Source organism: Coturnix japonica, chromosome 4 (genome assembly GCF_054131305.1).
Source record: "Coturnix japonica strain WE chromosome 4, WE-NBRP24, whole genome shotgun sequence".
Classification (NCBI taxonomy): Eukaryota; Metazoa; Chordata; class Aves; order Galliformes; family Phasianidae; genus Coturnix; species Coturnix japonica.
Window position 1 is genome coordinate 48,991,594 of NC_140666.1, and position 243,793 is coordinate 49,235,386.

Consider the following 243,793-nt stretch of genomic DNA (forward strand, 5'->3'; position numbering starts at 1 on the left):
GATTAAGTATTTCCATGTAGATTGGCTTCAGATGACTGCTTCTAGTGAGAAATGCTGCCTCATAAATGTTTTGGTTAATGGAGTTGAAGATGAAGTTGAATCAGAACAAGTAATGGATTTTTCAGAATGGTTTTTATATGGTTTCTTGATATAATACGCAGGAAAATAGCTGTATGACTAGAGACCACAGTCTTTTTATTGAAAATGAGGCAAGTATGCAGCTGGTTGTAGAGCAAGGAGAAGGGCGTACTGTCCTTATGGGATTGATGGTTGGACTTGGAGGTCTCTTTCAACCATAGCATATGGTTCATTCATAGAATGCTATGATTCTATGAAACTGGAGCAAGATTTCAAGGTCATATGTTTTGGAGTCTCTGGTGAGTGTAGACTGTTCTGCACTTGGAAACCTCTCTGTGTTCCTCCAGATTGTGAAAAGTGTGGGGCAAGTGGGTGTCTCTGGCATTTCTCCTAAATGATAACAAAACCATGTGAAGAGGAGCTGGTAATTGAGTGCTGGTATTTGTGAGCTGTGCTGGAATGAACTCTGGGCTGTAGCCTCAAAGCCTCATGCTTTGCTTGCAGCTGAGTTAAGGGAAAGTCCACGCAGACAGCCCCCGGCTTCTGCAGAATTAGCTGCACACAGAAAATATTTCAGGACCACAGTGGAACTTCTTCAGAGCTTGGGTGGGCAGTGTGTGCCTCTGGCATCACTTAGCTCCATGCAGTCAGTGGTGCAGCATTCAGCTGGAGATAGATGACAGAGAGTATCTCCAGTCGGATCACATTAACACAACAGCGATCCAGTTACTGAGATTTGTAAGCTATGGATTAGTTAGATTTCACCTGTGGCTTTGCGTGCTTGGCATCCTGCCACCATTAGTAGGAGTCTGAAGGGGAGCACCTGTCCTGTATGATTCAAGAACCTGAGTAAGCATTAATTATATCTTTTGTTCTGTGTTCTGTGGGTTTGGAACTGTTAAGCCGTATCTAGCTGACTTGCTGCTTTGCTGCGATTTGTTTGGTCATGTTACAGAGCTGAGACTCTGTGAATGATACGGACAAGAGGTTATGGTTTCATCACTCACTGGAGCCTAGTGGTGCCAGCACAGTACCAGGAGGTCGCAGGAAAAAACAGAGGATGTTTCAACAGTAGCTTCACTACAGCTAACTCTTCAGATACAGTGATGATAGATGCCTTGTGTGTGCTGACAGCACAGGGTTGTGCACCAGCCATGTATGAAACGACAAACATTGATCAAGCAGTAAAACGCGGCTTTGATCATACTGACAGTATGAAAGAGAGCAGATTGTCAATGCTGTCATGTCAAACACCGACTCCCTGGCATGCTGGAATGACAGTATTTGTCAAGATGGGCTTATCCTATACATCATGTTTTCTGAAAATTGTTATTAGCACTTTATACCAACAAAGGACACATACAATCATGCTATGAAGTTTCATGACCTCTCAGTATAGCAGCTACTGTTCACTCAGTCTGTTTTTATTGCAGTTTTTATCACTGGTGCCTTAGTGACACTGCACGTTTTACAGTTTTGAGGCAGAAATCTTGTATGTCATAAGATACATAGAGAATCATTTGTCGTCTTGATGAAGATTTTAGTACCAGGCACTTCATTTCCTGTGACGATCCCATGGTGCCCCTTTATTCTCACATTTCTTTCCTATTTATGTGGGGAGAAGTGAACCTTGTGTTGTTTTTATACCTCATTTGTATTTAGAAAGGGAAATGTGAAAGCAGAGAGTAGTCTTTTTTGTGTAGTCTTTCCCTGTACCTCCCAGGTGTTCTGTGGAAAAATCTTCCTGACTCCAGGAATGTCTGGGATCTCATCCCTTGCAGCTAAACCCTCTCATGTAACACATGTTCCTCACTGTAATTTCTGGGCTGAAGAGTTACAAGAAAATGAACTGATCAAAAATGATCTCAGGGTTCTAGCAAAAAGCAAAGCAAAGAAAGGTGAAAATATGTGCTGTGAGTTTCAAAATGTATAAGAAGCATAGAAAGTGTTTCAGCAATGGCAAAATAGCATCTCTCTAGGCAGGCTCCTTTCTGTTGGATAAAGGTACTTCTGCAGCAGTGGAAATGCTGCTAACCTGAGTTAGATGGGAAAATCTTGGGGATGTGTTGCTTCTGATTTCACATAAACCAAAGTTTGATATGTTTGTTTTGCTTTATCACTGTTAGGAAAAAAAAAAAAAAAAAAAAAGGAAAAAAGGAAAAAAAAAGTTTTATTTTGTGTCACTTTAAGTGATTGTTCTTCCAAGGAAAAAAAAAAATTGTGCTGTAGTTGAGCGCAGTGAAAATGGAGCAAAGCAGTAAAGAAATGAACAGGAGGATGGAGGGGAAAATGTCTTTTAAGCTCTTGCGAAAGGCCCAGTGTAGGAGTTACTTGTTTCGAATATCCATCCTCCAGGGTGATAAGTGAAAAAATTAAAATGCCAATTGATCTGGGTGGGAAGTGGAAAGCTGCTATAATCCAATTAATCACAGAGCACTGGATGCCTCTGTGTCGATGCAGAACTCCACCGCGTGCTCAGCTGTTGTTACTCTTTCACAATGAGTAGTACAGTTGTCACTGCAAGACTCCTGCCAGCAAAAACATCCGCTGGGTTCGTTTTACCACCAAATATTTTTACACTTCTACACTAATAAATACAAACTACCCTGCCTGGAGAAGGCGTGTCATTCTACCGCTGCTCACATTGTATCAGGGAAGGAGGCTAAGTTGTGCCACGGCCACAGGAGTGCATGTGCCCCCCTACAGTGATTGCTGCTATCATGGAATTCATCCTTCTTAGGATTTTAGCCCCTCAATCTGAGAGGCAGATGGGTCAAGTAGAAAATAAAATGAGCTTTTACAGGAATGCTCAGTAGACAGTCCATACCAATTCTTATTCAACCTTTGTTCTGAGCACGCTCACATACATGCAGAGCTTGTGATGTGATCATGTACAGTGGATTTGCCCCAGCTTAGAAGTTCTGCAATGTTCCATAATGTACAGGGCAACATAGCAGATGTACAGTATGTTCGTGGCTGTGTTTCTTTGACATGTGGGAATATGTACTGGGGCAGTAAACAGAAGGGAAGCCTGCAATAATGCCTTCTGCATAGCAAATAGGATCACCCATTCTTCAATCTTCTGCCACCATACCTGCAGTGCCTTTACGCATAATTGCTACCCCTCTGTGTGCCACAGATCTAAGAGCTGCAATGCCACAGCTGAATGAAGAAAGAATTGCATGCCATTACGACTCTACTAGGCCTTGACCTAATAATGCTCCAGGTACTGAGATCAACAGGAATGCTGGTCAGATGGAAGGTTAATGCAGCAGCATGCTATTAGTTGGAAGGACTAAGCCTTGTAGACTTTAACTGAACTCTCCTTAACAACATGCTAAACATTTAACTACTGAAAATACACTTGTTTTCAACACTGCAGAAGACTTACACAGCTGAACTCTCTAACGTTTATGTTTGATATCAGTGGTGACATTGCTTGAATGTGTGATTAGAACGCCATTCTGTTTTCATCTCAAAACGTCAGTGAGGAGGTGTGTATTGTGTATTTCACCATTTCAGCAACACGGATGAGCTGTTATGGGAGCAACCTACTGTTGCTATACAAAGAACTTCCCCGGTTATGTCACAATGGCAGTGCCCTGTCTCGGGCAAATGGCACATTTGCTGACATTGGAGCAGAGTGTCTCAGGTTTGGTTTATGGTTAGGGTCTGTAATGCTGGTGACTTGGTTCTTCTTTGTATGTATGAGTGCTCCAGCCCATCAGGGGCTGGGGCCCTCAAGAGCTGTGCTTTATTTGGCTAAGGGATTGATAGATATAAGTTCGGGTGTTGTGAAAATAATCCTGCAATTAAATACTCACTGGACCAAACTAGGAATGAAATACACGGTCTTGAAGTCTGAATAAATCCCCTTACCACCAGCTAGCTGCTCTCGGTTGTTAGTTTCTAACCTTAGGTGATTTCAAATGATTCAGTCTGAAAACATTGTGCTTAAGCAATTAGATTTGCATCTGCTTATGGCTACTGTAATCTTATGGGTATTAAGATGTAACTGCTTTTGTCTATGAAATGAGTTGTATCTACCTTTTCAGCTGTGCCGTGAATGCCGTGAAATTTTACAAACATCTATGTATAGGAGGTCTTCTCAATATACCACCACAGTATAAACAGCAGGGAATACTGTTCTGCACTCAGACGTTCCAGCAGAAATCCAGATTAAACCTGTTTTCTTCACTGCAGTAATGATAATGCTCATATAGGCTGTTGCAATGAGATCAGACTGCTCTGTAGCTTTGGCTTACTTAAAATCAATGCTTTTTACTTCTTCCTGCAATGTGTTTTAAAGGGCTATCCACGTGAAAATATGCATATATATTGAATTCTCCTTTCTGTTTAAATCTGACTACTATAATTGTAGCTTAATCCATTGCCTGATGAGCACAATTATAGTCCTCCAACACAGATGTTCCAGAAATTTGCATTTTGTTGACATCAGTGCTTAATTTTATTTTCCTAAAGCTCAATTTGATTTTTCTAAAGAATTGTATAAACAAGAACACGTGTGTAACTAAGCTGTGTTTCCCCCACAGCCTCTTGGATTTCAGTCCTTCACTTCTGGGTGGTCACTGTACTAATGGTTGTTCTCATGCAGTGGGGTATAGAGTGCTAGGTCTGAATTAAATGAAAATACAACAGAATTAAGTTTTCAGTGAAGACATTTATGCTATCTCATTGCACTCATCCATCTCTTCCTGCAGTCAGCACAAGAAAATGGGTTTGTTGTTACAGTGTCAGCTTGGGATGTGGTTTAACACTGAAAGGAAATCGATAGCAAGCTTAAGGAAGTTTTTCATTTCTTTGTAGTCCCTGCATGTCTGCTTCATTGCAGTCCAGCCTGTCTAAAAGTTGGTGGGTGAAGTTGGTCAAGCCATACTGCATGGTGGCATTTACAGCCTGGGTCTGAAATGGCACCAGTGCTGAGAAGTCCTCCCCAGTCTGGGTTTGCTGGCCTCTCTGACTTCTGTGGTGTGAGCCCCCTCCTCCATGCTTGGGTTCGCCATTCTGTATTTCCAAAGTGGACCCAGCCAGATCCAATCCATTCCTTAGAGGTGCTCCCCTGCTTTGGGATGTGTTTGGCTCCCAAGAACATGCTGAGCTGGAGGGGGCTATATCAGTGCTGCATTCTTCTTCCAGGTTTAAGAGAGCCAGATATATTTGGTCTTACAGTTTGTAGCTTTCAGTATACCTAAGGCAATCATCTCATTGAAGGACATAATTTCAGTTCATTTCTTTCTTGTCCTTGAGGTTAAGGCTTTAGCTAATTGCAGATATTAACCAAGTCTATATTTGTACTACATGTTTTCTCCCCTCTTCTGCTGCCACAGACAGAATGACACAATGTCTGTAAGGAGACAGAACTTCACTGCAGCTGCTGTACTGCTATGTCCCAAATGAGTTCAGCCTGGGGGAAAAGAAGGGGTTAGGTTTAGACCTCTGCCTTTGACAGAGGATGTGCATTGCTACTTTTGCTGCATGTGTGTGATATGAGACCTTGCTCAGCACCAAGTTCCTTATGGAAGGGATCTGCCAAAGTACTTCTCTCTACCTGCTCCTGTTGGGAAGATAGGAAACTCTTTCCTTTCTATGTCATCTTTCAACAATTATTCCTTCATCTCTCCCAGAGGACATGGCTGTCATGTACTGTGCACGTACAGTAAGTACAGGCATCCACAGTGTTTGACTGTACACCATATAGTTAGGAAGTTAGGAATATAAATTGTGGAGTATAGATAATCCTACATGTAACACTACCTCCTGATCAATAACAGATGCTCCTGACAAGCAGCTGTGCCACAGACTGTAGAGATAGCATTTGTGCCAACCTCTTGAATGCTAACCAGAGCCTATAAAAGTGAGAAGGTGTTTAAGTGGGAGAAGAATTCAGTTTATGGAGAAAAAAATGAATTTTATGGAATAACAGAAAGAACCCTGAAAGCCAGGAGTCCTTTTGTTCTTTTGGTTTAACTTTTATTTGTTTTGAGTCAAGAAAGGACAACTGTGTTTATCTTCATTGTCCCTTTCCAAACCATGAGGCAAGAACCTCCTGAGGGGGATTTCCTTTTTGAAGTCTGGTATCGGGGTTTTCATGTTCTTTTTTTCCACTGGGGGAAAAATAGTCCTGTGTCTTTAGGAAAGCAGAGAAAGCATAAGGTGAGATAGGAAGATGCTTTGATAAATGAGCACCTTTGTGGGAATAACAGATATGGTTCTTGGCTCCTTTCTAAGAATGGAAGCACGTGCTCACCCTGTTCAAGGTGATTTTAAATTTCCTTTGGTAAGCTGATTTACAGTAGCTAAGATTCAATCTGGTTTTCAAAAGACAAAAACAAACAAACAAAAAAACTCAACAATAAAAGCTTTATCTTTATTAGCCTGGTGAAGAAGAGACCAGAGGCAAGTTTGCTCCTGGCGGTGTTATAGTACATCTGAAAAATGGCATTATCTGATGTACTGTGAGTTATTCATTCTTGAAGAAAACAAAGGGACAGACAAGCAAAACTCCACCTTGACATATCAAATCTAGCTTCTGTTTCTTTTGTATAGATGTAGTCATTTCAAATAATGGAGCCTGATCATTTTTTCCTTGTCAGTAAAGGTGTCCAAGAACATATTGAAGGTATTCCTGCCATCTACTTTTTCTCGCATTGCAGTCTCCTCCTTTCCAGTTTACATGCCAGTCTGCAAGACCAAAAAGCACCTGCATTTTATACCTGGTCTGGGATATTCCTTGGTCTGATAGGGTTTTTGAAACCAGGTCTAAACCAAATATTTATTTAGACTGTTCTCATAAAAACAGTTCCCTGGTCGTGATCATCAGGACACAAACACATCAGTAAGCTCTAAGTTTTCCTCTTTTGTCTCCAGGAAATCACTGCTCATTTCTCTCTCTTTTGAGACATTTCAAAATAGCAGTTGCCCATTTATTGGTGTCTCCTCCAGATTAGACTGAAGTTTAAAAATTGTTTTGTATGTTTATGCATAACTCATTGAAAAAGGTTCCCATCAAGTCTGCCAGCTTCCAGAAACAGCCCTCTAGTCTCAGAACAGATATCCCTTGAAAATACATTTGTATTTTCAAATAGGCTACAGAGCGAGGTGCAGTCCCTCTGAAGTTAAATGGATGTACTCCATTTGAGATAAAAGGACTTCTGAAATTAGTGCAAAGCATGTAGGTAAGTCGTTCTGAATCAGGACCCTGAAGAGCTCTGCTCAGTTAGCTAATGAGAAAACTGAGTCATTTCCCTTTTCTTCCAGGTGCCTAATGATTTGGCACCACAATCTACAGCAGAGAGACTGGCTTGCTCCACAGGGAGTAGAAGCTATGGGCAGTCTTCAAGTCTGCTCCTTGTAATGAAGCATACTTGCCGGAGTAACTTATTTGTAAATAAGCGCAGGAGAGCAAGAGAAGGATTGTATGTACAGTTTTATTATTGGAGCACACCAAAATATTCCAGTAAGTGAGTTGACTGTGAGTTTACGAACATGCTGACTCAACAGAACAAATACTACAGTTTTTACCCTTTGAGTGTATTGGCACTCAATGAAAGAATTTGTATTTTGTAGACGTAGATGATAGTTCTGGCTGGAGATGCTTTTCTTAAGTTATTAATGTTGAGACCATTTCTTCCAGCCCCAAGTTACTTTTTCCAACCATAATACTCTGTGACAATATATTAGAACATCAAAGTAAAGGGAAGTGCTGAAGAATATCTGGGGCAGAGGCCTGAGCATTTCAAAAATCATACCTGAAAGTGCTCTTCTTGAACGAAAAAGATTTGTTCACTAACAAGAACAAATATTTCAGGGTAAAGAGATGCTGCTCTTCTAAGAACTGAATGTTTGAAGGAAAACAGTGAATAGAAAACTTTCAGGGAATAGTAAGAAAATGTTACAGAAGCAAAAGGATAATGGTGAGTCAGAGGCAGATGTGAAGAGGAAAAAAAAAGGGGTTAGGAAGTGAATTAATAGGCAAGAAAATATTCACTTAGCTTATGGGGTGAGAGATTTTGGTTTAATTTATATTGCAAATGTTTTCTTTGCTCCAGATATTATCAACACTCTTTGCAGAAAGAGAATGCCTCCCTGCAGAGGTCATGTAATTTTCCTCCTCTTTACCAAGCTGAAATAGCAACCAGCAGGAAGCCATTTCCCCGCAGCCTCAGTTGCCCCCTGTTTTGAGCTTCCCAGCTCTGTTTCTGCTCTTGCTCTGGGCAGATTTGATCTGGCAAGGTGTTCTGCCACATGCACAATTTGCAACGCTCCTTGCAGGCCTGCTATATGTTCCTGGCCTCTTGGAACTGGAAAGTGCCCAGGGTCAGACACAGAACAAAACTGCTATCGCTTGCCTAAAAATGCTTTTATTTCATGTATCTGTGGGACACACTGAACCCGAGTCATCTACAGCAAAGTCACTGGAATGATAACAAGGGTGCATTTGGCTCTACAAATGGCATGTGAATCCCTTCTCAACCAGTCCTACTATTTCCAGTATTTCCTTCCTGGAAGCTGACTGGAATCTTTGTAATAGTCTGAGCATAAAAATCTCATTTCATGCTCAGTAATTGCAGATTCTCAAGCCACTTAAATCCTAAGCATCTCTGAAAACAACAGCTGATCCCAGTGTGCAAGACCATCCTGTGTCCAAGCAGAGCCTGTTGCATTCAGTCTGCTGAGTCAACCCCAGGGCCCAAAGATGAAAGACCTGACATGATGGAGGGAGTGTAAGGCAGCAATATATAGAATAATAGAATCATTAAGATGGAAAAGGCCTCTAAGATCATTTAGTCCAACAACTGACCCATCCCTATAATGTCTACTGACCATGTCCCTTAGTGCCACATCTCCACATTTCTTGAGCACCTCCAGGGATGTTGATCACCACTTCCCTGTTGAAATCTGTATTCTGAAGCAATTGGGCTCCATCCTCATTCAAGTAAATGTCTTGTTAGGTTTACTGGAACTTTGCTATGGATTGAGTTCTAAAGTTTTAATAATTTTCTAAACTACTGTGCAGCAGGAATGTAGCCATGAGCCTCCAGTCTGTTTATCAAAGCTTTCAGGAGCACACCAGCTGTGTAAATCCACCTAATAGATGGTTTCCTCCTTGCTGAATTAATATTCAATGGGAAGCCACCACCATTTTTCTCTCATTGCTGATAGCAGCAAGCAAATATTTCTTGTCTTCTAATGAGAATTTAGAGTTGAAAGCAGAAGTTCACATGTAATGATAGAAATACAGCATTCCTAACCATCAGGCTGCACACAGAATATGGGCTGCTTCTTTATGGAGTCCCAGGAAAATTCTCTGCAGTGATAATGGTGTCTTTTCTTGCTCTTTCTTTTTCTTAAGCATCATTGCTGAAGTAGACCAGTTTAAAGGAGAGCTGCGAAGGTGCGTTTTGTCCTTTAATTATAGATCATAGAATATATTTATATGTTAAAAGTAAAATCAGGAAGGTGACTGGTCAGAGCTGAGTTGTTCAAAAACACATTCTGTGTGAAACTGAACTCAGTAATGTATTTCTTAGCATGCTCAAGAAAAATGTAGTGGTGTGCAGCAGGCTCTTACTTCACATATTACTGAAATTCCATTTTGCTTCCACAAAGTGTTATAAGAATAGTTCAGAGGAGGGAATGCATGAATGTAAGGTACATTTTTATGCAGAAAGCAAACTGAACTGGAAAAATGAAGGAAAAAATCCATTCTGTTGAGTTCAAAGGAAGGGTTATTGGGGGTGATTTGTCAGCATGGAAATACAGCTCTAGAACTGGCAAGATCAGAGATCTATATAGTATACAGGGCTGATATATCATGTAGGATCAGGCTGAGTTGAAGACTGGCTGTGGGCTGCTTTAATGTGTTTATATACTGTGTTTTGGATAGACCCTTGTATATACTATTGAGATTATTCAGTGTTTTAGATAGATTGTTTAAATTAATAAGCTAAGAAAAACATGAAGCAGTATGGGTTACTGGATGCTGGCTTTTTCAAACTGTAGACAGACATTCACTGCCCACTCTTCTCTCTTGTTACTCACACCTGGCATGAGCAGCCAGGTGGTGGATTTTGAGGGAACTCAGTTATTTCTTTCTGTCTGACACCATATTTATCTGAATTCTGAAACAGAGGCTTCTGAAAGGCTCGATGGGGTTCCATAACTCCATATCTGCAATGTGTGTGACATTCTGGTGTCTATACGTGGTGATGGGCACTGCTCCATGTCCCTCTGCTCTTACTGAGGATCCCCTCCCTTTTCCAGCTCTAAACTTCTCAGCTTCCTGTTGTGGCCACCAATTCCTCCTTGAAGCAGTGAGAAGTTCCTTTAGGTAATCCTAGCAAATTATTCCACATTACGCCTCAAGTTGTGTGAGGAGAGGTTCAAGTTGGATGTTAGAAAAAATTCCTTCTCTGAGGATGGAAGTCTTCATGCACTTCTGACTGATTACATTAGGCAAACATAAATCCCGAATCCTTTGATGAGTAACTTGAGTCCTCTGAGGAAATACATAGAGTAACTGTGACTACGATCATTCAGCAAATGACAGGCTCTGTCTGAAGGAAGTGAGGAGCTGCACTGATGTTGTAGGGTGGGCTGTTAGGCACCACAGTTGGGCATGATTTCACACTGACCTGTTTGCTCCTTACTGGCAGATGTGGCCTGGAGGCTTTGTACCAGGGAGAAGAGTTAGGGTTTTGAACAGCTTTACTGCTGGGGAAGTACCTAGTGAAAAACAGGCCAAAATAGCATAAAAGAAACGTCTGACAACCAAGAAATGATAGATTAAGCTCAAAGTGGACTGAGTTAGAGGAGGAAGAGACTGTTATAGAGGATGGATAGAGAAAGGCAGTACTGGTAAATGACTACAGGAGAAGGCTGGTTTTGCAAATGAAATTCTTCAGAGGCTTGCTAAAAAAGGAAAGAAGAGTGATTAAAAAAAGGTAATGGGAAAAAAAAAAAAGGCTATTTTTTGGATTTAACAAGATCGGTGCTTTTCAGTTTGTATTATGTTTCAAAATGTGAGACTGTGAGCAGGCAGTAGAAAGATTCCAGTGTATTGCCAGATACATATCAATGGTGTAAACATGAGAGAAACAAGAGAACATAGGAGAATAAGGTGTAAATGGTGAGCAGGAGATGGGGAGGTGAGTTCTCCACTGAAGTCAAGAGAGCATCAGAAGGAAGCTGGAGGACAGCAGTTTCAGAGACTGCACCTTATAAAATAATGCTGTAAAACAGACGTGAGAATGCAGAGCTCTCTTTGGAAGGAAGTCCCAAATTCCACCATACTTTGTGATCTGTAGTTACTCTGAGGGTTTGGATTTCAAAAGCTGTGAAAGGTGAAATAAATCAAGACCAACGCTGCTGCTTGCTTTCTTTTAGCCAGAACACATTCTTCTCAAATTAAAATATAATTATGGACTTGATGTGTTCTGAACATTTTTTTAGCTGAGCTGAAAATTATGTTCTCTGTAAAGCTGCTTTAAAGAAAAAAAATATATAAAAAAAAAAAAATCCACCTAATTATAGCAGCAATGTGGAGGAGGTCTGCTGGTATATTGTATGATACATTTTGACAGCTGCTTTTTACTGGAAGGTTGTCAAGTCCATCACAAAAAAAATGTTTTGAAATGTTTAAAATGGGGGAACAAATGGTCTGTAGCTGTGACAGAGCCGGCAAAGGCAAAAAGGGCTTTTGTGTTTGTTTGGGTCAGGGAAATAGCAGTGGTTAATAGAATATTCTCATCTTAATTTGGGGGTGAAGGGGGAGAGGGGGGAGGTCTAAGCTGTTTTCAGAATCTTTACTGGGGTTATATAGGACGGAACTGCACTGTTATTTGGCACATGCATTCCTCACAGAGAGATTTAAGGAGGAAGCTTGCAGCTACATGGGCCGCACAATGAAAATATACAAACATACTGAACTGAGTCAAAGACAAGTTGAGCTGGCACGTGGAAAAACACAAGGACGGGAAGGACAAGAGGGAGACTTCTCATTGTGCTGGTTATTCAGACATGAACTCTTTCCTTCTTTCTCAAAGCATACCAGAGGGATGCCTCAGTCTTCTGGACTTATCTTTTGGGCAGGGCACTCATGACTTGCTGGTTCTTGCCTGTTTTCTCTGGGTGGGAGTGGAGGGCTGCAACAGACGCCTTGTTTGCAGCAGGGTTGAATGGTGAATCACAGAGAGACAGAGAGCAAAGCCCAGGCTGCCGTCATGCTTGGTGCTATGCTGCTCAGTTCCCTCTGCCCTCCATGTATGCAATCAGTGCAGATCAGCAGCACAAGCTCTACAGATGCTTATCAAGGCAGCCTGGTACAATCTGAAGTGTAATTCGAGTCTTGTCAAAAGATAAGGTGGAATTCTGGGATATTAAAGAACACTGTTGAGATTGGGTCAGTTAAGTTTATCCATTGCAGTGGAACGTATCCAGAGAAGGGCAATAAAGGTGCAGGGTCTGGAGCACAAGTCTAATGAGGAATGGCTGAGGGAACATGGGTTGTTCAGTCTGGAGAAGGTGAGGCTCAGGGGAGACCTTGTCACTCTCTCTACAGCTGCCTGAAAGAAGCTTGTGGTGATGTGGGAGTGGGCCTCTTCTCCCAGGTAACAGCGATGGGACAAGAGGGAATGGATTTAGTTTGGATATCAGGAAAAATTTAATCTCAGAAAGAGTGATGAGGCATTAGCATGGGCTGCCCAGGGAGGTGGTAGAGTCACTGTCCCTGGAGGTTTTCAAGAACTGTGGAGATGTGGCACTGAGGGGAATGTGGGGATGGGTTAATGGTTGGACTTGATGATCTTAGTGGGTTTTACCCCAACCCTAATCACTGTTATTCTATTATTTCCACACTGCAGAGGCAAGGTTTTCCTTAAAAAACTAACCTTGTTATCTCTTGTACATGGAGATAACAATATGTATTTGGGCTCTCTTGGAACTTTTGCTTATTCAACAGGCTTGAGGGAACTCTGAAAAGAAATACACTTCCCTGAATATGGGTTAAAGGAAAGTCTGAGTGTATCAAGGTGGCCAAAAATCACCTTTCTGTAGAGGGCTGCCAAAAAGAAAGTTTAAGCCACATTACATCAGTTCAAAGGGTGTAAAAGACGTTTCTTATGATGCAGTTCTGAATAGGGGATGTGATTTTTCACCTTAATAAGAGTGGCAGCCTCTCCCAGTAAATCTTTTGTGCCAGATCTTTTGTCTAACAGTTACGTGCGTGTGTCAGGACAAGGAAAATTAAAGGGAGTTAAATTCTGTAGAGTAGCTATCTTTGTTTAATAGATAACTTTTCTCGGGAGATGAATAACCTCTGTTATTCTTGTAAAGAAACAAAAATATTTCCTTCATGACCCATATAGGCAAATTCATCAACAAGTTATGCCATGCGTGAATTTGGCACCGAGACTGAATGCACGTAGGTATTTACTCATTCTGCTAATACTCATTTACATCAACTGACATTGGATCAGGCTTCAGGGAAATAAGATTTGCTTTGATATAGCTCAACTGTGAAGTACGTTCAACTTATTATTATTTTTTTTTTTTCCTCTCCACTGTGTGCTGAATTCCAGAAGCTTTTATTTGAATTTCAACATCTGCATGATGGAACTATCCTAGGAACCATCTTATTTGCTATTTTTATTAACATTTGTATTCTATGTGTAATTACTTGGAAAATACTGCTTATCAAGATTACTACATCTGTTAGCAAAAACTGAGGAACCCACTTTTCAATTTGAAAAGCAGTTTGGACATGCATGTCCTTTCAGTGAATCCCTGGTTTCAAGGTCAGTAATGGTTTTGCAAATGAGGCCTAGGGCTTGTCTGCACGAGTGGTCTGCATCTGAGAAATGAGTGTGATTTCTTTGATGTGAAGGTGGATCCTATCTTATGGCAGGGTATCATCAAAAGAAATTACTGTGTTTAATTCTCCTGCAAGTATATTCTGATTTTGTTTAAATGATTAAACCTTTCTGTCATGCGAATATGCGTGACTGAATACAGCAGCTCACAAACATCCAAAGAGATAATAAAGTTTTGATGAGGTAAATTTCAGCTGATGCTGAAGGGGAGCAGGAAATACTGACACGTGCTACTGCTTCTCGAGGTTACGAGGTTGGGTTCAGTAGGCTGAAGGAAAATTCAGAAAGAACATTTTTCAAAATAGCTACTTCAGCACTGGTTTTACAATTTTGCTTTACTAGAAACTGAGCTTCAGACCTTCAGCAGGCACTGGAACCATTGCTCTCCATTTAGCCTCTGTGCACTTAGGTTTGACTCCCATTTGCTATCTTCAAATGAAAATTATGCACTTGTTTCTATTTTGATCCTAAGAAACGTTATGGTTCAACTAAGTAGAGCAAAGAAATGGAAAAATAACAAAATTTCAGGATCCGTAGGGGTATCTCCATGATGTGGGCTGTGCATTCCTCACTGATGGATTCTTAGACTTCTGTTCTCACAGAATCACTAAGGTTGGAAAAGGCCATTCAGATCACCAAGTCATTGACCCATCACCACCAAGCTCAATAACCACATCTCTCTTTCTTTACATTGTCTGTTCTTCTGCCCTTCATTTCCTTTTAAGAAGCTTTTCAATAGAAACTGATAGTGCAATTTTCCATTAAACTTAATACCTGGACAGTGGATTTGATGCTTATTGTCAGCCTCATAATTCTGGCTTTTCAGGAAGATCGGTCTTGAAAAAAGTGAGTGTGGCTAATAGAGTTGGCTAAAAAGAAATCCCCATGCTTCCATTTAAAATGTACTTAACATTTCCTTTGGTCCCATGCGCACGTATTCTCACATGTACAAGTGTATTCTTGATCAAGACTTTGCTTCAAAGTTAAATGATGAGAGGAAAGAAGTAATCCATCTGTCAGTGTTTATGCTTTCATGAATTTGAGGGTAATCACTCAGCTATACATAGCACTTAGCTTAGCTATTATACTACTTGTGTAAAAGTAATATATCACTTATTACAACAGGAATATGGAATTTATACTATAGATGAGCCAGATAAAGACTCCCTATTTAGATTTGGATCAAGAATATGTTCCAAAGGCATTTGTCTATTTGTCTAAAATTGGCTGGCTGGTAGGAAAGAGGCCAGCTGAGCAGTTGGTGGGGCCTCTGTTCATTTTCTATGTTTTCAGTGTTTCTGTTCGCTTTATCTGAACAAGAGGCTTTGTAATGGGTTTGTTCTTAATTTTGTCATTAGAAATATTTACCAATGAAATCTGGCTGAATTTTTTCTTGATGTCTCCTGCTTTCAATGCATTCAATGTTTTAAAGAGCAAAGGATCTGATATATAACTGATAGAAACTGATGAGAACTGATAGAAAGAGGGAGCTTAACAAGAACTCCTCTAGCAGATGAGTATGAAAGGATTTTGCGTTTTGACAAGGTGGCCTCAGGTTGCTCCAGGAGAGTTTCAGGTTGGATATTGGGAAACATTTATTCTCAGAAGGAGTAGTGTGTTATTGGAACAGGCTACCCAGGAAAGTGATGGATTCACTGTCCCCAGTTGTGTTCATGAAACATGGAGGTCTGACACTAAGGGGCATGGTGGTGAGGGTGATGGTTGGACTAGATTATCTTAGTGGTCTTTTCTAGCCTTAATGATTCTACAATTCTATGAACCACAGCATCAAAAGCAATCAGTAGAGCTGAGAAAACCATCTCTTAAAGATACATGAATACAAGGCACTATTGGACCAAGCTGCATGGGATACAAACATAGTAGTTATGGTAAGCTGAAAGTGTGGATATTGACTTCATTTTCTTATTTTTTTATTTTTGTGTGTGTGTTTCACAATGTTACATGTGCTCTTACCCAAGCTGAACTGCAATGCTTCTCTGTTTTTTCTTGGTAAGTGAGTTAGTCCCCAGTCAGTCTTCTTAAAAGTACAACTGTCTTTCAAAGCTGAAGGGCTATTTAATCTAGTTCTACTCTACAGAATTCTTAAGACTGACAACATGCTTGGCATTTTGCTCATAACAATCCTTTCAAAGCTCTAGCAGTTTGTCACCTGAAGCATAGCATTACATTGATTTAGGAATCAGTTATTTAAGTAGAGTCAGAGTGTTTTTGAGCCTGGAATCAGGATGGGTTAGCAGCTCTGGAAGTTGGCTCAATCAGTGATTTATAGGTGTTTATAAGATGTTAAACAACGATTTTTGAGGAGTGGTGTAAACAGGGTATGTTTATATTAGCAATTCTTTGATGTGAACATCTATTTGGATTGTGCCAAGGCACTATCAGAGAACATCATCAAGAACATCATGATGATTCCACAGTAGGCATTTCCCACTGTTACTCCTCAAGACTGCACATCATGTATTTTTACTGTAGGGAGTGACTGTCAGGTATAGCAATTAATGCACTAATTAAACTCTTATAGTAAAGAAAGCTGGGATCAGGCAACAGCTGCTCCGAGTCACTCTGTTAGGATCAACATAGGGCAAATTTTGAAGTGATCAGAAGTGATGCTACCCTAGTTTTGATAACTTAAGAAAAATAAAGAATTCAGTGGCTTCTTCATTTAAGAAGAAATTTACCTAAATAAGGCAGTTTGTGAGAGGTGCTCAGGGTCTGAATCCATCAACAACAGTGCTAATGACATGAGAGGAAAGGATGAGCAGAAAGTGAACAATGTGGTTTCAGATATATTTCTATAAGCTGCTGAATATTTGGAAAAATTTTTATTAGATCAGATACTTTTTCAGCTGGAGCTTAGAAGAATTAGGATGTCTTTTGTTTGCTTGTCTTTTAAAATGTTTTCTTTATTCATTCATTTAAAACTATGTTTTGTGCCAAATTTAATGACTGAGAAGTGCTATAGATAGAAGAAAACAGAGTGGGTGTGCCTTGGCAGACCTGTGACAGGGAGACTTATGTGGGGTTATCAGTTGGATTTTGTTAGTACTGTAGGTAGATAATTTTATCTGAAAGATTTCTGGTCTGCTTAAGCTTCTTTTCCATGTAATGGATAAAGCACCAAAAAGAACCTAGGATGATGTCAAGTGAGTGGAGCTGGCACAGGTTGAACACAATATTTCATGCCAACAGCTAGGAATGAGGTACATACAGTGATAAATCTTCATGAGGACAAGTTTGTCTAGCAAGGTAAATTCAGAGGCAGATGAGTGGTTTGGATTTTAGTAGCTATGGATTCTTTCCTCTGCAAGGAGTTAAGGCCATAGTCATGATGCTTCTCTGTGTGCAAAAGTTATTTCTTTTCTCACCACCAACCACCTCAATCAGACGTTCGTCTTGTGACTGAGGGATGTGGTTGTGGATGGCACCAGAGCCCTAATCATGGGCAGGGATGCTGCTCGTATGTGTGCAGGCAGCTTGTCACAGCTAATAAGAACTTTACTGCTTCATATATACCTCCCTTCGGAATTTGAGCCATGACTTCTGATGTCAGATAATTACTGAAATTGCCAATCCCAAATATTCATAAATCCCAAGGCTGACTTAAAAGTGCTGAGATATTTTCTAATCATAATTTAGCTGTTCATTGCTGAACCCTTAACATTAATTCAAGTTTCCAAGCTGTCCTATCCAGGGCCGAGGGAGATTAGTTTCTTTGTATGAAATCTGAGAGCCTTATTAATCATTGCTTCAGGCACTGGGGCAACGTGAAGTACCACAGACCTTGCTGCAAAATTGTGATATTTGGCATCAGGGCATCTCCTTCCTGGTCTCCAGTGGACCGTAAAAATAGCTAGAAACCTTCATAAAATTGGAGAAGTCAGAAAATGAGAACAATGCTACACAAGTATCACTGCTGGGCTACCATCCAATTTCCTGTACTCTTGGCTAAGTAGGAAATGCAAATAAAAGCTACTAGCAGAAGAAGGGAAATGTGGTGCTAAAGAAGCAAGGGGAGAAAGTGGCAGAAGAATGGGAGGGAGTATCACATCAGGAGATCAACTTGGAAGAAGTCACTGTAGAATAGTTCTTTTCTGCCACTGTATACATACACAGAGCCTAATGCAGCATGGGCTATCCTTGTTTCACACTCATGCAGAACAGCTGTGTGTATGATGACTGTTAATTGAATTTTGGGGAAAAAAAGACATACTTGACTGAATCATAAAAGGGATTTTGAAAGGAAGGAAGGCTGTAATGGAATTTGTAAGAGGGGTAATGTGGGTGTTTCTTTGAGTACTGGAAAGCCTGTTTCCATCCAAGAAGCCTCTTCTCAGCTGATAGAGGTCAGATGTATGATAGTGAGACTTAATTTATTTATGTGTATTTAAATTACTAATGCGACGTAACATCTATCATTCCTTCTCTCTTTCTCTTCTTTCTTGCTTCTCCAGTCACACAGCTTTTCCAGGGAGAACTAAGAGGATTTCCATAAGTAGAGTCATAGGAAATGTTTTCTATCCTACTGACACTGGTATTTAATTAACACCAGCCTTTGAGCATTCTGCAGTACTCCGCTGCTCTGATAACAGAGTCAAACAGAGGCACAGCAGTGTGTCTTTCTCCAGCTTTGATGTTGGAGCTCTACTGCCTTGGAAGAACCTCTGAGGAAATCATTGAGATGTGAAGGGGAAACCCTTAGAACCGAGTCCTCTGGAATGGACTTCCCACTACCTTCCTTGCCTTTCTTCTGGATAGGAATTCACTTTGCATTTATGCAGTAAAACCAGTTCACAGCACAACACATGCTGCAGTTCTTTATCATCACTTGTCTAAAAATCAATATTCTGGGGAGATGGAGTGATGAAAATTGGACTGGGGCAGGATGCCTGAAAGCAAATAGTTTGTGGCCCTGTGAGATTGATACAACAATCAAATTTAGTTTCTAGAGGGAGACAAAGTAGTAAGCCAAAGTGTGTGCTTGAAGTTTGCCATCAGTATAATGTTGGTTCTTCTTTTGGGCATGAAGTCACTAGAAGTCTTGCCAAGGATATTAAGCCTTATCCTCATTTCCTGCCTTGCCATTAGCCTAAGGTTGCAACTGTGATCCAGGCCAGATCTCCACCTCAACACTCTACAGAATGTCAGTGCACAGTTTAGCCTATTTCTTCTGAGTTAAGTAAATGACAGTTGAGGGGAAAAATGACCCCAGCCCATCAGCCCAGGAGCTACATATGTAAGTCATTAGAGATATGACTGTGAAGCATCTCCTTTATATGACAGATCTAGGAGTAAATGTGTGTGAGTCCATGGAATAGGCTTGATTCAGTCAACCAAAATTGTAGGTTAGCTGAGTTTTCCCTTTTTTTAATTCATGGCAAAGTTTTAATGTGGTCACAGTACATAGTCACATGATTTACAGTCAGATGGATTAACCACTGCCTTATGCTTCACATAAGCCTTATAAATCCATGTGCATACCTTCCAGATGCTAGGCAGAGAGCATTGAGACAGCTTTAAGATGCATTAGTGAAGCTATTTTCCGATAGGAAATATACACATGGGACTGAATCTCACTGAAATGATATTTTCGGAGATTGCAGCAGAGATGTGCTTGACAGGGCCCTATAGCTATTTATAGGCAGATCTGTCAAATTTTGGATAAACTTGTCTATCTCTTTTTTTTTCCTCCTTCCAACCACATTTGCTGCAGGATTCTTCTGGTTAGCTGTGGGCTGCTGAAGCTTTGCATGAGCCATCTGCCCAGTTGCACCACCCTGTAATTACCTGGGAAGGGATCCCTGCCTTGTGATTTTGCTGGTAGCTGGACCTGATGGACATTCTTCTGAGAGCAGCTGGGAGGGATGTGTGGTTCTCACCCACTAGGGCTGGGATGGGAGTTGAGTGAAACAAATGGAAAGACTTGCATGTGAGTGGTGCAGTTTAAATGCTGTTTCCCAGATAGTGTCCCACACTGTCCTACCTGTATGGTCAGTGGCATCCAGAGAGTTTGGGCAGGATCAGGAGCCAGATCTTCATATTCTGCGATCACTAACTGGACTATGTTCAGGCTTTTTTTTCCTTGTGTTTTTGTTTTTGTTTGCTTGTTTCCAACATGAGCTTTTGGGATTAGTATTTTGTTGGTCAGACTAGGATACTTTTCCAAAATCTTGGTTATATCTTCTCTTTCTGTTGAATGTAAATACTCTGAATGGAGTCTCTACTAGGAAATCCCCTTTCTGGTTGTTTCCCAATGCTTGCTTGGATGTGTCGGTTGGTTTCCCTCCTCACATGATTTAAGCAGGTGAATTTCACTGGTGTTGAATGTACTTGGAGTATTTTTCTTAATGGAAATAGGCTTTACAAGACTAAAAGTCTTATTAGCAGGAGCAGTGATAGAGTATTACATTTGCAGAATGTAAGCTGTGCTTGCAGGTGCCTTGCTCAGAATCTGTCAATTATAGTTTGTATTAAAAGTGAATCTGATTGCTCTGCCCAAGAGCAGGAGAACTGTGCAGGGTACATTGTGTCCCATTTCTCTGAGCATTAAAGTCAGAGATTCCATGGGCAAGTCTTACATGTTGAGCATACTGAGGATGATAGAGCAGATGTGCATCAACCCTTTTTTAATTAGCATTTCAAAATGAGCAGCTCCATTGCCTTCTGTGCCTGGTGAAAGGAAAGACTAAGCGTGTTTTCATTATGGCCAAAAGCCTCCAAACTTTCTTGCTTTAAAAGTAAGACACTGTTTCTTTGCTTTGATTTCATTTCCTGACCATTTTTCTTGGTGTTACTTTTGGTTTGTTCCTCTTTGTAGGCTCAAGAACAGAACTTCTATGGATGTTTGAGTTGCTTTGTAAGTTCTCTGCAGCTCTCCAGAAATATTTGTTCTGATAGACATAAGTAAAGCTGTTCTTTAACTGACTTGAGCGAATGCTTATTCTGTCTGACAGATCTCATAACCCCAGGAGAGCTGAGGTGTATTATGTGATTGCATTGCAAACATTTGGCAAGCTGTTTGCGGGGTTGCAGAGGGGTGATGTATTTGTTTCAGGCCTTCCAGTTTCAGGGTAAGGCTGCTAATTCTTGTGCAGCTTGTTGCCTCCTTAAGCTACATTTCTAGGCAGTCTGGTGCAATGCAAGGGCATTCTGGTATTGTAATGAATTGTGCACTTGTGTTTCCCCAGGGGAAGGCAGATAAATATAGGCTTGTGTCTGAGTGGCTGGAAAGCAGCACAGGAGAAAATGATCTGGGAATTTTAGTTGATAGCCAGCTAAATATGAGTCTGCAGTGTGCCCAGGTGGCCAAGAAGGCCAATAGAATCCTCGCTTGTGTCAGTAGTGTAACCATCAGGAAGAGGGAAGTGATTGTCCCTCTGTACTCTGATATGGTGAAGCTACAACTTGAGTGCTGTGTTCAGTGTTGGGCTCCTCACTGCAAGAAAGACATCAAAGTCCTGGAGCATGTCCAGAGAAGGACAGTTAAGCTGTGCAGGATCAGGAGCACAAATCTAATGTGGAGCAGCTGAGGTAATTGGGATTGTTCAGTCTGAGAAGAGGTTCAGGGGAGACCTTACAGCTCTCTACGTCTCCCTGAAAAGAGGTTGTGGTGAGGTGGGGGTCAGCCTCTTCTCCCACATAACACCAATAGGACAAGAGGAAATGGCCTTAAGTTGTGCCAGGGGAGGTTCAGGTTGGATATGTTTCCTCTCAGGAGGAGAGGTGATGCAGTGGCACAGACTGCCTAGGGATCTGGTGGAGTCACTGTCCTTGGAGGTGTTCAAGAGCCATAGAGATGTGGCACAGAGGGACATGGTCAGAGGGCATGACATGGTGGAGATGAGTTGATGATGGGCCTAGATGATCTTAGTGGTTCTTTCCAACCTTAATAATTCAACTATTCTATAGCAGAGTCTGAACATAAATCTGTCTGTGGACATGGCCAGAGAGCAAAAGAGTCCAGTGCAGCCCAGACCTGTGGGTGGCATGCCTGCTGCCTTCATCACAGCCTCATAGACACCTGGCTGCTGGGTGGGCTGTGTGGTTGACCCCAGACCTATATGTGGGTCTTGTAATCTCCACAACAGAAAATTCAACCAGAAGAGATTCTTCAACCCATATCAGCAGGGAATAAGCAGCATAGCTCTTGTTTCAGGCTAGTGGAAAAGATGACAAGTCTGTAAACTTGGAATGTTATCTGTTTGTAGTTGTTCGTGTGATTGTAAGAGGTCTTTTACGCACGTTTTTTTTCCATGAAAAGCAAGCCAAAACAAAAAACTAAAACAACCCCCCCCCAACTTCAAAGTCATGCAAATGAACCCTTTTACTATTTTTACAGTAATTTTTCTCCACTGGAAAACAAATTATACAAACAGACTTCTAAAAAGCAAATCCCTCAGCACTGGGCAGAGGAAGCAGTCCTCTGGTACAACGTGGAATAAAACAGCAGCACACCTGCCTCCAGCTGCTCTCCTGCCACGCAGATCTCACACAGTCCAGCTATGTGAAGTTGTTTCCAAGTCAAACAAGCAGCAATTTTTAAGTAGCACCTAACAAGGAACGAGGCCAGCAAACCCCAACCCCGAAGTTCCTGCTGCACAGGCTTTATTTTCATTTCCCTGACCCGTTTGCACAGAGTTGTTGCTGATGGCCTGGCCTGCCTCCCTGCACACAGCAAAGCAATAACAAACAGAGGGCAGCTGGCACTTTGAGACACCTGCAGCACACCGAACACTGGGGGATTGTTCATCCTGCGCAATGGGACAACTCTACTGGCGTGGCATCCACACGATGCACGCAGTGTCCTGGAGTCAACCAGGGCACCTCCAGGGCCCCAGAGAGTTTCTTGGCCAATTCATAGAAACTATACCGTATTTCTTTCTGCCAGAGGAAGAACAAGGATGACCAGCAGAAGAGTAAAAGAGCCCTTTGTGCAGCATTGCTGTTGTCTTGAAGGCAGGCTCAATCCTGGAAATGCCATCGGTAAATTTGGGCAGCCTTTGAGCACCCCTTAAACGAATCTTATTATTCCAGTTTCTCATGCCTCACTCCTTATTTATTCATTAATTAGGTGTTTTCCAGTGAAAATACTTGGATGTCTTTCTGATGAAGCAGGTACAGGAGAGAGTGCTAAAAGGAAAAAAAAGAAAACCAACAAAAAAACCCTAAACCCTTAAGCAATATTTATGGACTTTTGAAAGTCGAGATTCTTGGAAAAAGAGCTACATTTCTTTTCAAATACTTTCCAGGCTGGAATCTTTTGCTAATTTATCTCATGCTTTACACATATAATAATTACGCAGCTTTTACACATTTTAGAAAGATAAATAGAAATGTGTCTTTTCAGCAAAGCAAGTGGGAAAAGTGACCTGAACTCCTACGTTTCCTTATGCACGTTCATTTTCTACAGCACCATGGGTGAGTGGCAAATCCAGGAAGACTTTCGCAAACTTGGCACTGGCATTGTATCCAGCCCCTTGCAATGGCTTCTTCTGTTGGATGCACCATACAGCCTCTTTTTCATAGAGAAGATTTATGATAAAAAGAATTAATATCCAAGTTCTATAAACGATTAGGAAATGGTCCACGTCCCCGTGCACCTTTCCCCTTGCACCTTTCCCCTTGCATCCTCTCCCTTGCTGGCATTTTGTGTCTTTCTGAGCATGTTTTAGGTCCTGCATGCATTTCTGGTTTTAATAAGCTCCTATTTTGTTTATGCTAATGGAATAATCTAAACTCGCTCTCTTAGCATCCTGTTCTCAGTCAGAATATTGTTTTCAAACTGAGGCAACACCTTGTTTACACTGATAAGCAAATTCACAGTCTGCAGAGCTCCTTCCAGCAGGAGCAGCTGTTGAGAGCACAGCAACAGGGACTGGGAAACACATGTTCCACATACATAGCAAACATTTCTTCTTCTGAAGGGTAACCAGATTTTTCTTTTCTTCTCTTTTTTTTTTTTTCCTGAAGAGTTGAAAGCTGGAACATCTGCTTCTTGGCCAGCCAGTCCTTCCCACAAGCACTGCTGCTCAGGTTCAAAAAACGTTGTTTAGGTTATGGTGCGTGAGCGTCTTGGTGCCTGTGTCTGTGTTTCTTAAACATAGTACAGTGCAGCAGAGCTGGAGTGGGGTCTGGGCTTGAGTACCTAATAGTTATTCCTGTGGCACTGCTGTGAAATGGGTCACTGTGAGACGCACATTTTTGTCATGTGACACAGAGTGGAGTGCACTTCACTTTATATTGAGGAAAATTTATTGTTTGGGTGATTCTGCTGACAAGACAGAATCCTGAAGAGCATTTCTGCCTGCCCTGCTGTCACAGGTTAGCACCAAGCAGTGCTTTTTAGGACTGGAATTCAGCATTTAGGTCCTAGGCAAAGATTTTATCTCACTCATGTGGTCAGAGCTTGCAGATACTTCAAATAAGGGGAAAAAATGAGGAAATAAATATTGCATTAATGTGCATGTTAAAATCACTTCTCTTTTTCTTTAATTTGCTTTTACCTTTAGACTACATTGCACTTATTTTGGGTAGGTGAGAGGAAAGCAGGCTAAAGGCTGCTGTGAAGCTGTGCTCACTCTGAAGCTCCTTAATCTTCCTTCTTTTGGACAGCGAGAGGTAGGTAGGAGATGAATGCTTTCCAACAGCCAGCTTGGTGTACTTGAGCAATAGAGGAGGAAACTGGAATAATTACATGTATCTTACGTGATCTAGAAATGTTTCAAAATTAGCATTGGTAAGACGGTGGGATTCCCAGCTGAAAAACTGGGGATATATGCAAAGCACACTCTGGGCTTGCTGCAGTACTGGCTCAGAATCTCTGCTCTCACCCCCCTTCTCTTTCCCTTCATCCAAATCAAATAGTGCAAGGGGTAAAATCCCATCCCAGCCTGCAGGCCTATGTTTTATGCTGGTTTTGCTCTCTGCTGAACAGGTCAGCAGTTTATTCTGTCTTGTGGAGCAGCAATGGTGACAGCATCTGTTTTACAGATACAGGGGTGAACTCCTTCCTCTGACTACTGTTGCCCAATGGTATTTCTATTAGGTGTAACATGATCTGCAGGTGGCAAGTAAGGCCAAATGCTTTGCAACAAAAATAAATGGCTACTCATTAAAAATATATTTTAACTGGTAATGTGTTTTACGTCTGTCCCTTTCAGCCTAATTGTACTCAGGCCCCTAGGTCCACACCAGGTTGGGAGGAAGTGTTGATCTACTTGAGGGTAGGAAGGACACACAGAGAGATCTAGGCAAGCAGGATCAATGGGCTGCCTCCAATTGTATGAGCTTCAACAAGACTGAATGCCTGGTCCTGTATTTGGTCACAGCAACCTCATGCATCGCTTCAGGCTTGGTGCAGAGCAGATGAAGAGCTGCATGGAGGAGAAGGACCTGGGGGTGTTGTTTGACAGACCACTGACAATGAGCCAGCAGTGTGCCCAGGTGGCCAAGAAAACCAACTACATCCTGGCTTGTGTCAGAAATGGTGTGGCGAGCAGGTAGGTGATTGCCCTCTGTACTCAGCTCTCGTGACACTCCACCTCAAGTACTGTGTTGAGTCCCTCACTGTAAGAGGACTGTAAGGTATCTGGTGATACCTTATGTCTCTCTACAATTGTCTGAAGGGAGACTGTGGTGAGGTGGGGGTGGCTTCTTTTCCTAGGTAACAGTGATAGGACAATGCAATGTCCTATCACTTCCTCGAGGGGAAGTTAAAGTTGGATTTTAGGGAAAAATTTCTTCTCAGAAGTAGTGGTGAGGCATTGGCACAGGCCACCCAGGGAAGTGGTGGAGTCACTGTCCCTGGAGATTTTCAAGAACAGTGGAGATGTGGCACTGAGAGACATGATTTAGTGGGCATGGGGGGCTGAGTTTGATGGTTAGACTAGATGACAGTTTTAGACATGTTTTCCACCCTCAGTGATTCCATATATTGACAAATTAGGAAACATTTCTTCTCAGAAAGAGTGATGAGGCATTGAAACAGGCTGTACAGGGAGGTGATGGAGTCATCATCCCTGGAAGCATTCAAGAAAAGTGGAGTTGAGGCACTGAGGGACATGGTTAATGGGCATAATGGGGATTAGTTGATGGCTGGACTTGAGGTCTTTTTCAACCTTAATGCTTCCATGATTCTGTGGCAGCCAGGGGCAGGCACGCAGAGGTGCTTGAGGAGAGGAGCGAGGTGTAGAGAAGGGATGTGCTTGGCAGGACCAGGCAGAAATGATCCTTCAGGTCTGGAACATTTTAAGAAGCCAGACTGAGCTTTATCTGAGGAATGTAATTCCTACTGGCAGTGTTAACAAGATAGGAAAAAATGCAAACAACTTCTCCTCAGACCCTGCAAGTCTGATCAGCGCCTGAAGATGTTGGTGGGAGCAGGTGTGCTGCCTCTGCTGACTGCTGAACCTGTCTCCCAGTGCATGTAAATATACCCCAAATAATGGGCAAGTCCTGGCATCTTGGTGTCTGTGGTGAGGTCTTGCTGGGAATCAAAACCAGTTTTAGGAAACATGTCTCTGTGCATGAAGTAACGTTTATAGAAATGAATCATTGGCAGGTGGTTGGCTTTTGTTTGTTTTTATTCATAAAACTTTTTTGTCTTATAACTTGAAAGCTCGCAAATAGAACTAGACCTGATGTAGACAATATTTTCTCAATATTTTACCTTGCTGCAAAGGGTAAGGAAAATGTAAGCAAGAGGTCAACATAGTTTTTGCCTCTTCTGAAATGCTTTTATACTTTCTGAACAGTATATCATAGCATTAATAAACATGAGAATCCTGTCCCTAGCATTTACTGTACTGACAGACAGAGGAAAACTGAATTTTTATTTTTCTTGTCTGGACATCACTTCCCTTTCTCCTCTTTTCTTTCACTGAGCTGGAGCATGACACAGAGATCACATGCATTTTTTGCATCTGTTTGGTGAAATGACCTTTAGGCTGCTATTCCAATGATCAGTGGAATGGTGGTAGGTATGGTGGAGACTGGTTGATAGTTGGACAAGATGATCTTTTCCAGCCTTAACGATCTAAGTATATACAGGAAGCTGGAGTGAGTCCTTGTGAACAATCAGGTATGTGTCTTGAAGAGGCAGCCTGTTGTACTTTGATAATCTGTCTGTACTTGAAGTTTGCACAGATTAATCTTCATTGCTTGCTTATCCCTATTCCACCAGTTCTTCTTGCAGTTCTGCTGACGGGCAGTACAGGGCCTGCTTTTAGACAAAGGGTAGTCAGTGTAAGTTATGAATTAATTTTGATGATGTCTGGGTGAGAGAATGTCCTGGTAGTGCTGCCTATTAAAAGGCAAACACTGATGGCAACAGAATAGGAAAAAAGATCCGTGTTGTTAAAAAATCAGTAAATACCAGGATAAGTTTGCTGCTCATAGTGGTTTGTTGTTCTGTGTGGGTTGTGTGTGGGTTTTGTTTGTTTATTTGTTTTTACACTGGTTTGAAATATGACATTTGGTATTAGTCTTTCCAAAGGATCACATACACGGGCTTCTGATGAATATGTCTTTGTATTTAGTGCAGTCAAGTTTAGCTCCTTATAAATATCGGACTTTTCCCTATTGGTAGCAGCAGATGCAAAAAAGTTTTTAAATAATCAGAGCATCCCAGAATATTTGTTTATTGTTGAAACACACCACAGATGGTGAATCAAAAATAAGCAGAAAAATATAGAAGCCTTTTCTGCTGCAAATCATAGTTTTCCCATCTTGTACTTTATCCACCTGCTCAGCCTCCACCATAGAGAGACAAATATTTGTATAAATATATGAAGTATAATAAGTAAAGACAGTTACTAGAGCTTGTTATGTTAAAGACAAATCAGAATAATAATCAGAAGGAGTTTCCTGTTCGTTGCTTTCACATTCTCTTAAAATTATTTTTAAATCAATATCTTTATCACACTGGGAGAAAAGAGTGAATTTGTACAAGTCTTCTCTGGGCAAAAAAAGTGAGACACAAAATTCAGAATATCTTGAGGAAATTTAAGCTGATTCATAGTTTAATGAATGAATGCTTATAGGAGGTTAGAAGTGAATCATGGATGAGGAAAGAGGAGAAACTATGTTGACGGATGAGAAGGATCAAAGACTTTTAGTTCTGAGAAAAGAGGCCTCAAATGCATACCTGTAACATAAAACGTTTCTGTTTAGATATTTTGGTTGTTTTTTTAGAATTCGTAATTCATAAAGCAATTTTGATGATAGTCTGTGTACTTGCCTGCAGTTCAGTGCTGATTTATAGCTGATAATATGCAAACATTACTTCGGGAGATGAATTTTATAGGCAGAAGGGCCTGTAAAGATAACTCTCTGTTTAACGTTACAAACGATAGTGTAACATCTGTCAGCTCTTAAAATGATTAGATCATACTCTGAGAGTGAAGTTATTTCTTTAGAACTAACTTTGCTGATAGAAGGTGAATCCTTTTTAGCTGAATGGCATGAACTTCTTGTCACTGAAGAATGGATGTGAAGTATGGTTGCCTTAGTTTGTGCTCTGTAGGGTCTTTTATTCTCAGTGCCCTGTCTCTGCTTTACCTGCCTATGTAGATACAAGAATTAGTTGTTCAGTGTGGGATATACTAGGAATAGGCAGGAGACATGTTTCAAGATGCTCAGATATACTGCTGGAGATTCTTCTGCCCCTTTGTAGCAATGACATTAGCATGAAATTGCAAAATGAATAACACGTGTTTTGATGGAATTAAACATGAAACTGGAAAAGGGAGCATGTCTTAGTACAACAATAGTGGTTTGCCAGATAGACCATTGCACTCTAAAAATCTGCTGCTGTTTAAATAAAGAATGCTTTTGGAAAGAGTTTCATGTGGTATTGTTTCAATTTCCCCAGTATTTGAAAAATAAGTATCACCTGATTTCAGCTGAGTGAAACCAAACATGCGTAGAGCTAGGAGATACTTCTGTAACTCACCTACCTAGTAACCTCTTCTTTCAACATTTGCTTTTTCTTAAGTGGGTCTGGAGATGTCAGAACTCCTCTGTCTTGCAAGTTCGCACTCATCCTACCAATTCTTTGCTTTTTATGATGTGGAGGCGTATGAAGAATTACCTTCTACCAACCGGTTCTCTGTTCCATTGGAAAATAATGTAAGTAAAAGGTTAAAGAGCAGAGGAGTAAAGGGAAAACAAGGTTTCCCAGCAATGAGTAGCATAGAAAGCATCCCATCAATTCTTTTGTCCATAAGATGCATCTCAGCAGCAGCACAAGAACTGGTGTACCATATTCTTCCAGGTAATGTGATCCTAACACAGAAGGTGATCTCCTGCAATCAGAACCACTGCTGAATGTGCAGCTGTCCTCCAGGTATCCTACTGTAACCTTCAAGTTGGTACTGATATATGTATGTGAAAAAGTTCATTGGGCAATTTATAGAGGCATGAAGAACAAAGACAGATGCTGCATCTGATGCACGGACTCAGATGAGAACGATCCAAAATGTTTATTACAAGTTCTCACATCACTTATATACCTTCACAAGTTTTCTTTTCCTGGCTTTCCCATTCGCCCCTACATGTCAACATAGCATTCCCCAAACACCCTTCAACCGTTCATGTGGGCGCTTATCCAGTCAGAGCCATGAGCTTTTTTCTTCTAGAGGTGTCCTTGGTTCTCATGCTGTTTATCTTGCTCCATAGCTGCTGCTCTGTACAGTCCTTGTTGTATTCCCACAGATAGAAATTTCTGATTGCTGATTCTCTTCTTGGAATTGGCCTACTTATAGCCATTCTGCTTTGATCAGCTTTATTTCTGGACAGAGACTTTGTTGCTCTGTTTGTTTGCTTGTGTTTGAATTACCAGATTTTTGCCCTGGTAATCATCAGTTGTCAGAAATGAAAATGTATTGGAAAATATATAGGAAATAGTTTCCAGTCTGTCATCTCTCTGAAAAGCTACAAATCTGTTGCAAATATTAAATTTAAATATGATTTGCTTTAGATGTAGAGTATTTTGAGTTGCACAACTCAAAATAAAGAACATTCTCACTCCACCTACTTTGATCTGTAATTAGCGCATGGGCAATAGCATTGATCAGCTGTGTTAGAGTCATCTGTGTAGGGCCAGCAGATATGGCCCACGACCTATGGAAAGTCTATATCCTTTCAAACTGGTGATTAGAGAGAGGCATGGGGAATACCTGAGGGCATGTTCTGTGATGTTGCATCTATGTTTATTCTTACTTCAGTTCTGCCAAGCTTCTCTTAAGATTACGCCATAATACATTGTAACTTTAGTGCCTTGTCATCTGAATGACATCTGGCCCAGGTGAAGTCAAAAACATTTATGTAATTTCTAAAGACATTTCCATGCATAAATCTGTGCTCATATGTCTGTTTCCATCCATCATTTGTGATATTGTTTTTGTCTTCTGGTCCTTACTCTGTATTTGTTGCTACAATTCTCATGGCCAAGAGATATCTGCCTACATTGGCCATGCACACAGAATGATGACCAATAATTTTAAGCCTACATCAATGGAAGTAAAAGACTCCTCCTTTGTAATAAGGATCTGAGGTATTTATATTGATTTTATTTATATATATTTTTTATTGTTTGCTTTTAGGCAAAAGAGAGAGAGATGTACGTGTATGTTCATAAGTGGGAAGATAACTTGTGAAACTCTTTTGTACTGGATCAGAATCGGTTACAGAAAAGAGTTTCAAGGAAGGAAACTGTCATATTTATTCACTCTCGAGCATCATGGAAGCCATCTGTGCTACAGCAAGTAGGTACCATTGTGAATGGGGCAAGAAATGTTGAAATTTTCAGTGAGATGATGTTGTGGACTATTATGGAAAGCTTCTCTTGCCATATGTTAGAAAGTAAGACCTATGATCAGCTAGCTCCTATGTCATTTGCCATTACTCATCTCTCACTGAAAAGGTATCCTGTGCAAAGGAAACACTGCATTTTCTCTATTTTCTCCGAGTGTTTTTCTGTAATCCAAATCAATTATCTGGAAGCTATGCAAATTACTGTGAATCCTGCTTAGACTAATTCCAGTATGCTTTAGAAAAAGCAGCAGGGTGCTGGAAGGGGTAAACTGGTGAGGTTTGGTGCTGTTCCTTTACAGTGCAGCAGATGTCAGTAATGAGGCAACAAAACAGCTTTGAGAGAGATGAGAATCAGAATTCTTTATGTCACACTTTTAAATCATGGGGAAGAGCTGTCAGTTGCTATTCATGACTGAACTAGGAGCAGGAGTAAACATAGAATTGTGCCTGCTTTGTGTATTATATCCTTCCTACATATTTGGATCTCATTTGAGACTTGCAGAGAAATCAAGTCATTGTCATATGCAATAAGAGATGAAAATGAGGTTCCTGTTTATCCTGTATTGGAAAAGTCTAAGTTAATGTAAGCTTCAACCTCAGCTTTCTTCCTTTGTGTTAACAATAGGGCAAATTCAAACATCATAGATACTTTGTATGTTCATTCCTTCTAACTGTAGCATATATCTTCATTGTACTTCTTTGTTTGAAAAAGAAAAAGGGAAAGAAGGAGATAGAACACTTCTGTAAGTTCACTTGGTAAGCTTAGAAGTTCAGACAAAGTACCTGCAATGCCAGGAAGACCATTTTGTTTCATTTTTGTATATCAATGTATGCAGTGTAGTTAATGAGGTTCATATACAGATGTATAATACATATATATCATGAAGCCTTGCGGTCTTGCCATGTTCATACCCTGGCTAAAGAAAAAGCCTTTACTTTGTGGCTAAGTGACGTGGTTCTTCATGTGTCTCATGTATGGCTTTTCATAACGCCCCATCACATCATGGAGCATTTCTAGCAGCAATTTGTTTATGAGGTGCATTGAAGTTAGGGCTCACTGGAGTGTTCACTAGAACAGCACTGTTAACACTGAGAATGGTATTGGGCAGACAGAAGACAGGTATGAAGAAGCCCCATATGAGAGGTCTGACTAGTTCTGTAGAAGTTTAAGCAACTATTACTCAGTGAACTGTTGTAAACTCAAGTAATGAGTACAAGGCTCTCATCAGAGACATTAGCAAGCCCTTCATGAGTGCCACTGGCCTGTTAGAGTTGGACACAAATGTCACAAGAGTACTTGGGTTCACAAACCCAGGAAGCTCACAAGCAGGTAGGATAGGACATAACAAAAGGTCGCCTTCCCTGGCCACCAATGCAAGTTCTCTTGCTGATTTGAAATTTGCCTATTGCAAGAGATATTTCATGGACAGCTTTTCTGATGGTGTAATGCAAACTGAAAGGAAAAGGGTGAGGGCTCTAGATTTTAAGCCCAGGAAGAACTACAGGGACCACCTCAGCTGGTATCCTGCAGAAGGTACAACATAAACTTCCTGAAGCCTTCAATAGAGCACGTGTCTGGGTAATTGACAAGTAGTTTATAAAGGTACAGTTCTGATTTTAAACTGCTGTTGGCAGAGGATTTACCATGTCCCCATACACCTTTATACTGAATGGGTAAATATGTCTTGCTTCATGCTCTGAGTCTAAATTTGAACTTCTCATGCTGGATCCTGGATTAGCACTTGCATGCCAGATTAAATACAACTTCAGGATTAGATGAGCTGTGACTACATAAGCTGTCATCAAAACTGTCTTCAGCCATTTTTCAGTGATCTACAAAGAATTTTCTTGCAGCTAATTGTGCATTTAATGGTTATCCCTTGTCCTGGCAGCCTTGTTTTCTGCGTCGTTACTGTCTACCCAGCTTCTACAAAATGTGTCAAAAATTCTTCCCAAGCAGTAGATGAGTGCTTCAGTCAAGAATGACTGTTTCTAAAATTCATCACATCTGTTTAAGTTGTTCCAAATTGCTGCCATCCTTCTTAAAGAATTATTTGGTTCAGAAAGCTGCCTCACTCAGAGCTTTCTTGAAGCTCTTTCTGAGGGCTTTATTTACTTTTAGTCACTCGGGACACTGACATGTAAATCTTGGATATTGCAGGAGAGGTTAGGATCTTGTACAAAGCTATCAAATCATCTTTTAAATATGAAAACCCATACTTTGCTGTAACACGTTTTTTCATTAGCAGTTTGAGGCTGTCAGAAGATATTAAACCTCGTGCTCAAGGCCCTCTGAATCAGGTTCTTACTCATAGTACGGGATAAAGATATTGAACAATTACGTTCATGCAAGGTTCATATTTTAAATCCAGTGGGTGATATCAGAGACTCTTGTATTTGATCTATGTGGTTCCTCTGAGTATTTTTGCCATTTTATTGCACTGCCCTATCAAGGGAATATTATTTATATGATATAATCCTCATTTGGTTCCAGTTTATTAAATGAAAGGAATGTGTTAGGCTGTAAGTTCTTAAGGGGTCTGGAATCTGGACTGTAATTAAATCCATTCCCCCTCAGCTAATTTATGTAATCTGATGAGAAACAAGTGTAATACAATTTGTTCAAAGAAAATTGAGAATGTTCATTCCATGGAACAGTACCAAAAAAACCTGCTGAGTGAAGCCCAGTAAAACACAAAGTTTAGGCTCCTTTTGTCTGGTCAGCTATATGTGGAGCATCTCTCTCAATTCTGCTTATGAAAGAGGATGAAATTAATGCCTTTTTAGAAGATATTTAATTTCTTCTCACTAGTGTACAGTCTTTCTCCTAAAGCAGATGTAGATAAGAAGCCATTTGCTGTAGAGCAAGGGTCCTAGGTTTTTTTCTCAGTAATGGTCTGAAATCATTTCCTTATCTCATCAGCAGTGAAACTTGTTACATCAGCCTGAGCATGGGAGGTCCAGCACTCAGGGCATTGCGGTGATGCACCATGACACATGCGTGCTTTCAGAAACAGTGTGTTGTGCTTTGCTATTGGCAAGAACCATCCCATCAGATTGTGCCCTTCTTTTCTTGCAGCACAACTGTGGTCTGTTATGGCAGTGAGTGGGCGTAGTGTTTGGCAGTTATTCATTAGCTGAGGTTGGAATTCCCTCCCATTTTACTGTCAGGTATACCAAGATACCACGTACCATGGTTACCATCTGTAAAGACCTGTAAGTTGAGCACTGTTTCAGGAAAGCAGCTAAAAAATCTTGTGTTTCCAAAATTTTCCATGTCTAATCTCAGCAAGGATTAGACAGAATTCATCCCCTAATTTTAGGGATTATCATATGTTACATACAGTAGTAGAGCGTAAAATAGTGTTGAGAAAAAAAAAGTCTGTCTTCAACATTATTTATTTATTTATTGGTAAAGGTTTTGCTGACTGGTAATTTATGTTGGACCTCTGAGGAAAGAGATACTCATTTCAAAGGATTCCATTAGGGCAACATTTTGTTTTGTCCCTCACAGAAAGAAGAGATGTGTCTTTTCAGTTTTGTCACCACTCCTTGATAGTTACAGGCCCACATGGATTTTTGGTTGTAACTGCTTTCTGTGTCAGTTGACCACTACCACAGTAATACCTAACCAGGTGTTGTTAATACTATGAGAAAATGAATAGCAAAGGGTAGGAAATGAGGGAGCTCAAATCAAAACGAACCCAGGGAAGGATGGAGGCAACAGAGAGCAAGTGGCAGGTAGATGTAGAGGTAGAAATTAGACTACATGCAGGCCTGACATTTACGTATGTGAGAAGAAACTTCCATTGCTGCCAACTCAGTAAATGTTTAATTTGGAGATGTGTACTTCCACATCTGGCTTATACTTAAATACTGCAAATATTGTTTCTTTCACTTTTAATTTCTCTCTTTTTTTCCAATTCAAACTTCAGTCTCTTAAGAAAGATAAAGTCTCCTAGGGGAAAGGTTGTCTTTTTACTGCTTTGAGCTATCTACCTATACATTTGAAATAGGAAATGGAAACTGCAAGTTAATAAAATCCTAGAAGAGAAAAGCTTTTGGTGTTGGGGGCAGGCTGTCTTGCCTTTTATGTCCACGCAGTCTTACTATCACCTCAAAGAAGGGAAATGCAGGGAAACCCTTTGAGAACATATGAATTGGCCGTGTGCTTGTTTGGAAGGTGATTTGGGTTAAAGCTTCCATGTGTAATTTGAGAAGAAATGATTCAGGGCACTTTACTTGCATGAAGACAGAGTTATGTTGCACAGGGAGGTGGCAAACCAGTCCACTTGCAGATTCTCTAAAAATAAAGGCACCAATTTTTCCACACTCCTCTGTGCATTCACTCATTAAGAAGGGAACTCTGCAGGCCACAAGGCCCAGTGCTATATATCTTGCCTTACCAGACAGCCGTGCATCTTCCCACAAGCCTCAGTTTTCCCTTGATGTGGACTAGAAGTGATACTGAATTAATCCTCTCAGTGCTGATGTAATAGATATATGCTGGTGCTGTCTGGCTGGTTTTTATCAAGCTCTTCTAAATTGCTCAGCTGTTTGCTTAAAGTCTGCCAGCCGACGTGCCACAAACCTGGCCATTTCTCATGTATGAAACATATGCCTAAACCTTTTACACTGCCTTTCGATGGCCTCTCCAAGGTGCCCACCACCACCACTCCCTGGCATAACTGCAGTGTAATAACAGCTAATTGGGGTAGGTTCCAAGTGGGGAACATAGTTCGGCATTCACTTCAATACATCCTTATTTAGAAAAGAACTTGGAGCAGGAATTTACATCCTCCGTCAGGCAAGAAAAATGAATAAAGATCCTGAATTAAGGCTTTAATTACTGAATGTGTTTTCACATAAAATAATAAGCATATCTGTTAAAATGCTGGGCACTAGGAACTAGGATTACTTACATTGCTTGTTTTTTTCCCCCTCAACATTTTCTCTCTTCAGTATTAATTTCAGGTCCTGGAAGTTAACAATCAAGAACTCCACCTGCATGGATACAGGATGAGGTGAAACAGCCAGAAACTGGAGCATAGGAAGTTCTGCATGGATGTGCACAAGAACTTCTTTATGGTGAGGGTGACGGACGGAGCACTGGATCAGGCTGCCCAGGGGGGTTGAGTCTCCTTCTCTGGAGATATTCAAGTCCCACCTGGACGCCTACCTGTGTGACGTGGTGTAGGGAACCTGCTTTGGTGGGGGGTTGGACTCAATGATCTCTGGAGGTCCCTTCTAACCCCTATGATTTTGTGATAACCAAATCCAAACACTAATCATCCCCATATGCCCGCTAATCATGTCCCTCAGTGCCACATCTCCATGGTTCTTGAACACCTCCAGGGGCAGTAACCACATAACTTCTGTGTGCAGCCCATGTTCAGCCCAGCCCCTGCAATGAGCAACCCGTGTCTGTGCCTTTCCCAGGAGACCACAGGTGGGTTCTTGATGGTTAACTTCCAGGAACTGAAATTAATACTGACTATAGAAACTGTCGAGGGGGGAAAAAAACAAACAAACAAAAACCAAACTCTGCCCTAAAGCTTTTGAAGTCCTTTTTGGAGAAGACCTATTATCTTTAAAATGCTTAGGAGTGGAGAAGGAAAGGGAGAAAGGAGCAGAGGGACTGGCAGCAACCCTCAACAAGTACAGAATAACCCCATGATTATTGGCTTTTGTGGCTGCATTTTTTGAGCTCTCCCATCTGAACTATATCAATAATTAAATATCCAATGAAAGATGGATATGCAACTGGATTTCCCACATCCTTGGTGAGGTCTGAGCAATCAGGGTATCGAAATAAACATTTGGTTGAAAAATTCCTCAGTACCCCAAACCAAGCCTACTTATCTCCTGTGCTGTGGCCGATGTCTGCAAATAATTTTATTGCGTACCAAAAAGTATTTCCAGTTACAGTTGTTGTTCAATATCAGTCTGTTTTCCTTTATTCTTGGCTTATGACAATGCTATGTACCTGTCTTTTCTCCTGCATAATGCCTATTAATCTTTTTTACTAATCTTATTTATGGAAAGTTCTTCTGCTTCCATTACTGCCCATTCTTACATCTCAACAGTGAAAAAGGTAATATTTGCACAAAAATCAAGAGCACTTCACAGGATCTTCATTTCTGTCTGCAATGGTCATGTCTAAAATATGCCATTTAAACCAGGGTAGTACAGTTGTGGTCATTTTTATTTCGTTTCTTCAACTTTCTTCAAAGAGGATACACACAAAGAAAGCAGAGCTCTCAGAGCTCTTCATTTTCCTTTTATCCTGGGCTCACGGGCAAGTGGCAGGGAGTTCCCATGATGTTCCAAGTGAGCCCAGCGGGGCCATTAGTGGAATCCAAATCTCCCAGCTCCAGTAAATTCTTCTGGTGCTTTTCCAGGGGCTGAAGTATGAGACCAATTTAAGGAAATAATGTAATGCACTGCTATAGTAAAGATACTATACATCTGCACATGATGACAACTTAACTGCAGGTACTGGATGGGTCCCACAGGTTATATTTATTATGTCTCTGAAAATGACCACAAGCGAGGAAAGTGAATTAATTCCTTTCAGTGATATGGTATTTTTGGAGGCTGTGTTTCTCCTTCACTCTGAGTTTTCAATAGGCCAGCCCCCTCCTGCTGGCCCCCTCTCTTGATTAGTGCCTGGAGACCATGGATTTGGAATGACATTCCAGGCTGATCTAGTAACAGGGTTTGGACATGAACGCTGCAAGCACTGAGCCAAACTGGAGTCCTCGCTATGCCAGAAATGCATTGTTCAGCACTGTCTGGGCAGTGCACCTGCACCTGCATGCTGGAACTGCCACCAAGGAAACCTTCCTGCAGACCTGCTTCTCATTACATCCCTAGATCAACATGTTCTTTGGAATGACATAGGATCTGGCCAGCTCCCTCTCCTGAGCTGCTGTACCCTGAGGTTTGCGGGATGCTGATACCATGCTCTCCAAGATGTTCAAAAGCTCGGATAAACATTTGGTAATGTGGATTTATGGCTTTCTCTACCCAGGCAGATCACACATGTTGTAACCACACTGAAAATATTTCCTGAAGAACAGCAGGAGAAGGAGTGGGAGAAATGCAGGCAAGAAGTTACAGTGGAGAAGGAAAGGTGATTCTTCTGTTCTTCATGCTTTTAGGAGCTAATTGAACCATTTAAAGCACTGATTGCAGTTAGTTAGATAAGAAAATACTTCCTTTGTTGCAGTGTAACATTCAAATGATTCCTCACATTGTACACTCCCATGTCATACAGTACTATAGCTTACAATTCGAACACCCTCAGCCCAAAATAGATGTAGGAAGTTTAGAAATTTCCCACCAATTTATACTTAATACAAAAAAAAAAACCCACAACTTTATCAGACTTCTCAGGTCTGCTAAAATAAACAAGTGAACAAAAAATATTTCAATAATGAAAGTGTTATTCCTTAGTGTTAATAGCACCACACTGAACAGTGAAGCAGGGATAAAGAACAAGTGTGCTGGTTTTGATCTGAAACTGACTACAAGACAGACTTTGAGGTCCTGGAGTGTGTCCAGAGAAGAGCAACAAACCTGAGAAAGGTCTGGAACACAAGTCTTATGGGAAGCAAGTGAGTTCAGTTCAAGAAGAGTTAGCTCATCAGAGACATTATTGTTCTCTACAACTGCCTGAAAGGAGGCTGTGGTGAGGTTGGGCCTCTTTTCCTAGGTAATGGTGATAGGATGGGATTGTGCCAGAGGAGGTTAAAGTCGAATACTGGGAAACATTTCTTCTCAGAAAGAGTGGTGAGGCATTGGCACAGGCTGCCCAGGGAGATGGTGCAGTCATCATCCCTGGGGGTGTTCAAGAACTGAGTAGGTGCGACACTGAGGGACATAGTTAGTGGGTATGGTGGGGATGGATTAGTGGTTAGACGAGATGAGCTTAGAGGTCTTTTCCAACTTTAACAATTCTCTGATTTCTGTGTGGCTTCAGACCCACATACTTGAGAGGAAGAATCATGGTTTCCATGTGCAACCATTACGGTGACCCCGCACATGCATACAGGAAAGATAGGCAGAGCTCACAGGGGATCTTTACTGAGAAAGTCTCCACCCTCAGCTGTGGGTCAAAGGAATGGAGATAGCCCTGGGCTGCCATGGGCTGTGATTCACTGGGGTGCATGCCATTTCCCCTGAGAGCATTTGCATGTGTTTAGCAGGTGGGTGTTGGTAGGATTCCATCTTTAATTCCATGGTAATTTTCCTCTGTGCTTACATTTGCATTTAAATATGGAAACATGCCTGAAAACACACACCCATTAAGAGATGTCAAGAGATGTATGCCGCAGTGTTTTTGGTAAGATGAAAATTTTACAGGAAAAAAGAATGAAGGATAACATGAATTGTGTTCTGGACTTGTGAAATTCCATCTTGAACAGGGCAGGTGAAAATTCTTAAAATATGTATAGGAGGCAGAAGCTATGGTAGAATATAACTCTAGTTGATGGCGCGGAAACCAACTGATAATAAGCCTTTTGCTTCCATTGGACATGGCAATATTCTGCTCTGTATACAGCACAAAAGTAATTCTAGTTCTCCAAAGCATTCAGCTACATGGAGCAGATGAGGAAAAACAATGATTACATCAGTTATCATAATATTTGAGAATCCAGCTCAAAACTTTAGGGAAGGAACAGCTTATTGATTTTAATTTGAAGCTGTTCGAAGAAGAATTAATCTGCTGTAAGTCAAACTTTTCCACTGTTAAACCCTTGTGTTATTGCAGTATTTGAGGGAGCAATTAATCCCTTTTTTTTTTTTTTTTTTTTTACTTGTGTATCCCCCACATTTACTGTCTACATAGAGAGATGTTCTTTGAAAGCTGTTTTTCATCGCTGCTTTATTCGGAGGTCAAAGCATCTTGGTCCTAGAGTAATCAGTCCACTTTCTTCTTTAGCAAATATCTTATGAACTGGAAAAGTGATAAATATGTGATAAAATTCAAAACAATCTGTTTTTGTTTTGTTGGTTTTTTTAAAATTTTTTTACTATCAAACTGATGAGTGAACTTGGCCAGCCTCCAGGAAATATTCATCTACACTTCAGACTTAACATGACATTTCCTTTTTCCTTCTTGCTATGCTAATATTTTCCCTATTAATCGCTGTGTATTTTTATCTTGCTATATTTTTGGGCAAGTTCAAACTACTGTCTTGATGCTCCTCGCTTACAGTGTTCCCATTGCAAGGTAACCAAAATGTAACTTCTGTCCTATGAAAATTATGAATATGCTAGTGGAGAACTGGGTTTATTATACCTGTATTATTTCTATCTCTGGCTTTTGATCATTGTAATTGTATATAAACTCTGCCAGATCTATTTGCCTGACAGCTCTGGTGTTGATGCTGAGCAGTATCTCAGCTAGATGCCTCAGACTCAATTCACCATTGCTGTAGCATGAATAAAATGTTGGGATTTTATTATCCATATCCATCAGTTAAATTCTTCTGATGGTTTACCTGAGCATTAGTCACCATCTAAGCTAATTATTGCTGATTTATATTTTTACAAATACTGTTAAGTTTTACGTTTCAAGCAACTGTAAGCATCCCAATATGTGAAAGACTGTAAGGAAAGAAACTATAGGATGGCTTAGGTTGGAAGAGACCTTAAAGATCATCCAGTTCCCACCACCAACTTGCTCCAGCTATCTCCTGATGTTACATCCTGGGATTTCATGGAAAAGATGTGAATTTTCAGGTTTCCAAATTGATACTCCATCAGCACATTAGTGAAACTAAGCATTGTAAAATTTTGAAAGAAAATGAAGTCACATAGCAAAGTCCAATTAAAGTGGGTGGCATATGGCAGACATCTCAGCAATTTCATGCCTTTCTTTTTTAGGATTGGATTTTAGTAGCTTCGGATTTTCGTTGCTTGTGAGTACTTTTTGATGGATATATATGGTCTGTGAGTAGTAAGAATAAAACATTCATGAATGTAAGCAAGAAAAAATGATGCTTCCAAGAAGCATTCTGAGGAAGTTGCAATGGTTTTATTCTACCTGTAGTGTGCAGTAATATCCTCTTCACATCAGCTTATTGAAGACAAACAAAGGGAGGGATTTGCTCTAAAACTGCACTGCTGTCTCAGCTCAGAAGGCCTGTTCATGAAAGATCTACAGATCTTACAGTCTGCCCTATTAAGCATATATCCGTTGGAGATCTGATTCCTCAAATCATACAACAACTTCTAGTGGTCATGCTGTCAGCTGTTAATCTAAAATGTCCATTTTAGAACAGATTTTTAAAGTACAGCCTCTGTATATGTAAGGATTGATTTCATCCTGCTGGGAGAACATGCTCATCTTTTGTAAGGAAATGCACTTTGTTTTGTTCTTGTGATTCAGATTAGCTCAGGTTTGCAGCTAATGTGAGTAACAGTCCCCACTGGCCAATTCTCTCTTTGTGACTCTTCATTGGCTTCTTCCCTTTATCTCATCAGCTCTGTGATTTTTGTCCTCACATGCAGAACACAACGGATGCTTCCAAACTGCCTGTCCCCATTTCTTCATGTACTCAGCAGCCTTCAGCCATAGGAAGTTCTCCTTCATTGTCTGTCTCCTCTTCCTGCTTTTCCCCCTACTCTAACATGTACAGCCTCTTCCAGTTCGTTTGGCCTCTTCCTGAAGTGTTTTTTTCTGACCCAAGCATATGCACAGCTCTCAGTGCACTGCACAGCCTCATTGTCTTCAATGTGTTTAATGCAGTTTGGGGAACAGGGGCCTCCAATTCTTTTTATCCCACCAGATTTTGAAGATGTTCGAGGACTGTTTCTCATTTTAACATTCAAGCAGACAACAGTGTTTGACTATGTCATTCTACATGTGTGTCTCTTGAGTTTTGCAGTCAGATTACAAGCTATGACTCTATTGTAGAGAAGAGATAAGGAATATGAATAGTATGTATGCCATTGTGCTCTATTAATAACACTGCTCTGCTGCCTTGTATGGATCCTGATGCTCTGTCATCTCTCTCTGTTGCTAATTGTATATTTAAGTTAAAGGTGTTAGTTTCCTTGATCAATAGTATGTTTGAGATTTGAAGACAAAAACAATCTGTTTCCAATAATTACGTTGATTCGAGTCATTCAGACTATATTTTGCTGCATATCACAGCAATAGTTGAACTATGTTTAATAGTGGGTTATATAAAAATTTTAGTAGCATAAAGACCAGGCAGTACCTTTTTCAGTACTGAACATTCATTTCTAAGGAACTAACTGATTGTACTCAGGCAAATGTTTGCAAGATGTTTTGCCTGAATCAAAACCTCATTTTTTAGGTAACTAAATAGGTAGTGCTTTTGAAAATGTTGTTTTTACATTACTGGCTGTTAGTAACTCCCTTCAGATTTAGCATTACTTGGGATGACCTGGTCACACACTGAATCCTAGCAAAACACATCTCTTACTGACATTGCTAACCTAGAAGCTGTGATGCAAAAGTGTCATTTTGCAGTAATTTCTACATCCTGAATGCATAGTTTGTAGCCTAGATCTTTCCTGAGACTCTTTCATAACAGTTCTTTGGAACTCATCAGCTTAGGAATGGCCATCCTGAAGACCTCTTTCCTCAAGGCAAACCTGTGACACTTGAACACGTGACACTTGCTATGCTGTCTCCCCCAGCTTTACCTCACACCACGAAAGTAAAATTCTAGAGGGAAAAAAAGGTGTTGCTTTTTCATAAGTGTATTATTTTTCAGCAGTTCAGTGATAATTAGAAGTTTTTAGCACATGGTTTTATGGAAGAATCATTTCTACACTCAGCTCTTTGCCTAAGGAGATTCCTTACTCCTTTCCAGTTGGAAAGGAAGAAGACCCTTTGAAGGAAACCACAGGAAGAGATGCATGCATACGTTAAGCATGCTTTCAGTACATGCTTTCAAAAAAAATCCATCATTTCATCTCAGATGCTTGATCAAACTTTGATCAAGAGGCTAATTTATGGGTGTTAACCCTGCTTTCTTCAAAAGGGAAAATGTTGGAGTAGCTGGCCTAGCTCCACTAGCACACATATCTGAACTGATATGCAATACTTTGTTCTTTACTTTTCTGACTTACCTTCCATCTAGCTGCCATTGATTTCCTCCAGATCTTCCTACTATCATGGCTTATATCATTACTCTCTTTCCACAAAGAACTTAAGCATTGCTTTCAGCACCACTTGGGCACACATCTGAAAGTGACATTTTTAGAAGTGTCACCAAATTTGGTAGGTACCCAGGGGGATTTTCAAGAACTGGGGAAGCACCCTACAGTGCACCCACCCTACTACAAGAAACCATTGGGCAAGGCATAAACAGGCTTTGGAAACTGGTCTTGGCACTTCCCTCCCTGACACAATTAGTTGAATGATGGCACATCGCTCCAGTTCTTCATTTGTCTCTGGCTTTCCATTAATGGAAGACAAAAGCTTATCAGAGAACCTACATGGCAACAAGACAAATGCTCAGCTGTGGTATTTTCCTCGACTAGGTCAGCCTTTGATAGAAATTCACCTTTGAAAATCAGTTCAAACCTTTCCCTTAGACTTGAAAATTTTCAGAGCAAGATTCAGTTATCTTTTCTGCCATCTCGCTGCTGATCATTATTTACTCCACTGTCTACTGTGGTGAGAAACTGGTTTCAGTACGTCCATAGTTCAGTATTGTCATAGGGTTTTTTGTTGCCATTCCCATCTCAAAATGCTTTGAAAAGGGCAGGTAAGGGGAAAGAAAAAAAAAAAAAAGAAAAAAAAAAACCACAACCCTTTTCTTTGTTGGCTGACTATTAATGCAACCAGAGTAATACTCAGAAGAACAAGAACTCGGTTTTTTATGTTGATCTATCAACTATGTGCAACTTCCAACAGGCCTTCAATGATTATTAATTGCACAATATGTATAAATGATTCATCCTGTTGTTCTTTCAACAATTACACTCCTCTTTTTTATCTTCATTGTAACTTCAAGATAACATTTTTTCTTTTCTTTGGCCATAAATCCTGATGTGTTGGGTGGTTTGATTTTTTTAAAGATAGAGAAAACTAATAAGATAATAAATTCTGAGTGATTACTGCAGAGCTTCTGGAACCTGACAGTAGTTTCCTCATTTCTTGGGACTGAGCCTATAACCCCGAGGACTTAAATTTCTTCTTTTATTGTTGTTGGTTTTTTTTTTCCCCTCTCATCTTAGCCTTCATCCCAAAGCGCAAAAGCTGTGTGCAACTAAAGTTCAGACGATGTTGGGTGCACTGAACAGGTTACATGAAAAGCAACTTGGCTACCAGAAATAATTCTAAATGCTTCAGCGCTGAGGATGTCTGCCACTGAGAACAGCAGCACCTGGACCTACACGTTGGAGCTCATAGCCAACAGTCCATGCCACAGGCTATGGAGAGTCAAGGTAAACTGCAGAAAGACTGCAAGGTTTTTAAGGATTTTTATAACATAGAATTACAGAATCCTTATGTTTGGAAAAGACCACTAAGTTTATCTAGTCCAACGATTGGTAGTGATTCTCTTGCTTAATTTTCTACTTCTTGGTCCAAACTCAACAAAAAAAAGGAAAATTTTTTGCACTGAAAGATGTGTTTAGGTGATGTTCTCTTACATCAGTGACTACACAAATCTGTATCTTCCTGTCCTGGAAGTAAACATTGCATCCTTTCATTCCCTGCTGAGTTTAGAAATATTTCTTCACATTTGTTAAGGTCCCATAAAGACTGAAATTTGAGTACCAGTCAAAGTCCTCTGGCTTTGATAGAATGCAAAGTGCAATGCTGCCTGTGGGATACCCAGGCTGAGAGAATGTGTTTGTGGATAAGAGTAGATGTACTCCGTTATGGACTATGCAGCAGTTACCAATAAATATAGGCAGAAGGGGTGTGTACAAGCGGTAGCTGAGAACATACATAATTGTGTTCTCCATTTTTTAAAAGAAAATTAGAGGTTCTTATTATCCTGACAAGAAAAAAAGACTGAAAAACTGAACTGCAGGATGATAGCATCTTTTGACTGTGGAAAATCCAGCTCTTCTGTTTAACAGAATTGCTTTCCAAGTCTTCCTTGTGTTGTGCCATCTTAAATGAGTTATTTTGCTACTCAAAAGCATCTGAAAAGCTTTTCTCCCTCTTACTTCCTCCACAAAAGTGTCTGCCTTTTTTGTAAAGAAGGGTATGTAACCTGAACTTCTCAGAATCACCTCACACAGGGCTTTAATTATTTCAAGCCTAGAAAACCCATAGCTTTGAAGGCTTCCTCATTGGGCTTCTGTATTTGAATACTTTTGCCTAATGCTTTTGTGAGCTCCTTACCTACCAGTCTGCAGTGGGACAGCTTTGAATCATCTTTCCCTGAGATCCAGAGGTACATCCAGCCTACCTTGTAGGACTGAGATTTGTGGGATGCTCTCTCCTGTCCGGAGTAGGTGTATTTTTCCCAGAAACAGGGTGAAGCTCACCACTACTGTACACTTCCTTGATGTGCCTTTCACTGCCTATAAAAAACAAGGGCATGAACTGGTCCTTTGTTAATTTCTACCAATTTTATGTAAGAGTTCACTGGCATTGCTCCTGATTTACAAGCAGTTTGGAGGATAATTATGAGTTCAGCTGGGTGTTACTGAGTTGTAATCCGGCACTGACAATATAGCATATGAAAGCAGGAAAAAAAAAAAAAAAAACCGAATCTTCAAAAATAGCTACTGTGCACAGTAGCTGAGGACAAATCAAACAACCTTGATTACCCAAAATATTATAATGAATCTCACCCTATCTTGGCAAGCATTCAATAAAATACTGTTAGTTTAGTTCCAGCTTCTTTGAGGTTAAAAGGAAAAGCAACATTCAACATCTTAAAGTTTCTTAGGTGGAAAAAGTAGCTTGTTCTTGTGGAACCAGAGGTCTGTGACATGTGTCTTATTATGAAACCACAGCTGGCATGGAGTCAGGCATATGTGCTGCGTTACACAGAACCGTGTCCTACCGAGGCGTTGGCCTCATTTGCACTAGAAAGCAGTAGAAGGACTGACAGATCAAATCCCATCCATGTTTGTTGCCACTTTGGAATGCATGTGCAGATTGCCAGGTTCCCCCTGCTGTTAGAAAAATCACCAGTATACTCCTTCTGGAGGGCAGAGAGGAAGACAATGACAGATTGAAGGAGTTTATTTTCATTTCTGCTCTCCTTCATTATTCTGCATCCCCCTATTGCTCTTGTCCACAGCCTTCTGCTGCTGCCCTGCTCCAGGAAGCTGGTCTGTGAGTTACCAGCAGGAGGGCTGAAGCCAGAGTTTGCATCGCAAATTCACAGAACCACAAACTGAAACAAGCTGTTGAGCCGTTATTGTTTATAATTAGTTTTTGACTGAAGTCCCAGTCTGCTATAGGGAATGGTTTTATCTTGGTGCATGTGTGGGTGGGAAGAGAAAAGCAGAGAGCTGAATCAAGGAACCAATCCTTATCCTGAGGGGAAGAAAGAATAGGGCAGCATAACCCGATCCCATGGGATCAAAGGTGGCCAGCACAAACATAAACACCCTTACAATGTGTTTTTTGCTGGTAAATACCCTGTTGGAACAACAAAGCACTTACCCTGGAGATACACAGCTTCTTTCTTTGGGTCAAAAAATGATTGGCAGCCCTCTATATGTCTGAAGCCCTCTCCAGTCTGTCCAGGCCTGATTTGTTTCATTTCCATCCTTAGAGTAAGCAAGTACCTTTTCCATGACAGATAATTTCCCACTGCAGAATAATGGGGGGGGGGGGGGGGGGGGGAGGGTAAACAATCATTTGTTTCCCCCCCCCTTGCTCAAGTGTCAAAATCCAGTTTGTAACCTTGACAAAACTTTGCCTGTGGGAAAATAGCCAGCTAGTTCCTTGAACATGAGCAGCCACAGGGCTTCAACCAAAGTATCCCATCTCCTGGCTAGGGATGGCAAGTGGGACTTGCTGCCATCAGCACATGTATCTCAGGGACATCCAAGCTGGATGTTGGAAAACATTTCTTCTCAGGAAGAGTAGTAAAGTATTGGAACAGGCTGCCCATTGAGGTTGTGGAGTCACTGTCCCTAGATGTGCTCAGGAAACATGTAGATGCTGTACTGAAGAACTTGATATAGCGAGCATGGTGGGGATGGGTTGATGGTTGGACCTTGTGATCTTAGAGGTCTTTTCTTAATCATTCTATGAAAATGCTTACCATTTTCCATGCCCTGGCTTTCCCAGCCACTGATGGGCTGTGATGGGGCCTGTCCTACATCTTGCAAGAATGTCGAGTGGTTTAATGCATGTTTATAAGAGGACCCAAAGATTTTTGGATGAAAAAAGTTCTATAAGCACTGTGTGGTTTGATGTGCTGCCATCTTGGTATCCAAAACTGTAGGGATACTATAACCTGTATTCTTATTTCTGTGTTTTGGGGAGGGCATTTGCCTGCCTCCAGAATGAAAATCTGCTCAGACCAGAATTAGCTGATGAGTGAAGAAAAACCACCTTGCATATTTCAGCTTGCGTTCCCAAACAGTGTGCTACTTGTTATATACCACTGCACTGACAAGTCATTGTTAAAATAAAACCAAAAACCAACAAGATGCATTCTTCTTGCAGCTGGACTGTGGGCACTGTTAAGTCTTTCATGCTTTCCACATATTTAAGTGCCGTGCTGAAAACTGCTCCATTTGTTCCAAAACACATGGAATCAAACAAAATAGTAATAGAAAAAATGAACACTGCAAATTTTGTCCTTGGCATTTAATCCTGTTCATCTGATACTATGTTTTCATCTCAGGATAATATAAATATTTAAAGCCACATGTAGTTCTGCTAATAAAAATCAGTTTGGTTAGATTGGGATTAGAGCAACTCATAAATAAGACTTCCTGCTGAAGTTTGTTTTGGTATTTATTCTAGAGCAAGAAGCAGGGATGAGATGATGCTCTTAGATCCTGACTTTCACTTCATTTTTCCAGTGGCCTATGGATTCATCTCTAGCATCTAAGCATGTGACAGAAACTAATTTATAACTGAGCAAGAAAGACCTTAACAGAGCTACTGGCAATAAATACTTGTTTCTCAGCACAAAACTTGTCTGGGCCCTGATCTTGTCTTCAATGGACATTCAAAGTTACCAGTGACTTAAATGTGGAACTGTTGTAAGAGCTGGTTTGAAACACTGGCAAAATGCAGGAAGTCATTATCCAGTAGTTAATTGCCTATTTCCTCTTTCAGATGTTTAATTTCTTTTTAATGAATGTGGGGAAGCCTTTGCAGAGACATTTCCCCCCTTAGCTCCTGAGATAACGTCAAGCAAATCCTTCCGACTCTGGTGGTGGTTTTCCAGCCGAACAATCTCCATTTGTGCAACGTGTCTCATTAACCGAGTTGTGTCCTGCGGACAGGACAGATGCATGGATGAAATTATATTTGTGTAGAATGAAAAGAATGTGTGTACTTGTATGTAGATTTTTGCATAATCTTAAACAGTGAGTAAAAATATCTTATGTTTAGTACTTCACATGGGGTCTTCAGAAATAACTCTATATAAAAAAAACTAATTTATCATAGAATCATAGAATCATTACTGTGTTAAAGCAGAATGAATTATGTCCACCCACCTTGTGTTCATTTCCTGCAGACATCCAAGTGTTGGGCTGCATGAAGTTCCAGAGGGCAGCTCTTGCTTGCATTAGCCTGCTTTCTCAAGGACATACCTTTGTGCTGAGCACGCCTCTAAGTCCATTTAACATTACCTGGCTGTGATCCAGGGCTATCGACTTCAGTGGTAAATCACACTCTGACTTCACTGATGCCGGGATGAATTCCATAGAGGTGTTGTAAATTCTTCTCTACGTCATTGTACATTGGTATGTTCTGATCAGAGGTGTTCAGAGTGTAAAAAGGCTGAGTGTTATATGTAACAGCGTAGTCTGTGATTTCATGCTCTTTCAAAGTGAGGAGGAAATCAAGGCACTTTTAAAACTATCTAGCTGGAAATGTTTTTTTCTAAATTTCTCTAATCCTCCTTATACCAAGAATAATTATCTGACTTCCTCCCCTTTCTTTCTTTTGATCTGACCAGCAGCAGAAAAGTGCCATTTTGGAAATCAGGTGAGTATCTCAGTGAGGACTGGGAGTGGTGCCATCACATCATGCTATTTGCATCTGAGCTGAACAATTTCTAAACAAATAATAGCAAGTCTCGGCCCGTTGGTTGGCTGTTTAGCAAGTACGCGACTCAGAAGGTCTGAGATCAGGAGATAAATAAAGGTTTGAGAGGTCAACACCCAAAAGTATGAGAATGGAATTCCAGCACTTCAACCTAGAAATAAGACTGATCAGCTGCTGAAACTTGTGTACGTCCATTTTCTATTTAATATAGCTGATGGTTCCTTCTGACTTTGTGTTTTGGAAACTGATACCCACAGTTGGTCTGACTGAATGGCTTGCTCTAGCATCAGTCTCAGACTGACACAGCTCTCTTCAGGAGCTGTGATTTGCTGTGGGGAGCTGAAGTTCAGCTCCTCCCTCTGTGTCTGACCTAAAAGGAAAAATCCAGAAACTTTTTACCAGCAGAATTACATCATAAACAAGCAGTAAGGCAGTAGGAGAGTTCCAGAGAGATCCAGAGGGGAAGCTGTTGGCTCCCACATCTGGTCTGCAGATCGGTGGTGGTCTGGGAAGTACTTTCAGGTGGTCTCCAGGGCTGTTTCCGTCACAGTAGTAGTTCTCTAGCAGTACCACTTCCCACTCGTTATAACTGGATCTCTTGGTAACGCCCATACTGAACGGATGAGAAGACAGCTGGGGCCTCAGACAACCAGGCCAGAGATCAGATAGCAGGGTACATCGGGACAGGCTTTTTAATAGAATAGACATGTACTCCTCAATGAACCCATGAGTCAGGAACTGCTCCATATGAATAGGGAGTTAAGAACCTGCCCATTAAACTGGAGGAATGATTTCCATTGAGCATTTCTGTTTCATATTTTCACAGCTTTTACAACCGGTATAAAAATTTCACCCACTCATATTCCAGTCCAAATTACAAAGTGATTAAAGAAGAAGTGCTCTTCAAGAATAAACATAGCGGGTTAATAACAGATGTGAATTCCAATGTAAATGTCTTTTTTCTTTCCAGCATTCTAATTTTCCTTCATGCAATGGAGTTTGACTGCTATTGAGTCTGATTGCAAATAGCATCTGTATCAATATACAGCTAATGTTTCAGTTTTATCCAAACGTGCTATTCCCCTTGTTAACACAGCTGCTTTTGTCCTTGTCAGGATCAACCTATCTGACTGTGTTTATGACTGAGCATGTATGGGCCTTTCCCTTGTACGGGCACAAATCAGACATTGAACTGACTGATAGAAGTGAAAGGTCTCCAATGCAAGATTTCTCTTCTACCCTCTCCCTTTCCCTGCTGCTCCTTCCACCCAGAACCAGAACCTGCAGCCATTACTGACAGGATCAACTGCAAAATGAGACTTTATTCCATTAAGTGAATTGTCTGGAAGAATTTACAATTGAATTTAAGAAAAAGGAAAATGCTTGTTCCACAGTAGTGCTATATACTGCTTGAATGTCTGACTGTCATGTGCTGTTGACAGCGCAAACATTGTCTTTGACTGCCTACATGTATAAAGGAATCTAATACAGCTATTGCTGAGGTTGGTTGGTCTGTACCATTTATTTACATAGTTGTTGAATTCAAACAAATAAAATACCCTCATGTGTTTGTGTCATACCCAGACATCTCATTTTCAGACATAATTGAAAGCTGATTAAATCGCCATGTGTTCTTTGTCTTTTCTGGTAAGAGCTGAATGGGTAATAACGCTATAGACAGCTTTCTTTCCTAAGAAACCCACTGTATTCCTTTGGTGCTTGATGCACTTCTTTAAATTTCACAGCTGAAGTCTTTGGACTATAGATTGAATGTGACAAACACACCCAGGCTTTGGTTACTCTCAAAACCAACATGAACTAAGCTGGGCAATAATTTGTTTGGGTTTGTACAGAACAGATCTAAGATGATGTTTTCTTTGATGTGCTTCCCACGAAAGATGGTTGCGTATGAATAGTAACAGTACAAAATATCAAATTATATGCATTTCAAAATAAGTGCGTTGGTTTGCTAGAAATTCAAAAATGCATACCTAAAAATGTGTTTGGTTGCACTGAAAGAGGGCCACCAATCTAACTTCCTGCAGCTGCAGAACATCTGTAACAAATCAGCAGCTCCTTATTGTCTATGTGAAGGACTCTTGCATGCCAACAGCCACGCCAAGAAGTGTCTGTTTGTGTATACTGTGTCCCCTCACCATGGGTTGCAGAGTACAAGCCTGAGTGCTCTTGGGGTCCTTTTGGTTTTGGCTTTTCTGTAACACTTGCAGAGGCAGAACAATCTTTTGAGAACTATGCGCCAAACTGACAGAAGGATTTCTCACTGTCTTTGGTTTCAGCTTGGCCAGACTTAGTACCAACTGCCTGGTCTTTGCAGTCAGGCCTTCTCTTTGACCAGATGATGGTCCAGTTGTTGCTTCTAGCTGCGTTTAGCTAAAAATAAGTCTGGGGCCTCTTTGGTCATCAGGCCTGCTCTAACATTGTGACAGAAGTATGGACACTTTTCTTCCATTCCTGCTCCGGCTACTGTTCTAATAGCAACTTACCAGAAGTTTGGGCAGCCATGCAATGGCCCAAGGGACTCCTCTGTTCCCAGGGCACTTGGGCATAGTGCCTGCATTTTAATGACCCAGCTGGTAGAGCGTTAATGGAGCTGTCTGCTTGCTGGAGAATGGCACAAAGCTAAGCAGCTGAAGGAGCTAGCAGGAAACAAATACCTTCAGAGAAAATAGAACAGGCATGGAGGTGAAAGCAGAGGAAACAAAGGCAGAAAAGAGCTAGATACAACTCCCTGCACCTTGTTATTCAAGTGACTGGATGATTTTGATGATCTGTCCTGGACTTAGTGCTGTGACTTTGTGAAAAGGACAAGAGAGGGAGCTCAGAAAAGAGACAAAGATGGAAGCAGTCCTGCTGGTTGTACCATAGGGTGGGGTTTATCTACCAGCCTCATCACAAATGTGTTCCCTTTGCAAAGGCAGCAAGAGCCTCTGTTTGAGCAGTTGGCATGTTAAAGATCTATTTTCTGTGAACAGAGAGAGCGTTCCAACAATTACAGAGTGAAAGTTGGTACTTCAAAGCTGTAATAATGTGGGAGAGACTCAGAAGCCCTGTTTGGTTTCCCATAAAACTTTCAACACTATGAAGCTTTGCCATTTTCAAAAGAGAATAAAACCTTTTACTGTAACATCACACTTCTATGCAGAGAGCTCTATCCCATAGCACCCATTCTGAAGATGTTTGGTTTTGCCTCTTGAACGCTGGAGAGAAAGAAGTGCTCAGATGAAAGCAAGTGTGGAAGGCAGAACTGGTGAAATGAGTATGTTATATATTTCATTCTTCTCCACAAGTGAATTATTGTCAGTTCCTTCTCAGTCTGATCAGATTGTAACATAATGTTAAAACGCCTATGTTGGAGTGATCCCTGGAGCTTGGAGAGCATCATCTCAGAGTGGTAGCAATATTATAAGGAAAATAAGGGCAAGCATAAGTGAAGCAAAGCCTAGTAGAAATAAATTTTCAACTTCAGAAGTTCAGCTTCCTTTTTTAACATCTTGGTAATCAATCTTGATCCTAATGAACAGCAAGAAGTGTAAGTGACCACTGTGCCTACATCTGTGATTCTATGACTCTAATTATAGGAAAATGGAAGGCAATTAGAACCAACCAGACTTTGTGTGTTGTCAGGTCAGAGAAAACACCAATGCACGGTACATCTTTAAAGACAGTTAACTGAAAATCTGTCAAGATATAGTAAACTGCATAAATGAGTTACAGATACCAGTTATGATTGGCCTGTACAAGCTTTAGACTCTTTAATATTGCTGAAATCGTAGTTTTGTTCTTTTTTTATGTGGAGTATGGGCCCTTGGTCTTCCCTGCAGTTTCAGAGAATGTGGTGTTGTTATTTTGAGTAATAGAGTGAAGCCAACAAGTAGTACGAGATCAGTGGTGAACAGCTCCATCCTGAGCCACAAATAGGATCATAAGAGCTCTGATTAAGTACAAAATAAAATGCTTTGAGGAAAAAAAAAAAAAAAAGAAAAAGAAAAAAAGAAAAAAAAAGAAGAAAAGAAAGAAAAAAAGGTCATTTTAAACTAAATTCTGAAGTTCTTTGTTCTTTAACTATCACAACCTTGACATAGTTAGAATTTTTTTGGTTGTTTTACATGAAACATTGTTTTAAATGAAAGCCTTTGCATTCCCAGACCAAAAGCAGTTTCATGGAAGTCCAGCTGGACAAAGAACCCATGCAGCGGAGGGAACTGAGCCCCACGTTTGAAGTTTACAGCTCACAGTAAAGCCTCTGCTCAGAAAATGCAGCAGCTCTGCCTGAACTCTCCGATTGATGGTTCCAGTTGCAGCCATGCCAACGCAGGTGTCTCTTCACAGCTGGAAGAAGGAAGCAGAGGATGCAGTACCACCTTAATAGCTGACCCCTATCTATGTGAACAACAACAAGACCTCCAAGGAGCATACCGCATGGTCATCAGATATTCTCCTTTTGGCCACAAGAGAAAGACATTGTAAGGGAAAATCCTGCATTAACTCCAACTCCCCATGTACAGAAATCAGATTAAAAATGAATAAAACCTTTGGGCTATTCTCTGCAAGACAGGCAGGGACAAGCAGCGCAGGCCAAGCCACTGTTCCCGCTGCAAAGAAAACAAAAACACAGGTGCTGAACATACTGAAGCCATGCAGATTAGCCCTGTGTGCAGTATGCACTCTTTACAAGAAGAAAAAACATCATTCTTGTTATTTGGCCATTGTTCGCTGGAGGCATGTTTTATTTCAGCTCGGCTCCAAGCAGAGTTATTACTGATCCCACAGCAGAAGTTCTCTGTGATGAGAGAAACATGTGATCTCTGGGCCCTAGAGAAGGAATTATGCTGGGAAGGCACCTCCGACGGGAGGGCTGCTGCTGGCCACCTGAGCAAACACCCCGCCTGGCGAGCACAACAAAGCAGCATGGGTATGTATACGACTGTGCACAGGAGCAGCCTGGTTCAAGGTTCTTCCAGTGACCCTGCCTCAAGAAAGATGAGATTCTGTGCATATCTGCAGACGAGGAGATTTAATGGGAGGGAGCATCACTTTGCTCCCCAATAAAAGGAAGAGAGACAGCTCATCCTTTTGCAGAGCAACTCCAAGCAGTGCTTGCTGATGTGCTGCTGTTCAGGGTTCTCCTGTGCTGGTTATGAGCTTTATGACATTGTACAGGGGAACGTGTGTAGGGAGGGGATGGAAGGGGGATTGGCTTTCATGTGCTGCACAGATTTTGCTCATATCACTTTGTTATGCAAATCCATTATTATTTCATTTCCCCCAGAAGGAGTCTTTGTGGTTTCCTCTTCCACGGGATTTCCGAATGCTTCATGGAGGGAACAAATCACAGCACAGTTCCCAGGTATGTGAGCTACATGGCCAGCTCTGCAGAAGTGGAAGCCTGGAAGATTTTGGTGGAGGTTTTAAATAGCACTTTCAGGAGGGCTGCTGAACAGGAGGTGGTGAGGCCAGCCCTGACAGTGGCACAAAAGTTGCTCATCATTCTAATCAAGTTAATTAAGATTGAGGCCTGCAAGATGCCTGGGGCTAAGGGATAAAAAGGCCAGGTTTCTTACAATGAAGCTGCCTTTTCTTTTGAGAGGGGAGCAAGGAAGGAAAAGCAAGCACTAGATTGTCTGTAGTAGTTCAAATGCTCATCTCTGCCCCACAGATGGAAGTCCAGAGTAGTTCTGAATAGATGGAGTCACTCTATCATCACACTGGTGTGTGTGCAGAACTTGTCCCGTGTGGCCTGTCTGCTTGTTATGTAGCCTTTCGTGCCCCTGCAGCTGTATTGTGTAGAGATCAGCCCTCCAGACTAAGACCTGGTTTGTATGTTTGTAGCAAAATGATTTGTGCTCTGTGCAGAAAGGCAGATGAGTTTATTTGGATATTCCAGAAGGAGTGATTTAGGAAGCTGGACAGTGTTTTGAGATTTGGAGCCTGTCAGTATATCATACTGAAATGTTTGCCTTGTTTTTATAAACACTGGAAGGCAGGTACACTTTCATTCCACTTTCTTGCTTTGATGATTATTCCATTGAGCTGCTACATTTGGCAAACAAAGACAGAAAAAGGGGGAAGGGAGAAAAATAGGAAATTAGCACCACATTTAGTCATCTCCATTAACAATGCAAAATACATAGTGTTTCTGCACAGAGCTCAGACTGTATCTTGTTCACACTAATCATTTCTACTGCTTTTTCATCAACATTGAAGCCCAACCCTTAACCCTGCCAGATGACCTCTTTTGTCTTTACCAGTAGGAAATGTGGAGAACTAATTAGGGTGCCCATTGGCTGGATAGACTGAGATTAAGGGACAAATGGAGGTATTTCTGAGTTTCCACCTGGGCATAACAGATCAGTCCTGCTGGCATCTGAAAAGCTGAGAGCAGAGCAAAGACTGCTGTGGTACTCCAGCTATCATTGGCCTCCAGCTACATGTCCCATCACTTCAACCCTCTGAAACCAATCAGTCAAACAGTTTTTTTACTCACCTTGCTGAGACTGTCCTAATTTGAATAAATTAATGTAGTAAGAGACAAGCAAAACACTGGCTAAAGTCAAGATAAAGTTCATCCCCTGATCAAGTCCAATTTTATCATAAAAAGAAATCAGGTAGGTCAGGCAAGATGAACCAGAGGAGCCTTCCTTTCTGCTGCACCCAGCAGTCTCCTGGCTTTTCTATACAAGAGCACAGCTCAACTATTAGAGAGCTTCTAATAGAGAGAGTCTCAGAGGTCATGGTTGGCAAAACTGAGTCTTTTCCCATTTTTCTGGGAAGAGATTCAGATCTGACCTTTTCTTTTGGCCTTTTTTTATAGAAAAGATGAAAATGTCACAGCAACACCATGGCCTTCGTACTACTCTCTTCTTTCCAAAACAAAGCTAGCCTTCTCTTTCAAGGAGATCTCCATTTGCTTTTTGGAAGATACACATTTAATGATTTTATTTTTTTAGCTAAGAGCTAAACTGGAAACAGGAGAAATTGCTCTCAATTAAAAATTATTATTACTTTTTTTTTTTTTTTGTCAGAGAAGGAGATAAATACACTGCATCAGTAAATGCTGACTTCATTGCATTATTAAGTACATTGGTCCTATAACACTTGGCCAGTCAGTGCAACCAGGCTAGATCATCCATCTGCTTCACTTGGAGCAAATCTCAGGCCACAAAGTATAGTATGAAAAAGTGCAGAACTACATTTCCATTCTGGAAGCAGTGCCAGTGTCAAAATATCTACTGAAAACCAAACCACAGGTTCTTTCCATAGCCCTCACTGCTATTTGTAAAATGTTATTTAAGAAACTGAACTAAAAGGATGCCCACGGAGAGTTTCAGATGGAGAGGTAGCCAAAATCCAAACTAACCAACCACAATTTATTTAAACAAAAATATTCATTTTAAAGGAAACCATTTTCTCACTTTGCGTACTTCTCAATATTTCAATACATCCATATCTTAGCAATAAACATTGATAGAAAGAAAACAAACCATGGCTGACAGGACAGCAGTGTTGCTTCTGCCAGCTCATCAAAGGCCAGTAAGTGTGCAAACCAACAGTGATGAATATTTGTCAGTTAATGAAAGATTTTCTCCCCTCAATCAGCAAATTCAAATGCTGTCTTCAGATGTAGAAAGTGCTACTTGTGTGCCAAAATCTATATTTTTCAAAAGTGGGCACTAATCTGGTAACACTCTTTTCTGAAGATTTACATGGCTGCCCCTGAATATGAAGGATCATTTTGGGGGGTTTATGGTCTAGCTCAGGAATATTGCTCCAGCCTTTAAAATTGAACATCACAGTGAAACAACTCTAACAGTGTCTTTGCGTTGGCATGGACACAAACTGGGTGGCGAGCATCTACTGTTGGGTGAGCTGAGGTAGCTCTTCATATAACCTCTCACCAAACACAGAGGGGTGGAGATCACAGACATCCAGCTAGACTGGACACCTGTAGTCAGATGTCTTAATCTCCAAGGCATGCACCATTCCTACCTGTAAGTGCTTACATGTCTAGTGCATCATGCTGTGAGAAACAGGAGTGCTGTCTTGGTAAGAACGGGACAGTCCCCAGCTCTGCAGCAATCAGGCCAAGAGCATGACCAGAGCAGCAGGAGTTAGCTGATCTCTTGCTGCTCAGTCACAGCAGGAAACTCACAGGCAAGAAAGGTCATGAAGATTAAATCATCTTCAAAAGAGAGAGCTCTTTCTATTCACGGTAATCCCTGGTTTTGCATGTTACGTTGCCAAAGTACTGAATGGTCAGAGTGCTATTTATTATAAGTAGAATTACAGGGTCATTTTAGTATACATGAGGCTGCATGGTGGATTTACAAGCTTGGAGTCTGCTTATACTGGCCTTAGAAGCTAACACTGACCCAGGGCTACCTTGCTGTAAGTTGGGAGTGGTGCATAACTGAGAGATGCAAAGTCAAGTACAACTGTATCCCCACCCAGAGAAGTACAGAGGTAAAATGCCATTGAGCTATCACTCATCAGTGGAGAATTTCAAGAAAGATTAAGTTGGAAGTTGTGTCTCAGTCTTCATGCACTTGGTCTATTTTAACTGCTGCTGAGTCCTTTTCCCTCTCTTTCCAGCTGCGATTGGCATGCCAGCAGTGTTATCACACCCATGGCTGGTGATACTGGTTGCAGATCTATCACCTGAGTCCTTAGAGCTGTTCTGGGTGAGAACGGGCAGCCTGTATATTGGTCATAGCACATCCTCTTCCTCTTACATCACTGACCCCATCCCCTCGTGAATTACTTTTTTCCACTTCTCCTCCCATCCCGTAAATACTAGATGCAAACACATTATTAAAGGGTTGTAAAAGCATCTGGAATATCACCATCATCTCAATAACCCCTTGAATTTGATTTTTAAGATGATTTTACCAAAGCTAAAAAGCACAGCATGCCTCCTGGTTGGAAACAGCACCTCTGTCTGAGGAAAGGGTGGTTTCCATGACATTTAGCGATGCTGGCAGTGAAAATGAACATGAAAAAAAGTGATTCACAGCACTTGCATGCTGAAATGAAAGAATGGAGAGGTGCATAAGCAACGTTATCTCATAGGTCAAGTCTGAGGGTTTGCCAGACATTATTTACTAATGAGGAGTAACTACTTATATGTACTGGTTCAGTTTGGTTTGTGCAGACACAGCTCTCTGGAATTTAAAAGCACACGTCCAGTTAGAGCTGAGGGCACTGTTTTTAACTTTAGGAGCTTCAAAACAGTATGGCCCACCACTGTGGGGACAATTCATGAAGTAGGCAGGGCTTGGAACTTAACGTGTGCATCATGAACTCAGCCATGAGCTTCTTGAGCTTCTAGCTGTACCTCAGTTAGTTATCATCAAATCCTCCTTTGTTTGAGTAGAGCGTGAGTTGGCTGTCTCTTGTCTTGGAGTATTTCTGACTAAAGTCTTTCTTGATTTTCAGTGGCCCAATCCCAAGAAAATATGTTGGTTGCGCAACACATCACAATCTTATGGCCAATTATTTGGCACCGCAGGCTTGGTTTGGCTTTGTGTGGTGGTATTTTTTTTCCCAATCACCTCTCTCACCAATGGCTGAAGTTGAAATATTCCCTTCCAGTTATTTCAGTTGCCTAAAGATTTTCCTCGAGAGTCCCAGTTTGGCTATGGATACAAGCCAGAGATTGCCATTTGTGCTGAATTTCTTAGCTGTCAGTTCAAATTATTTTGTTTTCTTCCTGCAGAGAACTTCATTGGTTTTATCATCTGTGTCCAAAGACCCAACCAAACCTTGCTAGTGTGCATACTAGTGCAGTTTGCTCAAATGCACAATTTTTATGGAGTGCTTGCCTAATTTTCCTATACAGACAAATGAAAAGTATAGCTAGTCTTACTATTGACATCACTATTGAAATTGAGTGTGACTGTACAAATAGGTACAAACATTTTAGATATCTATGGCAAATCAGATGCCTTAAAACTCTTTGAAAATGAAACGCTAGCATTATTTATTATTATTTTAAGCATTCAAATATGAATGCATACAAACTCATCTGCTCTGCCATTAGCACACATATCCCAGGGACATCCAGGTTGGATATGAGGAAAAAGTTTATCTCAGAAGAAGTCGTGCTGCTGTGGCACAAGCTGCCCAGGGAGGTGGTGCAGTCACCATCCCTGGGGGTGTTCGAAAGCTGTAGAGATGTGGCACTGAGGGACGTGGTCAGTGGGCATGGTGGGGGTGGGTTGGTGGTTGGACTTGGTGAGGTCTTTTCCTTAATGGTTCTGTGATTCTGTGTGAAGCGGCATACTCACAAACTATGACGAAGCAGAGATTCTTCTCTTCCACCTGCTGTGCTTTCCCCCACCAGATGCAGGAGATAAGACGATCTGTTTTTCAGTGTATTTTAGAAGCAACGACGTTGCACAGTTGAGGGGCTGCCTGATGCTGTGCCGCTAGCGCAGGGTGGGAGTTCTCTGTGCTTTTGGTGCTGAAAGGCAACACGCAAAATCACCCCAGCTGAGTCCTGCAGAAGGTGTGCGGATTTCCCTACCCGATCCTGAAGGAGGGTTATGGTGCCCGAAAAGGGACCTGGGGGCAGGAGGCGATCTGCCGAGCCTGGCCACCACCCCTTCCACCTGCTGAGATGTTCGAGGGGAGATGGTTGGGTGCACTTTGACTGAAGGTTTCTGTTTCATTCCAAGCATAACCGCCTTTGGAAGGCGCAGGGTGGAGGTGGGAGGGGAACGCCCCCCCGCCCTGCTGACTCCCCAGCTGCACTCAGCGCCGTGATTGCATTTCCAGAGCCACCTCCGTCCCTGTACGCTTCTCTCTCTGGGTGGTGGTTTCCCCTTCTCTTTGCCTCCCGCTCGCAGCCGGAGCCCAGAAGCGAGGAGGCGGTGCGATCGGCCGCGGAGCGGCCCCAGGAGCCGCGCTCACGCTGCACACGCACTGCTCACACCCCACCAAAACTCACCCGGCTGCGCCTGTAGCAGTCGGGGCGAGGAGAGAGTAACACCTCCACCTCTCGCCGCGGGAAATAAACACCCTCTCCGCTGCCAGCACCGGGAAGGACAGGCGCTCTGCGAGGCGGTGCTTTCCACCACCCCGCTTTTTTTTTTCCCCCTACGTTTTTCTTTCTTTTTTCTTCCTTTTTTCCTTTTTTTTTTTTTTTTTTTTTTTTTTCTTTCCCCCTCCCCCGCCGAAAAGAGCACTCCGTGGCTCTGAGCTCCCCGCACACCGTGTCGCGGGTGCCGGCGGACGCGATGGCAGCTCCGGCCCGCTGGGTGCTGTGCCTGTGCCTGGGCTGCCTGTGCCTGGCTCCGGGGGACGTGCTGCGGGCACGCTGGGCCGGGCTGCGGCGGAGAGCTGCACGGGGCGGCCGGGTGAGAGCAGGTGACCACGGGCTGCAGCCGGGGGACAAGGTGTCGGAGCACATGCTGCGCCTTTACGCGCAGTACAGCGCGGGTCCGGAGGAGCCGCCCCGAGAGCCGCCCGCTCCGCACCTCCGCCGCGGAAACACAGTGCGAGGGTTCCGCCCGAGGGCTGCAGGTGAGCGGCGGCTGCGGGAGTGGAGGGATGAAATGGGCGCTGCTGCCCCGCTCGGGGAACGCGGAGATGAGGAAAGTAACGTGTCCTGCGGCGACGCTTGTGTGCTTGGGGATGTGGTGCGCGGGGTGTTGTAATGACTGCTTTATCTGTGCAGCTCTCTCCTGGGTGATATCTGAGTGCCATATGAGGGAAATGGAGTAATTAATATATCCTTTCCACAGTCTCTTTTTATCTGTGATGTGCATGTGTTGCTTTTGTTGGAATCGTGGTTGGGTTGCATGTGATGGAGCAGTAACATGCCCTGGTAATCCTGTGGATTGTTTGTAGTTACGTTGGGGTGTTGGTTACAGTGAGTGGTGGCAGTTGAATCACAGAATTGTTTGAGTTGGAAGGAACCCTTGAAGACCAGCCAGTCCAACTCCTCTGCAAGGAACAGGGTCACCCACAGCTACATCAGGTGCTCAGAGCCCCTCCAGCCTGACCTTGGCTGTCTCCAGGGACAGAGCATCCACAACCTCCATGGGCAACCTGTGCCAGCACCTCTCCACCTGCACTGTAGAAAAATAACCAACAACATAAAAACTTCTTTATATCCAATCTAAATCTCCCTTCTTCAGGGGTGGTGGGGAACAAGTGGAGTTGAAGGATGGTTTGTGCACAGTGAACACATCATCATTTTTGACAGCAGCTATTAGGTCTCAGTCCTGATTATAGACTGCTCTGCACAGGTGTATGTGTGACAATGTGAAGTTGTTTTTCTTAAAAGGGTATTTATAAGTAGTGGGTTGTGTATTTTGCATGGCAGTATCTGAGAAGAACTGTGCCCTGCAGAAAGGGAAGGCAAGATTGCCTCAGCTGAACTCCCTTGCTCCACTCTTCTGTGTGCCTGACCTCTGACAGGGCTACATAGGAATCCCACAACTCCAGTGTGTCCCTGACTATACTGAGTTTCCCATATCCACTGCATCCTGAAAACTTGTTTGTTTTTTAAAACTGTTCTGCTGTACAGTGTAGCCCAGTATGACAGTCTTCTTTCTTCCACGATGGTGGGGAGTTAACCCAGAAGTTTTTACACAGGCACCCACCAGTAACAATCAGCTTTGTCCAGTTTTGCTGGCTGGCATTGATTCCTTTCTCTCCCAGAAAACCAGCTGAAAGCTGAGTGCCAGGCCTTGCTAAGGTTTATTTGGGAGTCATTACTGCTCATTCTTCAAAGGCAGCAATGTCTATTATAGGATGGTTCTGCATAGAGATCAAATACCACAAATAATTGAATGGCTTTGGCATGTTAGGATTCTATGCTACAAACACTCTCCATTGTGTGTTACTGCAAGTACTTATGTCCACAAGAGAGGTTTGAGAGGTGAGAGGCTTATGTAGCTTGGTTAGATGGAGAGCTGTGACGCCCCATTTGTTGTTCCTACAGAATCTGTGTGTGGAAGGAGCTCTCCTGTCTTTCTGAACAGTTTTTTTTTTTTTGCAATATAGATCCAATGGATGTTCCTCTGCTCTGAAATAAGCATTGCCCTCACTGAAAAAGGGTAAGATAGAATAAATAAAAAGAAAAAAAGAGGGGGGAAGCTATAATTGAAAGAAAATAACACTCTGTTTAATCACATCTGATTAAAGATATTTATTGTTCTAAACCTAGGAGATCTTTGGTTGAAATCCCATCTCTGTGGTCTTTCTGATTGTATTTATACTCTTGCTTGACTTTGGGTGGCAGCAGTCCTATGAACACACTGCTCGCTAATCTCTCCTCCTCCTCCAGTACTTTCAGAGTTCAAGTGCCAAAGCAATAAATTGGAAGTGGTTATAAGGTTTCTGATGCTTCTATAAGTATTTATGCAAAATATCTAACCAATTGGCTGTTGTCTTTCTCTCCCTGTAGGCAACAGCAGCTCATTTGTATGGTTATTGATGGTATACAGGTGCATTTCCATATTTAGAAGAAAAAAAAAACAACCCACACTGAGATTAGAGGTTCTTTGGGGTAGCAGGCACAAATGAAGCAAGCTTCTTGTGCCCAGCTGTCCAGCCAGCCCTGCCATGCCAGCGGCACATACACAATGTTTCCTTTCTGATGTGGTTTGTTTCCAGATCCTATGCATTGACTTGGTGAGCACTGGGTTGATGGTTGGATGAGGTGATCTTAGACGCCTTTTCCAACCTTTGTGATTCTATGACTGCTAGACTCCTCAGCTGCAAATGTCTGTTTTCTGCTGGCTTCTTCATATCCTTAATGGGGCTAAATCAGTGAAGGTAATTGGTAGTAAGAGCAACACATCTTCTCTGTTGCTAACCCCTTCTGAAGACAGCTTTTTGGCTGTGATCAGTTGTACTCCCTTAAGAACCCACTGACTTCTCTCGTATCTACAGCAGGAGACCTTTAGGGAAATCTTTAATAGCTTCTTTTGTAGATTAACCACGTGTTTTCAGGAGATAAACTTCTTTTTCTGAAACACATATCGCAGATACAGCTATGAAACTGTTCTGTCCCATGCTCTTTCCCTAAAGGACCACTGGGTGTTTGGCTGCATGAGAAAAGCCTCTCCCGTATGTCCCAGCTCACCCACTAGGAACAATTTTCAGAGCCTGTAAGATGGCCTACAGTTCAGTGAGATCAAGAAGGGGTAGGATTTGTTGAACCATTTCTCTGTTTCTAGTCTAAAAAGTAGTGTTGCCAGTGGCTGTCCAAGGAGGTGGTGGAGTCACTGTCCCTTGAGAAACCTGGAGATGTGGCTTAGTGGGCATGGTGGTGATGGTTGGATGAGATGATCTTACAGGTCTTTTCCAACCTTAATGATTCCGATCCTAGGACAGCTGCAGACTTGTAGTGAGTGGCTGAAGAGCGAGTAGAAGATGTGGTTAATGATAAGAAGCATCTTAGCTGTGAAATGCAAGTTTTTCTTTCTGGCTTAGTCTTCTGAGGGAACAGGGCAGGAGCTTTGATGCTATGTGGGCACCTCTGGAGTTAGCATCCTATGCTACTCCACTATCTTTTGTGCACCAGGTTTCACTGGATTACCACTGTTTTGGTTTTGAGGATGGGATTTTTGACCTTTGACTTTGATGCCTGCTTATGTGCTCTTGTATTCAGGCAAATTTGTTCAAATTGATCAAGCCTCTGTATCAACTTCTACACGTAAATATTCTTTTATCCTACCAGATAGCAAAACCCTTGAATGACCAGACCTCAGCTTGATAAAAACCTGCTGACCTCCAGTAGCTCTGAGGCTCTGGACATGGGGAAAAGAAGTGACCTAGGATAAATAGCAGAGAGTGGAAAGATAAAAGGCGAGAGCACAAGGCTTGCAGTTCACTTTTGGAAGTAATTTTAATCATAGCATCGCTAAAGAAACATGTCTTGCAAATGAGTCATTTAAAAAGCTATGACTTTAATTGGAGGGTCTCTCTAATGATGTTATAGTAAAGCTATACAGACAGAAATTACTTTAAACTCTTTTTTATTGACTGAATTTCAAGCAATTTTAGGCATTACACCTGCCCCTGGGTCAATTCCTGTGGTTTAAGAACTATGCTCTCCTCCTCCTTAAAATGCTTTTCTTTCCTTTGTTGCGGTACAAAATGCCCACGCACACACAGGAACCTGAGCAGAATCCTGTATTTTTGCTTTGCAGAATACTCAGATCCGTAATGGGGGAAGGTGCAATCAAGTAACAACAAAGGTGGGAGGAAAGTAGAAATCTGGCTTCCAAGTCTGTGTTCCTATTCTGAAACTTGTTCCCGTTTCCAGCTCTCAGTGAATTCTGAAATACTGATGTGTTCTTAACTGAACACTGGCACAAGGGCGCCACTTTAATATCTCATTTAAATGATGGCTAATGATGACTGTATAACTAAACAGCCCTCATTATTGCATCCTTTTTTCACCCATGGGATAGATTTGGCAGTCCATAAAAATGTCAGTGCATCCTCCATAAAGGTAAACACACCACATGTTGGTGGAGTTGTTCCAGCTTATTGATGCCTGGAAATGCCCCTTGTAACATAAATACATTCCTGCTGGTGATGTCACTCTTCACAGACATACTGCTTTTTCTTGAAATGCCTTTTTAATGCTATGAACAGGCAATACAAACAGCTGTGGGTTATTGCAGGAAGTGAGGAAGCACAGCCATGCTGTGAAGGTTGAGTGGGTACAAACTTCAGTTGCAGTGCTGGAGCTGGGTCACTTGCTGGCCTAAGCCAGCAGGAAATGTATTGGCAACCCTGAGAGCCCAACTGGTAAGTGATGATCCATCCCAACTTTGTGCCTCGGTGAGACATTTCAGCTTTGGACCTGGAAAGGCGGTACCTCCACCCTTCCCTTGCCACGGTGAGCTCTGCCTTTGAATCATAGAATCATTTTGGTTGGAAAAGTCCTCTAAGATCACCAAGTCCAACCACCAACCTGTGCCTACTGAACCATATCCCTCAGAACACATCTCCATTGTTCTTGAATGCCTCCAGGGATGGTGACTCCAACACCTCCTTAGGCAGCCTGTTCCAGAGCTTCTCCTGGCATATCATAATGCCATTACCTCTCATCCATGTGAATACAAGCACTAAAGCGTTTTCCCTAGAAGTACCTTCACTACCCTGCTTATGGCTGCTGTGCCAAAGCTCAATATGGTACAGATAAGCAATGCCAAAAGTGCAAGGTTACTGTGTCTTACCTAGAGCAGACTGAAAAAGCTCTGTCCTGCAGAGCCTGGTCTTCAGGTCTCCTGCTATGGTTGTACCTTTACTGGGGGTGGGGAATGCCATTAGTGTCTGGCTTCAGAGTGTCTGTTTGTTTCAGGGGAGTTGGACTAGTTAATTTTTAATGGTCCATTCCAACTTAGACAATTCTGTAATTCTGCATGGAAAGTAGAAGTGTATTCCTTGCATGGAAGTTTTTCCTTCAGTATGTTTTTCCTTTGCTGGTTTCTTCTTATGTCTTCTCTTTATGGACTTGGTTGCTGAGAAGGCTTTTGTACTACAAAAAAAGCAAAGCTAGAATAGCAAAACTCCCTTCAAATAAGAACTAGAAGGTATCACACAGAGGGTGCATGTGACAATGTTCCTAAGCTTTGACAGAAGCTCAGGTCACACAGTTGGGTTTTCCTGAACTGGAACCTAGCTAAACCACAGGTATCTGTACTGAATGCCAATCATCTGTTTGTAGGTGATTTTGTGAATGAATTATTTGAAGTCTCTTAGGGATGGTTGAATCTCTTTGGGAGCTCAGAAGGCGTTCAGTGAGAAAATAGCTCCACCTACTGCAAGTATGCTTTAATATGGAGTTAAGTACAGAGAGTGGCTTCTTGGGTTTTATTTTTAATCAAAAGTATATATTCCTCCTGTGTCTGCTTCACGCTAGCTAGAGTTTCCTTATAAACAAAAGCAGCTTATTTTGTGTTCTACCACAATAGGCTACTTTAGAAACAGCAGCATTGGTTAAATTGAATTCTTGTTAAGAATTAAAATAAAAACTTGTCATTCGACGTAAAGCAGTGATTCAAATAATGTTTTTAACAAGCATGCATGAGACATCATAAATTCTGGTTCCTTAGACTGATGTACTTAGTGTTCTGCCAAATTACATGTTAGCCTTACTGTATTAGTGATTACAGACCAAGTAGAGATCAGATGAGGTATGTGCTTATTACAAAGGTAGTAAGTAGCCAGTTTTGGACTTTGGGAATTAAAAATAGATTTTAAAATTGAAGTAAATTCAAGATATAACTAACAGCTAGATGTTGTTTGAGTTTGGTGCATTAGTTTTCAGATATTGAGAACATACCTACCAGAACCTCATGTGTTCAACCATCATGTTGGGCTGAATGTGTATACAGCAGTATCTTTCATAAATGATTTTGCTTTTTCTTTTCCCATTTCATCAAGAGAAGTCTATATTTCATTGATTTTTGTTGTTGTTTATTCCCAAATTTCCAGAACTGTGCATGTGATACACAAGGGAGGAAGGCTCTGTCCTTCTAGCAAAGCTGATACGTCCTTTTTTAATACATTGTTTAGAATATTGATTAGAAATATTCTTAGAAAAAAAGAGGTCACTTGGGTGGTTCAGATAGGAGGGCGGAGAGAGAATCTGGTGTTTTTCGTTTGACTTAGTCTGAATGGCATTAGCAGTTGTAGCATCAGCATCCAAAAGCACAGACCATCACCCAGAATGTCATTCAAAACATAAAGATATCAATATGTATATTTTTTGCAGCTCACTATAGCACCTGGACATTTGGATCTGTATGTCTCCCACTCTGAAGGACAGTTGTAACTGCAGTTCAACCAGGATGTTTTAGAACAAAAATTATGTTTTACCTCCAAGCCTTTCTCTCACAACCTACAGGGGATTAACACTGATTCCTACTGATCAGCGTGGGCTAGAAGCGCATCTCTGGGTTTGTGCACGATACCTGCGGTTAAGTTGTCTTCTCTAATTTCACAGCTGTAGAAACCTCACATTCCACCACATTCCTTTAACTGATATAGCAGCATCCTGACTGTGAGGAAACATCATCTTTCCATGACTTATTTCTGTCTGCACAGTGCCAAATAGGTGCATTTAGTCACCACCCCTACCTGTTCTTGCCACCCTAAATGGTCTTTTGGGTTTTGGCTTTCTTTTGCGTATTAGGGTTTCTCTAATGCTATCTGCCTATCTCCAGCTAGGTTAGTAAATGCTTCCTAACTGGCTGTCTTGAAGAGTGATGAAATGCCTTAGGTAGAATGACTTAATTTATCCTGTGTAATTGTAGCAATTCTGGTCCTGATTATTCTAGAGGGAAACTTCTGTTGTGATTAGTGTGTGACCTAGCCAAAAGACTGTCAGACAAGCTTGTGTGTTTTTAGTTCATTACAAATGGTGTATTGTCTCTCCTACTGCTGACATCCAAGCCTTAAATACTATTAAACAATGATTCTAGCCTGATGTTTCTCTTCCCCGTGTCTTTCAAGGCAGGGCACATTCCTTTTCCACGTGCAAGGTTATTGTCAACTTGTTCCGCACCCTACTCTGCCCTTTCTGTTGTGAAGGGCTCTAGGTCATGAAGACTCATTTGTGTATCCAAAGGTGACTGAGCACTTGAGGAGCCACTAAATTGAGCTCAGTCTAACAGAGAAAATGTTAATCTTGAGGGGAGGCATCCTTTGTAACACAGGATTTCACCTTGTCTTTGGGTTTAGCTTATGAAGCACAAGTACACAGTGCTTTCTTTATTGCTTGCCCAGTTTGCATCCTAACAAGTACATATCAATACATCAAATGTTTAATATATTTAAGTCCCTGCTAAATAGACTCACTGTTTAGAAGTTGCACCATAGGCCCCAGAGTCTCTGTCTTGTAGATGGTGCCCAGATCACAGAGGAGCAGAGCAAAGGGTGTAAAGGAGTGTAAAGGAACCAGTTAGATATATTTGCAATAAACAGTCTGACAATCAAAGGTCAAATGGCATATGTGAAAGTATACTTTAAAGCCTGTGGCAACATATTCAAAAAGAGAAGTGTTTGGAGAGTAGACACTGATTTATTCTGCACAAGATGGGAAATACCCAAAATGAAGCATGCCAAATAATTTACCCTGGCTTCTGTTTATAATCCAAAATGCTTTTACTGCGTATCTGTTTGGTACATCAGTGACACCTACCTATTACATATTTGTAGATTATGTAAGTACAAGGTTACATAACATATTTGAACTTTCTGTGCTTGCATGGGAGTGTTTGATGGTCTTTGGTGGTCATTTGGAGATGTGTCCCACTCCTCACTTCATCCATATTTGGGCACAAGGATGCCTTCTCCTTTCTGATTGGTTACCTTTTTGGACTTATCATCTATATCTATATCATCTCATGGATTCCTGGTCTTAGTGCTTCTTATTTATGGCCATCTTGGATGTTTGAAGAGAAACATCCCATCTCAGGAAGGTTGTTTTTTCTGAGATAGACTGGACATCTGGAACTTAAAGTGAAGCATGACCCTTGAGCAAAATACCTCAGCCAGACAAAAATGTCAAATAATCAGCTTTTGAGATATCACTACAACAAGATTCACTTCCTTATTTCTAATGAGGGGCTTGTGGCTTATCAGCATGGTGGAGGTGTACAGACAATCAAATGTCTGATGAAGCCAGTGAAAGCCTTTCTCCAGCATCAGCCTAATATCCCATTTGTCTTAGATGAGGTCAAACAAACCTGTTGGCAGGCCAGAGCAGTCATGATTACTCAAAGAACATTTGAGAGAGGGGAGAACGCATTTAAAATTAAAGGGGAAAAAAGGAAATAAGAGAGAGAGAAAGCTCAAAACCTTACTATGAAACTCACATTTCTGGATTGTAGATACAGTCTATAGTGCGTCTATTATCAAGCTGTGTTCCTGTGACCTAGTTTGTTTCCTGGAATCAAAGGAGTGGTAGTAAATGCATATGAGTTTTTCTGGACTGACATTTGCGTTAGGAGGAAACCAGATAGTAAGTATGTGATTTTTAAAATCACCAGTTTACCATGTTGGTCATAATTCTGACTAGTGACCTAAACCTGTTCCCACAACACTGTGTAAAAGTTTCTGAGAAACTTAATTTGTAACCTAGAAAGCAATACAGTTGATCCTTTTGGTTTCTGTAACATTTTGAATTGCCAATATTCTTATCTAAATATTTATTCTTCTAGGGAGCCCTGGAAGCCAGGAGCTGTATGTTTTTAACTTGACTTCACTCACCAAGTCAGAAAATATCTTGTCAGCTTCATTGCATTATTATATCGGTGATCTGCTGGACGCTGACTGGAACTGTTCCCAGTCCAGAGGCTGTTCTCATCATGGGCACAGGAAACCTGAAATTCAAATACATCTTTCAGTGTGGACCTTTCCATCTGTTGGAAACCAGACCCGGAGTCTTGGCCATTTCCTAATAAACATCTCCAGCTCTTACAGCGATATCCTTTCCTGGCAGTGGAAAGATATCACTCAGGTCCTGCACAAAGCAAAACAGAGCAATGAACTTCTGCTTGGTGTCAAAATGGATTCAACCAGCCGTCACCTGTGGAAGAGGGCACCATTTCACTATGAGCCCTACATCCTGATATATGCCAATGACTCTGCCATTTCAGAGCCAGAGAGCGTTGTTTCTACTTTGCAAGGGCACCACAATCCTTTGGCAAGGGTCTTCCCTAGGCCAGAAAATAAAATGAGGAGCAGCCTTGGAAAGCGGCGGCGAAAACGCTCCACCGATGTCCTGTTGCCATTGCAGAACAATGAGCTTCCAGGAGCAGAGTACCAGTACAATGAGGACAAGAGGTGGGAAGACAGAAGACCATACAAAACTTTCCAGCCTCGACTGGCAGAGAGGGCAAAAAGTAAGAAAAAGCAGAGGAAGAACCACCACCAGAAGAGCCAGACCCTCCAATTTGATGAGCAGACCTTGAAGAAGGCAAGGAGGAAGCAGTGGAATGAGCCACGGTATTGTGCCCGACGCTATCTCAAGGTGGATTTTGCTGACATTGGCTGGAGCGAGTGGATTATTTCCCCGAAATCCTTTGATGCCTATTACTGCTCAGGGGAATGTCAGTTCCCAATTCCAAAGGTACTGCGTTTGTTGATCTTTTTGTACTGCTACTGTAAGCAATGCACTTTTTTTCCTTCCATCAGTGGAATGCAGCTGGTCACCTGTTATATGTGGGGATATGGTAAATAAGTGGTGTCTTTGTCTTGTACTGTGCAGAGTAGTGCTTAAAACAGCTAGTTAAAAAAGCAGGCTTGTAAAGATAATTTAAAAAGTATTACATGGTATTATTTTTTTGCCCAGAGCCCAAATCACCATAAAGTATTTCCTGGATAGTGCTAATGATGTGTGAACTTGTTATGAACCTGTTTAATAAACATAATACAGGCCAGACTCAGAAAATCGCTTATTAGATGGTAGTAGTCATGCTATGAACAAGTCTTTGCTGCCAGACCCACAGTGGGGTCAGTTGATAGAGTACCCACTAGGAAAATGCATGTCTCAGCAGGCATTACTGCCACACTGGGACTAAAGGACTCAAGAGAGTCACCCTTTGAAAATGACAGGTGAAGAATTGTATCTAAGGAGATGGATCCCAAGGAAAGCAAGCTGAAGAAGGGATGAATCTTCTTCAGAAGGAGGTGATATGCCTGACCCCCTCAAACTGCAGTGGCAGGCTTTATAGTTTTGGATCAAAGGAAAAAATATATGAAAGGGAATAGCAAGAGATAAAGTCATTACCTTTGCATGAATTGCATTATGCATTTATTGTTGATGAGAAACATACGCTTTGTACCATATAGGTTAGAAATTTTAGAAGCAGTAGACCTGAGCTACTTTTATTCTAGCTTTAAGGGCAGGCAAATGATTCAGATACCCACTGTGACCTTCTACTTAAAGAGTGGGTTCGCATTTCCTATTGCAGGTTTCATTATAAAAACTTCATCCCAACCATAAGAATAGTTCCAGTTAGGAGAAAACAGTACATCACACACACATTCTCGATCACAACAAAATCACTTTTGTGCAAATAATGGCCTAGACTTGTTTGGATGAGGAATACAGAATTAGAGCACTATAGTTACATAGACCCTGTAAAGGTGAATATTTGCTGCCATATACTGCAAAGAGGTAGTTCATTAGGAGAGTGGGGAACTGAGACCTTATAGTGAGACTGGTACCCTGTGAGCAGTGGGCAGATATCTGTCCATACCAAGATTCATATTGCTCTTTTGTCCACATCAAACAAAATGACCATGTTTTCCAAGGGGAATGAAAAGCTGAGTTCTACAAAAGGTGAAGCAAGTGTTTTCTGGAGCCATGTGTTATTCCTGAGCCATACATAAGATCTGGTGCTACAAATAAGACTGTGTTTGCAAAATGATACCTTAACCATCAGGCAATAACAAACTAATCTGTGCCTGTGGGTATATAATGTTCCCTTGCTGAGGGTTAGCTCCTAAAGCTGACAACCTGTTGTGTAATTAGGAACAGATGTGCCTCATTCCCCCCACCCCCTTCCTTCTCCACCTCCAAATTTTCTGGCCCTACCCTTCCCCTGATTTCAATTAGCTGCTTTGACCGCTGTTATACTCATGTGTGTTGGGGGTTACAGAGCACTGTAGAGCACACAGCCAGGCAGACCCTCTCCCAAGTCAGGAATGAAAGCCCATAACTGACATCATTTGCCCCACTCCTAATATATCTGTAATGAAACTCAACAGGGCAGCAAGTCTCCCAAGGATGCACACAGCTCAGCAGGTGCAGCCCTAGCCACAGCTGGACTCATTCACAGATTTGGCAGCTTGCAGTCCACTCAGTGCTGTTCCCTCCCACTGTTCTTCTTGGCCTCACCTCCTGTAAGAAAGTCTTTTCTGTTTTTCATTAGCATGTTCTGGACAGAGCATGAAGGCAGTGACCCAGCCACCCCTCCAGGTGCAGGACGTGATGCCTCAGTACCAGAGGTGGATTTCAGTTCTCCCAAAAGCACTTGCCTTTGGGTTTTTCTGCAGTTACTGTTATATTCCCTGCTGGAAGAAAGAGAGTTGTGACAGAGCTAGTTGTCTTCAGGAGTGCATTCTAAAAGCAGTGTGTTCATGGTGGACATGAAGTCAGCACAGGGGATATTCTGTCTGCAAGGTAAACCTGTATAAAACAGAGACTTCTTGCTGAGCTCTCTTACCATACAATGGCTGAACTTATCCAGGCTGATATCTGAGGCTGTCTTGGCAATTCTTGAAGTCAGTTCTCTATGTAAAAGAACCACACTTGCTCTGAAGAATCCATTGGAATATAACATGTCTCAGGGCCAAGCTTGAAAAGAGTAGATTGGAAGAGTTTAGAACTCCACCCAAAGAGTTGAATTGTTTGTTAATCTGCATCAAAACCTCAGCCACTACCAAGGGGCGCAGTGCCATGAGCCAGTGAAGTATCAGGCTCCTCCTCAGTACCCTCTAATTATCCCTGGTAATTTCAGACTTGTCCAGTGGAAAGCCAGAAGGAAAACCAAAATGTGCACTCCGTAGGAAACCAAAACATTTTTGATGGTACGGATTCTTTATCTGAAATGAATGCTTTCTGATGAACCTTAACATGGCATTTACTGAAACTTGATTTTAATTCCAGTACCGTTAACAATGGGAAATATCTCTAACTCATTTAGATATTTTCCTTCTATGCATCTGATCTGCACACTTAGGCCATTTGTGTGGTTCCCAATGACTTCTGTGGAGAACACTGCACTGGACTTGACTAAAGTAGCGAGCCTGGATGCTTTCACATCTTTTTCAAGAAGAAATTATACAAAAAAAAATTGAGTTGTGTACTGGCCTAAGATACTTTAAAAATACTTATACTGCTAGGGAATGTTGGTATTCTTGAATTAAAAGAAAACAAGTGAATAAAAATGCTTTTCTTGAAATCTACCAGCTACATTGAGAGTAATGGCTTTGTAATCATGCTGAGATATCTACGGCCATATTTCTTGCATACGAGGTCATTAAGACTTGAGGATGAGGTAGGCAGACATCTGACCCTCAGCACCAATTCCAAGACAAATCATCTCTTATCCCAGCAAAACTAAAAATGTGGCCCAGCTGATCTTGCTGCATGTATTTCTCAGTGACATCTGAGTGAGCATATTTTTTAACCAGGGGATTCCCAGGCATGTGTAAGATGAGCTCTCAAGTGCATCATTAACATTTCACTCCTACAGAAACAAAACTCTTTGGCTAAAAACTGTCTTGAGTATGTTTCATGCTCACGTGTCATTACTACAGATACTCAGAACTGAAGGTACTTGGGAGGTAAAATTTAACATATTCATTTTTCACTTTTCAGAATATATGTTCAAATTCTGGGTTTTTGTTGTTGTGTTTTGTTCTGGGCTTTTTTGTATGTGTAATTTTTCTTGTTTGTTTTTTAAACAAATATAATTAATGCAGTCGGAATCACTTAATCTATACTAACCAACAACATTTTCCAGTTTACATGAGTGTTAATCCAGGAACCTTTGTCCTTTGGCCAGAAGGCCAACTGTGTTTTGGGCTGTATTAAGAAAGGGGTGATCAGCAGGGAGAGGGAGGTTTTGTCCCCATCTACTCAGCTCTTGTGAGGCCCCATCTGGAGTACTGCAGGCAGGCCTGGGGCCACAAATACAGGAAGGTCATGGAGTTCTTGGAGCAGGTCCAGAGGAGGGCCACTATAAGATGATGAGAGGGCTGGAGCACCTCTCATATGAGGAAAGGTTGAGGGAACTGGGCTTGTTTAGCTTAGAGAAGAGGCCTCATTGCAGTCTTCCAGTACTTGAAGGGAGTGTTTAAACAGGAGGTGGAACAGCTGTTTATGAGGGTGGATAGTGATAGGACAAGGGGGAATGGTTTTAAACTGAGACAGGGAGGTTTAGGTTAGAGATTAGGAGAAAGCCTTTCACTCAGAGGGTGGTGACACACTGGAACAGGTTGTCCAGGGAAGTCGTGGGTGCCCCATCCCTGGAGGCATTTAAGGCCAGGCTGGATGTGGCCCTGGGCAGCCTGGTCTGGTGGTTGGTGACCCTGCATATGGTGGGGGAGAGGAGGGTTGAAACTAGATGATCATTGTGGTCCTTTTCAACCCATGCCATTCTATGATTATTTGGAGCAAAATGTCACCATAAGATGAGGTATAACAGACACAGGCTTTGGGGGCTCAGTTGTTCAGCTGTGTGGCTGATGTATATTACGAATTTATGTTCTGACTTGGAAAAAAGAGCAAAACAATCCAGCCTTGGAAGACAGAAAACTGGAGCAATTAGCATCATGACATAACATATTTCTGTACTGTACACTGTATATGTTCTATCCACTTCTGCTTTTCTCAATGCACTTGCACTAATTTCCTAGCAGATAAGTTACATTTACTTTGCTCCTCCAATTAATCGGGCTGCTAGCATGTTGATTGCCTCACTCCTAGCTGTTCAAGTTTTATGACAAAACTGCAGCCCACTTGAAACTGAATTAACAGCAGAAGAGATTGCCTTGACCCATAGGTACGCCTTGATGCAAGGTCTGCTGCCCGAGCATTCTCCTGGGAAGGCATATTCCCAGCAGAATGCTCCAACTGAAAGCAGTGGAGCAGCAGTGACATCCAGTGGCCAGCAGAAGCGCACCAGAGTTGCATGCCCACCTATGGTGACACCTGGAGATGGTTGCGCACACCAGACTCTGTAACCAATCATCCACCGGTTCTTTCTTCAGGAAACAGATTTTATTCTAGAATGTACATGTATAACATTTATGCAGTTCTGTTTTCTATTTATCTTGCTCTTGCAGGCCTTGAAGCCATCCAACCATGCCACCATCCAGAGCATAGTGAGAGCTGTCGGCGTTGTCCCTGGAATTCCCGAGCCGTGCTGCGTTCCTGACAAAATGTCTTCTCTCAGCATCTTATTCTTTGATGAAAATAAGAATGTGGTTCTCAAAGTGTACCCCAACATGACAGTAGAATCCTGCGCATGCAGATAACGTCTCAGAAGATCCTTTAGAAGCACTAAGGTGATCACTCGCTGTTCACTGGGTTTCTTTCCATGATTTCTACTTTTTATTTGCACTGTCCAGGTGTTTCCTTCCAGGGGTGGGAAAAAAAGTAAAGAAATCTAAACACACAAAAAAAGATGAAAATGGAGTGGATTCTGAATAGCAATTCCAAGGGACGGGATCATGAACTTCATTCATCTTTAAATTTGGTCGAGGCATTAAGTCATGTCAACGGAGACTGACTGTTGCTGTTGAAACTGAGATGAAAGAGAAATTTACAGAAGACTTGGAAATTTTGGGGACTGTCAGGAGGACACACCGATCTATTTTTGTACATGATTTTGGAAACAGCAGTAGCTGTTAAATTTTGTCTCCACTCTTCTGGTGACTGATGGGGGAGGGAGATTAGAAGTCTACTTTTATTCATTTTAAACCTAAGCTTTCCGTCACGGTTTACTCAGTAATGCAGCAAGAAAAAGAAAAAAAAACAACTAAACAAATCTGACATTCCAAGAGCCTTAGCTAACACAACTCAGATATGTTTCCTTGGTATGACATGTTGCTGACTGCATGCGTGCGTATGTTTTCGATAACATATTCTTCATAACCCAGCTTACAAGATGTGAGTGCCCTTGGCTGAAGAAGGCAAAACATGTCACTGCTGCATGGGAAATTGTGGTATTCCGGAAGGACTTCTCTTCCATGCCACTGTAGAAACTCAGCAGGCAAAGGGTATGAAAGTGTCACACTTGGTGACGTGTTCATAACACATATTCTAGAGCGTATCTGCAAATAATCTATGAGTAAGTTATGGTAGTTAATTTCTAACGTGAAATTATTCAGTTTGTAACTCTTATCTGTGTACCTTAACGACAGTTATTTTACCAGAATTAGCTCTGGTTGGTGAGTTTTGATGTTGCGTTAATCAAATAGCAGCTCTTCTTTTTCTCATTGCTTCTGCTCTGGAAATGTGCTGTACCCATGCTGTCAATTTAGAAGCATAGGTTCTTACCTTTAAGGTTTCTTACCAGCAAGTTTTGCACAACAAAAATACAAAACATGCTTTCCATGAGAAAAAATTAATGTGAGAAACTAAAAGCAGGTAAAGAAGGATCTAATGAATCATAGGCACCTCTGCTAAAAAGTTGGTTCTGTTTCTGAGTGGATGTCAGAGGAACACTTCAAACTTTAAGTTTCTAGCAAGGTCCTCCATAGGGGATGAAGTTTTTTAAGCACTTCTGGCTGGCAAGAACCATGTTTTAGTTTGTCCTAAGAGTAGACATTTATCTTTTGGATAAACTATCTACAAACTTGACTGTAGAGTGCTTAAAGGGAAAAAGTTCATAAGGAGTGAATTAATTCCCCATGATCAGGAGAGTTCAGTTCTCTACTTTGGAGTCAGTGGTTCTTCCATGTTTTGAAGGTGATCAGCTTTCCCATGTGAATGCTTCCTTGCAGCTTCATAGCTATGTGAAGGTAATTTAAACACTCGATGATTGATTCTTGTGTTTGGTCACTGGTGCTATCGTGTTTACCAATCTGAGTCATGTGCATGGGTGTGAGAGGTGTGGACATGGATCATATAACCCAGGATCCTTTCAGCAATCATTTTTTTTACTGCACAAAGTCTCAGTGGAAGCTGATGGCAGTTTCACTTCAAAACAAAACAAAAAAAGAGAAAGAAAAAAGGAACAGCACAGATTAGTCCCAGCTGCACGTCATGCTCACAGCCCTTCCATTATCGTGCTTGAGGAGAATATCCCAATAATGCAGCTGAAACCTTCTTATTGTCCGCAATTAAGCAAGAGTAACCAGCGCAGCTATTAGACCTGGTTGCTGTATGTTAGGAATCCAAGGCTTTAGCAGCATCACCTGAAAAGGAGCATAAAGATGTTCTGCTTGGCTGTCACTGGGATACACCCACTCTTTGTCAATAGTTGTGGAATGCAGAACAGGTGCAACCTCCCAAGTAAAATCTGATCTGCCTCTTCCAGCTCTACACTGAACGTTAACTCTGTGTGTGTGAGAGACATTTTATACAAAGGAATTGTGTTTGCATCTGTGTTTTTACATGCAGCTTTCTAAATAAAGCCATTTTTAAAACCTATAAGATGTTAATCACATAAGCAATGACTTCTGTATATAACATTGTATGAGTAGGGACTTCAAAAAAACATCCAACCAATGTTATTAATCACCATTCTAGTCTTAAATCAGCATAAGGGGCTTTTGCCACATATTCTGTTTTTTGAAATACTATTAAATTCATGAATGGCTCTGCTTCCCATCTAATTATATAGCATCTAATGCCTATGCATTATTTTTATGGCTTTACTTTTATACAGGGGCAGAGCACATTTCGTGAGGTGCCACATGCCCATGGGGTCATGAATCACTCTACTCTGGTGCAGGACTGGTCCAAAAGCTTTGGATGTTCGTCTCTGAGGAGATGCCTGGAAGTTTGCAAAAGTTTGGACTTTTTGTTGAGAGTTCCTTTCCTCCTTGTAAAAACAGCCTTTGTAAATGGTTTCTTTTTAGAAGTTAATGTTTGTACAGACAATGTCAATTAAAGAAAAAATAGCACAAAAAAAAAAAAAGATATTTTGTATATGGAAAGAAACTTTTACAGATACTTTTAATTTATTTTATATCTGTGGCCATCTTGTCCTTTTCCAGTTTTCCTCTCAACACTCTCTAAACAATACCATTGTCACTGTCATTGCACAGATGAGAAGCAAAGACCATGGTTGGGTTCACAAGGGCAGATCACAGCAGCACTGTGAAAGACACGTTTCACTACTGATGTATAAGCTTGCCTAATTTGTATGTTTCCTTTCAGTAACGGGAAACTTTCACTATGAACTCTGGATAAAATATAAAATAAAATCACTTTTTACGTGAAAACTGACTTGTTTTCTCTTGTATTCAGGTCTTTCCAAGAGTTTTAAATTTTTCACTGCTTCTGTGTTCATGTGCATCCATCTCAGGTGCTCATTTGGAAGCAATCCAAACAGAGATTGTGTTTATAGTGCAAAGTGCACAGTGGCTGGGGAGCGAGTACTGTGGACTCAGTTAAAGGTTAGCTAGTACAACAGCAATAAGCCACAAAGGTCATTGGATCTGATCCAAGGCCCAGAGATGTTTGTGGGTTTCTGTACATTGTCTTTAACAAGTATTTGTGGCCTATTCTAGCCTACAAAAGCAGTGCATAAACTGTGTTGACACCTTGCAGTTTGTCACAAGAGCAAGTCTTAGTTGCTTTCTTGATGGACAAAACCCAAGACTTTTTTTGTTAAAACCAAGAAGAAAAGTAATTGCTTTAGCCTTACTGCACATAGCACAGTCCTGCAAAGCAAGGGAGGAAATAGAAGCCTCCAAAGATGCTGTTTATAGGAAATCCCATCTGGATACTTTCCTGGCTTCCCTTAGTCTGGCTGAGTGAGAGTGGAGGATGAGGGGCAGTGTTGTCTGTCCTGTGTTGGCCATGTTCCATGGATGATGGAACAAGGTAAGGGCTGGCACATTCCTGTTGCTCTTTCTTTTGGCTGGGAGAATCTGCTCACAAACAACACTAACAAAAGCTTTTGGCTCTAAAGAGGTGTAATCGTATACCGCTGGGGGATTTTTTGGGTCCATTTGGGGTGGATCTATGGTCCTCTTCCTGTCCTTCCTGTCCTCTCTAGCAGGGCAGTATGTCAAGCATTCTACCTGGAAACGGACTTTACTTTTTACAAGTTCATGTAGTGATAGGACAAGGGGTAATGGTTTTAAGCTGAAAGGGGAAGGGTTTAGATTAGAAGCAATTCTTTACTCAGGTAGCTGTTAGACCACTGCACAGGCTACTGAGAGAAGCTGTAGATATCCCATCCCTGGAGGTGCCTAAGAGCCCTGGGCAGCCTGAGCTGGTGGGGGTAACCCTGCCCCATAGGGGGCTGGGGCCTGGTAGGCTTCAAGGTAACTTCCAGCCTAAGCCATGCTATCATTTTGTGATTTACTTCCCTAGCAGCTAACTAGATTATTAAGCAGCTGCACCTTCTGTCCATAGCCTGCTAATTCAATTTATTTTGACTTCTGATGTTGCTAGCATGCAGCTCAGTAGAGGTAATGGCTGTGGCTCTGAAAACTGCCTCAGATGAGCTTTGAAGTTAGATTTGCCACTTCTCAGCTGCTGTGCATCAGTGAGATGTTGTCTATGTGAAGTCAGCCACAGCTTATCATTGACTTCTGTGTATTCGCCTTATTTCAGGAGCTCTGTCCTATCTCCCACCATCTAGCCCTAAGTCCTAGTGTACCAAAAGTCATAACCACATCTGCACATACAGAGATGCTCAGAGCCTTAAGGATTAGCATTTTTCTCTGAACTTCAATTTTCACTAAAGTTTTCCATTTAAAAACACCAATGTTCTCCTTCTGGGCAAAGTTCAGACTTTTTATCTGCTTACTTTCAAGAGGCACAATCTTTTCCCATAAAATATTTTGATCTTGTGAGAAGGAGACAAGTGTGTTTCAAAGGATGTAGAGAATTAGAACTTTGATGTATGAAGCTTGCACAAAATATCACTTTTTTTCTTGCCACGTGGAATTTTCATGAGGTCTTTATGAAAGGATGTTTTCCTCTTTTCAGCATCATATTTCACTTTGAGGTTCCTTGACTGCAACGCAGATCAGAGAGTCCCATTCTCATAAATGAGACTTCTATTGAGCCCCAGGTTATCCAGATTTCCAAGGGAATTTGAAATGTGATAGTGAGCAGAGAGCTGGATCTAATTTTAAATCACTTTTTTTTTAAGCTTTCCACAGTGTGAAATTTTTGTCATTATTTTCACCTCGTCATGTCTGCTCTCTGCACAACCTCCCCTTTGCTTTTCACCTCTGGGAGGAATTCTCTTATTTTGCTCACACTGCATCTTTAGTAATGCTTCCCCTCTCTTCTTAAAACTGTACCACACACACAAAATATGTTGATTGTAATGCAGTGTGAATCCGTTTTCCTTGGCCTTTCATCTCAAAAGATCTCCTATACTTAAAAAGCACCACAGCCATTGAAACCATTTATCTGAGCACAAGCGTGTGGCCGCTTCAGCAGTAAGAAACTAAACCATGTGTTCCATTGCAGACATTTTTGGGTGTGTGCATCTGCACTCTCATGGTTTAGCCCTAGTTCATGAGGTATGAACTCAACCACTAATGCCCCCATCCATGCCAGGAAGAAAAATAAATGAGCTAGAGAACTCAGAGATACAAGGAGCCATTGTTGTGCCACCTTGTGAAAAATGGGAAGGGAGGATGAATTTATGAAGCTGGTGAGACTGGCTTACATTTTCTTTCCCACATTTTCTATTATCTCAAGTCAAATCATTGAACTGTCAGAGTTGTTTATGCTCAAACCTATGTGCAGCTTGCCGGAGGGAATTCAGAATTCACCAAGGAGCTTAAATCTCTCAAGACTTCAGCTCTGACTTTGTCAAATAAAGATAGAAATTCTTCTCCCTGTTCCATCACCTGTCATTGGGAACTACAGGTGTCTGTTCAGAGGCAGCTTCATGAGTAGTGTGGGGAGAGAAGGAAGCTCAGCTGCTCTTCATTGCAAATGAAACCTGTGACATTCTCAGTAGCCTGTGGATGCCACTGGCACCACTGAAGGACACACAGACCAATCCCAGGTCATTTCCTTTCCAGTATGAAGGTGTGACCTTAGTCTTGAAAAGTGAGGACTGACTTTAGAGCAAGGAAGGCAATATTTCCTCATATTGTCCCAATATCTGAGTAGAAATCATGGAGAGAAGGTTGTACCTGAAACCAAGTCTCACTTTGCTAATCACAGCTTTGGCTGAATCCAATCTGCATGAAATTACTGAGGTTCTGTGTGTGTCAGGCTGGCTGTTTTGTGTCATTCAAAAACAATGATCTTACCCACTTGCTGCTAAAACTTTGTGCTCCTTTGTGTATAAATGCAAAAGTTTGGTGCACTATGGTTGCTTTTCCTCCCTTTTCCATTCCTTAGTAATTCTAATCAACAAGTAACCCGGGTAACCTCATGCAAGGATGACTGTCAATAGTTTGCATGCAACTTGTTAAACAAATATTATTAGCCTCAGCAATTCAGCTACTTTCTTCCGGATTACTCAGTTATCAGTGAGCCTTGAGGAAGAGGAATCCGCTGTGCAAAGGTGCCCTTATCTCATTCCCTTGTCAAGGCCAGTACAGATATTTCCATAGTCAGCAATTCTTCAACAATGATGAACTTCCCAAACGGTTCCCAGCTTCTTTTAACAGAGCGTTATCTGTTTTTAAGAAGTGCGGTGTAACTTCATCAGTCATGTGGCAAAGGGTGCCCTCTGGTGATGAAATAGGGAACATAAATCCTTCTGCTAGGCAGCAAACTACATCTGGGCCCCTACATCTGGGTCTAAAGGCTTTGGCCAATTCACACTGTTAGAAATGTAAGGACTAGAAACATTGGACAAATGCACCAGCAATCGAGGACACGAGGCTTACGGCTTAAACATGGAAGTGAATCAAGTGATTGATGTTTTGAGTATTTTTTAGAAGTAATTTTTTCCCTCTGTATCCAAAATGTGATGGTATTTGCTAAACTATCTTGTTGATATGCAAGCTCTTTGAGCAACACCTACTTCTTTCCATTGTTGCAGAATCCTAAGGGTTGGAATGGACCTCTGGAGATCTTCTAGTCCACCCTTCTTGCTAAAGCAGGTTTTTCTACAGCTCCAATTTTAAGGTCTCCAGAGCAAACCTTACCCGTTATACTGCTGTTGCCTCTGCAATCAAGTTCTGCACAGGGGAGCACCCTCCTGCAAAGAGTGGATTTCTTCACTAGGCTTTTCCCAGCTCAGTACCCAGCTGTGTCTCTTCTACTGGTTTGGGTGAGCTTGGTAATGACTGGACAGAGGTAAGAATTGTGAGGGTGGTAGGATGGTGGTTGCACCACTCTCACTGTGGAGGGCTCAATGAGGAAAACACAGCTGCTTCTGAAATGGTGAAGAGCAATTAACCAAGATTCTGGTAGGAATTTTCTTTATGTGCACCTGGATTAAGAGCAAGGACCCTACTGCTGAGAGTGGGCTGTGTGTTTTTGAACACATGGGAGGCAATAGGGGTTATTTTTTTTATCATCTTCCTTTAGACTGTTTTTTGTTGTTGTTGTTTTTCTTGTCTGCTGCTTCTATTTCTATTGCCCCTTTTTCTTTGATAGTTTGCTCACAACTGTATCTGCTACAGGTCCTATGTTCTCCCTAAGGTGTTTATGTTGCACCTGCACATGAGGATTTGATAAGGAGTTCTTGCACTGATAAAAAGTGTTGATAGGTCAAAGCTGTAGTGGTAAAATTAATTGTTCAGAGGTTTAGAGCCTCAAGCCATTCGTAAAAGTACTGCATATGGAGTACCACCTGTATATAGCAGCTGTCTCAACTTCTTTCCTGATGCAGGAAAACAAAAAGTTGATACTCAAGGGAGATTTTTATCAGGCTAAAGGCATGCTCTCTGGAGGCTTTGTTTTTCACCTAATTGAAAACATCTATAGTACTGCTGCCAAAGAGGTGCAAGTGAGAGCCAACCTGTCTGTGTCAACCTTGCGTTGAAACCATGAATCACTGCTGCTCACTTCTCAACTCCTTACACCTGAGCATAAAGCTCTTCTTATCAAGTGAAAATAGTAGCAAACATCAGGATTGCTGATGGGCTTTTATGAGCTTCATCCAAGGAATCATTGTTAGGCTTTTCGTCTGGGATTATTGTCTTGAAAAAAGAAGACAACTGGGTTATTCCTAAAGCAAAATAATTGCTGGAAGATGTCTGCTGCACTGGTAGAGAATTGTCATCCTCATAGTCTCTGTGTGAGTAGGCTTACTGACAGACCTATGTGAGTGGAGTAATTGGGTACTGGCCTAAAGGCAGTGAGAATGTGGTTGCATTTGAGAACTGGTTTACTGTGATTAGCAATGTTTATTTTATTGCAATACTGGATATTCTCAGTGTAGAAACAATAGAATGTTTCATATGACGTGTACCTACGTTACAGTCTAAGATAAATGATCTTATATAAATTATGTAATTTCTCTGAATCTTGTGTTAAACTGCTCACAGCTGGATTTGGAGCTCAGCTGTTGCCATTGCACTGTTCACTATAGCCAAAATAGTTTCCTACGTATAAGACAAGTTTTTAGAGCTGTAGGATTTACTTCAGAAGTGGTTGGTTTTTCCTCTGGTAGCTTTCTCTTGCACTGTTTAGCTTACATTATTCAACTCCAACCCACCCCACCATGCCCACTGACTGTGCATCTCAGTGCCACATCTCCATGGCTCTTGAACACCTCCAGGGATGGTGACCCTGCTCAGTCACCAGAGAATATTTTTTCCTAACATCCAATCTGATATTGTGATGTTTCTGGGTGTGGTTAACAGGAAAAAAAAATAAAAAAAAAAAAAAGGTTAAACCTTAAAAAATGCTAAAGTTGGTGTATGGGAAATTGGAAAATCACATCCTGACCCTCTGATTAATCAGCTGAAACAAGTGGTGGGTCAGTTGTGGGAGCACAGGTGAGAGTAATTTAGCTGAGCTATGGAAGGGGTGGAGCTTGACTCCACCTTCTCTAGACCTCATTAAGGGCTGACCACCACTAAGGCAGCATCACTTGGAGATTGCTCCTTGGTGGAGATTACCTCAGCAGTTCCCAGCAGAGTGAAGGCTTCCATACAGGTGAGTTTTTCCTGTAAATAACCTTTTGAATATTTACTACTATCTTTTCGTTATTGTCACCATATATCTGATCATAGAATCACTAAGGCTGGAAAAGACCTCTAAGATTACCAATTCTAACCATCAGCTCGTTGCCACCATGCCCACTTAAATGTGTTCCCGATACCAATAAGAAAGGCACTCACTCTGTAAGTTATGTTTTCAGAAACCTTTTGTTAATGCTAATATAAAAACATAGGAAATTAGATTAATTTAGATTCTAAGGACACCCCAAAAGGAGTATCATCAAATGGGCTTCCAATCTGCACGTTGTACTTACTTTCTCTATAGAAGAGGGGAAATTGTCTGCTTCCTACTGGACATCTTCAACTGTAAATTGGATTATGGTACACATCCTATGCTCAATCTGCATAATTGTTTGTGTGGTACTGCATGATTGTTTATCCAGTCCACATAAACTATGAAAGTCCTGGTTTGAAAACCCCACCTGGAGACACTGAAGGAGCTGATTTTGTTTGCTTAAAGAACAGATGTAGGTCATGTCTTAGTACTGTGGAACTGGGCTGGAGAGGGCACTGCTGCTCAAGGTATTCTTCTCACACAATAACTACTTTATGCCAAGGAATGCTGCTCTTTGTTTTAAAACTGCACCTCATCTGTACTGTATCCTTCTTTTTGTTCTAAAGCTATAAATACCCTTTGTATCCATTTAGCAAATCCACAGATACCCTGCAACATTATCCAGAGAGTGACTTTCATCTTAATTATACCTACCTAAGAAGGGAGTTACCCTGTATATATACGCATTATCAAAAACTGCTTGCACAGTTTCTTAAAATCCTATACTCCAATGCATGACTTCTTTAGCTATAGCAGAAATGGGCCATTATAATCTTCAAGATGGAATCTTTGATTAACTCATTCAGGATCAAAATAGCTCTGTTTCTTTATCTTTTGTGAGTACAAGTTTGACAAGCAAAATGTTTGGTTAAAGCTTTCGCTTGATCAGTAATCTGGGTTTTCTAATAGAACAGTTACATAAACAGATAATCTTTGGAGAAATTATTAGACAAGGCAGGTTCTGGCATGTGCAAAAATTAATGTGGAGAGTAAAGAACATTTTTGCCATGAAAATGTGCTCACTTGTTAAATAAGAAAAGATGGTTAAGGCCAGTGAGCAATGTAAAATGTAAGAACACAGCATATGCCATAAATTCACAGGACTGTTAAGGTTAGAAAGATCATCTAGTCCAACCATCGGCCCATCCCCACCATGCCCACTAACCATGTCCCACAGTGCCACATCTCCATGGCTCTTGAACGCCTCCAGAGACAGTGACTCTACTCCTATGTGGGCAGCCTATGGCAATGCCTCACCAATCTTTTGGAGAAGGAATTCAGAACAGTTGACTTTAACCATTCACCCAATCATAGGAAATACAACCAAAAAGCCTTACCACCATTTTTGTTCTTCAGAGCACTCACAGAATCACAGGGATGGGAAGGAACTTCAAGAGATCAAAACCCCCTGCTAAAGCAGATACCTTGCAACAGGTCACACCCCTCTGGATACTTGTGAGAAGGAGGACCCTAAATGACTATTAGTTGCAGATGAAACTTCATTCAGCTTTCTCAGTTTGGTTTCTAAAAGGCTGTTTTGATGAAGATGTCGTATGATTATTTATTTTTTAACTGTGAATAGAAATGTAGAAGAAATGTGTGTTCTGAGAAAAATAGATCTGTGATGCACTGAAAGTTTCCTATCAGAGATTCCCCTCCTTTTTCTGTGGCAGTGTCTGGGAAATGAGGACAGAGTTGTGTGCAGCAGCAAACCAGAGCATGAGTTAGTTGTTTCCTGGGGTAAACTGGAGGTTGGTGTCTGGAAGTTTCCTTTTTCCCTCTGCTGGAGTGACTCACCAGCCTACAGAGCTTTGTCTTCAGCTAAAAAAATATGCATTCTGCAGCAGTTTTGCTAGTGTGTTGCTAAACTCCACCGAAATAAAAAGGAGAACTTCCCTACACTCAGGTGCTAGCCAGCAATTCAAGCTGCCCAGTGTTCTGCTGAAACAGCTCCTTAGGGGAGCTGTAGTACATCTCTTCCATCCCATCATCACTCAGCCACACTCAGAGCACCGCATATCACAAAGCTCCCACTGGCATTTCATGCACTATTAGCCAAGTATTTTTCTTTTTTGTGATGGAAATGTCAGCAGTTCAGTGTTGCAGAGGTTTCACTGTGGTTTCCTTACATTAATTTCCTGATGTTTAAAATTCTGATAGACACCATATTCATCTCATGTGGGCAGACACTGAACCAGTGCTATGCATCTTGAAGTACCATGGCTTGATTACAGTTTTCTCTCCATTTCCAGGAGTACTGTTTTGGTACAGTTTGATAAGACTGGTAAGAAGGTTAATATGATTAACTCAGATCTGACACTTACATGTTTTAACATTATAGCTTAATGGAGTTGCCACAGTTTTATGTGAAATTAAACACTGTTAAGGGCTGTCAACTTCCATACATAAAATCTTGCTGATCTCTCAAGCAAGAGTAGAAGAAAAAGGAAGACTCTTGGTTTAAACCCAAAACCTCTACACAGTCATCCCTCACTTAATGAGGAATTAGGTGGCCACAACACATGAGCACAAGCAACTGCAATGCAATTTTCACTGAGAAGAAGTGAAAAGGACATTGTGCATGCATTAAGAACAGGATTCCAGATCTCCCTCATTACATTAACTGTCATTTAGGTTGTGCTGGACACAGTCGGTGCTATTGCATTTTCTTAATTAACAGCTGCCATGTGTTTTGGAAAGGGGCAGGAGCCGAGAGTGTGTGACAAATTTAATAACACATAATGAAGTCAGTCTGAAAGGCACGCTTTACATCTTAGCTCTTCAATGCTTGCAGAGCATTTACATCTGTTCAGCTGTAAGCAAATATGATGGGGAATCACTTTTGGCTGGTTCTTTTCCCCAGCCTGGATGGGGACAACTCATCCTAGGAATTATCAATTGATACTGAATTGATAAATTTATAGGGAAAAATACTGAAAGAGGTGCAAACCCATATACTGTGTGAAGTGTAAATGGTGATTTTAGTGACCTTTTCCAACCATACTGATTCTATGATTCTGAAGTGAATGGGCAAGAGAAGAGCTTTGGGGAATTGAAAATAAGAAAGGCTGATAGTATTTCCAGATTTAGCTGAAAAATTTTGAGTTTAAACAAATGGCTCTGAATAATAACTTAGGCAATCTCATGTAGCTTCAGAGCTGCAGGATTTACTCACAGCAAACACTTCTAAATCAATACCTAAACAGTTGGTGGTTGAAATGAAGTACCTGTTAGTAAATATAGATTATAGTTCCACTCAGATGCTTCATGTTGAAGGTGGTCTTGCAAAAACCTCTCAGAATATTGAAAGCTACATGAACAAGGTTTGGAAGCATACACGATTTCACTGCTAGCATTTAGAATATAAAATCTGGAAAGCTCAAATGAGAAACTGGAACTGCTAATGCTATCTATTTTTAAAGGAATAAAAGGGGTTTTGGAGGTGAGACTGACAGAAAAACCTAGAGATAGGAGACATGAAGTCTTGTTACAACTGGTGAGATGAAATTGTTTGCCCAGAAGGGGATTCTGTACATGAGACTTGATGCCATTATAATGCAAGATTCTGATGCTGAATGCAAGCTAATTTAGAGGGAAATCTTCTGTATTGCAGAGAACAGGCCTGATTTCCATGAATTCCTTGGATAAAATGAGTTGTGGAAGGGTTACTCACTTGAGAACGTAGGCTGCTAAACCTCTGGAAGAGGGGGAGTCAGTGATAAGTATTGGCAGGGCACTCCTGCTGTGATATTCTCAGCATCTGTGTGTCCAAGGGACAAGGTAATTTTCTGTCATGGGGGCAAAGGTGGGAATACTGATTAGGTAATATATCACATGTTGTGGAAAGTTGGGTGAACCTTTCTTTGGGTAATTAAATGAAAATATTGATGTTTTGACTTTATGGAATTTCTGGTTATCTGATTGGTTTTGCTTTGCTTCTGAGTGAAAACTATTTGATACTTGAGTGGGAGTGATTATTGTAGATGACTGTTTAATTTCTTTCAGCTAATGGTGTGAGGAGAGTTCACAAGAGATTTCCACATAATGAGATCCTGAATTAAATTTTAGATGGTGACAATTACATTAAGATTAAATATCAACAAATAGATCAGAATAAGGCTATATGTTGGTGACAAATCCTTTCACAGTTTTATTTTTCATTTGGGAAAGAGGGAGAATGAGCAATCCACTTGGTTACAGCATTATACAAACAGGTTGGTTGACTGCTGGAATTATTTCTAGATATGCCATTATTGTGTAGGGATTGTGCTTATATACCCTGTAATCTTAGAATTCCTTGAAAATTTTTACAGACCGCATATGATGATGATTGTTATTGACTTGAGCTAATTTTCTCTAAAATGGGTTATTCTAGATATAATGTACATACATGCATTATATCTGTGGTTGCAGAGGCATCAAGAGATTAAGTGTTGTTTTGACATCCTGTTAAATGGTTCAGATGAAACTAATAGAGTATTCTGCTTTGTAGAGCTATTGGGAGTTTTGGGGTGAAATAAAGTATAAGTCTGTCTGATAATGGTACAGTCTGATTCTATTTTAATTGTGACTGCATCATCGTTGCCATTTTGGGACACAGTTAAGCAATGACATTTTTCAGTATACTTAGAGTATATCAATTTGGAAACATGGTACTCGTGGGGATCTGGGGAGAAAAGGGCAAGTGCTGTACTCATGATTTCTTACAAGTATGGATTATTTATTGACACAGTGTGAAAGAGGTAAATGGAGGAGAGCTGGGAGCATGGCAGTTGAGGCCTTGGGGTGATATACGGTGCAAGCAGTAACTTTGTTGTAGAAGGCAAAATTAACAGACATATCTGTTGAGTTATATATCATTCTGCACTTATGCACAGTCATGTCTAGTAGTTCTTAATTACACTGGAGCAGTCTGCCAGAATTGTTTTCCCCAGGCAGAGTAATTATCCATAACAGCAGCCGTCTTCAGCACAGAGAAGTCAATGTATTTGGTTGGCTTGTGCTGCATGGAAGCAGCATAGCTTCAAAAAGTGAATGTATGTGCTGGGAAAGGTGTGAGAATGAAAGTAACTTGTATTTTACCTTTCTGTTAAGTCTCGCTCTGTCAGATGTGCATGGTGCTGAAAGCTACACCTGGAAACATCTTCATATCTCTCTCTTTGTAGTTGGATTCTCTGCAACTTGGTGATGAATGGGGGGGGTGGGGGGGGGGTGGGGGGAACAGTTCCATGAATATGGAAGAGAAACTATTGCTGTCCTGAAAGACTGTTACTGGAGAGCTTCTCAGAGACCAAATGTCAGCTGAACCTGGATATTCTGCATTATTAGACATAACTTTACATTGTTGCACTGAGTTGAAAGACAACTTCATAGAGGTAGAAAGTTGAAATTGTCACCAATATTTAATAATACTTCTTCCAGTTACATAGGAGCTGACGGAGAAATCTGAAAAAATTTGAAGCCTTGTGATTTAAAAAACAGTGCTATTTCCCATGTGATACTTGGCTTTGTTTGGTATCACGTTCTTGTTGTAGTTGAAAGAATGGATTTACTTGGAAGACTTATTTTTGTAGATGTCAATCAAACTAAAATGGCTTTATTAGATAGAGGAAATCCTAAAGAGCTTGCAATGAGTCAGAGATGCCACCCAGGAACTTGTGACACTGACCCAGAATAAGAGAACTACTTTTGCAAAAAATGATGTCTGTATGTTATTCATGTGCTGAGTCCATGTTATCCGACAGTGCAAGGACAGACAGGTTCTTTTAGGGATTCTATGTGGGATTATCATAGCAATTAAAACTTCTAATTTTTAATAGAATTTTTTGAAAATTCCTTCTTCCTTCCTTCTCTCTTCTTCCCGTTTTCCACCACACTTCTCAAACAATCTGGATATGGGATCAGAAAACGGGGAAAATGAGTCACCTTGGTCAAAAAACGAAGCTAGGCTTGTTTTTTCTGTGGTGGGTGGGGAGAAGAGATAAGCCAAATGGGCAGGAGTAGGTGGAATGGGCTGCAGGTCCATTCTAGAGGTGCTGAAACCTGGGACATTGTTATGCTCCAGGGCAAAGTTCGCACATAGTCAGGCTCTCGAAAGTACTGTTTTGCTCAGAAACTGAAAGTCTTTTTCACCTCCATATGGCATTACAGCAATGCTTATGATAGTTGAGGACACTGTTACATGGAGGCTTGTTCTGTAAAAGACACTAAGACAAAGGAACTGAATTCTGGAAACAGACATGGAGAAATGATACATCTAAAGTAGTGCAGAGTGATAAATGATGCGGTGTTTGTGGAATAAGATTTTCATGCCTAGTCATTACATCTTTCATCTAACTTGGACCTATTATCTTCAAGGACTTCACAGATAAATGGTTATTCAGTAAGTTGCCAACTAGTTGCCAACACAACTAGTTTCATTACTCCATGACCTCGGTCTTCCACCAGAGTCAGCTTTTATTGGTCTTGTCACCATGTATGCCAGGTCTTTTATGTTGTCTTTTCTCTAGGACAGGGACTGTGATTTACTCCGCATTCACATGGGGCCCCAATCTGTTCACACCGCAGGTGCTGCAATAAAACACACATGAAATAAAGTGGAATTAAACCATTACTTGGGAATGCCAGCTGCTCATCATGGGACCACTGCAGAATATTAAGTAGTTTACTCAGCTTCCCATTTGTGCTTAAAGTGCATTCATCTTTCACAAACTGTTTCCAAAATTCTAATAGCATATGGCAAAATACTGCCGCATGTAAACAGCACAGTGGCTGTAGCTATGCTAATAAATAGAGTAGAAAGTATCTTCTGTAGACATAGATAGCTTTACATGCAGATATTTACACTTAGAAGTTAGGCTGATAAATAACTAAGAAGAAAATACAAATTTAGTTACAAAACCCAAGATCTAAGTTTAAGTTCTAGAAGAACGCATTCCAGAAGCCCTTAGCAAACTCAGGTTTCTCTCCAGGTTAGATGTCAATACTCCATGTATTAGCACTGCGTTACCTCATAGCTTAGCACAGCACCTGTATCAATGTTTTTAATGTCCCAGCTTAGTGTTCTGTGGTTTTGTTGCTTTCTGGGAAAAGGATTCTTCACCCAAGCTGTCGTAACACTACTTATGCAGGGAACTATAATACCCACTGCTGTCACTGGCACAGAGTTTGAGGCAGACAGCACAAATCCCTAGTGCAGATACTTCTAACTGCAGATGCTCCTTTGGAAAGTGTCCATCTACTTGTCAAGAAATCACTTCCCTTCCCTCCCAAAGGACCCACGGACCTCCCAGGCTGAGGTCTGGCATCTGTCAGAGCCCCTGCCAGGCTCACCCTCTCCACTGCTGCACTGTTGTTGTGAGGGGGAGATTCTATCTGCAGAGGCAGGTTTAGCTCCAGCCATCGCATCTTCCTCTTCTCCTCAGTAAGTGATATATAAATTGATTCATTTCCTTTCTTTCTCTTGCCCTTCAGGTGTGTTTTATTAGCCTATTCAGTGTCAGTGGCAAACAAACAAACAAACAAGTTACCTTTGATTTTTTTTTTACCAAATTAACAATCACAGGATATCAGAAATCCTGCTCATCATGCTTTTAATAAATCATTCCTTTTACATATCATAACTTTCACAGTTGCTGTAAGCACAAGCATGCTACTATCAGTCAGTCCTTGTTAGTGCTGACTGATGCAAAGGTTGTTGCAATCTGGAGAACTTTGTGCCAAGGCACAAAGAACCGTAAAAGCTGGAAAAGACCTATAAGATCACCAAGTTAACCCTCCATGCCCACTGACTGTGCCCCTCAGTGCCACATCTCTGTGGTTCTCAGACACCCCCAAGGATAGTCGCTCCACCACTTCCCTGAGCAGCCTGTGCTGATGCACCACCATTGATTGTTTCTGAGAGTAGAAGCTCCCTAATATCCAACCTGAATCTCCCCTGGTGCAACATTTGGGCAACAGTGTTTCTGCCACCACTTTCTCAACTGGGATGGAAATATGCTGCCCCAGATCACCCTGAAATTCTCTGGTGCAGAGAGATCTGAGGTAGAACTTGTACTGCAACTGGTTGTTCTTCACAATGAATAGTGCTCAGATTTTAATCAGAAAAAGGTGTCAGCCATAGACAGGAATTCCTGGCAGGTGTCTTGCTCATTAAAGGAGAGGCATGCTTTAGATCTGTGTTACGTTTACACATGTACTTTGTTTCACTGATGTAACTGGCTGGGTTTTAAGATTGCATCCTGTCCCTAATTTATTCTTCTACAGTCTCCTAGAAACTTTTTTTTTCCATTGAACCTGTTAGAAATGCTTCATTTTGAAGAAGTACTGCTGGTACTGTGCAACTGCATGGTAAGTTGAGGAGTAGTTTAGTTTTATTGTAGCCAATACTTATTTATCCCTTATTCGTCTTATTTCATCCCTTCTTTACTTTCTATTAAATTTCTATAAAATTTCTGGCTTGTTTGCTTTTATTTTTCTCTTGGTCTGGGATCTTAATCTCCTTTTAAAATGGAGAGACAACAGGAGGCATTGCATTTGTGTCTGAAACTCTATATTAAGCTTATTACAGGCTTAGCATTTATTTTCTGTGATTATCATGTGATACTTCTATGGTACAAAACATAGTTTTAATTTGTTGTTGTTTTTACTTAATTTTTGGTAAATTAAGTAACTTGTAACCCTTATGACCAAGGGAGCATTACAATCTCTTTCAGTGTTGTCATCTCCTATACAACATTTTCTCTTGATGTGTTCTCTTTATTTAAAGTAATATCAGTAATATCACCACTTCAAACAAAGCAACCTGTTCTCATGCCAAGTGTGACATGTCAGACTATATTTCTGCGGTTCTCTATTCCTTTTGGTGCCTTCCTGCATGTTACCAAAATAGTACAAAGCAGAGAGAACCTCCTGAGTGGCTTTGCGTAAAGAAAAACAAGTGCCTAATAGAAAAATGGTACCATTAACTGAATTGAAATGGATTGTTGTGTTCTGAACTCAGTAGCCCTTTGCTGCTTCTAAGTGTGCTTTCTGTAATGAATAAGGCATGGTGGTCAAGTTAGGGGCGCTTTTAGCATGACTCATGTGTAGCAAAAATACATGGCAAGAAGCAATTTGTTTGTCGTTTGCTAGAATAAGGCCAAATATAGTGCCACGGATGCCAAGATTTTGCAGGTGTGCTGCCTAAATGGAACAGGCTTCAACCTGTGAGTGTGAAAACATGGAATTTTCTTACACGGCAGACACGACTGGAAACAAAGACGGCTGTCGGAACATCCAAAACACAGAATATTTTCTGCATTGTGTTGCTCTCAATTTTTATGTCAAATATTTCTTTTCTTTGGAGCCTACTTAAGTTTATATCTTTAGCAGATTGTTTAACTTCATGTCTAGTGTAAGATCTGTGCAAGAATTCAGTGCCTACGGAGACACACTTCAGCTTAGTAGGGTCTGTTGCAGTCTGTTGTTAATGTATTGCAAACATGATTTAATGTCATGTTTTGAGAGTGTCAGGATATAAAAATCATTCTAGGAGAATCCCAGGTTTTCACAGAATAAGTTGGGCTTGCAATTTATGCTGGAAATGATTTCAAAGGGTCAGTCACTTCAAAATTTATGATGGTTTCAAAACAGCTGATCTATGCAGCTGGTGAAGAATGTCAAGCTGTCTAATGAGAATGAAGTATTTATCATCAGACAAGGCCCTACTTAAATTATTTAATGTCCTTGAATTATGTCTTAAAACAGCGTACAACATCCAAGGCCTCAGATAATCCCCCCGGGATAGCTGTTATTCATGACATGAAGTGTTGAACATGAAATTTGACTGACTGGCTGAGTTCACAGCAGGTGGTGTTCCTCGAACAGCTGAGCTGAGGATGGCATCAAACCTCTAGAGCACCTCCTTTTGTACTCCTTTCATCATAGCCAGGGGCAAGGCAGCATAAAGCCAACTCAGATATTAAATGAGAAAATCCCTCTTTCACTGAAAGAGAGGATTCTTAAATCCCTATGGTTTGTTAGTGAGGCAGTGATTGATTTGGAAATAGAAGGATGTGGTAGAGAATGTCTGGGCAATGAGGTAGATGGGAGTGGGCTGGGAACAAGACTAAGCTGATAGGAACAGGTGTGTACCACTTATTGTCTAGAGCACTTAAAACTCTCTAAACTTGATTGTGCAAAGCAGTGTTTCCCCTCTCTTACAAGACATGTATTGGGCATCTAGGCAGCTTATTTGTTCTGTGCAAATAAAATGTTGTGTTAGTGCTAATATTCTGCTCCTTCCTTGCCACTGATGGCATCCAAATCCATTTGTGCTTCTACCTTAATGATAATCCATTTGTACTTTCTGTATGGACAACAAATAGAACTTCAGCCTGGCAAGGAAAAGTGTATCAGATGTCATAGCTATGCTAAGGTTGCCTGAAAATACAAGAGTGTATCATAAGATTGCTGGTAGAGCAGGGAGCTATACTGAAGGTGACAGCACATGCTTGAATTCTAGTGCTATTGAGATATAGCATGTTATTTCAGCTGCTGCCAGTTGGATTCCTCTGAACTTGAATTCTCAAGACACGCAGGTAGATTTGGGAAGAATGATGTGCACAGAGGCATTTTCCTGGGCTCTTTCTGACACTTTGCTATCAGAGCATGAAAAAAAGATGCCAGCACAGCAACCACCAAGGCTGTGCTTCAAGTATTTAATGCTGTTGATGATTCAGTTGTATTTCACTGGATTAAATCAGTTCCAGTAAATTTAAGCCCAAAGATAGGCAGTACTGGTTTTGTACTGCTCTTATCTGAATGATGACTGCAGTTACAGCTTGTGTAGTAACCGTGGCTGGAAAGCGAGGCAGTTGGATTGAGTAGGAGACCCACTGACTACTTGAGGTTGCTACTTTGTTTCTGATGATGAAATTAAAAGTTGGGTGACTGTTTCTGTAGGAAAGCACTTCCTTTATGAAAAGCATAACTTATATTTCAGTATGCTTCTCAGATCATAAACCTTGGGCAGCAGTTGCCCAAGCCTACTGCAGCATCTTGGCTGGGCACATTGGGAATGAAGTAGTCACCATCTTGAGGTGATGTGAGCAGTTGTGGCAAGTTTCTTTTTTGATGGCAACAGAGATGCTCTATAAAGGACGGTACTCACTAGCAATCAGGGCTGGAAATAACTCTGCTTTATTCCTTTGCTATCAGACTTCAAAGTACTGATGTATTCCTGAGTGTAAATAGAATCCTGCTAGAGGGTGTGTTGTGTGTGGGCAGGAAGGAGATGTATTCACTGTGTGCAGGATAAATGCTGTACCTTGAGGTGATTTACAGTGCTTGCCTCATTCTGTTTGCCTGCAGTTCTGCAGCGTTGTCCCTCTCACCACCCCTCTGCGGGGCCCCTTTCCTTTACTATAGGAATAGTGACATTCAGCAGGAAAGGGGAGAAGCAAACACTGAGAAGCCCAGCACTGTGCTGGCTCACTTGATTTGTTTTTGTAAGCCATCTCGGCTACCACCCAGTGAACCTGTGCAGCCTCGGTGGAATGATGCTGGCAGATGGCCTGGATAGCAAACCCCAAATGCAGCCCTGGATTTGCAGCAACAAAGAAATGTTCCACTGAGCTGTCCCCTTGCCAAAGGATATTTGCCTGGCACAGTGACAAGGAAGACCCCTTCCTCCCTGTTCGTATATGGCAAAGTTTCTTGCAGAGCTCCTAGGCTGCGCGTTGCCTGATAAGGGCAGCTCTTCTGTGCGTGAGGTAAGTGGCTGCAGTGATGTTGTCAGACCTGTGTTTACAGTGATCTGTTTCTTGAGATGTCTCTGGGGTGTTGCTTTCCTCTTGATCTTCAGGTTGGATGTTAATTATTGACAGTTGTTTATTGGAACATTTCTTCTCTGGAAGAGTAGTTATGCACTGGCACAGGCTGCACAGGGAAGTGGTGGAGTCACCATTCCTGGAGGTGTTCAAGAACTGTGGCGATGTGGCACTGAGAGACCTGGTCAGTAGGCATGGTGGGAATGGGTCTGTGGTTGGACTTCATGATCTTAGAGGTTCCAACCTTAATGATTCTATGATTCTCCACTGAGGTAAATACCAGGGGAGTGGCAGGCACTCCAGAAGCTACAATAGTTTGTTTTTCTTTTACTTTGCTTTTCACATCTTAATGGACAAGGAGATGGTCCTTAATTGCCTGCTTCTACTTTCAGTTCACCTGAAAAGTGCTTGGCTTAGGCAGAATTGATGGGCATTAATTCCTTCCCCCAGCACGTGCACATGAACTGATGTTTATTTCTCAACTACTAGCAGACAAACGGCTGCCTTGCTTTATACAGTGAAACATGGCATGTACCTTAAGTCCTGATAACAGTACAAATAAAGTTATCATATAAATACTCATTGTTTTAGTTTTTGTTTTATTATTATTTTAGAAGTTCACAAGCTGCATCATCCTCTATATTGATCACTGGCAATGTAGGCATTCTTCCTCAGTGTTCTCTGCTCTAACCTCTCCTTGTAAATAGCATGTTTGTTGCATGGCTTTGAAAATTAGTTCCAGGTGAACAAATTGCCTAGTATACTTTTTGTACTGTAGTTAGGTGATGGCTACAACCAACCATTACAGTGAATGTAAAGTGATGTAATTAAGCATTATATCTGCACACAATGTTTAGCAGAGGTTTGAACAGAGTATGTGATTTTGCCTTTATCTGACATCCCTCCTCCCTCCTTCCCCCCCCCCCAAAACTATAAGACAGAGGTGAGGAAGCCCTTCAGTGATATCTGTTACCTCTTAAAAGTAACATGCTTCTAAATCACAAGGAGTAAGGCAAATATCAGGATCCTTTCTTAGGCTTAAGCAAGTTCTCTGTTAGGGACTGTGTCCAGCTGTTATTGTACAAGCTGTAATTGAGAAATACCAAAAATAGGAAAATCTGCTCTTGAGCAAAACATTTTCCAATAGACCCCAACACAGCCATTAGCCTTTGACTTGACATCCCATCGAATTTTTAGAAACTAAAGAAGTTAATTTCCTTCCAGGAAAACTTGCATTGCATTTGAATCTGTGCTTTGTTGTTGTTTTTTGTTTGTTTGTTTTAAGGATTCATTTGGTCACTTAAAAGAATACTTCTTTAGACACTTTTTAGACACCAAGATGTCCAGATGGATGCAAGTTATGTAATTTTATTGTATTTTTAACTGGCAAAAGTGTATTCCCTGCAGTATGAATTGCTTACCCTTTACCTAATTGAACCTGTGACTTTACTTAGTGGAACTTGAACTCTAAGTAGTCAGTGTTGTTTAATACAGTATCAGTGTTATCTTGACTAGACTGAACTTAGAGTCTCACTAACAATTTGGGGGAATGCCCAGGGAATCAAAAGATAAAATGTGTTTAAGGGGAAGAACTGGGACTTGGAAAATAAGAGCTTCATTTTGGCCAAGAATCCTACGAAAATTCTATGGGTATCTTTTGTGTACACTAAGGAAGCTGCCATGTGCATAGTAAGAAACTGCTTTAAGATTTCCTCTTGCACATCTCTTTCTGAGCTGCCAGTTGGATTGAACTTTCCCTGAGTGTGCTAGAAAATGTGAAAATATTATTTCCAGAGGAAGGGTTGTGTGAGAGTTCCTGACAGGAACATAACTTCTTGTTAATGGTGTTGTAGGACTTTGGCATCTGGTGGTTCAGCCACTTCATGTTTCTTTAGTGGGGTTGGTGTCCTGTTTCATGGGTTCTCATTAAACATGAGGTTATGTTGGCTTGTGGAATATATCTGAATGTTTGAGGAACAGAGAGTATGGAGTCAGTTCTGCTTTAATTATACAGATGTTGATCTCATTGTGGTAATAAGAAAGACATTGAGACCCTGGAGTGTGCATAAAGAAGGACAAGAAAGCTGGTAAAGGGTCTGGAGCACAAGTCTTATGGGGAACAGTCAAGAGGACTGACATAGTTCAGTCTGCAGAAGAGTTGAACTTACGGCTCTCTACAGTTTCCTGAAAGGAGGTTTTGGTGAGATGGGAATCAGCCTCTTCTCCCAGTAACAGTGATAGAACAAAATATGATGTCTTTAAGTTGCACCACAGGAGGTTCGGATTGGATATTAGAAAAAATCTCAGAGTGGTGAGGCATTGGAACATGTTGCCTAGGGAGATGGTGGCATCAGCATCCCCGGAGGTGATCAAGAACTGTGGAGATGCAGCACTGAGGAGTGGATTGAAGTTAGACTTGATGATCTTGATGGTCTTTTCCTACCTTAATGATTCTATGATTCTATGAATTTGGTTCTTCAGGTTATCAGTTTCAGAGCAGTAACATAATAAGCCTGGGTGGGTTTCCTTTTTTTTTTTCCTTTTTTTTCCCAGATCAGTCTGACTGAAGCTGGGAGCAGCACTGAGAAGTATAGAGAGTCTGATAGGAGCTTCCCAGCACTGCTCTAAGGCAGAGAAAGCAATTTTATGTTATCTCTGTTCTATGAAACATTGATTGGATATGCTGACCTGGAGCACACTATGCAAAAGGAAGTATGACCCCACTCAGGATGAGCCTGCATTGGACAGAAGGTCTGTAATTGCAGCCTGAACCAGATGCCAGTGATCATAGCCAGTGGTTCAGCAAGAGAGCCAGCTAATGCAAGGTAATAAGATTAAGTGCAGATTTATGAGGCTTGTGTGGGAGCATACTCTGGACAAATATAAAGTGGGCAGCAATGAGGTAGGTAGCGGTGCTGCAAAAAAGGATGTGTAATGAGTAAGGAGGGAAAATATTTTCCTACTGAAAAAGGTGATCACTGAAAAAGTAAGACATGAATTCCTAATGTGCAACTTTTGAAGCCCTTTGCTGGCAGTCTTCATGGTAGTTGTAGATAACTAGAGGTAACATATTGTATCTCATATTTGAAAGAAGCACGTAAAAATTCTGATTTAAAAACATATCCCCTTTGGTCTCAAACTAAATATAAAAATTAAAATGATGAAGGTTTCTAAAGTAATGAAAATCCAAAGTCCTACCCAAACTATTTTGTTGATAAGGTCAGAATATACAGGTTAATTGCAGGTGTGTATGGTCAGAGAAGCTAACAAGTGATTAATGAGCTAGGCTGAAAAACCTCCTTAACTGAGAAGCTGGAAGGTGATTGAACTAGTTGGAGGAGCCTCAGATGGGTACATGATCCTGCTAGGTTTTGAGCAAGTCCATAGCATGTTTCTTCATGCATCTGTACTATTTGATAGGTGATTTCACTTAAAGCTTGTGGTTTTCTTTGCTGAATTACTCAAAATTTGTGCAACTTTCCTCATTGGAGAGGAATGGGTAAGTAAAAGCCTTTTTTTTTTTTTTTTTGGCAGAGCTGTGCTCAGTCCTTTTGTCTTTCAGATTGTATTGACAGTGGGGGTCGCCATGATACTGGTGCAAAACCTTGCACTTGGTTTTGTTGAACCTCATGATGTTCTCCTGGGCCCATTACTCGAGCCTGTCTAGGTCTTTCTGGATAGCAGGAACAGTCTATCCTTCATCAAGTCTTAAATGGAGGAAATTAAGTACTAATGAAGGAGTACTGGGTTGTGCAGTGTTATCTTTAGTTTTAATTACTGAAATTTCCTTTGAGGCTCCAGAATTTAGGATACAGAATACGCTATTCCTATCTTATTAAAAAGTAAACAACTAAATAAAATGGTTGCAGAGGTGGTTAACTTATTCTCTGCATTTCCTCACATAAATGTCACATGTTAATAGTATTCTGGCATAGATGAATGAAGGAATTTTTTTATCAATGAAGGTGTAGAGTAAGATCATGAACTGTGATGTATGAATCTATTAAAAATTTCTAGTTTTGGGGGGAGCAGAAAAATAGTTTTCTTTCTGCTCATTTTCTTCCTGTCATTGTCTCTTGTACCACTGGCTGCAGAATACATACATGGAGAGAGAAGGGTTTAAATTGCATTCTTCACATAGTGTCTTGCTACTGTGTATGGGAAATGGGTAATCACAGCCTGAACCTCTGATTAATCAGCTGAGGCAAGTGTTGAGTCTGCTGTTGGAGCACAGGTGAGAGTAATTTAGCTGTGCTCCCAGAAAGGGTGGAGCTTGACTCCACCTCCTCTAGACCTCATTTAAGGGCTGACCACCACTATGGCAGCATCTTTCAGAGATTGCTTTGCGGTGGAGATTGCCTCAGCATTTCCCAGTGAAGGCATCCATATTGGTGAGTTTTTCCCTACAAATAACCTTTTAAATATCTGTTACCATCTTTGTATTGTTCCACTTCATGCTACTATCTAATAAAATACTGACTCTTCCTTTATCAGGAGTAATGCCCTGCATAATGGCTTTCCTTAACGCTTGTTACTTCAGTTTCTGAGGGCTTTACCTAGAAATACAGATTTTAGTAATCTCAGGTTGAATCAGTATCATACAAGTACATAGTTTGAATATTAAATAAACCTTGCAGAGTTTAAAGATGATTATGAACAGATAATAAAGAAAATACATGTTACATATTAGAGAAATACATAATTCATACTGGAATGTCATGGGGAGAGATTGAACCTGTTGAAAATTATATTTATTTGTAGTTTGAGATCTACGAATGTCCTAAAAGTCTGACTAAGAATGGAGTGCAATACAAGAAACCTACCGGTATAATTTGTCCAAATATTTATCTTAATTTTGAAACCAATGAGTTGCATTTTTTTTCTGTGGTCGTGTACATGCAAATACAAAAGGAAATCCCAAACTAAATCACTGCTTGTCCCTAGGCCTTGTAGTTATGGCTGTAGTCCAGCAAAATGTTTTGCCAAGTGGGGAATATGGTTCTGTAGAAACATTTGGTCAAAAGACTGTACTGATTGAGTCACACCCAGAGTTTTCCCTTTTGTTCAGTCTTCCCTCACTGGTGACCCAGAAGTAGCTTAGAGAGCTACTTGGATGATGATGTGATTTTATCATCTTAATTACATGCAAATGTGATCAGAGAAGTTTACCCACAAGGGAATGTTGTTACAGGTGCTCATACATAACCAGTTTGCAATCACACAAAGGAAAGTTCCTCTTGAGACCTTGATGTAAATTGGATAGTTGAATGGTGCTTCAGTGTCAGGCATACTAAGATGTTAGGATTACTAGTTGGGCTTGCTTGCACCAAGTAACAAGCTTTTCTTATTATTCTTGGTTTAATTGTAATCTGAATGCAAATGAAATGTAATATGGATACTTCTTCAAATGGATTTTGGCTGAAAAATACTGAGACAGTGAGAAGGCATAGATGTTTCTGCTTTGAATTGAGAGGATTAAGAATACTAGCTACTACTGCTTAGTGGTGAATTCAAGAATAGACTTATCAGACACAGTAATACATAGCTGTCAGGTCATTTTAATTGCCAGGAATGAGAATCTTGAGTGTGCCTGAATAAGTAGTTTTAAAATGACTTTCATGATTGATAAGAAAGGTGATGCTGAAGACTGAAATTCAATAGCATGTTTCAGAGTAGTTCACTATTATCCGTTATCACCCAGAAATGTTTTCCCAGAGCTATTAGGAATAAAGCTTTCCATCTATCCAGTACTGGCTTTTCACCCTAGTCTGAAACCTGTATGTTTCCAATCTTAAGTAGCTGCGTCCTTGTGAATAAAGTAGTTTTTAGCTGGCTAGTTTCAGTGGTCTATTTAATCATACAGTTTACCTTCTGAATGGATATGCGTTCACTGTTAAAATAATCATGTGAATGTAAGCAATTTTGTTGAGTACTTAGCTAAGATCCTTCCTTTTCTCCTTGTTTTCTATTTTACTTCTCGGTAGAAGACGGACCTGTGGTTTCATTGCAAAGATAGCTGATTCTTAGGAGCTTTAGTAAACACAAGTCTTATGTTTGTAGTAGCTGTTATGACTAGTCACCTTACTAAGGAGGATTGTGAAGTGAGATCCAAGTGTAAACAGATTTTGTCAAATTTTGTTACTGTTGTTAAGTATGAAGAATATTGCTCTTGTTTGTGATTAGAAGAACTTCAGGTGGTTGGCATACTAATGCAAGTTTATCACAGACATGAGTTACTCTTTGGGTGATGTTGCATTTTAAATGTAGTTATGTTTCCATACTTTGTGATGTTTCATGTTTGAAAAAGAAGCTGTCAAATTATTAATATCAGACTGCTTCAGCAAGACTATGAAACACCTGTTCTTTCCCTCTTCCAGTCTACTACTCTGTAGTAAAAAATTTATCACAGTCCTTCAGTAACGAGGAGCTAGACAAGTAGCATTGATGCAGGAACTTCACTGAGGAACTAATTAAAGTTTCATCAACACCTATTAAAGAGAGTAATTCTAAGGCTCTGAAATATCAAAGGATGCAGAATGTTTTCTGGGAACTGTACTGACTCCGAGAACTAGTATACATTGCTTTTCATTGGGTAAAACTTCTGTGCTGCCATGAAACCCAAAGAAACTGAAGAAACCTCACTCTGAGGAACAATTTAGTCTTTGTTTATGTGCTCACAAAATCCACTAAGTACTTAGGTTGTCAAACGCTAAGGTTTTATTTTCTTCACAGAAGACTTCAGTTACAAGCTTTTGTGTGTGTTAGTTGATAGCACATAGAACATTTAGCCTGTAGAAAGCTTTACAGGCTAAATAGTCATCTTTCCTTACAGAAGAGCAAATAGAAGTGCACGCATGTAGCGTTTAAGTGGTTTTGAAGTTAACATGGTAAAATAGTCTGTGGAGATGATGTATGAAGAGTATGTTGGCAAAGGAGAGATGAATATGCTGTTGTATAGGAATTGAGTCATGGCCTAAATTACTGAGCACCTGGGGAAAGGACCAGGTCAGTCCTGGGAGCACAGGTGAAGGCAAACCAGCTGTGCTAGCAGAAGGGGTGGAGCCTGGCTGCACCTCTTTCAGACTTCATTTAAGGGCCGACCGCCACTGGGGAAGGATCCTTCCTTGGTGAAGCTTTCCCCTGCAAACTGAGAATATTCTGATACAGGTGAGCAATCTTCTTCCCTTCTTTTACAGCACCTTTCGATTCTGTGGTTCTTCTGCAGTCATGCCTTTGTTGCAACTCTTTTCCCATTGTACTGATGTGTTCAATTGCTGCAGCCATTAGTAAGTGTGGAGTACCTGGATACTTCCCTGCTTCCAGCTGAATGTTGTTTATAAAACTAGTTGTGTACACATAGACTTGGATCTACATGTAGCCTATATCTGCATTGCTCAGTGCTCTGTATACATAGAGATCTACGAGCTTGGATAAGGACTTTTCGGTGCATCTTGTTTGGATGGCCTTTTATTTCAGCTGTTATATTGCTGGCCAGAGTGCAGTGAGATGCCTGTAGAAGGTACATGTTATTAGCTGTCTTATTTGCTTGCACATCCTGCCTTTGGATGTAGTTAACTTGAGGCAAGGGAGGACTTCAGGCCTGTGCAGGAGCAAAGCATTAAGCCTCAGGATTTGGTTTCCGGGCATTTAAATGTTCAGTCTGAGAGGAGACATGGTGCAATTAAACATTTTACTTATTGTTATAACATAATTATCCTTTCTAGCTCCTGGATTTATTGTGTGCCTAAATTTGCTTGGGTAGCTCTTTCCTCTGATTAAATTCTCTGAATCTGAGGCTTTTAAAGAAGACAACTCATGGGCATTGTTTGGACAGGCTTCTCTTCTGTCTCATGTGAGGTTAGTTACAGAGCTCAAATAAGAACCCATAAAAGCAGCATTAAATTATCTCCCTGGTATGTTTCATCATTTTCTTCTAGCTCAATTCACTACTTTCGTTGTTTTTTATTCTAGACATCAGTTTCACACTGATGTTTGTGTTCCTGCTTTTTACTTGGAAGATGTTCCTGAGTGTTTAATGTATCTATTTCTGTGCTGTGTAAAAATCTGAACATACTGTGATTAGCTGTTTGGGCACAGTGGACTTCTAAAGATATGCAGTAAGTTTCCTTACAGCTGTTACTTCAGTCCAAAGAGGCTTTTCTAGAGGAGTGATGGTATGGATTGTTAACTCCTTTCCTTACTTCACTGACTCAGTGCATTATTTGAAAACACGCTGAGCAAAACTGAATGTCAGAGTATGCCCTTGTTATATCTTTAATGGTGGAAGTATTAAGGTGAGGGAGTAGATCACTTAGCCTTCCTGCTGGATCAAGCAGATGAAAGAAGAACCACCCTAAAAATCCTAACAGCCAAAGGTCCAAATACTTGCATTTGTTTGCATTTATGAGACTGGAATCCATCAGTTTTTTTGTCTCTCAGTACCCATGTAATCAATTAAACTTGATTGCAGTTCAAACTTTTGCAGTGTGAATGGTACTCAGCTTCATTCAAGCCTGTATTTATTGACTTTTTATTCAGTACTTTGCCAAAACTCTTACTTTGGACTGGTTTACTATGATAGTTTGTCATTTTAAGGCAAAAAATAGCTGTTAGCTAACAATGAATGGCCATGAATATGCAGTGGAGAAACAGCTTTAAATGTTAATAAATGAACTTATCCTGAAAGAAACTAACTCCTGAATCTATTAAGTCATATTAATGTATTTTTTCCTTCCTTAATAACTGAAAATTGCCAGAAGGGCGCATGAGGTGTCCTTTGGTAATTGTACATTTGTAGGTAATTGTGAAACTAAAAGCTTTGAGGGATCTAATGCAAAGCTGAGGTTAAAAGGCTGTCACTCCCTCTAATACTTTCACTTCAGGGTATTGAGGAATCATGTACAAGTGCAGAGATTGTCTTGGATCAGTGTGCCAGGGACAAGAGAACAGCTGGAGTCACCCACAGGCAGTGCTAGCAGTCTGTCAGGAGAGGGAGGGCATGGTGGAACTGGAATTATTACGAGGCCTACTATTTTCATTCTGATTAGTTTTTTTACTTATATTTCACAATGCTTTCCCTACCACCATTTGCTGGTTTTTTTTGGTTTTTTTTTCTTTAAAATTTCTGCGAATTCTGGGTTTTCTTCACCCACTAACTTTACTACCTTAGCTCAATTCCAAGCCCTGACGCTTGCTGGTTTTTACTATACTGTGCACTGTTTATAGGCAAAAATATGCAGTGAATTAGCAAGTGGAAGTATGGGATATTTGAAGGTGGGGAAACTGTAGAAGTGAATTGCATCCTCAGAATAACAGTCCCTATACTCTTGGTTTCAGGTAAAAAAAAAAAAAACAACCTATCATTTTAATGCTTTCAGGGTCAGGGTGCCTAGGGTTGGGTCACTGAACTTGAGTTAAGCTAAACATATTTTTTACCCTTTTGTTGTGAGAAGCTGTCAGGCATCCTATGAATTTCTGGTACATTCTAAACACAAGAATGTTTAGGGAAATAAAGGGAAAGAAGGTACCAGCTAGCTTGTACTTGTAAAAAACAATTTATCCTTCCAGCCTGTTGTCTCTACTGCTAGATGGAACTTCTAAATAAATCCATATGGGCACTGCTTGGCTGAAAGTGGGGATTTTTTTTTTTCCAAACAAAGGACATTGTATCCATATTGATGAGAAACGCCATCCAATTCATTTGTTTAAATATTGTACATACTATCAATTAAAAGGCGAGATCCCTTTCAAATGTGCGTGATTCAGACATGCCTTCTGAAATAATGCTTGTGTGGAGACTTGGAGTATTTAAATGGTTTCCCTTAAGTATGTTAATCTGGCTGTGTCTTCAATTAAGTGAACAACTTCCTGAAAAGGGTAGTGTTCTGATGAAAGCTGTAATTCTTCTAATGAGATGGATCTTAATTTGTGAGTTTTAATAAGGTATTCTGCTGTGAATAGACTTGCTGCTAGTTTTTGCTTTGTGTCTCTGGATGAATGCATCAAAGGCAATGTTTCATCACAAAGCCCTTTCCCAAGCCTTATCTTTGTGCACCTTTTGAAGAAATCTGGAGTATATTTGGTGTTCTTGGAGCTTAGACTCTTTGCATGATGCCTACTGGTAAATATTTTGCGGAGCAGTTGTCAACTGTTGTTCTGAAATATTCAGTCAATGGACTTCCGAGGCTGAAATGGAGAAGGCCATTTCCTCAGCCTGTAATACACATTTAATGCAGACTGTGTGCCTTAATTGTATACAAGCCCAGTTCTGGGCTTACTGGTCACAGGATTATCTGATAAAGAGACAGGATGAGGGCTAAAGAGACCCTACTGGAAAAAACTTGGAAGTGAGGTGAACTGAAATTTCATTATATTGACAATTAATACTGAGATGTGCATAGCTAAGATAACTCAGTATCCATTTTGCTTTTTGTCCCTTCCATATTTCAGTGTGTTTTTCAAGTAATAACTCTATCAAAGTGAAAATTTCTCTGAAGATGTTACTTCAGTACTTTCTGTCATTTTACTTGGGAGGGTGAAGTATTCATTAATGGGGGTATAGCCCCCCCCCCCCCAAAGTTTTCTTTGCCAGAAGCTGAAGTCTAAAAATAACACTGAATTCATGTGTTTCTCTTTTCAGTGGCTACAGGGTGGTACTTGTTGGCTTTTCCTCCTAATTTTATGCTGTTTTTCTTAATTGCTAACTCTGAAAATACAGAGTGGAACAAGAACTGATCTGTGAGTTTTACGAATGTCTCAGAGTAAGACACTGCTTTATAGCTGGGCAGCCCAACTACTGGTGATGAGCTCTGTGGCCATTGAAGAGAATTCCATTGCTTCACGTTCCCTGTTGTTAAGTGCCATGCTGGAACTTGTCAGCAATTTAAAACTTCATACTTGGTGCATAGCTGTTTTCATGCAATTACTATTCTGCACTTGAAATGTCTTAAACTTATTAGTAGTATTTGTTCTTGCTATGTAATTGTTATTTTGAAATCCTGTAGTCTGTTAGAGCTTTGGACTGACAGATATAGTGGGATCCAAGAACTGTAGGAACAGAGGAGCCAGACTGAAATCAAAGATAACTGCAACAATAGTGGAAAGATTAATGATTTTTTTCCTGTTAGTTATAGATAAGTTGGTGTGAATTACCCAGTGTCTATGTTGGCTAAGTTAAACAAGTTGAAACCTTGCTCACACAGGGAGGATTCAGCTTCAGTGGCAGATGATCATTCAAGTCAAGTGTTACTTCTAGCATGGGTGAAACTCTACTGTGAACAAGCAATAAGAATTCTCCTTTTTCATGCTGACCAGTGTTCAGGCACATGATGTTCTGCAAACGAGTAGTTGCCCCATGTCTAACATCTCCATGAAAAAGGTTGCTTGAAGAGTGCAAACGTTGGACACTTTTTAATAGTTCAAATCAGTTTCAGTGGCTAATCTTGCCTTGAACTCATAAGTTTATAGGTCGTGTCACTAGCAAAGATGCTTTTATTATGTGAGCTCTTAGATATGCCTTGCATTTGGTCTGGAGATAAAAATGATGTGTGACTTGAGTAGGGTTAATGATTATGGGAAAGCGCAATATATTTCTGTCAGCTCTGTTCATTATTAATATAACATTATATTTAAAAGATTTGAATGTTGCTTGAAAGTGTTGCTATGTACAAGCCCAAGCTGATAAGTGAAAGAGAGGGCAAGAAATTTTATGCGTTGTGCTAAGATAGCAGAGAGCTTCCTCTTCTTGTTGTGTTGTGCAGCAGTGCTTCATAATCTGAAAAGGAGATAAAATGAAGCCCTTAATCACTACATGTTAATTTTGTGTCAAAAGTACTGATGGCTTCCTGGAACTTAATGGCCCCTCTGCAAGCGAGTGAACTGATAATAGGACTTAGTTTGCAGCTGTCTCCAGCTTTTGACAATTCAATCACAAGTGTCAGAGGTGCTGTGCTCTAAAAGGCATCTCTGCCTAGAACACCTTACCTGTTACAGGCTGCCAGTTGTTGGTGTTTGTCATGTGTTTCTCTTACTCTTGCCTTTGACTAAGTGCCCCTTCTTACCTTTTTTTTCATGGGAATGTGACATTTTGGTGTCAGTGTGTAAAGCATCAGCAAAATCTGGGGGGCGTTTTCATAGAGTCAATATGAAATAAATCAGTAATTAAGCTTTGTCCACCTCTTTTCCAAGTGGCATTCTTTCACTACCAACTATTGATAGAATTGTGAAATAGTTTGATTTAGAAGGAGCCTTTTAAAGATCACCTCATTTGAACCCACCTACCATGGGCAGGGATGCCACTCACCAGCTCAGGTTGCTCAAAGACCTGTCTAACCTGGCCTTCAGGATTGGGACATCCACAGATTCTCTGGGCAGACTGTGTCAGGGTCTCACAATCCTATCATGACCTACCCATGTAAAAAGTGGCCCTCAACATTTGTTTAAGGGTATAGGTTATGCAATATAAACCTAGAAAAATACTTTTAGTCCATATCTAGCTGAGATAATGAAGAGCTTAAAAGCAGCATGCATATCGTGATTCCAAGGCAAAATGTTTTATTTTACAGCAGTTGCTTGTTTTAATGTTTAGAGATGTTCTGACAATTGAAAGGTTTTCCAACATAGATGACTGTATTAGCCTAGACTGATGAATCTTCTGTCTCTTTATTTTGCAGACAGTGCGTTTCAGGACATCGGCCCATGCAAATCCCTTACCTGCCCACAAACAGGTAAGCTGTCCTTCTTTGTGTTCATCTTTTTCAAATGTGTCAAGAAAATAGTGGCACCAATTTGCTGGTTGTTCTCTAGTAGTAAAAGAGGAAAACACGATCATGGTTGGTTAGTGATATGGAGTGGAATCCACCTGTGTAATATTTGGTTGTGGTTTGCGATAGGCACTGAGATAAAAGAAGCTTGAAATGTACTTGCAAGTAAAACCATTTATGCAGAGGCTTGCAAACAAGGTTTCCTTGCTCACAAGTTGTGCAGAAGCTTGCAAATTCATTTCCACTCAGCCTGTATGCTCATCAAATAAGGTTATTGTTACAAAGGTAGAGACAACTAGAGCTTATGAACTTCGGACTTAATGTGTGGGCCTAATATGTTAGATAGGTTATATGTTTTAAACATGCATAGAAGTTACTTGTAAGAGCAGAAGAGAGGGAAAGATCCCCAGCAGTGTTTTTGATGTGATGTGGGCATGATGCACGTCACAGGAATCTACGTATACATGTGTGTCTGTATGTAAGGATTGTCTACTCTGCCTTCTTCCTGCTTGAGTTAGTAATTTCAGCTTTAGGGACCTTTTTTGCAAGAAAGCAATCTAAATGTATTAAATCTATTTTCTTATAGAAACATCAGATAAGGTACCTGGTAGTTACCTACTAATAGGGATAATTATGTTCTGCTTTCTTATCTTGCTCAGCCTTTCAGTAAATTAGCAGTTTTCCAATTACGTGAACTTAAGTTTTATTACATTTCTTAATGGTAAGGAACTTTTGAATCACAATGACCGTGCACAGTAATAATGGCCAGAAGGAAAAGTAACTGAAGAGACTGTAAAGACAGCTCATGATCTTCCCCACCTTACATATATTTATTTAGAACAATGGTATATGTTACCTTTACTGTTTGAAGTGAAGTAAAACCAAGTAATTCACTGGAGATAACCCTTTGGTTATGTCATGTAGCTTGGGTAAAAAGCAGCCAATGTTCCTAGTATTTGAAGCAGTGAAAGGTGGTAGACATGCACGTGGAAATAATTTCTTTTGCAGGTTTGTTTTCAAATATGGGAAGAAAAAAAAGAAGAGAATTACATACTTTCACTCAGCAGACTTGTGAGAACTAGACTTGTGAGGGTAAATCTGGGTATTGTGAAGGTCACAGCACAGTACTATTGACAGCTGAAAGTGGGAAATGGGGCTTTAATGTAATTTATCTTATTTTTCAGTACGTTTAATCTATCTTGAACAAACTTGTCTGAACAATTTAAGAGTGAGAAGCTAGTCTGCTCAAAAAGGCTAAAAAGCATCGAGTCAATGTTTATTTCAGATGCATCATCATGATTTTCAATTTTCCAGTTAAGATTGGGTGTAGATACTCAAAAAGTAATTTCAGAATTAAGTGGTTTTTCAGTGCTCATACGCCTCTAATGAGCAGTATCTCAGGGCTCAAGTCACTGATGGTCTGATTACGAAAACAAAAAACAAAGAATTCATTCAAGCCTTCATCTACTAAATTTAGAGGGTTGTATTACTTACAACCTTTGTAATAAATTATTTCCAAGTTAGGTAAGGCCAGAACTGAGCGTGTTTAACACTTTCTGAATTGAGGTAAAATTAAGTCCTTGTCAGCTGAATGCCTGAACTGTTCATGTTGCATACAATCCCTGCTTGTATACTTGAGTTAAAGTTGACAAAATAGATTTCTGAATTGGTGATAGCTTGCTAGATGCTCTTTTGAAATTGTTAAAGCAATATTATTAGTTTACTGATGTAAAACCAACTGGTTTGTTCTACCACTGTGATACATGTTCAACATGTAAGATGCTCATATCCTATTATCCATTTATTGTTGAACTGAGGTAGAGGTGTCCAGCTCAGGAAGGGCATTTATGAAGGTTAGTATCTTAGCTGTGGCTTAGGATGTAAAAAGTCTTGTACTGTTTTGGTGCATACATTGGAAAGTTACTTTGGGAAGTTTCCAAACAGTAATTTTCTGCTGCTGCTGACTATCTTAATTTCAGATCACCTTTGTAATACGTTATTTGAATGTGAATGGAAGCTGTTATGAAACCATGAGTCATGGGACCCAAAGGCAGTAGAAACACAGGCCTGAACTGGACATTTTGTATCCAGAAAGCTTAAGTGCAATTAGGGGATGACTAAAAAGCTGGAGTATCTCACTAGCAAATCAGTAAGCCCAAAAGCTTTGTCAGGTACTACTACCTGCGTTAGAAAAGCCTCAAGCTTGGGGTCTCGCTTTAATGGGGCAAAATGTAGTTGTGTAAATGCAGCTTATTCTCTTTAGAACGTGAATTCAAAGGCTGTGAATGAATGCTGGAGGCAGTGTGTCCTCTTGTTGCACTTAAATTTTTTTCACAGCTGTTTTCAGCCCTTTGCTTCCAACCAGAGTTCTCTCTCAGGAAAATGCTCAGAAGCAAAAAAGAGAAAGGGATGTGCTGGTATAAAGCCTTCTATTTTATGGAGAGGCATACAAATTTGGTTAATTTTGCTAGGTAAAACTTAGCAGTGCATTCTGAGTATGCTATGTAAAATTCCTCTCATCTTTTACCCTTCCAATACGTTCTTATTTTATGTATAGACACTGGTGGAGTGGGAAGTGTAAATTGGCAGGCATATTCGGTCTGAATAGAAGCTGGTTTTCAAGCCCAAGTTTGGTAGAGGTGGTTATGAAAGGCAAGTTAATGTCAGAATAAAGAAGGTAGGGAAAGTGGATGTGGGAAAGGTATGAATTTGTATTAGCATTTTTAGGACCAAAAATTAAGTAGAAGTTCTAATATGGTCATGTCATGTGCATATTTTTGCTATAGCATATTTCCAGTGGAAGCAGCAAAGGTCAAGAATACATTCACTTTGCTCCTTATTTGAAAGAAGTGATCTTTTTTTTTTTTTTTTGACAGTGTATAGAGACACAGCACCAACACATGCAGGTTGGCTTGGGATGATAGCCAGAAAGCATTGATTGAGTACCACTAAGGAACTTAAGTGGTTTATCTCCCCTGATGTGCACTTGTGTTGCTTACACCCATATTTAATGTCATGATTGCTTCTGTGTTTGTGAACCTTGCATTGCAGAGGTTCATCTTAGTGCTCTGCAGTTCAGTAAACAAAAACCCCAGAGGTCTGTCTGCAATGAACTGTATTATAGTGAATATCATTATTTCCTGGGGGTACCAAGGAGAAGGGACGTACTATCAATTCTTATTTCCATGAATCTAGTTTTCACTTTTGCTTTGACCTGTTATCTTCAATTTTAATAACACCAGTGAGGCTAATTTCTACTACTGTTGATGACCAGTGAAATTCATGTTATAACATGATTACAGATGATCTTCATTTTCCTTTGATATCAGTGTAGCCAGGAGGTATCGTCCGTATCCTTACATGTAGTCTTGAAGCTGCTACAGTTTCCTAATGTGTAACGTATTTTCAGACTTTGTACAGTTTTTTGTGATAACAATATAAAATAGTTTAATGAAAAGGACCATCTTTGACTTGAGTAAAAATGCAAAAATTCCCAGCCTTAGATTAAAAAAGAAAAAATAGTACAATTAAACGTTACTAGAGATTATCTACCTTGTGTGGTAAAAATCTTGTTTTTTAATGACAGCCATATTGTAGGGTAAAGCCATTCATAATTCTGAGTTGTTTTGGACTTCTTATCGTCTCCAGAATACATATTTGATTTCATTATGACTAAGAAAATTGGAAAATGTCCCTCATTTAAGAAAATGTTCAGACTTTGAGCAAAATCATGCATCTAAACATTTCCTACAGCAGGAGTGCTGCACAACATTCAGCCCTTAGCTTGTTCTTTTTAGAAGGTTCTGGTACATGCTGCAGAGGCTTATTTTCTGCCATGAGGCTGTAATTATCATTTAATTCAGTCTTGCATGTTTTGAAAACATGCAGAGGGAAACCTTTTGTTTCCTATTCTTGTGACTTGAGTTCTTTAATAATCACCCTTTGTCAACACTGTTTTCATGAGAGAGCTTAAAATTCCTTTGGGATTGAAATTCTTCTTTTGAACTTAACCCTCTGTGCTCTGCATTTGGGCCTTCCTGTAGCGTATTCCAAATGGAAACTTGAGTCCAGTGTGCCAGACATGTACTGCTGTGCAAAAGGCAGGGCTTGGTTCTTAGCTGCCTTTTGGTCGAGATACGGATGAGAGCTGAGTATTCTTGCAGTGGGCCAGAAGAGAGGAGGGACCCACCAGCACAGGTAGGACTTGATCCTACTTGAGCACACTGGACATTGTGTTAAGAATTAATTAATTAATTAAGATGAATGCTCTCAAAACAAATACAGCTTAGAGAGATGCACGCAGTGTTGGCCAAGCTGGTTCCACAGTTCCATGGGGTGTAAATGCTTGCAGCTCTGCTTCTTCCCTGTGGCTAGTTTGATGGTTGTCATGTGTATGAGTGCTGGAAAGACTTGTAGAAGATCTGGGTGAAGCCTTCAGTTGGAACTTCCCCAGAACAGTAGTTAGTGAAGCTTTTGCTGGTTAGAGGAGTTGTGTTGTAATTCCCTGGTTTTTCTGTTCATATTTTATTATGTGCTGGCTAGTAGCCCAAGGTCTTAGTACTCATGGTAAACCATTTATATTTAGCTAAATATGTCAGACAATAAATTGTCTAAACTTCCCTTTGTCATCCTTAGTCTCTTACCAAAGTGTACTGATACCCTTTGTAGGGAAGCTGTTAGGTCATGGCTTGAACTGGTGATGGAGCACCTCATGAAGGGGTGTGGCTGGCCTAGGAAGTATGGGCAAATTGCACCTGTGCCCCCTGTATGACCAGATAGGATTGGACCCAGAGTGGATCCACCCTGGGCTCATATAAGGGTCAGCCACTGAAGGGAGGATTAATTAAGCTAATATTCACAAGGGCTCTGTATAACTCAATGGGTCTAATGAACAAATGATCAAAGTTAATGACTTCTCAGATGAGGATCTATGTGATGGCCACTAAGGTCATCTAGTCCAACTGTCGACCCAATCATACCTGCTAACTGTGTCACTCAGTGCCCCAGAAGAGTCTGATTCCTTGTTTCTAGAAGTAATCTCAATTGGCAGTATTGGTAATACATGCATTACTGTAATGAAATTGAAATTAACTTTATTTTTTTATTTGTTTGTTTTTGTGGGTGAGGATGGGAAGGTTGTTCAGACTGATTAAAAAAATTCAAGTGTTTTTAGTTTAAGTATAATGTCTGTCCACTGCCTGCTGACCATGCTCAGGACTTGAAGCAGCAAGCTGCATACATACAGTCCAGCAGCAGCTGACCTGTGTTGAAGTGGTAAGCTTGATTCAGATGTGTAACACCAAAGCAGCTGAGGGGAGTGCTAACCAAATGAGCTGCTGAAATCAACACTTGAGGAACGGTTTTTGTTGAGGGAGGGGTTAAAGGTGGATGGAGCATGGAAAAATTATGCTATCTTGTCTATTGGGTTGTTAACTTCAACAAATGATATAGTTATTCTGATATAGCATAGTGTCCAAGAAATGTTCCACAAATTGTTGTGTGGTTAAATTGTGTCAAAGCTTTAAATCACGTATAAGGCAATGTGAAAGCTAGAATAAATGCTAGAGGCAGCAAGCAGCCATTCTGTCTTTCAAACAGGGAATAGCTTAGGCCATAATTCACTCTAAGTGAAGAAATGTTGTTTTCTGTTTCTTTTTTTTTTTTTATGAAAGAAACTGTATTTTAGCCCAAAGAGTCATGTTGCATATGCAGCTTGAAAAAATGGTTTTGGGCATAGACTCACTGTTTGGTACCCAGTTAAGGTGTAGAGATTAAAGAATCAGTGTTTAAATGTGAAATAGCTAAATTAGAGTCAGTCAGTTGCTTAAATTCCAGATTATTTCTGAATTTAGTGCTATACAGTCTACTGCAGAGATGAGTGTCTGCTTCCATTTAAGTACTTCTATGTTATCCTTCCAATTGAGTTCCCTTTCAATCCTCCGGCACTCATCATGAATGGGCCTAGGGCAGTTTTTTTTATGGGTTTTTTTCTGTTTTTGTTTTTCCCCCATGGTGCTTGGATGACATTTTCCTAGCTCTGCTTTATTTTCCTTTTGCATGGTGCTAGTTAAACTCTAGGACAAACTGTCTTAGTAATTGTCTTTTGCCTTGGAATGGCATAAAAAGATGCTATTCACCATGTCACTGATAATTATAGTTTAGAATGAGGCTATCTGCTTCTCATCTGTTTGTTTTGTTTGATTGTCAGCGATGCTTCACTTGTGTGTAACTTCTGGATGTTCACATCACAACTATCAGTTACAAGAAATAGGCTTTTGTATATTCTGCTGATGGAAGTTTGTTATCTACTGATTGAGTGATGGAATATCCTATGTATTTTTAAGAAACCACAGACTTTTACTGACCATATGAGCTAAGAAATATGTATTTTAACTTGCTTGCAGTTTGGAGTTCTCTATTAAGATTTTGGTCATTACTTGTTGCAGTGGTACCTAATAATCAGGGCTAAATGTATTTTCTTCCTCTGCATTCCAGATATCCTGGTTGTCTTTCCACTTGCAACATTAAAATACCACCATTATTCATTCTTCTTACTGCAGCGTGAATTTTCCCTGTTCATCCGCTGTCTGCCATCTTCAGCTGTCAAATTCCACTAAGCTTGAGCCAGGCTCTTGGCTGCTTGTTCTTTATCTTGTGTTCCAAGAGATGTGGAAGCGCGGTGTGGCACTGAGGGATGTGGTTAGTGGGTGTGGTGGGAATGGGTTGATGGCTGAACTTCATGATGTTAGTGGTCTTTTCCAACCTTGATGATTCTATGAGAAATACATATAGCAACAGAAATGAATGATCTGGCACACACCACTTTTCTGACTACTTTGTACTGGCAATTTTATCCAGAATTTCAGGGTAGTTGTCAATTTAGACAAGGCGGGTGTGTGCTTGCTGGTGTGACCTGTCTGCCTTGAGCCCACGTTGAGAGGCAGCCACCAGAAGGAGTAAGTGCCACTTGCTTTTGTTGCCAGTGTGGGACTTGACAGCAGTTAGTATGTAATTAATGCTAGCGTCTTTGTGAATACTTATTTACTGGGAGCTGGACTAAGATCACTCAGCTCATTCTATGCAATGTGTCAGAGACAGAGCAGATGGTAATGTTTTGTGCCCTTCTAATCTGCTGTGAATTGGGACCAATGACCTAAAAAGGATGGGCTCTGTAATGTTTTGCCTGTTTTCTGTGGTCTTACAATCTATCCATGGTTGTGCTTCTTGCAGGAAAAGCTTCATTGTAAATGTTAATTGGAAAAGATTACACTGATCTTACAATGGATAGTATCTGATACAGAGTTTCTCCTGAAAGCGAGAAGGTTTTAGTCTGCTGTGCATATAGCTGGCTTCAGAGGCATCCCATCTGTGTGTCTGCATAACTCTAGCCATCCTGACTACAGCTTAGTTCACTACATGGGCGTGTTGTTTCAAAAGAACCTCCTTAGTATACTAAACATGCTGGAGGCCTCTCCAGACTAAAATTGTCATGGTAGACTTGCTTTATTAATCTTTTCTTCTGCAATTTTCCTTTGCAACTTAAGATAAACCTGGCAGGCTTTGAAGAAAATGAACAGTGTGGGACTCTCTGCTCCACAACCTGCTGCTGCTGGTATGAAACTGGATGTAGCTGTCACTGATGCTGCTGCAAGGCTGCGTTAATATTTCATTGGTACTGCCAGCCCTTGGCTACCCATCAGCTGTCTCCTTGAATATACTGGGAGAGGGAAGGGGGAGTGGAGTGAATACAAATAATGCACCTGCTATTGTGGTGACAACATAGACTATTCTTGTTATTAATCAGAAATTAAAATAGGCCTTCTTTTGTGAAATTATAGACTCATTAAAGTTGGAAAAGATCTCTACCATCATCAAGTCCAGCCACTGACCCATTGCAACCATGACCACTAAGCCATGTCCCTGATCCAGCAAGGGTTTATTTTGTTATCTGCAGTGATTTGTAATACAAATTTTTATGGCCAAGTGTTTAAACATCAATTCTGAAGTTGATGTAAGTACGTTATATTACCACAACTGTACAAATTGCCGTGATTTAGCTTTTCTTTTATCTCCTAGCTGACTGAGATCAGTGTCAATGTGTTGCAGCAAAAACAGCATTGCTGAGGGACCCTCTCCTCAATCACACAGTTAAATCTCTTTGCTACAATTGTGCAGATGGTTCTGTGAGTTGAGGTGTTTCCCTTCCAATGGTGTCACCCTGTGCTGGATGTTACAGGCCTACTTGTGCCAAAGAGCAGATGGGAAGCCAGGCCCAGGAATGGGCTCAGTAACAAAGTCAAGGTGGTGTATCTGAGGACACAGATGAAATAATTAGGCTTGTAGATTGTAGGTCTATATTAGAAGGTCCCTGCCTTCTTCCAACGAATCATTTGAATAACTGGGTGGTAGAGTCAAAGGGTGTCAGAGGCACAGGACCTTGGATGGTTGAAAGGGGAGGGAGAAGATCCCAAGTTCTCATTGTTTTATCAGTGAGATGCTCAAGCTGTAAGAAAACCATGATTTGCCTCATCATTTGACCTTGTGAACTCAAAGAAAATGACACGACTCATGCTGAGTATTTAGCACTATGATGACTGTACAAACCATCCATACTTGAAAGATTAACGACAGCATTGCTAAGCCTGTTTCTGGTAGGAGTATCCAGATGGTGCTGTTGTACAAAATGTTGTTGGCAGTTTTCTCAGTGTAGGACTGCTGCTCTGTATAAAGAGCAGCTTGTACTGTTGACTCTTTTGTTATATAGCACTGCTGGTGCAAATGCCGAGGAGCAGAAATTTCGGACTCTCTGCAGTGAAGTCAGTCCCAAGACAAGGAACATACGGATATGGGGAAAAACATGCTGTTGGCCATTGCTTGTCTTTTGTGACTTGGAACTTGAGAACTGGGAGAGTGTGTTCAGATCATAATCTTGTTGTTTTAGTTGGGAATATTATGAGAGTAGAGAAATAAGAATTATTTCCACGCAAATATTTATTCCTTTTCATTCTGTATACAAGAGGCAGGTGAGTGTCCTGATGTGGCTGTAGATTTGAGGCAGTGGTGCTGGTGCTATCTAATGGCAAGAGAATGAGACTTGTTTCCAGCTTTGATTTCCCCTTAATCTAATAGAGCTGCTGTTTTTAGTCTGTAAAACAACATTAATGTTTCCTAACAGTTTTTAGAAGTCCAAATTAATTGCAGAAGAAAATTGAGGTAGCACAGTGTCATTTCTGTATCAGAGCTGCTGCTCAGGTTTGTGCATTTGGAGGGTGTTTGCTAGTGGACTGTTGAAGGTAATGACAGCTCCATAATGGTGGGTCTAAATTAATTTTTAACGTTCTTAAAACTTCATCGGTTCTAAGTTCAGTTCTAAGCTTTTCTTAACCGGTGTTTTTGGCTCCAGTGATCACTGAGGGTAATGGCTTTGATTAAATGCATTTGGCATTTAAAATGACCATGTTTGGTGACCTTGAGTGGGGCTGTTAGCAAACTGATGAGATGACACTTGTCATTTCTGCTAAATTATTTAAAGCAAGTGAGCACAGTTTAGAGCATGTTTAGACATCTTCCCTTCCTAAAGGTAAGTACGGGTAACGTCATCTTTTATGGAAAGGACCACTGAAGTGCTTGTGCCTTTCATTAAAGGGTTTGTAACTTAATTCTCTGAGGAGAATGAAATCCTAACAGGACAAGAAATACAAATCTAAAGCTTCTTTGGAGAACCCTTTTGTCTTGGCAAGTCTACTTGACTGTGAAATTAGATGTTAATGATGCTGATGCTTGGAGTGTAGAATTGCAATTAACCGGTGTATTTATATATTAGCAAGTGAAAAGCTACCTTCTCTACCCATAACAACTGCGAATTTCCCACTTAACCACACACTTGCGAGTACTTTGTTGGGAGAAAAACCATTGTAGAGCATTAGGAGAGCTTTCTTCTTGGTCTGAGTGTCAACTGGGTGCTTTAGGAGAAGAACTCTTGCATTCTGCTTAGGAAGCCGGCCTAGGAGTGGAGTTCCTGGGTCACTTTTTAGAATTTGTGAGTGCTCCACTTGAAAGTTTTCATCTTTTTATTCTTTTTTATTTGATCTTGTCTGTGTCTTACCTCTTAAAGAAATGCTATTTGATTTAAACACCAACAAAAGCTTCCAAGTTGGGATTCAACATTATTCCTTGACTGTTAGAGAATTTTCTTCGTTTTTCATCTTCCTATCTCATACTAGCAGAACCCACAAGGTGGCAATGTCCCACAGTGGGATTACTTCCAGGACGAGGACTGCAAGCTATTTCTGCATGAACCTGGCAGAAATACAGATAACTTGAATTTTGTTTGCAGGAGGGATCTGATAGCAGGCTATGGTGAAGAAAGCACAGTAAGACGATGAGTTTTTCCTCAAAATGGGGAGAGCCTTTGAGACTTTCCTCACAAGACAATTTGGAACAGAGGGATGAAGGTGTTCTGTGCAATCTCTGCAGTATCCTACATCTTGGCTTAGTATTTGTGCTCATATGGTGTCTCCTTTTCTTCCATCTTGTGTTCAATTAGAAAAAAAGTTCTTGAAATTGATTTATCACAGTGGATTTCTGCTTTTACTGTTCTTTCAGTTTCACATGTGAAGAGCCTGTTTTGCTAGTTTGCTGTTTGTGTTTGATGTAAGCGTATGGGATTTTCTTCTTTTGGGTAATTGTTGTATCCCTTATTATGGCAGCGTTTTCTTTATGAAGAAAGTGCTGTTAGATCAGCCACATTTCTGGAAGAGGAAATGGATTGGTTTGCCTTAAATAAAATCTCACTGTGTGGCTGCTAAATGGCAAATGAGTTGTGATACGTTTTCATTCCTTTAATGAAAATGTGCCATTAGGATATCTTAACCAATATTTTGGCTGACACAGAGGTTTTACTGGCTACTTTACTTTTTAAGTCGTCTTAAGATCTACAAGAAATAGTAAAACATATCTGAAGTACTTCTGAGCAAAGAAAACAACCCATCTGCAGTCAGCCTGGGCTTAGCTCGAAACTGCTTCAGCTGTTTCAGCTGGTTTCAGCTCATAACTTGGTTGGTGGCCAGCTTATTTGGGCAGCAGTACCACAAGGGCAATAGAATAGAAGTGCCTGCCAAGTTTTCCTTGGGAATATGGCAGTTTTGAATATCTGTTTATATTTTATTTACTGGAAACAGAGCTGACGTTTGGCATAATGACAGCCCAGGGCTTGTTTAAATAATGCCCCTTTCCAAGATTTTTGCTTCCTTAACACTTCCCCACCAGCTGTGCCAGTTTTGTTTTGGTTTGTTGTTTTTTTTTGGGGGGGGGGGGAGGGGAAGGGAAAGGACTTTGTTGATTTAAAAAAAAAAAAAAATTGGAGTTGGTAGTCCTTAATTTCCAGTGTTTTTAAATCAATAATAACACTTGGCTTTCCCATACTTTTGTTACAAATCTGGGATACATATCTGGTCCCTCTTTTTCCTGAACTTTGTGTTTGTTCTCCTCACCTGCTGCCCTAGCTCAGTGGGTATAGCTGGCTTCAACTAATATAGATGTGTACTGGTGTTTCATTGTGAACACTAGTCTTTGTGTGCTTGAACAATATTATTTTCCCCTTCAGCTTCCCATGAAAGTTGCTCCTCTGCTATTGCAGTTCACTTCCAAAAGCAGATAGACATGCAAAGTATAGGATATGCTTTGCAAGGGAAGAAATTCCAGGTTGGATGCTACTGAAGTGTTAAATTTATGTTCTCTTTCAAAGTAGGCCAAGCATCATGATATATGTGAATATGGTCTCCCCAGTACATTAAATAATGGACCCTTTTTCTGGAGGATTGGTTATTACTCTTTTACTATTAACATATATTGATCTGAGTGTGTGTTTGCAAAGGGAATGTGACAGTATCACTAATGCTCTTAAATTCTATTGTGTATATTGTCAAAGAATTCTACAATCTGACTTACTATTTCTAGTAAATGTGGCTGATTGTGTAAAGCAATGCTCTACCCACCTTTCTGCTCTTGCCAGGGGCGTTGTTCCTGTAGCAGCATCAGCAGCACAGTGTTATATGTGGCCAGTTTTTGCTACAAGGAACAGTTTACTGTATGCAGTTTCTCCTTTCCCTCCCCTGCCCTCCATACACACCATGGTCCGTGCTGAGAGGATGACCTTCCATTATGGAGTGTCGCTTTCATCTGAGCATTGCATCTGTTTTCTCCTTGGGTTGCACAGGTGGCAATAACATCAGACAAATCTTAAGCACCCCAGGTAAGACCTTCAGAGTACTTGATTTAGAGACTGAAGTGCAACAAGCTCCCCTTTTGTCATGCTGTAGGCCTGAGGTTCTTGGCTGATAGATTAGGCCTAAAGGCTTACAGTGAATTGGATTACAATAGGCTGGTGGCCAGCCACTAGCAGGGTTTTCTAATGTATATTTTATAATGAGTAAGGATGCAACAGTGTGTTATTTGAATGGCTGGTTCTTCATCCCTTTTCTGTTGTTGCAGTAAGTTAGTGAATCTATGGTGAGGTGTTATGTCCCGAAGTACTAACTTTCTTGTGAAAAGCTTCAGCCTTTCAATGTAGAAGTGGCTTCTTATGTTCCAAAGATGAGAAACTGTCAGTTGTGGTTAATCATTAAATGGCACACTCTGTAGAAGATTACTTGTGTACTGTATAAATAGCCGTATGTGTGGGTGTGCAGGCATTGTGACTTGTCAGTCTCATAGCTTTTGGTGCCACCAATGTGAAATCAAAGGCTCTTCTCTGATGTCAACTGGATAAGATACTGCAGTGAGTTCTAGCACTTTGCTGTGTATTTAGAGGCAGTGGGGAAAAGGTCACAAACCAGTGGGATGACTCAAGTGAAGAGAGCTAGTTATCTTGCTGAAGTCACCTGGCAGCCTTTTGTGCAAATGCACTGTTCCAATTTAATTAGTAATAGGTAGGCTTGTCCATTGGATCATCAGCCTTTTCCAACAGGCGTTAGTTGTTAAAGGATCTTAATAAGCAGGTAATTAATAGAGGTGAGAGGCTCCATATGATTATCAGGAATTGACTGTCTATAGCAACTTCACTGGAAAATGTTGAGGAATATTTTGTTTTTAAAACTTTATTACAGACAATAAATAACTTGTTATTTCTGGCTTTACCAAGAGCAGGGGGGCTTATGTTTTTAGCCACTGTTGTTCCATGAAGCTTGCCTCAGGGTTTCATTGTGTTTTTTATTAGTGTTCCTTTTGTGTGGAGTGGACCCCCATAAGCACGAAACATGTTGTCTTTGGAAGAGCACTTGTTATCCTAGTACAGGAACAACAGCAGCTGGAGCCATCCTAGGTGCAAGTAACCTTTCACTTCACAATTAGTCAGTGATTCAGCACTGAATATCAAAAATAGCATGTCTTTCCATGCACATTTCCTTTACTCAAAATGTCAACCTTAGTTTTAATCAGAGGGGAAAGCACAGGGTGTTTCGTCGTATAAACTAAGATATGCACCCAAACAGCTTTTCAAACAAAGACATAATTACTGGTTCACTGATACACAAGGTACTAATTACTTCAGAAATATTGTTCACGTTCTTATGTTATAATGTTGGCAATAAAAGATTTATGATACCATCTATTTGTTTTTGCCCTTCTCAAGTGCTTGGCTGTAGTACATTTTTGTGATAGGTATGCTTAAGTCTGTATAATTTCTTGTAACACTTCTTTGTGATATAACTTGGTTTTCATTATGATTAAAATCTTGCTTTCTCCACCTGTTTCCTGAAAAATTTAGAGCTGAGGTTCTGTGATCATTGGGATTTTTGTATTTTAAAAGACTTCTGAAAATCATTTTTATGTTCTCTGGGTGGCAGAAGGAAGAAATAGGCTTTGGAAATGCGGCACGGATTTAGCATTGAGAGTACTCGTGGTGTGGTGTGGCTCTTTATGTGTAAAGCAGGAGGTAGGGAGTGAGAAGAAAATACAACTTGGGATATCTGATAGAAGAAACATATTTTGATCAACAGGAAGTCTGTGAACATTCAAACTAGTCCAGAACTTTCAGATGCTAAATGTCTTGATGACAGAGCAAAGGGTAGTGGAATACTGTCTGCAGTTCATTGATTTGCTCACTGTTGGCTATGTTGTCTTCTTTTCTTACAAGAGATGCCAAGCCAAAGGTGGAGAGGGAGGTGCAAGAGAGCAGCTTTAAGCGCTTTGTGGTGAGGGAGTTCTTTGTGGAACTTTTTTAGTGTGAGCTTGCATGGAGGGGGAGGCATTTCTACAAATATAGATCCAGGGTCATAAAATTGTAGAATCATGAAGATTGGAAAAGACTGCTAAGATCATCTAGTCCAACTGTCAGCTCACCTCTGGGAGTTTAAATATGGAAATGCATCTTCTGATTTTCCATAGGTAAAAAGGTGGACACATCTCAATGGATGAAATACTTCCTATTTGGGAGATTGCTTTCAGGGTGAATGTTAGACACCCTTAAAGTCTGTGGCATCGTTATCATAATACTACACTTGATATTTGGGCAAATGTTGTATGCTCCTGCAAGTGTTGAGCAAGTTATCTAATTATAATATTAAAAGCTCTCCCCACTATTGGTATCAAGTAACATAATCCAGATTTTCTACAGGTGTTTCATTATCAAATAATGGGAATTCTACAACTGGCTTCTGATGGAGGGGCATGCTTTAGCAGGGATGGGTTGGACCTCATGATCTTGGAGGTCTTTTCCAACCTTAATGAGTCTGTGGTTCACTTGAAGGTGGTTTTCATGGTGAATTCCTCCTGTAGTTCATTTTATTACAACTCAAATGTCTTGACATATGGATTTCAAGAGCTTCCTACCTGACAGTGATCTGTAGCCTCACTGACTGCAGAAGCATATGAGGTCGCTTAGAGGAAAGAACTATGCTAGATACTCCTCAGCATACTGTAATATGTAGAGCCAAGGGATTCCTTTGACTTTTACCAGGGGTGACTGCTGACTCCAACATCAGTCTGAGCTGCTATTTGAGAGTACCAGACATCGTATTTTGGAGGACCAGCTTTACTGGTTGACTGCATTACATGTGCTCCTAGTCACTGAGCATGGGATGTTTGCCTTTGACAGTATCATCAGGGACCTTTAATCAGCAGGCTGGAAAAAGGGTTGTGTTGGAAAACGCTTTGAAAAAGGCTTTGAAAGTTTCTTTGAAGGAGCTGTGATTGATTTCTTCTCTTGTCCCTCCTGTTTCCCTGCAAGGAACAGCTGTGGAAAGACTGCTGCATTTTTCTTGTGCAGCAGCACCCCAGGTTTTAAGAGAGGGATGCTTTCCTGATGCTCCTTGTTCCAAGACTTTGCTGCTTAAACTGAGCCCTAGCTACAATTCCTCTTGGATCTGTGAAAGTAGGGTTGCACAATTTCCATCAGTGAAGATGATTACTAGCTGAAAAATGCATTAAAGCATATCTATATTTCATGGGTTTTAAAAAAATTTTGGAAAATGTCTGGTTAGAAATAACTTCTGATCTTTTCCCAATCAATGAAAACTATTATTTATATACTAGTTTAGAACTAATCTTGCTATCACAAACAATGCAACTGTCTGCACCTGGTCTGAAGATGAGCTTTCTTCTATAGCATCACAGAATAATTCCAGCTGGAAAAGACAACTTAGATCACCAAGTCCAAACATCAATCTGTCGCCACAATGCCCACTAAGCCATACCTAAGTCTATCTTGTGGTCTATACAATAATGTGTTGCCTGTAATTTGGTCTTGCCTTACACAGCACTGCATTTTGGAAGTGGCATTCAGTTACTTGAATTTTTCTAAGGCTGAACTGTCCAGAAGAAAAGAAACTTAGAAAAAAGCACACAGCTTGCTTTTCATTCACTAAGTAAGGCAATTGTTGATACCTTAGATGCTGGGGCTGTTTTTACCTCCCTGAAACTTAGCATGTAACTTTTGTTTTACTCAGTTCTGTTTTTAAATGAAGGAAGGCATAGAATGGAGAGGGAGATGGAGGCCTTCAGCTATGCATAAAATGTTCTATGGGTCCAAACTCTGGGAAACTGAATACAGTAATGATATTTTACTAAGTTGAAATGCCTAAAATCTCAAAGGGCTGGAGATGAGTCTAAACAGGCTCCTTGAAGCTTTCTCTGCTTTGAGAGTATGTTCTCAGGTTTTGTGCTAAGGTATTAACATAACAGCTGAATTAGGCTTAACTGAAAACTGTTTTAGAGTGAAGATGGGTTGTCCTTTGGTGAATGTTACATACAATGTAAATACATAATATATACGATATTTTAGTTGATATAGCCTACACAAAATGCAGAAATATTCTTAGAATAATGTATTGAACTTCTGAAGGTTTGTATTCAATATATGAAATCTAGCTGTCAAATATTTGATGCTGAAAAGTTTAAGTTCTTTGTTGTCATCAAACGCTTGTACCTCTAACAAATTATTTAAGTCCAACTTAAGAAGCTTCAAGAAAAGAAGCATTAAAGTGGGGTGAAGGAGGCAAGGTCTTTGCTTCCTGAAGACTTGGAATGTGTTGCTGTAATGTGTTGGCTTGTATTGCCAAAGAAAACTGGGGAATTGAATTTGAAAACGCTAAAATATTTCTGAGGCTTACTTGCTGTTCTGGATAAATTAAAGCCAAAGAAATTGCTGATGCACATCAGAAATCCTATTTCTAACTGTATACTTGCTGTGAAAGTGTTCTGCAGCTTGTATTGTAATACTGCATCACAGTGTAATAGCCAGTGACTTATAGGGCAGGTCACAGAAGAGAGTGAAAATGGAAATGTGAAAATAAGGATCTTCAGAAAGGGAGAAATATGTCTGGAGGGCCAAGGAACATTCTCTTGAAATTAAGTAGAAAGCTAGATGGGGATAACAGGAGTTATGTCTACAGAGTCAAGGGAATGCTTGCAGTGGGGAGAAAGTGAACTTAATGGCTTCAGAGCTGAGAGTGAAGGTTCCTTTGAGTGAAAGGTGTATTCTAGGATAGCACTTGATAGTTGTCTAGCAGATGTAATCTATTAATTTGGGGTGGAAACGTAGGAGAGCGTAGGAAGATGAAATTGTGAAGCCTGGAATGATGGGACTTAAAGCTATTTCAGGTTTTCAGAACAATAATGAGGGGGCTCTTAAAAAGGAAGGATGAGCTGCAGATCATCTGTCATCAGAGTGTGGCTGTCATTAGGGTGGTTTTTGTGGTGAGAGTACGGAAGAGAGAGTTAGGATATCTGGGTTCTATTTCCGTCACTGCTCTGCATTTATGGACTGACTCAGCTCTCAGTACCACGCTGCTGTCTCCTGCAGATAAAAGAGGCTGACAGGATATCATTCCCTCACTTTGCAAGGGTGCAACAATGCTGTAGGCCAAAATTCTCTGCTGCTTCTAGTCATTGCCTGTCATTTCACAGCAGTGATGGGGAAATGCTGAGTTGCTTAAAACTCCTGATTTACTTTTAACTTGCAAGGTCAGGGGTTGAGGTACCCTCACAGCCTCACTGGTCTCACTGATTTCCTGACTGACCAAGTAGATGGTGGTTTTAAAAGAGTTTGGAAAAGTAAACAAGCAAATAGTTAATTGCAAGACTGCAGATCTCCAGTCATAGATCTGGGAGTCAGCCTGGTCAAAATACTGTTTAATCCAAACAAATCTCCTAATGAGGCATCTTTGCAGATGTACTTTCTTTGCATATTTACACAGATAGAAGGTCTTCGATAAACTTAAGTTGAAAGGGGTAGAATACAGCTGTGTAGTATTACCCTACTGTATATACCTTTCAGACACAAACTGCAGAGCTGTTTTGAAATACCATTGGTAAGCTCTGCTATAGGAGGGAAGGAGAAAAGTATGGTCCCTTTCAATCTGTAATCCCACTTGCAAATAAGAATGTTAAATCTCACCAAGTCTTCAGCTCCATCTGTTGTGTTCTCCTCTCCCCCATCAATAGCACAGCACAGAATTCCTAATCATGTATTGATTTTCTTAGATCAAGGGGCCAGGAACAGTGTCTGGATTACTTATAGGAAGCAACAGAAATACTGAGTAAAGTTTTCAGCTCTTTTAACTTTTCTCATAACTTTCTAGTTTCTTCTGGATGTTGTTTCTCATGGTGATGGTGCAGTTTGCTAAGGGCACGTCAAACATCACTTTGTTTAGCTGAGGCCATCAGGTTTAAGAAGTGCTTAGGTAACGTTTTTTCCAAGTATACAGTGTAGCAAAATTGGATGGACTGACCTTGCTATTTTTCTTTCCAGTAGACAACTAGGGACTTTGTTTTGATTTTTCAGCTCTGTGCCAGAACAGAGACTATTGCAGGCAGTGAGCCAGCTATGGCTCCAACTTTCTCAGGCTGTAAGGCAGAGGCAAGTGAAACCCAGAAGCTTGTGTGTGTTTGGTTTTGGTTTGTTTGTGTTGTTTGAGGAAAAAATGGCACTTTCGCTTCTGAAGAGTTCAGTACACAGACACAAAGATGTGAGGGATTCATTGTTAGTATTACTTGATTGCAGCCCTAACCAAAGGATGAACAGGAGCAAACCAGATAACAAAAATATATCAATTCAGGGAGAAGCTGTATTACCTTCAGTGAAGTGTTAAGCTACCTACACAGAAATGGCAGCCTGCCTTTTGGGGTTATTTTAGCATCATTGGGGTGGGTAACTTTTGAAGAAAATTATCTTTAAATGCTTTTTTCCTTGTTTTTGGTGAATACTCAATTACTTTTAGGTAGTGAATTTCAATGATTCCCAGAAGTGATAAAATGGGGGGAAAAAATTATCAGTTTAGCTACTTGTAAAGGTTAAGAAGCTGGAGTAGGCTTCATTCGCGTTTTGTGAGCCCTGGTGGAAACAGATTTGGTGCTTGGCGTGGGAGCTCCTGCTGCTTCATGTCCTGTAGATGCTATGGGAGCAATTCATTCAGCCTACTTTCATCTCTCCCATTGCTCTGGAAGCCTGGCTCAGCAGCCCTCAGCCAGCAGCAGCATCTGGCCTCCCGATCCATCTAAAAAGCAAGCTGAGTGCGGAGACTGGGGTGCCTCAGGCTTTGTCATGTGGTTGGGTTGCTAATGGCTTTCTCTGGTCTGTGGTTGTGGCTGCAGGGAATTAACACAGCTTTCCACCTGGGAACAATTGATTTGTGAGGAAGTGCATCATGCCACTCTTAAATGGCATCTTTAAGAGACCAAAGAGGACGCTTTTGTAAATTTGTTCATTTTTTGTAGTTCTTTAATATCCTGTTTGTGTTGTTCTTTGCAAGACAGTGTTGGAGGAAAGAGTGAAAACCACGTTTGCTGCACTAAGTATCATTGAAGACTCATGGTATTTAATTTCCTGTTGAAAGGGGCCTTTATTTAAAGCTAATTACAGGACAGACTTGACTGCATGCAGGTCCAGTTCCTGAACTAGTTTTGCTGGCTTTAAAGCAAGAGTCTCAAGCTGACCAATGATCCCCCTAAGCTCTCATGTGGCAAGCTTAAAAGGCAAAGTGGAAAAACCGAAGCTGGGAGGAGAGGAAGAGACAATTAAAAGCAAATGATCAGCTTGCCTGGTTCTGAGACATCTGTTAGCAAATCTTTCACCTCCAAGGTTTATCTGGTTGCTCTAGACAAGAGATGGAGGAGCTGGAATAAAAGGCATGAGGAGGGGGGTTGGACTCGATGATCTCTAGAGGTCCCTTCCAAACCCTACAATTCTGTGGTTCTGTGTGAAGCTGCATTCACAGACTGAAGAGCATGAGATGAAAGGAAACACCTGACTTGCAGAGGATCAGTGTAAAGATGTTGGGAGGTATAGTCACATCTTTTTCCTAGGTAGCTGTTGGTTCAGGATAGAACCTGCACTAGTCCCTACACCAGTTTGCAACTCAAAATCATCAGGATAGTTAGATAGAAATGACTCTTTCCATTCTAATTCATATGAAATGTTTTCTCTGGGGTTTTTAGAAATCAGCCATTGTGGTGTTACCTTTGTTTGTTTCTAGTGTCAAGAATGGTGTCCTTCCTACAGCTTGAAGAAAATCTCTGTAGGATAATGGGATTTGTTTTGTGCTTGCTGCTGAGGCTGAGCTGCACAGGTGCAGGAAACACGAGAAGTTTGAGACCCTGTTATGGGTCATCTGGTCAGTGCTATTGTTACTGATGCTCATACGTGACACAGCAAGTAGAGACAAATTCAGCCCTTCAGTGGTTGAAGCCATTAATGTAGTGGGCTAGAGTGCCAGGTAATTATTAGTTAAAGTTAATTTTCTTTACTTTGAAGATGTGCTATTTTACATCAAGTGAAGTGTAGGCCCAGGGGATTTGCATGTTGTAATCCAGAAATAAAATTAGTGGTGTCAAAACTCGGACGTGGGTAGCTTGGGCAAACTGAGGAATATCTTTGATCTCTTGGCTAACGTATGAGGGCTTAGGTGCTTGAACTTATGAAGAGGGAAAAAATGTGGTTCTATTTTTAATGACTTTTGCTGTAACTGCTGCATCTTATAATAAAACAGTTGCTCAGCCTTTTACTGCTATGGGTAACTAGTATTGCAGGTCTGCCCAGGGGAATTTGTCTATGCAGCATACCTCTGGATAATGGTGTTTCCCTCAACCAGCATCAAAAACTGTAAATATGTTACAGCATAAAAAGGAGTTTAGGAAGTAAATATTGTTCACTTTTTCTTGTTTGGAAAATAGATTGCACGTACCAGTGTGGTGCTTTTAAAGAACATTATTGACTAACAAAAGAGATAAGGAATGATAATCTGCAGGAAAGATCTATGAGATTGTGAGAATTAGATGAGTTTAGAATAAACCCAGTCAGTTGTAAATGCTACTGAGAAGTGTCTGGATTTACTTGCCTTTCTCTTTACAGCTTTATTCTTATTGTAGTTCTTAACTATTTCTGTATAGCACCTAAGTGGTATTTCAGGGTCTGTTATCAGATGCTAAGATGTTCTATGCACTTCAGAGATGGTCTGTTGAGGTTTAACAGCTATGAGAGCTCCCACACTGTAAGAAGTTGTGGGGGAAATGGAAAGCGACTTGCGTCAGTATGATGAAATTTTTCAGCAAGTTAAATTAGCTTAACAGCTCACAGTTCTTAGACTCCTTTTGCATTAGTTTAAGAATCAGTGTTAATTAACACAGATAATACTCCTTCAGTAGCCCAGAGATTAATTTAAATTCCTAGGGATGGATTTTCTATGCAGCTGCTCAGAGCTTTCCATTTTGTATAGATTGCACAAAGATGAATTAATTAAGTGGCTGAGATTGCTCCTATTCCTTTCTATGTAACTGAGTAGCACAAGGTGTGTGTCACTTCCTGATTTCATAGTGAAGACACTAGAGAGGTATTTTCTTTCCTGGATAAGAGGGCTTAAATAATAAGCCTCATCTATTACTGTAAAAGGGCCTTCATTTTCAGGGATGTGATCCTGAAGGCAAGTATGAATTTGTGGATATGTTGCTTCTTAGCCATCCTTCCTTTCTCTTGAGCAATGTTTGTACCATGGATGAGCAAAAAAGGAACAGTGTACTGTTTGTCTTCTTCTCCATTCCTGTTCTTATGCTCTAATTCATCCTCCAGTTTCCTCCCAGCTCCCCAGATTGGGAGATAAATGTCAGTGATGGGATCAGCAGCATTTCAGGTAGCAGTGCTCATCCTGCCTAAATACCTCTTCCAGATTATGCAACAAACTCTGCTCATGGATTCAGGCAAGCTGAATATATTTCAGGGGCCTCATTCCAGTCTCTAAATTGATGACTGGAGGGAACTTTTCCTTACCTCATGGCTCAGTGTCTGGATGGAGATCAGTGACAAATAGTGTTCTTCAGGGGTCAGTACTGGGATGAATACTCTTTTAATGTCTTTATCAGTGACACTGACAGTGGGATTGAGTGCACTTTCAGCAAGTTTGTGTCTGACACCAAGCTGCTGTACCATATTGAGGGGGTATGGTCAACATGCCCAAGGGGCAGGATGCCATCCAGAGTTTCTACAGCAGTTAATGATAATTATTGATGTTACAGGCTGTTGCTTCTCTGAAGAAAATGATAAAGTATTTACAGTTGGCTTGATGTAGAAGTCTGGTTGTGGAGGGAGTTGCTGATGCTGGTTCTAGGGAGTTGGTTTCCTACTCTTGTTGTACCAATAAGTAAGTGGTGTTGACTTCAAGATGTTAGAGTATCAGATAAACAAAAAGAAAGATGATGTGAAATGGCACAAGATGTGGGAAAACCCTGGACAAGCCATAAAATTTCTGGGCAAGCCTTTTTTTTCCAGTTCAGAAGAAGGGGTCTGGAAGCAGTGGACTTTGTAATATGATATAAAGCTAGAGACTAAAATCTTGAGACTCCCATTACTGTCTGCTGTGGTTAAAATGGTGCGGGAGGCTTTGGCCTCAATTCAACAAAGCATTTAAGTTTATATGCTCCCTTTTCTTATTAATCCCAGTGGTACTATTCAGATGAATTAAACTTAGCCTAAGTTTACAGGCTTTTGCAGAGCAGAGGCTTTACACTAGGTAGAAAGCATGGAATTATAATCTTGAAAATGCTGTTGATGTGCTGCTGGGGTAGAAATTGAAATATAAGCAACATGGAAGGCTTTTTTTAGTTAGACTGACCTCAGGTGTTATTCTAGATTAGCTTTAGAGACTTGTGATGAGTAGTTTATATTTTTGAAACCTTAATCTCATTCTGAAGAAATGCAATGTGGACTTCTCCAAAGTGGTAAAAAACATGAAATAAAATGAAAATTTGTGCTATAGCATCGAACCTGCTCAGAAACATGAGGAGATGCTGTGAGTGAAGAGGAGTTTTGAGCTGAAGTAGCTGTGGGTTCCTATGTCTCCAGAGATTTTGCCAGCTGTGCTGCAGGAAGTTGCTGTGTGTTGGGTAACTGAATGCACCCTTAGAATCTAACAGAATAGCGAGGATTCATTCAATGCTTTTGTCTGCAGACAGTGCAATTGCAGGGCAAAGGAACTGAATGTACTTCTCTTATCTCGGGCAGTCTGTGCTGAGGTTATTTGTTATTCAGGAGTCCCACCAGCTCAAAGTTAGTGAGGTTTTTTCCCTGATGTTTTATAGTGATGACATCAGAACAACACATGGAGGATGTTTTAGATGTTTTACAGACCCTGAAATTGGTGTTTTCAAATATAGAAACAATATGCTTTTCTGAAGCTGTTATTTAACAGTTGGATTACAGCTTGACAGTATCTTGTTGAGCTTTCCAACGTGTCAAATGAGAACTTCCAACTGCTGTTGTCTTCCAGTTTACCTTCTATGAGCTGTTCCTGACACTTAATGTTACCCCTTCTATTTGCTGACTGGTAATTTTGTGACTGAGGAACTAAGATATTCCTGGTATGAAGGGGGAGGATGTAACGGGGAGGGCTGAGTACCACTGTCTGAGCCCCATTCAGCTCTTTGAGTTGACCTATTTTAGGTTAGAGCTCTTGCATTTCTTTGGCTAGTATAGGCAAGAAAAAAAAAGGAAAAAAAAAAAGCAAAACAAAGCATCCCTGCTCAGTGGGAAATAAAAGATGAAATTCAGCTGGTGGGATGCATAACTGGTTGTTTCTGTTAAACAGAAATGATTGTTAGCACCCTTTCCAAGCCTGATCACAACATTTCTAACAGTGTTGTATTCTGGGGTATGTGGGCAGTTGTCAGAGTTGCTGTGCTGACAGTCAACACCACTAAATGAGAAACAGGATTTGTTTGAGACTGACTTTTGTTGCATTTTTAAACAAGACTTCAGACAATGAACTAAGGAAAAATGTTCTCATGAATTTACCAAGGTTTCTCAGTGTCTTTTCTGTCAGTATGGAGTGCTGACTTTGTTTGGAATTATGTCTTACACTGAGCCTAGTTAAAGGGCAGTGGGGCACTGGCTGGCCAGAGAAGCTGTGGATGCCCCAACCCTGGAGGTGCTCCACTCAGGTTGCATGGAGCCCTAAGTATCCTGATCTGGTGGAGGCAACCAGCCCCCCAGGATTTGGAACCAGATGGGCTATAAGTTCCCTTCCAACCCAAACCATTCTGTGATAATTCCCTCAAATAATGTAACTGGATGGGGAAATGCATAGTGTAGTCTTCACAAAGAGCAGGGACAGTGAATGATTCAGCTGTTGATAGGAAGAGTTAAAACAGGATGAGACTGAACAAGAAGAGAGAAACTTGTTCATGTGATGGGGAAAAGCATGGAATAATTTCTTGAGAACAATAGTGCAGGCCTCAGTGTTTTGAGTCATTAAAATCTGTGCTGGAGAAAATGCTAAAGCAAACAGTAAATCAGTTCTGTAAAGCAGAGGAGTGGACGTTGCCATGTTTTGTTTCACATTTCCAGAAGGAACCACTCCAGTAAGCACTGACTGTTAAGTTTTCTGGAACAGAGAGAAAAATGAATTACATCTTAACTAGGAAGAATGGAGGTTTCTGTAGTGCTTGTGGTTTTTTGTGGGTTTCTTTTTTCTTCCCTTGTGTGTTAGCAACTGAAGATCAGCTTTATGAAAGTACTTTCAAATTCACCTGCAACAATGAAAGCATCAGAATATATGTTAATGTAGCATATGAATTTTTTTCCTCCATTTTTTTCCCCCTTTTATGCTATGAAATCCTGAGGAACTTCCAGACCTTTATTTTCCACACTTCTTTGAAGCTAACTTATAATCAACCCACTGGATACCACTGGAAGCAAGGTATTAAAATGAAAATGTGGCTTGACCTTATGCAAGGGACCTGTCCAAAGGTTCAGAGGCTCATGGCTCAGAAGTCAAATCCCTTCATGAACAGTGAATTGTCACCAGATCAAAGTAGCAGTCTATAAAAAAGAGTGTTCTGTATCCCTTGGGTTCCCTCTGACTTTAGACCTGTGAATTTGAATTACTTTTTTTCACATGACAGGTGGGAATTGGAGATGGAAGAGGGAATCTTCATCTCTGGAGGGAATGAATGCTTGTTGTAAGCAAAAAGCAGGGCCTGAAATACATCTGTGACACATGTAAATAAACAGCTTGTCTCCTGGGTTGGCTGCATCTCCCTGGATTGCTCATGGGGTGTGGGTGGGAGAGAAAAGTCTGCCAGGGGTCACCACTGTTTTGCCTCATTTCCAAGCACAACAGAAGAACTTGATGTTTGTGAAAATGTGACTCACTGGAAAAGTTTTTGTCTGCCATGTGCCTGAAGGACTGTAGCAGGAAAAACATCTGCTTTCCACAGTGTTACCAATCTGGAGCATGCTCATGCTGATATGTTAAATTGACTTCTGAAGCAGTGTCTTTAAGACAAAGACTTAACTTAAAAATGCATCATAAAAAGCTTTTCTGGTATGGAGGAAGGGTACTACTTGTCTAAAATTTTTCTAAGTCTGAATGCTTGAGGATCTTTATTTTCTTTTCAAGAAAGACAGTGTGCTGGTATAACATGCTTGAATTAAGAAAATGGGATGTGCCACTGAAGCTGTAGTTGCCTGCATTATGTTATTAACTTTATTGTTTATAGGATTTGCGTTGTCACCTCTTGTTTGTCTTCAGTAACAGAACTTTACTGAAGAGACATATGGTATACCAGAGATCTGTGGGATGCCTGAGCTGTAAACCTTTTAGAAGAAAGGCTCTTAAAAATGAAGGCTTTAATCATGTTAACTGCACAGCAAATAGGCATTGTAGCACCATGCTGTTTGGTTTGCTCTGGCTGAAGTTGTATAGAACACCGCTTTCATGATTAGTTTTACTCTGTTTTCCAAACTTGTGAGCAAGTCCTGTGATTATTTCAGTATATCTCAGTCCATAGAGCAGAAGCGTGAATGTGTTGACAGGTCTGAATGTGAGGATTTGTATCCAGTGCAGTAATTTGCCCGTTGCAGACTTGTCACCTGACTCCAAACTGTGCCCAGCAGTTTATGTATACATCCTGTTTGGATCACATTCAGCGGAAGCATTGGCAGTTGGCCTACAGGTTATATATAGCTCTGCACAGTGGGATACATAATTCCAGATCTGCTAACTGTAACAGATGATCAAAACTACCACAGGGGGAAATGCAGACATAAGTCTCCATAGAAGGAACAACAACAAAAGGGTATTGCTTTCAATATAATCTATTGAATCTATTTGGTCCATAGCTTAGTTTAAGTTTTTTCCCTAGTCCAACTGATTTAGATATTCTCTGGAGCCTATTCACTCCTAGATGACTCTACATTTCTGGGAAGAAATGCAGACAATTGCTACAGGCCAGATGGAGCTTATGCAGCTATTACTGGTTTTAAAAAGGATGTACCTTTTAGAGAATGATTTTTGAGTAACACTGGAGAATGTTATGTTCTAACAGCTCATTCTGAGAAAGTAAGGGGAGAGTCCTTCTCTGAAAGTAGTGAAATGTGTGTTTCTTGATTTTACTCATATAACCTTTGTTTTCTATAGGAATCACTTGAGATATCTAGCTTAATTTGGATAATACTGAAGATGTATTTTGAGCTTTCTTTAAGCCAGGAATCATTGAACCACCTCTGAGCTCAAGTCCAACTATCAACCTGTCCTACCAAGTTGTATCAGTGAACTATATTCCTTAGTGCCATATCAACACATCTCTTAGAGTCCCCATCCATGGAAGCATTTATCACTTCCCCAGGCAACCTGTTCCAATGTCTTGACCAAATAGTACTGCAATGAGCTGCACAGATCTGAATGTTGGAACAGCAATAAGCCAGGGCCTGGACAAGGCTGAGATGGAGAAAAGAGGGAATCCTAAATTCTGTTGCTGATCTGGTTTGTTGTTTTGATTTTCAACTCTCACTATAAATCATGACAGCAAGAAGCAGCTCAGTGGCTTTGGATTCATAATTCCTCTAAAACATTTGCACCTCTATGAAATTTTTCTGCATTAGATGAAATTGTTATTGAACTTCCCAAGAGGAGGTAGTCTTGGAATGTAGGTATGACCCTCACAGAAGAGAAATTGTAGTGCTTTTTGTTCCCTAAGTTAATTAAATGAGGAAGTTGTATCAAAGGGATTCTATCCAATTGTCTTTACCAAACAATGCATTTCCAGATAAACCTTGGTGGCACCCCAGCACATTCATCTGGTTTTATTAGATGGCAGCCTCCCAAAGACAGCCAGCTTTGACTGAAGGAAGCTTTCTGATGTCTTGAGCTGTCAGGTGCTTGTTGATATATCTTACTGTTCTGATGCCTTTCCCTGCAGGCAGATTGGTTAAAGAGCAGTCCCAGCTTGCTTGGGAATCTGTATTGCCAAGCCTTGTTGTTTTGCTGCTGTCTGATGTACTTCCCTTGAGAAGCTACATATTGCTGTGGTATATAGCTCTGTTGGAAGGAAGTGATATTTATTCCTGCTATGTTGATTTCAGCTGTCATATCAGTTATTGGAGGATTTGTTTTTCAGCTCTGAGTTTTTAACATTGTATATTAAGATTTACAGTGGTGCAGTACAGGTTTTCACTTAGCGTTCAGAATGAACTTTCCAGCTCCCTTCTGGCAGATAGCAGCATCAGCTGTTGGAGTTATGCTCTGTTGCAATCTTGGATGTTTGCTTTTCCTGTAACCAATTGAATGCATAGGCAAAGGAAATTTATATAGTTCAGATTAAAATGTAAACACAGTACTCAAGCTTTACCTTAAATAAGACGTTATGATTCCTAATATGTGATACCTTTCATTCATTCATGCAAGGAACATCTCTTCCTTAATTTCTCAAATGACTTTTTTTTTTTTAACCTTTTTTTTCTTTCCTGACATTACATTTTTGTAGTTAAATAAGAGTTTGAGTGATTATATTTAAACTTGTATTGTGCTTGCTAATAAAGCCAAGGCAAGCTACCTGGAATTGTTTATTTGCTTATTCTATGGCAGTGGTCTCTGTTTATTTCTCCCTTTCACTGCGTAGGCTGTGAAAAGAATCTCCTTCCTGAACAGTTATTGCTAGGAAAGACTATGGTACACCTACTCATTCTCCACATGAGCAAAGGAACAGCTGTCGTGTTGCTGGAGGCAGCCCACCAGGCAATTCATGAACCATGAAAATTGCCTTTCAAGATGACATTTCTGTTCTTAGGAACACCAGCAAACTGTTCTCCTCTGAAGCTTTGTTTGTCTAACCCACTACTTGGCAACACGTCAACATAGCCTTTCTCTGGCTTAGTCATCATGTGCTTTGTAGTGACACCTTGCCACAGCCCTCCTATGAGTAATTTGGTGTGTTTGCATTTGTCCAGCACAGACCTCTGTTCTGTGTAAATCTGTACTGGTTGTAAGGAAAGAACTGTAAAGCTACTCAATAATAGCTAGGAAGAACGTAGTATTTCATTACATCTCTTGGCAGGTAGGGGAACTCCATAGACCCAAGATGGCTTTGGGCTACTGGCAAATACACAGTCCCCATATGTAAACACCTACAGAGCAGTAGCAACAGAGTGCATAAGTGACACTACTTTGCTGTCTTGAGAATATTCCCTCATGTGTCTCTACCTCAGCTATGAATCTATGAATCAGAGGTGAATTCCTCTTTTGAAATTTTTTGCTTTGAGCCTCCATCACAGAGAGCTTTAGTCCCAAGGAGAGAGGTTGGGGAGCACTGAGGTTGTAAGCTACTTGAGGAAATAACCTCTTGGAAGACAGATTAATAACAAGAAGTTAAAAGAATGGATCAACATCAAGAAACATGTAGTTTTGTGGTGAAAGTCCAAGAACATCTGTTGCTCTAAAATCCAGACATCACTGTATTGCTGTAGTACTACTTTTCTTACTATAGCCCCAGTAATTCCTGACAAATGAACTGCTTTGGTTTTTGGTTTTTTTTTTTTTCCTTGGCCAGTAACGTTGTCTTCAAATTCCTCCTAAAAGCCTGAATTGCTGTTTAGCTGCGAGGCTCCCTCTCTGAAGTAGCAGTTTTTAACAGAACAGACCACTTGAGAAGATGGCCGGAGGTCAAAGCGTTGTGCTGACTTGTTTTCAGAAGCACGGTACATCTGGCAGCTGCCATTGACATCAAAGGAAACTTCCTGGTGCTCAGATCTCTTTAATGGGCTGAGTAAATATCAGCCTTCTCAGGACTGCAACTTCTGAATACATTGTTTCAAATGCCTGAAGCCTCTGCTCCCAGAGACGGTTGTGGCTGCGAAGATGTTATTTGCTCTCATTTTGTATGCAATTGCCATTAATTTTAGCAAACTCCTTATGCCTCAAATTTTACTTCAGCATCTAAACTAAGTTATTAATGAAGAAAGTTGAAATCTGGTGGGTTTTTTTTGGTGCAGGGTCAGTGAATTAATGATGTTCCTGAGTGGCCTTCAGCAGTATTCTGCTTTCAGATTGAATGAAAGATGAATCATAGAATGGCCTGGGTTGAAAAGGGCTGCAATGATCGTCTAGTTTCAATCCCCTGCTATGTACAAGGACACCAACCACCAGACCAGGCTGCTCAGAGTTACATCCAGCCTGGCCTTGATTGCCTCCAGGACATCCACAACAATGTATGGGGCTTTTCAGCTCGACATTCCCTGGAAACAGAACATTTGGATATATAGACTAATTGGTTGTGAGCAAGGTAGTGTTCTTATTGCAAACCATGTTTTGACTTTGCTCTGCCTTCCTTTGTGTTTTAACCTCATCCTATGTTGGCTATGAGGGAGATGACCAAAAATCTCATTATTTCTTCCTCCAATCCTGTTGTGTACTTGAGTCCCAAGTACATGATGCTAGCAGTCCTGTGCAATTAATGGCACACACTGGAGTAACCATGTCTTAGCATGTGACATTAGTTTACCAGGAGGTGTGAAGGAAACATGAATACATGCTCTTTGTGACACAGTGTTAATATTATGTTACAGAATTGTGCTGTGGAATCAAAGCAGCAAAATCACAGGAGTGCCATCAGGCCACATGAGTACCCTTGGAGCTTATGGATGCTCTAATTTAAGGTATTCTCCATCTTTTCCATATGAACTCCTTGTCTTGGTTCACTAGAAAGTTTCCTTCTGGGTCTCTGCTTTGTTTCTTAATATATTTGTGTAACTTTTTAAAAAAACATGCTGAGTGACTGTGGGCAGGAATTCAAGAGGAGAGTATGAATGATGGAAACTTTTCTCAGTTCCTATTTCCTTCATTAAGTACCAGCTCTAATTCTTGGTTACAGCCCTGCTTTCCTCCAGAGATGTATGTGCTTTCTGCCAAGATTCAGAGCTCTGTGTGTCTGATCAATGTTATACACATTACACTTGAACTTCCACTCTTCCCAAAATTTTAGGGAGTTGAATTAAGTTTCTCACGTTGTCTTCCAAACAATGCTTAAAGGCTTTCTTTACTTTGGTTATCTTTTGAAGGATCGTTTGTTCTCTTTGCTTGGTTAAATCTCTGCACCTTTTGGAGATATAGGCAAACATGGAGACTTTAAACCAATGTAAAAGTATTTAATCCTTCAAGTTGAACAAAATTGACAAAGCACAGCATGTCAAGGATGTATTGAAACCTACCTCAACCACTATTATCAAGCATGTGGTGGTTTTTACCAGTTGAGAACCTTCTGCTGACCTGTTACTGCTTTTCATTATGGACTAAGTCACAATTGAAGTATCTTTTCCAAATGTTATACTTTGTTTTGTTTTTTTTTTTTTTCCAGATATGCCTTCTTCCATGACAGTTTTGTAGAATAAGATCCTCAGAAATTTACTTGGAACTGGTTTCAGTTGAACCATGCTTACACATGCTGTAGACAGGCAGGTTACAGTGGACCAAGCTGAGATGCTTATTGCAGGGTTAAGATGTCTTAAACTGGGCTGTCTGACAAACTTTATAGTTGGATTTGGCTTGGTATGTAGACACAACGTTCAGTAGTCTTTTGTAATATCTCTTAGAAAATATTTTAACTTGTGCTAAAAGCTTATAGGTGAGACTGGAAGTAGTGTAAGACAGAATGCCATTTCTAGGTACAATAACCACAAGTGAGTACTAAAAATATCATAGAACTCTGAAACCATTAAGTTTGGAAAATACCTCTAAGATCACCAGCTCCAACCACTAACCCATCCCCACCGTGCCCACTAACCATGTCCCTCGGTGTCACATCTCCAGGGATAGCGACTTCACCATTTATCTCAGTAGCCTTTATTCTTGTTTTAGACTCAAGAGCAAGTCTGAATTGAGAACAAGAGGTCCAGTAGACAATGTATTTTTGTTGCTTTTCATCTCAAAGCTGGTGCAGATGCTTCCCTCACTGTACCACATCCTCACTACACCCTGGTGAGTTCTAGGCAACACTGCTCAGCAGGGACTGGCTTCCTGGTAGGTCCAGGCAGGAAGGTGGCCCCCAGGCAGTACAAGGGGTTACATTCTAAACCCAGCCCCAGCACTCTGCCTTCCTTTTCTTCTGGGTTTTACTCTTGGCTTTATAAGCTAGACTGCTTCTTGGTGCTTAATAATCTGCTAACCCACTCTGACAGTTAATTTATGCTGTAACTGATATGCTGCCACTTAAATGAGAACGTGGGTGGGGTGGGTCATATGGAAAGAGGCTGTCATTCTTCTCTGTCACAGCTGGCTGCTGCTGGAGCTCTTTTCTTCCCAAGGTTCATAAATAAAACTAGATGACAATTCCCAGATTTCTTGGCTGTGTAGGACACAGGTCACTGTGTGTCACACAGTGAAGGGTGGTGGTTAAATGGATCAGAACCTCCCTTGGAACAAGGTAAAAGGAGAGAGGAGTTGGTCTGTTTTCTCAAGCGTGCTTCCTGGATATGTTTTCCTCTTCACAGGGACACTCAGGAAAGATCAAGGCCTGTGTACACCTGCAGTCATAAAGAGGGATTGCAACAGGGTCTGACAGAGCACTCTCTCTGATGGGACTGAGTCTGTAATCAGTGTGGGAGGACATGCAGATTTCAAATTTCTAAAGGGCAAATCCCATTGATTATAGTCCACAGCTGACAGGTATGAGCTTTGTCTTACAGTGTAGTGGTTATTATGTAAGAGTATCTGTTATTTCTGTTGTCTTCAGTGGGATTGTTCTCGCAGGTGTGAAAATGCATAGAAAAATCACAGCATGTGTAATTTAATCTACATTTTAGTCTGGAAAAAGCAAGAGCTGCATGGAACATACTAATTGCCCTGAAGCTCATCATGAAATCAAGCTATTGATTATAATATTCTGCTATAGTCTGTGTTAGATGCTACAGTAGAGATGGTTTTTAATGATGCTTCCTAGCAGATTGGCTGGGACACATTTGATTGTTTATATTCCATTCTGGGAACAGGCCCCACAAAAGATAAAGTGAGCTTCGGGGTATGGAACTTCAGTGGTTGACCCAGGCACAAAGACAAATGCTGACCTTTGTCTGCTGAAAAAACTTGTTTGATTTTCCAGCTGACAGTCACCTTGGACAGATCAGTTGACTCACAGAAGGTGAGAGCTTCATTTTCTAATAGGGTGAATATATTTTGGAATTCCAGAAAGAATAAGTAATGCTTATTTCTAGATCAGGCATTAGATCTAGAGTTGCCCTTCTGAAAAATATTGCTGGCATGAAAGATGGAAAGGTTGCATACTCACAAGTAATCGAAAATAGTTGAACTTAGAGCTAAATCCTGAAAACACTTAAGTCCTGTACTAAATTTAACAGTAGGTACTTGGCAGGTATTGGTATCTGGCCTTTACTGGGCAGCAGAAGAAAGCCCTGACTGACGTGGTGGGAACTGATTGAATGCTAGACTTAGTGACCATAGAAATCTTCTTACATATTAATGATTCTATCATACCAGGTGAACTGTGGTGTGAAGGGCTTTGTTCACCATTTCTTGGGCTTGCAAATCTCTCTTTTGGATCACTCATGGCGCTATTCATTCCTATAAACACTGGGTGTATTGAAGCTGTGCATATATCAAGTAATGGTGATTCAGCAGTGAAAACAAACTTCTCTGGGGCAGTAGCTGCAGGAAAGTATTGACTGATGCTTTCATCACAATTAAAAAGTAAGCTTCCTTGTATGTTATACCTTCCATAGCTACTGCCCAATTTTTTGTTTCTCTTTTGGTGTTCTTTCCACACACTACTAGAAAAGGTGCCATTGGTTTAGTTTCTAAACCTGCCGCAGACTTATGCTGGACCTGGGATCGGTCACTGAATGTGTCTGGGACCTCAAACTCCTTTCTTACTGGACATAACTGTGAAGTCTAAGACCAAATGATGTTCAAAGATGATTGGGTGTTGTCATGAGATACATCAGGAGACCAAAAATGATCAGTGAAAACAAGCAGTTTCTATTCTTTCTGCTTTGAAGAAGGGGCTAAATAAAGCTAGATCTTTTGAACTGCACAGAGAAAAAAGAAGCCAGGGGTTGGTTCTGCTTAGAGAAATGAAAGCAGAAACCTAGCTGCAACACAGCACATGTTAGCTCACTGCCTGCCCAAATACTGTAGTGCCTGTGCCATGGGAAAGGCTTGAAATGAAGTCGGTGCTCCACAATGATGAAAAATCTCAGTTTGTTATAATTAGGGCAGGAAAAAAAAGTGAAGCTGAAGCAATGATAGCAGGAGGAGGAAGTGCAGAAACCAAAGGGTTTCTCTTTGGAATATAAAATGCTCTTAAGAGCTGGAAAAATTCAATAGGCTTTTTTAAATGTTCCTGGTGAGCAGGATGTAGTTCATTTTTAACAGTTCTGAACACTGCTGATTATAGGCATAATAATTTCTTTCCAACTCTGCTGCTGGGAGACATTTCCACGAGGGCTAAAGAAAAGCTAAAGGAGAAATGTGCAAGTCACTTTATCCAGTACAAGAAACACTCAAGCAACTACAGCGTAAATAAAGAGTATGCAGAAAGTTATGATGGGCCGTTTATAAGGGAATATTGTGCTACTGAGAGGTGTTCTTTTTTATTTTTTTTTAACAAACCAGAGTAAATCAAACTGGGGTTAAAGAGATTTCAAGCATCGTTAAGGCATAAATCAAAATGATTTTCTTACTGCTGGCACCAATTTAGAATATAAAAGATAAAAATATAACAACTAATTTTCTGCACTTAGTATTTGTTCTCTTTCTTTTGATTTGGGCCTGAAAATCACAGGGGCTAATTTCGCATCCAGTCTAGTCTGGCTGTAACTTTATTTGGTCAAATAACTTCTGCAAGTAACTCTGATGGATATTTTTGCAAAGAAGTTGGTTTGGACAACTTGATATTGTGAGAGGTATTCTTGCCTGTAGAGGAGGGATGGAATGGGATGACCTTTAAGGTCCCTTCCAGCCCAAATCATTCTGTGATTTCATGGTTCTAAGTAACCTGTGTTTAGCTTGACTGCTAAATTTCAGTCATGGGAATTCCAGCCATGCTGAATGTTGTTTAGTCATTGATTTTGTAGTTATTTTGCTCTGTTCAGCTGTCAGCAGGCAAGCTTGGCTCTGAAGGAAGGTCCCATTGACTCATTACTTGGACTGCTGCTTACTTCAAAGCCCAGCCCTGACCAGCCAAGTCACTCTTAACCATATAAAAGCACGTTCTTGGTAGCCAGCTTTTGGCCAGCATGTTTTCTTCCTCAGAAGCAACTTCCCATATTCATTAAACAATCCTGCATATGGCTTTCCATTGTCCATTAGAGTCCATAGAATTAACTCGATTGTTCAAAAGGAAAGAACACAAAATGAAAACTAATGAGTTCACATGACTGTCCCTGTAGTACGAGTACATGAATGATGGGGAATAGCAAAGAGATGATTGCAGTGTGGAAATAGTCACTCGTGGAAAACAGTAGGTGTGAGTTTCAGGTAAACTTGTGCTTAAGATAATTAAACCTGTATGCTAAAACCTGTAGTAATAGCAATGAAGGACAAAGTTTATAGTGATCTGAAGTTTGTTTGGTTTTCTGGATTATCTAGTGAGAGCAAACTGTGCTCACCAGATGGAAGGGGGAAAAAGGCAGAACATTTTTAGTAACACACATGCTTGACACATTCAGATCAGGAACAATTAGTTTTGTGATAGCACTTTGTGATTTTTAATCTGTACTGAAGTTGCTCTGTGGCATTTTTTCCAAAAGCAGCACAAGTCTTACCTATTTTCTTTAATTTCCAATGGGATGTTGAGATTGCTCTCTTCTTCTGTTTTGTCGGAGTGAATACCTGTAGTTTCTTGTTTTGTTGTAGGCTGGTTGCAGGATTGTTATGCCTATTAGTTACAGTAATTTCTTCTTCTTGCTGCTTGCTTGAATGCCAAGAAAGCTTTGGACAAAAGAAAAGGCGTTTCTATTTTGAAGAACAGCTTTGCCTGCTGAGTGTGACTCTCATTCTCTTGTTAACCAGCTGATAGAGAAAATAATAGATTTTCCTGAGTGTAAACAGATTACCACAAATAAATAAATAGTCTTAATGGGTGCTTTATGCAGTCTAAATTTACCCAGGGGCTTTGAGCAATTTAAAACAAACATGCTGTGATGCATCATCCTATAACAAGATGCTTAATGGAAGTCACAGGAGGAATTTGTCTTTCTCCTCCCAAACCTACATTGATCTGCTTTCTCAGTATTCACACCAGTTACAGAAAAAAAAATGGCTGTGGAGGTTCACCAAAACTTGCAAGGAAAATAATGTGATTAATCTTCTGTTTCTTCAGTGGAGGGATGAACAAAGTGAGATAAATCTTTAATGTGAACTAGATGACTGGTGTACATACAGGTTTATTTTAGGGCCTTGTTTTGTATCTGAATTGTACTGATAGCTATGTAGCTGGCTTATATCTATGTACTCCAAAATGGCTCCAGAGATTTCTCTCTGCTGTTCCCTCACAATATGTTGCTGTAGAGAGCTGAAGGAAAGGAGCTTGGCAGCCCACTGCCAACCCAAAAGGGCAGTCCATCTTTTTCAAGGGATGGGCTTTGTAAGCTGTCATGATTACTGCCTTTGAGTATGTATTCTGGCCAAGGATTTAAATTTGATTCTGAAAATCCTGAAACCCTTGAAAAAGCTCAGATTGAAACTGGCTTACTCAGTCAGTGAATCCCACTAAAGGTTTGCTTTTGGCATTCCTCCAGATGTATTGGCATTCACAATTAAAAGGTAAAGAACTAAGAACTAGCTGCTAGTCACTGCTGGGGTGTTCTTTAAATTTCTGATTCTGTGATTGGGGTGTTGGCATGTCCCATGTGCAATGGCAGACAATGCCTTGGCATTGTTCCTCTGTGCTTCACAGTGCTTAAATGGAGTGGTGTTGGGCAGCAGATCAGCTGGAGCTGGTGTGCATGAGGAACTGTGCCCTTCCAAGGGCACACAATGTGCTGGCAGCCTCTTCAGCAAGAAAACAATTTTCACCATCTGTGGTTTTGTTTACAGAATGATTCTAAATATAATTCTCTTCTCCTGGTAGCATATTCCTGCAGTGCTATGGTCTAAGAATCACAGAATCGTTAAGGTTGGAAAAGACCAGTAAGATCATCTAGTCCAACCGTCAATGGACTCTTCAGACCTGTTTTTCTTTGAATGTGTTGGGTACAGTAATAGTTCTTAATGGCTTCCTGATGAGATGCTTGGTACTGAAGTTACCACGTGAGCTGTTGTGCGTGTAGCACTCCCAGCTGTGGTTGTTCCCTTCTGTTGTAGTACATAGCTCTGTCTGCTGAGAGGGAACACGGCATGTGAATGTTATGGATCAGATTTATCATGAGACCTTTGTTTGCTGTTCTCTGGCCTGGGTTCAGCAGCATTTCAACAGTAGATCCCTGTGAGAAATTGCTTGATGTCTTTCTGTTTCTGTTAGATTTCATTTAAACTCTTCTTATTTTCTTTTTCCAAAATAAGAAAGCAAGGGCAACAGGAACCACATTCCTCCATACCAAAAAGAGCTAAATCCAGTATTTCCCACATAGCTCTCATTGCCAAAATTGTACTCCTGCTTTTGATCTGCATTTCCAGGAAGAATCATACATGTTGTTCTCAGGCATGCCCATTAAACATGTTTCCTGATGATGCTCTCTTACTTATGAACAACATTTGAATATTGAATGTTAAAGAGGCGGTATACAAACATGACTTTTGCTGGCAAAGAAGCTGGGCGGGTTGTTCATGCTTATTTCAAATATACTGGTGAAAACCAATGTCCATTTCTCCAACATAGATGTAAGCCAATGCTGGAACTTGAGTAAGGGGAGATGCAAGTAGCTGGGGAGAAAAAAAAACAACAGATGAGCAGGGAGGAGGAGAGAGTAAAACATCAGGCAGGGAATAAACAGAAGGCAGCACTTGGAAAAGGAAAGGTGAGTTTCTTTGAAAAATGTACCTCAGTTTTGTTTAAGAAAATGAATTAAAATTTTCCCTAAGGAATTAGTTTCCAAAATCCATCTTTGTGGGACTGGACTGGAGACTCCTTGTCCTCTTCATCAAAATTGCAAGAACTTCTCGAAGAAGTTTCAAGGGCTTTTGTGAGTAACGTCACACCAATTACTGTTGATCTTATGCTGGAGCAGTTTGGCAGGAAATCAGGCTTTGCTCACTTTACCTATATTATACAATCTATACCTTAGCGTCTAGACTGCCTCTGTGTTTTGTGAACAGGCACTTACAAGGTGCACTCTGATCTGTTTTAGAAGTTTGCCTTCAAAGGAAGTGATTCACATCTGAGAAGTGTATGTTTGTTTCCTTTGACTGCCAAGGGGACTCTCAGAGATCGGTTTGAAACATTTTATTGCCTGTGTCTATTTTTAGGCGAGGAATCCTGTTGCTTTTTTCCTACCAGCACAATATAAGTTGAGAGGGAATGGACTCAAGTTGTGCCAGGGGAGGTTCAGGTTGAATAATGGGGGAAATTTCTTCTCAGAAAGAGCAGTGCTGCAGTGGCACAGGCTGCCCAGGGAGGTGGTGCAGTCACCATCCCAGGGGGTGTTCACAAAACATGGAGATGTGGCACTGAGAGACGTGGTCAGTGGGCATGGTGGGGTGGGTTGGTGGTTAGACTTGGTGGTCTTCAAGATCTTTTCCAACCTTGGTTCTGTGATTTTAACACAATCTTAAGATGCAGGATCAGGGTTTATCAGGGTTTGAGGTTTTTCTGATTTCAGAAACTTTCTGTTCCTGATTTTCTGTTTTGAAACCCTGGCTTGTTAGGAATGTTGTTCAGCAAGTCTAAAAGGTGGTCAGTGAGGAATTATCTGACTAAAAGCCACTAATGGCTCAGCTCTCCAAGATAACAGTTCTGACAGCTATAAAGCTGATGATGGGAGTACAAATTAAACATTCATTTCTGAGCAGGGTCCTTCTAAATTTTAAAAGCCTAGACTATGCTTTTGATGTGTAAGCTTGGTTAAAACTGACAAAAAGGGCATATGCAATTCAGGAAACTTCGTTTCCCCTAGGAAAGTTGAGTTGTTAAGGAGCAGCTTTCTCAGAGTAAATTGTGTAGGATAATGCTATGCGATTTGAGTACCCTGTGCTCTGATGAAAAATCACTTTTTTCTTTTAATGTGGAGTTTTGGGACAAATATATGTTAAAGCTGTGGCTGTTCTCTTGAGGTTTGAGGCAACTGCTTGATGACACGATTGTGGTTTGTGTTTATGTAGGTGCTTTCTGGCCATCTTTTGGGATATGCCATACAATGGCTTTCAAAAGCTAAGGATCACTTCTGAAAATCTTAGCAAGGAATATTGTAAATAGGCAAGACAGATGGAGTTCCATACTATGTGTTGCCTTAATTAACCAGCTAATTCTGAGCAGAAAATGCAGTGTAGGAGGGAATGCTGAATGTAGTGGTGGCATTTGAGAATTTTTGTGCTTTCAGATGATTCTAATCATGTTTTGTTGTTCGCCTCTTTCTGTTGTGTTTGGAGTGGTAGAGAAGATGTATTATTAGCACAAAAAGACTGCATTAAACCCTAGAAAATCAGCATGCTGCTAGCAGATACTTCAAAAGTTAAAGTAATAACAGTCATGCTGTGAGAGGAAAAACACTATCCTCTTACTGAAGGAAAGGAGTAAGCTGGATCTGGAAATTTTTTTTGAGAGAGCAAGGGAGAAGAACATACTGCTTGTATTGCAGCAGATGTGTTTTGTCTTTAATTTACCCTGGTATACAAAGGATCCAATAAAAGGAAACCCAGCTGAAAAAGCAGCAGAGGCTTGGATGGTATATGGAATGACCTTTCAAAAAAAAGATGCTACAGAAAGGCCTTTCAAAGGAAGCTTGTGATAAATAATTAAATGGACTCCAGAAGAGGTGTGTGTGGGGGGCTAAGGCCATTTGCTTGGCCTGCAGCCGAGGCTAAGAATAGAGTTAGTTTTGTGATTTGTGTCATTGTTCATGTATTGCACGCTACTGCATTACCACGTTGGGTGAGTGTATGCCTGTTCTGCTAGGGAGGTCTGTGTCCACACTGTGTGAAAACATGTAGGATTTTGCAGGAATTTTCAGTGGAGGTGCATTTTCAAATTGCAGAACAAATGTTTCATCGTTGGAAAACAGCCAAATAAAAGCACACTCATTTTTCAGATGTTGTAGTTTTGTTTTATTGTTTTGCATACTGTGCTTTAAAGCATCGTTACTGAAACGATATAAAAGTAAGTCAAGTGCTGTATAGCTGGTTTTCACTTGTGTTCAGAAAGGAAAGGATGTGGTCATCTCTTACAGTGTGTATGTTACTGCATTCTACTGAATGTTCAGAAGCAAAATATAGTTAAATCTGCAGAAGATGCTGAGGTGGCCAGCAGCAACTTGTCCTTAATTATTTTTCTTTTGGGCTGTGAATAGTAGCAATTTGATTCTTATGGTATTATGCAAACTGAGTGTGTCAATTTACCTGCTGTAATTTCTGCCTGCAGTGCAACTTAGAGTAAAATTCCTGAATACACTTACCCAAGCGCAGTCCAATCCTTTCAGTAGTTCTGTGGTGCAGCTAAGATGTCACTTGTCCCAATCACAGTGTCTGGGATAAGACAAATATTCCTATTTTGCCGGTTTTGGGCTGCATGTCCACTTCTATGATGCTGTCCCAGTTGCTTTATGTAGTAGAAGTGAATGAGTCCTGCATCTTTTGATGGTTATGCACTATGCATTGTCGATGTACCTGTTGTTTTTAATAGGACAGTTTATGCAAGCATGGGTGAGTAACCTTGTCCAGAGAGAGAAGAATGGTGTGTGTCAGAACAAGAAGGAGGGGCCAACTCTGTAAACAAGCTTGAGAAGCATCTGCTGCCAGCTGATGAATGCTACAGAAGTGTCTTTGGTACAAAGAATCTCAGAATGTGCCTTGAGGTCAATATGGTTTAGTTTTCAATAGCAGGAGAGTTAAAACTCTGCTTTTACGTGAACTGATGTATGTTTCTGTTTATGCTGAAATGCTTTGAGGCAAGGGAACTTGTATTAGTCATACAGTACTGATGATATGCCTTGGACTTTTTATGTTCTCACCTGTAAGTTGCTAATAGGAAGGATAACTAAGGTAGACAAGTGTATGACTGAGAACTTAGTTGAAAGAGAGCAGTTTTGCACAAAGGACCAGATGTGTTCCATTGCCCTCCTCTACCAGGGTAAGCCAAGTGATAAAAACCACATAGGATCAAGTTGCTTCAGGGCAGGTTCAGGTTGGATATCAGAAAGTATTTCCTCTGAGTGGTGAGGCATTGGAATGGACTACCAGGGAGATGGCTGAGTCACCATCCCTGGAGGTGTTCAAGAACTGTGGAGATGTGGCATTAAGAGACATGATCAGTGGACATGGTGGGGATGGGTCAGTCTGTGGTTGGACTTGGTGATTTTAGAGATCTTTTCCAACGTTTATGATTCTGAATCAGACAACCCCAGTGTGCTCAGTGGGCCTGGTCAAACTGGTAGAGGAAATGGGGCATGTGACTGTCAGTCACACTGTGATAGAAAGGAAAGATGCAGTGGTTGCTTCCTCACTATTGTATTCCCTTCCTAAAAGGAATGTGTGTCCTGACAAGAGATAACTGTCTATGAGTCATCTATACTTCAAGAAAGTCAGTGGTCAGTTTGAAATTCCATTTTACCTGTTGGTTAGCCACACTGTCTGGAGTGGGAAGGTAAAGACAAGCTTGTGTAACAGCAATTTTAAAAGCCATGGTGCTGGGAACCATTTTTAGATCTTACAGGATAATTTTTCACTGACAGGGTAGTGAGGTCATGGCACTACTGCCCAGAGAGGATGCGGATGCCCCATTTGTGTATGTGCTCAAGGGCCATCCACTGGGGACCTGAGAGTCCTGAGATGGTGGGCAGTGATCAGCCCAGGGCAGGGAATTGGAACTGGATGGGCTTTAAGGTTCCTTCCAACTCAACCATTTTGCTATGACTCTGATTCTTCTAAAACCAGAGTAAAAATCTTTTGGTGTAATCTGGCTTTATCTTTGGTATGTGATTAAGCTTGTGTTGTGAGAGCCATACAATGAGTGCATGATATTCATCATCTAGGAATACAACAGCTTAGTTTTACATCATAGCATGTGCCAAGCATCTGTCTGGACAATGGAAAGTTTTTGTATAAGTGACAGTTCTACAGGGAGGTTGTGCTGCCCGGGTGTGGGAAGAGTGATTGAGAGCCGGAGTGAGGATTCACTTCGAAGCCTTAAGTTTCAGGCCCATGCATGGGAGGAAGGGAGACTATATCCTACACCATGTCTTAGCTGTAGTTCTTCAGACAAAAAGCCTGTGTGAAATCCTTTACCTATGGAGATCAGTAGTAGAATTCTCAATAATACCAGCTGAGCTATTTTTACTGAATTTTAGTGATAACCTGAATAATTCTGAAGAGCAGGAGGGAGTTTGTTCTCTGCTATGCAGCGTAGTTTAATTGTACCACCCTGATGGGAGTAGATTGCTTGCCACAAAGCGTTTTGCTGGGAGGCAAATGGAACAAGCTTTGGGTTTCTGTTAGTGGAAAGGAGCTGCACGATAACAGATTTGTCACAGCTTATTGTGTTAGAGAAGGATGTGGAAACAGAGGGCAGCATTTGTGGCATACAAATTAGGAGCTTCAGCTGCATGTGGCAGGGATATTGAATGGTGACCATAAAAAGAACCTAAATGGAAATGAATAAGAAAGATAGATTTAGTTCAGTTTGACAGGCTGTACTTATCCATCAGATCTGTAGTGGTGCAGTTGCGCTTACATGTAAGGAAGTTGACCTGAAAAGCCAGGTACGTGTCTGGTCTTCAGAGAGAAGGCCTCTATCCTCAAAAAGCAAAAGCTGTAGCCCAAAGCAACTGCAGGGCTGACAACTAGAAGCAAAGCTGCAAATTTTGAGTGGTCAGATAGAAGCCTACCCGTGAATACTGTGATCTTGGGGATTAACTAGTTAACAGAATAGCTATTCATCAGAGGAAAAAGCCCATTGAGAGTCATTTTCCTCCAGTAAAATGTTCACCCATCTACAACAGAAAGTCACTTAACTAAAGAGGGTCCTTCTTCCCTGGATCCCCTCAATCCACTGCAAGCAAACCAGGCTAAAATAACTGAAGAACCTTTTGGAGAAGTCTGTTAATGCCACTCCACTATCAGGATGCTCTGTTGCTGTAGAATGGGAGAAGAACACAAGGCCAGCATAAGATTAGCTTTTTTTTTTTTTTTTTTAAGGAGCTCTTAAATCACCATGATTCAAAGGCCTTTGGCGTGGAGTTGCAATGTGTAGCATGTCTGTAGAGGCAGAAGAGATAACAAGTGCTAGCTCCAGTTTCTTAGATTGTTGTAAGTTCTCCTGTGATTTGGAATAGGGCCCTACACCAGCAGACCACTGAGGCACTGCCAGTTGTGCACTCAACAACCTGTCTGGGAGCTTTCTGGTGAGGAGAGCTGGCTCACAGTAAATATACAGCAAGTTGACCAGTAATAATACCCCAGAGAACTGAGCTTCCTGAGGTCTTTTCTAGTTCAGAAATGATGGCACATAATGACACAGAGTGAGCTAGAAGTCTCCTGAGTGCTTTAAAAATTATTGAATGTCAGAATGGCCTTTTCACCCCTCCCACTTCAGTAGCACTACTTAAATTGAGTTCTATCATGTGTCATTCTGTCTGAAAGACCTCTGTAAATTCTGACCCGTAGAGCTGAAGCATAATGGATCTGTAAATAATTCCTTGAGGAGCAGAAGGGGCAAGGGTCTTTCTGACAAGCTGTGTTTGTAATATCCCCAGAGGCTGCTGAGTGAAGGATCATGCATGGCAGCAGTTCTGAAGCTGGAAGCATGAGTGTAACTGGTGTAGGGTTTGTATATTTCTCCAAACATCATACTGTTCCTGCTTCTATTGGTGCACTGCTTGTATCATTTGGTTTATTACTAGCCAGATGTTACTGTTGGTCACCCGGTATTTGCATAGCCAAGTACATTCATTACGAAAGGAAACACTGGGCAGAACTTTAATGGTCGTGCATTTGAAACTCGTGATGTGAGAGTGCTTTCTCATTCACCACCCATAACAGGATCTCAGAGGCACTGCACCAGCGTGTGACAGTGGCTGAGGATGCATTCTTCCTCCTCTGAGCTTCCAGAGGAACCCATAAGATTCTGGGTGTCAGTTTCTTTTCTTACAGAAATAGGTCCTGGAGACCTCTGGGTCTGTGTAGGAACTTTAAGTAGTTCTAAGAAGTTCTGAAACATGCTTGGCATCTGTGATTTAAGCTAATCACTTCAGTAGACACTACCATCACATGATTTTTGAGGAAACATTTGATACGCTTCAACCAGGGAGGAGTCCAAGTCATATTGGAATCCTAGCTGCAGAGGTACTCTATGTACAGAAGATCATACACTGTCAAAAACTCCTTTGGTTCTCAGGATGTAAACATACCCTGAAGTCTTTGTTACTTCCCAGAGATCTCTGCTGCTTTTCCCAGCCTCTGTGAAAGTGTTTCCTTGTAGCTCATTTTCAGTAATATGAGCTACCCATATGGCTGAGCACGTGGCACAGTGTCACCACCTGCTATTTTCTGGTGTTCCATAGTGCACAATGGAAGTGCTTTCAGCCAGCCAAACACACAGCATTGTGCTTCAAGGCCTTGCCTTCAAGTAATGTGTTGGTGTTATCAGTGGCCTTGCCACTTATATCTTAAGTCAAACCAGACTGAATGCAAAGTTATTTATTCAAAGCATAGAAAACATAAAGCCCACTCTCATCTTCCACCCCTCACACCTTCTCTTGGGGTCATTCAGACAGCATGTCGTATCTCTTGAACTGATCTTTGTGTTTGTATCAATATTTATATCGCCTATAAAACTGGCTGCAAAACATCCAGATGCAAGAATTAATTCATGTAGCTCTTGTCTGGGACCAGAATGCAGTCAGATGTGCTGCCAACAAAGCCTTAAGGCAAGAGATACTTGGGGCAAGGGTCACCCAGCATTACTCTGTCTTGGAGGGCTCTTTTAAGTCTGCAGTTCTATCATTATCTCCTTTCAGTGTGGCTCCCTGGCATATCACGAGTGTAATGTTGTTTGTATTGTGGACATACGTGAAGCTTTATCGTCTTGCAGACTGTGTACAGCCACTGGGAAACAGGCTGTTTTCTGTCTTCAGTATTATCATAAATATTGGTTACAAGAAGAGAAGTGTGATGGGGTCCCCTACGATTAATTTTCAACAACAAAAAAAAAAAGTTGCCAAACTCATCCCTTGACTGCAAAGCAAACTCTGATGTTTCTTTTTTCAGATTTAAGAAAGCAAAGCAAATGTGTAAATAATCCCCAAACCAATGCTTACATATCATGATCTCAGCAAAGACAGTGTTTGAGTGGATCTGGGTCTCAATATATAAAGTTGGGAAAACAACGTGGAAATCAGTGGGGAAAAGTGTAGTTTTCACTCGATATGTAAAGGGAAGTAGGAGTTCTGGGTACAATACCATGGTTTCATTTCTCAGGAACTTTGTTTATGTTTTATTTCTGGATTTGCATGATGGGAACTCCTAAAAGCTGGGGCTTTGCTCAGAGTTTGAATGAAATCAAGCCTTTCAAAACAAAGTGCAGATTAAACTACTCATTTTCCATTTCCATTTTATGGTCTGATCACGAGAAGTTAGCATATTTCCCATGGTTTCCAGCCAAAAGCAATAATCTAAAATTCATCTGAAACTCAGTAAACATTTGGAGTCAGGTTTGAATTTTGGGGTGATTTCATGGGATCTACATAGACTTCCAGGGTTAGAACTGAACTACAATATGTATTAGAAAACACCTGCTTTTGTTAATTCCCTGTCTAACTCCTGGATATTGAACTTGACAGCTGAGATTTCTGTGCTTGGAAATAGTGAAATATCATTGCAGTGCTATCAGCTTGTGCAAAAGGGAGTCAAGGGCAAATCAAAACCTTGCTCCACAAGAACACATAACTGTTGTATTCTTTTTCTGCCTGCTGTACTCTGTTACTGTGTTGTTCTCTGACTGTAGGGGGAAGTTTCTGTGACCTAAATGTGCTTTAGTTCTGTGTTTTAAATATCTGATGTTCTATACTGTTCAGACTCCCTTGTAGGATGCCATTCCAAGAAGTTAATGAATGGGATAAATAACTTTTTTTCTGTGTGTGGTGGTCTTCTTAATGAAGCTGTAGAAGTTCACGCATCTGACCAGGCAAAATGAGCTATTGCTTGGGAGTGGCTGTGTTAGGATCTGTCCTGCTGGATGCTTTCTGGCCTCCATCTGTAAAAACACTGCAGGAATGAACAAAACACCCGAGAGACTTCGTTACAGACAGATACTGTACTCTTGGGTTAAAAGGATATCCTTGGCTGCGCTGAAGCTTGAATGCTGCCTGACTTGAAGATATAACTTTGGCTCATTTTATTTATATGCACTCGGAAAAAGAAAGATCTGCCAGTCAAGGCTGCCCTGCTTATACTGATCTTCTCAGGATCCTGTAAAACATAGATCAGGGATGATTTCTCTTGTCTCATTGCTGCTTCACTCTTCACATCAGTCTCATATGACCCAAATGTGCCTTCAGTTTACTGTTTATCACATGCATGCCTCTGCTTCATATTCTGAAGAAAACATGTATGGGGTGATGCATACATCAGAAAGTTCCCTTGGGCTCAAAAACAGAATGTGTTCCAGCTACCTGTTGATAACAGCCTTGAATCCACTCCTTGAGGCACCACCGTATGTCTGCCATAGAGTCATACAGTCATTAAGGTTGGAAAAGATCACTAACTATCAACCCACCACCACCAAGCCTGCCAAACCATGTTCCTAAGTGTCACATCCAGGGAGAGCATGTGTGAGCATATGCAGTGGGGTTGCCTGTAAAGACTTTTTGACTGTGCTATTTCCTCAAAGTAAATCATGATATGGAAAGCTTCTCAAATCATACTTTCTTCTTGGTAAGAACATACTTAGCAATTCTTCATGCTACAGATCATACTTCTGAGAGGAAAATACTTATGCTGCTGGAGTTAAGAGCCTTGTACGCATGGGAAATTTAATGAGGTACTGTGTCACAGAAGCAAGGCTCCTGGCTCCATTTGTTGAGTTTGAGGTAAGTTTTCACTGGATCTTCTGCGCATGCACAGCTTGAAGGTTGCTGGTTATATTGCTTGCAGCATTTTGGTGCTGAAGGACTTCTGCTGACCTCAAGTGAATTAGTACAGATTTGGCCTGGTGTGAGTGATCAAACAGCCATAGGAAATGTGACATTGACTGTCAGGAAGATTCAATGATGATGAGGTGGAACATCTCCCAGTAATGATGCAGCTCACCACTCAGTGCATCACTGTCAAATGCTCTTAACAGTTGTAGGCAGAAGGTATTGCAGTGATTACAAGCTGCTTTTGGTTAAAATTAGTACAACTGCACTAAGGAATCAGGGTTTGTCTTGTGGCCCAAAGGCACTTTGTATGAGAAACTGAACTAAATTTCCTGTATTAGAGGGTAAAGCAACACTAAGAAGTTGCTTTTTTGAAAGGTTATTTCAGCATCGGCCCTAGTGAGCCCTCTGTTTTGTCAGTCTGTTTGCATCTCTTGTATGTTATTGAAGAAAATCCTTGCCTTTGAAACAAAGACAGACTTCAAAGCATAAAAACAATTTGCCTGCCAAGAAGATAGATAGCTTTTACTGATGAAATTAAGGAGAGAAGGACATGGAGAAGAGATGTGCATTTTCCCACTCTCAGAATGTTTATACATTGTTTTTTCTGGATAAAAGCAGTGTGTGATGTTTTTTCCCCAACACCCACACATAGCTACTGAAAGCTGACAAGTTAACAGTGCCTGGGTTGATTCAGAGCAAAGCCACGGAACAAAAAGGGAGTGCAGTTCTGTGTTAGTTGCTATTAGCTGATACCCTCCTGCTGATGTTCTGGTAGCAGTGTCAGGTATGTCCTCTACCATGTGGTGTGAGTTAAGTTTTGTGTGAGCGTTGCTCACCTGAGGCCAGGCAAGAAAGGTGTCAATAAGAGCCTTGCCTGGTTCCTTTTTATGATGCTATGCATTGGTTCTAATTTTGTTATCAGTATGAAGTATACTTTGTGTTTGTTCTGACACCAGTGCAGAGCAATGGGCTGGGGCATGGAACACTTCTCTTCCTGAGAGCACTGCAAAGACATGAAAACACCTCCAATGCATTAGCTGCAAGGCTTACAAACCACAAAGGCGACTAGATTAATAAGGAAAAAAAGGTGGTTTTCCCACCAGGCTCTGGTTTCTAGATCCTGGGAAGCTGTCTAAAGGTGGAATTGTTCGATTGCTTTCTTGTAGTGAGGAATGCTTTATCTGGTTTTAGTTCCTTCTCTCAAGAACTAGCATTGTTGTTTCTCAGAGTCTCACAAGTTTCATCATATGATGCTCTGCTCTTCCTTTCAGTTTCCATTTCTCCAAATTCCTTGCTGAGGAAGTAGCTGTTGTACATCAATCTATTGCATACTTAGAAGGTTACTGTAGTAAAAATTCAGATTGAGTCAGCTTTTGGTTCAATAATTGTAGCAATGCATCTGAAACGATTTAGGTTTTGTCTCTGCTGCAAGACAGAGTTACTTGTGGTATAACAGACGTTGGTGCAGCCTGGCATCCATTTTAGAAACTTCTTGCTGCTGAGCTAAATTAAGACAGAACATGAGCTGCAGGGGAGTTGTCATTTTTCCAACTATTTTAGACCTTGAAATGACAGCTCTTCTTGACATATCTCCTGCAAGAATGAATATTTCTACTGTGTTTTGAAAGTAGTTTGTGCTAAACGTTGCCAGCCTTGGAAAAGCCCTCACTATTTCTTCGAGCACTTCATGTTTATATAAGTTGAGATGTTCTTACTGATGTTAATCAGAAACCAATGAAGTTGTGAAGCTGTTGTCTGTGATGCAAAAACAAACTGCAGCTTGTAACTAAAATTTAAGTGCTGGTGTATTTGGTAGCTGTCAAATTGGTTGATCAAGGTTCTGTGTAGGTCATCCCTCTTTGAATGCTGGATTAAGTATGTGCATTTCATAGCTAAAAGGAACCTTATGAGTTGTATTTCTTCCTGAAATACCAGATAACTACTTCTTGTTCTTTTTATCAACCATCAGTAGCAGGGTTCTGCAAGCCCAGTCTTTGTTGTAGCAAAATTCAGATGCATTTATGGAGCTTTTATATATATATATATATATATATATATATATATATATATATATAATTTTCCCTGAGAAACTGTTTTACTTTCCAAATCAAAAGATTGCTTGGTAGTATTTGTTTATTGTAACTATTCAGTTTTGGATTATATCAAATTCTGGACCGATCTGAACTTTCTAGTAAGCACTTAGCTTTCCTTTGAAATGCAAAAGTAGTTCATATTGTGGCCCTGTTCCGTAAAAGCTCAGAGGCAAATATGTGTCGAAGCATGGGTACTGTTGAGATGCACTTCCTCATTTCAACCAGTGCAGAAGTGCCTGCCAATATATGTGCTTGGACAAGATGATTAATAAACTGTTACTGGAAAAAATTAGTTGTGAGTATTCTGGTAGTCCTGAGAAGGATTCTATGTAAGGCAGTACTCTAAAGGAGAAAACTATCATTAAATCAGCAGGGTAACTTCTCTTGGTGTTTATAAGTGTCAGAATTGTGAGGAAATCATTTCCGGAGTTCTTAAAGTGTGAACAGCCCTGAGATTTCTGTGCAATCAGCATCAAGCCTATTGGTTATGAAGGAAAAGGACGTGCAACATAAACCAAAATCAGAGGGAAGTAAAGGAGAACATCTGCTTTTTCATGTCCTAGTCTTCTTTAGAGACTTCCTCAAATTGTTATATCTTTCTTGGTCTTCAGAATGGCAAGAAGTTTGATATGTGTTCATTTTTTGTCTCCGTATCTATTTACAGTCTTAAGTAGTAAGAGTAACCTTCATTGTTACCCCCCGCACACCCCCCCCCCCTATCTTTCAGTTGTTGTGACTCCCAGTTCAGCCACATGGGGCAAAGACTGGAAGAAGTGATGGATTATATCAAATTACATTATATTTGAATTTATATAGTTAGGAAGCTGCATTTAAGACTTCCAAGGGCAGTTTGTTATCTTTCCTGTAGTTATTCTTTCACCGTCTGTGTTTGCACAAAGATGGGACAGTGTTAAGTGTTCTTGAAGACACCGTGTTAAAAGTTTTATTAACATCTTATTGCTTACTGGGACTTCAGCAGATGTGACTTTGTGACTTGCAGGTAACATGAACATAGGTCCATGGTGGCTCTTCCCTTGGGAAGTTCTTGTTGCTTACGTGTCATTTGCCCTTATGAGTAAGATGTTTTACCCCCAGCTTGTAGTTGGTGATATGAGACAATGGTTCTTCAGTATTGACTTTTACTTGATTGCTCAATAGAGTACAACATAGATGACATAAAATGAAGAGTGGTTTCCAGGTTAGGAGATTCATCCAGAATTTCTGCCCTTGAAAGTCCAGTGGAGAACTCTGATAAACCTGCTGATGCCTGGAGAGATCTGGGCCTACACCAGCAGAAAAATATGAGCAGCAAGAGACTACACAGATAGAAAAGTTCTGTGATTATAGTCATGATGCAATGAAATGCAAAGATCCTGGGAACCACTAAGTGTAGCAAGAGTGAAAACTGAAAAATATGCTATCCAGGCTAGGTAACTTTGGTTTGATCACTGCATTTATATGCCTGTGAGTCAGGTGGATCTGACAGGATCAGATGATCTGTAGATATATGTTTCACTCTTTAGGTTGGCATTTCCCACTTTCAGTCCATACCTTGGAAGGTTTCTGAATTCCTTCTCTGAGAGTCACAACGTATAGGAACAAGGTGCCCAGGGAGGTGGTGGAGTCACCATCCCTGGAGGTGTTCAAGAAATGAGGAGGTGTGGCACTGAGGCACATAGTTGGTGAGCATGGTGGAGATGAGTTGTGGTTGGGCTAGATGATCTTACAGGTTGTTTCCAGCATTAACGAGTCTATGGTTCTTGATGCAAAAATAGAATTAAGACTTCTGAGTGTATCTTAAGCTTACTTCTGTCTGTTTGTATCTGAATCATATTTTGGCAGGTGGATCTTTAAACATGTGGAGGAAAATGAGGATGCTTGGCAGCAGTGTGCTTCGTCAGGAAAGCTGCTTCTGTGCTGTCTAGCAAATTTTTTTGTCTTTCATTGAAGCAAGTGTATTTCATAACCCATTTCTTATTTCACTGGTTCCTCTTTGTACCATGAATAGCAGCAGCAGTTATTGTGGTGAGGGCAGCTGACATGGGACTTACCCGGGTGATTTTGGAGACAGTTGGCAACTGGAAACTGGAGAAAACTTGAGCTGCTCAGGGATACAGTTAATTAGCACTATTGTTAGCAAAGCAGTATTCATTTCCTGCTACAAGCAGGGCTGAGATTGAGAATAACAGCTCTTGGGCATTATTTCTACAGAAGCATAACCATCTCCACATTGTGTTCTTTTTCTTGCATGTCCAGATTGGCCCTTTGGCACTGCAGAACAAACCAGCATTAGCTGAAGGAGTGATGCCTGAGGCTGATGCCTATGGTACTGAAAGCATTAAGGATAGCTTTTGGAGCCCCACCACAGCTCACATCCTAGGAGCCAGATGTGCAGCTTTCAAGAGTGTGCACCGCTCAGTCTGAGTTGCAGACATAAAACTTTCCCTTTGTGCCCCAAATGCAGACAGAGGGGTGGGAGTTATTAAACCAAAGGAAGTCAGTAATGAAAAGGAAGTTTGCAGTGGGGTGGTAAAACCTGAGCAAGGCAACTGTGTGATATCCAGAAGGGATTAGGGAGCTGATCAGATCCACATGTCACAACAAAGCATGAGAGAAAGACAACCAGCTCAAATATGAACAAATTATTTTTAAGAAATTACTTCTGAATAAGATGTCATGTTTCAATGAAAATAACTCTAGAGGAAGTCCACTCCATGCAGTTTTGTATATTTCTGGAGACCAACAAGAGATTTCTCTGGGTTCTGAAATAGTAGCTCAACAACCACAAATGTCCTAAAAATAAGAAACACTGCGATGTCAGTAGAATAATAATCATTAATATTAAGCTGGATCTCTCAGCAGGACAGCTATTTTAGACTTAACAGACAGTAAGAAGGTTAAAAAAAAAAAAAAAGTATGCTTTATTTTTCAGTGTTGCTTCCTAAATTCCAGTATGGTGAATTCTTTAAATCAGTGTGTTACATCAGTTGAAAGCACTTTAAGAGACTGGAAATTGCCACAGTTTCTCAGTGTTCAGAGTAATAGCCATTATTACAGCAATGCCACAAAGCAGTGGATGGAGAAAGCAATCTCATAATTATAGCAAACCTCTTCTGAAAGGGTCTGCCTATTTGAATTTTAATGCTGACATAAACAGGAGTAAATTGTTCTCCGCGGGTTACAAATCACTCCTATTAAAAAGATACATGAGAATAACAAATTTTAATTTTTTTTTTTTAAAAAAAAGGCAATTTAAGAGGGCAAATAAAAAGAAGAATGTCAGGAAAGTGATTTTCAGGAACATACTGTTAGCTGTTCTATAGATGTACCTTAATGTATGATGAGGAAAGAATGAAGGAAGTTGAGGGAGGATGCTGAGAGAATCATGTTATTCAAGGCAACGTGGTGAACTTGCATGCTCAGTGCAGGCCAGAACTGGAAATACACATAAATGCTTGAAGAAGAAAGAAAACAACCTGAAGCTTCTGTCTACCTACTGTAGGTAAGAAGTTAACTATTATCAAGTGTTGTTATAGAAACTCCCAGTCCTCATCTTTAGTGAGACTGCAGGAAGGACATGGGAGCCACAGGATTCATTTCCCCATTGATTAGTTTCTGACTGCATTAATAGCCAGTGCTCATTTCCAAAGAATGCTTGTAATATGTGCAATCTGAGACAAATTGAATTCATCACCTATTTCATCACCTATTCTCCATTTTTGAGTAGTGTGCTTTGGGAGGCAGTAACCCTCTGCTTCACACTGATATTTTCATCTGCTGTTTGAAGCAGGTCTTTGTGATGCTTCTTCTAGGGAGGTAAGTGGAAAGGAATCATTTGTAGGGCTTCAACAAGAAAGGAAACAAGGTCAGAAGAGCAGACTGGAATGATGTTCCCAAGCTATTGCTGATAGAAAAACCAGCCCTGAAACAGTTGGTAATGGGAGCCTTGCCCTTGTGCACCACAGTGACATCAAGCACAGCTCTTTTGATAAACGTGGAACATGGTTTCTCTGCTTTTCATAGAAGAACACACAAGAAGTCTCAGGGTAACTAAAACCAGCTGCTGCAGTCATGAATTTTTATGAAGGGCTTTCTGGCAGCCATATTAAATAATGCTTTTAGTCCACATGACTGCTCTCTGAAGTAATTTCTCTAACATTGACTATGCAGATGAATTATTTGTTGTAGCAGAGGCTGCAATTTAAAGTTATTGGTTCCTACAACAAAAAGATCTTCTAATTATTGATGTTTTTTCATTTGCAGTTTCTCTTCCATTCAGGATGATACTGGTAAATAGGAGAATTATTGAAAGGAGGGGGAGAGGGGATGTTCTTTCACTCCTTTGGACTCAGTTTGTAATGCCAGTTTTAACACCAGTTGAAATCTACAGGTTTGGGGCTATCTGAATTCTTCACGTACATTTCTTGTCTGAAACGAGCATCAGCAAGAGCTCACTCTCAGAGGACTGATATCTCAGGAGCTGGACCAGCAATGATCTGACATTTATTTCCCACATGAGCCCACATGAATTCACTGAGCAGTACTTCACCTGTGCACCTTCAAGACTCATGAGGGGAAAGCTACAAGACAAATAGCATAGATGAGTACAGCAAAGTCTTCTCTGTAATGTTTCAGGTGTTCACCACAAACTTCATAGCCTTCTTAAACATCAGAACCCAGAGAAGATCCTTCTCTGATCAGGTTACATAATGAAATCATGGAATGATCACCTATTGGTGATGCAAACTTCACTTATCCTTGTCATCACTATTTTTTTTCAAGAGACTGTGTGCTGGTATAGCTTGGCTCGTTGCTTTGTAGTCTGCGGTCTGCAATTATAGGAGGTGCTTGTAAACACTGCTAACTGCTGAAACTGGATTGAGGATGTATTTTGTATTTATGGCTCTATTTTTGTGAGCACACACAGCTCTAGATGGATTTCACAGTGTTTCTTGCTGGTTCTTCTCTTGTGTGATTGCAGCCCAGCTGTATAGAGCTTAAACAGTGATGAAACGGATTAGTGAAAACTGCACATAATGATCTCTGATTTCCTCCTAGGAGCTGCAGTCTCTCCCACCCCCCTTAATTTATCCACTGTTGTTGCTTTTGTGGCTGAAGTTCATTTTACCCAGTCTATTCTTGTTTATTCGACTTCCTTCTTCCAAGGTGGAATACTTCTTAAAGCTTTTTGTTGTGGGAGAATGCATTTAAGGATAACATTGATCTGTATAAGCAAATACTGTGAGATGAGGTCCATACGCCCCTTCCTGGCCATGCACAGGCAGAGAAAGAGAAGTGAAGGAGATTGTGGAAATCAGCATTGACTGTCAGCAAAAGCAAAAACCCTTTTGGGCTTCCATCACGTGCTTTTGTGTGCTGAAAGAAGCAGAAATTTCTGCATGACTATATGGGATGCCACCTGCTCATCTGGCGTCCCCCAAAGAGTAGTTATTAATTTTGCAGTAGAAAATTCTCTCTTACATCAGTTATCCTAAGCAGTCTGTTTTTATTTCTTAATCTGAATTTAGCCAAGTTCTCCCCTGTGATGGATAAAGGAAGGTGCAGAGCAAGCTCTTAGTCTAGCAATTGGTGTTTATTCCTCAGAAGTAAGTAGAGCAAAGATTGCAGGTGGCTATTTGACTAACGGTAAAAAATCAGTTTTCTGTTGAAAGGGACGTAAATTGAAGTTATTTTGTGGAAAATATTGTATTTAGTTAGAACCATGAAATAGAAACTACTATTTAAAATATATGTATTGTCTGTGATAGAATAGTACATCTGTCCTAGGTCAATGGCAATACAGTGATGAATTTTAAACCTCATTGTGAGCAGGAGGAGGACAGTACCCTTCAGTGCAAATCCCTTTCCTTTCAGCCTTGCCCTACATACCTACATTCATGTGCTCAGACTGAAGTGTGTAAATGTTTAATGAGTCTCTCCTGGGTCAGCTCCTGTTAATGTAAGCGTGTGCATAGCAGCCTGCAGAATTTGAATCTTGGTTTCTGGCAGAGTGCCTGTAGGTTTTAGTATACTATAAGGGGGAAAAAAGAACAAGCTGCCATTGAAAGCTGGTGAACTGACATAGCAGACGAGCTGCAGCCTATCTTGAGTGTAAAAATATGCCCGCTAAACCATATTTAGACAAGCATTTTGAGCATTCACTATTCCTTCAGTTGCAAGAGTGACTGGTTTGAATTCTTTTTTTCTCAAGTAATTGACATTTAAACTGTTTTCAAATGAATATTATTTAATAAAATGAAACACTAAGGAGTTAAATGGATGAGAAGCTTATCCTTACACCAAGTAAGAGATCCAGAGACCATGCTACAAAGGGGGCTGGAGGCTGAAAGACAGATTGCCATCTTGCTTTTTGCTGTTGTTCAAGCTGGAGGAAGGGGCGGCAGCTCCTGGACAGTTTTATTCCGCGGGGCTTTGTGATTCTCCTCACCCCTGGAAACTGCAGGGGACAGCTGGAGACACAGCAGGAAGCTTTCAGTTCAGTGGAGATGGGGAAATGTGCCAGGGTCTGCTTTCTCTCTTGCCTGTGGAAATTCACAAATGAGGAAGCTGCTAGGAGAAGAAAGCGTAGTCTTTGAAATAATTCAGATAAACTTTTCAGGGATTTTCAGCTTCTTACAAATACTCACAGCATAGGAAAGCTATTCCCCTTGTGGCTGCTGGATCCCTTGGTGGTGACAGTTACGAAAATGCAGATGCGTTCTCTGGAACTTGGCAGAAGACACTCACTGAATGCCTTTAACACAGGCCATCAAGCTGCTTTAATCTGTAATAAATCTTCCTTTCCCCCCCCCCCCCCCCCTTGCTGAGCTATAATTGAAGTAACACCTTTGAAGTACTAGCAGTGTTTTCTTAGATTCTTGACATCATTTCACCTGTCTTTTCTGCTAAATTGTAAGCCAGTAGTGGTAGAAAACATTCTAGCTCCCTTCACAAAATAGCAAGCAGAGGGAAATGCAAGTGTGTGTTTTAATCCTATTTGAAAACAAAAGTTGTGGTGTGGGAAGCCTTTGAATCCTTTGTGTGTGCTAATTGTGGGTAGAGATGTCTGAACTCCATCCAAAGACACGTAGAGGGCACTGTCATGTTTACTGAACATCTGGGAGGCACACCAGCTTTCCTGGAAGTCATCTGGTGCAGAAGCTGCTCAGAAGAGGCGCTTTGAGGTCTGTCTGAGAGCCATCACTGCTGCAGGCTAAGAGGATGAATTCCCTACACAAGGGAGTCTGGCATGTTTGGTGTGGTTGGAAGCAATGGAAGAGAGTGGCTTTTGAGCTGGGGGGCACTCTGCTGCGTCAGGCAGGATCTAAATAACAGAGAAGTCAGTGCACAGGAGAAATAAACCATGTGCCAGCATGAGCTTTAAGCAAACAAGGCTGGATCATTTCCTCATTTTGATAATCTTTTAAAATCGAGACAGTTTTGTTCTCACTACATTTGCAGCATGAGGCTCTACTCCAGCTCGCCATTCCAGGCAGGGTTTATGTATGCTGGAAAACGCAGAAGAAGGGATGGTTTATTATTATTCCAACTCTAAACCTGTGCCAGACTGTTAATGTCTTGATGCTTATTCAAGTGTCAGGGAGGGCTGACAGATGTCAGAGTAAATGGGAGTCTGTCAATGAGGAAATGACTTACTATTCACAGGGTGATGGCTGCAGGCTGTCAGGTGGGATGGAGAGGATGGCAGCTGAAAGAAGAAAAGGGTGGAGGCAAGAGTGGGTGAGGATGGAAATGGTTCCTTGTCTGGTGAGTCAGGGAAAGCCTCCAGCAACAGCAACCCTAAATCAGTACTAAACAAAAATAAAGATCCTAATATCCAGCCTTGGAACAACGCTAGTAAAGGAGGGGCTTGGGGCTTTTAAAAACCAGGGTGTGTGGTGGTGACAAAGAATCATTTGCATCCAACAAGAGAGAGTCAGATAGCATTTGGTATTCCAACTTCTCCTGTATTCATACTCCATCTGTGTATCATCAGACAAGGTCCTGGAGGAGAGCTATTTCCAACAGTTTAAAAATCTAATAATTGCCCTTAGAAAAAGTTTCTTCATCTTTAGGACAAAGCAGAGTACCAGTGAGAGGATTTATTTGTAAGATACATTGGGGGAAGTTTTATCCAAAGAAACAGGAAATCTAGTTGACGCTGGACCATTTATTCACTTGGGGTTAGTTAAATGCAAGCCATCAATAATGCAAGTGGCAGCAGTGAATCAACAGCTTAGGAGGTAACAAATCAGATCTAAGCCAGACAAAGCTGGAATTACTTTGTGTGCCTCCTGTGTTAGCATACAAGGGACATCAGGAACTTGTGATACAACCGGCATTGTGCTGTACTCTTTTTGATGGTTTCAGACTTGTAAAGCAGCCCTAACAATTTATACTCACTTGTATACTGTGAGTATACAAGTGAAGTTATACTCACTTGAAAGGATATGAAGCCATTTTCTCCTCCTATATTTTTAAATAAGCTAACTCTTCACATTTTTCATAGCAACCAGTGGCTTCTCATTGTATTAACATCAACACAGTACAGAATTTGATAGGTTTGTGCTCTGCTTTGGTCATCCTGGCAGAGCCTTTCCAAGAAGCACTGAGATCCATTAACGATGGATTTGAGAGTCTACCTGGCCTCTCCTGAAGCCTGTTGTCACAAAACACATTATATAGTTAATGTATATACCTAAGAAAGTCTGTAAGAAGGAATATTTTTAATTAAATCATAAAAAAGCAGATAAGACACTGATTAAAACCTCCTTTGTCATACCATAGAAGTGTATGCTTAGTTTCAATTTTGAAGGCAAGGTTTAAGTGATCTGCTGGGCTTAGCGCCCCCCCCCCCCCCCCCGCCCCCCGCCCCGGAATGCAAAGATGTACATCGTAAATGAAACCTGAAGCAGTTTTTTGTAAACCAAAATGAGAGGTTTGGTGTCAGGTTCTGCAAATGCATTCTACTGGTGCAGATGTCTCAACAGTTTCAGCAGGAGTTCTGAGCGTGGATTTAAATGCGTGTGCTGATACTGCCAGATTAGTGCTTACTTTTGAATTTGAGATAAATGAATTCAAACTCTAAATCTTTTCATAAGTCTGCATCGAGAATATGCTGTGTATGGGATTCTGCTGAGCATTTTTAAATTGTCGAATGCATATTATGCACTGACTTCTCTGCAGTGAGTTAAATGCTACTTTTCATTTACTTTGACCTTCCTCTCATTTAAAACCACAGGTTAGTTTTGGCAAGTGTTAATAGCTATTAAATGACTGGTGATCTGTTTTTAATAAGATCCTAGTTCAAGTTCAATATGAACAAACACATGGCTTAAATGAAACCTGATGTCTTCCTGCTCCATGCAGGGAAGTGCTGCAAACCACAGGGCAGAGATTGAGACATTTACACAGCAGCAAGCGTTAAAATATAAAAAGAACGGACATCAACCATTTTCTCTTCCTTCTTTGATGGTTCCTTTGGAGCTGAAGCAGGCAGCCAGCAGCTGAGCTGATTGTTTCATATTGTGCACACAGTGGAAGTTAGTCCACAACAGGGAATGCGCAGAGTTAAAACATCTCAGTATTTACTACCAGCATTTCCAGGCATGGCGTTTTTTTCTGAAGTTTCATTTCCTCACATCATACGATGTCATGAAATTACTATTAGATTTTATTCATTTTTTTCCCCCTGTTCTCTATGCTGTTTGATTCTCGTGCCTTGGAGAAACACTAGATAGTTTCAGAGAATATGTTGATATGAGGCTTATCAGCTGAGCTGTCAGTCATCAGAAAAGTAACCTAAATTATCTTGAAAAAATACATTTCCATTCTATTCAAGCATTGAAATTTTGGGAGTTAGACTCTGCCTTCTAAGGCAATTGTTATCAGCACTGGTGAGTGAACCCACTTTCTGGAGTGGGTCAGGAGGCTGGTTACCATTGGCCTGTGTGGAAGTTTTTGCTTGCTTAGGGATTAGCAATGATTGTTAGACACAATAATTTCTTCACTCCTAAAATGTCAGTTGTTTGAAGCAAAACATTTAGTTTTCACATTGTTGTCACGTTCCCTTTAAAAATACATTTTTACAGTAATAATAACAGTGGAGATAAGATGAGACTTTGGATCAGGTTTTTTAATAAGCCCATGGGCAATGAAGAGGTTGGATTTACAATGTGACTTTGTGGTATATTTCCACAGCGTTGGAGGGGTCAGTGTTAAAGCCCAATATAAACACCAGCTTTGATACCAGCAGATCCAGCTGTGGACTCAGGTCTTTGTTGCAGGAGAACATAGAACAGCAATTGCATTTAGTGTGTATTGACCTAATTTAATTCACTCCCATTTAGGGTGGGTTTGTTTTTTTAGTTTTTGTTTGAGATTGATTTCCTTAATGCATTGCTGCTATAACCAGTACCTTGTAAAAATAGTAAGCACAAATAAGTACAGCATTAGAGCAATCCAGATTGGGCATGCCCTGTGCTTGGCATGTTGACTCGTAATTGTGTTTCTCTCACCTCCTGCAATTTGTGACCTCCTCTGAACTCTTGCCAAGTTATTCATAACCGCCTGCACTGCTGCAGGCCAGCAGACAAACTACATTAGTTGCCCAATGCTGTAGCATTTGCCAGTTTTGCAGCAGCGCTGATTCATTGGCACTGCACTGGCTCCTCACATCTCCCCTTGGGCAGCCATCTCCACTGGCAAGCCCACACTCTACCTCAGAAGAGTATTTCTGCTTAAAGTCAAAGGTTGTGTCTTAAAATATAGGAGAGGAGGGGGAGAGAAAATCAGTGTGTCGTTTATGAGCAAGGCAAAAGGAGAAATGGGAAATCCTTTATCTGGGTGAAATCTAGATCTTTTTCTCAGAGATTTCTTGTACATGTGCCAACAAGTGCTGGCTGGTGAAGAGATTGGTAAGGCAAGAAAGAATGAAGCAAGATGATTAAATAGTGTATTGCACTGGGAAACCTGTTACAGACAGGAAATGGAGCTGGGACTACTACTGGGCTCTGCTCTAGCTCAGGAGGGATAGTTAGCACCAATCCCTGACATTTGTCACACTGGGAAAAGGACAAAGCAATGTGTGTGACTGCTAGGGCCTCTGACTTGACCTTGTGTCATCTGCAGAAATTATTCTCCAGTGTCATTTTGTTGTATCACATGGTGACGCTGCACAGAGGGTCAGGATGGGTGTTGGTGCAAATCCTGAAGTTCAGGATGTGCACGTCATTTCTTGAATGCTCTGGGGAGCCGCAAGCATATCTGCCAAGCCCCAGTTTCAGAAGGTGATTGGTACAGGGGTCCCTTTACTATCAGTTAGCTTACCACCTCAATTATTTTAAAAACTGACTTTCAAAGTATTTCCTTCTAGAAAAATGAGTTTATCAGAAGTGTGACTCTACTTGCTACATCTACTTGTACATAGCTTCATATGTAAATGGTCCAGCTTATGCTACCCGCCTGGAAGATGCTGGGCAAGCCCAATCCTCTCAGGCCGTGGGGACAGCGCGAGAAACAGGTCAGCTTCCAGCGCAGCAGCCAAGGCGCTGCAGCATCCCTCACCCTCCCCTCGCTCCCCCGTGTCCCTCCCTCCGCACCGCCGGGCTGCGCTCCGCCCGCAGGCGCCGGGGCGAGGTCTGCACCGCTCCGCCTCCTCTGCTCCGCCTCCAGCCGGCCCCGCTGCCGCTGGAGCGTGGTGTCTGCTCGAGAGAGAAGCGCAGCGGTGCCGGAGCGCCGGTGGACGCCTGCGGGTAGGTCTGGAGCTCTGTGTATATGTGTGTCTTTGTGGTGCGGGTGGGACACGGTGCTGCGGTAGGTGGGGGCTGGAGGCGAGACCCGGCTCTTTGTGAAAACAAGTAGAAAGTGTTGGTGGATCAGGTGCTGGTTGACCAGGGGTTGGTGTATCGGGAGCTGGAGTCCCTTCAGAAAGGAATGAGTGCTGAAAACCTGGAAGTTTCCTTTCATACGCTCATTTACCTGGTGGTGAAGGCAGGAAGGTGTTGTGCATGGATTACGTTGTTAATTGGTGCTATGAGTGTCATCTTAGGATTTTAGAGCTGACAGTATCAAGCAGGTGGATTCTTCACTGTGTTTTACTACTTGGGCTCTTCAGTTTTGATGTTCCCTTTGGAAAAATTGCTACCAAGCTTCATGCTTAAAACTTAGTAGAACTGGTGCCCTCTGATCAGCTGTGGAAGAGTTCTGTAGCATTTGGGGCTGAAGATGCTGTCTCTGCTGATGGTAGGGATGCTTTGTGGCTCTCAGCTTTCCTGAGCACCAGGCACTAGGTGTCGCAGAGAGTAGAGGCATAAGAACCACACGGTTCCTGCTGCAGAGCTTTTCTTTCTGAAGTGGAGGGCTTTAAAGTTTATCTTTCTTTAGGGTCGTAGAGTCATTACGGTTGCAAAGGGTCTCAGTAAGATAATTTAGTCCAGCCATCGAACCATCATGAGTTTGCAGTCAGTTTGTGCTGCAGTGCTGGAGCAGTGTTTGTTTGAGCTGTTCTGATTTTAACAGTCATCACGGGTAGAAAATGTGGTGGGAGTTCTGTGTGATAACTTAGAAACAGATGAGTTTGTGGTAGCACAGTCTTGGCGTGGGCGTGTTCTTCTCACTGCATCCCTGTTCATTCTGTAGAGCTCCCATCATTTGTTGTGATCCTTCTCACCCATTTGGAGAGATTAGTGTCAGAGCTTCAGCTCTGAGCTGTCAGAGAAGATTTAGTTTAAAGTACAGTCTTGACAAGGCAGCCATTGGCTTCTGGAGGTAAAGATGATCTAAGCTGTTTATTTATTTGTATCTTCATGCAGTGTTACTAAATGAAAAACTAACTCTGTTTAACTCAACATATTTCTATTTTCTTCACTCTACTGTTTTTTGCTGTTCATTTGGACGGTACAGCAAAAATGTTCTCTGCTGGAATGGAGCAGATGTGTTTATATGACAGAGGCAGAAACTTCCTCCTGCTGCTACTGTAGAATCCTTTCCAAAACGTTGGTGGGTATGCAGGTGTACTCTGCATGCACTGGCATGTGTTTTTGCTTGGTGTGGTTTTGTGGGACTGAGCCACATCACCTAAAATCACTTGGCTACAAAATAAGCTTTGCTAACAGAAGTTCCAGAGTGCATTTTGCAGCTGCAGCAGAGAAAATCTATGGCTTATTTATTGGGTATGGTGGCGATGGATTGAGGGTTGGACTAAATGATCTTGGAGGTCTTTTCTAACCTTAATGATTCTGTACATCTCTGAATTAGGAAATATTTCTTCTCCAAAAGAGTGGTGAAGTATTGGCACAGGCTGCCCAGGGAAGCCATAGAGCCACCATCCCTAGAGGTGTTCAAGAGCCTTGGAGATGTGGCACTGAGGGACATGCCATGGCTAGTGGGCATGGTAGGGACTGGATGATCTGAGAGGTCTTTTCCACTCTTAACGATTCTGTGATTTACAACCAGGAGGCTAAGGCTACCTCCAGCCAAAAGCTAATGTTAATGTCTCCTCTATTATAGCTGCTTTGAGAAAAAGCATTAAAGAATCCAAATCCCTACTTTGTGAAACATGTGTGGGTTGTGCTTAATGTGCTGACAGGATCATGAAAACAACAGAGCTCAGTTTTCCTAGGTGGCCCTAAAATAGCAGAACATGACTCAGATCCACGTGCTCAAAATACTTTGGTTTTGATTCATTGAAACGCATTTTCTCTCCAGAGTAAAATGTTCCCTATGTCACCTGCCCCTCCCATGGGCCCAGGTGTACTGCTTACACCTTGTCACATTTGACAAAAGGGCCAGAAATACCAGGTCACACACCAATGAAGAGAGGAGCTTGGGACGCTGTGAGTTGTTGGCATTCAGTGCATCGAAGCATTGAGATTCATAACCAATAAGACAGAGGATAAATATGCTTGAGTCAGGTTTGGGAATGGGATATTTTTGGAGATAATTGCTCTCACTAGGTACCAGGCCAGGTACTTTCTGCTTGGAAGCAGCAAGCTGACCTGACGGCACCTGCCTGCCCATCAGGGCTGTGAGTTGATCCTCCCTTACACATTCTTCAGAGATTGGAAAGCTCTTAACCTGTGTTTATGAGCATCCTTTCACAACACAAGCTGGTGTGTGTTTGCTAAATGCCGTATCTATTGTGTGTTGACCTGAAAGGTAAAAACCTTTCAAAAGCAAGGTAACAGCGGGTTGGTTGCGGAGCCCAAGGGTCCTCCTCCTACTGAGACCCATCTCTGCTCTAAAAATCTCTGATTGATATCCAGCTAAGATACTGGGGTATCAGGCAAGTACCACTGACTTGATGAAGAACTGTTTTTGCTCTTAACTGTCAGAGTAAGACCATCCCTTTTTATCTTAAGTCTACACTTTGTTTGCTTGTTTGTCTTTGTAACCTGCAGAAACTATGCACATTGCTTCAACCAACAATAGGTCTTTAACTGCCAGTAAAAATTCTGCATCATTCATGGAAACATCAGCTGTCACTCAATTCAAAACCAGAGATTACTTGAATCTCTTGCCTCAAACCAGCATCTAAATGGGAAAGTGATATTTGATGATGAGGTTTTAGTTAGAACCAGTTAAATAAATTTAAATACATACTGTTATTTAGCATGATTAGAACTTGCAAATTACAGCCTGGCTGTCTGTTGTAATTATGAAAGGGGATGGTATTCTCTTCTTAAGCATGCTGTAGGTTTTGCCATAAGACCAAGCATGAATGTCTGCAAACAGCTTTTACATTCAAAATATGTTGTGGTGATGGGTTGGACTTGATGATCTTAGTGGTCTTTTCAAACCTTAATGATTCCATGATTCTGTGATGTTTTGATGAGGTTGAGGAAGGAATCATGTCAAGAGAGCTTCATGCTCATGGATAGGACTGTGCTCATGGTATTGATGTGGTGTGATGCACCTTCTGTGCCCTTTTGAAAAAAGATCTTGGAACTTAATGAAAGGAGGTAACCCCACACTAATCCCTCTTTGTACTGTCAAGGAGAGGAATGTGGTAATGAGAAACCAAGGGACTCTACTAAAGCCACGTGAGGGGTTTTTAGCAGAGTCAGAAGGAGATCCAGGCTCTCAGCTGCTAGGTCTGAGCACTGGAATGATGTTTTTTGTGGTTGGCTGTGGACGTGTATGTAAACAGTTAAAAAGCACATTACCATTGTGAGCTGGTTCAGATCCACTTTCTGCCACTGATTCTTTCAGATTAAAGTCTGTTTTCTTGGCCTTGGTCATATGAGGTGGGTGATGCTTGTGGAGGCTCATGTGCTCATCACAACAAATGGATCATATCTCTCAATGCTAGCAAAGGCTGTTGGGAAAGCCACTCCCAACTCCATCAACAACACCAATTTTCTGTTTCTTCACTTACATGAAGAACAGTGCAGAGGCTGAGTTGGAAGCTTGTGGGAGGCACAAAGCGTGGTATGGAAATGATGGAGAGTCGGAGCTCTGATTCACTGGTGGGGATGGCATAGCACGGATGGCATCAGCTCCCAGCTGGCCACCCCACCCCACTCTCCGTTCCTTGACAGCTGAGCCACTGTGAATCACCTGCTGAATCACTGTTTTCAACGTGATGTTTTGAAGAAAATCATCGCTGCTGTTGGTTCGCCTTAAAACTCCTGACTGCAAGCTGCACGAGTTCATCAGCTGATGGGGAGCCGCTCAGCTGGTGGATAGCTGCTCCAACCCATAGAGCCGTAGGGAGCTGGCGGAGGGAGCCCAACGGAGCTGTTGTGCTGCTGCCTGCTTGCAGAGGTGGGGTTCATGGGTGTGCTTCTTCTCCTTGGTGCTTAGATTTTTACAGCTGTAATTTTCAGTAGCCCAAATAGAACATATAGCAATACTCTACTTCTCTGGGCAAAATTAATGCACATCTGAAAACCTCACTCAGCTTCAGCAAGTAAAAGGAAGCAGAAGGCTTTAGTTTTCTTTGCATTAAGTATGCTTGTGCTCTTATTTCAAAGCTCTGAGTTTTGCCGTCAGCATTTCCAGCTGATTTCTTAATGCTCTCTGTTGGATAGCCAATAAACTGTCTATTTTGCTTGATATGTGACTGAATTAAATGTAACTCTTAGGACTGAGGCATACCCAGCTTGCGCATTGGTTTGGTTTTAAAGAAAGTGCTTGGAGCAAAGTCTATTAACAATTTTTTCTAAAGGAAATAAATCTTAGGACATTAAAAAAAAAGCCAGCATTGGTTGTCTACTGAAACTTCTTTGCTTTCAGTTCAGCTGTCTGCTCGTAAATTTGGGTAGGAAGGAGTAGCTTCGTGTGTTGTCTGCTGCTAAAGATGGGTGGTATTTCACGGCATGCTTTGGCCGGTCTGATGCCTTTGTGCGTGCTTTTCCATTTAATTCATTCTGAATCACTTGAGCTTTACAGGAATCACCATGGAGTGTGCAGTGGACTGAACTTTTGTAGACTCTTTAGAGGCTTGTGACATATAATTCCTGCTGTGTGGATCCATCTTGCTGCTGATAACAGAGACTTGTGTGGCTCGTGTTTTAAACCTCTACTTTGACACAGGAAAAATAGCAGAATGTGGGGTTGTCGAAGAGATTTACAGATTGAAACAAACTTATCAATGGCAGAATCAATTTTGTCATGAAGAAAAATGTTAAAGGGGCTCATATTGCTTTTTCTGCCCTTCGAAAGCAGAGCACTGGTAAAAGATGGAAGAGGGACTGGTCCTTGAGGTGTGGACCTTCAGCATGTCAGCATCAGGAAGAGCTTTTTTATTATCTCCCATTTTATATCCTTGCAGACTGAGAAATTCAAAGAACGCTTAATGCTCCTAGAATATTGGAACTTCAGTTTCGAGTGACTCAGGCTCTGCCTAATTACTGTGCCAAAGTTCTCATACATGAGCTATCAGTCAGCAGCAATGCATCTGACCTTCCCACATATCAGCTGGCTCTATTTTTAAAAAGAATGAATAAAGCATTCCTTTCCGCATTCAGGAGGAAAATGCCTTTTATTGCAATCCACTTCCTGGTCTGTTTTGTTTTTTATACTTAATGACGTTTTCATTTGCAGCCTATTGTTGGCTCGGCAGCTATTTTGAGAGCTTCACAAAATTGTTCACCCTCTGTGGTTTTGGTGTAGACAAAGAAGGGGCTCAAAGCTCAGTCTGGTTTCTTGTGCCATCCTCTCTGCCTCTTACAGGATATAGCTAATTAGAAGTGTTTCTGCAATATTCCTTGGGAGAACAACAATGAAGGAGCTGTAAGTTGAAGTTAGAACTGTACAACAAACCAAAGATACGTCGGGGAAGAGCTGCAGGAAACAAAGTTTGAGCAAGAACAGTTCCCCAGTGGTTTCTGTGAGTAAGGTGTGTGAAATGCTGATGGAGGAGTTTTCAGAGTTCTTATCTTTGTAACTGTCTGAGCTGTAGGATTTCACTTCACCTTTCAGATCCTTTGTAAACAGAGCAAACACACCCAGGATCTATGGAATGCGAAGGGTGGCCTCTGTGTGTGGTATGCTTTGTTCTGGGGAGCCCAGAATCAGTGTATAAAAAGCAGCACAATTTTCACCAACTCTTTAGAAATACTTATGTATGAATGTTGCTGCTGAACTCCTAAACCATACTTCATTCCTATACCTTGCACCAAGGCTTATTCCTTCTTGCTCGTGCTTTCCCATCTTAGTGCAGGATGTTAAGATTCATCATCCTTTGCTTTGCTGTAGCCCAAGTTTATAACGATCTCCTTTAAGAACAGCCGGGGGACTGTAATCCTTCTGTATGTGTGGTTTGGGGTTTCTGACACGTATGGCAGAGCAGCGCTGTGGGGATGTGATTGCACGTTTGAGGTTAGTGCTGTGTGTATAAGGAGGTGTGCTTCAGTCACATAACAAATGCTGTTTGAAGTCAGTGTGATCTTGGACCTTAACGTCCAGGATCTCACATTCTCTGTAATGATACCAACTGCGGAAACGAAAGTTTTATTTCTCTTTCCACAATGCATGGTTACTGTCACAGGAGAGCATTGCTTGTAGAGCCAGGAAATTATTCCACTGCTCTTTCCTTCAAATCAGATCAAGTTGGAATTGAATAATAACTTTAAAAAGCAACACTTGTTTCCTTTTTAAAAAGAGAGGTGAAAAATAAGTGTTTTGCATGTTAGAAATAGCCAAATGCTATCTCTAATATGAAGTTCCCATTTTAACTCTCAGGATGTTTTTCACTCAAATCATTTTTTCTTTCTGATTGTCTAATTGCTGCTTGTCAGATAGTGTATTGTTGTGGTTCACCAAACTTTTCAGGTCCTAAGATATATGTGCTGTATACACCAGGACTTTGTGGACCAGATTCAGTTATTTCAGTTCCACTCAAACTACTCTGAAGGCAGAGTTGGTGCTATGGTTTTAACTCCTGAGCTCCTTAGAACTGAGCGCACTGCTTTGTATCTTCACCTCCCTATGAGAGGCAGCAAAAGGGTCCAGGTACTTGAGGAACCCTGCTGGCCAACCACATGTGTTGTATGAATCATCCCATTGGCTGTGCTATATTTATCTCTGTCACGCTTTGATATCATCCTTTTTCATCACATAGAGAACATGTCCTGGCTCTTGTTCACTTACAAGTGAAATGCTCAGAGTCCAAACCTGGGTCATACAGAACATCTTTTCCATCGTACAGCCTGGCATCTCACTGAGACAGAACTGAGCCATCTCCATCAAGCAGCTTTCAGAAATAGACAGCAAGCAAGTAAGTCAATATATGCCTTGCAGAGCCATCTTTTTGGAATGTTATTTTAGTGTTAAGAATCAGGATATCTATAAATGACGTAAGGATATTGTTCTTTTCTCTGGATTCAGACAGTATGAAACTCACTGTGCCTCAAATGCAGTTTTGTCTGGAAAAAAGATCTGTGTAGTTCTGGGAGTAATTGTTGTACTAAGAGTTAGAGGACTGCAAGCTTCAAAAAGATTTCATCCCTTCTGGAATTAGTTCTTAGAACTAAGCACTGCCTGCTGATTTCATGCAGAAAACCTGGTGTTTTAATGAGGAGTGATATATACTGTGCATGTGGGCAAAAAGTTAGAGAAGACCTTTCTGTGATTCTCACTTGTTTGGGTTTTTGCCATGGTGGAAATTAGTGATATGGTAGAAGTGGGGGCCTTTCCCCAAATGATTTATCAGCACAACCTTTGACGAAGTCAGATAATACCTAACTATATGCTGGCCGGTGATCGTTATATAAAATTATAAAACCATAGAATCATTTGAGTTGGAAAGGACCCTTAAAAGCCACCTAGTCCGATTCCCCTGCAATGAACAGGGACACCTGTGGCTACATCAGGTGCTCAGAGCCCATCCAACCTGACCTTTTGTGTCTCTAGGGATGGGGCTTTGACCATCTCTCTGGGCAGCCTGTTTCAGTGTCTTGTACTGTAAAACATTTCTTCCTTATATCCAATCTGAATCTCCCCTCTTTAAATTAGAAACCATTTCCCCTTGTCTTATCACGACAGATGCTGCTGAAGTGTTCCTTTCCTGGTCAGTCTTGCACCTTGCTCTCTTACACTGTAGAGTGTGTATTTCCTTTATATTTTGTTCATATGATTTACTTCTCCCCAGTTCATCAGGCTGGCAGGAACTGAATTCCCCGGCTGAACAGCTGCACACAGTGACTAATGTGACTTTTCAGACACACTCTCCAATTCTGATGCAAATCTCTGTTGGCATCTTGCGAAGGGGATTAGCACGGGTCATGCAGGGCAGGAGCTCTGCTGCCATCCCTCTCTCTGTCCTTGCAGCGGAGTTTGGCTTTCCCTTACTGTTTACTCACTGAATCCCTTGGTCTTGTGCTGCTCTGAATGCCTCAGTTGTGCAACCACGCTGCCAGCAGCAGGGAAGCTTTGGCTCTCAGGTCCCCAGGAATCCAGCTAATAACTTAATAGCTTCTCGTCTCAACCCAGCTCTCTCTGCAAAGTGCTTTGTTATGAGCTGGGAGCACACAGATGGCAGAGCGCTGCTTATCTCCAGGCTGTCACATTGGGGTTATTCTCAGAACTGGGTGCCTTTACAGAGTCAGGTTTGCTGAGGTCTGCAGCTTTAGAGAACCTTTTCCACAAATAGGATTTGGTACAATGCAGAGAAAAGCAACAGCATCTGCACTCACAATGGTGGCTCGGGGACGCTACAGCTTCTTTCAGACGCACTCTGTAGGAGTTATCTCTACTGCTGTGTGGAATTGACCCAGAATGTGATACTGTTTCTTGTTTTTATGTTGGTTTTTTTGTAACTGTTTTTTTTTTTTTTTTAGTATGGTCCCATCTTTTGAGTGTAGAACACCACCACACCTTCTGCTAATGCTCTCTTCTGCATTTGTGTCTCTCTAGGAAAGGATGCCACAGACACCTCCCTTTGCAGCAATGTTTGACAGCAGTGGCTACAACAGGAATCTGTATCAGTCAAAAGAGGATGGCTGTGGAGGACTCTACTACCACGATAACAACCTCTTGTCAGGGTCTCTGGAAGCTCTGATCCAGCACTTAGTGCCCAGTGTAGATTATTATCCTGATGTAAGTATGAGATGTTGCACTGGCACCACATTGTTCAGAATCAACAGAAACTGGACATGAGAACAACTGTCACTTGAGAGTTTTTGTCCTGTCCAGATTCATGTGTGCCTTGAGGTTTTTTAGTATCTCTTTTAGAACAGAAGAATGGTACCAAAAGGTCTTGGGGGCAGGATGGCTAAGGGGTGAACTATGACACTTTTTGTTGACAGTCTCTGGCTGAAGACATAACTCTTCTTGACTTCATAGATGAATTTCCATTTCCAAGACAGGACCCTTACAGCTCCAAGATAGAAGTGTCCTTAAGCTCTTGGTTATCTATTAATGTTTAGTGTAAAATTTAGAAACAAAGCTACTTATGTACTGATTAGTCAAACATTATATATTTCAAGCTCAGAGAACTGAAACATTTTAGATTTTATGGTGGGTGTCATAAATACTAAACTACCAGCATGGGAGTGGATTGAATAATTCAAATATGCATCTCACAGTGAGTTCAAGTAGTTATATATGGAAAGCCAAGGCAAAATAAGGAACCTTTTCTTCTAGTCCCAGAACAAGTTATTATTTGTTCTGTAAAATCAAACTTTGTGCAAAGACTGATTGTTTTATCTGGAGAAACATGGGAACAAACAATATCTGTGTTGATAGTCAATGTAGATTGGACTTGCTGTGTGAATTGTATTCTCTTGTTGGGCTAGAAATTGTTATGCCATAGGGCACTGGCTCTTGCAGAGGTGTACAGCAGAGCAAAGGAAATGAGCTGAGATTCTGGGTGTTTTCAAGTACTAGGCTTGTAAGAACACTGTGTACAAAAGCAGAGCTAAACCAGCCCGGTCCTGTCTTGTTTTGGTTTAGTCTTGCCTAATTTGGCTCAAGCATGACGGTACAGCGCTGAGTCTGGAGCAATGACAAGTGTTCAATTAAGTGATTATTGCTGTAGTAATAACACTTGGTACAGCCAAATGCAGTTTTGTTCTACAGATATTAAAATGATTTGTCAGGAGCAGATTTAGAGAAAATATAAAATGATGGTGTCTTACCCTTGATCTGTCTTTCTCTTGTTTGCAGAGGACGTACATCTTCACCTTCCTTCTCAGTTCACGCTTGTTCATGCATCCCCATGAGCTTATGGCCAAAGTTTGCCATCTGTGCATTGAACAACAGAGACTAAGTGAGTCTGGCCAGGACAAGGTAATAATCACTCACTCTGAGAATCTGCCCTTTAGTCACTAACATCTGTGGGAAATCTCCACACTGCTCAGACCATCGTGCGTATTGCTGCTGCTGCACTTTTCATTTTACCAGTACGAGGGACAGAAATAAAAGTGATGGCTATTAATGGCACACTTTGCAATGTTTGCTTTTGTTTCAGTGTTCCAGCAGTATTAATGTGTAGTGTCAAAATGTTGGAAAGACATAACAACGAATTAAGCACATGAATGGGAGTTTCACTGACGTGTGCATTCTTGTTTCAGTCTTTGTGGAGTGGCTTAGCTTGCTGGCCACTCGCATGGGAATGCATTTTTTTTCCTGTGCATTCGTATAATATATAGTGAAAAGGAGACAGAATATGGATGTTGTCATAGAGCCTCTTTGCCAGTAGAAAACAACACAAATTGAGATACTTGAATCCTTGTCCCAGTTTTTGCCCATGATGTACTGTACGTACATACATAAGTGGTAATTGATGCTTATCACTTTGATAGTTGATAGCCATAAATTATGGAACCACTAATGTACATCTTGCTCTGTGACATTCTAATAATGAAGGGAAACATGTGGATATAGCTATTCTAAGCTTTTCCAGTTACCTGGGACCTAATTTCCAGCCCATTTAAGCCAATGAGAGTTTTTTCATTGGCCTTAATGGGTATTGACTCTGGGCTGTAATCCAATAAAGATTTAAGTTGAGCTTAAAAAATTAACTGACCTTCATACCCTTGCATTCTGTTGTATTCCCCAGAAAGGAATTCTATTTCTTTTGGATTAGCTGTGTCCTGTATTGCCTTTCCTCATAATGCTTCTCCGTTGTATTTTCAATTAGAACCGAATACGAAAAATTGCTCCTAAAATCCTGCAGCTCTTGACAGAATGGACAGAGACATTTCCTTATGATTTTCGAGATGAAAGAATGATGAGAAACTTAAAGGAGTTAGCACAAAGGGTAACCAGTGGTGATGAGGTAAGTTGCTTGTGAACACAGTTATTGGATAGAATGCTCTGATATTGCACATTTCTTATTGTTAATAACATGGTATGGCTCTGGGAGATTAAGGTAACTTGTTACAGTGGTTCTTGAAGGCAGAAAGTGTTTTCCCATACCTACTTTAAGAAGGAATGCTATAGCAAAAGCAGATCCCCTTCAAAGCAGAGTTCTCCCCATCCCTAAAACCATGAAACAATCACAATGTGTGCAGACAAGCACAACTTTGTGGAGGTTTATATTTTTCATTTTTAATTATTTTGCTTGGAAGAAACCAGATAAAGTATTGGGAAGTTTGCACCTTGTGAAATCCCTACCTGTGTGGTGTGAATAACATTTGCTGGAATCAGGCCTCTGATCTTTATGTCAGTGGAATAGTTATTGCAGGCTTGGGAAGAAGTTTTGAGAGAAAAACTGGATCAAGAAGAATCATCTTGTGTTTAAAGGACTGGATCTGGATTCAGTCTGTTGTATTCCTTCCTCTGAAAGCAGAGCATGAGAAAATCGGTTCATCTTTTTCTAAGTGCAGGTTCTCAGGCCAAAGTAAATTTTCGTGGAGGTCTTATGAAATACTCTGCTGCTTAATTGATACTTGTCTTTTAAGTACTGAAATAAACTCAACCAAAATTCAAGGCTTATTTTCACTTAGTGGAAAGGCAGTTAACAAGGCTTTGATAAGCATCTCATGTGTAGCTGGCACAACATCAAGATTGCAAAAGACACTGGAGTGGCATTTGGAAGAGCTATAAACACAAAGAGCAATTGCTAAATGGCATCATGTTTCTAGTCTTCCTCAGCTTAATATTACATACATAAGCTGTTTAATAATGATATGGACAAGGCAGCAACAGCCTGTTAACAAGCTTCAGTAGGTAAGCTCTACTGGGAGGAGTTGTGAGTGCTGCCAAAGCCTGAAAAGACCTTAAGAGGCTATAAATAAGGGTGGAAAAGAACAAATGGAAAATTATTTGGAAGCTGTGTTGTGAAAGAGAGGAGGAACAAAAGAAGAGAGGTAAAGGGACTGAGATGCAGTATGGAGTATAAATGAAAAAGAGCAAACACAAGTTTAGAGTTACTACAAGATATCTCTAAAGGGGACTTTGGATTGTGGACAGGATAGGTTTGCTTTTCCAAAAGCTGGACGAGGTACTAGAAAATGATCTGTGGGCAGCAGTCTTACTCTGACAGGGAGCTACAGATTTTCCCTAACTTCCATGTGCTGCACGTCCATGTGACTTCAAGTGTTCCCTTAGAACAATAAAGGGAAAGCAAGTGCTGCAGTAAATTGACCTGCATTATTGTGAACTGTATGTAACAGCAAATAGCAGCTTCCTTGGTCCCGCTTTTCTGCATGTTGATTGGATTTCTTTTTGTGAGTTATTACTTTGAAACAGCCTTTTCCAGTTCACCTGTCTTTTACTTGTAGCTTCCTATTCCACTTTCTCAATTACTGTGCTCCACTGCTAGGAGCTGTCCCTGAGAATCCAGCTGAAACCATTCACCACTTCAAGATATTGTTCCATCCAAAAAATCTACAGTATATTGAAGCATGATAATTAATTTCTTAATATATGTATTTTTAATCTCTGTATTTCATTCCATTCCTACCACTTTTCCTCTCACTTTCCTGAGAGGTCATGCATATGAAATCGTTCCAGATATTGTTCTAGTCCCTTTCATTGATTAACTGACCTTTCTTTCTAGTTAAGCCTTATGAAGCTTTTAGCATCAGCTGTTGCCTCTGTTTGCCTGATCAGTTCCATGAAAATGCTGCTCAGTGTCTTTTTCTTTAAAAACATTTGATGGGTAGATGCAAAAGCCACATCAAAGACACTCCTGTGCTGTCTGGTCCTCAGAAGTTTTAAAATATAACTAAATATCAGCGTTCCTTTTATTAACAGCTACAAAACTTATTAGGTGTGGTACAAATAGAAAGTGGTGTCTTAAAAAAAAAAAAAAAAAAAAAAAGCTTAAATTTAAATAAAATAAAATAAACTAGAGCTTAGGAAGATTTAACGATGATAATCCTGATTTCACAGCTCTTGTTGCTGCATTGATGTAGGAGCTAAGAGGCAAGTTAGTCATAAGTTGTCCAAATAAAACAGACGGTAAACTTGTTCAAGCATCATCTACCAGGAAAGAGGAGTGTGTAATGTTTTGGAGTTCAGTTAAGAGTTTAAGGAACAGGATAGTGAAAGCTAATAGCTCAGGTTGTCTTCTTTCTGTGTGGTTATACAAAACAAGAGTTCAAGTAGTTCAGCTTCACAGATTCACCAGTTTTCTCCCTAGTTCGGTTATCAGTTTTGGGTTGACATGAGCCACAAATTCAGATGAGGTTTATTGGTTTGTTTTGAAGATTAACCCACTGATTGTTAGGTGGTTTCCACAACAAGCCAATATCCATCTGAAGAGTTTCAGATGCATTTTTTATCTCGGTTGCTTTCCAGCTAAGCAAGGATATGCTTCATAAAGTTGTCTTACATTGTACTTCCAAAAAATTGGGAAAGGAAAAAGGCCAGTGAGGCGCATCTGTCTATAGAAAATCGAAACACATAGAGACCAGAATTTACCACAGAACAATCCAAATTCAGCCTTGGTTGAGTACCACTGGCCTCAAGAATGAATTTGACCCAAAATAGTGCTGTTTACTTGGTTAAATTTGGAAATACTTATATCAGCTTTGGAGAGAAGGCTTAATTCATTAGAGTATGGAAAAAGTTCATGTGTTTGATCACACAATATTTTGCTGCTAGTAGGTTTTGGATGCTCATTTTTTCAACTATTTATATTGTCCATCAATTGCTGTAGGCTTCTGTCTGGAATTTGGAAGATGGGCCACTGGGGGTCAGTTACAGAGCTTTGCATCAGCGTCAGTCTGCTTTGGTATCATGCAGACTTTAATACTGTCCTTTTCCTACTTGAGAACATCTCTTCATTGTTTCATGTCACAGATGTATCGGAAGAATGTCCAGCAGCTTCTCCAGAACCTGCTACGAAAGCTCGCAACTGTTAGCCAGTATGAGGAAGTACTTGCAAAAATCAGTGCAGCATCCACAGATCGCCTCACAGTCTTAAAGACCAAGCCACAGTCCATCCAGAGGGACATAATCACTGTCTGCAATGATCCCTACACATTAGCTCAGCAGCTGACACACATAGAGCTTGTGAGTTTCAATTTTTTCCGGTGTGGTTTTATTCTTCTTCTTTTGAAATGCAAGTTAACAGAGGATCTGACTTGACTGCTTGTGTGCTTTATTTAGGAGAGACTTAATTACATTGGGCCAGAAGAATTTGTCCAAGCGTTTGTACAAAAGGATCCTTTGGATAATGACAAGGTAATTTGGAGATCTGGAGCAGCTCTGAAACGTGACGTTTAACATCCTAAATTGAAATGCCCTCTGAACTGAAATCAAGGACCAGCAGAAGCAAGCTTTAAAGTGAAAAGGCTTTAGTATTCATCATAACAATTTTGTTTCATCAATGCTTTTTCTTCCTGGAGCGTGCCTCCAGGATCTCCAGAACACAGAAAACAAATTGCATTGGCCTAACCCATTTGCTGTTTATTTGTTTGTTTGTTTTAGACTGAGGGGAAACTTAATCCTGTGAGTATTTTCTTCTAGCAACCTTTGTGTTTGACAGCACAAAACTGCATTTAACTATGGCTTTTATGTTACTCACTTTCAACGTCTGCTCTTCCTTTTACTAAACTGAAGGTAGAGCAGTACTACTACTATTTTGGGTACTGTCTTCAAGATTATTTGTGCTCTTTAAATTGTACAAAGGGAGTTTGTAATCCAGCTAGCACTAGAATTACCATCCAGACTAAAACCAACCAACAGAATAGGATGACTAATTGGAACAGGCTCTGTCCAGCAAGGCTGTGGATGCCCCTTCTCTGAAAGCATTCAGGGCCAGGCTGGATGAGGCTTTGAGCAACCTGGTCTAGAGGGAGGTGTCACTGCCTATAGCAGGGGGTTGGAACTAGATGATCTTAAAGGTCCCTTCCAACCCAAACCATTATGTCATTCTATGACTCAACTTTATATTCCATTTTCCTGTGAGATGGTATCTTACAATGACTTTATTTAATATTAAGCAGATACTTACCACTGTTTGCCTAACTCTATCCTGATTCCTCAAAGCATGCTGGTGGGTCTAAGAGAAGATAATGTATTCTACATGGTTCTAAGAGTGCCCCACTGGGTCAGCAGCTCAAGAAGAAGTGATGCATACCCAGAGACTGTCAATTCTACTTTACCTCTAAGTTTTTTGTCGTTGTTGGTTTATTGAGTGAATCCTGATCCCTTTACAGCATCTTGAGATGGCAAGCCAAAAGATCCCTCTTGGGTGGATATTTGTAGTAAAAACTGATGTTTTTCCTCTTCAGAGCTGCTACGGAGATCGAAAGAAGAGCCGTAACCTGGAAGCATATGTGGAATGGTTTAACAGGCTCAGTTACTTGGTTGCAACAGAAATCTGTATGGTGAGCAAAGACTTCATCTGCTAAAATATTTTATTTAATCATCAAAACCATGGAGTCTTTTTGCTGTGGTGATATTATAGTGCATTAGCTCTCCTTGGGACAGAAATGGGTGTTGTTTCTTTTGGGGCTGCATTGGTGCTGTTTCCTGCTAAAAATCACAAGCATGTGCATTTCTTACAGCCCGTGAAGAAGAAGCACAGAGCAAGAGTGATAGAATATTTCATTGATGTGGCACGGGAATGTTTTAACATTGGGAACTTCAACTCCTTAATGGCTATTATTTGTAAGTATGCATCCTCGGGCATGTTGTCCCTGTTTCAATCTGGGTAAATGAAGTGCAATGCTTTCTGTGGAATTCTGCTGCTTAGCATGCAGTTGGGAGGGGAAGAAGTGGCAGCGAACTGCTAAATGATATTGTAGTATTACTTCCATAAGAAATTATTTACTCTTTAATGTACATCACAGGTAAGTTTTCATTGTAACTCTTAGATCTCCACTTTTTGCATCAGACTTTAATGCTAAGTTGAAATAGAAAATCTGGTAGTATGAAATATTGATGTCTTACATAATTTCTAAAGTACCACAAATATCCAAGTGGTTTGAAAATTCCACATCTTTATATCTGATAGGAAACTGTTGGGGGTATTTGTTGAAATGGGAAATCTTCCCAGATACATGCAATTTTCAGTTAAATTTGTAAAAGAAAGAATTCAGAGAATTTTGCTTTTTTACTGCATATTCAGGTTTAACAAGACCGCATGAAATAATGTTACAGTATTTTGTTAGAGCCTTTTTTTCCGCAAAATATATGCTGATCTTTGTTTCCAATGTGTTTTTATCACTGGACTTTCAACAAAATACTGTCTGATTTCTGAAAATATGTATTATTGTTAATAGCTCCTTTGGATTAGGAATGCTTAACAGCCTTAAATAATCTCCAAGATTTTTAAATGTTCAAACAATTTCTCCTATATCTCTTATAGCTGGCATGAACATGAGTCCTGTTTCTCGATTAAAGAAAACGTGGGCAAAAGTGAAGACTGCCAAATTTGATATTCTTGAGGTAAGCTCAACCAATTCCTGGGTGCATGGCTGTTGTTAGCATGCTACTTTAAACTGCTCTGAAATTTGCTTTATGGCAAGTTTAATTTAGTATATATTTGCTATTAATAGAGTAGCCAGCGGGAGCAGGGAGATGACTGTCCTGCTGAACTCAGTTCTGGTGAGGTTGCATCTTGGAAACTGTGTTCAGTTTTTGGGCCCTTAGTACTAGAAAAGCATGGAGGCCCTGAAGTGTGTCCAGAGAAGAGCAGTGAAGTTGCTAAGGCATCTGGAGCACAAGTCTTATGAAGAGAGGCTGAGGGAACTGGGATTGTTTAGTCTGGAGAAGATTCAGGAGAGACTTTTTAGCCCTCTATAACTGCCTGAAGGGAGGTTGTGAGGAGGTAGGGGTTAACCTCTTCTCCTGGTGGTTGGACAGCTGGCCTCAAGTTGCATTAGGGGAGGTTCAGGTTGAATATTAGGAAAAAATTACTCTCCAAAAGGGTGGTCAGTCATGAATAGGCTGCCCAAGGAGTTGTTGGAGTCACTGTCTCTGGAGGTGTATTAAAATAGGTAACCTCTTGAAAGGCAGATATATAAGAGGTTGGCACTGATTCACCTAATGCAGTTTTGTCTTTGAAAATGAAGGTTAGCTGTTAGGCGGCTGCTTTGTCCATTCAGAGAAATTAATCTTGATTGATTGCCAATTAATTTCAGATAGTAGAGACTTTTGGCAAAGATTGTGTAGGGGCAGCAATATATGAGTTTGTGATTTACTCAGGAAATTATTCACAAGTTAATGAGCTTGGTCTAAATGGCAGTTGTTTAACTCACTCTATAAGTAATATAGAGGCAGTGTAATGTTCATGACACAAGCATGAGGTGTTTATTAATATCAAGAGATTTGACTTGTGCTCTGACAATGGATTAAAGCTTGACAGTTGTAGCCACGCTTCCTTCCTGCACCCTTGGGTGGGAGATGGACCTTTTTGTGTCGAGGGTGACTGCTAAGCCCTTATTCAGCTCGCAATGTCACAGTCCTACCTCATTCAAACATATTATGCAGGCTGGGCTCTGCTGGTTAAGAACGTGTTTTGTGATCTGTACAATCATCCTGACCACTACCAGGTTTAGATGCCTTATCTCCCTCTGTCACTGCATACATAGTAAAAGCAGAATATTACTGCTAAGACCTATTGGTTCATGACTGACTTTTGAGTTAAAGATGAGCCAAATTCTTGATGGAGAAGAAAATAAGAGGTCTATGGTGCCTGCCTTTGTTTTCCTGCTGCCAACTTGTATTGGATCCCTTCTTGTGCTGAGTGAATGTTTTTTTCAATCATGCTTCTCTTCTGATTGAAGGAACAAATGAAAAGATGCCCCAGTTCTTTAAAAGGCTCTACTTTAAAAGCTCTCTCTTTTTAAAACAGTTGCTCAAGTGAAAAAGTGTTGTGCCTGGTGATGACAGTGGCTCTCTAAAGCTCATTATTTACATTTCTTCATGCTTTGTAGCATCAGATGGACCCTTCTAGCAATTTTTATAATTACCGGACTGCTCTGCGTGGAGCAACCCAAAGGTCCTTGACAGCTCATAGCAGCAGAGAGAAGGTATGTGCACAAATGATTTGACAATGGGCAGAGATGAAATAAGCTCGTTAAGTTGCATGGTAAGCTTTTCTCTGGAGATTCTGATTTTCAGAGGTGCTGATAATTGCTGAAGGGAAGGATAAGTAGAAGTGCTGATGAAAATGTGAGAGGACAGAGTAGACGCAGGAAGAATAACCAGTGGTCTCAAAGAGACGCAGCTGGGTGTCTTTCAGTTTTAAGTGGCTTTAGAATCTACTAAGGAAAGAAAGATATTCTAAAACTGAAATACAGACAGATCTTTGGTCTAGATTCCATGGAGTCTCTTTCCTTTATAGTGTTAGATGAGCATTAAATAAACTCTAGATTTTCTTACTTGAGAAGGTGAGCTGAATCAGGTATTAGAAGGAAACAGCAAGTTAAAGTCCCCCTTCACTGATTTCTGGACTTGATGCAAATGATGTATTAACAAGGGTGGCTTTGTTTCTTTACTCTTCAAAATAAATTAGCTTTTGAGAAGTAAAGTGGATTTGGTCACACATGAATCCAGAATCACAGTTGTAGCTCTTGTGAAAAAGAGCCACCCATTCCTAGCTGCCACTCATAGAAGCAGTTGTTCATTAACTACTTTTTTGGGGTGAGTTTTAGGACTTCATAGAAAGAGCTCACGCATTGTGAAATATTGCAGTGAAGTCTTGCTTGGAAGTAGATATGGTGACATTTGTTTTATTCCCAGTTGCTACAAGGATGTCTGGTTATGCAAAATTTTGTGTGCAAATTAAAATACACTCATCTGGAGGATTTAAGAATATTACAATGTTATCCAGAGACAAATAGTTTAATTTGTTCATTTGTGCTCTGTGCTTGAGCCAATCAGTGCCAAGACTTGCTTGAACTCAGGGAAATGCAGTTCAAAAGTCATTTACTGTTTTTCTAAGCACACCTCATAGCCGCAGTAAGCAAACAGTCAAGTGCCAACAAGTGCTTCAGTTGTGACCTTGGGAGAACCACGTGCCAAGAAAACGTCAAGATAATGGAAGCAGTTTGGCACAAAGCTGGAAAGGAAACTACATGGGCTAGCTAACCATCCAAGGGAGGACTTTCCTCATAGAGGAACATCATGTCTTATAAAATGTAGCGCATGCAGAATTTTTGTTTGGTGAAAGGAGAGAGAAATAATGCAGATCTTATTTTTCGATATTTTGCTTAGCTTTTGTATCACATGGCTTCTTTTGAATGTCCTCTGTAGAGCAGTATAGTTTTAGTCAGCACTGGACTCAGAGTAATTTTGTTCTTTCCTTAGATTGTGATACCATTCTTCAGCCTCTTGATCAAAGATATTTACTTCCTCAACGAGGGTTGTGCCAATCGTCTTCCAAATGGTCATGTCAATTTTGAAGTAAGTAGACCACTGTGACACCGAGTGGGGTTTTTGTATAGCGTCAGCCTCTTCAGCAGAAAACTCAAGGCAGATCTTGATTCAGGTTCCACTGGATTTTAGCGTATAAATTGAGTACATCTGTTCTTCTCACAGGAGTGAGGAGGTCATCAGGAAAGTGCAGTTATGATGGAGTCTGAATATTTATGGAAACCAATTCAATAGTCACAGGTTTTTAGTTGGAAAACTCAAAACTTTTTCCCAGTGCTCAAATTCATATAAATATTTCAACTCATACATTTGTTTATGCTTAACCATTAATCGTAGAAATTAGTATTTTTGGTCTTCTTTAGAACCCCAGAAGTAAAAGGTGAGTTCATACTTGTTGAGATACATATGTGGTATTTATGTGTGAATCACAGAACCGGATAATATAGGAGCAATGAAGGAGTTTTGAGCCTGTTCCAGTAATGCTTTTGCCTTTGATTTCATGTTTCTTATCTGTGGATTACCCCATGATTTGTTTTCTAGTGCTTTCTCTTCTATAGACATCTGGGTCACTCACACAAAATGACACTGATTTCACTTCTTGTAATCAGCCTCAATTAGCCTGGTTCTAAAGTTAGACGGTTTGATGGTCTGGAATGCCTTTTTTCACAAAGAATACAAGTACCCTTGAGGCATGTTAAACTTTAATTGAAAGAACTTATCAATGAGTGACATCAACACACTACATGGGGAATTTTTATTTTTGGCATCAACTTGCGGCAAGAAAATGGAGTGTTTCATGTTGATTAACTTGGAATGGAACATCTGGATTTCCAAATGTCAGTGTGAAGCATCTGTAGACTTGATGTGAAAATTACTGAATACTTCACTGTGAAACAATGAGTATCATCAAATGTGGAAGTTGGGTGTAGAACTATTATCAGCTACTTGAAAGGAAATTGAGTGCAGATCATGATGTGCTATTTATATTCATAAATAACAATTTCACCAGAGCTGAGGATTGGGAAGTCATTCCAGGTTGAGGTAGAAATGCAAGAGTTGTTCAGTTAAGTCATGTATAAAATTCAGCGAGCTCCCAAGCCTTGGACTTGAAACTGGGATCTCTCTGCTCTTTAAGATATGTTCAGGTAAATAATACCCTCTTGTATCTTTGTTTCCCATTCTACTCTGGCAGAAGTTTTGGGAATTGGCAAAACAAGTCAGCGAGTTTATGACATGGAAGCAAGTGGAGTGTCCATTTGAAAGGGATCGGAAGATTCTGCAGTATTTGCTCACTATCCCAGTCTTCAGCGATGATGGTAAGGGGCCCTGGAATTCCTGCAGATCCTGTGTCACTGGTTATTGTTTTGCCTCTGTCCTTGTTAGGTCATTGCTTCCTCCCAGTAAAGACGGTATTTGACCTGAAACATCTCTGTCTGGAAAGTTTTAAAAAATGCTTCTCCCTTACAAATAAGAGAGAAAATAAGATTTTTCTTTTTAAGCTGCAAAAATTGACTGTGACCTTTTCTTTAAAATGGGATGAAAATACTTGATTTGATATACAGTCCCTGTAAATATCATTTGAAGTTTATTTATATAGACTTTCAGGACACTTAAAAGGGTGCTGCTTGAGAAAGGAAACTGGGACTTGGATGGTTTCTTACGAAACGCCATAGCCCTAGGCTCAATTTTTCCTTTTTGAGTGTTTCCTTCCACTCTTGTGCTTTTCAGCTCACACTGAATTTCTTTTTTTTTTTTTTTTCCTTTTTCCTTCAGGGCAGTCTTTGTTCTCATGCACTTTTTGTTAGAATTGTCTGGATGTAATTATAAGCAATGTTGTACTTTATGATGGGATTCTGTAGCCCTAATCTGAGGGATGGGTAATGTAAGCCTGCTTCATTTAACTTCCAACTTCCATCCATTTCCCAGGTCGAGCAGATTTTTAAATGCCAGTGGATTTAACTTATTGTATTTGCTTGTGATTGCAGCACTTTACTTGGCTTCCTATGAGAGCGAAAGTCCTGAGAATCACGTTGAGAAGGACAGATGGAAGACTCTGAGGTTTGTGTCAAAGGTTACTCACATCAGTGAATAAAGAGAATAGGATCTGGAGCTAGCATCAAACAGTTAAAACCAAATGGCACACTGTGTGTTTCAACAGATGGGCCTCAATGTCAGCATAAATCACCCTTTCGCTCTGGAACTCTTGGAAAAAATGAGCACAGTTTTCATCTGATGGGAGTCAAAAGAAGTAATTGAGTATCTTAATTTGTTACATTACTCAATGTAGGAAAAGTACTTTCTGAGCTTTGAAGAAATCTGGTTTTCAGGGAGCCCTTTCTGGAGATATTATATCCCTTTCTGAACTTAGTTTTTTCAGAGATCACAAAGATTGTCCTGAGTCTCGGAGAAAACTGATCATGTGAATAGATAAGAGACGTAGAATTAAATAGTATGTGCATTCCACACAGAAGCAAGGTGGACAGAGAAAGTCTGTGGGCTTGTAGATCTGCGATAACGCCAACCTCAGTTTCACAGGATCCTTATCTGAGGCACTCTGAAACTATCTAAGGAGATTTACATCATTCTAATGGCTGTTTTGTTCATGTTTCCCTCTTCATTTCAGGTCTACGCTTCTGGGCAGAGTGTAATGCATGGGATGGCTGCTGTTGCTGTCACCGAGGGGCATGGCGTGGTTTATGTTTTTATGCACCAAGTGGTGTTCAAAGTGATGAAAACTGTGCAGTCAGATGAGATAACTTGTCAACAAAGATGAAACAAGTTAACTCAAGAACAAACAGGCAGCTTCTCCTATCAGACAGATGAGATTAAATCACAGCCCACTCTCAACTTCAGTATTGATTGAGGACAGCATTGATAGAAGTCTTTGAAGAGCTCAGATGCTGCCCGTGAATCATTTCACACCTGGATGGAACATTTTTTTCCTTCTTCCTGCTGGAGCTAGCTGCTACAAGGACTCTAATACGATGTTATGGAGGAGAAAAAAAATCACTGTTCCTTACAGGGGAAACCCAGGTCTGCATTGACTTCCTGATAAGCTGAAGATAGCCAGGAACTCTGGTCAGGACTGCTATCAAGGGAAAGGACTGGACACAACAAATTGGCTGCTGGGGGGGGGTTTCTCCCCACCACTGTAATGGTGGCTATTTCTTTTTCCATTATGTTTTTGAGTTGGCTGCTGGCAGGCAAACTCATTATAAGTTATTAAAAAATATATTAAGTAATAAAAATTAAGACCGTGGTAGATCAAACACTTGCTAAAAATATAGTAGCTATGTAGCATGGACTATTTTACAACTTATAGAGAGGTTTTTTTCTTTCTTTCAGTTGTTTATAACTAACCACTACATGCTACAGACATTCGCATTTTTACTATACAGTTTTGTTACTCTAATTTTCCATATTTGACCTTCTTATATTAGGTTGAAAAGCTGACTTTTCTAGAATGGTCTCTGAGAAATGGATGTACAAACTATGTTGAAATATGGAAGTATGTTTGTAAGTCATTTTTATAATTGCATTTTTGGTAACAATGGAGAACACAACCCAGTTTGATGGAGTTAGCAAGATGCAAAAAAATGAAACAAAAAATACCAACCGAGGCTTCTTCCCAAGTACATCTGTGAACAAAGCAGTCTCATTGCTTGCTTTATGGGTTATTGTTCTGTGAAGTAATTCACTGTGTTACACACCTAGTGAGTTTGTAGTAGCTCTGAATACGTAGCCACTCTATTTATGCTAGGAAGAACCAATGGGGGGAAAAGAAACTGTAGCTGTAGATCAACCCTGGATGCGAAATCACTAAGCATAAGCTAATACCTGGCAAAACAGGTATTTGCAATTATCCTACCACTGTTATTAAGGGGGAAAAAAAAGAATAAAGATATCTATTGCACTCATCTGTTGAGTTTTCAGGTAAGGCTGATGTTTAAGTCAATATTCTGTCTATCCCTTTCCAGGGAGGTATTTAATTTCTGAATTCTCTAGAATGTGCTGTTGTAGCCTTCATGCATATTGTTATTATATACTGTTGGTCTGCTAGTATAAGGTGCTGGAAATTGTTGAACTGCGTATTCCATGAGCACGAGCTATGGAAGTGCCCTCCTGTTTGGTGAGTTAAGGTGGAGGAGGAAGAAGGGACTGGCTTTTTGAAAGAAGTCTGCTTCTCCAGACATTTATACCCCAGCTTTTATCACATCTAAGCTTTTTCTCTACAACCCTAAAGGAGAAATAGCATTAAGCAGCATCAACTAGAGCAGGAGCTTTGTGTGCTGTATTTTCGGGCAGGCTCTGTGCAGCCTCTATTCTCTTCTTCAGTTTTGAACATCTGAGGCTACTGTTGTGTTCCTGAAGCATTGATTTGGAAACAGGTAATAGCACATATCTGCAGCAAATCAGAGAGAAAATGAACCTTGTGTAGCTATCCAGCTTCTGAATGCTCCAAACTCCCAGAAATGAGAAGTCAAAGCGACTCATTAACCGTATTGGATTGAGTGTTCAGTCAGTGCTTAAAATCCTTGTGCAGTGCTGACAGATGCTCAGTGCTTAACAAGAACAGAAAAATTAAAGTCAGCCCTGTCAAATGACTCAGTCGAGACCCGGATTTCTTTCTGTCCATGGTGTAGGCAAAGACAGAAACAGGGGGTGTTAAGGATCTGTTTAAACCTTCTATTTGGAAGAGTCAAGATATCCAGCTGTGCCCACAAGAGCAATGCCTGTCCTCGTTACTCAAATATTTCCTGTTTCTTCTGCTTAGGTACAGCTTCAGGGCAAAATCTCAAAAAGAATTTTCAGTTGTATGCAGTACCGTGCCAAAGCCTGCTTAAAACCATCACCTTCAGCAACAAGAAGCTCTACCTCTAAGTGAATTCTGTGAGGTTTTTGTGTGCAGTCTTTCTAGACAGCACTGTCTGTCAAACAGCAGTAGGCAAGCTGTCATTCATCTTCCAAAACATTTTTTGTAATGAGTGATGCTCTCTGTCACTTTGAGTGGTAATTCGATATTAGTTGTGTGCAGTGGGACCTCTGGTGGACATCTGGTGGTATTTCTGCTGAGAAGTTTTCTTGTGAACAAGCTTTTGATCATCAGCCGGATCCAGATGGCTCATATCTACCAAGCAGACATACCCTATGCTGTATTTTATGGTCTCATTGGTCATGTGTAATCAGCTGCTTTTCAGCTTGAAATCATGGCTGACAAGGATTTTCAAGGGAAGCAGCCTATTTACCATGCTACTGTTGTCAGCCTTCTGCTTAACAGACAATGGACTCCAAACTGCCAGATGTGAAGTGTGAGATTGCTGCCAGAAAGTGCATTGTTGGCACCAACAGACCACTTTGCCACAATTCTACTGTGCTGGGCTAAGTTCTGGAATAAGTTTACCTTTAATAGAAAATTTCAGCTATAACATGACCCTAAAGGGTGTTTCTTTATAGGACAAACACATGCCTTGTAGGGTTTCTGCTTTGATAGTGCTGTTCTTCCCTGTTCTATGAAGTCCAGAGGTTGGAAGGGGACATTATTCTTAGGCGGTAACAGTAGCATTTAGATGCTGAATGCTTCACTGCTTTTTAACTTTTAATTATTATTAATTATTTTTTTTCTGGAGAGAAAGTGCATACAGAGGATGATCAGCAAGAGCTGTGGTTGAAAGTTGAAGGCAGATGGCTGAGAACAATGAATGATGTGGGCAAGGAAGTCTAAAGGAGCATGTGTTGTCAGACAAAGAGGTTGGTTCCACTTAGAGGAAATGATCTATCAATTGCTAAAACTGCAGCTGTGCTGGGGCCTTACTGTTTCTCAGGTAACACTGACATTTTCTTGGCTGTGTCTTACAGAACTGGCCTATCATCTCCCATGTTTTATTCCTACCATCTTTCTCAAAATTGAATGAAAATATGCAAACAATACTAAAACACAGCAAATGAAAGCAGCTATGGGAGAACTACTTTTAGCAGAGGTTGGTAGAAAGACAGAAATAATTAGGGCTGGGAGCATGTCTGTCATTTCAGAGGGAGTGAGGCTCTACTTACACCCCTTCCCCAGATGGCTCTAGCTTTCATTTTCTGTAAACCAAGTTAGGGAAATCAGAGAAAAATAAGGACAAAGAACAAGTTATGGGATAAGAGAAAAGAGGATATGATAGGAGATTGGTTAGCATCCCTTTCCTGAGACAATTAGGGTAAGTGGTACTGAATAGAAGTGCATTCAAGCAAAGTTAAGTTATGGCGGTTTGACTTACACATGCTTGCTGATGCAAAACCTGTGTTCATTCACAGAAATAAGCAGAGTGATCTACTGATTGAGAGGAAATATAATTAGAGCATGTGAGATTCCAACAAAAGCGACCTGATAATACAACAGTAAATAAATAAATAAATCAGACTTAATAATAATTTGGAAACTTCTGCCAATTTTTGTACAAGCATTTGGAATTGCTGAAAGTACTCCTGCCTAGCATGTCTCTAATCCAGGTAATTCCACACTGGGAGCTAAATGATTTCACTGAGCTGTCATCCACTGTCAAAAAGCAGTTTAGCAGTGTGTTATTTGAGGAAAAATGTGACACCCAATAGTGAAAATGTGTGCCTGATGAGGAGGATGTGTGCTTAGGTCCTTGGTTCCCATGGTAGGGACTGCAGCCTCAAAACAGGCAAAGCTAATTTGCGACAATGTAGATTAGACTGGTCTTCCTACACATCAATTATGTAGGAATTTATTCTAGTTCTGATCATTTATTCCTGATGTTATTGTATTTACTTGTCCCTGAGAATCTTGCTGCTTAGAAAACCTGGGTAGGTAGTGGGAAAAAGAATGAAATGTGAAGAGTGTGAAAAGTCTCAGAAACTTGGAGTGGAAACCTGGAATTAAAGAGCAGCACAGATACATTCTGAGGCAGATGAGTTCACCAAGTGGAAGCTCTTGCAGTTTCCAAAGTTGACATGGCTTTTGTTTTTCCATATTAACCAGATACAGTCATATTTTTTCCTTATTCTGTCTGCATTGTTTTTCCCAGCTCAGACTAGGCTGCAGTGACGGAAAGAAATGAAGAAGTGGCTCTTCTGAAGCTGGGCAGAGGAAAACAGGACTGTCACTGGCCCATAGCAGCATGCTGCTGTAATGAAGGGGAGTGAAGGGTGTCGTTGCTGTGTGAAAGTCCAACGAGGTCTGACTGCAGTGCTGATAAAATCCCGTTTCCATAGAAATATTCTGTGCTGTGGATGTTTGGGGTGAGAAGAGGATAGGCACAACAGTATATGAAGTGAAGGTTCTCTAACTTCGTTCTGAAATATGGCTCTATTTATCATCTTCATATCTCACGCAGATTATCAAAACTGTGCAGAAAGGCTTTCCCTCTTATCCCCATCTAGTAACTGATCTACTTAACGCCACTGGGGCCATTTCTCAGCACAGTTATTGCTCGGTGGCTATTTGTCAATAAAGAAGCAGATAATTTAGGTACAGCTAACTGAAATCAATCACACAGAATGATCTGTTGTGACATTTACATGGTAATTTTCCTGAAAAAGATGAGTAACATCAAGAAAAAGCCTAAGAGCTGAAACCAGGAAGGTTACTTTATCCCTTACACGTGAGAACAAATTCCAGGTAGACCCACATAGTTCTGGCTCTATTGAGCCTCTTTTAAGGAACAGGAGAGAGTTTTATTTTATGGGGCTGCTAAGCCATCCTCTTATGCCAATGTTACGTGAAGCAAAGTAATACTGCTCAGCAGTGAGAAGGTGCGCTCCAGTTTGCCTCTATTGAAGAGAATGTGTGAGAATTCCAAGAACCGTGTTTGATTATAAAGGTTGGAACTGACTCTAGTGATTTCTGTAGTGTGGAACAGAACTGTTTGCTGAAATGGTTTCATATGAACTTCCACAAGGCATTTTTATGGTGTCATCCAGGTAAGATATTAAAAATGTTAAAGATACGGTGACATCTTTAGGTAAGATATTAACAGTGAAACCCGTTGCAGCTGAAATGCATCCTGATTAATTACCATGGTGCTAAGGAAGTTGTCTTCTAAAGAAGCAACTGTTCTTGTTGGCACCGGACTTCCCTGTCCACATACCACAGTAGCTGACTTGATACTTTGCTTCTTGTAACCACAATAATGTTAACCGCTTCCTTTATCAAAGATCAAATTTACTTCCAGAAATCTTTTGAAAACAGCAGTTGTATGCAGTAAAACAAAGCGTGGGAGGTTACTAAGAAAAAGTCAGAGTGGCGCAGGAATCAGAACAAAACCTATGAGAAAAGTCAATTTCTGGCAAATTCCTGAACTGTTCCCACTTTGGAGTCAGTTGTTAAAGATAACTCTTAGATAATTGAAAATAGGATATTGTGGCTATCCAGAACTTCTAGAAGCGTGTTACAGAAATGTCCTGACTGAGGTAACTGTGAAGATTCTTTAAGCTCCATGGCTCTGTAATTCTTTTACAGAAAAACAAGAGTACATTGTCAGAATGCTCACGTGAGCTTCTGTCTGTTTGGGGTCTTAATAGTACCTTTAATCGTGCACTTTATCTTTTGATTAGATGTGAAGTGGCCAGGAAATTGGATGCTATGATCTTTGAAGGTCCCTTCCTATTTCTCTTTCCTCTCCTCTTTCCTTTTTTTCTCATTTTTCAGCTACTGTCACCAGCCCAACCACTAGATGTCTGCAATGCTCAGAAAACTAAAAGGTGGCTTGAGAAAAGCATTTGGGAAAAGGAAAGGAGAACCAAGGGACAGGAAGGGGGAATGCAAAAGGACCTGGAAGGGCTCATTGCCAGGCCAAGCCATCCTTGAGCCACAGATGGTATTCAGGCCTCTCCTGTCAAGCTCTCATTTCAGCGCCCAGGGGTATGTTTCCACCACCAGGAATGCTGAACTGATGATTTCATTTTCTTTGGAGAGTAGGAGGGAAAGGAGCACTTCCTCCAGCTCCAGCCTGGTGTTAGGATGTGGCAGTAGCATGTTTTCCATCCATGTTAGGGGGCACACTCAGTGTGATTTAAGCTGGTAGATGGAAGATGGTGATAGGTTGAGACATAATAAGCCCTAAGTTGCACCAGGGGAAGTTCAGGTTGGATAATAGGAAACATTTATTCTCAGAAAGAGTGGTGAGGCATTGGAGCAGGCTGCCCAGGGAGGTGGTAGAGTCACTGTCTTTGGAGGTGTTCAAGAACCATGGAGATTCTAATTAGGGACATGTTTAGTGGGCATGGTAAGGATGGGTTAATGATTGGGCTAGATGATCTTAGTGGTCTTTTTGAGACTGAATGACTCTATGATTTTTTTATCTCCTCTGGTTAGAATGGCACAGGGCAAAGATGTCCTGGAGACTCCCTGTTTTGGTGGTGGAGCATGTGAGGAAGCAGGTAATGATTCAGGATGACAAAGCCTACTGCTGTGACATGCATGTACTGCTCCAGACCAGGCACTGGGGGAGCTGAGCACTGTGCTCCCCAGGTTTCTAGGTCCAGTGTTAAACACCTATATCTCCTTTGTCATGCACAAACCTGCCTCCAGTTCTTGCTCCCCATTCTTTTGTTTCTGCAGTTCGCATTTATCTTTCCTTGCTCTCTTACTAGGTTTGGGGTTTCTTTCTTTTCTTTAAGGTACCATCCTGCAGTGCCGTGGTCATAATGTAGCATACTATGATGCTTTATTCACAGTGAAGACTTTTACTGTCATGACCCTCCAGCTGTCAGAGCTGGGGAATTCTTTGGGATATTAATTAGTCTTATTTGTCCCATGACACCCCTGGTCACAGGATTCAGAGATGTAGCTGCCCATTTTCCCTATATCCACCTCAGACTGACTTTGGTGCTCTGTAATGTCAATCTAATTTAGCCTAGAGCAAAATCAGGATATGTTCTCTGCCAGAGTTAATGGCAGTGATGTTCTGTGTAACAAAATTGCTCGCTGTTTGCCTTGAATATGTTGTAGCATTTTACATAATTTGATTGCTGTTGTTGAGGTCACACAGTGCATTTAGACAAGCTATTGTTGCATTGTTATAAAGATGTATTTTACAGACTGCTACTGGAGAGAGGGGAGTCGTGACAGGTTCAATGTTAGACAACATTAGGTATAGTAGATCGGTTAAAATTGCTTTTTACTCCTATAATTGAAAAACAGCAGCAAGAAACAGCACTTCAAGTAAAAGGCCCAGTCTGACCTGATGAAGTCATTGAAATGATTTTTTTCCCCATAATATTTTATAAAATGCCTTCCATAATACTTATACTCTGTTTAACTTATGGTTTCATTTTTATTTCCAGTGCCAAATTCAGTACAGTTCTGAAGTACCAGAAAATGCATGCTAGAATCTTTTCAGTGCTGAAATCACAACTCTGAAAGGCTGGTTAGGGATAAACATAATAACCTTAAATGCCTCAGTTTTCTTATATTGAGATGAGTTCTACTACTTCTTGAAGGACACGAGGAACACAGGAAATGCCATTTCTGTCAAGCAGAATTTTGTGAGAATTTTAATGTCAGAAGGTTCTGGGAGAACTTCAGACTTAGTTTTTGATAATTATGCTAATTGGTAGAAGGGTATCCTTTTATGCTACTGATTCAATAGACCAGCCACACAACTAAAAGTAAAATCCTTAGAATGCAAATATGTGTCTGGAAGCTAGAAAGGAGGAATAGCATTAACAACCTGTAACCCCCAACTGTTTGATTCTTGTCTGAAAGGAAAAGAAATGCTATCTTTAAAACATCTAGTTTGTTCTGGTTCAAAATGTGAGCTCTGCAAAAGCAAGGCACAATCTGAAGCTCCATATTTTCAAGTTCATTCTCCTCATATCTTTATGGTTGTAACTCTGATCCTGCTCTTGATAACAGACAGCACTGCAAGCAGAAAGGATTATACATACGAGGTTTCCATTGTACTACATCATTCTATCTCTGCCCCAGAAGCCTGCACATAAAAGAATGGGAATTACAGATTATAGGGCTTGTGCAGTTCAAACACACAGTTTTCTTTTAGCACGTGCTGTCCAGGGAAGAATGAAAAGTGAAAACAAAGTTGCTTCAGAGCTACTGCAGCTCCAACTCCTTTTTATTGTGAGAAAGCCAGGTTAACTTCTCTTTTCCCACATGCACAAGCCAATAGATGGACTGATTTCTGCTTTCCCAGGCTGATAAGTTATCACAGTTCCTTTGTTTTGTGCTTGTTACGGTTCTCAGGATGACTTACTTTCTCAGATACCCAGCTGCACTACTCAAGAAGGATCTCAGGGTTCCTGTGACAGCATTTCCCAGGTTCTGAGTTAGTTGCCTGTCTGATATCTTCTAGATTTAGCAGACATCTGAAAGGGAAGAAAAGAAATCATTATTTCTTTCTCCATTCTCACCAAAAACATCTTTGAGACATGAAAGCAGTTAGTTAGTTTGTCAATGAGGACCCACCTTTGGATGGGCTGGTTTCCACTTACATCACCTGTGAAAGGCTCACATTCATCATATTCCATTTCTGTAGCTTCACAGTGACACAGAACCTCATGACTGCTGAGCACAACAGCCTGCAGTGCTGATCCCCTGCGTTCCTATGTTTCCGTCTGTTTTTGGCATATAAAGCTGTTGTTTAGTGGGTGTTGGGGTGGTGGGTTGATGATTGGATTTGGTGATCTTAGGGGAGTTTTCCAATCTGTATGTTTCTGTGACTACGATTCTTGATGGCTGCAAGCAGGTCATGCCATGGGGTTTGTTCTTCCAACTGCAACAGTAGCTCTGTTGTAACCAGTCTTATCCTGGAGTTAATAGGCAGTTGAGCAACTAGATGTTTTGATGCATCTTCTGGTTATTTGAAACTCACCAAAACTACAGTGAGGCTGATAACAAAGAAATCTCCAGCCAACACTTGAGGTCAGCCTCTTCACCCAGCATCCAGAGACAGGATGAGAGGTAATGGCCTTAAGTGGCACCAGGAGAGGTTCAGACTGGATATTAGGAAACATTCATTCTTAGAAAGAGTGATGATGCAGTGGCACGGGCTGCCCAGGGAGGTGGTGCAGTCACCATCCCTAGGAGTGTTTGAGAGCCCTGGAGTAGTGTCACCAAAGGACTTGGTCAGTGGGCATGATAGGGATGGGCTGGGGTTGGACTCAGGGATCTTGGAGGTCTTTTCCAGTGACTCTGTGATCTTGAGATAACATAAAGACTTGGGTACTTCTCCTCCAAGTGATTCAAGCAGCAAGTTCGAGTTTGCGATCGGGATAAAATGCAATCCACAACCTCGGGGTGAACAGACAGACATTCCCAAAAGGAGAGGAGAAAGGTTGGAGGAGCAAATTAGAGATGTAGGCACGCGTGCAGTAACACCCTCCCTGCACCAGCCGAGTCACCATTCCCCGCTGTGCGGGAGCTGCTCGGATCCATCGCACGGATCGGGGCTCCGCTGGTCCCCAGCGGTGCTGGCAGAGCGGGACCGCAAGATGGCGCGGCGGGCGGAGGGAGGAGATCGGGGACAGCCCCGGCCACGGCGGCCAGCGGGTCCGACCGCTCCTCGCCTCCCTCCCCGGCTTCTCTCCCGGGGCCGCCCGCTGCTCGCTGCCCGCCCCCTCCGCTCCGCACCGCACGGCCGGCGGCATCCCAGCGGGGCTGCGCGCTGCGCTGCAGTCAGCGGATGGAACGCGCTCTGCTTTGACTCATCGCCCGCGGGCAGGTAAGGCTGACCTGTTGTTTGCATCCCATCTCCATGCCGTGCTCTCCCGTGCCTGCGTGCACTCCCCCCATCCCTTTCTCAGAGGTTTTAGATGCCTGCCAGAGCCTTCTTTGGAATGCAGTGACTGCCACTGCAGCATTTCCTATGACAGACTGCTGGGTGTGAGGACAGTCTTCCCACAATCTTCGTTTCTGATCTGTGTGTCGTAACAGTTTTATCTCCCTTCGATCTGCCTGAATGCTGAGCTTGGATCTTCGTTTGTGCCATAGGTCGCTCTTCAGAGATAACCAACGTGTTGCCTTGATACATGTGGTGTTTGATTTCTTCCTCTGCAGCACGGATCCATCAGTGGTGAACTTCATGATGAGCTGAAGTGCCGGCTGCCAGGAGACACCAGGAAATTGGAGCAGAAGGTGAGTGGTACACTGTGTCACAGTGAGCACCGAGAGGAGCAGAGGCTGCTTTAAGGAAAACTACATGCAAAACGTAAGTTATATTGTCTAATACTTCTGTTGTCACCTGTCAAAAGCAGCAAACCAAGGTAGAACTGTGTTGGAAGTCTTAACAGGCTTCCCTGGGAGTCTGAGCAGTGGTTTGGGAACAGCAGCTCCATGTGGTGTTAAGGCAATGCAGATCTAAGCTCATTTCTACTTTCCAAGTGGAGATCTTTTTAGGCTTGAAAGGCATCAGAGCTGTAAACTGGCACTGTCATGGTCCACAGATGGGATTTGTAGGCAGACATTGCTCTAAGACTCCTTCTGACATATTGTGGGTTAGCTAAAAGCTGAACGCCCAAATGCAATATGATAGGTGCATTTTTGGTTTGGTTTGGTTTGGTTTGGTTTGCTTGTTTTTTCCCCAAAATATGTATATTTAATACACCTTGCTCCTCCTAAAACAAATGATATGCTGAAGGGAAGAAGATAGGTATATCACTTTGGAAACCCTTGGGGGTTGGTCACAGCAAGTGTTTGGAGAGAAGTGTCTCCACTGTAAACTCTTTTTCCTGTCAGTAAACCTGACATTTGGAACAGCACGTGAATCAAGTGGCCTACGTGATTTTTCTGTAGGGATCGCCTTTTGGACACAGCTTTTCTTTTCCCCGTATCCCTCTCACTTTCAGGGCTAAAAAGGGTGAAATCAATCAATTACCATAGACAATTCAAATTTTGCTGCTGCTTAAATAATTAGTATTCATTTCCTACCATTCCACACAAAATATTTTCCTTCTGGCCAGGCAACCAAGTAACACTGCAAATGTATTTTTGCACCTAGGTCACTGGACAAAATGGGGAATGCATCAATGAAACCCAAACATCTGAGGCAGCCAGACAGACACATAGCAAACCTAGCTCTTGGTTGTGCTAGCAACTATAAGTTTCTAACGGACCCTGGTCTGGGCATCCATATGACTGGACAAGTTGATGTGCTTTGCAGCAGGGTGCTTGAATTGGAAAAGGAGCTGAAAAGAAAAGATGAAGAGTTGCAAGAGGGTCAAAGTCTTGTTGCTGAGCTTCAGGAGCAGCTGTCTATGCAGACTAAGGTCATAGCAGAACTCACCAAGGAACTTCAGAACAAGTGCATACAGCTGAACAAGCTGCAGGATGTTATTAACACTCAAGGAGAACACTCTCTTCAGCCTTCTCCATTTAGAGTGACTCCAAAGAATCAGGTCTCTGCCGACAGGAGGAAAGGAGCTAAGGAGGGTGTATCTGCAGAGCCAACAACACAGCTCTATGATTCCAGCAAACAAGTTAGATTTTCCTTTGAAAAATCAAGAGTCCGAAAGGATTCCAGGTGAGCTCACTGCAGATTGGCTTATGTTTGTGTTGCAAGGATGTAATTGCAATTATATTGTCTCTTTATGAGAGATCACAGGCAAAACACCCATCTTTTTTTTTCTATACAGGCTATGTCACTATGGTTGTCAGGTGCCAGCTGGATTTGTTTAACTTTTAGCTAAGAATTACCTGTGTCTCAGGTAATTCTTAGTTGTAGGTGGCCTCTGTATTTTAGCTTCTAGCCTCTTCATGATTTGTTATTACTATTAACTGAGCAGAAACTAAGTCTCAGGTCCAGGTTTGCCCTCAGCTAATGTCTTAAGCTTTGCTCTGGAGAAGCGATGGGTGGAATGTCATCACATAGGTTCAGATCCTTTTTCTTCTATTCTGGATAGCTTGAGAAAGAGTGGGTGGCCTCAGCTACAGCACAGTGTGAGCACAATTCTTAGCTATGTACTAGCCCTGTCATCCAGGCTGGATGTGGCTCTGGGCAGCCTGATCTAGTGGTTGGCGACACTGCCCATGGCATGAGGGTAAAAACTAGATGATATTTGAGGTCCTCTATGATTCTATAATACCAATGTCAACTCCCTGTTGCAAAATATGACAAGATATTTTGTACAGCATGATTATCCTGTTAGTAGCTTCCTCCTCTTTCTGACAGTCATGGTTTAGGAAGACATTTGTACTTTTACCTCTCTGAATCCAATTACACTTCCAACCCCTGCAAAAACCAGAAGAACCAGCAGCTGCCACTCAACATGGGGACAGTTCTCAGGCTGGTATCCTTAAACATACCTTGCAGTTTTACCTTTCAGTTTAGGCAAATCCCAGGTATGTGACTGAGCATGGTGATAGCCAGAATCTGTGAACTTCAGCCAGCAGCTCAAGCAGTTGTTTTGTACATCTTCATGATTTTGAGGCATTCATGCTACATTTGAACCTGTACTGCTGTAGACCTAAAGGCCATCTGGCTCAGTCAGGTTGTCATCCATTGTGTCCAGCACTATATTTCATTTCCCCTCCCATTAATATTTTATAATGTGATTCAAAAATAATCATTGTTACTGGTAAGGTTCCCAGAGATTCATAACAGTTTAGAATATACCATTCCTGCATTTATTTTGAGCTTTACTGTCTTGGATATAACTGTTTTAACATTCACTGCAACAGCCCTAAGGACAGACCACTGTCCTCTTTCCTCCCCACTGTTTCCAGCTCTCCTGCTGTTCTCTTTACTTTCCTTCTATTCCCTTCTGTTCAACAATTCCCCGTTTCCTTCATTTGCACTTCAGTTTTTATTGGAATTCTCATCTTCCATGATGGCCACTAAACTTTCATTTGCCTGCTAACTATTGCCCTGAGTATAATTTTAGAGTGAAGCTGAACTCATTGTTTGTTTCATTATCAAATGCTATTAAGTGTTTCAATTTTGCCACTGCAATTAGCATTAGAGAGTTTGCCATTAGAGAGCTGGCCATGTGTTCTTTACAAAAGTTGCTTTTCAATTTGAAGTGAGAAACAAATCAGAAAATAACAAACACAACAATTTTGGATGTGCAACATAAACATCACTTTTTAACATCAGCTATTACTTGGACATTGAAGTCAGAGAAGACAAATAATTTCTAGGATAACCTAAGGATTCATTAGATCACACCAGAGATTAAATTACCACTTCTTACATTATTAAGCTTAAATTCAACTTCATATTTTACCAATTGTTCCTAAATTACCAAGAAATCTTCCAGACTTATTCATTTTCCAGCTCTAACTAACTCTTGGGTAGGATATAAGGCAATATGCCTGGCTTTTACTTGAAAGTGCAGGAGCATTCTCTAGCAGTTTGAAAGACTATTAAATGTCTGGATGTAAGCTTTTATTAATGGTGCTACAGCAATAGTGTTGTTTTTTGTTTACATTTACTTTGTGCTGATGCTGTACAAATTCATTGTATAGTTCTCTGCTATTTATTGAACAAGGCTTTGAAGGGAATACCCCACTGGGAGTATTACAACACAAATGCTTTAATGAAAGCTCTAGAAGCTTCAGATGTATCCTCACTATAGAGTGTGAATAAGTATTCCCGTATATATGCAGTCTCCTGAGCGAGATGGATAAACCCATCTCAGCTTCCTAAAATGAGTGTGTTCTTTAAGGGAGATTGGGTATTGAAACATTTTAGTAAAGGTCTGTAGAATTTACCCCTTGAGAATGGTATCTGAAAGCTGATTACACTCCAGCTATATTTTAGTCTGATAATAATTCAACCTCATACCATTTGCAAGGCATTACTAATTTAAATGTCTGATGACCTGTGGTGTTTTTTCTTCACATGTCCCTTCACAGCATGCTATCATGATCAGTAGCATTTAAGCTGCTTATGTAAACTTCTTCCTCATTACAGTCTCAGGACTGTGACTTGACCGCTACCAGCAATTATTGGATGGAGGGTAAAGTTATTACTATTTGTTACTTAACAAATACTTATCTTTTCAGCCATTTCCAGCATATGTCCAAAATCTCTCATCACTAAGAGAAAGCATATCTCCCTGAGGCATGTGCTCCCAGCAAATCACAAAACTGGGGTGCATGTAGGGGAAGCTGAAAAAACAACAGTCAACAATGATGTATTGTGCTGGATGAATATGAAATGAGCAAGCAACTGAGTCAAGAGCCTGAGGCAGGACTGTGGTCCTCACTGCACTTACTGAAAGCAGCACAGTTCTCTGTTCTGTATTTCTGGGAACTTCAGTACTTGTTCTTAAGTATCATTTCATGAGCCATTGCTGTATTTTATTGTGGTATAATGTGCATGATGCTGGCCAGGGTAAATGAAATAAGCAAAGACATTTTTAGTTGGAAACAAAGTTAGAGACTCTATTCCAATAACCCTATTGCCTTCAAAAAAAAAAAAGCCTTGTTATGATCTCTGTTTCTAAGCAATCTTTACCATAACTACTTGATTTTATTTTCCTATTTCTTGTCATTACCATTACAGATTTACAGACATTATGCAGTGAGTAACGTGGTAAATGTACTTTCTTTTCATTCCTCATTTCCATGATAGTTCATCGCTGATTTCCCTCAGGAGACTTTGTACGTTCCCTGGTTTTGATGACTGATCTGCATTGTTTTTACAAATACAAGCAAGCGGGGTTTACTTGTAGGAAGCCATGGGGGTGATGGTTTTGTTGGGCAGCTTGTCTACACATGCTGAACAGGAACAAGGGGACCTGAAGACATAATGTAGCTTTCACTAGCAGTAAAAGAGAACCGTTCAGTTGGTCCATAATGGCTTTCAGTGCAGCATTTGTTTAATTGCATTTGTTTCTGGCATGGATTCAAGACACTATGCGACACTTAGAGAAAGCCTTTGATCCAGAGCAATCAGAATGCTTAGATTGCCTGGTGTGTACACAGAACCAGCTCTTTCCCAGCTGGTTAGTCACTGCTAGTCAATCCAGGCAATGTTGTTTTTCTCTCATTCTCTCCTTAAAATCCAACCATTCTGTTCTTCCACTAGCAAAGCAAACACACTCTTCTTGTTCTTGCAATCATTTCTAAATCAACATTTCCCACTGTGGTAAGCAATGCAGAGACATTGTGTCAGGAAATATGAGACAAGAATCAATCATGACACAGTCCCACAAGATCCAAATGGATGAAACAGCAGGATGGTGATAACAGCAGCCATCAGCAACCCTAACAAAAAAGATATTGGTCAGGTCCATATTCCAGCCGGGATACATGACCAGAGTATTTACAGTGTTGTGCCCAAATCCCTACAGAAGAAAAAAAATCAAGGACAGTGCTGGCACTCCTTATGAGGTTTGTTTAAGTTACAAGGATTGTTATGTGCATCTGTAATACTGATCACATTGTCAGTGTTAGAAATTAGAGGAAACATTTTGGAAAGAATGAAAGCCTGATGAGTAAACCCAGCTGGGCTTGATCTATTAAATTTTGCTTTTCATTGAAAACAGTGAGAAGAAGCTCATCATGGATGCTCTGAATAAAAATCAGTTCTTGAAAAGACTGGAACCTCAGCAGATCAGAGAGATGGTGGAATGTATGTATGAGAGGACTTTCCAGCAAGGGAGTTATGTCATCAGACAAGGAGAGCCAGGCAATCACATTTTTGTCCTCAAAGGTGAGTACTGCTTGCTTATGCATTGTGTAACTACCAGAATCATGAAAGCCATTTAGAAATCTTTGCAGGAGACAGTAATATTGTTATTTGTACTCATACTGTCCCTTCTGATGTCAATGCATGTATCATCTGTGACTTTTGTTTCTTTTTTAAAAGAATTAGAATTACAAGAATTAATGAGAGTTAGAGTTCATGCTGTGCAGAGTACAGGAGCATACTTAGAGAAAATGGAGTTCAGGATCGTGAAGACCTCCAGAGGAGGGCAACTACTAATTCTAATTAGAAATGGATGGTTTAGTGTGAAAAAATTGATGACAGCTGTGCTTGGAAAGGAAAGATGGAGTGTGGAGAAGGAAAGATGGAGTGTGGAGAAGGAAAGAGGCAGGATTAGTGCACCCAGAATTTCCCCTGACACAGTAGAGCTTTCCTGAGGGGCTATTAGGTAAGTTAAAAAGAAGAGGTTCAAGCTTTCAGGATGGGTTTTTGGGGGGCCACAATCTGTGAAGATATTCAGACTACATTTTACCTCTGCTGGATTGATGGTAAGGCTCAAGACCACTTTCTCTAAGGACAAAGTAACTTGCTTCTCATCTTTCTGCCCTCTCCATCACAGTCTGCACATACACACGTATGTGTTTGCAAGAACAAACAAGCCTCATGAGGAATTTCTTCTTTCATCACTGTTATAATATGCATTTGTCTAAAACACAAGAGGCTATTTCAACCACTGCAGACCGTTTTGTTTTAACAAAATTTTGTGCTATCAGTGTTTAGAATATCTCTTCTCCATACTCTATTTGTGGTGCTGAAAAGTTTCTCAACTCTCCTTGCCCTTCACAAATAGTATATTAGCAAATATAATCCAAAAGAGAAAGAAGTCCCTCTGATGATTGGCACCTGTGTTTCAAGGCAGTTTCCCTATCCCTGCTTGAAAGATGAAGCCAGAAATGCATTAAATTTTCTTAATTCCCCTACGTGCAATAGAGCTCAGATTCAATCCATGCTAACCTGATGATTTTTGACAGAGGGCAGACTGGAAGTGTTTCAGCAGAATAAACTACTTTCCTCCATACCTGTGTGGACAGCATTTGGTGAACTGGCCATTTTATACAACTGCACACGGACGGCTTCCGTGAAAGGTACATAAAATTTCCTACAGAAACATTGCTCAAAAATAAGTGAGTAGATATATCTAGATTGTCTTTGATGTTGTCATTTAATAGATGTCTGCATCTCCTAAGTACCTGTGGCAAACTCATGATTTCTTCTTTGAGTTTTCTCTTCCTGGGCAGTTGAACAATCCTCTGTCTTTTGTCTCTAGTTTGACCTTTGATAAATGATCATGCATCTCTAAGATATGCTTTTTAACCAAATCTGTACCAGATTAACTACTAAGGAAGGGTTATGTTTCAATGTAGAATGATTTAGTAGCAGCAGTGATCATTAACTCTTAATGTTCATATTTCAAACAATGATTTTGAAGTGATCTCAGAACCATATGCTGTTCTCTTTTTAATAAAGCAGAAAAACCTAATTTGAGAGGAAGTAAAACCTAAAGGAATTAGTTGCTTTTGTATTTCTTTTAGTTCCATATCACTCAGTAAGTTACTGAGTCTCACCAAGGTCCATTTGCTCATGGCATTCAGGAGAAGATTGAGTTTGATAACAATGAGGTAGTGGGAGAAAATTCTCAGTGAGACATGCTGCTTCTCCTAGACAAATACTGACCCCTGCTCTGTGTTTACTGACTGGCCTCCATAGAGTTCAGCAGTGCTGTGACATAAGTATCCATCTTCTTGCATAAGACTGGATAATAACCCATTCAGTATCCACTGACAGTAAATGAACAAAAGTGGTTTTAATTCCCCATCCCCATTTTTCAACTCTCCATTATCCTATAAAAATAATTCATATTTGGCAGCTTATTTCTTTTCTTGTCTGAATCTGCAGAAACCTTGAACCATCAGTAAGTATGAAGAGTTCATGTGTGCTTTTAAGCACACATAAAGGAGCAAAGGCACTAAAACAAGAAGTTGTTTGTTTTAAAACTTCAGCTCTTTCTTCATGCAACTAGTATAAGTGCTTAATCATTGCTGGCTCTGTAGATGGACTAACCTCCTGTAATCTGCTTCTTTGTGGCTGCCTGATAAATAGAACAGTCTTCATAATGTGATTATTTTTCATCCTAGCATTTGAATACGTTTCCTACTTTTCTTATTTGCCTTCTGCATAGCATTAGCATTGTAAAGTAATGGTTCAGCATAGTAAGATGTCATGCTATTTGAGACCTTTGTTAACATTAATTGGTTTTGAGGTAGGATGAGAATTGTTCAGTAGTTGAACAGAAAGGGTATATGAATAGCTAAAATCTCTCTAGAAGCTCACCCCTCCCCACTAGCTTTCTTGTGTTTCTTGTATTGGAAGAATGAGATCACAATGCCACCACTGAGCACAAATGGTAAATCCATATGTGAAAACTCTAATTCCTTTATATTACAGAAGGAAAACTGCTGAATATGATGCAGCATTTTTAATTTATTTTTATTTTTTATTTTTAAAGCAATTAAATTAAATATAAACACCATATTTTGCTCAAGTGAAAAGCTCGGTAGGGTCTATTGTGTCAGTGGTTGTACACAGACACCATTCAATAGTTTGCACCTTTGATGATGGATCTTGTGCTGCATTCATATTTTGATTACATTTCTAGAGGTAATTGGAAGTCTGTAAGGCTTGTTTTTATTGCCTTTTATTCACATAGGAAAAAAAGTGGTTTTGTTTGTCTCTGCTTTGTTTTCTTAAAGCAATCACCAATGTTAAAACATGGGCGCTAGACAGAGAAGTGTTTCAAAACATCATGAGAGTGACAGCACAGACAAGACAAGAACAGTACAGAAACTTTCTTAGAAGGTAAACATCATGTATTTGAGTTTCTGAGCAGTGGTTTGGGCTCTGTGATAAGATATACAATGACATTGTGTTTAATAATGTTAAGAGCACCTTAATGCCTCTGCATTAGGCACTCAATAACCTGAACACTGATCTCTTTCAATATTCTTTAGGATTAGCAGAATCATTTTGTTCATTTTAATTGTCTTTATCCTGTATTTCATTTGGAAGTAGCAAGATCTTCTTGACAAAACAAATATTTTTAAGTAATTGAACAAATGTATAGAAAGGCTACATTGGCTTGAAGTCAAAACAATGTATTAAATAACGAAATTTAATGAAATCCTCTGACTAGAAGTTAATTTGCTGCTGGTGCAGGTTAAGTAATATATTCCTCATCCCTTAAAGATTTGAATATGAGAATTACGTGGCTCTCCTTATGAACTCTTTCCTACATGTAGTACTGAGAAGACTGTAGAGGAGTGGAGAATTTTTCCCTCCTGTAGGTTATTTAGAGATAAATGGTGCTTTTTTTCTGCAGCAAACCATATTTTGGCTATTTCCAAACCAGAAGTAGCTGGTTTCACGTTTTCCTTTTCTCTATCTTTTTCTCTAAGCATGGTCATTCTGATATTGTTTCAGAGATCTCAGGCCTGACCATACATAGAATGTATTTTTGTATATTTTTTTCTTGTCTCCACCTTTGATTTCTGTAAGTATTTCTGTATTTAAGCCAATAGCCGGAGAACTACTTTCTCAAGCCAGAGTTCTCAGGACGAGAGGTTTTCTCATTCTTAGCAGCAGGTTCAATAAGTAAGTCACCACTGAGGCCCAATTTTCTTTTAGTGGTCATAAATGTAATACTGAATTTTTTACCTTTGTCTGATTTTATGGTCTCTGTAATGCATTTAGAAATACATAATTGGATTATTATAATTTCTTGTTTTTAAATGAATGAGGCCCTGAATGGCTGAATTTTGAATTGAGAGCTTTTTCCCCAATCAAAATGCAAAGTTGATCTACAAACTGATGAATGTTTCCCACATTGCTCTAGTTGTGCAGATTTTGCCTATCTAAAAAGTGAGATAAGGATGCTCCAACCTTCTAGATAGTGCATATCATGTATTTGGTAAAACCTCACCAGTTTAGGTAGTTGTAAATTGTGTTTGTGGTAATTATATGGATGAGAAAAAGTCACAATGTTAATCATAATATATACATACATTTTTGTGCTTTGCATTTCTGTTTTATTTTTTGGTAGTGTGTCCCTCTTAAAAAACTTACCAGAAGATAAACTGACCAAAATCATGGATTGCCTGGAGGTGGTAAGATACTGTTAGATTTATCTAAACAACGTTTGGTAAGCTTTTAAAATAACAAAGGATGAAGAAGTAGAAATAAATACATAAATAAATAGGAAAAAAAAATATGACTTTTAACATGGCAATGTTTTTTAATTGGTCAGAGTGGGATTTCAGATTGGCAGCAAATAACAGCAGTGTTAATATGTATGATGAAGCTGCATTTAGATGTGTTACAGATTGGCCACCACGCCAATTTTACATAGTAGAATGCCAGCATATTATTATGGGATGTAACTTGTGTTGTACATGGGAAACAAGACATCAGTAGCACATACAAATATATAAAGAACTCTGCAAAAAATCAGATTTTTCAAAGAGGCTGATGACATATCTTGCAATGTGGTCTCTCTCTTACTCCCAACAGGAGTACTATAACAAAGGAGATTATGTTATTCGGGAAGGAGAAGAAGGAAATACCTTCTTTATAATAGCAAAAGGAAAGGTAAGCAAACTAATAAAACATACAAACACTTATTGGTGAAGGCTAGCAGAGGACTCTAGAGAATCAAAGCTGGAGAATTTCATCAATAAACTGACAGGAGATATTTCAGATTTCCAAAGTGTGTCTGTGTCTGGAGATGTTTGATGGTTTGGCTGAGTTGAGTTTAGTTGGGTTAGGTTTGGTTTGGTTTTTTATGGCTGTGGGCACATCAACAGTATGTGTTGTCTCCAGTTTTGATAAAGTTTGAAATTGGTAAGTTACCAAAAAGCTCTTGAGGAACTTCATTATGAAATAATGAATCATGATTATGAAATAAATAAACCATGGGATGCTTTGACTTCTACCTTCCTAAATTTTGGTTCCTGTGCTTTCCAGGTAAAGGTTACCCAGAGTACTACAGATCACTCACAGCCTCAGCTGATTAAAAATCTGCATAAAGGAGATTACTTTGGAGAAAAGGCCCTCATTAGGTTAGTTTGCATTGATTCCTGTTGTATCATATTTTCATTGATCTGCCACTGTGTACCAGATTATACATATCATGGTTATTTTGAATGTGATCCTTCTTTTAATTTTAGTGTCAGACACAGAAGGCAATGGCAGAATTTGTCTTAGTGTTTTGGTTTTTGCAGAAACAACTTTGAAACTTACTCTGCCTCTTACCTTTGGTTTTCCCTGTAAAAACCAAATGCTGGTCTTCTCTGTAGTTTTGCTTATGTTCCAGTAAAAGCAATAATGAAAATTTGTTGCTCTAACCTCTGGATTACTACTAGCATGGATGAGCTCAATCGTTACTAGAAAGAATTGCTCTTTTTGTGCCATTGCCCATGATAGTAAGAAAAAGAAAAAAAGAGTATATGAGTCATGTACCTTTTTCCAGGAATGTGTTTTCAGACTTCTATGTGTTCTCAGAAGGCCTTGATTTATTGTATCCGGATTTCACCAATACTGGTGTTTTTCGTGATCTTTGGTAGAGTAGCTGAGTTCTTGCTTCTGGGGTTCTTTTCCTGGTAGAAATTACATGTTGGATTTGCCTAAGGAAGTTTCTGTGAACACTAATTTAATTTTAGAGATAGATAGTGCTTGCAGTAAATACACTTATAAAAACTTACTCATTGGAGAACTACTTTCTGCTCAGTACCTCAAGCACTCCCTTACTTTAATCTCTTTTCTCTGCACTTCATTGGCCTCCAGGGAGGTTGTAACAGTCATATTTCACAGGTTACAATAAGTCCTTGAAAGGTCTTTCTTTTTAGCAACAAATTGGGTGGGCAAATTTACATAGGATATGAAATACTTTATACTAGGCTTTTCTATAAGGTGACAAATATGAATAATGTACGATAAACTCCCAAATGCATATTGACATAAAACAACCACTGAAAAGTTGGGCCAAGAGGAGAAATCTGCACTTCTTCTTAGAGTTCTTGATTATTGTGTTGTTTCACGTGTGGGCAGACTGTATTTGATTTGGCAACAAACAGTACCGTCAGTAATTTTAAGGTGCCTAAATGTAAAAGTAATTGTCTCTTACCAAGACCTATACTGATATGGAACTGCAGTATTTTCACGGAGTCTACTAACCAGCAACAACTAAAAAGAAACATTTGGATGTTGTGCTGCTAGACATGGTTTAGAGAGAACTATTGGTGATGGGTGGATAGTTGGACTGGATGACCTTGTAGGTGTTTTCCAACTTTGGTGATTCTGTGATTCTGCAATTCTGTGATTCTTAAATGAGACTATATTCTGTGCTAGATGGTCATAATGACTAGTGACAGACTGTAACAGTTCGCTTAGTTCAGCAGTATTAATCCAAATACAGGCTGTGGAGGCCTTCCAGGAGTTTCACCTAGAACAGCTGTGATCCACCAAGATCCAAGTACACTGTAGAATACTTCTAAAGATTTTGACATGCTTCTGAATTCTTCTAATTTCTGTCAATTCTTAGTGATGATGTCAGATCAGCAAACGTTATTGCGGATGAATATGATGTGGAGTGCCTCGTTATAGACAGAGAGTAAGTATTATGCTGTGCCTTAAGGAAAGAGTTACATACTTTTTCAGTAAATAATAATAAGAGGTGACTACTGTGTAGGCACAATCACAGTGTTTTCTTAACAAATATTGGGAGGGGCGATTATCTTTTTGGTACATCGATTTGTAGTTATGCTTTAGTCAGACACATAATGAAAAGAGGCCTGATGGAAGGCACAGGTGCACAGAGGCTTAAGAGTGGTTTTTTCCTTTCTTTCTCTCCTTGTGCTGATGAAGCTTCACATTGTTAAATACTATTCCTTGGCTCAGGGAACAACAAAAAGCCCATGCATGTCTTTGTTTAAGGGATACTCATTTGTCAAGGAGACCATGCAGCCAAATTCCTGATATTGCCCAGCACAGGCCAGCTGCACACTTACTGAAGTGGGGAAAAAAAAAAGAAAATGTAATAGAGAATGCAAAGAAGAGAACTAGCAGGAAGGAAAGCAGCAAACCCAGCTTTCTTGGGGTTCTTCGAATTATTTCAGTGTAACAGGAAATGGTCTGAGGAGGCTGGGCACTTTTTCCCCTACCCTGTGGCAAACCAGGTTGGATATTTCAGCAGGTTAGTAAACTAGCAACCAGTCAATGCTCTGAAACTGTATACCGGCTAAGAAACAGTATGTAAAACCCTGATGCAGCCGCATGGATTTGGTTTCTCTCTCTTGCAATATGTAGTGTCATTTATGCTGTTTCTTTGATGATTTTAGGACATTTAATCAAACTGTTGGAACTTACGAGGAGTTACAAACCTACCTTGAAGGTTATGTGGCTAATTTGGCCCGGGCTGATGAAAAGCGACATGCCAAGTAAGTCAAATCCTTTGTTTGATATATTATTAATAGATAATATCAAAAAGAGAGAGATACATCAGTAAAATAATGGATGGTGGTTGATGGAGATGATCATTTGGGAATGTTTGGACTCACTACAATAAAACTGTCTGGGTATGCTTATGCAGTCCAAGGACTTTTCTGAAAATTAGAATACGGATAATCTTAGTGCATTTACTTGCAAACAGGTGCTCACTCTGTCCAAGAAATCTGAACACAGAGAAGCGGTGAAGGTGTGCTCATATGATGTATTTTTCTTTCTCATTCTGATGATAAATTCTTTTACTGCTAAAGCCACAAAAGGTCAGCTTCAGCTTCCAAAGGTGTTAATAGAACTACATAGTTGTGGTTCTACTGTGGTGGGTACACAGCCCTGCAGAAACTTTTTCTCCAGCATGAGTGCCCAAAGTTTATCGGCTCGCTCCTTCATTAGCAACCTTACCATGGGTCAGCTCAGCCTAAAACTACCATTCTTAGTACTTGATTAATTTCAGAAGGATTTCACTTTTAATTTGCTTATAAATGATGTCCAGAAAGAAAGTGGTCCTGCACAGAATAAATGAAGATGATATTAAGGAGTAGGAAGGCTTTCCTTTTTTTTCCTTTTTTCCTGTATTTTCCATTTCCTGCTTATAGAAGCATTAGAGTCCTATTATATGTTCTGCTTTCAAGGACATCACTAACCTATGGTAATTGTCTTAATGCAGAAGAAGATCCTTCTGTGGGCAGTCAACAAAAGAGTTGTCTTTGGAGATGATACAGCTGAAGGAGAAAGTAGCCCAATTCCCTTCTTCCCCATTTCAGAATTTAGAAGTTGTCACAACTCTCGGCGTTGGTGGGTTCGGAAGGGTTGAGCTTGTAAGAGTTTGTTTTAAACATATTTTAATAGTTCTCAGTCTTAAATAAAATTGTTGTCATAGTTAAAACCAGATTTCCACACTGTTTGGCTGCCACTTTGGGAATTCTACAGCATCTGCTGTTAATAGTTACTACTTTGAATTTTGGGGAGCCCTGTTTTAAGTTCCATCTTTTTTTTTTTTTTTTTTTTTTTTTTTTTTTTCATTTTGGATAGTATTTCAGTGTAATGTGAAATCACTTGTAAACATTCTTCACAAACAGGCTCTGCTTTTTTGTTAATTTGTGTTGTACTGGTGTTTTGTGATTTTAAATTTAAATTAGGGCTCATTGTGGTATACACTAATTGTAGGATATATTACCTATTCAAATCAATGCTGTTTGGTGTATGTAAAATGGGTGAAGAGAATATTTCATTTTTCAAGTAGAGACTGGAATCCCAAAAAGATTTGATGCTTGTCTTAAAATCATACAATGTTGTTGAGCAGAAAATCTGAAATCTGCCCTTTGCTAGAGTTGTCATTTTCCATACTGTACTGTGTTGAAAGAGACAGGCTTATCTATTGAGAACAGATGGGCAAAGCTTTCTTTATCTCATATGTACTCATTATTTTTATTCACAGGTTAAGGTAAAAAATGAGAATGTGGCTTTTGCTATGAAGTGTATAAAGAAGAAACATGTAGTGGACACAAAGCAACAAGAGCATATATATTCTGAAAAGAAAATCCTGGAGCAGATATGTTCTCCTTTCATTGTGAAGTAAGTTGACCATAAGATTTCCTTAAATCTGTTCCACTGCTCAGCATTAAGAATAAAGTTTTTGGCATAAATGACTGCTGGAGAAAAGGCATTGTGGATCTTGCGTATCATTTGGAGCATCCTCAATAGCTGCTGTTTGCCTCCCCAGGCTTTATCGCACATTCAAGGATAATAAGTACGTGTACATGCTGCTGGAGGCTTGCCTTGGTGGGGAATTGTGGAGCTTGCTGAGAGACAGGTAAGCTTCATATACACATAAGAGCAGATTTATATACAGTTAGGGAGGGATATGCGGAATATGGAGAAGGGAATGAGTGAAGCTTGTTCTAAGATAGGATATTGCATTATCAGGTAACTATCTGCAGAGCAGTCTTTGAAAGATCATCCAAAAAATATGACTTGGAGTAATTTATACAAGCACGCAAATGCATACACTGCAAGGAAGTTAGGAGAGGTCATCACCATCAGTTGATATTATTATGCATTTGAAGCCTGTCTAGACTTTTTTATTTACAGTGGGAGATGAAGTATCAATGAAAATAGTCAAAATAGGCAAAAAGTGATTTACAAGATCCAATGATTCAAAGACCCCCATGAGAAAGATTCATTTCCAACCACAAGTGACATTCTGAATGCCAATGCAAAAGAAGTTGTTAGCATTCTGGCTGTTACATGTTATCTGGTTAATGAGTGAGGTATTTTTAGAAGTTAATTTAGTCTGCATGGATAATGATTTTCTTTCAGAGGCAGCTTTGATGAACCCACTACGAAGTTCTGTGTTGGATGTGTGACAGAGGCTTTGGACTATCTACATCACATAGGAATTGTCTACAGAGACTTAAAGCCAGAAAACTTAATTTTGGATGCTGAAGGATATATAAAATTGGTAAGATGCAGTGTTATCTTGTCGTACCTGTGTGCTGTTAATATAAAAGCAGGATCCACATTTCCCAGGTGCAGCCTCAAGCAGTCACAGGCTCTACATTATTTCAGTTGAGAGGGAACACAGCGAACAGCTCCTGCCTGATTGGGATGACATTAGAAGTAGAAGTACAGTGCTCTTTAGAGAGCTTCAGACATCTGTTCTGAGGATTAAAAGCAACCCACCCTTTTTCTGTGGGTTGTAAATCTTGTGTTCTCAAGAAAAGCTTGGGTTGTTCTACCCAAAAGGAAAATTGTTTGGGAAATTACGAGAATAAATGGAATGATCCTATAGCATCCAGTTATCCAGTAGAATTACATCTCTCTCCTTTGCAATAACACTGTGTAATTGTTTAGTTATAAACTGCTGACTGTGAGATCTCTGCAGGAGGTGTGGAAGCAAAGAAGACCCTAAAGCTTCCCAGTAACCTCTCCATTATGCAGCATCTATTGGTTTTGATCAGGTTGATTTTGGATTTGCAAAAAAGATCGGATCAGGGCAGAAAACCTGGACGTTCTGTGGAACCCCTGAGTATGTTGCTCCAGAAGTCATTCTGAGTAAGGGCCATGACTTCAGTGTGGATTTTTGGTCCCTTGGGATTCTTGTGTATGAACTCCTTACTGGCAGGTAAGTGCCCCCTACTCCAAGTTCTTACCCCATTTATTTTCTTTTTAAGAAGGTTGCTTTTAAAATAAACACCTTATTATTTTTCCCAGAGTAAACAGCAATGACTTGCAAAATGATATGTCTTTCTTGTCTTTTATATACACATAATCATGTAGTATCCTTGACTCCTACAGGCAGTCTCTCAGTTTCACACCTTTCAAGCATTTCAAACAGGCTGAAACACAGGTTGTCAAAGCAGGAAAGTGGTTGTTTTTTTTCCATATACTGAAATATTTGCTCTGAGAAATTCCATTCGATAATGTGCTTTCTTTATCCAGTCCGCCGTTCTCTGGGGCTGATCAGATGACAACATACAATTTGATTCTAAAAGGCATTGAAAAACTGGATTTTCCTAGAACAATAACAAGGCGACCTGAGGATCTGATCCGCAGACTCTGCAGGTAGGAGTGATGCTTTGTGACAGAGCCTGGATATAGACAGGTTGAGCTATTTAAGATGAAGATCAGACTGCCAAGTTCCTTTCAACCTCATTTAGCTGCTCCTCACAGCACTGTGACATTGTCATGGCTTCCTGAAATATTTTACCATACTCAGAAAAAAGGAGCAGGGAGCAACACTTCTTTATGTCTCTTGATGAGACTACACTTCGTATGCAAGCTTCCTCCCTGCAGAACTGTTCAGTGCAAGCAGTTTTAGGACATACGTATAAATGCTCTTGCTCAAAAATAAAGCTGTTTTTTCAATCCTTATGCTTACCTTTTTTTTCTTCTTTTTTTTTTTAAGGCAGAACCCTACAGAAAGATTAGGCAATCTGAGGAATGGAATTAATGACATTAAGAAGCACAGGTAAGTGAAGGAGGCTGCCAAGAGGAAAAATTGCTTTTTAATTTGCAAATACGTTTAATATTTTAGAGCTCAGTTCAGAACCTCACAAAGCTTTGGGCACTTCCAGGCGGTTTGCAAAAGAGATGCCTCCATTGCTACCATGTGTATTTTCTACTACAGCAGGCAACACTATAAACAAAAAATCAGCTAGAAACATCTTGGTTACTTGGTTACTGTTTTGTTTGCTTATTTGTCACAGGTGACATAGGAGTTGGATGCCAAGTTAATTAATGAAAAGTTGATGCCAGTAGAATTCGTATCTGCCCTTTAGACATCCTGACCCTTTGATCTAAAACCAAACAGTTGCTCTTTAAAAAGAGGAATTAAGGGTTCTGGTGCAGTGTTAGCTTTATATCCTTTTTCTTTTAATGAAGAAAGTCCACAGTGACATTTCCTGCTTTTTCTTTTCATCTGAGTGATTTCTAAGCCCTGCAGCTTGTGCCTGAGAAAAGAAATACTTTGACTCTTCTATATCTGTCCATTTTCTCATGTTGTTAAAAGGAGGCTGAATTCCATGGGGTGTGCACATCTCTGCGTAGCTGTACTTTTGACAGTGCTCAAGCTTCCCCCTTCTAACAACCCTGTGGTCATGTGTATCATTGTCATGTAAAATGGTTTAGAGCCCTTGCTTGCATGTGATTAAGTTTTTAACAATATTGTGCTTCTAACAGAAAAGTCACTCTGTTTCTTTTCCTTGGTCTCTGTCCCTCTATCAACTTTTATTTCTTTTTGATCAGGTGGTTGAATGGTTTTAACTGGGATGGTCTGAAACTGAGGAAAATAGCATCACCTTTAAAAAGAGAGGTATTGCCTTTGGTTTTCAATTTCATAAGGCTTTACTAATATAAATGTGAAGCATTTGTCTGCAAAGAAACAACTGAGGACAAGTGCAGAATTTCCCAGAGATAGACTTTGCATTATTATAGCTCTTCAGTTCAGAGAAAATTGAAGGTAGAAAAGATATACCCAAACAATACATAACTTAAATTCAGATAGATAATGGAAATGTTATTCTGCTTGTGTAGTTTGCATTAGATTTTCATCATTATTAGAATAAATGGTGATGATTTATTGATGAACAGTGAAAAAATGTACTTTCTGAGATGGGTGTGTTATTAAGATGCACTGTTCACATGGCTGAGAGCTATACAAACTTGTGTATTCTTATGCTATTATAGCACGTCATTGAATAAGGTTCCTGTTTTAAATGGCCCATTTATCTTTGATGTGATATGAAAATAGATTATGTGTAAAGACTCTGAAACTCGCTTTGGGCTAAACTTAAATAATAATTCTGAGGTCTGCTTTGAGGAGTTAAAACTCATGAGTGTAGATGCGATCTTAAACAAATTTGAATCAAAGACATACCGAGTGTGGACCAGTCTTCTTATTAACCCTAGAGAGCTTTGGGTGACATCTAGGATTTCATAATATTTGGGGAGTGTTTTTGTATCTGGAGGCTAATGGCCTTGTTCTGTTGTACAAGTTAATTGCTGTCACTTTAGCTTTTAAAGAATACAGAATTTCCTCCATTGAAAAGATCCATATCATATTGGCCTTTCATTCCTGCAGTGGTAGCAATACAGATGATGCCTAATGAATAGAGAGTATTTCCAAAAATTATCTTCTGAAATAACCATCTGTTTGTGTATTTAATGCCGCAGTTATCTGGACCAACTGATTACAGCTACTTTGACAGCTATCCACCTGAAGAGGGAATGCCTCCAGATGAACTTTCTGGCTGGGACAAGGATTTCTGATACTTTTTCTTCCAGAGCATCTATAGAGACTCGTGGGCACCGGTTCTAAACCTGTTCTTGTGCTTCTGGCTTAAAACCAAAGTATATGATGTTTTTGAAAAACATTATGTTCCCTGGAGAATAGATGACGGTACAGCAACCAGATCTTGTTTGAGTAGTGCACCAAGTTCCCCATGCATCTCCTTATTAAAAAAAAAAAAAAAAAGCATGCAGATGCAACCTGAATATTTTTTGATACACAATATCTCTACCAACATTTTCTGACATGACGGATGGGATGCATGGTTCTTCCATTGGGAATTTCACAAGCACATATTTTGGTATCAACAAGGTTACCATGTGTCTTTATTTGGAGCACAGGGAAGATTGTGGGCCCATAATTTCATGGAATTTGTCAATACCTGACACTACTGGCATTTATTTTTCATTTAACGAGTCTACTGTGTGTTTTGCTCTTTCCAGTAATGGACAGTACTGCATTGATCCAGAAGCATGTAGAAGAAAGATTTTTTTCTACAAGATTGATTTGACTTGATGCTGCAGCTTAAAGGGTATCACTGTGGAAACTGCCTATCAGCTTAGTTCTGCACCAGGCTGAGTACATGAAACAGGGTATAACAGGTCAGATGAAAATCCAGCAGGGAACTAGGTAAATGCATAATAGATTTTTCCTGGAAAAGCAGACTCTGGTATGTATTTCCCTAACTGCTTCAAAGAGCTTTGTATGCATCTTAAGATGGTGTGCTTTTATGTAGTGTGAAGCTAAAATAATAGATAGACAAAAAGTGTTTATCTTGCAAGAAGAAATATGTAAGTACAGAATCATATTCTGTCCTTTAAATATATTTTCAATTATATTTTGCTTTCATTGGTATTTTGCTCAAATTATGAAATTTGCTGAAACATCGATGCTAAAACTCCCACTCATTTTGATGTCCCACGTGCTATCACTAGGTGTGGATACCTGTAGGTGGTAGGCATAAATGAAAAAAAAGCACAGCTGCTGACTTGGTATTTTCCAGTGAGCTTAGTATCCCAGATGGGTTTTGCAATCTCCTTGCAGGTTTTCAGGGCATGATCAGGCAGAGACTTGAGCAACTCAGTCTGGACTCAGGGTTGGCTCTTCTCTGAGCAGGAGGCTGGAATGGAGACCTCCCATGATCCTGTGATTCCAGGAATTGATTTTAATAGTCAGCTACTTGCATAATTACAATATATCATGACACTTTTCCCCATATGAGTTTGTAGACGCTTGATTTTTGTCTTTTAACATCTATATTATTAGAACAGAAGAGTTCTTTTGAAATGTTGATTGTATGATAAATGTAGTTGGGTGTCGAGTGCTCATGATTTAAATATAAAACTCTCTTGCTCCCTGCTGTGAAGGCATGGCATCTTCCTGGGGATCATGCTGGTTTTCTTGCATCAGTGCAACTGTAGCCCCTGACAGGAACTGGTTCAGTTTCCAACCTAAATTCAGATATTCAAGCTGCCATGGCACACTGCATTTCACGTGCTGGATGGAAAACCTCCCAGGAGACTTGTAAAATGTGCTCAGGGCTTCTTAACTGACAGAGGTTGACTTCTTAGCTGCTGGTTATGACCTATCCCAACTGGCCAAGGAAAGGACTGCCACTAAGGTTGTCCATTTTCCCCCATTTTTCGTGAATGAAGGAACCGGATCTTTCACTCCTGAGGTCAGCATCAAGATCCAACTTGCCCCTAATTAGACAGTGTAGGGAGCTGGGGCTGTAATTGATGTGCAACACGTGTTTTGGTTTTTTGAGGGGGAATTGCTCTTCACTGAACCTCTGCCTGATGAACTTCATTTGGCTGTTTTGGGCAGAAATCCAAAAACTGTTTTCATTAAAAATTGTAGGAAACAAGAAGATCCTTGAACTGATGATGATTTACACAGTGTAGGTTAATTGATTTGTTCCATGTTAACAAATACATTTTATTGCTGAGCAGTCAGACAGATTGATTTTCTTTGACAGAAAATCGATTTAAATATTTTGCCCAGCTTTCAGCCCAAGTAAAGGCAGCAGAGTACTTTCCATTGGAAAATTATCAGGACAAATTATCAGGACAGGTGGGTTGGAGCCTTTAAGCAAGGGCTACAGGTGCTTTAGACCCTTGCAGCAGCTCCACTTATTACCACCAAAGAACAGATTTTCAGGACTTAGACTAGACTAGACATTATGGATGTATGCTTCTGTGTGTGTCTGTCTGTCTGCCATACATATTTTTATTATAGTCAAAAGAATATTGAGCTGAATTTTATAAAAAGATTTTGAATGTATTTTTCCATTGTATCTATAGGTAGTTTTCCTTGAGATACATAACAATAAATATATATATTGTTTTTTAAGTGAAGAAATATAAGTGCACTGTTCATTGCAGTAAGCAATTAAGTAAATCTGTGGAACAAAGGGATGTTTTATTTATGAAGCAATCATGTTGCTTGTTTAACTTGCAGTGTGTGCAAATAAAAAATAAGCTTGCAGTGCAATGGGTAGGTCAGTGCCTTTTTATGGTCTCATTCTGCACAGCAGAATCACTGAGGTTAGAAACAATATCTAAGTTCATCTAATCCAAGTATCAAACCATCAACACTGCGCCCTCTCAGAGAATCATTAAGGTTTGAGAGGACCTCCAAGATAATCAAGTCCAGCAGTCAGAATATCTCCCACTCAAAATATGCGAATCATAGGAGATGCTGAGGAAATTAATGATATGTAAGAAGTTACAAGAAGTGAGATTACGGGTCCCTGTTGTGTTTATGTGGGGGAATCACATCTATTTCTTTTCTGAAACATGTGCAGATAACTAAGCTGAAATATTCCAGGATGAGAAGATGAACTGACTCGAACAATCTTTAGCAGATGGATGTACTATAGGCTTCATGTTGTCATCTGTGAGGTTATGCTGCTGCAAAACAAGAGGGCAAATAGACAACTTTCACAGAGCAGGAGACACTGGGAGATCTGAATGGATGGTTATGACTGTGATAAGATTGAGCTGTTTGTGCTGCTTCTGATAAATTAGGGCTTAGGACTGGTTGGGAGAAGACTGTACATAGCTCCTGAAATAAGGTGAACTCACAGAAGTCAGTGATAAGCTGTGGCTGACCTGCCATTGCCAGCACCTCACTGATGCACAACAGCTGAGGTGTGGCAAATGTAATTTTAAATGATATTTAGGGTACGTTGCCATTACTCTTACTGAGCTGCAGGCTAGCAACATCAAAAACCTCAAGTATTCTGATTGATTGAACTCTTGGGCCAACAGCAGGAGGCATAGTTGCTTAATAAGCTAGTTGGCCACTGCAGAAGTAAGGTCCATCTTCAGGTAAGTTAGCTATTGGACGCACAGACTTAAGAGAACCTGCTGAAGAGAGAACACAGGAAAAAGGAAGCTTAAATCCACCCTGATGTGTAATGCCCTTAAAAGAAACCAAAATTCATGTCACTGCAAGCTCCCCAAAAGATCTTTAAGCAGAATATAAATGCTTCCTCTCCCAATCTCATTCTCTCTCCAACTGTTTGTGAGGCATGAATTAATAGCCCATTAGCCAATAGATAACCCTGTCAAAAATGTGTCTTCAGCTACTTGTACATGGTGACTAAGTCAGGAAACAGCATTAGCTTTGCAGATGATACAAAAGTTTATTGGGAAGTAAAGTGCTCAGTTTACAGATCAATACATTCTTGATCATTGCAGAAGGCTTGCATAATTAATGGCTTCATAATGAGACCAAAAACTGTACATGGCTTTTCTATGCAAAACCTTATTGCTAAGGAAGTGAAAAAAATTGTGCTAAAATCTAACACTAAAAATTGAGATTATATCAATGTTGAGAACATTTGTCATGCAGCCACGTGCTCACTGCACGGCCATTGTCACACACATGGATAACCCATGGAAACTATAAGCACTTCAAGATGAAGTTTGTTATAAGTAACGACACGTTACAGAAATACACCTTAACAAATACAGCTAGGAATGAAAATTCATTTTCATGAAAAAAAACACCATATAGTACAAAGAAAGGTGAGTGACACCTTCAGGATGCAGCCTCCTTGCTAAGCCAACATGCCATAGGCTGAAACGTTGCTGGGCAAAGAATGCTGTGCCTCAGTGCTTTCTATTGGAAAGCAACATTTTAACTTAAGTGGTGCATCTCTCCTTCCAACAACAAATCGTTTATGACACAGAAAGCGCCTTCTATTTATCCTAGGATAAATGCAAAACATGGCAAATAAAAAAAAGAAGGCACCATGTGACAGAGCTGAAGATGATCCCATTGATTAAGTGTGGGGAGGCAGCTCTTAAATATTACCTTTAAAATGCTGATGAAACAGAAAGAGGCACAGAGCCTATAGTTTCTATTGCAGAATAACCTGATTAGCAACTTACAAGCTGAGCAAGCTTCCTCTGCTTAATGAAACCTAGTATAAAGGGGAAAAAAAAAAGGAGGAAAAAGGACATAAAATATATTAAATAAAATGTCAGTAACCTAAGAATAACTCTGGAAAGAAAAAACAAAACAAAACAAACACACACTTGCTAACTTAAAAAAGAGACGCTTCTTTGGCTCTTGAAATGTGTCAGCTGTTAAAATGAATATAATGATATAACTGATGCCATTTTCTTTTTAAAAAGTGCTTTTCAAAGCTTTTAAGCATTGTGTTTTTCTAGTAGAAAGCAGAAAGCCCACAGCCTATCACTGGGATGCTTTAGCCACAGCACGTTTTGTCTAAAGCTTGCTGCCCCTCATGAAACCATTCATGCATGGAAACTGTAATAGATGTATGGAAACAGAATTCTGTCCAGGTGGATTTTGTCACATCTGGTTTCCACTCTACCTCTGCATTTTCATTTCTAAGGCCAACAGACTCAATGTCAGTGACTTGAACCTGGCACGTGCATGCGAAGTTCTCAAAATGCCTTACGAACAGAGTATTTGTTTTACCCACCACTGAGCTTTCCTTTAGTGGTCAGATCAGGAAGAGAAGCAGTGGTGTAGCTGGCTTGATGCTGACCAAACAGCAAAGCCTCTGCTACACATGGAGGTTATTCCCCCCATTTCCTCCTCCCCCATCAATGCCGTCTGACTGTGAGGAAGATGGCCGGGAGCTCCTCGACCGAGGCTGCCCGTTCAGTCCCAGTGGTGTTCCCAGACGATGGCTCATCTGAGATGCTGTGTCATCTGACTCCCACCTCTCCAATTCCTCCCGTACCAGCCGCTCCATCTGCTCCCTGTGGATCTCATTATCACGGCCCAACCTTTCATCCTGAACAGATAGAGATACAAGATGGAAGTGTAATTCCCAGACTGCAGCCCATTCAAAATCTTGTTCTATGTGAATAAGAATCCTTTCCTATAGGAAATCCCTACACCACTCAATATTTTGTAGACTAGAATCAAATCACAGCTGCTGTTCTGTAGTAAATGGCTTTCTTCCAGTAACATAACTCCCAGATTCTCACTTTCACTGGTGAAAGCAGTTTGCATTACAGTATTTAACAAGCAAATCTATCTCCAGAAATGTAAGATATACCAGATGCCCTGGATTCTGCCAGAATTCTCAATAGAAAACTATCTACCCATCACAACAACCAAGGGATGAACAAGCTGCCTCAGAAGCTACTGAATGCCATTGCTGTCCTGTTCAGAACATTAAAAGGCATACTGTGGCCTCTGCATAACATAGGTCTTCTAGAAGATGGGTTCTCATATCCAAAACTTGTTTCACATCTCTTTATGGAATCATTAAGTTTGGAAAGACCTGTAAGGTCACCCAGTCCAGCCATCTATTCCTCCCCACCATGTCCACTAACTATTTCCCTCGTGGCCACATCTCCACAGTTCTTGAACACCTCTAGAAACAGTGACTTCACCACCTCTCCATGCAGCCCGAAACAGTGAAACAAAACTCAAGACTGCTCAGCCTGAGCGAAGCCCTGCAACCTTACCACAACTCCCCTTCATGCTCCCAAGCCAAGCAGAAGAGAAATGTACTATCACTAAATAAACATGCAGGCTGTGACCAGCAAGTGATGGCACAGGACAGAGCTGGGGACACTGACCTCTGTCACTCCATCCAACAGCCGTCCCAAGACATCTCTCCTTTTCAGTTTGGCTCTCTCCATTGCTTCCAGCTTCACAATCACTGCATCAATCTTGGAGACAATGCTGCCAATGGAGTGTTCCATGCGATCCACTCTCCTCATGAGTCTGAGGGCAACAAACAATTATTTCAGCTCACTAAAAGCAAGAGTTCAAGTTCTCACTCAACTTACAAACCTCAGTATTTTACTACTAAGAAAACAAATCTTTAGACTTGACAGTGCCATGGCCATTTTCTCTCTTTTCAATGACCAGATATGAAGTTTTTTTCTTTTGGGGAGTAAGGAGCAGTTCTAACTGGTTCCCATGTGCCTCTCTGAATTATATGCAATTCAGATATGACTTGAAAGCTATTAAATGGATTGACTTCAGTACCTAGAAAAAATGTAACATATTTTCTTCTGAAATATTTGATGAATATTTGGAGTTATAGGAAAGACTACAACATATCTTAAACAAAAATAGGACAAGGGGAAAAAAAAATCTCACCCATGCCGTTTTGCTCCCCCAGATGGATTAACTTACACTTGGAACTCTTCATAGGACACTCCACTAGAGCTGCTGCCCCTCCTCCTTGAGCTGTGCCCACTGTCTTCATCTTCATCTTCCTCAGAGTCATCCAAGCTCCGAGAAAAGCTGCGGCTGCTCAGAGGACGTGGCAGAGAGCTCCTGTCCAGGTCCAGATCCTCCTTTATGAAAACACAAGACACAGATAGGAAAGAGGTAAAGGTTTTCACGTGGGGCCAAGGGTGTCCAGGCCAAGGAACTTCAGCTCTACATCAGCTCCACGCTCCACCTTGTTCAGGAAGCAGCACCATCAGCTCTGATGGAATGCTATTCATATTGGCAACCTCACCCTCTCTTTCTCCAGGTCATCTCTCATCTGCTGGTGTTCATGCTCTGTCAGTTCCTGGTCCCCATCCTGATCGTATTTGGTAAATATTGCCTCAATCTCTGCATCAGTGTGGCCCTTCCTGAGAAGGCAGTAAAAACAGATCCCTTACTTCTCATTTTTCACATGCAAAAACAACTTTGTCTTAGAAAAGCAATGCTTTCACAACAAACTTCCATACTGAGCCAAGATACAACTGAATCAAAAGTTGATTTCATTTGTATTAAAGGCATCACAGAGGCAAGAGAAACTTGTCAAAGACTCAGCATCAAATGTCTGGACATGCATGCAATTCAAGATAAAAAAAGCAACAGCTTTCTTACCCTTTTAGATCTTGCCGGAGTTCATCAAAATTTAGTTTTCCCCCACCCTGTCTCAAGCTTTCTGAAATGTCATCAACAGTGGTTTTCTTTAATTTAAGTTTGACCATGGCTTTGTTATAGCCCTAAAAGAAAAAATGATAACAATGAAATTTAACATTTCCATTGGTTTGCAGTGTTAACATGATGTTAATATAATTCTTTTGATTGCAGTTCCAAAGTTTAAAACTCTGAGTTACTTGTCCATGTCCAGTATGTGTTCAAATGTTTCTGAACATGGTACAGCACCACTCCCGTGCCAGACAGCATGAAAGTGCACGTACTTTTTTGAACTGAAGTTCAGGTCAAGCTCTTAAAGTCTGTTTTAAACAACCCAACTGGCAGCCTACCCCATGAGTTCCCAACACATAACCCTGAGACCTGATCCATCACATTGCCTGGCACAAGACACCTCAAAATTCTGTACATAAACTGAATGGTGGTTTAGCTTCATCATTTTAGTATTTCTGTATTTACCTAGGCAGATGTATCCTATATCATATTCACTAGGATGACCCTTTGAAACAGTCTCAGATTGCTACAATACTTTGTAATGCAAAGTTTTTGGTTGAGTGATTTACACTCAACTCACACTCCTTCATTTAACTAAGAGATATGCATTTTCCCCAGCTGTTTCCCACCTTCCTATTTACGCTTTCTATATAGCTTTATGGAATAGTGAGGATGGAGACATCAAACCAACAAAATGTTACTTTTACCTTTCTGATAAGGTCAGACAGTTCCATTTCTGCCTTCTGTTGTGCCATATCCGATTTGACTTCAGAGTATGTATCATTGATAATGGCCAAAAACATGTTCTGTTCGTGACAGAAAAGTCCAATTAAAATAACTCTACAAGTCTAAGTTCTACCACTTACATGACCTATTGTTCACTATCACTTCTTCTCATCCGAAAGAGCAAATAAAAAGCCTCATTAAGTACAAGGGACATTATATAAATCTGAAAATTACAGTCAAACATATGATGCTCTACAGAAGGCTAAGATTAGTATGAGGACAGTTTTGAAAGCAGCACCTCCTCTTCTATTCTGTTGGCCCGTGACATCTGATGTGGATGCTGGTGGCATGGTAGTAAAGGCTGAACCTTCCCACCTGTATTCTGCTTGTTAATTGTTGATGGTGACTGAACAGTGGATGTGAGCACAGTGAGGTAGTGGGTGATGTGTTTCAGCAGAGGAAACAATAGGTCACATCTGCTGGTGCCAATTTTCACAAGCATGGCACACAGGATCTTGTTCACTTCAGGCAAAAATGCATAGCTAATGGTGGTGAATATCTTGAAAAGTATTTTGTAGCTGAGATTTTGCTCTAACAGTGTTAATTCTGCTCTTTTCATCTATTGTTGTAGTTTCCATGCAAATAAATAGGAGGCATTAATTTTAGAGCAACATATGCGAAATCTTGCAGTAATGGTTGCTACCTTATCAAATTACCAAAAACCACACACCATTCTGGGAATAATACCTGAGGATGTCCTGCTCACATAACAGCTTCAAGTGGTATCACCACAAAACAGATTACCATACTGTGACGTAACTTCCAAACTACCTGGAAACTACATTCAGGGAGAAGGTGGTGGGGCTCTTAACTTGTGTCACTGTCTATTTTATATTAACTTGTTTATATCAAAACTATTTTTTAAGAGAGAGAATTTAGAAAAGAAAAATTCTTCATAGTAAGAGAAAAAAAACCACACCAACAAACAACAAAACAACAATGTGGAGCACTATAAGAGAGCAATGACAAAACCACAGTGCAAATATGTTTTAGAGGAGTAAAAAGCAAAGAATGCAGCAGCAAACCAAGTAAAGGTGAAGCCTGATATATTCAACTTAAGTAGCTATAAGAATCCAAGAACAAGAGATGGAAAAATGATGATGTACCTAAAATCAATAGGCCACCTACCCACCACATGAAAACAAAGCTGTACATACCAAAAGGATGAAGAACATAAAGAATACAAATGTAGTGAAATAAATGGGTCCCAAAATGCGATTAGCTTCTTCAACCTCTGTGAAGTTGAAGTCTCCCAAAATGATGCGGAACTGAGTAAATCTTAAAAAAAAAACAAAAAAACACATCCAGGGGTTGAGAAAAACACTTTTGGAGCTGTGCAGGAATTCTTGATCTATTTTACCATAACAGTTGGAATGAAGGACAGCAGAGAGGTTTGCACTGCTGTAATACTCAGACACTGCAGTAGTCAGCTTCTCAAACCTACTTCTAAGCCTTGTAAAACATGAAGTCAGATGCAAGACACAAAGTGTAACTAGTGTGGCTACTTACGGCTTTTGGACACAGCTGGGAAGAAAAACAACCTGGTAACTACCTCAATTGGACCAGCTGGCTGTTAAAGATGATAGACTCCATCTGGGAGCCAGCCAACTAAACAGAACATCAGGAACAGAACACCACTGAGCACATGGTGTCAGGTATATATCTCTAAAAAGCATCTATCACTACTGAGCTACCAACAGTAACAAGCTTACAGCTCATCTCTGCAGGCAGATTGGTTTGATCTCTGGTGAGGCAATCAAATCCATTCACCAGTGCATCAAGAAATTATTCATATTTCTTATTTTTTGCTTACATGCAGTCCTGGAAAGTGCTGAAGTCATCAATCTGGGTGCCGAAGACAAGATAGGCCAACTGAGCATATGCCAAGAAAATGATAAAAAACATAATTGCAAAGCCAACAACATCTTTGACACAGCGAGACATGGTGGTGGACAACTGACTCATCGTTCTGTTGAAGTTAACAAACTTGAAAAGCTGTTAAAAGAAACAAACAAACAAATCACAACAACTGTGAACACAAAGAAGACGATTTCTAATCCCAATTGCTGTCCAGCTCTTTACATGAGATGTCTTAATGAGCTGGATGGGGACAAAGCCAGGTGATTTTCAATTAGAAATACATTGTTTCCAAAAAACCCTAAGACTTGAAATTTGAAGGAAAAAAAACCGAGAAAGCCAACTTCTGCTTGGACTCCTATTTGAAACCTTGGTTCCAAAGCAGTAGTATCAAGCTGCTTCCAAGAGCACACAGGAGAAAGCAGTATCCACTAAAAAGTGCCAATTTCTCAATAAAGGAGAAATGAAAACATTTCTTCACATATCTGATGTGACAAAGAGCTGAATGAATCTTCTAGCCTTAAACAAGGACCAATACAGAGAGAGAATGAGAACCTTGCTTTCAATCTGCACAAAGTTACCTTTGTGCTCACACGTTCTCCCATGACCAGTGTTAGAAGAAGCGTGACTAAACTCAAAGATATCAGGCAACATTCAGAACACTGAACATGCACTTTCTTATTTTAGAATATGGGTACGTGTCTTAGAGTTACCTTAATCCAGACAAAAAATACGGTGACTGCAGCAATGTTGTTGAATTGCATTTGCCAATATGCCAAGGGTTCAAAATTGGGGAATGAGTTCTGATCTTCTAGTAGCTTCTTCAGGAGCATATCAACAGTTGATGTCCTGTAGATGCTTATTCCTATCGCTGCCACGCAGAGCTGAGTACAAAAGAAACAAATGAGCACATGGAAGGTGGTTATGGTTTTAAAACAGCTTCAAAACAAGATTCAAACTAGAATTTTGGGGTAGATCATTTTACAGTGAAACTATGACAGCCATAGGGTGAGACAAATAGCCTGGGAGTAAGGGAATTTGGGAATCTCTTCCTTGCCCCTGCTGAAGAACAAAATAATGGTGAAAACTGGTGGGCTCAGAAAAATGAAGCCATCATATGGAAGAAGTGGAAGAAACAGGAAAAAAATATCAAAACAAAACAAAAAACCTTAGATTTGTCCAAGACTGAAAGTACAGAATGGAAGTGGGACAGGATCTACTTCAGCTTTGCTGGCTTTGGATACCTTTGCAAAGAACAACCCAATGTAATTCTGGATCATATAGCTTCAAATTAAAAGCTCAGATTTTTAGCTACAGTGAGATTGCTGGTGAACACAGAGTCATTAATGTCTCCCACAGAGCACATTTCAGAAAGCAGTGTTAGACTTATAAAGGTTACCTACCACAATGATAAGGATATCCAGACAGTTCCAGAGACTTCTGAAGTAGCGCAGCCTGTGAATGTGAATTTCTAAGATCTCTTCCACCATGTAGTACAGAACAAAAAGACAAAACACCACTTCACAGGCTGCCAGGAAGAAATCCAAAGTGGAGATGTAGTGAATCAGCTTCACTGGCTGAAACTGCCAGGAAGTAAGAAGGCCTCCTGTAGCTGGAAATTCCACTAGCAGCCTGGAATTTAAAAAGGCAAAGAAAATTATTTCATTTTAATACTGTCCACAAAAACACAGAAAGAACTGTCTGCATCTCTATCTGCTTCATGCTTTGCAATCCGAACACTGCCACTGCTCCTGGTCATACCTTACAATGCAGAAAAGGTTGATGTTTGCATTGTAGACTGAGAAATCAATGAAAGCTGCTCTTGTCCCTCTGTCCAACCACAGGTTCTTCTTAAGGCTGGCAATCTGCACAGCTGTCACTTCCCTGGTCCTTGAGAGGTCCTGGTAATAACCAGCCCCACTGTATGTGGCCAGCAAGCCCCAGTGGCTGCTCCCATTCAGGTCCTTCTCATTGGTGTATGTCCAGCTGTTTCAGTCAGGAGTGAGACAGTACGTTAGATCTACTTTTAACATACAACTAACAAAACAAACAAGACATGACCAAAAAACCCACATGTGTGTTGGGTGGTCCCACGTGGAGCCAGGAGTTAGACTCCATGATCCTTATGGCAACCTTCCAACTCTAGATATTCAATGATTCGTAGAGCAGTTTTATTTAGAAGCACAGAATCATTAAGGTTGGAAAAGACTGCTGAGATCATTTAGTTCAACTGTCAAAGGGTTTTAAGGGTTACTTGCAAGTTTTCATGTCTTTACTCTGGAGAAAGAACTAACAAGGTTTGTTTCACCAACATAATGGGATGCGGATAGGAAGACAGGCAACAAGTAAATTAATTGTGAAAACAGAACGCACTGATCTGCTTACTCAAAAGTTCTTTTCTCTGGGGGAAGCTAAGAAAAACTGGTATTGATGTAGCTGTGCTTCACCTCCCAAACCCTTCCCAGTGTAATCCACACATTGTCTCTCAAGAGAAGTAGAACTCCTCCCAAGTTTCAGCCAAAAAAGATGACCCAGCAACTCCCAGCACTCACCCAGCACTATGGATTTAGCTGGCTTTACAGACAGAACCTACAGCAATTCTAGAGCTGCCCCTGTGAAATGACTTTCTGTACCACTCTGCATAATCTGAGTCAGAAAAAACCACATTTAGTTGCCTACAAAATACTACATACGCTGTTCCATTTCGAAGCCCAAAAGGTGCAGTATCTTCATTGGCCACAGAATAGACATCATAGCAGTCTTTGATTTCATCTTTTAAATCCTCAGGAATTGAGCATGAACCATTCCTCACTTTCAGCTGCCGAATCCGGGGCACCCCTAGGAGCAGGTTCTCATAATAAATGAAGCTTTTGTTTTCTGCTATGGTTTTATTGTTGTACCACATATCCCAGTAGAGACCATCCAGCAGAGGGCCTTCTGTGAACTGTAAAGGAAGACAGAATTTCAGCTTGCATGTTGCTAGCACTGTTTTCACACATCAAATCAACAGCAAGATAATAACTTGCTTTTAGTATTACCTTCCAGAAGTCATCCATTGTGGACAATGTTTTAAAGTCTGTTTTCTCCATTTTGGATACAGGCGTTTCCAGGAAGAGCTGCGACATAACCCTCGTGTAATAATACATGCTGGAACTCACTGTCCCGTATGTCACTGCATGTGGATTGGCAAGGGGTGAGAAGAAAAAGATGGAGCAGTTTTGAATACATCAAGTTGTACTTGTATAGATTCTACCCTAAAAGACTAAGATCAGAACAAAATCCATAACAAATCAATTGTTGGCAATAGTAGTATTAATGTTTCTACAAAAAACAACTTCAAGAACCACAAGGGCTGGACTCAGGAGCCTGAAGAAAAGCAGCCAGTGCCACTTCAGGCATCCTGAGAGCTGGAATGACCCCAGACACTGGAATGTCCATGCCCTGTCCAGGCAGAAAGGGATGCTCAACATGGGATACTGCCAATGACACAAGCTGTCAGTGGTTAGAAAACAAAACTCCACCCCAGACATTCAATGCTCTAAGAGAATCACTGCACAGAAAGTAATGACTGCATGCTGCTTCTGTTCCTCATTCTGGGCCAAGCATGTGGCTGAGGACCACAGAGCGTAAATTACAAAATGACACACAAAGCCAAGCTGGTTTGGGAGAACAGTCTCTGGCACTGATGCCTCTGCTGCCTATAAATACGTACAAGTCAGTACATGTAAATAATACAACAATTCTGGGTTAAAATTCAGAGGAGCTTGGAAGATTAGGTCAACAGCAAAAACCTTTAAGCAGTGCTGTCAAACTTACAGAAGCATTTTATAACAGGGAAGAAAATGAGTTTTCCTGAGCAACCACAGAAGAACTATTTTTAATAAACTCCTCTGTGGCAAATCGCATGTGTGACTTGATTGCACAATACTTGGATTCTCGCTACATACACTCTCTCAAAAATACAACAGCACAAGGAATGCAAACAGCACTTTGCCAGCAGTGGAAAGCATCCTCCTATGGCACACCAAAGACCTGTCTGCCCCACAGTTATTGCTTATGTGTAAAGCAAAAAATGATCACGCTTAAAGCATAGCTAAAGAGTTAGCAGCATCTGTGCCCTTTTGATACAATGCGTGTGTCACCAAAAATATTTCCCATCACAAAACAAGCAAACAAACAGCAAGCAAACTTATCCCTCTGAAGACAAATTTGTTTTCACAGAATCATGTTCAAGTCCTGCACCAAAAGTCTCACACAGGAAATGAACATGACAGTGAGTATATAATGATTTGTGCAGTACGTCACCAAAACAGTTGAGCTGTGTCAACTGAATAATGTTTGCGGTTTGGATTTTTTTCATTTGCTCTTGTTGTAGGAATTCTACTGTGGACAAGCAAAGCACTTGCTCCCAAACTACTAACACTGCTTGTGGTTTGTGTTTTATTCAATGCAAGGCTTTCTTTAAAAACAAAAATGGCACCTTGTCCTGTTGCAGCTGGTCACAAAGACAGCTCAACAGTCATTGGCACTGGAGGCATTTAGAATAGAACTGTCCATGCTAATGACTGAGGGCTTGAAATCCGTCAGCTTTCCAGAGATAAACAAACTTTAATGCATGCAGATTTTGTTGCTAGTCTCCCTAGTGACCAAATAAAACATCACAATATGTTGTACTTGGCACCGTCTTCCTGATTGTCATGCAAATGTATGAACACGTTAATAGTTTTGACTACTAACAATTCAAAAACTGCTAAGGTGCAGAACCTCAAGCAACAATCCAACTACAAAGTCAAGAGAAAGAAATAACTCAAAATATTTTCCCCTACAATGACCTGTTCATTACTCTGCCACTTCCCCGAAACACTGTGGATTTGCAAGCAAGCAGTGCAGAACTGCACACATTAAGGCTGAGTAGTACTTACAGACGCACAGCACCACAAGGAAGATCACATACGTAACCAGCTCCCGCAAAACACTTCTCAGGTATCTCTCTCTGCTGGTGTTGTTTTCTTCCATCAGCCTTGTACCCCACAGACCTAGCAAGAAAAACATACATAGTTACATACACAGGTGTCTGATACTGGATACCTGGAGACATAGCTAATGACACACCCAATGTAATACACTGACTAAAGAGTCAAATGGCTTTGAAAGATTCATTAACATCATGTCTGAAAATATTATCAGATAAGTGAAAATGCACATTCCATATCAAAACATTTTTAGTAATTTTAATTAATTAACCAAAAGAAGGATACGTCAGTCAGGCAGCTTGAGCTTCACAGAGTTATACTTGTGTATGGGAACTGAGTCACAGCCTGAACCACTGATTGAGCACCTGGGGAAAAGACCCAGTCAGCCCTGATTGAGCACCTGGGGAAAAGACCCAGTCAGCCCTGGAAGCACAAGTGAAGGCAATTCACCTGTGCAACTGGAAGGGGTGGAGCCTGGCTGCACCTCTTAGACCTCATTTAAGGGCTGACTGCTACTGACCTCTTTGGTAGAACTTTCCCCTGTGAATCTAGCACACCTTCTGATAAAGATCAGCAATCTTCTTCCCTTTCTTTATAGCAACTTTCTATCATGCCAGTCCTTCCATCATTACATCTCTGGTGTAACGCCTTTCCTATTGCATTGATCTGTCCAATTGCTACTACATGGCATTCCCAAAAATGCAGCCTAAGAGAACTTATCAGACAGCAGTCAATCCTGCCAAAAAGGTAATAGGAAAGCAAAAGGATCTTTTAAATGCAGTTGCTATCAGAAATAGTTGTGTGAGAATGGAAAGCAGGCAGTGATTTCCATCCTTATTTCTGGTGCCTAATCCAAACCATAACAAAGCTGAGAATGGCTGCTGACATTCAGCTGAAAACTGCTGCTGTTATGGAACTTCTTTTGATTGAAGCCTAAATAGAGCAAGGTGATTTATCTAAGCTAATGATGAGAGAAAAAAGCATCTGAAAATAGAATTTCTCTTTTGCCAAATTCCCACCCTTTCCCCTTACAGATATTTTAGATTGACAGTCTTTTAAAGCATCCTTCACATTCCCAAAGGATGGAAACAGCGTAGACCCAACATTCCTAGGGAAAAAAATAAAACCTTAAATCCACCAAACACACCACAGTAACTTGAAGCTAAAGGAACAGCAACAAGGAGCAGACAACATATGTTGTGCACCAGCAACCTTCCTGCTGACCTCTGGTCACATCCCTGGACTGGTTAATCACACTATTTGCTAATATCAGCCCCCAGTAGAACATTTTCAAAGCTGTTCATTAAGGCTAAACCTGAAAACACAGAGATAAGGACTGCAGCTCAACTAAACAAAGTTCCAAATGCTCACCATAAGGTCATTCTCATAGGCAGAAGCACAAAACCAAGAACATTCGGAGTCACTATTAATACAGAACTCCACAAATCCAGCCTTCAGTATAGCAGTACGTTGCACTAGCAACCCTCATAATAAAGTCAGGAAAACATTACAGAAGAGAGGAAGAACAGTCTGGAACAGCCAGCAAGAAAGCTGGCGAGCATGCTGAGTCCTGGCCGTCAGCACATTACTCACCAACAAGAAATGCAGTGAACAGAAAGCTTGCAAGCTCCATTTCTGTCTTGGTAGAAAATAGCTGCAAGTCAGCAGTGAGAAGAAAGTTGCATACAGAAAAAAAAGCCAACAACAAAAATCTAACAACGGAGATCACATAATGGCCTTTCCATTAAACAACCTCTAGATATGCCTGGCAGCCACCTGGAAGCACTCAACAGTGGACATGTTTTTAGAGGATAAGTACAGTATTCTCCTTCTTGCCTTATTTGAATTTTGTTCTAGGTGCATCTAAATGCATAGTGGTTGTAAATGATGCTGGATTCAAGTAGACATCTTCTGCCAGCACCAGAAACATTACTTCTAGCCTTGATTAAAGGATTTCCACTGATTTCTTATGTAAACTTGTTATTTCTCAACTTTTTGACTTTACATATACACATATACACACATACAATTCATATATATTACATATATATGTGTGTGTAACATAAGCATGTAATGTACAGGGAGAACAGGTTAGGGAGAAGAGATGAAGGAGGTGGAACTAAGAATAGAAATGAAAACATGAGAAGGAGAAGCAAAGTAGAAGGGACGAAGAAGAGAATGAGAAAGGATGGAGAGATTAAGGTAAAGGAACAGAAAAGGGAAGACAAAGGAGAGGAGATAGGAAGAAGAGAGAATGAAGAAAGGACAGAAAAGGAACAAAGAATGCAGAAGAGTAGAAGGGAGGTAGGAGTGCAAATGGCAAACAGAAATGAAGAGAAGGATGATAAACAGTGGAGAAGAAATGAAGAATGAGAAGGGAAGGATAAGAAACAGAGAAAGAAAGGAAATGGGAAGCAGAGAAGAAGGGATGGGAGAGCTGGGAAGGAGATGGAATAATGAATAGAAAGCAATGAAGAAAATGATGGAGAAGGAACAGAAACAGGGAGGAATAAAGAAAAGGATGGGAAAGGAATGTACACACATATATACACATGTACACTATTATATTGGTAAATCCAGTTTATAAGGTACAGAATGCATTAATTTGTTTTTATGAAAAAGTTCTGAAAGTGTTCAGTAGTTGGGTAGAGACAATTACAACTGTCCCTCAGCACACACAGTGCCAAAAGCAAGCCCAGGTGGGCACTGCTAGCTGACTTCCCTACAGAGAAGTTCAGGTACTAGCAGAGAGTGAGGACTGTAGTCCTGGACAAAGGCTGATCCTCCCGAAAAGAACAAGGGCAACAAAACCACGTAACATTCAAAAAGAATTTCACACTCCTTCCTATGGTACTATCACAGCCAGCAGTAATTCAACTCAGTACAAACTGGATGATTTTTATCACAATGAATTAATGACTGAAAATGGCACTTGATATTTCCACTTAACAATAACCAGGAAAATCTTTTAAGACAGACTCTGTGTACATAACTTTGTACTGACGCATGTGATGACATAGTAACACTGGGAGATGGAGTACAGCTCTGATGGGAAGATTGCCTTTCCCACCTGCCTCTGGAAACAGACATTAATCTCATCCATCAGCACTAATGGAGACTGAATTACTTCTCCTTAAGAGAGGTGAACAGCCATGACCTCCTCTCCCTGGGCAGCTGAGATGGCTGCTGGGGAGATGTGCAGGAGAAGAGGAATTAAGGCCACTTCAAGGACACTTACACCAGAATTCAAAGAGAATCTCCAAAGACAGGAAAATGAAAGACAGATAATCATATGCAGTCAAGTTTTTATTCACTTACTAGATCCTTCTACAGTCTCCCTGATCACTGAAGTTATCAAACTCCTATTACATGCAGATGCATTTCACAACTAACAGCAAGAAAAACTCAAGATGTCATTGTCTCTCAGCTGCTGAGCAGCAGTCAGTCTATCCATGTTACCACCACTACCACCTGTGATATACAAAAGACTAATCCTCTGCTTTCTTGCACTGCAAGAAAAATCATAAATCATAAAATAACTAAGGCTGGAAAGATCACTAAGATCATCCAGTCCAATCATCAGCCCATGCCTGTGACTACTCTAGGCCACATCCCTCAGCATCACATCTGCCTTTTCCTTGAATACCCCCAGGGACAGTGACTCTACCACCTCCCTAGGCAGCCAGTGCCAGTGCCTCACTTCTCTTTCCAATAAGAAATTGTTCCTAATGTCCAGCCTGGGCCTGCCCTGGTGCAGCTTGAGGCCACCACCTTTCATCATACTGCTGTTACCTGAGAGAAGAGGCCAACCCTCCACCTGACCACAACCTCATTTCCAAGAGCTGTAGAGTGATAAGGTCTCTCTCAAACCTCCTCTTCACAGACTGAACCAACCCATATGATACAACTTCACATCTCTTTCAACATCACATACATTTGATTAATGGCTTTCATCCACGTCAGTTGAATGCATGCAGGATGCTACTACTCCAGAGGTGGTGCTCATCTTTCAGCCTGAAAGCAGAAATCGAAGGTTCAAGTGACAGATGGGCACCAGCTCTCCAAGCTCTCCTTTCAGCCCGACACTCTTGATATGAAACATGTAACTATCGCTGTTATTTTGTCCTGAGTGTTTTGCTCTCCTGTTACATAGTGACTTATTTATTGCAACACTTTCTGCTGCAAAGATCCTCCAAGGCAATGACCTCTGCAAGCCCAAGGTACCCAGGTAAACCACCACAACGATCGGGAGGGATTAACTGCGGTCTGGGACAGAGAAATCGTTAAAGCAAATAACTTCTGAACGCACACGAAAGACGAGCAAAGGCAGAAAGCACAGCAGACAGCCCAACTCGAACCCCCTGCTTAAAACCAAGTGTGTTTTTGGCTCTTCTGCTCACGCCACAACAGGCAGTGACTCGAGGAAAGCCCATCTCACCTCGCAGCCGCCGTGCCAGCCGCTTGGCCCAGGCGCTGCGGAGCGGCGCGGAACCCTCGGGCGGCCCCGGGGGGCGGCTCCGCACCTCGGCCGGGATCCGCCGCTGCCGCCGTCCGCCGCCCACCGAGGACGGAGCGGCCGCGGGGCCGCCCCACTCCGCGTCCATCTCCAGCGCCGGCCCCGCCGCCACCGCCCCCTCCTCCTCCTCGGGCTCGAAGCCCGGGTTGTCGCGGCTCCAGGCGGACAGCGGAGGGGACGGCGGGCAGCAACCGGCCCGCGCCGACTCCCCGAGCCGCCCCAGCTCCAGCTGCTCCCGCCCGCGGGCCGCCATCGCCCGGCGCTGGGCCGCCCCTTCCCCGCCCTCGGGGCCGGCCCGGAAAGCCCGGGGCACGGTGGGAGAGGGGGTCGGGCCGCCCTGTTGCCTCCCGCCCCTTTCCCCTCCTCGGGGCCGTCCCCCTGGAAGAGAGTTTTGGGGGTGGAAGAACGGGGAGGGGCTGCTGTTGTACCCCGTTCCTCCCTGCATCACACAACTTCCACAAAGCCGAGAGGTTTTTGTGGTTTTTATTTCAATCCGGTTACAAAATATACACAGGAGCAGCGGGACGCGCAGCATCCCCGCAGGCAGCGCTCGCCCCGTCTCGGTACGGCTCAATGGCACCGCGGTGCCTCGACCTATGTATGCATCGCCACACGCTCTACATTTACAAACACACCGCTATGGCTCTCCTCCCTCCCCCTCCCCAGCCCTGCGCTTGCACAGAAATTACAAAAAAGAAGGGAAAAAGGAAAAAAAAAGAAGCAGTGCCCAGATTCCCCTTAACGGGTGACCTCATTGTTTTCAATGCTGTGGCGATCTTCGGCATCCTCAGCGCTCTCTAGCGTCTGGTTGCTGGCGTCGACGGCGGGCACGCTATCCTGGCTCTCCCTGCTGTCCACCCCAGCACTGGCCTTGCTGTCACCTCCGTCCACCTCACGGCTGTCAAATTTTGGCCGGCTGTCGTTCTCTGCGCTCTGATGTTGGGGCAGCTCACGGCTGTTCTGTTCGCGGCTCTCCTTGGGCCACCAGAGCCCCGCTGGCTGGCCATCCCCGTCCTCCGTGGTGGCATCATCCTCAATGAGCTGCGTTGCACAAAGGGGAAATGGAGAACATCAGCAGCTGAACATGAGCCAGCGGTGTGCCCAGGTGGCCAAGAAGGCCAACAGCACCCTGGCTTGCATCAGAAATAACGCAGCCAGCAGGAGCAGGGTGGAGATTGTCCCTCTGGACTCATCTCTGCTGAGGCCACATCTTAAATACTGTGTTCGGTTTGGGGCCTCTCACTACAAGAAACACATCAAGACCCTGGAGCATGTTCAGAGAAGGGCAGGGGAGCAGCTGAGGGAACTGGGTTGGTTCGGTCTGAAGAAGAGGAGGCTCAGGGGAGACCTTACAGCTGTCTACAACTGCCTGATAGGAGGCTGTGGTGAGGTGGGGGTCAGCCTCTTCTCCCAGATAACAGTGATAGGATGAGAGGGAATTACTTGGTGATCTTACAGATCTATCTCAGCCTTAATGGTCCTATGATAAACTGTTCTCATCCTTACCACCCTTCCCAATAAGCCAGGTGCTGCTGTACAGCCATACTCACCTTCCTGGCAGCTTTGCGGATCTTGCTCGCCTTCACCACATGGGCTTTGGCCCTGAAGCCATATGCCACGCTGTCACCCCGGCCTGCATTGTCCCCACGGTTGAAAGGTGTCACGGGTGCCTCTGTGGGGAAGTCTGTGAAGACTTCATCAGACTCATCAGTGTCATTGGAATCATTGTCATCATCATCATCATCATCCACGGTCTCTTGGCTCTTGCTAGGAACATCAGGAAAGTCCTGGAAAGAATTTAACACACATTAGGCAGATCTATGTATTCAAGGCATCTCTCCGTTCATTGCAGGGGGGTTGGACCAGGTGGCCTTTAAAGATTCATTCCAACTCTGAAGGTTCTGTGATTCTATGAGGTGAGCTGAGAGGTCTCGCTCTGGTAACCCAGTGCTTAGTTGCTGGAGACTTAGTGCATAAATTGCTCTCAGTCAGCCTCATCCTGTCCAAAGCCTTGCACTGTTTAAAGGGAGGCGTTACTATAAGAGCTGCATTTGGGTGAGGAAAGTGAGTACTTCTGTGCGCTGGCTGGCATCCAGAAGACTTACCGGCTGTTCTGGGACATCAGCATTTTCTTCTGAAGAGTAGTGAGTCTGAAAGTAACAGAAAGCTCACTGTTAGCACACACAGTAGAGCTGAGAAATAAGCTTGATATTCTTCAAGCCCTCAATCCTAAGTTTTGACACCAGGAGACATCATGCTGTACCTGCTGAAGTGAAGCCAGGTCATTCTGTGTCTGCTGCAGGTGCTCCTGAGACTGAGAATCCACGTGATCCTGGTGGTACCTGTGTGTGTGATGGCTCCTGGGGTCCTGCAGGAGAAGAAGGAAGGTTTTAATGCCCAGAGAAGCACAGCAGAGCTGATGGCATCACACCGCCTCAGATGGCACAGTGTGGCAGAGCAGCACAGGATGCATCCTCATCCATTCACTGACACAGGGAAAGAACTGGGAATAAGGTACCATTTCCCATATGAACATTAGAGTCAAGAACTGTTTTATTAAAGACAACAGGCAGAATGGTAACAAAAAGGAGCTTACGTATTTTTCTTCAGAGCTGGCAGAAATGGCATGCTGCTTGGATTTGCTCACCTTGAAGGGGAAAGAGAAAAAACATTTGTGAGCATTAATGTGTTGCTAGCATGCCTAGAAAATGTGCATGTAACTGCTAACACACATTTAGGATTTACTCACTGGCCATGCAGCAGTGATGCTGATAAAGCACAAGCAAAGAAGTGTCAGCTTCATTGTGATGTTTTACCTGGAAAGCAGGTTGGAACAGGAAATCAGCAAGGTCAAATACCCCCCAAAAACACCCCAAGGCTTTCTTTTCTCCTGTTCTTGCTGTGCCAAAAGCAGCTTTCTGACAAGGATTCAGCCTGCCCGTGGCAATGTCATTTTTCCACCCTCACAGCTAGCTGGCTTTATGATGCTTAGAAATTAAACAGCAGCAAGAATTCTGACTCCAGTTTGTTTTTCAGTTACTTTAAAACTAGTTTTCAGAATTATTAACTGGAGTGGCTGTAAATCAAGTTTACATGATGCATTTATGGCCAGACCTTCATTTTACCCTGCAGACATTTGACCACAACAACCTACATTTTCAAGCAGGAGTCAAAGATCTGCTCACATAGCAGAGAGAAGGCTTTGGGGCTTTCAGTGGCCTCCTGATATTCATCAGCACACAGGTGTAAAACTGTGATATTAACTGCCACACCTGGCATTAGTTAAAAAAGAACAAACACCTTCCTCCTAAAAGCAGAACTATTCCCATAGAAAAGCATCAAACATTCCTCCCCAGTAATGCAACTTCGCAGCCCAGTACCTCCTGAACAAAAATTATGTGCAGAGTGGCACACAGCAAGTGAAAAAGCAAAGAGAATTACCTTTACTGTGATGGAGAAGTCAGCTGTTCAAAGGTGCTCCAGCAATCCCAGCAGCAGCTCCTACTGTGGACTGAGTGAGGTTCTGGCTTTCTCCCCTTGTCCCTGACTGCCTGGCATCTGCACCCGTGAGGAATTTAAACCCTGTCCCAGAGAGCAGCCACCAATCCCCGTGGAGCGGAACAAGCTGAGGTCATGAGGCTGTTGGCCACCATCCTGCCCACGTTCTCATCCACTTCCTCTTTGGCTTTGTGGCTTCTGAAGCAAACAAAAGCTACTCTATGGTTAAAACATTACTTATGGGCAAGATCATTAACCAGCAGGTTTGCTGAATGCACAGCTGTTGGTATCGTGTAGGAGGGCTTTGGGGCACATCCGTCCTCCTTTTGCAAGGAGTCAGAGCCCGGTTCCCAGAAACCCTTCACGCCCTGTTCTGTAAGGGGTAGGGATGTGTCATGTCTGCAGTGTGAGGAGTGCCAAGAGTATTGAGAACCAAGAGACATCATAGGAAGATTTCCTATGTCTGCTGCAATCTAGCAGTATCAGTTCTGCTGGTGGGGGTCTGTTCC

The 243,793-nt window shown here is 40.9% G+C and overlaps 5 protein-coding genes across 19 annotated transcripts; 3 read left to right on the forward strand and 2 right to left on the reverse strand.

Annotated features, from left to right (window-relative positions):
• Window positions 1-59,914: 59,914 nt before the first annotated feature.
• Window positions 59,915-77,952, forward strand: BMP3 (bone morphogenetic protein 3). Of its 2 annotated transcripts, XM_015861809.3 has the most exons (4): window positions 59,937-60,537; window positions 69,207-70,117; window positions 74,845-75,066; window positions 77,394-77,645. In XM_015861809.3, the coding sequence occupies exons 1-3, from the start codon at window positions 60,252-60,254 to the stop codon at window positions 75,034-75,036; spliced, it is 1,389 nt and encodes a 462-aa protein (XP_015717295.2). In that variant the 5' UTR covers window positions 59,937-60,251; the 3' UTR covers window positions 75,037-75,066; window positions 77,394-77,645. The 2 variants fall into 2 exon arrangements, with proteins under 2 accessions (XP_015717294.2, XP_015717295.2); XM_015861808.3 differs by having other exon boundaries at window positions 59,915-60,537; window positions 74,845-77,952.
• A 17,261-nt stretch (window positions 77,953-95,213) lies between these two features.
• RASGEF1B (RasGEF domain family member 1B) lies at window positions 95,214-192,181 on the forward strand. Of its 6 annotated transcripts, none has more exons than XM_015861798.3 (15): window positions 95,214-95,640; window positions 108,369-108,422; window positions 177,402-177,584; window positions 178,653-178,775; window positions 179,629-179,766; window positions 182,739-182,951; window positions 183,048-183,122; window positions 184,175-184,270; window positions 184,451-184,553; window positions 185,254-185,333; window positions 186,824-186,919; window positions 188,199-188,294; window positions 189,457-189,580; window positions 190,250-190,322; window positions 190,888-192,181. In XM_015861798.3, the coding sequence occupies exons 1-15, from the start codon at window positions 95,572-95,574 to the stop codon at window positions 190,910-190,912; spliced, it is 1,548 nt and encodes a 515-aa protein (XP_015717284.2). In that variant the 5' UTR covers window positions 95,214-95,571; the 3' UTR covers window positions 190,913-192,181. The 6 variants fall into 6 exon arrangements, with proteins under 6 accessions (XP_015717284.2, XP_085402822.1, XP_015717282.2 ...); XM_015861796.3 differs by lacking the exons at window positions 95,214-95,640; window positions 108,369-108,422 and adding exons at window positions 168,709-168,796; window positions 172,583-172,808; XM_085546695.1 differs by lacking the exons at window positions 95,214-95,640; window positions 108,369-108,422 and adding an exon at window positions 168,709-170,042.
• Window positions 192,182-192,861: 680 nt separating this feature from the next.
• PRKG2 (protein kinase cGMP-dependent 2) lies at window positions 192,862-222,770 on the forward strand. 9 transcript variants are annotated; one of them, XM_085546689.1, is made up of 23 exons: window positions 192,862-194,756; window positions 195,299-195,550; window positions 196,921-197,133; window positions 200,468-200,950; window positions 201,286-201,363; window positions 202,226-202,747; window positions 206,718-206,884; window positions 207,910-208,023; window positions 209,689-209,794; window positions 211,035-211,098; window positions 211,502-211,579; window positions 211,955-212,049; window positions 213,531-213,599; window positions 214,327-214,425; window positions 215,157-215,307; window positions 215,928-216,064; window positions 216,213-216,302; window positions 216,809-216,950; window positions 217,450-217,613; window positions 217,931-218,053; window positions 218,397-218,459; window positions 219,236-219,302; window positions 220,163-222,770. In XM_085546689.1, the coding sequence occupies exons 6-23, from the start codon at window positions 202,239-202,241 to the stop codon at window positions 220,256-220,258; spliced, it is 2,334 nt and encodes a 777-aa protein (XP_085402815.1). In that variant the 5' UTR covers window positions 192,862-194,756; window positions 195,299-195,550; window positions 196,921-197,133; window positions 200,468-200,950; window positions 201,286-201,363; window positions 202,226-202,238; the 3' UTR covers window positions 220,259-222,770. The 9 variants fall into 9 exon arrangements, 6 of the variants coding, with proteins under 6 accessions (XP_085402815.1, XP_085402816.1, XP_085402817.1 ...); XM_085546690.1 differs by having other exon boundaries at window positions 192,862-194,086; window positions 194,562-194,756; window positions 195,299-197,133; XR_014945834.1 differs by having other exon boundaries at window positions 195,299-197,133; window positions 217,374-217,613; window positions 218,401-218,459.
• A 1,131-nt stretch (window positions 222,771-223,901) lies between these two features.
• On the reverse strand, window positions 223,902-240,566 carry PKD2 (polycystin 2, transient receptor potential cation channel). The gene is made up of 15 exons (XM_015861755.2): window positions 239,709-240,566; window positions 235,220-235,333; window positions 233,336-233,469; window positions 232,991-233,241; window positions 232,059-232,283; window positions 231,701-231,929; window positions 231,011-231,181; window positions 230,254-230,435; window positions 229,598-229,718; window positions 228,362-228,460; window positions 227,607-227,728; window positions 227,248-227,365; window positions 226,917-227,080; window positions 226,352-226,499; window positions 223,902-225,555 (listed from the first exon to the last, which is right to left on the reverse strand). Exons 1-15 carry the CDS (start codon window positions 240,319-240,321, stop codon window positions 225,322-225,324), a joined length of 2,925 nt encoding a protein of 974 aa, XP_015717241.2. The 5' UTR covers window positions 240,322-240,566; the 3' UTR covers window positions 223,902-225,321.
• SPP1 (secreted phosphoprotein 1) lies at window positions 240,254-243,318 on the reverse strand. Its single transcript, NM_001323234.1, is given in 7 exon segments — window positions 240,254-240,827; window positions 241,337-241,573; window positions 241,892-241,936; window positions 242,050-242,154; window positions 242,383-242,433; window positions 242,536-242,602; window positions 243,228-243,318. Coding segments are annotated over 6 exon segments (795 nt in total). The 5' UTR covers window positions 242,590-242,602; window positions 243,228-243,318; the 3' UTR covers window positions 240,254-240,524.
• Between the last annotated feature and the right edge of the window lie 475 nt (window positions 243,319-243,793).

Bases quoted from the DNA above. Each gene is read 5' to 3' on its own strand.
- BMP3 (XM_015861808.3), top strand. From the start codon at position 60,252: ATGGCAGCTCCGGCCCGCTGGGTGCTGTGCCTGTGCCTGGGCTGCCTG. The intron at 60,538-69,206 runs GTGAGCGGCGGC...TTATTCTTCTAG, and splicing joins GTTCCGCCCGAGGGCTGCAG to GGAGCCCTGGAAGCCAGGAG. The intron at 70,118-74,844 runs GTACTGCGTTTG...TTGCTCTTGCAG, and splicing joins GTCAGTTCCCAATTCCAAAG to GCCTTGAAGCCATCCAACCA.
- RASGEF1B (XM_015861798.3), top strand. From the start codon at position 95,572: ATGGCAAAGTTTCTTGCAGAGCTCCTAGGCTGCGCGTTGCCTGATAAG. The intron at 108,423-177,401 runs GTAAGCTGTCCT...GTGTCTCTCTAG, and splicing joins CCTTACCTGCCCACAAACAG to GAAAGGATGCCACAGACACC. The intron at 188,295-189,456 runs GTAAGTAGACCA...CTACTCTGGCAG, and splicing joins ATGGTCATGTCAATTTTGAA to AAGTTTTGGGAATTGGCAAA.
- PRKG2 (XM_085546689.1), top strand. From the start codon at position 202,239: ATGGGGAATGCATCAATGAAACCCAAACATCTGAGGCAGCCAGACAGA. The intron at 214,426-215,156 runs GTAAGTCAAATC...GTCTTAATGCAG, and splicing joins GATGAAAAGCGACATGCCAA to AAGAAGATCCTTCTGTGGGC. The intron at 219,303-220,162 runs GTATTGCCTTTG...TTAATGCCGCAG, and splicing joins CATCACCTTTAAAAAGAGAG to TTATCTGGACCAACTGATTA.
- PKD2 (XM_015861755.2), bottom strand. From the start codon at position 240,321: ATGCTGCGCGTCCCGCTGCTCCTGTGTATATTTTGTAACCGGATTGAA. The intron at 231,182-231,700 runs GTAGGTAACCTT...TTTTGTACTCAG, and splicing joins TGGATATCCTTATCATTGTG to CTCTGCGTGGCAGCGATAGG. The intron at 227,729-228,361 runs GTAAAAGTAACA...TTTTTCTTTTAG, and splicing joins TGTCTGACCTTATCAGAAAG to GGCTATAACAAAGCCATGGT.